We start from the raw sequence: 241,297 nt of genomic DNA on the forward strand, positions 1-241,297 counted from the left end.
GTTTTGTGTTTCCCATGGGGAAAAAGGAGAAAATGGTGGATTTTACCCTTTACTGGAGGAAAACATGGATTTCTTATTTTACTGGAAAAATCCACAGATTTTGCAGTTTTGCAAAGGGCTCTCTGCAGGCTGGCAGAGGTCCAGCCTGCAGGGGGCTGGGAAGGAGCAGGAGGAAGGCGGTCAGGCAAGGGGCGCATGTGCATGGCACCAGTAGGGCTGAGACTGTGGGGGGGAGTGTAAGAGGCACCAGCAATTTTGAGGGTGGTTGTTTGTATCCATGTTGGCCTAAGAACATAGGCAGACAAGGTCCTTTGGGTGGATGTGATATCTTTTATTAGACCAACTAAATAGTTGGAAAAAGGTATTCTTTGCAAGCTTTTGGGCATGACTTATAATGTCTGAGGACTGCGCCTATTAGTAAACCATAGAAAGGAGTATTCTCTTGAGTGGAGGGGTTGGATCTAGCTAAAACATCTTACCTATTTATTATGCTTCCTTTTTTTTCCCTCAGATAACATGAGCAATTACATAATTAAAAATCAGTGGCCTGAGACTCAGGTCTTGCCCACAGTTAAATGAAAATTGAACTTCCAACGTGTGGTGTGAGCTCTACCATAGGTGTAATATCAGCCTGGCTGAAGCCAGTCAACAACACCATTTTATGGCAGCTGAGAATCTGGCCCATCCAGCTATTTGCTAAATCCTGTGTGTTTGTTTATCTGAACAGGCTTTCAATTTATTCCCTATGCTCCTTTTCCTAGCATCACAAAGATGTACAGCTTTTTCCAAAGGTTTCTTAGCTATTGTGTCAGCATTAGCTCCAAATGTGACAATGACATGTGATGAGCAAACCCAATCTAGTGTCCTTTATGACATAGCTCCTGAAGCGAGTCAAAGTGATAGATTAACAAAACAGCGCTACCAGACCAGTCACAGCATTTTCAGTTGGCAGGTGTGACTCATTAATTCAAAGCAAAGCTAACAGAGAAAGGCAAACTAAAGCAAAAACAAGTTTAACCATTTGAAGACCCTAAAACCATGGAGTGAGAAGGTCTTTTACCTGCCACAATCCAGACTGAGATGGAGGGCAGTAGTGTTTCATGCACAGCATCGTGCCCCTATGCTCCAGGTGGAAATTTCTCACTTATTGTGGAGTCCAAACAAAGAACCTAATCCTGAGAAATGCAAAGTACCTGTCAGCTTTATCAGGCTCATAGCCCCAAAACTTGGATCCTACCTGAGACATTAAAGAGCATCTGGCTTCCAGATAATTTGTGTAAAAGCATCTGTAAGTAAATTAAGTTTCCCCAGCTCTTGGAAAGAACCCGTGCAAAACTCACTGGGTTCACTTTGCAAAGGGGGCACTTCTAGCTGGACTTACTGTCTATTGAGAAGAACTGTACCTGAATCCAAGTTCACCCTACTTGAATGTCCAGTAGCACAGTAGGTATGCTCGATGGCACATGCAAGATTGCAGCAAGAACATGCTACTTGCCTGGACCTGAAGAGTTTGGCCGAACAGCACGTGTCCTATCTGCTGGGTGCAAATGGAGCATCCAGCAGCATTCACATAGCAATGGGAGTGAAGCACAACCTCTAGCGCTTGGGGTGCAAACTCACAAAGCAGAGAAAAGCCTATGCAGTGATGTTGGAGACAGATAAACTCCACCCAATTAGCACACACCACTCTCAGTACCCAACTATCTCTTTAGAGCTTTGCAGATTAACTTGAGAGCTGGTACCATATTGTATTCATTAGGAAGGGATGCTGTCATTATACCACACTATTTAAAAGCAGGCCTGGTCACTTTGGTTTTATTCCAGTTCCTAAGCAAAGTAGGTCTAGCTGCAGCCTGTAGCCTGCCACAGACCTAGCTACTAGTTATAGATTGAGCTAGTAGCCAGCTGCAGCAGAGGACAAGGATATTTTCTCCACAGACATCACAACCCTCCTGAGATCACATTTCTTATTACACAGTAGACAGATCTTTTCAATATGTGCAGCCAAATGCCAGGAACATTTCTTCAATATTAGCTTTTTTTAATGTGTGCAGAAGCCATCACACTTTATCCAAGATTCCTTCTCTGAGGCTCATTTTCAATCTTCCCAACCCCTAGGATGCTACCCTATAATCAGAGATGCAATAAGTTTCAGGAGGTGTTTTCTGGGTAGTGGCAGGCCATTTGCTTTATGTTTGGAGCTCAAGTAGATGAAAGGGAAGACTGAAAAGTTCTTGATTGATTAAAATAAAAAATTCATCAATTCTTACCTGAATCACACAGCCAGAAAAGCCCAAGACATATTATTGTTTCCTGATTAGAATAATAATGGGCAACACATATGAAGCCTTGAGATGCAGTGGCAGCCCAATTAAGGTGTCTCATTAGGGCTCAGGAAGTGTGAGCTCCCTTGTCATTCAAACCAGGTCACTCAGGCTGGAGAGTCAGAGGTTACTAGATGGGATGCTGGCAACATCACTCTTTTGTGTGCTACTGGCTTAGAAACCAGTGTACCTTAGCCATGTCAGCCCAATCAGCTGCTAGGCTTGGGTACACCTTTAATACAAAGGTAACTCTCGATTGACTATTGCCATTTGCAAAGACAGGTTCGTCACTCCAGATCACTAAAACATGAGAAAACTCAGAGAAGACTGCTTCCCTGCAGGAAAGAAGGATTCTACCATAACGGAGTAACACAGTTGACCACAAAATCATGCTACAGCCTTAGAAAAGGGCACCTCTGCCACTAGCCATCAAGAAATAGAGAATGGACTATGCATCTTGAAGGGAGCCAGCAGAGTGGTCCAGGATTAAAAAGCGATTGAAATCCTCCTGTGTTGTTTGAAGGGTCACCCAGCATCTTTCCCTGATACAGTGAGGCAAAGAGCCTAACAGTTAATTAGCATTGGCTTCCATAGCACAAATTAAAAAGCAGGAACACAATGAAACTAGGCAATTCTGAGAGCTGTCAAGTGCCCTTACGTCCGATTTCAGTGGCAGCTGAACATTTCCCAAGACAAGGCTCAACTCTTGGGGGCCAGAACAACAGCGGCTCCAAAACACATGGCTCCCTGCAGTAGTACAATCACACACACAAAGGATGCATTGCACCCAGAAGCTCTGCCTCACACTGCTGATTTATGGCTTCCCTTTTTATTACAACAGAATAGATAAATAACTATACAGGCAGTCCTCAACTTGTGACTTTGAGTTATGACGAATGGGACTTATGATGTTTATAAATTTACACTCTGTTCTGACGTGGGTTTTGACTTTACGACGCTCGATACAGCTGCATCCAGCTGGTAGGTCTGTTGAGGTGGAAAGGGAGGGGGAAGGGGATGGGTGTGGGTGGGGGGCAGATCACAGCCCCTGCAGTAAGGGAGGGAGTGAGGCTGGGACAGGGGCAAGTGCTGCTGGGGCGGGGCAGAGCGGGATGGAGCCGGGGGCATGGTAGAGGATGGGGGACGGCTCCCACCAATATGCACTATTTGTCCAGGAGCTGCTCGTCTGGAGGCTCCTGCCGCTGCTCCTGCCATTTGTCTGGGAGGGCATGGGAAGTGGAGTGTGTATCCTCAGATCTGCACGGGGCAAGGCAGGGCAGGGCAGGTGGGTGGGTGGGGCTGCACTGGGCAGGCAGCGGTGGTGCTGGGAGTGGGGGCTATGCCCTCTTGCCACTCGCCCCATTGGGGCAGGGCAGGCATGAGACAGAGCCACTGCACTGGCTCTGGACAAGTGGTGTGCAGTGGCAGGAGCTGTTCTCCTCTCCTCCACCCCCCAGACAAGCCACAGCTCTGTCCCACACCTGCCCCTCCCCAGCCAGGCAGCACTTGCCCCAACCCCTGTCCCAGCCTCACACCCTCCCTCACTGCAGGGGGTGTTGATCTGCCCCCTTCCAGGACCCTTCCCTCCCTTTCCACCTCAACAGACTTACCAGCTGGACACAGCTGTATTGAGTGTTGTAAAGGAGCCAGTCCCCCATTTATAACATTGTTCCTATGGGAAAACTGGTTCCAAGTTACGATGTTTCAACTTATGACGTGGCGTTCAGGAACCAATTGTGTCGTAAGTCTGAGGAATGCCTGTATATGAAAACTTGCACTCGCTGCCTTTGGAGACAAAGAAAAGGCTGTCTCCCATAAGGATACTTAGGGGATGATGTTTAGCAAGGGACTAAATAAAAATACGCCCCCCCCCACCACCATTTCCACACAAAACTTCCCTTGGGCCCATTTGTTCATCCCAACTGAAGGAATATAAAAGGATAATGAAAATTAAAATGGGGCATGTAATTCAGATATGCAATGTTACCAGTAGTGAGCTGCATGTGTGGGGGCAAAGATCAAGCTAGGCATTTAAAATGCTCACTGGAAAACGAGAAAAGAAGAGTCTAAGATATTATTGCTACACAGATCCATCTAGACCCTCATTTGGCCTTCATCGCTGCAGTATCTGACAGGCTGTCTCCTTATTTAAATGACAATTCTGTCATAACATTGTGAAACAGGGGGGCTGGAATGGGCAAGAAGGTTGCAAACAGTATGTGTGGTAGCCATAAGAGTCTAAGGTTCTGCGGTTCAGAGACAGGGAGTGCCGGGTGCCCGTCTAACCTCGAGTGGAATCATAGGGTGCTTGGTATCTGTGAAAAACAGGCCTCCTGGGCCCAATTAAACCAACAGAAACATTTCTATTGATTTCATCGAGTTTAGAATCAGGTATTACCATATTATTTTGGGACCTGTTCTTAGTGGGGATTTAAGTAATTAATATCTTAAGTGGCAGGGAGACGTTAAGGGGAAAGCTTTGAAGTACACATGAACAGAGCAGTAAGGCTAGGGACAGACATTACACATAAACCAGTGTAAGTGGTCGGAAACTAATTCCTATCTGTAACACAGCAGAAGTTCAGTGCATATAAACCACTTTCAAAGTGGCCAAAATCGGTTTAAGATAAACCAGGATGGATGTAGTATCAAACGTAACTGATTTAGGTTAAATCATTTTATTGAACTTTTGTCTCAGATCCCCTCCAGATTCAAGTTAACTCACAGTCCCCCAGCATCCCAGGATGCTTTGCACCTCCCCAGCAAACCTCCCCTCAGAGGGCAGGCGGGCTAGCCTTGGACCAAGCTGTCTGCTCCAGCCAGGCAGGAAGGCATGTTCTAGTGCCCCCCGCTTCTGACCTGGGCCACTGCAGGCAAGTGGCTGCATTTCCAGAATCAAAAGTGAATGTCTGTTCACTTGCTTATCGGTTCAATCTATACAGGTTAGACTAACCTGAGAAGATTAAATCAATTCAGCCTCGGGCTTTTCGACTATCTCTGCTTAATCCAAGTGCCCGTGTGTCTGACTTCCTTTCGCCCAGTCCACAGTGCTGCTTGGCCCTTTTTCTCCTGTGCTGTGTCAAATCTGCTCTCATAACCTAGTAGCCCAGCATGCCTTGCAGGCAAGAGGCCCTCTCATCTGCCACATTATCCTGACTGAGGGGGAGAAATAATGTGGTCCTGGCTATTGTAAGATGGCTGCTACACCAGAGGAGTTCTGTACAGATTCCAACACCTTAAGAGCCATAACTGCCCCCGGGGCATCTATTTGGCATGCACAAACCTTGAAGAGCTCTGCTGTTAATGGTTGTCTTTGTTCTGAAGGGGAATCATGCCAAATGCATCCTATCTCCATTGCCCACAGTTTAAATTTTCCACCACCACAGCCTATTCATTGGAGAGGGACAGAAAGCAATAAAAGTTAACTGAACATGGCAAAACTTTTCATCTTCTACCCGAACAGACTGATTTGGGAATTGGAAGAACTTGCCACAGAAAGCTTGGAGGAATTGCTAATACAAATAGGCCCCTGGTCTATTATTCATTCTCTTAAAAAATAAATAAATAAACGCAACTAGAAGGGAGCACATGTGCCCTGGTACAAATATGAGAATGAGAAGCCAGACATTTAAATCCATCCTCCCCTAGCAGGAAAGCAGATTTAACTCTAACAGAAGGTTGTGCTCTCACTGGTGGTACATAATCTATGACATTTGTATTAACACTTTTTATTATCACAGCTAGAAAACTATAGTATGGGAGGATGTAATTTTGATCTCAGAGATAATAAGGTACTGATTTTGCCCAATCAAATGGCTCCAGCTGAACAACCTAAGATGATTCTGGTCTCACGTGTATGGGTTTTATACTAACTGCATTAGTGTGACACCATTTCTTTCTGATGTAGCATTTTCATCCAGAGATCTCAAAATATTTTAACAAGAGAGGCCAGCGTCTTTTAATCTCATTTTACTCTTAAGTAAAGTGATTCACATGAGGCATTTAAAATGCTGAAGGTAGGACAAACTAGGACAAGATTTGATGAGTTCATTGTCTTAAGTTTTTTAAAGCATTTGCTGTATAAATAATTTGCTGCAAAACCTAATCAGTGGTCACTATCCAGCCCCATAAATGGAGGCTCAGTTAAACTGGCACTGAGGCAGATAACATTTCTCATGCCCTTAGGCAGTTCTAATAAATTTAAGAGGAAGGAGAGTATCTGGATTGTTGTGAGCTCCCCTAAAAGGATCTGGGCAAACCTCTGAAGGAGGTCTCTTCTTCCCAAGGTACATGTGATACTTCATAATAATTGTGAAGGTGTTTGGTAATTTATTAACATCTTCATTTACAACACACAATATTAGCAAGGCTGAGCTGGGCAAAACCTGAAAAAATTTCCTGTGAGGTTCTTCTCAAACTCAATAATTAACTTACCTTGGGCTACACCCATGCCTCTCCCATTTTTTCCCCCCTGAGATCAAATTTGGAAGTATGCATCATCAGCACATCACTTTTAAGGAAAGCAAATGAATCTTTGTACAAAATTGTAAACCTGAAAGACACTATGTTTGTACTTGTATTCTCAGCCAGTTAGGAAAGAGAAACAATGTGCCATGACTTAAGCAGCCAACCACAACTATACAGCAGAGCTCAGCTTTTGAGTATCATTAATGAATTCTTTAAGGTCAGCCCTCGGAGCAAAATGTGCGAGATGGGGGTGAAGGGAGGGAAGGGAATCCACTGAAAGTATGAACAACAAATAAATGCAAGTTAATCATGAACTGGTAATGGAAGGTTAGCAAGCAGGAAAAAAATGGCTACATTTCACTGAATAAATTATTCATTGTGAATTATTTGCTCAGCTCTAATCAAAAGTCACATTAACCATTTAATAATGCAAAAGTAGCTTTTGAAAAATGTTGTTACCTACAGATGATCCAGCTGTTACAAGGTGGACAGCTTTTATAACAGCATGTTCTGCCCCACCATAATTTTGATGGCAACATTATTTTTAATGAAGTTGCTTTATTACTGCAGATGTCTCCATTATAGTCAAGAGAAAAGGTTTCCTATGCAGTTCATAGCAGTATTTGAAGCCTCAGGGAAAGAGGAATATTTTCTTTCATTTCTAGAGTGCACGGACTGTGAAATGACTTCCAGACTGCCTGATGAGCCCCGTGGAGACATTATCTCATTGTACTACATTGAGCAGAGGGTCTTAACCATCCTAAAATGAGCACTCTCAGGGTTTTCCTAGGGATCTTTGTGTAGCAGTTAAAATACTACACACACTGAGTGGAGCTTATACTGTATTCTCCCCTCAGAGACAACCAATCTATTTATTATAGTGGAAAAGGCTAGGGTAGTAATAATTATTCTCAGTACAGGAGCTGGGTTGATTGAATGCATAAAGCAAATCTTTATATGATTATTTGGCCATGTAAGCAATATACCATCTCCTTGAAAGAATATCGTGCTGGAGAACCATCTTGGTGACTTTTATAAGCACAGATTTTATATAGATAGGACAATTTGATGAAGAACTTTCTATGTCTTTGCTCAAATGGACTGTCATCCCATGCTTTCACAGAAAAACCAATATAAGTAATATAGATGTATATATTGAAGACCCCTCCATTTGCACTTACCTTCCTTCAAATATATTTTGCCCTCCTACCTCTCATGTATATCTCAGCTGACTGTTAGTAATGTCTTATTGCTGTAAGGATGCAATATTCACATCGTGGCAGAACCCAGTTAGCCATATCCGGAGCCCTATTATGCAAAGTGCCATACAAATGATAAGTGATAGCTCCAACCCAAAGAGCTTACAATCTAAAAGAGTGAATGAGACAGATGAGCAGGCTTAGTTGGGAGAATGAAGATGGATGATTAAAAGAGTAAGAACATGGATAAAATTCTTAACCAGTTGGGAGCAGTTATTAAAACATGAAACCTGTCCAGCCCTCTGCAGATTACAGCCTTGGCAAACAGTACAGAAGATGAGAGTAAAATGGTGCTTTTATATATTCTGGACATTTTCCCCATTCTTTTATGAGAATGGGGAAAATACTAGGGAGATTGCGGGATTCTGTAAGACGTTACAGCTTTATTGTGTGAAAGAAAATACTGGCATCAGCAAATAGTAGGGGGGAAAAAAGGACACAAGAACGTTGTATTGCCGTACCTTCAAGACTGATCTACTGGTTCTGATTTATTGCTGTCCAAGATAAAACAGTATGGTATAGCTAAACTACTTATTACAAAGCAATAATTCACCTTAAAGAAAAATTATCAAGGACATGACCTGTGAGATGTCTTCAGGAAGGTGTCCTCTGCTGAAGATGGATTCCATTCATATTTGGTGCAGCAATAGGACACAAGATTCAAAGTGGGAGCACAAGAAGAAAAGTATAAATCAGCAAATAACTGCTACCTAACCACAAAAGACTTGCTAAGCCAACAAGTTACCCATAGAGAGCTGCATATGGCTTAGTGAGGAGGTACTGCAAACATTTGAAAACTATTACTCAAAACAAGAAGCAAATTGGGGAGTTCAACTTTCAAATCACTAAGAATTTTGATTGTAATTGGAAAAGCTGAATTTGCCCCACTCTGCTACTGATATGAGTTGGTAATTTACAGTAGTACCTTCATTTACAAAAACCTTCAGCATTACTACACAGTATCACAGGTGCATGAAAAATCTGTTTCAGAAGAAAAAATGAGGTTTGCCCAGATCCTTTATTTTTGTAATGCAGCTCAAAAGGTATCAGATAAATTTGATTTTTTTCTTTTCCAATATAGATATTTTTAATAAAAACAGATGGAATGTCTTCCTTCCTCCCTCTCTCTCTCTCAGCTATGAAGTCCTGGCTACTTCAAATCATGCAAAACTATCTCATGATGTTTTTTTAGACAAATATCATATATAATCCACTTACCTGAAACTCAGATGAATTTTTCCCATCTGAAATGTGTCTTTTATATTTTGGATGTGATTTAATTGTCCATTTTAGATGGTTCAGGTATTTTTCTCTTCCTGCCCTAAACTTCTGAGGGGATGGGTATTATTGATATCCACTCTCATTTCTCTCTAAAGGTGGTTGCATCTCAGTGCTGGGCAAATTCATTCCTTTGGAAACATTTGTACCACATTTTGCAGTCCCTTAGGAAGCGAGCAAGATGAAAAGGTGCTGTGGAAATGTAAGATAGCTGTACTTGGCATGTAGAAACTCCTGGAAGCAGGCCAAAAATATCACTTTCTGTTTTATAGAGCAAGAACTATTCACTTCTCTTGGACTGTGCTAACACAGGGGAAACCATTGGAGTCAGAGACTTAAACGGGTACGGCAAGCTCCGTTAAAAAGCATGTGAAGTTACACAACTTTGGAAAGCACTGCCAGATAGACGTTTCATGGCTCACTGTTGTTACCAATTTACAGGCCTTTGCCCTTCCATGTATTTCCAACTCTTTAATGTAAATGCAATAAATATGAGCACTGTAAAAATCCACGTGCTTCTGATCCTAACACACACGTGCACGCACACCCCGCAGATGTGCAAGTGCTGCCTTCTGTCCATCTTGGATTGCTAGGTCCACCCTCTGCACACGAATCCATATGCTCACAGTGATTTCTTTGGAAGAACAAGGAAATATGGCAATAAAATGGAGTTGATCCCTTTAAGCCAGCTGGGAAATAAGCGTTTACATCTAAATGTCACTATTCCCATGACTCGCATGGCCTGAGCCTCTCTACTGCATCCTTTAGCCACTGCACACCTAGCCAGCTGCCAAAATGAATGGGTTGCAGCTGAAGGATGAGGAAACAGGGTCCCAGCCAGCGCTGTGCTTTGTTAAACACACATTGCAATGCGTCCATTTTGCTCTGGAGCCATTTTTCTATTCACCCATAGTCAGGTGTGCCTGGAATCAGGGGAGGCATTCTCTTTAGTATCCAGGATTACAGGTGCATTGCTATTGAAGTTTATCAACAGAAGCAAGGCAGGGAGCATGGATTCATTCCCAGCTCAGGGATCCATGGTTTTAGCTTATTTTGTCAACCAGCTGGTGTGTGGGTGTTTGAAACCTAAAGAAATAGACCCCAAAAAACCACCAGGCAGTCTCTCACTGGTACTACATGAGGAAGGGGAAAGATAAAATATAAGCAGCAATAAAAACTAAAAGACCTCCTGGATTGTTCATACCATCTAAATTCACACCTCTCAAGTGACTAACCTTCATTTATAAGTATCTCTATAGTGTTTATCTCCAAAACATCAGACCATGTTCTAACTTATGTTCTATAGAAAGACTAAAGTGGGGACAGGCATTACTGTCAATATATAGTGCACATATATTGGGAAGTTTTATAGTGATAACTAGGCAAACTAAAACAGAGATTATATAAAAGAAGGGTAAGGATCTTTTCTCCATATAGGAACAAATGTTCAGGAAACCACCTGGTACTTGAAGTGTCAATAAGTGTCTTCCTGCACAGAGAGAGACAGGATCTGGTTGAAAGCAAAGGACTGGTGCAATAATTATTTTGTACAAGTATTTGTAACGAACCTCCGAAACCAGGGTGCCCAGAAATCAGCCTGAACAGACCTTCTATTTGCATTTGGCAGTTAAGTACCCACCTACCTGACTCCTGCATATAAATACTGGGGTTAACCATAGAAAAAAAACACATGCAAAAGGAATTTTCGATTTTTGCAGCACAAGTAGAAGCAAGAAACTGGGCAAGGAATGTGGGAGACTGGTTGAAATTTTGCTCAGAATAATCTCTTATGTGAAAAGGGTTATGAAAAACAAACTATACAATCAGCCTCTGTGGTAATATTATACTGAGATGTTTAAGGAGTTTTTTTTAAATAGCGTCTATTCCACTGCCCATGACTTGTTCTTTCAAAGGCATAACATGCCTTCACATTTAGGCGATTGAGTAACTCGGCAGATATAAAATCCCCAACTGCCACATAACAGCTCTCAAATGTTCCTCACTAAAAAATTGACCCAGTGCCTAACTGCTTATCAGCTGCACACCAATTCCCAACCAGTAGCCTTTACCTCTTCCTCATCCACAAGAACGACCAGAGCCAGGACCAATTTTCCCAAGTAAACACATTAAGAGAGATTTATTAGAATAGCTGTCTACTTCAGCTGCAAGGAGCACAGAAAGGTTAGCCAAAGGAGAAGCAGTCTGCAGTTAGAGATGATGAAATAACAAGACATAGGTCTGACTGTGTGAACAGAGCTGCCTTGCACATGTGTTTAGTTTTATTAAAACAACAAGAAGTGTGCCGTTTTAACTGGACTAGTTCAGTTGCAGCAGTACAACACCCACAGCATGGTTATGATGGTGTAACATTTCTGCATGGGATGAAGAATAAACTATACTTATTCAAGACACTTTTGTACTACATTAACGACAGAAGGTGTTGTAGTGTTATAATTGCCTGTGGACCAAAGGCGTTGCGTTCTTATCCTTGTGAACCCTCACAATGTGGGAAAATCCTCACCAGGCAGGAAAATAATCAGTGAGGAAGGACTCTACAAATCAGCAGCCAGCTATTTAAACAAGCATAGGATTTCTAAGCGTCCTCATTGTGTGAATTCCTCACTAGCTTGTATGGACAATCTGCCTCTTAAAACTGAGCTAAGCATGTTCATTTCTTGATGGTTTGATGCCATGCCAGCTGTAGGCCACATTGATGCCATTTTGCAGCTGAACACAACTTCAAAACTTGTAAGGAAACTTTCCTTCTGGCATAGGATGGTCTTTCCACTCTGCAATGGGATCCATGCAGGAGCTGAACACATTTAGATGAACAAAGACACATGAACACATCTAGAAATCCTTATAATTGTGTGTGTACCTTAATATTGTACGTGTAGACATAGCTGGCAAGTTCTGGCTTGGTGTAGGTCTGTTGGCTTCACTGGGTTTGTGCCATCTTCTATCAAGAGTTGCTTTGTTGACATGCTGTGGCTCTTCATAATACTTGCTTTCTGCACCCATCACCATTTCCATGTCAAGATCCTGCAAAAATTGTTCACATTTCCTCCCTCAACTTCAGCCTTTTATCCTCCAGTCTGAATTATTTACCTTTTAAATACAGATGGGAAAAATTGGATGGTTTGTTGTGTTTAGAGAGTCTAAGAGAGAGTTTGGTTGCTGACCAGGAGAAAAGAAAAAGTGAAAAAGAGGGTTCTACAGGTAAAGGATTCAGCTACCAACCCAGGAGTATTGTAAAGCAACCTCTAGGGGACATCATGAGAACTGGCAAGGTCACCACATCACAGTAATTGTCTAATTAAAAAATAAGGATGGGATTTTCAAAAGTGTTCAGAGCCTAGCTCTGTTCCCCTTAAAAATCAATGGGAGCAGTAGCAGTGTCACCAATGAGACAATTTGAAAACCCCATCAGTACATTTTTTTTCTTTTTGAAAACCCCATCAGTACATGTTTTTCTTTTGCTCATATAATTGTTTCCCAGGAACAACAGGCAGGAGTTTTTGAAACTAGTCAATTCTACTTTATGGAACAGCAAGAACATTTTGAAAAAGTTTTAGAGTAACTTAAACTTATCGCTCCAATTCTCTGGGTTCTCCTGCCACTGATTTCCAAATCTGTTTCTTACACTAATGAACAACATTGCCTTAAGCTTCCTGGTTAAAGTCCCCTGTAGTACAAAATCCCCGTAGTAGCTACTCCCCCCCACCACCCCCACCCCCACAAGTGGCTAGCTTGTAGATTATCCATCCAAAAAAAGATACGTACTATCACTTGAACTGAGCATTTTTTTAATAACTCAAAATGTAGTCCATCGCTTCTCTAAGATAAAGTTGTTTAAAGAACAAAAAACAGGATCTTGTTCATTATATTAAAAAAAGCTACAAAAACAAAATAATTGGGGTAATGGAATCCCAGATGCAATTCCACTGGGTATATTAATGGTGAATTTTGACTCAGCTTGACCATCATGCCTAGTAGGAACTATTCACGTGCTTCAGCAAAACTCAGTGAGAAAGTATCTTCACTTTCTGTAGAACTCTAAAAAAACCAAAAATTGCACATCCTGACATTACATTTGTGTCACCTCAAATCCATTTTGTGGACTTGCTTTATAGGACTGTGCATGAGAATATAAGTGGGAATGTCTGTCGAAGTCTTTAACATATAAAATTAAATCATGAAAATATTATCCTTAGATTATGCTCATAATAAAATCAGTAAATTGTAGAATGAGTCAAATGACACAATCTGGAATATTCCAAGAACAGAAAGAAGCCTACGCAACACGACATTCTATTACCGCAACATTGTGTACTAATTAATTAGCATCATTTCAAAAACTGTCCCAGTATCTATTTATGTTGCATGCTCCCATGAATCAGAGAAGCAAGTACCATCTGTTATCTATCTAGGTACTTACAGGGTCTTCATTTTCACTAATGTACTTGCCATTGTTATCTCTGTACGTACGAATACTAGTCACTCGAGAACTTGACATTTCACTTTATATAGAACTACACAAATCTCATACTGGAAAAAATTGTAACTAGAATATCTCCAGGACAGAAGAAAATAGCATAGACTAGAATAGATACAAAATACTGAGAAATTAGCCTTATCTTATGCAAAATGTTATGCTTATCTAATGCAAAACTTTATGCTTAAGTTACTTTGGAATTCTTTTCTGGAAAATCCCTAGACTCCTTTCACTTGGGTGGCAAGAATTGATTGAAACATCTTCACGAAAATACATTTTTGTCAAAATAGGCTGTTTCCTCAATGCCAACATACTTCAAAGATACAGTTTTTGAGCCAGTCCAGAAGGGACCCTTTGATCACTTCAGATGTTTAAACACAATTCCTTTTCACAAAAAAGTTCAAAATGCCTGAGCTTGGAATGAGAGCTAATTCAAAACTGGCAAAGAGTTGCCGTGCAACAAAATGGTCCTTCTCCAGTCGGAGCTACCGAGGTTCTCTCTCTCTGATGCGGTTCTGTTGGCCAGAGCGTCACTGAAATTGCAGGACCTTTCACCAACATTTTTTAAAGAAAATAGTTCTTTGCATATCTTCAAGGATTCTCAAAGCTATCAGACATCCCAACACCCCTAGCAAAGTATATAACACTCTAAATGCACTCAACATTTTGATTTGGTCAAAAAAATTGAATGCCTGAAAATGGAAAAATTTGCTCCTCAGAGGAGGCTGTGTTATCTTGTGGGAGGTATAATTCATGTACTTCGTTTTCCCATTTTCTTCCCTGGCCTAGGTTCAGCCACTACATTTCTTATGATTTGCTGTGGCCTTGAAACTGTTTTAATAAAAATTTTAATGAAAACCACGTGGCCTGTGCCCTGAGCATGCCCCTGATGAGCGTGTCCTGGGCACACCTCAATGAGTTGTTTGTGCACACCGAGGAGTGCCTGACCCACTACTCCCTGCTGCTGCTGAGCACCATGGTGCCCCAGGCACACCTGAGAACTTGATGCAGGACCCTGAGCTTTGACAGTGCAGCAGGCAAGCCCACGCTGCCCTGCAATGTTTGCTGCTGTCTGGAGAGGTACCTGTGCCTAATGTCCCTGACCCCCACGGCTGAGGACATCACCACAGGCATCAACACGTTTCTCTACATATAAGAGGCCTATGGCTGCCTAGCCGAAGGGGCACTGGCTGCTTAAAGTTTTGCACTGCCTCCTGCCAGCTGTGGGCGGGAACTCTGGGGGCCGGGGGGAGGTCACCCAAGCCACTTGGGGGGTGGGGGCGGGAGCAGGGGCAGGAATGAGAGAGCCCTTCTCCCAGTGCAGGGTGTACCTGATGGGCATGGAAGATGCTCCCGGTGGCCCAAGTCTGTTGCTGCTGGCCGCGACATCAAGCGGCTCTTGCCGGCGCCTTGAGGTACAGGGGCATGGTGCCTGGCTGGCTGAGCAATGGCTTCCTCTGGGGAGGAGCTGAAGCTCGTCAGGACAGGTGGTGCCACCCCCAAGCTGGCCTCTTGCCCTGGGCTGTGCATGTGGTGCTAGTGGGGCAGGTGCTGGCCCAGGCTGCTGGATGAGGGCAGGTGCAGGAAACATGCCGGGATGTATGCCAAGGGGCCTTGCCCTGGCTGTTGGGGGATCACCATCGAAGGGTGTGGCCCGTGACATCCTGATGACATTCACCTGTCCGTGGTTGTCGGAAATGCCTTGACCAAGTAGTCAGACTTTAGTCCCCACCTAATTCTCACCTGCCACGACTTGATAGATTGTTCTTTTGGGAGGTGATGTTGTCTTCATGAGTCTGGTTATGGCACAAGGCACCCTCCAAGTGGGACTCCAACCTCCCCTTTCACCCCAACCATGCACCTCCCAGTTGTTACCATGGTATCAGGTATAATCCAGAACATATGCGTGTGGTCGGCCTGGCCATTTTCTCTAACTCAAGGTGAAGTATCATTCTTCTTCTGGATAGTTACCTCTAGCATAAAGAAATAGTCTTTAAACTGTCCAGAACTCAGGCCCTGACTTGTTTGCCCGGCCTGATAAATCAAACAATCCTATCCCTCTTCTGGTCTTTTATTCCTCTCTTTTCCAAGGCTGGATGCCCAGAGTTCAGTCACCCTGTCGGGCTTCCTTCCCTCAGCGGGATAAAGGAAAAAAAAAACAACTGCCGTGGGGAAATCCTCCCCTTTTTTAGTATGCAAAGAATGAAACACCAAAACAGTGAACTCAATGTCTCTGCTGCTAACACCTCACAGGTGTGGGTCCTTTAAGTCACAAACCCTCTTCGGCTGGCTAGGCTTCACTCCCGGACTCCATTAACTGCCCTCATTAATGCGAGACAATGCTCCCCTGGGGCTACACAGTCTCCTGATCCACACTGCCAGTAGAACTCAAAAGAAGAAACTCTTCTGTATACTCAATTTTCCCTCCTCAGTTCACAAGCTTCGGGCTTTTAACCCTGGCCGCCACTGTGATTGACAGACAGCAGGCCTCACAGAGCTCCTCCGAGCTCACAGACTGTCTTGGTCTCAAGCCCCGTTCCCAGGAAATAGCCTCTTCGCTCTCAACCAGAGCTTTTGTCCCGCCTGTGTTCTCTCTCCTCCCCGCTCTCCTTCCCCAGGGAGAACTCCCTGCTGGAAGTAGCCCCGGAGCATCAAGAGGAGCCAATGTGATGCACCTGACGCTCTGGTAGATTCAGTCTTGGGCACGTCTTGAGTTCCATCCTCAGTGACGTCACTGCCCTCTCAGGTAAACCTCAGCCAGGGTCATCTTTCTCCTCTGAAGAGGTGCCACCAGCCTCTTCACACTGCTGAGGACTCATTGCCACTGCCAAGCAACGGCAGAGGCTCCAGCAGGCCACCCATGCTGGAGAACACGGCACGGCTCTGCCCAGGGTCCTGGTGCACAAGGATGTGGCCAGCTGCCACATAAAGGACAGGGTCCTGAGGGCAGCCCCCAACTGGCAGTTGTAGTTGGTGGTGTGGGTCCACTATACCTACAGGACCTTGACTTGTATGTGGCACTGACATGCCAACCGGTCATGCCGATGCTCCCACATGCAGCCCACGAGGGCCTCATACATGTGGGTGTTGGAGTGCCCACCCCAGGCAAACTGGCTCTAGGCCTTGGCATCACCCCACAGCATTATGAGGTCCACAGTCTTATCCTAGGATCTGTAGGCCCCCAGGGTGTGTTGTGTGCTGTCAGGGACAATGCCAGGTTGGCCCCCTTAATGGCCTTCAGGAGCTGTGGCTGAGAGTCCGGGAGTTGCTGGGCCTGTACAGGTGCATGAAGTGCAGAGAGACAGTGCATGGCAGAAAGATCAGTGGTGGGGTTGGGCCAGAGGCCAGCGCTGGGGTCCATGTAGGCTGATGCAGCCAGCTTCGGGCTACTGCCATGAGACCCAGTGGCCAAAGGCAGGCAGCAGGTGGGACAGGCCCTGGGGTCACTGCAGAGTTTTAAAAGGCCAGTCCAAGGCAGGCAAAGAGCTGGCTGGGGAAGGCAGAGTCCCATGGCCCTGGAGCTAACCTGGTGGCCTTTTTGTGATGGGGCTGATCAGGAGCAAATTTGCTCCCAGTCAGCGCGATGTGTGTTACTGCCCAATAGCTACGATGCGGTTAATTTGCTACAGCATTTGCAGGTAGCAAACTAACCACACAGTAGACTAATCTATGACGCAGTAAGTGCCTGCACATGTAGACAGTCATGCTTTACTGGCAGTAAATTAGTCTACAGTGCAGTAAAGCTTCTCATGTAGATGTACCCAATGTCAAGCAAATATAAACTTACCAGATTAGAAAAGAACACGAAAAAAAAAGCTTTTCAAGCATTTGAGTGTGTTTTATGGGCCACCAGACAGACTCCACAGCACACTAATGCCTTTGCCTTTATAAAAAAAAACAATCCCAGCATGTTCCATTTTACACAGTGTTGTCATTAAATATGGGCCTGTCTTCAGCAAAAGCATCAGAGATTCGTGAGTCCAGTACAGGTGATCAGTTGTTACAGCCTGATGGGATAATACTTGTCAAACAAGGAAGTTCACATTAATCTCACTTACATATAAACGTATCAGAGCCAGAACCAATTACACATGGTTCAAGGGGAATACAATTGAATTAAGAGAGGCAGGAGGCATGCAAAGCATCCAGACCTGCTTGTATGGTCCCAGTTCTGGATAAGACCCCCATTGTAGAAAATGTTGTATAAATATTATCCTAGTTGAGAGCTGATCATACCTGCACTGAATCCAGGGGGTTCAGAATTTGCTCTTTTTCTTTATTTTCTGTAGGTCCTTTGGGTAACATGACCATTCGCCGAGTTTCATGTCAGATGCTGAGAAACCAAGCACTGTTATTGACTTTAATAGGTAATTCATCCTTTTTTCTTTGACATAGTCAAGGTAGAATTTGTTTTATTACTGTAAAGATGGAGCCGGTGATAGCCCCCTTCTTTGCTAAGTAAACATCCTCACTGCGAATGAGGAAAACAGTACCTCATATTTGTGGTTAGCCATGTTTGCTGCTTTTAGGATTATAAACCATGTTTATCGGCAAATACCACCACTGCTTAAAAATAAGATGCAGAAAAATGAAAATCACAGCACAGTGAAAACACAACATTTCAATATGCACAGGAAAGTAGCAAGTAAGTAGAAAGAAAAACCATTCCATGTGAAGTTTATGATGTAGTGATACCATTAGGCTAACACAGAGGGATGCTTTTTGACTTAACCAAATTTGAAAAGTTACTAAAAGGAATGACATTTCACCATCAAAATATGAAAAATAGTCACCACCTTATCTCTCTGATTAACTGAGACACTGATTCAGTGTTAATCTGTAGGTAGTTGAGGATATTCACTTCCTAGTAGCAATATCTGTTCAACTATACAGTTATTCCTAAAAGTTGTTTGCCAGCTGCAGTTAATCCTCATTTTTATATATATATATATATATATATATATATATATTTTTTTTTTTTTTTTTTTTTTTTTTTTTACATTTTTCTGTAGCATTAGAAACAAAGGATTATCAGGGATTTTATGAGCCATCAAGACCCAACTGCTATCTACCATGTCAATTGTGTTCATGGAAGTGCTGTTGACCACATGCCTGACACTGAAATAGGTGTGGAATCACAAAGAGAAAAAGTTACAGCACTTCAAAATGGGCATTTCTCATGGTTAGTGCTACCCAAGCCAGAAAGCATCCAACTTAAATTTCACAAGCCATGCTGAGTTTGCAGTTAGAAAAAAAAATTAAAAAAATCAAGCATACATATTTTGCTTTTTTAAAACAAACCGTACCAGAAAACTGCTGAGAGGTACAGAACCTTATGATGCCTTTCAAAAAAAAAAATCACATTTCAAAGTAGAACTTCCATTTAAATTTTGATAGAAATAAAGGCATAGTCAGTAAACCAACACGCTGGGTCTTGACTTGGCTTTTTCACTCCGCCCTTGCGAGTGCTAAACTCCTATTAAAGTATTGCCTGAGTAAAGAAAGACTGAAATGCTATCTTTCAAACAAGGAAAACACAAGGAAAGAAGTGAGAGTAACTCAGCCTCTAAAAAGTTTGACTTCAGTAAGGAGAGGCACAATCTAACTTGGCTGGAAATAAATTTGGATAGGAGTATCAAATTATTGAAACTGAACGTCTCTCCTAGTTATGGTTGAAATCAGGATCTCATTATAAACTTTGTGTTCACTCACTTGGAAGAGAAAATTATTTTGAATAGTGATTTATACATACAGCAGTGGATTTTTATTATTTACAGTAAATGAATCACCCATATTTCAGCCATAGAGGTTTAATAATTAGCCGTGGGGAAGAAATTTGACTGAAGTCTCATTTGTTTTCCCATTATTTGCTAATTTATTAAGATTTATAAAAACCTCTGACTACATTCTGCACTTAAACATTCTCCATATGTCAGTGTGTAGAAAATCTTTTATTCATTGTTAGAAGTCCTTGTCAGTGATGCATGATAATCTACAAATTTGAATATTAAAAAATTTTCACTGATAAAATTCTGGCATTTTAAATTTTTGATGACAAATCTTTGGCTTCTGACATTTTAGTTGACAAACTTTTGGCACTGAAGAAGTGTGGATCTGAGTGTTTTGCCAGGGAAACATTTTAACAGCAAGATTTCAAATAGAGTACTTTTTTTCTAGGAAATCCTTCTACATGAATGGATTGATATAACGAACATTTTCAATGAAAATAAGACAGAATTGTGCTACGGTTGTAAACATTCATCCATCAAAATACCTGTCTTGGCATTATCACTGGGTTGGTTATCTGAGCACTACACAGTCATTAATGGAGTGTCCCTATAACACCCTCAAGAGGTAGATTATCCTTGTTTTCCAGATGAGAATTAGAGATATGGTTAGATTATTAAGTGGACTGCACGTGATCACACAGGAATACTGTGGCAGAAATGAATCCAAGTCCTTTGTATCCCAGGCCAGGGTTATATGCAGAAGACTGTTTCTCTATGTCTAGGTCATTAAACATCCCAGAGTGCAGAATGGCATGGCATAATTAAGACATTTCCAGAGCGTACAGGGCAGGCAAGAGAAAAGGAGAGAGCATGCTCAGCTGTATTTGGAAAGTTCCACAAATAAAATTCAGAAATCCTTAGCTTCATGAAAACTCATCATCAGACTTTCTTCTGTGAGCAATAAGGCTAAAACTGGTGGTTTGGGGCGGCAGTCCCATGCACAGATGTTCCCAACAAATTCAGTGTAGGACAGCATGCATTTGTTAGTCATAATTGTGTTGTGCACAAATCAGGCAGAATTTTCAACCTTATTTTCTCTCACTAAACTATGACTTCCATAAAATATGTTTGCCAGGAGGGAGATAGGGGTCACAGACTGAAAACTCTTTAAAATTGAATTGGCAGGAGAGATGAGAATGTGTCAAACTGCCAATCAAAATATAGCATTATACAGCTTTCTGGTCTTTCAGATAGGAATCTAAGAGTTTAGCTATTGCCCCCATAAAGAGCAGCAATGCCTTGAAATATTAAGCCATCGTGCTAGCCCTAGGGTTAGCCTTTATTAAGTAATGCAAGAGCATATCATTTAACTTCACTTTGAGATAAGAGAAGACCACACCTCCAAACCTATACTCTTCTTTTCCTAAAAGACAGCAGGGTTCTCAATTCTGCTCAATTTAGAGTATGTAGAAAATCTATTACATACCACAGATGATGAAGTATTGCATCAGAAATCACTGCATTAAGTAGCATCTTCATCCACTAAGTTATCATCATGCACCAAATATTTCTGCTAGGGTCTTTCTTTTTTAAGTGCAGGATTTTAAAGACCCCCAAAAATGGTTCATTCAGCATCTGCAGATGTATACAACTGAAAGCCTGCTCTTAGTATCATAGTTCTCATGATAGAGGTCAGAAATAAATTATACAAACAGCTTGAGACAAGCATCTGGGTGGCAACATGTTCCTACGTAGCATGCGGACGGAAGCAGCATTTTTATGACACAAGGAACAAAGTCGCTTCCATACGAACCACAAATCCCTATTAAAAAAAATAGTAGTGCCAAATCATCCAAAGCAACATGCACAGCAGAAGCTTTTAATAATCTCCACAGCAGGAACTTATATTTTCCAGTGTTGTGATGCAATAGATGGACTAAACTTGTTACAGCAACACTTCCTTTCAATGAACTTTTCTCCCAGTCCCATGGGCCTTCATTATAATGAGGCTGTACTATATATGCTTGCAAAGTGCTAACCTTTGACTATATTACAATTTAAATTTAGTATATGTTAACATATACTAATGAAATTATATTACCAAAATGACACTTAACCGTGACTATTTTCCTAAAACAGACACAGCCTTTCCCAAAATCTGTCCATTTTATACATATGTATTTATTTTATTTAAGCAATAATGAATGGCATGACCACCTCCTATAACAGACTTTCTCGATTAACACTACTCAATATTTTCTAAGTGTACTGCAGTATTTAGCCATTGGAGAGCTGTGTTATATTTTGAGAGATGTTTTTGATGAAGGACCTTTCTAACATCCTACCTTTCAAATTGGTTTGAAGGTGACGGGGCTTCAGGGATTCTGTGGTTGGCTGTATTCTTCTTAGCACTGTTAAAATAAATGGTTACAAAGAATACCAGTGAAAAAAAACAGGAATTTTCTAATAGTTGTATAAAAAAAAAATCATGGCAGAGATAGTAAAGTGTAGTAGAAACTAGTTATAAATAAACTAATATTAGTTTTAAGGTTTTCATTTGAAATATTGCAGACTAAAAATAGTCTAGGTTTTCTGAGAATAAAATTCTTCAAAACAACACTTCTTAACATATCTTCAGTCTGTCTTGAATGTGCGGTGAGGCCAAACTCAACTGTAAGCTTAAATCCTATCACCTGTAACTGAACCAGTTACCATGCTAACAAACAAGCTTTGGGGAATTTACTATATATTAGCACTTCATTAACTACATTAATCTTAACTACATGCCTGTGGCATAGAAACAATTACTGCCTTGGGGCTAATGGATGTACTCAGGTGCTTCAATGACTGGATCTTGATCATCCAATCTTTTACTTTTACCTTTATTCAAGCAATAACGAATGGCATGACCACTGTGGCGGGCCAGTATGGGGAGCTCCTGCGTTAAGCCACCCACCTCACTGTGCCCGACCACCTTCCAGGCTCTGAGTGCCTCCCTGGGGACACCTCACGTCTGGCCGACCCCCTTCCTGGAGCACACCTGTTAGCCTGGGGGTAAAACTTCCACCACCCAGGGATGGGTTTGATTCTGGCTCGGCACACCCTAGGAAACACAGGCCTAGTAGACCTCAAGGGTACTTGACTCACTTCAAGAACTTGGGGTGCTTCCCTCAGTTGGAAGCACAAGTAGTGGTCTCCCTTAGTCAGCCGAACCAAGGGGACCCCAAGGCATAATCTAGACCCACTCCCAATAAGTTTCCCACACTAGGTACAAAGGAGAACTTTATTGGTTACAAGGGGTAGGGTTGGAATAGGGTACAGGGTAGAGCAATATCAGAGAAATCCCATAGAGCAAACTGGCATGGCTGGGTAGCCTTTGATCATGTATCTGAGTTACTGCAAGCTATATATCTAGTTAGATCTCAGGTAGCTTACTCACAAGTATCATCCAGAGGCAGGTGGAGATTCCCTCTGGGGGCAGACAGTTCCTTGATCGTGAGTTGAGAGAGAGAGAGAGCAAGTTTCAGATGGTCCAGCTCTTCTCTCCCTCTCTCTCTCTCTCTCTCTCTCTGTCTTCCTCATGGCTGCTGCCCCCTCCTCCTGGGCAGTCCTTAACTTATATAGCCCTTATGACCTCATTTACCTGGTCCAATGGAGGCTAGCACCTGTTGGCTGTCAGCCAACCAATTTGAAATGCATCACTAGTTGCTGCAGGGGAATAGGTTTTAGCCATGTTGGTCTAAGGACATAGGCAGACAAGGTTCCTTGGGTGAATTTGATATCTTTTATTAGACCAACCCAAATGGTTGGAGAATAGTTATTAAGCAAGCTTTCGGGTTCAAAAACCCTTCGTCAGGCTAAGGAAGTTTCAGCAGTTGCTGGTCAGACTGGCAGTTCCTATCTCCCCAGGGAGCAAGCGCCTCACCCAGGTATGTGATACCAATCACATAGGCAGAGGGAGCAGGGGCCCCCCGCCCCAGGAATGTATCCAGCTCAGGTTACCTAAAGAGATAGGGTAAGGTGTGTATCCTCTGCTGGGCCCATCCTAACCAAATTGTCACAGAGCAGAGTTTTTGGGGGAAAACAGAGGTGGCCTTCTGCCACAACCACCTCCTATAACATTTATTCATATGTCTGAATCAAAACTTATTGAATTCTGTAATTCATTCCATCAATTTCAGGGTTTGGATAAGGTTTTATATGATTTGGCATGGAAGGAAGATTTGACACGTTTTCAAATTCAGAGAATTGTTAGAGGATGGTGATCAACTGTTGTTGGTGTTCCCAGGGAACAGGACAAGAATTAATGAGCTTAAGCTGCAACAAGGGAGATTTAGGTTGGCCATTAACAAGAACATTCAAACCCTGATGGCAATTACATTCTGAAACAGGCCAGGGCAGATTCAGGATTTTGAAAAGGGAGGTGCAGATAGTGTGGTGCATCATCACATGTAGCAACACACACTTTTCTCCAGTTAAAAAGAAACTAGAAATATTACTAATAAGTTAGGGGCCTAGGGCTATATTATTCAGTTCAAGATTGAAGCAAAAAAAATATTGGAACATGCAGTAATTTGCTATCCCATATATTATATATAAAAACACAACAAACTAGGCAAAATAATAAAAAATATGTTGATTCATTAGTCCTATAATCATGAGAATGAAAAGTACATCTCTTTTTCAGATTCATAAAATCTAACTTTGAGCATCTTGACAGCACAGTCAATGCTTCACTGAAAATTATTTCCACTGCACGTTTATACTAGAGTTAAGAACAGTCTGCAGGGCTGTGAAATAGGAGTGACATTACCAGGAGCAGAATTCAGAAGAAAGGATCGTTTGTTTAGTGGAACCATTGAACATTAAAAAGGAGTGTGCATCATTAACACCTGTGGAATGAAATGTTTAGAAGGAATCAGGTAGCTTATGAGCCATGAAGGCAATTGACTGATGCCTGAATAGAAATGACACTGTTACCACCAGGCAGTTGGTTCTAAACTTGGAGTGGACCAGGAGTCAAAGAATGAGCACAACTGCACCACTGAACCCCACCCTGGATCCATATATGGAAACAGGTTACCTAGAGAATTTGTGGAATCTCAGTTATTGGAAGTCTTTAAGTGCAAGTTAGAAAATCTTTATTCCAGTTTGGTTTAAACAGTGGTATTCTTGCCATAAACAGGAAAAGTTGAATTAGATGACTTTTGCATCCCTTCCAGCCCCTTTTTCCCCATTATTCTATGAGGAAACATGTATTTTGTTCTCATTTTCAGAGATTAAAATTGAAATTTAATCCATAATGCTATCCTGATCTTTGCTAGTATGAAGTGTGGAACTGAAACTGAGAGATTCCCCATTCTAAATGCAAGCAAGGAACCTTGCACAGAATGGCTTCAGACAAAAACACATTGTTTTATCCTTCTGGGCTCAAGTTTCGGCATGGAGACCTGAAAGTCCAGTCTTTCTTTCATAATCTCTACTCTAAGGCTACAATGGCAAAAGTCAAGACAAAAAAAATTTGTCCCAACAGAGGATGTTAACCTTTGCAATATTTCCTGAGAACTGCTTCTTTCCCATGTCCTAGAAATCTGCGTCCCAGTTGATATAGGATATCACATTTCATCTTGTAATTGAATTAATTTAACCAATTTAATGCTACCCACGCTGGAAAGCTACAAGTGTTCCTTAGCTATAAGAATGCAAAATTTCAGCATTATTTATAAATAATACAAGCAGGCAAATAGAATAGTTAAGGTGATGGAAAATGAAATATGAATCGAGACCTACATATGGCAGGCAAAACACAAGACAGATGCATTTCAAGAAATGTATTCAATCTTGCTGCTCTCTGGGAAAGGATGGAAATACTTACCACGCCCATCTGACTACGCAGGGACCAGTGGAATCTGGAACCCGTGATGCCTTGGCCTGTTATTTTAAAAATATGTAACGCAATGTAGGAATCTCTCCAGAAAGCTCTGCAGAAATGCCACAGGAAGATGCAGGTTGTGCTACCAACAAAGTCCACCTTAAAACTCAATTGACTGGTAGGCAAGTTCTACACAGGGGAATATGTAGACTCGTCCCACAAAACTCTGCTGCTGAATCTTCCTGAAAGACAGAGTATAGGTGCAGGAATGCTGTATCTACCTGTAGCAGTGGAGGCAGCATAAACTATAGGTGTTATATGATGCTATTGGACGGTTACTCACTACACATATAATCTGGCAAACATAGGCAATGTAATTATATCTTTAGGTGCTTTTGTTTCTTCAGTTATAGTATACATTTCAAATTTCAAGAAAGACCTGGAAGGAACCTGAAAGGTGATCTAATCTAATCTCCTGTACAGATCCATGGTGCATTGTTCCTAACCCAGATTGGAAATATAACTGTCCAGCCACTTCATGACTGAGCTGAGCACCTCTAGGTAACCTAGGTAATTGCTTCTGTGCAAGAATCTGAGTCTCAGGGTAAAATCTTGACTCAAAAGCAGCTTTGTCATTGATCTCAATGGGACAAGGATTTCACCATTAAAGATCAGACCTTTGCTGCCAAGACTGTGGATCTTTATAAGATTTCCATTTTTTAAAATAGGTTTCTTTAAAAGTACCTCTCATGGCCCTAGCAACTTTCCATCTATTCTTACCACTTGTTTCTCCAGCATGCATTTAATCTTGATCAAATTAGTAAAAGTCATCAATATTAGAGCAGTTGCAAACAGATAAAGCTCACACCACAGCAGCATTTCCATAGTTTTTATTAGGAAGAGATATTAACAGGTTATTTCACACAAATAAATTGGACAGTGAAAAAGACACATTGGAAAAAATATATTTAAAAAGCCTAACAGGTTTTCCTTATAATTATTTACAATACATCTACATCTTACTGTATCATTTGTAATGAGATCACTCAGGATTAACAATATACATTATGTGGGTAAAAGCCACAGGACCAGTTTGATGCTGAAGAAACAAAAATCAACTGGAAAACAAACTGCAGTCACTTACATAATTTTCCTAGCAGGTCCCGTTTTTTGCTGTGTATTCATTTTTGACAAAATTTGGTATTTTTACACAAATCACTGTTTCAGGATAAGTTGCTTCCAAAACCATCTGCAATCTCTTCAGATATCGTCCAGTGTAACAGAATTATCCAGAACATTAGGAGAATGCACCGCAAGGTAGAAATTAAAGAAATCCAACCCTGCCAAGACGCACTATTTTTATAAACTATTTTTTCATTTACGTTCTGTTATGTTTAAAATTGCATATTCATGACTTTAAAAGCAAGCTGGCAATCTTCTCATGTTAAACTATAGCCTCTTGAGCCAATGGTAACAAGTCAAAGATGTTTGCAACTTAACTGAGTCTATAATACCCTTCAACATTTCATCAGATTCAGGGCCTCATGTAAGTACAATGGATAACAGAGAAACTGAGCCATGTACAAAAGGCCCAGAAATGTTACTCTTAAAATTTTATTACAGATATTTTCATACCTGTCTTTGGACTTCAGATCCTGTTTTATACACTGCCTAGTATAAATTATATTTCATTTGCTATCAGTTGTCCCTGCCTGACAGCGAGTAAATTTGGACTCTTTAAAAAGAAAAAAATCCTACTAACTCCAATCCACTCTAAAAACAAGATAATAAAAACAAAAGCCTGGTTCTGAACCAGTGGGGGTGATCATTAATTGGTATATACTGATCTAGCTGTACTGAAGTCAAGAAATATTGACTGTTACACACACACACACACACACTTTCTCTCTAGTCTTCTTCAGATAATTGTACAGGATTTAAATCTTGCTGTTCTTCATTGCTGTGAACCATAACACAATGAGCTATTAACTGAAGTTAGAACCTATCTTCTCCCAAAGGTTTTGCTTTAATTAAAACTTACATCCAATCTCCTATTTTTCCTATGTATGCATGTTACTGACTTCACTGGAGCTATGACAGTTTACATGAGTTGCAGATCGGCTCATTATGCTAGGAATACCAAGCTGAATGGAAATATGCTTGGTAGGCAACGTCTCTCTGACAACCAATTACAAGATTAGTCCCTAGCACTGTAGTTTAAACTGGAAAAAAATACAATCACAGACCTCTCAATTTCACCATGGTTTGTGATTTTATTTGTCATGAAAAAAGGCTATGACCAGTGTTGCATTTTTGTTGTTTTAAATAGAGTAAATATGATCCTATTTCAATACACAAAGAGCTTGCATTCTAGTTAAAGGAAGTGCTCCCTTTTGTTTAAAGTCTTGTATTGCTTTAAATTAGGGAAAACTACTAACATTACAGGCTTATATATATTTATATTGATTTTAAAGCTAAAACAATTAAAACCAGATAAACCTGAAATGTCCTATTTAAACATAATGATTAAACTGAAAGAAGGATGTACGGAGTAAGAATAGCTGTACAAATATATCTCCCCAGCAGCCCAGTCCTTGAAGACTGAAATGGTTTGAAATATTTATTTCACCTGTGAAATCAAATTCCTCCAAACCAGCCAAATAAACCAGCTAAAGCCTACCTGCCATGACTTCAAAAAGGCAAAACGTTTTTTATTATATCAACGGCAAATAGAGCCCAACAGCTGTGTAAATCTTAAATCAAGTGCTGAAAATAGAAAAAAAGAAAAGAGTTACTGAATGTATATAGGTTATCCAACTCTGGGTGGCATGCTGAATTTGTTCTTAAGAAAAGTATACATTCAAAATGCAGGCTGCTATTATTTATTTATTCATTTATTTAGTTATGCATGGGTGTGCCCATGGGTAGGGACCAGATTCTGATTCCTTTAATCATGCTGCTCTCAACTACAAGCTACCTTACGTAGCCCTTTACTGGCTGCCATGCATCATGGGTCACAGAGAGACACGGAGCCATTATCTGATTGCTGTTGCTAGCTGATGCACCAGTGGACAGATCCTCGCTTGTGCTTGTCATAATGTGCCAGGCTGAGCCAGCACATTGGAAGACCAGGACAACAGCACACCCCTTCTGCAATCTGAGGAAGAGGTGGTAACAGAGACCCAGTTGTGACTGAGGCACAGTTTCGCCCATTCTCTGCTCCTGGAGCAACACACACCTCAGATGTGATTGCAAGTCCAGACCTCTGAGTAACATCTCACTCTCTAACAAGTAGTAAATGTATTAATGCAATTTAGGGTGAGAGCTGAAATTCAACTGGAAAAGGGCTATCAGAATCTGGCACTGAAGAAAAAAGTAACAGAAAACAATAAATGATGTTATGGTAAAAAATACAGGGAGAATAGTTGATACAGTAAGATACCAATATTATGCATCCATTCTTAAAGCTGAATAGCTTTTAGTATTGTAAACAAGCATTTAGTGAGAGAAGTAAAGCAAAGTAATTCAGGTGCACAGTTTTAAAAATGTAAGTGTGCAATTTAAGCTCTTAAATTCAAATATGCTGGAAAAGAATCTGCACAGAAACTGACAGATCCACCTGTCTGCCCAGGCTTATAAGTCACATGACCATACTACTAAGTCTTCCTCCGCTTACTCCTGGGAAGTACTTGACTGCTTTCTGGAGTTTTGGGGCGACGTGATTTTCCTTTGTTAACTTTAACATCTGGAAAACTGGTGCTAGAAAAAGCAGAGAAGAGAATGAATTGAGAACAACTTTAAGAAAAGGCAACTCAAACTTGAATATTTGGGATAAAGATGGTAAGTACCATTCATGAGCGCACATACTCCTATATTCGTTGTGATGCTAAAAAACCCCCCAAAAAGCCTGCTATTTTCCTCTTATCTCATCTGCTTCACAGGCATCAGCTCATGAAAACATGGTGGAAAACAGTTCTTATCAATTCTCTTTATAAAAATGAATCTCTTCTGGATTCCTCTTTATAAAAAATACCAACCCGAAACAATAGATATGAATATATAACCTTTCAGCTGGATTTGACGGGAAAATGAGTTAATACCTCTACTCATCATTTATAAACATTCATTGTATGTTACTAAGAACACCAAAAAATGCTGAACTATATAGCAGCTATTCTTCAAAACCACTTAAATTAACTGATTTGAAGTCTGCAGGCTACAAACCAGTTTCCAGAATTGCAATAGCTTGTTTTCTGCATAGTATCAATTTTCTTGGCAATGATTATATAGGCACCCAAAGTAAGAGTGACAGGCTGGATCATGTGGAACTAACAAAGGACTACGCTACAGCCCTTTATTTAATCCTTGAAATGCTTTTTCTTGCTATTAAAACCAGTCTCTAATCAGCAGCACATGGTTGCTTTTTTCTTCTTCTCCTACTTCCATGACTTTCATTAAATGAGGCTACATCAAAGCCTGGGATTCACGGAATGTAACTGTAGTAAACTTCAGTCCATGACCCTGATGTACTTAATTTCTCATAATCAGAAAGCACTTGAATCAGATTGTACCATAACATTCCCGGCAATGTCTCAGATCTTTCAAAAGCAAAACATATGACCACTTTCACAAGAAGTGACAATTCAGTAAAATACATATCGCACTGGCCATCTAATACAGCAAGTTTCTTAAGTATTTCCTTAACTTGAAACATTCAAATATCCCTTGCCCCCAAATTTCAAGGCCTACTAGAAGGAGAGGCACTGTGGGCCATATACTTGATATCCCTGGTTTGGTGATCTGGGTACTTACCCGGCAGAGCCAGGTTTAGGCATGGCTCCAAACCAGGCTTCAATACAACTCAAAACTCAATCTTAGTCCTTTTAAAAAGAACTGTAACTACCAAGCTACTGGCTACTTTAAGAACAGTGTCTCTCAGTCGTTCTTACTGAAGATGTTCTACTTTGTAAAAATAACTTCATTTAGTCTAAAAAGCAAGAGATTGACTCTATAGTGCAATAGTTTAGGTCTTCGTATTCAATGGAGGAGGCAAGTGGACATGAACTTAAGTCTCCACATCCCAACAACCAAGTCATTCTGAAGTGGGGGCATCTGCTTTGGGACAGAATATCTATTCTAGATTTGAAAGACCTTGAAATCTGTTAGAAATAATCAAATCTTTTCCACAAAAAAGATTCTTTTTTTAAGCACACATTTTCAGACCATAACAATACATTTCACCAAAATATTTCTGAACTGTATAATTTAAATTAGCTGAAGATATAACATACGGGTAACAGGTATGGACTTAAGTACTTTACTTAAATATTGTCAGGGTCTCAGATTAATCAGCTCCCACTGGGTCAAGCACTTGAGCCACCACACCTGCCTCTAACCCCTCACTAATGAGGGTGCCCTAGTTTTCTGGGGAGGCAAGCAAGCAGATCGGATACTGCAAGCGCCGCTCACCCTTTTAAGCACATCTTCAGGCTGAGGCTGCAGGCATACCCTGACACAGCCTATTCCAGCAAGCCTTATGTTTGCTGCTCTTTCTGATCCTCCTGGCTCCTGATGCAGCTTTGGCTCTTCCTGACCCAGACCTTGGATCTTCCCTGAAACTAGACACAGGCTCTCTGACCCCTGGTTTCTGATCTCAGCTTGCTTCTGGATTTTCCCTCTGTCCTCCTGGAACTTGGTTTCAGTCCTCCAACCCGGATCCCAGCTCAGCACTCTGGTAACCCGAGTTCCTGTATTGCTCACCCCGCTAGTTGCTCCTTGAGGACTACCCGTGGACCCAGCTGCCTATGTCCCAGCTGAACCCTCACAAAGACCTAGCTATATTAGGGGTGGAGAACACTGCAAAATCAATAATTTAAACCTGTGACTTATCTCCCCCTCTAGTTTTTCTATCAGTATAATCCTAATCAGAAAAGTCTTACTTCATAGGGCTGTTGCAAAGATTATTACGCTCTTTTTATCTTGCAGAATTAAAAGGCTCAGATGACTACAGAACCAAACTGTTTTTATCTACAGAAGATATAACACATTTACTAACAGAAATGCAAGACTAGCTGCATTATTTTCCTTCCTCCTAGGCAAATTTTATTAGAACCTAATTAAATTATCACTTGCCAGTTTCAAAATTTAAAATGAACTATTTTAGCTTAATTTCTACATTTCTAGAACTCAACATGAAAGACACAAGCATGTACATTATGAACATCAACGTGCCAAGTTGTTTGCTAACATCATTAACTAGAACTATTGGGGGTCAGACCTGATGATCTGTTTAGGTCCCTTCCGACCCTAAGCACTATGAAAATGACATGAAAATTAATCACAGGGTGATACATTAGTACAAAGTTTAATTCAGCACATCTGCCTTTATATGCGTGTCTCCTGGTATTGTTCCAATATCCTGTAATCCTCATACTAGGAAAATGCATGTTTGACTTCATTTTAATAAACAGAAAAGTTCAAATTGCAGTTGTAGCAGAGTTTCATGATGCTAACATGTCAATAAACTGACTTCAGAAACAGTTCATTTTGTATTTTGAAATCACAGAAATTAGGACTGGAAGGGACCTCAGGAGGTCATCTAGTCCAAACCCCTGCTCAAAGCAGGACCATCCCCAGCTACATCATCCCAGCCAAGGCTTTGTCTAGCCGGGTCTTAAAAACCTCCAAGGATGGAGATGCCACCACCTCTCTGGATAACCTGTTCCAGTGCTTTGCTACCCTCCTAGTGAGAGAGTTTTTTCCTAATATTCAAGTTAAGCCTCCCTTGCTGCAACATGAGACCGTTGCTCCTTGTTCTGTCATCTGCCACCACTGAGAACAAGCTCCATCCTCTGGAACCCCCCTTCAGGTAGCTGAAGGCTGCTATAAAATCCCCTCTCAGTCTTCTCTTCTTTAGACTAAATGGGCTCCTATACACACACTGAGAGGCTACTCTGACGTGCTGTAATTACAGCATGTCGAAGAATGGTAATTGCCATGCTCCAGCAGATTCCAGCGTTGCATGTATCAGCATCACCAGGCAGAAAAATGGCAGCAAGGGAGCTTTAACTAAAGCTCATCGAATGTGCTTTAGTTCAAGTGCCCCCGTTGCTATTTTTCAGTGTGGGGACGCCAATATGCGTGACACTCCGGGCACTTTAATTAGCGTCGCTCCGAGGCTCTCAGAGCCACACTAATTAAAGTACCCCCCCAACCCACCTCCCAGAGCACATCTATAAAAGCCCAGTAAGTGCAGTTCTCTCAGCCTCTCTCCAGAAGTCATGTGCCCCAGCTCTTGAAACATTTTCGCTGACCTCTGCTGGACTCTCTCCAATTTGTCTATATCCTTTCTGTAGTGGGGGGGCCCCAAACTGGACACTACTCCAGATTTGGTTAAACATTGTTAATTAGAGGGGAATAATCATATCCTTTGATCTGCTGGCAATGCTCTTACCAATGCAGCTCAGTATGCCATTAGCCTTCTTTGCAACATGGTCTCACTGTTGGCTCATATTCAGCTTATTGTCCACTGTCCCCCACAGGTCCTTTCCTGCAGAGCTGTGCGCCCAGCCAGTCAGCCCCCAGCCTGTACCGGGGCATGGGATTGTTATGTCCTAAGAGCAGGGCTTTGCACTTGTCTTTGTTGAACCTCATGAGATTTCTTTTGATCCAATCCTCCAATTTGTTGAGGTCTCTGAATCCTAGCTTCATCTTCCTGCATATCTACTGCTCCCCCAGCTTGGGGTCATCTAAAAACTTCTTGAGGGTATACTCTATCCCATCCTCTAACTCACTGATGAAGGTATTGAACAAAACCAACCTCAGAACCGTACCCTGGGGCACTTCACTTGATACCAGCCTCCAACTAGAAATTGAGCCATTGACTACTACCCTCTGAGCCTGAAGATCCAGCCAGTTTTCCATCTTCCTTACTGTCCATTCATCTGACCTGTACTTCCTTAGCTTGCTTGCATCTCCAAGGCTGAACTCTTGCTTCAGCTAAATTTTCCTCTGGAATCTATAAACAATTTTGCTCTATGTTTGTGAACATGCTTGGCACTGCAGATTAAAGATGAACTCAGTGGTTTAAACTCAGCTCTACAGTATTTCCCCGTTGTAAACCTTGGGAAAGTTTTACTAATGAGGACAAGCTGGTTAGGAGTTTGTGTTGTTTTGGGTGTTTTTGGAATCAATGGCAAAAAGGCGGGGTGGGGGGGGGGAAATACACAACTAAACATTTTACATCTGCTATGAATAGAGCACCAAAACAATGCAACCAACACTGAACCATGGGATAAAAACTATTTTTAAAGCAGAAAAAAAAAAAGCATATAAATATTCTTTTTTTAAACACTACTTATTTTATCAAATCCTTTTTTCATTTTGGAGAAAGAGTGAAAAACAGATGGTAATTAGAAAATTCTTCCTCTAAAATCACAGAAGACACTTTCCCAAGGCAGTTAGTTCCCATTCACCTTTTCCCTGTCTGTAGCTTGGTTCCTTCCAGCACATCCAAAGGAGGAGTCAATATTTTGTTGGCTTAGCAGACTGCAGCCAATGAGTTTTGAAAAAGGGACTAGGAATAGGATTAGCATAGGGAAATAAGCACTGGTAGAAAACACCAAGATTTGGTGTAGATGTTTCAGTTTTAATGCAGGGCCTGAATGAGATATTGACAGTTGTAGATGTGTAAGAGGGCCTATGGAGTTGTTTGGTCTTTTATCACCCATTTAAACACCACACACGCATACAGCAGTTGATTAAGGAAAAAATGGAACTATCGTTCACAGGAAAAAATTGTTGATTAAGAAACAAGCAGGTAAGTAACAGAGACAGCCGTGCAAAGACATGCTAAGAACCTATTATAACCGTTTAAACTGAGCATGCATATTTTGAAAGAAAAACCTGTGGTATAATGGTTTCTGTTGACAACAAATTGGGCTAAGTGATGGGGGAAAGGCCCACTTGAAATGGAATTCTTTGCAATGCAGAGCTTGCAACTGGGAGTGATCTTATCCATGACCACCAAAAATAATTGGACGGAAAGAGGGAACATGAAGGTGTCCTATCCTTAAGCAGATACCATATGCAAGAGGATCTTCTTTCTTATGGGCAGTAAATCTTCCATTGGGAACTCAAAGAATTATTTTTTCCTTAGCTGTAGAATTAAATTAAATAACGTTTTAAACTGGTGATATTAGTTGCATTCAAATTAGGCAGCTAAATTCCATCATTCAGCCATAGAACTTGGAATTCCTTGTAGTGTTGACATGAGTGATATTGCTTTCACCCGTCCACAACTATTACAAATTAAAAAAAAAATCTGTATAAAATATATTCTGTTTTTGCCATCTTTCAGGATTAGCCCCTCTTCCAGAGAAAACTAATTTGGCTTATATGTGGAATTTGCAACTGAAAATACAAATGGAAAAAGTCTAATGTGCCAAAGAACTGCCTCTGACTGGAGAAAGCTACCAGGAAAAATAGGTTCCCAGAAACCACTCATATTTCAGAGCCCAATTCTGCAGAGATGAGAGTGGAAGGACCTCAACACCTGCCTGGAACCCTTTGGTAACTACTGACCTCCCTTAGAAGGCCAGGGTGAACCCCAGATTGCTCAGAATTTACACTGCCCCTTTGCAAGCCAGAACTAAGTTATGTGCAGAGCTCAGAGTAAAGCAAGCTGCTGAATGTGCCTGACTTCTTACCCAAACCTTCACTTACCCACAGAACTGCACATTTAAGCTTAATTTCTACGAGACCTGAGAAAGTAAAGATTCTACTTATTTGCCCTCTTTCACTTTTTCCTAACCCCACCTTCTGGCTGCATTCAATCCCCTGCAGAAAGGTACATTAGTATTAATTTAGAAGAAGCTCTACCTTTAAAAATTAATGAAATAAAATATTAACAAAAATATGTATGCCCATGTCTTCCTTTGCTACAGACCAGTCCTGCATCATTTAAATTCAATTAAAATGGTGCCTCTGAATTGTGGAAAAATATCTCATTACAGTAGCGTATTGCCAAAGGCCATTCTGTATTGCACTGCTTTCATAACTGGGTTTATGCGCTTCATTCATAACAGACCTCAACTGTTGCATCTCTTTTATGAGACTACCATGTCCCAAATACCATTTTTAAAAAGCCAATCTCTGAAAAATTAATTTTCAATCTATTAATCACACTAAAAACAAATGAGTATCTGATCTGGGTATTTGTTTACTTTTTTTTTTTTTTAAAGGGAGCCAATATGCATTTCAAAGAAGGTGAAAATGCAGACAAAAGGAAGAGATAAAAGCCATCATGCTTAGGGTATTGATCATTTGCGGTTGAGGAGAAACTTTCCCTCCAACAGATAAAGCTCTGTAGGTATTCTGGATCCTCTTCTATAGTGGATGGTATTGCTCACAGTCCGAAAAAGACTACTGAACCAAACAAAGGTTTGGTCCAATTCAGGAATGTTAAGACTTCCTTGCAAATCAGTTCACGTTCCTCCAAAAATATTGCTGGTTTTTTTTTTTAAATCACTCCTACTTCTCTAGTAGAAGAACAAATGAAATGCAATGATCTGGAACATGCCAGACATGATTAGAAGATTGTCTCCCTGCTCTATAATACAATACCTTTGCCAAGCAAGATGGTATCACAACCAGCCAATGCAATTTTGTTTTTCATTACACATACAGTCATTTAATTCACTGAACATTATTACGCCATCATCTCAGCATTATTGATTTCAAGCTTCCTCACACTTAACAGTATGTTCATTTCAGATTATTTGCTTATATTCGTTAAAATAAATCTTAATAACTCAGTTATACCCAGATACAGCCCTCAACTGTGACAGGAGTTCTTCCATGACATAGCAGCCAACAATGTAGTTGTGCATTTGCTGCCATGATAAGAGTAGCAAGGAATGGGGCAGACCTTGAGGAGTGCAGATATAGGTCTTTATAAGCATGTAGAATAAGCAGTTGACTGAGCAGTAAGCAGGCTTAGTGGTTTAAGACAGCATATGTCAGAAGCTGCAGGCAACAATCCCAGGCTAATCATGGCTGAATGCAATGAATCTGCACTCCACAAATTCAGACAGCATTCCAAAAATTCAAAATTTCACTTACTCAGTGTTGTTTTATATTTCCCTTGGCACAATACAATGTTTTGCTCTCAAACTAGCTTTGTCTCTGCTCTGTTTAATCAAACTGGAGGATGATTCTTCAGTTAAATCCAAAAGATTATTATTCTCGAAGTACAACGCTCTTCCTAACCAAATGTCCCTTTAGCTTGGGTATGGCAAATCCCTGCTCCTATTTCTAATTTCTCTCTCACCCCAGAAACTTGTGGGCAAAGCACTGGGTTTCAAGCAGTTTTAGGAAAAACAATTTTATCTGAATAAATATTTCATACAACCCTATCTCTATGCACAAGAATTTGAGCAAATGTACGAGCGTTGATTTTTCTAAGCCATCCATAAAGTTATTTCTTTCACCTAGTACTATACTACCTATAAAAAATTCTGTTGATAGAAAACCACCTTAATAATGCTTCCATACTCGGTCTCAATGTTCAATTTAGTTGTTATACTGAATGATTTTTGGTTCTGTAAACATTTTTGATAATATTTTGGAAAATATTAAGCCTTTAAAAATTAAAGGATGATAGGTATTTTATTCAAAATGTAAAATTTGTAAAAGAAAAAAAAAATCTTAAAAACTTTCAAAAATGGTATTTGCAAAACCGAAAGCCCACAGTCCTTATGCCAACCTTGTATTAAAACTGTGATTTTATTTTGCAAGTATAGCATCCTCTATAGTATCTGACACCTAAATTTTGCAGAATCTGAATAATGTATAAGAACTTAAAATTTAAAAAAAATCAAAAAGAAATATATATGAAACCACTCATTTATATTCTTTGTCCAAAAGGAAATCTTCAAAAGTAAATAGGAGAGTGATTATTTACTTAGATTATTACTTTTTTTAAACCCTTTAATTTCTAAATCCACTTATTCTGTTCATTTACATTTATTTTGGTTTTTAAGGCATTATTAACAATATAGTCAAACCTCTAAACTTTTACTGCTCTTTAGCTTGACTATACTTTTAAGATGAATAGCTCCTCTGCTGAAAACTGAGGCTATCATTACAGATGTCACATAGACAACTGGCACAGTAATTCCAACCTGATACAAAACAAAGGCACAGCCAGTTCAGTCCTATATATCAAAGAAAACACAAAGCAAGAGGTTCTGATTCAGGAAGTGTGCTTCAGCACATACTTAACTTTAAGCACATACTCAAATTTCATGGAAATGAGGTAAGCATGTGTAATTTGCCTATGCTCATGATTTTTGGATTCTGGTTCTGAGTAAAGAACAAGGATATTTTCTAATTGATACGGAATAAGACCATATGAAAGTCACAGGTGAACTATTTTTAGCAAATAATTGGTTTTAAAAGGTGTAGTCTGCAAATCCTGACTCACCTGGTCTTTGCCTTCAATGTAGTTGTTCACAAGAATGATTCTTGGGCATATGTAGAAATGTTTGTAGATCAGGACCAGAGGACTGTGGTGTCACAGAAATGCAACTAAACTCAGACTCACAGTTTCATAAAACATGCATGCACACACACTGGTCCCAACCTAATCCTAAAGGGATATTTGTTCCATCGCAGTGGGAAGACACTACACTTGAACATTTGAGAATAAAAAAAAGTCAGATACTGAGATACAGAAGTAAACTGCCTTGGAAACTTGTAAGACTATGTGCTGGACATTTAAATTAACATCACAATTTCCAAGTCATTATGTATCCCTTATATTTATCAATCTTTTCAAAACTAAAAACCCAAGGCCCAACTCTTCAGGGGTAGTGCTTTAAACTAACTAACCATGAAACTAGAATTTCTGACCAATATGCAAGATTCTGCAACTACAAAGCACCACACAGCCAGATCAAGGTGACAAATGTCACACTGATTAAACACCAATGCAAAAAACTTCAACTCACAAGAACCCTAATTTAAACATGCTACCTCGCTGCCAGAACAGAGATTATAATTCACAAATAGTGCAGAATCTATTACTATACAGCTCCTATATTAAGGTTGCCCTGAAACATGAAGCACTAGATTAATGAACTTTTCAATGTATAAAAGACAGAAGGCACATCTGGATGTGCTTTGTTTATCAAAGTTTAAATATTAGGGATCTTTAAGCCGAGATATCCATAAAGCTAACATTGTGACAGCTTTTTCCAAGAAGGAATTCCAAGAAGGAATGAAGAGCTGCTTAGCTGTAAAAACTCTTTTACCACCAGTTAAAGGGAAAGAGCTAGAAATGGTAACAACAGACATATTTAAACAGTGCTTATGTAGGAATCCATTTATTTTTACACTAAACCTCCCAAAATATAGAGCCATGAACTGTGCTTCTGCAGCACTGCAATATCTTCAGGGAACATTTGGAGACAACACATCAGTGTCTAACAATATCCTTTAAAATCAAATCATTTAAATTCAGAATGTCAATATCATCTAGGTACCGAGATGTCTGGAGGATTAAATTATTCTATGTGAGAATATAAATAAGCTTATTAACTTATGCTAAATTCTTCTTGTAGGGTTTACTATAGATAACATGGTAGGTTAATGCACTAGCACCTATGCTTTCCAACTTCCTGGGCTCAGAGTTTAGACAGTGGTGTAACAAGGAGTTTGGAAGGACTCACTGTACAGCTGTGCAACAGAAACTAGCAGTCAACAGGAGTTTGTTCAAAATAGCATGCTCATTCACCAAAGAACACAAATCTATTTGAGGTCAAAAACACATGATTTAAGGACATGCTGAAAGCTTAGGATAGGGTTCAGTATTTTCCATAACCAAGGCCAGATTTTGGAGTGATGTATGCTCTCAATCCTGAACAGGCTTTCAGCAGCAGAGTAGTTGTACTGAAATCAATGGACCCCACTCAGTACGTTAAGTTTAAGCATATTCTTAACCCTTTTGTAGGATCTAGGATGAAGTCAGTAAAGGTTTTGAACATAACCATCTCCCACATCCAAGGATGTTCAAATCTATGTTTTTCAAAACTTAAGTCTCATTCACACTCTTGAAGAAGGACAAATTTAAAATATAAACAATGCTGTGTTCATCATGTAGACATTGGCTTTATAACAGTTCCTCAATTATAATTAACAACATCATATATTTAAGTATAACAACAGTGCTAAGATCTTTAAGTTCAAGAAGCATGAAGGTATATATTTTGACAGTAAGTGTTGCATTGAAATAAATTTAAAACAGTGGTTATGAACTCCACCGTTACTCCTCTGACATATTTGATTGGCATTTTGAATAAACTATTCTATGAAATACACAAATGCACAGCATTTGGGTTTTTTTTAAATATAGAAATACTATGTTTACCATAAAAGGCCAAACACCATTCATTCCAAGCATCTGTCACCAATTCTTTTGTCTGCAGAAAATAACTATTCTAATGGTGGTATTTAACAATTTTATGCACTTGGGATAATTATTTTTTAAAGCCTGAAAATTATTTTTATATCTAGATCTATCTAGATAGATCTAGATATATACATTTATATTTCAGGCTTTAAAAATAATTATCCCAAGTGCATAAAATTGTTAAATAGCTACCACCATTAGAATAGTTATTTTCTGCCAACAAAGGTACAATCATTTCAAGATTTATATGATGGGGATGCAACTAAAAAAAAGGAAAGCATGCCAATTGCAAAGAGAAAATATAAAACGGGTAATAACTGACCAAACACCCACTGATTTAGAAAAGGTTGACTGGTGGACCATGAACAGGATAAGAGCTGACCATGCTACAAAAAAAAAAAAAAAAAAAAAGCAAATCTTAGTCTGGAACATATTAATTAGGAGATGTTATATGTCATATGTAGGGAGCTACCAAATTAATGGCAGAAGTGGGCTGTGTGGCAGCTCCTTTAATCTTGCAGGTTTAATCATGCACCCCTCTAACCCCAGTTACAGAGGCTGAAGGGCCCCCATGGCCCTGCTGCTTGTTGCTGACAGGTTGGGAGGCAAAAATGGCAGCATATTTAAACTGTGGTTTTTGCCTCCTTGCCAGTCAGGAGCGAGCGGTGGGGTCCCTCCTCCGACCAGGGAGGGAGAGGGGCACATGGGGGAAGCTGTAAGATTAAAGGAGCTGCCACGCAGCTCCTTTAATCCATGAATTTGGTAGGTCCCTAGTCATATGCAAGGTATCCGAGGCAATTATTCCACTTCTCACCACAAATAGGGCCTTAGCTGAAGAAATATATTCTGGGCTAGACACCGTGTTTTAAGGAAAAGTAGACTATTTGGAGAGAGGAATGAAAAAATATTAAGAAAGTATGATCTACCAAGAAAGGATGAAGGCATTAATTTCATTTAGTCTGAAAAAGAAAGGACTGAAGGGGGGAATATAACAGTTTTCCAATATATAAAAGGTTGGACTGTTCTAAAGGCTTGTAAATTGGCTGAATTTCCACCACAAAGACATTCATTTTAGACATTAGGGAAACTTTAGAAGGAGAGTAACGCATTGAAAGAAGTTACCCTAGGGAGGTTGTGGAAAGCGTTCCACTGGAGGCTTTTAACAAGTTAGGTAAACAGCTGCTTGAGATGATCTCAGAACATTTGATCCTGCTTCAGCTGAGGGATGGAAGAGAAAAGCTCCCGAGTTCCCTTTCAGCACTTCCTACCGTTCTCCGATTCTATGAAATCTGCAGGAAACGACCAGATAAATGCCCAGAACCTCACTGAATATTTGACATTCTGAACATTATTTCAACTTAAAAGGGCACCATCATCTTGCAACATTAAATTATCTTTACTTACTGAAGCTGCAAGGAACACAGGGCATAATTACAACTGGAAGAACAGAGAAAGACATTTTTTTTTCCAGCATAATCATTTGACAGGACCGTGGAGTTTTTGCCTGGGATTTAAAGGTGTGTTGTCAGAAAGCATTATAGCTAGTATACATTCTGAGAAAGCCTGGTTCTAATAAACCAAAATCATCCATCCACCCAGATATGAGCCTAAATTATGATTTAACTACTTGCAGTTGGCTTACTAAAATTACACACACACAAACGTATATTTTTAAGTAAACATTTGGTTTTGTCTTCCAATGTTTGAAACAGTGATGCTTTCAACCTCTTCTCTGAAACCATGAGTAGAAACAGAGCCATCATTTACCAATGAGTTTCAATCACATAAATCCAAGAGTTAAAAATTTAAAATAAATACCAAATATGCTGGCAACACAAAATGTATAATTTTAATGCACAGTCACATGGAAATTGAAGCTCCCTCCAAGAGTTAAGTTGACCAGCTAGCAGGAACATACCTCCTTTCTACTCTGTTTCTACTCATGGTTTCAGAGAAGAGGTTGAAAACATGACTGTTTCAAACACTGGAAGACAAAACCAAATGTTTACTTAAAAATATACGTTTGTGTGTGTGTAATTTTAGTAAACCAACTGCAAGTAGTTAAATCATAATTTAGGCTCATATCTGGGTGGATGGATGATTTAGAGAGCCTGAATTGTGATTTAACAACTTGTGGTCGGTTTACTAAAACCAGGCTCTCTCAGGATGTCTTCATTACGTTTTCAACATATGTTGTTTGAAAAATGTGCATATGTATTAATATAACTTAACACAATACCCCTTTTATGCCACAAAAAGTGACCTCTTTTGCACATAGCTAGTATTGCTCCATGCATGATGGCACCTCCCATCTCAGGTACTAGCATTATTTTATTGTTATTAAAGAGTAGGTTTTTAAACTATTAGAATAGTATACAATCACTTAAAGTAGATGTTTCTCAATGTATCTAAAATACTGAATAGAAGATGCCCTTTTGAAGCATGCTACCAAAAATTTGACTGTTCAGAAAATCAGTCAATTGAGAGGAAAAAAAGTCACTATATCAAAAGGGACTCAATAATATAATAATCTTTAACTGATCACTACACAGGCTTTCTTTATTTTTTATTTTTATTGGGTCACAAGTTACTTGAATTTTTAGGCTTTCACCCCATTTCACATAGACGTTGTCTGCTCAGGCTGAGGGCCCAACTTTGTATTTGAAGGATTAGAACTGGAAAGCACTGCCAAAATTTAAATTAAACACTGTGTTTCTGTCAGTTGAGTATAAAAGCTTAAATGTCCAGTAGCACAGATGAGAGCAGATGTGTCTAACAAAGTACTAGAGATACATTTTACCAATACAGAAGACTCATTGGGACACTGATTCAGGTATAGCTAGCCAACCAGGGAAATAAGATTTGGAGACTATAGTAGAAACAACTTTTTTGAAATCTCTGAAGAAATAAGTTTGAGGGTTAGTTTCTGCATGTGGAACCCAGACAGAGATCAAGTAATATTTACTCATCTGAACAATGACTCAATTGTCATGACTGTGGATAAAATGTTGTCTCTGAAACGAACCCAGTTAATAAATGGTGTTTCTGTGAAATGGGACAGTGTCCCATATATTCACGGAAATAAAGTATTAAAGATGTATTTTAATTAAATGCACTATGTTCTTTCTCTTCAGGAGGATATAATTACAACAGTCGATGTAGAGAAGAGGATTTGTCTCTAATTGCTCTAAAATTCTCTGAAAACAGGCATGTTTTTAAAGGGCAAGGAAGCGTCTCTCTACATGCAGCTTGGAAGGGGGACAGATTGAGCTAGGAGAAAGACCACAATGTTCTGCTCTAAGAGTTCAGTAAGATTTTAGGCAAAGTTTAGAATATATTGCAGTGATTATGTACTGCTATGGCGTGTGTAAAGGGATTCACCCAAGTGCTAAACAATGACAGCTCAGGCCAGCTCCTCAGCATTCACTAGCCTCTGCTGAAAACAATGGGAGCTACCCCATAGCAAATAACATTTAAAACTGCAGCTACTGGAATTGAGGCTACTTTTGGAATCTTAAACTCAGGATCATTTATTTTCTAAGGGAGGTGCTTTAAGAGATGAAAAAATACTTTGAAAATCTTACTAATTCCTCCAGTTACATTATGTTCTTCAGAAAGCTCATTTAGTGTTTATAAAATGGAAATTTCCAAACTAAGGTTCTCTTGAGAGTCCCACTGATAAAACAGGAGACAAAACTGACTTTGAAATACTAACAAGCCTGCATTAAGTACTGTAATTTTCTGCTGAACCATTACACAGCTTGAATAAGCATCTCATTTGCCCAACGGTACACCGAACCTAGGCAGAACTGCACTGAAGTCAATGGGACATTGCATGGACACAGGATTCAACCCACGTGGCTCTCTTTCTTAAATAAGGACTTCAGAATTGGGCTGCTTAAAATTGTTTTAAAAATAGGTTTATATCCCTTTTTACATTCATTTGATTTATTATGTGCATTTGTTTCCCTAGGTCAGTGATTTTCAGCTAGGATGCCAACACACCCTGGAGTGCCATGAGGTCCTTTGGAGGGTGCTGCAGAAAGTGTGCGGAGATAAGAAAGGGGTGAAGAGAGAAATAAAAGGCAGGCAGGTTCAGGCTTCAGGTGGGAGGAGATAAGCAAATCAGGGCAGGCTCTGGCTCTCCCTCCCTAGCTGCTCCCTCGCCCTCACTGACTGCAGCCTCTGCAAGGAGGTAGGCTCTATAATAAATACACTCGTTTTTGAAATAGGGTGCTGCTCAATTCACAAATGTTATAAAGGGGGTGTCTCAAGTCTGACAGGTGATGCTTTGAGTCTGAAAATGTTGAAAACCATTGTCCTAGGTCTAAATCTAACTGGTATAATATTACTCCCCTAATATCAAACACGTGAAACTTCTGGTTCTGTTGACAAACACAGATTTTAATATTTTTGGAGGAAGTGCAGTCCATTTTATGCAAAAAAAAATGAGGGAGGGGAAAATCAAGACCAAAATATATCCTAACAGAAGTATTCAACATGTGGCTGTCATCTCCATTTTAGGAGAAGTCAAAAAAAGCCAAGAAAGACTGAACAAAAAACCAGAGAAAAATTCATATATGCAATGTTTCATTGTCTTGATTGACACACTGATGAAACCCCATATTGTCAATTATGTAATCATCTCATTAAGAAAAAAAGTCCAATGAAACCTATTATTCCTTCAAGAACAGTGATCCCAGACCATGCAGGGTGAATTTGACTTCACAGCCTTCCATTTAATTGGAGGATTTAAAAATAAATTAAGTGGAAAAAAATAAAAGAATTTAAGTGATGTGAGTGTATTTAAGCATCTAAACTAGAAACTCATTTGCTCACCAGGATGCAGCAAAAGATCATGAACAGCTAAGTTACTTTTTTAAAATAAAATTTCTACCATGTAAGCAGGAATGAACAGTTTTAAGATGCAATATAAACCTTTCGTAAGGGTACATTAATAAAGGATTAAAGTAAATACAAATGCAATTAAGACCCTGGGAAGCACCAAAATGATGAAAAGTGAATGACACTTTCATGCTCTGGAGTGGTCCCACTGGGCTGAAACATACTAGGAGGACCAGGAGGACCAGCATTTCCAGTGTTCAGGCTCTACCAGTTCTGTGGAAAAACAGATGCTTTGGGGCTGAACCATTAACTGGTATCGTTCAGAGGAAAACTGATGGGGCAAAGAAGGAGAATCTCCTACATAACCAACATATATTTTAATAATGCTTCTCCCATTTTTCTGCACTAGAAAGACAGAAGGGAAATATAACCCGGTTTCTTTCGGAGTTTCATTGAGGTTTCAATTTAAAAAGAAAGAAAGAAAAACAGCAACTACATTCCAGAGTTCGAGTGAAAGTAATAAAGATGATTGAAAGGAATAAACCTGTAATAAAGATGATCAAATTTCATTTAACGCTTTAAGATATTCCATAAGTCCAAATCTGTTTAGGACCCAACAAAACAGACTGACTTGGGTGATTTCAACCCTTTGTCTGGTGTTTACATCTCAAAGCCATCCATGAGACTTCTAATAAAGCCAGCAGAGATTGCAGGAAATCTGTTTCCTACCGAATTCATTATATTTCGGGTGATTCGCATGCTATAATCCCAATAACTTTCAAGAAAAGTCACCTCTACATGCTTGAATAAAAGGTCGCTTGATTTGTTACTTTCCCAGAGGGTGACAGAAGCAGTTAAATAAAAACAAACACACACACACAAAATTCATCCTGAAAGCCCAGAGACCATAAAATTATGCTTAAATAAATTTCAAGAACGATGCCGAGATCTAGATGGAAAAGAAGCGATTCAAAAGGCCAGTAAAAAGGGATGAGATATTTGTCAGCTACCCATTTCTGCACTTTTCATGAATAGCTGCTAAATGAAACGAATAAAAAACTAATATTTGAATTTACTCTTTCAATATTACCTTTTACCCGGTGTGTATCAAAATATACTGAGTAGTGCAAATAAAAGGGGACTCCAGAGGACTGAGGCAACTGGTGTTCATTAAAAGCTTCAGTAGAGGGGGAGAGAGGTTAATTTACTCTGACTGCAGCACATAAATGTTAATTTCTCCTTCATTAGATCTACCACGTGGATTAATTATATACAAAAAATCATCCTGTTCCTATAAGTGAAATACTTGGTACAGCACTGGATTGGAAATTTCTATTTTTCAAAATGCTTGGCTGTTTGAACATGCATAATGTAACAGGAGGAGTTGGTAACATTAGATTGGCTTTAAAGTAATGTTTTCATCTCCTAAGTATTAAATTTTCATCTCTTTAAAAATACCTCCCTTGCAAAATAAAAGGTCTCGAGCTTAAGATTCAAACCCTAGCCTGAATTATGCCATTTTTAAAGCTGTCCAGGAAAAGTAACAACCAGGTATCTGTTGCCAGGATGTCTGAGCTCCTGCTGGGTTTCTGGTTCTCCTAGACGCTTGTCTTCAAATTCAAAACATATGAATCACTCTTATTCTAGGAGCAATGACAAGTTGTTTCCATCAAACATCATTAGAAAGACCCATTCCTGTCCCCCTCCATGCTTTCCTAGCTGTTAGACTCAGGACAGGAGAAGGCAAGTTACGGGTGCCTTGGCATCACACTGTCCATGCTGCCAGCTAAGCTGTGGTGTGCTGCCTGAGCGAGCGGGCACAGAGCCAAGGATTCAGCACTGAATGCACCCAACCATCTGCAGAGGTGGCCTCAGGAATTCAACTTTTGGAAACAGTTAAAAGATCCTGGCTTGGCCAATGGTTGCTGCTGTGACTAGCAGTTAAGGTGCATGAGTTGAGGTGATCTACAAAACTGATTTCCCATTCATGAGAATACACCTCTCAGCCCCTACAAATGGAAATTACTGACCCATTCTTTCACAACTCATCATATATAGTAGCTGGTTGATAAATCCTCTACAGAGGTTTACCTTAGATCTAATCCCTTCAGATTCAAAGAAAATCTTGATTCCCAACAGAATAAAAACCAGTAGGGTGGAAATCATAAAAAACAGAAACATTAAGGAAAAGATTAGAGAAGGGGCATCAAAAATATGGCCCACAGGCCAAATCTGGACTACGGAGCTGTATTACCCAGTGACCCACAGGCAGCATGTGGGACATGCCAAATGGCCCTGCATGTAATACGCAATGTCTGCAACGTAGCCCCATGGCAGGTGCTCCAGCCTCTGCCCCGCTGCCGCTTACCCTTGCTGCAGTGCCAGCAGGCTCTATCACTGCTCCAGCCTGGGGCATAGAGCATAGCCCTAGTCTGGCCCAGTAGCAATTTCTCCCAAAGGCAAGAGGGGAGAAGAGAGGAGGGAGGGGGCAGGCAGCAGCTGCAGCCCTGACCCCAGCCCTAACCCCAAGAAAGAGCCAGAGCCACAGTAGCTGCCTCCCCTCCGCCTCATACTCCATTTCAAGACAAGGGGCTCACCCCCAGTGTTAAATGAGGGGGAAGGGGAACCTCATCTTGGAATCAAGTAAATATGGTACTACACTTTGGGCTCAATCTAACTCACTCTAACATTCATTATCTTGATGCGTTTTAAGATGTTTGAAAAAAATGCTTGAAAAATATTGTATCTACTTTAGGAATGCAAAAATCTAGAATTCTTGGGTCAGAAATGATACCTGTTATTAGACCAACTGAGAAATTGCAAAAAAATTAACTTTTTCTGAAAGCTTTTGGAATCACATGCCCTTCATCAGGCTCGGGAAAAGCTCAAGATGGTAAAAAGTCCCCATATTTAGGAAATAAACTTCATTTTTGCACAGCAGCAGAAGCTGGAAATCTGTCCCTCTGGGTCCATGCGGGTGTTTTTGTAAGGTTGCTCTTTGTTGTGTAGATCAAACAGGATTTCTTCCCTGGTGGTATCAGATGGCAGGGAGGGATGAAGTTTATTTCCTATATATGGGAACTTTTTTACCATCTTGAACTTTCCCTGAGCCTGATGAAGGGCGTGTGCGCCCAAAAGCTTGCAGAAAAAGAGGTTTTTTTTCAATTTCTCAGTTGGTCTAATAAAAGGTATAATTTCTGAACCAAGAGTTCTAGATTTTTGCATTTATTTTTGTCTCAGATCAACATGGCTACCAAATATACCCCTGTATATACTTTATGCACGTGTATATGTATACAGATACATGCTCAAAGTGTTGATAACTATTATTTTTGTACACTATAAGAAATATACATTTTTTCTCTAAATACCTATTTATTAGCAAATTCATAGCATATTCCAGATGCCAATGTATTTCACTAATTCTAGCTTTTGGTTTTCAGATGGCTGAATAGCCATACAGCATATGGCTAAGATAAACATTGATCAAAGCTAAGTGCTGCAGCAATTGTGCTATGTTACAAAGTGCAGCTGTCATTTCCATATACTTTTATTTGATTTAGCGGTGTCTGGCTATTCTAGTAAGAACAGATTGCATGGAATAGAGCTGAGATCCTGTTCTATGCAGATGATAGATTTAGTGTTTAACTTCTGCCACTTCTAGTTTAACTCCTTCTCTTCTAAAGATGACTATTCATAATGCACTTCACTGAAATGCATTAAATGGACAGCCAAAACCAGTAGAGCTTGCCCCTCTAGTATTTAAATTGCTTCTTTCCTCTTGGAAATACCTAGATTTAAAATCTGATAGAAAAGAATGTGAATGATGGTCCCCATCTGATATGGCTCATTTTAAATAAATTCAATACTGGACTATTATAAAATGAACATGCCATTCTGTCTGTTCCACAGTATATCTACTTGTGCCTTCAGCTTGTGCTGTCTAGAGTAAGGTTATTGTTTAACAATGTACCTGTTGTACAAAAGTCCATAAACAGTTATTGCAGCATACCCTTCTATAATTAACAGGAAGAATAGCAAGCAGAATGAAAGTTGTAGATCTGTTTTACTTAAATTTTTGTGTACACATCAACTTGTCCAAAAGTCATGACAACATGACTTAAATGTTTCAGAAGATTTTTTTTAATGCAAAACAGGCACCAAGGGCAACACATTACATTTCTATGGACACACCAACTTGTAAACATTGACTTCCAAAGCAAGGGGGGGGGGGGGGAAGACGACGACACAGAAATAACCCTCACTAAAGAATAAAAGCTCCCCAAGTTTAAATTCTGAGATTTCTATACCTCCTTTCCTTCAAGGACATGGCTTGCAATCTGTGTAAGAAACCTTTGATTCTACTCGATTATGGCCTAGATCTCAAGTGGCGTGCTGCTTCTGCCCATATAAAGTTAGTTTATGGGGATCACTAGACCACAAATTGATGGAAGCAAAAGGGAGCAAAGGATATACACTGTATCATTATTTGGCAAATTAACTGAAAGTCAGTGTCTGATGGCTTAGAAATTGTGGTCTTCCATCTACACCCCAGACAGGACAATGACATAGGGGAAAAATACTTTTTCTACCAATGGGTGATTGTTAGCCATGTCATTTAACCTTTTGTTTGAATTTCTCAAAATCAACGGAAATGATAGACTGGATACTATTAAATGTTGAAGAACAACATGACAGGAAGATAATCAAAGCATTGTTTCCACTAAGACAGAAATATTCCCCACTGTCAAAATATATTAACAATAGATTTTTAATGTGGAACCAGGCGGAAACATGTTAATATAGGGTCTATACATGAAGTGGTGATGTCTGCAAGTTATGGAAAAATAAAAATATTTCAGAATGTACATTGAAATAGAAAGCACAGAATAATTAAATAATTGGTATTTTCCTCAAAAACCAGGGATACAATTAATTCTTAAAAAATTAAAAAAGACACCATTCTAACTATGGTTCTAACTAACCACCAATTGGAGAAAAAAAAATCCATCCAGCTCTGACTAAAATATAAAATATAGATGAGAGAAGTCATTCCAGTTTGTTCTAATCATGAGATATGTCTCCAAAGAATCAGTGTGGAAGACAAAAATGCTCCAAAATGTTGAAGCATACCCTACTTAGGAATGTATACGGCAACATCTCTATGGTACAGGCCCAACTCCTGTCTGTAGCTCCCAGCCCAAATAAGTGAGCTGTGCTCTGGGATTTGCCTGAGAAGGAGGATTCTTTCCTTTCATCCACACAACTTCTCTGCAGTTGTTGACACAGTGGACGCTCCAGACGCTAGCTCCTTTCTGTGGACTTGTGCAAGGAGGAAAATGAACTGTAATTCTGCAGATCTGCTGACTCTGTGCCTCTTTCTTCCCTGGCATGCTGCTGAATCCTCCCACATGCTGAGATGCACAGAACCCTCAAGTACAAGACTCCAATATATACAACAACCACAGTTTCCAGAATCAACATCATCTTCCCCTGTCTCCTCCTCCATGTGCCATAACCATGCTGCCAGCCCTGGAAAGGCCCTGGAGTAGCAGCTGGCTCCAAACACATGGAAGAAAATGTACCCAATCACATCAACAGAAGTTTTACTATTTATTTCAACAGGAGCAGCATTCAGGTGCTTCACATCTAATGCTGCTACCCAACCTTGTTTCTTTGCTCTTATGGGAAGAACTTGTTTAGGCAAGATGAAAGAGATGCATTCTGAAAAGTCTGATAACCATTTTAAACAGAATACATCTACACTCATTACTAGATCCCAGATTATGGTGGATCATGTGGGAAATCCAAAACATAAGAAATGAAAGTATGCACCCAGATGGGCTGATTTGGTTTGCTTTTATGAATTTTATTCGACTTGTATTAATGTTGTCAAATGCATCCATGGTGGGTTCTTTTTCCATGAAAGTGTAACCGAACAACAGCATTTGAGCAGTACATATCAAATCTCATTCTCTCCAATATGACCAGAAAAAAATCACAACCTACTTACCACCTTTCAGCTCAATCATGAAACACTGGTACACAAATAAACATCTTCAGCAACATTGTCCTCTGTGTTTAAATTCAGATTACTTTTTATTAAAAATACAGGTACAAGCAAACAGGACCGTTAAGTCCTGTGTGCTCAAGTTGTTGCTCATGGGTCACAACTTGTTCCAAGTACGCATCCTTTGACTATTTAATTTTATAATAGCTGCATGCAGGTGATACTGAGAAGCAGAAGAGGCTTACTGGGAGATGTTTCATGAAGAAACAGTCAATCATTTTCTGCCCAGGTATATCCTAAATACCCCAAAGTCCTAACAATGTCCACTGGAAAGATAGCTATGGCTCTTTATACTCTGGGTAATGCTTTAGACAATAGAAACAGCCGCACAGAAAAATCGTCAGGAGGAAAGTGTTACAGCATTGGAAACTATGTACAACATAATATTTTATGCGCTGAATGCTAGTGTCTGTAAATCACTTCCAGGTGCTGCCAGAAATCGTGCTTACACACATTTGTCTTGTAAATATTGCTCACCTCTCTCTCAACCTAAGATAGTTTTTACAATAAACTTTTAATGACTATTTAATATTTTCCCATTGATTCACATTAACATTGACTTCTGGCATAATTATAATTAAGGTCTTGTCAGTGCTTTCATTAGGAATTTTTATTATTCAATATACTCATCATACTCTATTTTAAATACACAACATAAACATCTGAAGAGTTCCAAATTCTGTTTCAATTATGAACTGACGTTTATGAAGACCTAGCATAGTCTATTAACCATACACATATAAAAGATAGTTCCCCAATTAGCTGTGAGGCCTACTTTAAAAAGTAGAGTAAGTGAATTATATCCAATGTGACTCCACTTATTAACCTTGTATGTCCAAGCATGTCTAATGTGATATTGAACAGGGAATCCAGCACGAGTACAGAAATACTACACGTCAAAGAAGCTTCAACCCTTAGAGCACAATGGATCTTTTAGTAACATTAAAGAGAAGTCTTGTAACATGAAAAAAAAAAAAAAAAAAAAAAGAAAACTCTGACAAAACAATCTGCAATCTTTTTTTTAATTAAGAATCCACCAACATTTTGGATTCTATTTCTTCTCCTAATGGGTATCCAGTGATGGACCTCTGCCACTGTATCATAACCCTGGGTGAGTTCATTCATCTCTCTGGACTTCTGTTTCCCTTCTCATCCTTTGTGTGCTTACCTGGGAAATTGTGGGAGCAGGGCAGTCTCTTCCTTTGTCTTTGTACAGCGTGTTGCAGATTTAGGCCTAATCTCAATTTAAATATGCGATATGCACACAAACACAAAACCTCTCTGCTTTTAAAAACTGTATTTCTCCCTCCCAGTAAGAGGAATCCAAAGTGAATGCCTGAATAAGGACTCTGGTAAACTCTGCTGGGAGCTGCTGAATTGATGAAACTTCAAAAACTGCATGTTTCTTGCCAGTTGTTTTGTTTAAAACAACCATTTTCCCCCTCTGCCCTCAGCCCCTACCCCTTCCTCTTTTTTCAATTGGCAAACAATTAAATGGCCTGTATTAGGCTCAGTTTATTGCTCCATTAACCCATGGAATATACTTACGTATCTGATGACTCTGAACACATCTCAACCCCTTGTGGATCTCTCAAAATGTCTGAGCTGGAGCTGAAAAAAATATTAAAAAAAAAAAACACTTAGGTCATTCAAACGTGAGTTACAAAGTATTGGATTTTCAATAACAACAGCAAAAGTAGCAGCAAAGGAACTGGAGAAGAGAAAAGAAAAGAGAACCTCATTCAACAGCAGCTTCCCCCAAAAAATTCTTTTTAATTTCTAATTACTAAATTAGTCTACCACATAGTTAGCTACTACCTGTAAATACAGGTAGTAAAGTAACTGCATAGTAGAAACTGCACAATAACACCTGTGTAGACAATGACCAGGAGCAAATTTGCTCCCAGTCAGCCTAGCCAGCAGGGGACCACAGAGGACAGGGAGCTCTCTGTCCCTGGTCCTGGCACTGCTCAGCATCCCGGGTCCCCCCAGGAAATGGGAACCGAGCAGCACCAGGACTGGGGAGCGCTCTGCCCCAACTGGGATTCCCACCCACTCTCCATAGCAGCTGTCAGTACAATAACTTATTATATGAATAGAAGTCTGTTCTGAACACTCAAAGCAGATTCTCATTGACACTACTTTATTCAGAAAAATACAAGATACAAAGTAAATGCTTCACAAAAAACACGAAAGCAACTGCTAAAGGGGAGGCTGCCACCAAATAAAATACTCTGAACATAATTTTGGTCTCAAGGCATATTTGACACTGTAATAAATTATTGTTAGTGATCTTGAATTAAAATAAATAAATCACATAGGGCACTTTTTTTTTTTTTTTTTTAAACACATGGGGGAGGCAGCACTTTAATTACAGCAGCTATGAGAGCTGCGTTAATTAAAGTGTCACTGTCTCCTGTAACAGCATCCCCACGCTTAAAAAAATTGTGGTAGGGGCGCTTGAACTATAGCTCATTCAATGAGCTTTAATTTAAACATCCCCACCACCATTTTTGAGTACGGGGATGCTGATACACAAGACGCAGTAGGCTGCTGAAGCGCGGCAATTGCCATGCTCCAACAGACTCAATTAATCACGTGTGCTCTCATGCACTGGAATTCCACCACCTGCGAGAAGTCTCCGTGCTTGTGTGCAGGTGCCCACAAAGACTATTAGATGCCTCCATTAGACTGTTCTCTGCAGTGCTTAGAACACTTTAGATTAAGGAGGACAAGTCTAATTACAATAAAAGTTGGTAAATCAGAGACAACCTGAACATGCTAGAATTCTTAGTTTAAAAACTGCAATTTCTGTAGTCAATCTCACAAAACCATATTCCTCTTGACTGCTTTTAAATCAATTTTCTAATTTTTTTTTTTGGTTTCCTGGAGAGATGATGAATAGATTTCATTTGTCATTGTTACAACCCATTTCTCCTCAGAGATATTCAGCTACATAATAGCCATGCAGCCTATTTTCTTTCTAAACAGCCAGATCTTAAGCAAATGCGCAAGCCACTTGTGTACACTCATAGCCAAATGCATCAGATTGACAAACACAGACGGCATCAGTGATGGAAGAATGGAGCAATATGGTTGAGTTAACATGGCCCCTGGGAAAAACTATCTAAAACAATAATTCTACGTTAGGGGGGATCATTCTTCAAACGTAACCGAGTAGAAGCCTTTAGAAAGCAATCGTGCACGTATTGTCTATGTTCAGTGACTTCTTTTCTTGGCACAGTAAGAACAACTAAGGATAATCACCCCAGGATAATCTTAACAGTAAACCGATATGCAAAAATGTGCAATATCCATGGTGGGCTTGTTTGTTTTAAGTGAGATCTATATAAAATTTAAAGTGTAGGACAAGGAATTTTAACACCAAGCACTGGCATAAAATCTAAACATCCACCTGAAAAGATGCACCATAGCTGACTGACTAACTTCAATCCCCAATTTTGGGGACAATAGTTTTAGGTCCAGCCCTAAGAATTAGTGCCACCTTATGAATCTACTTAATGGCTCAGCATAAAATGGCTGCCTATCAGCTATGCTTTAAATGAAAATGAAGCAGAATTTTATCTAGTTAATTCATGTCTATATAAGGCTGGTCCGAGAGACTGCTTAATATGAGAACCCTTCACTACAAATGTCATAGTACCTTTGTACACAGTATATATATATATGTACATAGTCCTACTGAAGTCAAATGGAACTCTGCCACATTTAAAGTCAAGCATTTGCCTAAGTCTTTGCAGGATTTGGGCCTATATTGTGAATAACTGGCAGATTTTCTAGGGATTGTAAGTAATTTTAGTTAATTGGGAGGAAAAATAGGGTTCCAAGTGTATAAATAGCTTTCACTGGGAAGTGCATGTTTTAGATGCACAATGTATGCTTCTTAGCAGTTCAAGAATATACTATGAGGTGGGGGGAGGGCAGGGCTGGGCTGCACAATTCAACTGAACAATGAGAAAGTCTGTGGATTTTATTTTTGCACGGCATTAAATTATAAATGGATTCCTGGAAATTCCAGTGGTCTATAGCTTAATTTGGATGTTACGTGACAAATATTACAAAAGACTGGGGAGTGGGGGGTTGTTTCAGAATAATCTGTGCAACAGCAGTTGGATACCAATTCTCTTAGTTAACTTTCCACGTTCCCATAACAAAATCAATTGGGTTTGCTTAGTGTGTCAGTGTAGATAAAAAGAAAAATTAAAAAACAATACTGAAAACAACAGCCCCAGAATACTCATTCTCAGATATAATTCCAAGATGGCAACCAGAGCCCTGACTGATTAGAAGGAAGTCTAGAACAATATTTGATAGCTTATTTTAAATAGGAACTGTTTTCTTTAGGGAAGAACCTATTACTGGATTCCACAGGATACCACTGGGAAATGCAATCACATTACAAGTCATTGGCATGAGGATTATGAACTAAGGCTATCTGTATAGTACCATCAAAACAGCTAGTGCAGTGCTTTCTTTGGATTGCTAGCTGTGTGCAATTTCTTGAAGGAACAGTTTACTACCATCAAAAAGAGGTGCAGCAGAAAGGTCCAATGTGGGAAGTGAATTCTGCTAACCAGCATACAATTGGGACAAAGCCATTTTCATCATTTTTACTGCAGTAGCACCTAAAGACCTAAACCAGGTCCACATGCACGCACGCACACACGCTGATCCTTGCCAAAAAGAACAATGGATCATTCCCCTCCTCCACCAATGGATTTAGCCCCTCCTCCACCACCCTTCCAGACCTAAAGCAACTAAGGCTGGAAAGAGACATTGCCTTTGTGCCACCATAAAAATTAGCATAGAGACACAAAGACCAAGCAAACAAACATACATGTCTTTCATCATACTACAAATGCTCAAATTCTGTGAGTGCAACGGGGTATAAATTTGTGCTGCTGTTTCGCAGTGATGTCTTTTTGCTTTATGGTGGGACAGCATGGGCAGCCCAGAGCTGCTCACACTCTCCAGCCACCCCAGGCAGGTGCCCCTAGAGCTTCAAGGGCCTGATCTCAAGGAATTCCCATTCCCAGGGCAGGCAGGATCAGGCTCCTTGAGCCCTGGGAGGGCCTGTCTGGGTTCCCCAGTTTGCAGAGGTGAGTCCCAAGAAACCCCTGATAGGGCACTCGGGCACAAGTATCATTCTGCAACTGGGGCACACCTCTGCAAATTGGGAAACCTGAAGGTGAGGCCCGAGTCAGGGCACAGCAGCGTGATATGACACTCAAAGAACCCCCTGCCAAGGGAATCTCCGGGTGCAAGTCTGAAAGCAGGGAACCCAGGGCTCCCGTTTGCAGCTGTCCCTCAGGATTGGGCCCCTGAAGCCACTGGAGCAGCAGAGGCCTGACCCAGTGGGACAACAGGCAATATCTATGCAGCCCAGTGTAACAGATCAGCCGTGCCAAGGCATATCCAGGCACAGCTGATCCACTGCATTTGGCAATGTCTATTTATAGCCTCAATATGTAAGCCCTACATGTTTTCTTGAGCGCAGGGACTGATATTTTGCTCATGTCATGTTTGGGTCATACATGTCCAAGCTAAGCTCAACAACTTACATATACATATATGTTAGGTGCATGTTATTTAGTATTTTTAAGAGCTCCAGTGTTTGACAGGAACAGTGGAACTTATGCAGGTCAGATGGCAAGCTATAAGCACTTGCAGCAGCGAAAGCAATAGAAGCTATCTTTAAATATGCACCTCGTGAAAAAAACAGTGTGGGTTACTCCTGTGGTAAAGAAGTTAGTCAAGCCCACCAAGCAAGGCTACACCATAGCAGCATGATCTGTGGATTCAACGCCGGGGAGCTTGACTAAATGAGCCTAATCACAGAATTTGTCCTTGGCACAGAAGAGGAAGAAGAAACCAATTATTGATCCCTGATTCTGACAGTAGGCATGTGCTGACCTGGACCTTGGCCCAGGGAATGTCACTGCAGATACTAAGGGCAGATTTCTACTACCACCATGATGAGCATGAGCACCACCAAGAAGTTCACTCTGCTGCTCACTCCTCTTTCACTTTACACCAAACCCTGGACACTGGGCAGTTTAGTAATGCCCTTAAGTATGAGCCATTATACCATTATGTCTCAGGCTTGTTTTTTCGTGTGCAGTCAGGTCCATACTAAAACAGCAACATTGCCTAATTTTGGAGCAGAAGCAAGTAGGCAGTGCGCTGCTGCTGCCTTTTACTATTCCCTAATGACCTCCCCTTGCACTGAATCTCTTCTTCCCCATATCCAGATTTATTCCTTCCTTCATACCACTTGCATTGTCACTGTGTCTGCTCCTTCTGGCTAAACAGTCCATGGCAAACAACCTGGCCCAATGCTCTAAAACCTCCTCTAACTCAATACCCTGCTCCTCTCCCAGCTCATCTCACTCCTTCTTGACCTCTCACATACCTGAGAATGCCAAGATAAAATCTGAGTGAGACATAATGCTGTCCTTTTAAATTGTGTTTAAAAATTCAAGGATTTCTGCCAGTACAGGGATTCTATACTTAACTGCGATTCAAATCTGCAGAATACCTAAATCCCATTCTCATGCTTACTAAAATAAGGAACACTTCTTTCCAAATGTTTGAATCAGATTTATACACTTTGGTTGCTTGCAGATGTTAAAAAAACCCAAAAAACAGCACTTTACTTGAAACTCAGAGCGTTCACGTGCTGAGCCCCGTGCATGCCCAGAAGAGGCATCGCATAAGGTAGACCTGGCTCACCCAACGTTTATATAGATCGGGTGCTTTAGTGGGGCTTTTTGACACTTATCTAATAGCTCACTGAATCAGCTTTAGCTAAAAGCGCCAAAAAGCCACGCAGAAGCCCCCAGTCTATACAGGCATTGCAGAGCTGGGTCAAAGTAACGTGCCGCTTCTTCTGGTAAAGCCCTGTTTTTCTTGCTTTTTTCTTGAAATGTCTGCAAGCAGCCTTTATTTTCCAACAGAAAGAAAATGCACTTAAGGGCAAATGGCACATGCATAGCAGCAGGATCTCTTCATCCATTAGCAGTTCATCTGCTCCTGCTTATTTTCCACCTGAAGTTACAATCCTCACTTGGCAAAATTACAATTAGTTGCTGTAGAGATAATTATGGAATCACAAAAAAGATGATGATTTTTCAGGGAAGACATAAGAAACTAGATATGATTAGCTGCTGTATAACTATGACATTTTTATGTTGATGTGCTTAGTCATAATGATAACAGTGGAAGATAAGGGGAAAAAGAGCATTGGTGGTCCCTGGACAGAACAGCTTTCAGGCAAAATGGGATATGAAATTTATTTTTCAGTATTAGACACCCCCCAGTGACTCCTTTGGAGCATGTGTGAGCTGATGAATAAATACTTCCACAATTTCCAAACCTTATAAAACTATATAAAAGCACTCTAAGAATTCCATATTTCCACAATATCTCTAAAATTGAAACCTGATTGTGTTTAGGAGGGAAAAATGCTCATGGTAATCCTGTGTTAATTCTAGACAATAAGGCTTGATACAGGAAGGTCCCATTGCGACAGTATTTTTACTAAGAGTTTAGATTATGGATTTGTACCGTAGAGGATGGTTTCTATAAGGAAGGGAGGGAGTTGGACTAGATGACCACTGAAGGTTCCTTCCAGCTCTGCTTCTCTATGAACTGTATGAACTCTATAGACTTGCAGGAAAAAATTCTGCTCCCTTTGTACAGTATAGACTGAAAGAAAATCTGCCCCATGGCTACTATTGCAGACTGAACCACGTAGGCATTGCCACTTAGGTTGCATCTGTTTGATGCACAGATACTTGGCAAATCAAGTTTCATGACTCTATGAAAACCGCTAAGTACTTCCACATGAGCATTGTGACAGGCAGCTTTTTGTGGCTGATGTACATCATACACATGGTTATATAAACACAGACCATTCTGATACCAATGAATTACCAAAGAAAATAGCATACAGATGTTCACTTCCCCAAACACAAACGAGAATGCCTAAAGTCTCGCTTTGCGGAAGCACTTAAGAACATGCTTAATGTTAAAACCCAAGTAGTCAATGAGACTACTCATACCCTTGAAAAGAACATGCTATTTCACTTTGCTGAATCAGGTTCTGAGACATCAGCCCTACCCCAGAACAACAGCCAACTGGAGAAACAAATGTACTTTGAATTTATAGTGAATTTCAATAATTTTATCTACCAAGGGAGAAAGTAATTAGTTCATTATTCTATAAACAAACTGGAACAAGTTAGACAGCTATTTCAGAAGTCTTGAAGGTAAAAAATTAATTTCACAAGTTCATTAGCTTTCACAATATGTGCACATAAACTTAATATAAAGACCAGTAAACATATAGTAATTGATGCATGCCTGTCACACTAATTTGCCAGGGCAACACGTAATATAGGGGGTCTGAGATCACTCTGGGTATCTGACATTTATAATTCAGGAATATTCAGCCAAAAGAGCTTACTAAAAACTGAGCAGCAGGCCAGTTTCATGGTCCAGCAACATCACAACTTACTAGCACACAGGGCCCTGCACCTGAATATACAGGGATCAAGTGGAAATGTGTTTTGTTAGACAAAGTGGAAGAAAATATCCCGTGTTATTGTCTACAGCTGCTTCTTTTTGACCAAGCCAGGTTACAGAGAAATTTGCAAAATAAAGTACACAAATAGAAGAAAACTGTCTTGTGAATTTGCACTTCTAATTGTGATATCCATTCTACTCCTCATCTGAAGTGGAGCAACCCCTGATTAAAGTGATAACTAATTCAGTTCCTACATACATAAGCAGCAGCATAAGCAGATATAAAAACTGCACTGAATGGCCACTAAACTGCATTATGTAAACATTATGCAAGCATAGACAACAGTAAGTGGTTGTGATATGGAGTTATTAAAAGATAATGGTTTTAAATAGTATTCAAAGGGAATCACAACATGTAGTGGGAAATCTTTGAGGGATTTTTTCTCTCCTTCACTAGCACAGGTTATCCAATTAAAAGGTACTTAAAATGCTAGGAATGTGTTATTATTAACAACCTGCAAGCTACATAACAATACTAACTGCCCACCCGTTAGAAATATTTATTACATCTGTTTTAAAATAATGCCCCTGGTGCATTTCATTATAGCACAATGGGTATTTACAGCTACTGGAAACCTCTGGGGACTTTAGTGAACACATTTAAGAGCAGAATTAATACTTGCTGCCACAGGCCCTAGCCCAGTTCAAAAGTTAATCATTCCATAAAAGGAAACATGCCTGACTTCTCGGGAAAGGATTACACTCAATTTATAGGGAAGATTTGTGACCAGCTTCACACAGCTGGAATGGTCATTCTCTCAAAGGGACCCATTCTCTAAGCTGAACATTATATATAGGAGAGCGCCTGCAAGAGGAGCTTTCATGAATTCAAATGGCAGGGGCTTGAAGCAAAAGCACTAAAACTAGGTAACTGATTTGATTATTTTGCTAGTAGAACTATACACTGCTCCTACTGTTTTAACAAAACTTCAGTACAGCTGTTCGCATGATTGGGATACATCTTTATGTCACGAGAAACTTTTTTTTAAACTGCAGGCAGCTAACTAAAGGCACTGAAAAAAAATTACACACACACACATACAGGAAACCTGACCATAACTCTAAGCAACACAACTTTCAAATGTTGTTCTTAATTTCTTTTTTAGAGCCTTACTAGACAATATAAGCATGATTCTAGTGTACCCCTAAGGAAATCCATTGAAGTTAAGCAGTTCACTGGAGTAAAACCAGTGGGAGATCAGAATCAGGTCCTCTATAATAATCCCCAATTTCACAGCTTCTTTTTCTTTGTTCGCATGGCTAGGGCAAGCAACAGCAGAGAAGTGCTGATTAACTTTCATATAATGAGGTCTCATAGCTAGATGATGATATCCGGACTGGCTAAGTGGATTGCTTCAATCCCTCCATGATATGCAAGTTCAGGAGAGGAGTCTGTAATATGGCTCACTGACTATACCTTACCGCATACACAAGTCCTTGATGCCCCATTTGTCAGAAAGTCAGCAAGTCCTTGATGCCCCATTTGTTCAATAATTAGGCGTGCCTTCCATGCCCTGTATGAATGAAGTTCAGTGCAGTCCAGTATTTACATTGCAGGTAGAAATCCAGAATCTCAATGATCAGATCTATGACCAAATTTTTGTTGCACGCTACTGCTGCAAACCAGATTTCACGCCAGCGGCTCTCACCATCCAGACTGTTCAATGAAAGTTGGAGTGCGCGTAATCGGAAACATTTCCTTAATTCTACATCTTGGTGGGTGGGAAATATCTTCATACAACAGGAGTTCAGGGTCAGCCAGGATCTTTTCATACTCTCAAAGTATGGCTAAATCCACTCTCACCGAGGAGGGAGCGATATTTAATAACGTCAGCAGCTATGGAAGCAGCATGGATTTTACAGCACCACTGACTACTTCCCTGCTAAGTGCAAAAGCACAACGAATGTCATCACCTCGGCGGCCAAACTTCAATCTTTGCACTCACAACCACAAAAGCGACAGCAACATATATTCACTGCCATTTTTTATTTTCTGAATTTAAGATAGTGTGTTCTATCCTCATTTCAATTCAACTAGAAAACTACGGAAACTACAGATCCTGCCCCACTGTCCCAATTACATTTTTTTAAAAGCTATTTAAAGGAAGCTTCCAAAACAGCAAGAAAAATCTTCTTGGGCACCTGGATGTAATATCCTTCCTTTATCTGAAGAAATTAAAGCATCACTGCAATTACTTGTGGCTTTTGTCATAAGTAAAACTACAGAGAAAGTGAAAAAAAAATCTGAAGACCACTCAAAGTAATAAGGCAAGTTAATTAAATAGGTGCATTTCTGCAAAATGTTATAGTAGTTGAGAGGCATAAATGTGCATACAATACATTATTCAAGCTGTTTATTATACTATAGGACCCAAGGTTTTTTGTGAATTTGAATGGCCTACCAATTCAAATAGAAACCAGAGCTCTGGTAGAAAAAACAAGAGTTTGGATTTTTCACTTTTATGCTGAACAAAAATAAGCACTTATACTGAATTTACTGGATTATAATTCTGACGGTATAGGGACACGTTTGTGTAAACCTTATAAGAAGGCACAAATGTTTCCATTCTAACTCCTGCATTTTACATAATTCCCACTTTCCAAAATCTCTTGGATTGTAATTTTCAATGCTTGGACGTTGCCAGAGAACAATTTCTTCTGCAGACAAAGCACCAGCTTTTCAACAGTTTTGCAATTCAAGGAAACATGTTTTCCTCACTCCAGAAAAAAGGTGGGGGCAGGGGTTCTCTGGCTATAATTTTATAGACACAGCTATAGTAAAAATGGTTCAGGTTTGAAATTTAATATTTGGCCTGGTTTTAGCTCTCTGATGGGGAGCAAGTGTGATTCACTTGACATGCACTCGGGTTTGACTTAACGTCAAACGTCTGACCATTTGAAAAGGGAGCATTAAGAGAATTTCCTAATGGGCTTGCTAAGTCGAACAAATATTTCATTAGGAAAAAAAATTTCACACATCCAGTGTGCCAGAGATGATAGTGAAATTCAATCCTTTGCTCTCTCTGACTTTAGGCAATATTTTGCCTAATCCTTCTGTGGTCAAGACAGTAAGGAGCCTCTTCTCCTAACGCTGCCAACTAGAAGGATTGGGCACAGCTGCTGCCACTGTGCTCAGGGAATCACACTGCGCTTTAATGATCCCGATCCATATGCAGGGGGCAACAGCAGCACTGCAATGGCTATCCCATACTTAGCAACTAGCTCTGCTCCAAGAAAGACCTAGTTAATCTGCCTTGCATTCTGCCTCAAAGAAGGGAGAAAGTGAAAGTGATTTATCAAGAGTTGCCAGGCGTGCACAATTCTTTTAAAAGGGTATATTTAAAACATTGCTTTAAAGATTTCAACACCGTTCCATACCTGATAAACAAATTCACATATTAATTTAAAAAAAAAAAAAAAAAAAGAATAGAGCTTTAAAGGAAAAGATCTTAGTCAAGAGCCTCAGCTGTTGGTTCCTTGGGTCTCCCTGCCATTCAATAGCCTTGAAGAGCCAGAACACATCAAGCTATTTTTTATCTTTCTAATGCTGGTCCCCACTATTCCTAGCTTTACTGAAAAAATGTTAGCCTTCTTTTGGAGCAAAGCTCTAAATGACTGCTTTGTTAGAATTAAATGAAAAAGCAAGAACCGCTACTTACCAGACTCGCTGACTGGCACATCTGTAAAGGTAATAATCGTTTCACTTTTTCCTTCAGATAAAGTAATCTTGTAGATGTGTTACCATTACATCTACAGCAGGAAACCAAGACAAGCACAATACGAGTAGGGAAGGCAAGAGTTCAAGGGTTTAGGGAAAAAAAAAAAGGAAGACTAGAATCGATTAGTCAAAGGGTGATGTCTGCAATGGTGAGACTCTTTCACTCTATATATTTTTATTGCAGACAGCTACTATATTTCTTTTCTGCCCTGGGTGAATCAGATGGAAAACCATAATCTTCAGTTCAGTTATTAACTCTCAGATGCTAGGGAATATGATTTGTCAATGTTTACTACTAACACAAAGTAACAGTAAAAGTCAGGTCAAATAACAGCCAAATAACTGCTCTATTTCTACATATAACTATAAAACGCTTTAAAAATGGTATCAAGGGACAGACATTGTAATAAGAAGGTCAGAATATAAAAAGCCTACAGCTTTTAAATATACAGAATTACATTTATCAGAATGCAAAGATGACTACACACTAAGAGCATCAAGGCATACGTGAAATTAGTAAATTGATTTTTGTCTACTCTGTTTGGGAGCCAATACAGGAGTATCGGAAATAACTACAATTGCCAAACGTCATGCAAAGATTATTGCTTTTCTTGCCTATTTGATCTGATGTTAAACATACCAGGCCCAAATTTCAGAGGTTAGTGATTGCACTCCACTCCCACTGACTTCACTTGCTCTTGTAGATACTTAACAGGCCAGAAAACTTGGTTCCAGTAACTGCAAGTCATAAAATAAAATGAATTGGATGTAGTTCATCTTTGCTTTGCATATCTGGTTGTAGTACACGTGGTTAATCTAAATGGCCCTCTATGTAACAAAATGACATGCACAAAATTGATCCAAAAAGCAGAAACTCACTTTGAAATTTAAGTGGGAAGGGGTATCTACAGGATCTGAAAATTTCCAATGTTATACAATTACAGAACTGAGAGGAATTGTAAGCATGTGATAGTTGCAGATCCTCCTAAAAGGACAAAGGACCTATTCTCTCTTCAGTAGCACATGAAGAAAGAAATCGGTCAGTAATACGTTAACTGAGTAGTATTTTATCATCTCCCCAAAGAGATACTTCTGAGAGAGGTCAACCAAGTATTGTAAAATACATGGATTTTACAGTTCTGTTTCTGTAAAAGATATGGTTCTCATATTTTACAGCAGCCATTAATGATTTTGAGCAAGGTCTCAAGGACCTAGAAACAATGTCTGAAACAATGTCACACATACCCCTAAACAGTTGTCAGATGGTAATGATTTTTCTTTACTAACTTATGAACAAGGATCCTGGTTTTCTGTGTTTAAAAAACCCCAAAATCTCTGATTTAAAAACCCCCCAAATCCATGTTTTTTCCACAATTTAAATTAAACACCACTATATATCAGTTGAACACAATGTTTTATTAATATATTCACAATTTTAAAGCAATTTGGAAGCGTACCGGTGCCTCAATCATCATAATAAAATACATTCTAAATACCTATGTATTTTGACTTTGGGGGCTTATTTTACCATGGAAAATCAGAGCTCCCCCTGACCCCTTCGCTCACCAGGATGAAGGTCCAGCTGCTCCTGGTCGCCCATCCCCCACGCTGTTTTGTGGTGCTGAGCAGCCCTGATATGCTGAAGCCTTGCCCCTGCCCATGCCATTTCCCCTCACTCCTAAGCCACAGCCCCCACACAACCAACCCAGTCTCCTAACCCCTTCGCCCAGCCATGCCCCTTACACCCGGCCTGCAGCCCCTTGGCCCAGCCGGTGCCCCTCACTCCTGACAGCAAGTATTAGAGTGTGCCACAGTTTGGATTCCTATAAATTGTCTTTTATGTGCTTTGCCAGCCACATTTACAAGGGACAAAAAATATTATTAAAAAAAATTAGAAGGACGACAATTTGGCGTGACATTATCTCACACACGCGCTTACAATTCTACTTTACCAAATCAGAAGAACCTGACTTTAAAAATATTCCCACACTCATAGACGGCGTTGGGAAAACCTGGTATGAGCTGAATACCATAGATTTACTACTGGAATAAAATTATATGTCTGTGCTCATAAAAATGACAGCTTAGTACCCACTAGGGTGTACTGATTTAAATTTAAATGATAGACTTTAATCCTGACCTAAATCAGCAAACACCGATTTAAATAACTGATTTTAAAACTTATTTTCATTTGCAGGTTTCATTTTTCAATTCTATTGAAAAACTTTTAAAACACACTTATTTCCAGTGGCATATGGCCTTCAAGATAATTTGGTGCTTCTTTTTGTCAACTTTGCTAACTAGTGCAAACCTCCTACCAGGTTTTTCCCTCTTCTAGTTTCTTTTGGCATTTCCAAAATGCTGGCAGTTTAAGATTATGAGTATATGGTTTTGCCAAAACTCTGCGCATGCACTGCCACACTAATATGCTACCCCAGGAGCCAAAGGATAACCTTTCAGGCAGGGCCGGATTAACCTTTTAGCGGACCGTAAGAAAACAAACTCGTGGGCCCCAGACCGGTCAAGACCCCCCCACCCCAGTGCTGCCGCCCACGGGGAGCAGGGCTCAGAGCAACGTTGCCAAATCTCACAAGAAAAAATAGCAACGCTGCCTTTAAAAACAAGCCCAAAACAAGCACAACATATTTCAAAGACTGGGGAGTGGGGGTAGGAGTGTGTGGGGTAGGGTTGTGAGGGGGATGTGGCTGTGTGTGGTGGGGGCAATAGGGTATGTTGGCGTGTATATGTGGGAGGGGAGTTGTAGGGGCAGGGTGCAGGAGTGTAAGGGAGGGTGGAGACCCCCCCATGGCACAAAGCCCCCACTGGCAGCACTGACTGCCCTCAGGGCCTGTGCAGGCACCAGTGCCCTGCAATACATGGCTCCAGACAGCGCTGCATGGTGGTGGCAAAGAGTGCAACCCTGCCAGCCACCTCTCTCGCACCAGGGTCTGCACAGCCCACATGCAGCTCTGCGCTACCAGGGGAAGCAATGCAGGCTGGAGCCAACTGCCTTCCCTTGCCCCTGCTTCCCACAACCTGCATGGCAGGAGATGAAGAAGGCAGCTGGCTCCGGGCTTTTCCCAGTAGCATGGAGCTGCACGTGCATTACGCAGAGCCCGCGCAGCACAACAGAGGCAGCTGGCGAGAGGCTGCACTCTGTGCTCCCACCATACAGCACTGGCTGGAGCTGTGCCTGGGCCTGCACAGATCACAACTGCCCCAAGGGGTGCCACAGCTGGCACTAGGGGCTACGCGTTATGGGAAGGTGTGTGGGGTCCCCACACCCCACACCCCCCACCCTACCCCCCCAAGCTCCGCACTCCTGTCCAGTTACAGCCCACCCCCTCCACCCCTCTCCCTAGCTAGCTGGAGGCTGAGGAATGCACACAGGTCCCTGGGGTGGCAGCAGCAGTAGCCCTGCCCAGAAGCTGTGTGCTGGCCAAGCTGGGCCCTTCCACGACCCCATCTCGTTTCTGCAACTGGCGAGGCTGGCGAAGGGAAGGGAAGGGAGACAGACAGGGCCACTTCTGCTGCTGCCACAGAGGGAAGGACTGGGCCTCCCCTGCAGTTCAGGGTCCTAGGCATGTGCCTAGTTTGCCTATGCATTAATCTGGCCCTGCTTTGAGGTTTCATTCTTGCTCCTAGGGCTGGAAGTACATTGCGTTTACTAGGTGCAGAGCGGCAAGTCTACACTCTTTTGCTGGTTCCTGCCCTGCAAGCAGGGATGAAAATCCAGCTCCTCGCTCTCTGCCCATTCCAGAAGCCTAGAGCTCCAAAGAGACTGCTCTCCCAGCTCATGTTGCAACCTGCAACAGAGGTAATATATACAAGGCACCTATAACAATAGACCCATATGCCGTGGGAATTTTGCTTTTTTAAGTACAATGCAAGTAATTACCTACACTAACCCAGATATGAGTTACTTTTTCAACCATTATTTTGCCTCCAAATCGAGGCATACATTTGCACAACTGCTTTTCTTTATTAAAAATCATTCATCTTAAGACTTTGCATATTAAGTTTCAGCTATCTGATTTTTTTTTTTTTTAATCCGAGAGCTGAAGTAAAAAACTGAAGTACTTATCTCGAAAAGGTTGACAACAATAGGGGAAGGGCAAATGGCCCTCTCTGGGTGCATCTACACATGCAATTAAGGTGGAGCAATAACCTCCAGCACAGCTGACACTGGTGTCAATTGCTCCCAGGAGCAGCATCTACACATGCATCCAGAACTGCAGATGTTTGAGCTGGGGCGGAGCAGACCCAGGCTGGCAGGGGGCCTGGGGGTCAGCCCTGGACACCAGGTGGTGGTGTCAGGCAGCAGATGGGCTGGCTGGGGCACAAGGGTGTTAAATGAGGAGCTATGAACCAGGGAGCCCCTGCACTTTAGCACCCTTGTGCCCCAGCCAGCCCCTAAAAATGTCTACACATGCACTTCAGCACACAATATCATATGAGATGTTACCCTCCCCAAGACCTTTACCATCAAGCTACTGCCCTAGAATAACCCTTTTGCCTGTTCAGCCACCCTTCTGGACATAGCATAACAATTTCTATGTAGGTGGCAGGTAAGAATTGTTTCTACCTCATAAAAATGCAGCACCACCCAAATATGCCATCACTGGGCCTCCTGCCCCCAGTATGCTTGTTTTTCTCATTGATTTGCCATGTCTTGATGGGCTCCTTGGAGCTGTTAAATGTCTTTCCTGTAATTAGCACAATGAGGCTTTGATGTGATTGATCTCTCATTACTCAGATTCCTAGGCAAAGGCCAGAGAAGACCACTCAGGACACGTAATCTGACATTCTGTATACACAGGCTGTAAAAAAAAATTTCCAATATACTTCTGTTGTGTTATAAACAAGTGTTAGGTACTAATATATTTTCTTTTGCTAATTAGTCTTCAAAATCCTTCCCTAAAATCCACTTCTTTCTACATTTTCTCTAACAATAACCCACTCCAGCAGTCCACTTTTCCAAAATATAACAAGGTTTTATGAAAAGGATCATGACGTGCAAACCTGATAATAAGGTACTCCAACTTACTTTGCCTCCGCTGTGGCTCACAATACTGCAGGCCTAACCAGGTGTGAGTTAAGTCTAAAGATTAGTGCAATGTAAATTCCAACTGTATAGGGTGCATCTACGCAAGAGGCTACGCTGCTGTAGTGACAAGCTACAGCAACGTAGCTCATCGCTACTGAAATAGTGTTGGTGGGTACAAACCGTGACACCAACACTTCTTCACAGTAGAAACGAGCTACTGTGCAGTAGTGTCAGAAACTATGTGTGCGGTGCCGGGACTACACAATAATGCCGCTTACTGCGCAGTTATTTAGTACTTGCTTAAGTAACAACTGCACGGTCCAATGCATGTGTAGTTGCTTCCACAGTCTCCTACGAGCAATAAGAAAAGCAGGAATAGTCTGACCCTACCTCCCATCCAATTCCCCCTCCAGTTGCCCCAGGAATATAACCTAATGTCCAGAAGGTTTATGGCAACTTTGATTTTCTTAGGCTGCTTCTTCACCATTTGGCTTAGATCAAGTGAGCATTTGGCAAGAAGAAGAAAAATTGTTGTCTTTAAAGCACCTCAAGCCTTCAGAAGTAATACAAAGAGTTCTTAGGGCAAAAATGAAGCCTTACATTGATTTTTTTTCCCCTATACCTTCCAGGCAGTCATGTAACAACCAGGAGATGGGCCAGGGTATTCTCGTAACAGAATGACCTCCAAACAAGCCCAAACAGAGGCTCCAAGGCAGTTTGGAAAGAAGCTCGGCTGCACAATGAAACCTAAACACACAATTCTTTGTCACAGTAATAACATACCAAGGAAAGCAGTTAACAGGACAAGGGGAGCAAACAGCTCACCATAAGGACAAGGCCATAAATAACATACCAGCCCCATAAGACAAAGGAGAGATATGGACATGTAATAAGATGGTGAATAAGGCAGGAAAATCTGTGCCTACCCAAACTGTTTCTACCAGCCACCTGAGAAGCTTTTGTGTAAAAGCATCCAAAGGATATCAAATGCAAGTAGTTTGTGAAACTGAAAGAATTAAGAAGTCCCAGTCCTCAAGTATTTGTTGGTAAGCACAAGACCTCTTACAATAGTATAATCAAAACTGAAAAGCAGTTCATATTATAACAGGCAGTAACAAAAACTGAATGTTACACTCAAACATAAAAGCAGGTGGAAATCAGCTTTGGCTTTAGTTCATGGATGTAACAATTTAATGTCTTTATTCATGGTTAGTTGAAACTGGACATAAACTACTTACGCCACTACCAAAAAAAGGCCTAAGGGGTTTTTTTCAGCTAAATACCTATCGTCTGCAACTTGTAAAAGATCTGGTAGTTGCAGGTATTTTCCAGAGATATTTAAAAGTGCAATAAAGCAAAATTCAGAGCTAGATTATACACCTGGCCTTTCTCAGATAAAATTCAAATAGTGACTGCCAGACCTACTGCAGAATAAACCACCTCCTGCCCCCACAAGAAAGTATTTAGGCTATCAAGTGCAGGATGGCTAGAAAAGGAAACTCTCAGGACCTTTTTTCAATTTAAGGAGGAGCTCTTGCTAGTTGTTGAAAGGCACCAAGATTTTGCAGAAAAAGGTTAAAGAAGATGCAGGGAAATCATTTAGGAATTGAAAACGTCAAGGAAGGGCTAGAATGTTTTATACTTCTTTCTTTGCCAGTCCCTTGCAGTTGAGGATGACTGTCTTTCATGACTGTCTTATCTGTGTGTCTGAAAATGGCTGATGAGGTCTATCTGGGATTGACAGACTCAACTGCTGCTCAGACATGCGTTTCTGCGCAGGGTGGGTCAGCTTTATTGGCACTGGGTTCTTGAACTTGTCCTGGACACACTGTTTCTGCACATGAGGTTTCAAAGTACTGAAATCCCTGCAGCAGACTCTTTCTCCACTTGGGGTGGTTCTGAGTGACAGGCTCCCACAAGTTGACATGAATGTTGCATTTTTTTAAGTTGTCCTTAAGAATATGCCTGCAGCACTTTCTCTGCCCTCCTCTTGAGCATACACCTTGGCTGACCTGGGAAAATAAAACTTACTTTGGAAGTCAAGAGTTGGATATCAAGATGACATAGCCAGCCCAACAAAGTTGATGACAAATGACCATCACCTCTATATTTGGTGTTTGCTTGCAGGAGGACACTAACATTGGTGTATCCGTTTCCCTACTGGATTTGGAGGATCTACTCAGGCAGTGGTGATGGTACTCCTTTCAACAACTTTAGATGTCTCCTGTATGTTATCCATGTCTCAGCTCTGTACAGCAAGGGGAGATCACGACTACTCAATAAACCATGAGCTTTGTTTTGGATCTGATGTCACAATCTTTGAACACCCATTTCTTCAGGCATCCAAAGGCTGCACTTGCACACCTGAGGCAATGTTGGATTACTTCATCAAATGTCAGTCTTCTGCAAGAGATGGCTTCTGAAGTACAGGAAATACTCAGTGTTCTCCAGAATCTCACCATGGATCTGGATTACTGGAGCTGGTGACTGTTCATTAGGAGCTTGTTGGTGGAAGCCTTAGCCTTCTGAATATTAAGTGTCAGTCCTATTTTCTTGTATGCCTCGGTGAAGATGTCGCCAATTACCTGAAGATTTGCATGCAAATGAGCACACACTATAGCATCATGCTTAATGCATGCTCCAAATGAACAGTGACTTTGACAAAACTGTGAAGTCTTATTATATACAACATATATGTAGGCTAACTAAAGAAAAAAAGTCCACATTCTGGAACAGAAAAAAAACCTAGCAAAAAAAGCAGTTTACCTTGACTAGAAAGAAATTCTGTTCTTTTTCAAAAAAATTAGTCCCTGTGGTAGATTTATTTAAAAGACACAACAGCTAAACAGAAAATCCTAGGCACAAATTCATTTTTCACCTAGCATAATATCATCCTACGATGGAATACAGTTTAATGGGCCTGAGTTGAAGCAGTTTGCAGTGAGGTACGGTTTTAGGGTGCAGATAAATGACCTATTTACTAGGTAGTAAACTGATGTTACTCAACACAGTACACAGCCTTATAGGTAGGGCTCTGGAGTGGAGTGACTTAAGTTAACTCACAGAAAGAGTGGATTAACATACAAGTATACCATTTGTGTGTCTGCTCTCCTACTCCATTTCATCCCAAGGTAGGTGATCTTGGTAGATCAATGCAACCCAGCTCCTTTGCCACCTATTACATTGGCATCTGATGAGGTAAACAGTTGACTATGAAAGATTATGCCTCTCTGAATCCATTGGTCTCTAAGGTGCCAGCCTGCCTTATAGTCTGCCCAGTACCTTCAGAAGCAGCCAGTTTGGGAAGGCTGGCTGTGTGTCACTCAAAAATAATCATTATGCTATATGTATGGCAGTTTTGCTGCTGTGCAGTAATTACTGCTGTTTCAGATCTGCTTTGAGATATATTATATTTTCTCAAATATAACACACAACTTTTCCATCCTCCCCTCCAAAACTGAGTCCTCCCCCCAAACCGGTGCATAATTTATGCTATTTTATTTCCTGGAGACACTATATGCCATGAAGCTATCAAGGTGGCTTGCCTTAACCCTCTCTCAGCCATAGCTATTGGCTGAGCATTGTAGTTTGTGCACAAAACAGCAAGTGAGCCATTAGTAACATCTTGATGAGGTTTGTGATGTGATAAAAACAATTTATTTACAGGAACTTATAGAAAGAGCTACTTGTAGTAAAAAAATAAATTTTGCTACAGAGCTTGCAAGGGCCTGGGAACTAACCTCATGTGACACAAAGTCCCTCCGGGAATACAGAGTGTCCAAAAAGTATAGCATAGCAGAAAAGAGTGCTACACAAGGAAGTTCCTGGTGCCACATTTCCTGGACACTTGGCTGCTGACAGACATGGGGGAAAAAAACAAAACCAAGAACAGAACACTGCTTTACTGGAAGAGGCACCTTGTTGGTTCGACCCAGAGCCCCAGCGCCTATATATATCAGGCGATTCAGCAGGGCTTTTTGGTGCTTTTATCTAAAGCTGATTCAATCTGCTCTATAGAGATGTTGGGCGAGCTGCGGCAAATTAATGCCATGCCTCTTCTGGGCATGCATTGCACTCAGTGTGAGGGCATGCCAAGCTCAAAACGCTATTTTTGGGGTTTCTTTTCCCATGTCTGTAAGTAGCCTTTATGTTTCCAGGAGGACTTGCTCCATGTCACAGTTGGGCATGACCCTGAAAAAAAAATTTCCCCTACATTCTGCCTTCCAGTAACAAGATGTGTGTTATCTGAGAGCATATTGTAAATGATAAAAATACAGTATTTCTGTCTTCAGGGTATGACCACCTGCCTGACCACCACAATCTCCACCATATGCAAACCGGTCAACTTCTTTACCAACCCCATTAAACTCAGCTTCATGCCCTTATCCTGGTACCCTCAAGGCACAGTGTGTTAGCTCAATGCTCCCCATCAAGTTATTCATGTGACCAAAGCAGGTGGTAGAGCTCAGAGGACATCTTCAGCACAATCCTAATGCCTGACCTGCCTGTTCTACAGAGTCACAATCCCTTTGACAAAACGAGCTTTCAAAACAGAACTGATACTGCCTAGTAAGTAGAAGAGGGGCCTCCTATTCTCCCTTAATTTAGCAAACAGCCCAATTGACCAACACACTGAAGATCTTGTAAAGGAAAAGATACTAAACTGGTCACAGAATGAGGCCCTAATGTTAGCACCCAGCAACTCACCTGGTTTAAACCAATGCTGCTCAAATGATGCCAAAGCAGCTCCATCTACGGATACCAGCTCAGGATCAGACTCTTGCCCTCTTCAGTGAGGATTTTGAAATTAAGCTGCCATGTTTCATTCTACACCTTTATGGCTTAGCAAAAGTCACACAAAGTAGAATGTCCCTTGGCACACGTGGTGAATCTATCCAGCATTAATGAGTACTTCCTCCATACACTGAGAGATTTTAAAACAGCAGCAATTTGTTTAAAAAAAAAAAAGAGATTGAAAACCACCCTCATTATGTGCCATGCTTTAAATAGGATGAAAAATGTCACCCCTCGCAGCTCATTCAATGATTTAATTATCTTCCTCTAGGTTTCTTTTCCAGTCTTCCCATTGTGAAAGGAGTTGTGTAAAATGTGGCTTTGGTCCCAGAAAATAATGTACCAAAACTATTTATACAGAGCACAGCAGTTCTGTGAAAGCTTTAGGCTTGACTCAATTTAACAGCTTTGGGAAATTATTCCTTAAAATTAAATGTATTTTTGTTTTATTGCTCATTTGATATGTTGTATTTTCTTCTCTTGGCAAGTTTATCCATTGATGAAGAGATATAACTTGAAGTCAGTGTCATTTCCCATAGTTACATACTATAGTAAAAGTCTGAAAACTTAAGTCAAGGTGTCCTTCACAATTTTTTTTTTCAATGAATGTATCTATTTCTTGAATAATATTAGCGGGCACGTAGTTGTTAAATAATTTACTAATTTCTAGACCTGATGCACTATACCCATGGTCATATATAAAAGCAGGAATTTATTTACTGGTCTTAATGAGATATGCAATAAGCATTGTGTTCTAATGCAGGGATGGGTAATTGGCCTACTGTATTTAATTACTAAAAAAAGGAGTTTAATTGTCTAATTAGGGAACAGGATATGATAGTGCCAGAAATCATAACATTTTCTTAAACTTAACACAGTTCGTTGCTTCTCTCAATTGCTATTCTGCCAAAAAAACCCACCAAACAAACAAACATGGGAGTTTTGGCTTTTAAAGATACTGAATGTGTCAGGCAACCCTTGAATATTGTTGGATGATATCTTATTATCATTAAGAAGGAAAGCAGGATAACCTCATGAATTGGAGCAAAATGCACAGCATTTAAACTTAAAATGTAAATTACACTTTTTCTTAAAGAAAGTTATACTATATTGACTCATACTTTTGATGAAAAATTCACTTTAAAATGTAAGTGTAAGAGTTATTTTAATTGATTTGCAACATAAATAAAATATGAAGAAAATAGTAATTATAGTGTAATACAGCTCTACGAATGTACCCTCCAGAATAGATATATCAACTCTAATGCATGTATTCTGGAAGAATAAGTCCAATGTTTTCAACTGCTTTTACTTGGAAAAGAAACTCTGGAGTAGGTAGGGAAGCCTACAATGGAGTAGATAAAAGAGAAGACTATTTAAAGAAAAAAACCATAATTTCCGTGAAAAGTAACTGAGCCAAGTCACCAACTTCCCTATGCTGAAGTATGGAAAAAAGTTGGGAGTACCATAAATAATGAAGCTTCCAAACTACAAAATCCTCCTGTAGAGCTATACTGTCCTTAGTTTAAATAAAGTTCAGCAGAGGATTAGCACCCTTACTTCTTCCAAGCACACCTGGGAAAGAGCATGTGGGATGGGCATTCCAAGCACACCTGGGGAAGAGCATGTGGGATGGGCATCCTGCACTGCAGTGCTCTCCACTACAGTACAGTAAGCAGAGATAGCCATAAATACAGGTTTCCCTCAATTTATGTGGGTTTTTTATATGTGAATTCACTCTTATGCAATGAGCATATTTAGACCCATAATTCGTTATATGCAAGGTAAATTCACTCTTATGCGAGCAGCATAGATGCCCCCTCCCCCCCCCCCAAGTTAGTAAGTCTGTGGGGGGAAGGGAAAGGGCCATGGCCCCACTCACCCCAGCCCTAGCTGCAACAGCACCAGGAGCAGCCGATACCAGCTGTCTGCACCAAGGCATAGCACAGCCCAGAAGCAGAGGTGAGTGGGGACAGGCAGAGCACAGTGCAGCCCAGTGACTGCAGGCAGCTGGCACCGGCCACTCCCAGGGCCGCTGCAGCCGGGGCTGGGGTGAGTGCTGCTCTGTTCCCTCTGCTTTCCCGCATTGTGCAGGCCTGGGAGCAGCACCCCTCCCCTTCCCTAGTCCCAGCCTCACTCCCTCCCTTCCCGCCATGGGAACCTATCCCTATTTGTTACGTTGTAAAGTGGGCCACTTTATGTGAATTTGATTTATGCACTGTTCTCCAGGAATGCATGTACAGCATAAATCAAGGGAAACCTGTATGGGGAATATGCCACAGCCAAGAAGGGAGCAAAGAAACTAAGACGCGTTCTTCCTCGTGCTCTTACTTGAGTGACACAACTGAATACTGATTCATAAAAAATGGCTGATTCTATTACCTAATGGTAAGAAAGACTCTTTAAAAAACAAGTTATGGCAGGAAGGCCAACCATGAGAAACAGATTCATATGCTGGGCTAGAGCAATACTAGCACAACTTCCCTTCCCCAAACATCTACAAAGATTTCAAGAAATAAAAAGGTTCAGATCTAAAATGAAGGGTAGGCTATACACAAAAATGTAAGGTTGGCTTCCTCAAGAGGAAACCAGAGTAGCTGACCTGAGTTTTGCGTTGCTATTTCTGTGTTAGATCCTCTAGGAGAAAGAGAAAAGGAGTCCCCCAGCACAAGGGGACTCCTGGTTTTTGCACCTCTAAACATGACATTTTTTAAAACGAAAAAAGACTTAAAATTATTTGACATTTCCAGTGTGTGTTTTCATGTCGGGGCAGGGTTGTTCCATGCAATCGCATGGCTCTCAGAAACCAAAGAAAAATGTTAGTGCCCCTCCTCCGCACCCCAAACAAATTGTGGTTTGGAAAAAGGAACTCAGTGGAGGCAACAGGCAGCTGCCTTGCACAGATCTGCACCCATCACAAACTGCTTTACTTAAGGCCTTGCCATCTTTTTTTGAACTCTTTACAAAAGGGAGCATGTGATCTGGCTTTCTGGGAAACCAGAAGAGAAACTGCAATATGTAATACTCTAAGCGCACTCCAAAGACTGACAGCAATGAGCTAAATTTATGTTTACTGCATGAATTTATGTTTCCTGCACATATGTGATGTGACTGGACCAGCCTTTTCTGTTAACTTCTTGAACTAACACAGTAGCTGGTTCTCAGGGTTAGAGGTTAGGCAATCTGATACAAATTTAAAACACTACCATACAATGCAGAGAGAGGACATCCCTGAGGAAGAAAAGAAAACGCTTTGGAATTCGGGGGCTGCTCTGGCCTCTTCCCAGTGGGGAGGAATGGGCCAGGGCTGTGCTCGGAGCAGATGGCAGCAGTGCTGGGAATGGGGGCTACAAGGCAGCAGCAGCCATGGGAGGGAGGGCTATGGGGTGGCTACAGCGAATTCTGGGGTGGCTGTAGCATACCCCATAGCCTCCTTTCCCAGCAATGCCACCGCCCACCCTGCCCCGAGCACAGCCCCAGCCAAGCCTGCCCTCCCACCCCATGAAGAGGCCCTCCCTCACTGTGGGAGCTCAATCTGCACCCCCATAACCCTTCCCTCCCTGACACCCCTTTCCCCCCACAGACTTACCAGCCAGACACTGCTCTTCAAGCTGCTGGGCTGCATATTAGCAATCAGATCAGTATCAGCCAATATGGCTGGTTAATAAGCAGCCATCAGTATCAGTCAAAAAAATCTTTATCAGTGCACCCCTAACAGCTACACAGCAAAATCCTTTACCAGACTTCCTACAGCTTATTAAATGCTTATTCTTCCAAACTTTCTTGAAGTTTATCAACTGAAGACTTTAGGCAAAGGGAAACATACTGAAAATGCCTTGACAAGATAGATCACATAGAACATTTGGTCCACAGCCACTTTAGGCTTCTATTTAATGTTTAAAATTGGTATCACTTTTCCCACCAAACTTTTAGGTGCTCCAAACTCTGAAGCATTTCAAAAATAATGAAAAGAAAATCAAAACACAATTAATTTTCTAGAGTGTTCTTTCAAAAGAATGAAAAAAAATCAAAGCAATATAGTTCTCTCAAAAGAATGGAAAAACAATTACAGCAATACCTGTGAATCTCCCTTTTGTAAAAATATTGAAGCCAAAATAATTGTACATATATTTGTTCTAGTATAATTAAAATAGCTCAATAAAGGCAGGTGAATTTGACTTCACACACAACAGTTTGGGCCAGAGTGAGGTAGCACGCTGTAAATAAATTGCATTGATAAAATTGTTGGTTAGGGAATGTACATGCAGTGTTAATGCATGTTAAAATGATCTGTAATTGGATGGTCCTATTATGTTCTCTACAATGTTTTAATAAATACAATGAATCAGTTTAATGGCAAATTTTCACCATTTAACTACTGTCCATTTTAGTACAAAAAAATGGGACAGAGAAAAATTCCAAGTAACCTTTAAAATGTCTCTCTCCCTATTCTGCTGATCATCCTCAATCATTGTTACACATTCAAAACTTTTTTTAAATTTCAAAATAGCTACATATCTGTCAATCAGATGCAAAGCAACAATATGACCTACAACACACAGAAGCTAAGGATAAAAATGGACAAAGAGATTGTAAAACTTGATTAAGCCATATTCTGGCAAATTAAATGAGATTAAAATAGTAGCTGCCAATTACTCTGACCTCTTAATAGGTTTGTGTAGTTGAAGCGATAGTCTCCAATTATCACTTTCACATATTTTGAATTCCTTAGACATAAAACAAACAATATAGCTTATTTTTTCCCACTGTCTGTCATGCTGCAGAAAATAAAGAAAAAATTAATTTTGGATTTTTTCAGAAAGCATTCAAATAAAAGAACCTTTTCACACAAGTGCATTTAAATACATGTGTACTTATTATTCAAGATCAGTTGAAAATAAATAACTTCCCTAAATATAGACTAACAGAAGTCTTCTGAGTAAATGGAATGAGGCATATTTTATTTGGCAGTCAAGAATAATTGCTACTTATTCATTCCAAAACTATCTGTTAATGAAATATATGTTTGCTGCTGAAAGCATAAGCATATAGAATTCCTGTAATTATCCACAGAAGCCTTTATACTTTACTGTGTGCTATAATAATCTTACTAAGCAGTCATTCAAATGAAATCTCCATAAATGAATTTTTAATATAGAAACTTGTGTACCAAAGATGGGAAAGATGGAGAAAAAGGGCATGAAGAAAAGTGGATGTTTATGGCTGTTTTTTTCCAGAAAGAAACATTTTACAACTGATCTAACTCTATGCATCAACTAATCAGGATCATAACATGCACATACCAGTAATATTCATTCAGTCACATTCCAATTTTGCCAAATGCAAAAAAGCCTATTTGACTTGTTCATTGCTTAAGCAACATAGAGTATTTACTGCTCTAATATTTCATCAGATCATTCCTAGACAATAACATGGTCCTGCATAGTCTTGTCTAGAGTTAGTTGAATTTTTCTTTTTTAGAAAGTGCAATTGTATTCATATATGTATTATGTGGGCAAATGTCTATTTTAATAAAAACTCAATAGAATATTTTAAACTAATAATTCTTTTCAAAATGAACATTTCAACATGAAAAAAAAATTCTTCGATTTAAACTGAAACAATGCTGTACGTTTTTGGAAGTGGAAACATCTAATTCACCCCATCCACATGCTTTTCTCTCCTCCTTTTTTAGAAACAAGGAATGAAAGGTTAAAAGAAAAAAAGTATGAAAATGGGGGGGAAGGGAGTCTTTTTTAACACCTGCTAAAATTAACTTTCCACTTGGATAAAGTTGGATTTTTTTTTTTGCAATTGGAAAACTAATATAAAAGTAGGTGTAAATAGAAGGCTTCCTCTCCCACCCTACCACTTTCAATTTTTTTATTTTGTTTTATTTATTTTTTTCAGACAGAAAATATTACATGAAATTTTATATAATAAAATACTGGGAAAATTGTTTTTTAATCACCACAGCTTTTCAAAGTTTGGCCAATAAATGCATCCTAAGATTTAATTTTTATACATTTATATACATTCTACCTGACTTGCTTTGGTTAAAAGACAGTTATATTTTCATGATCAGAAATCTCTCTCTTCTGCTCTGTTCTACTGGACAACAGAAGTGTATTCTCCTTCATATGCAAGCTCCGTTTTAGGACAACAGGTTTCAGAGACTTCTCATAATTATTTTAACATAGGATCTGTTCAACACTACCATTTCTCTAAGACTGCCACTGTTATTTCAATGCCTTTCTAAAGCTTAATTTCACTCACTGCAGCTCTGAATCATTCCAGTTCAAATGGACCTACGTTCTTTCCAGTTGGTAAAATCAAACAGATACACAGCTTGTCACCTACTGAAGGAAGTTGTCAATGGGTTAAGAGCTTTTTGCTCAAGAAACCAATTCTTGACATTGACAATTTACCAATTAGTATCAACGTACAGCTTTTTTTAAAACAATGTGAAGCACAACATGCTTAAATGCAATGCTGGGGGTCCTGGGAGTATCAGATTTCCATTCCAAAGGACATAAGGCACGTGAGACACAAAAGTCCTTCTGTAAAACATGGGGGAACACGTCCTTCTCTCTGTGCCCCATTTCACAACCCAGTTATCAAGGTTGTGAAGGCTGGATCCACCCCAAAGGAGGAGTACTCTGCACTGGTCCAGACCTGTAGGGAGCAAACCACAGAAGCCAAGGCTGCGACTGAACTCCTACTGGCTACACGTATCAAGGACAATAAAAAGTCCTTTTTTAGACATGGGGGAGCCGGATGAAAAGCAAGGGTAACATTGGACCCCTGCTAAACCATATGGGTCAACTGACAACCAACGCCTAGGAAAAAGCCAACCTGATCAATGGGTATTTTGCGTCAGTTTTTCACCAGCCCCAGGGGATAGCCCTGCTCAATACAGTGTGGGACAGCCAGGGTGAGGGAGAACTGTTACCCTTCATCACTGTTGACCATGTGAAGGAACCTTGAGAGGCTGGACACCTTTAAGTCAGCTGGCCCAGACAGCTTACATCCCAGGGTATTTGAGCTGGCAAGCATCATAGCTCAGCCACTGGCATGGATCTTCGAGAACTCGTGGTGCTCAGGAAAAGTGCTTGAACATTGGAAGAAGGCCGATGCAGTGCCTATCTTCCAGAAAGGGAGGAAAGTAGATCCGGGGAACTACAGGCCCAACAGCCTGACCTCCATCCTGGGAAAGATCTTAGAGAAAATCATCAAAGAGACCACTCTTGACAAACTAGCTGAAGGCAAGTTCTTGAGGGATAGCCAGCACAGGTTTGTTGAGGGTATGTCTTGCCTGACCAATCTCATCTCCTTCTACGAGCAGGTGACATATCACCTGGACAAGGGAGAAGAGATTGACGTCATATACCTTGACTTTAAAAAAGCTTTCGATCTGGTAACCCATGATCGTCTTACAGAAAAACTGGCCAATTGCGACCTCGGCTACATCACAGTCCGCTGGCTGGCGAATTGGCTTCGAAGTTGGACCCAGAGAGTGGTAGTTGATGGAAATCAATCACTGGGGTGCGCCGAGACCAGTGGGGTCCCCCAAGGCTCCGTCCTTGGGACTATCCTTTTCAACATCTTCATTAATGACATGGACATTGGTGTCAGAAGCGGACTGGCCAAGTTTGCTGGTGACACCAAACTTTGGGGAAAAGTGTCCACACCCAAGAACAGGATGGTGATCCAGGCTGACCTTGACAGGCTCGGAAAATAGGCAGACAAAAACCTGATAGCCTTCAACTCTGAAAAATGCAAGGTTCTCCACCTTGGGAAGGAAAACCTGCAACATGCTTATAGGCTCGGCAGTGCTACGCTTGCTAGCACCATGGCCGAAAGGGACTTGGGGGTCATGATTGACCACAAGATGAATATAAGCCACCAATGTGATGTTGCAGCAAGCAAAGTGAGCAAAACTCTGGCTTGCATCTATAGATGCTTCTCTAGCAACATTTGCAGTCAGGAACCATCAGTATAACATACATCTACAACTTCAACAGCAGAGCACAGTACTTAATTTTCTTACTGCCACAAATCTAAAACAATGTCTAAACATTTTACCTCTACTAACACTTGCTGCAGTCTTTAAACATGTACTTCAGCTACTTGTCAGGGAAGGGCTATTGTGTCCTTACACTGTGAAGAGACATTTCTACACAGGCAGTAGGACAAAAGAATGATGATAAGGAAAGTTCTTTACTGCATTCAACGAATGGCTAAAGTAACAAAAAACTGCCATCTAGGAAGAGGTGCTATGCTTACACTGTCAGCATTTTCCAATTTAAATATTTCATAAATACCAATTTCATGAAACACCTGCATTTTGATTATTAAAGAAAATGTAACTGTCCTCCCTAGCACATATCAATACAGGCACTCCAAAACCTCAGACAAATATCTTCAGGACAAAAAAACATACAAAGAAGTCAGTGTTACCTAAGCATCATGCTTAGGAATTAAGAAACTGCTACAGATAGTTTAGGAAATGTTTGATTGTTCCACTATTTTGCAAATTTACATTTTGAGGGAGAAACCTTGCTTTTTCCAAAAATGTGGTTAATGCTGACAATTTTTCCCAACAAAATCGTCTACATATTTCAGATGCTCATGGGTTTTTTTATTTAAAATTATCTCCATTCTGAGTCTCAAAAGAACAAACAGAAGTGAAATGGAGGTGGTGAAAAAACCTGAATGAAGATATGTGAACCAAACTTTATGAGAATGGCTCCTGCCCGGCAAGCACTGCTTGCTGCTTCTACTCTGCGCCCTGGTGCTGCTGATGGCATCAGCATCCCCCCCACGCCCCTTTCCTCCCCCCCACCAGCCTTACCAGCCAATGCTGCTCTCCAAGCCGCCGGATTGCACTCCTGGCCCTGTGCATGCTGCGGCTGTGCACATGCATGGGGCATTTATTGGCCACGTTGTCGGCCACAAGGCAAAAAAAGCCAATTTCCAATACTGTCAATTTTCCCTACATCAGTGCTGATGCAATACCGATGTATTTGTGCACCTCTATCCACGTGAATTAAGTTCTACCTTGACACTAACAGATACAGAAGATGGCCCCTAAGACGTATGTCCTAAAATTAATTTGCAATGTAACAGAAACTCAAGATTCTTTATGTAGAGCCAACCCAACATCTTCCTGCCTCCTAAGAAAAGGGTTTCATTGAATCAGATTAAAATTCAGATTTTTCAGTCTTACTGCCAAACAGTTAGCTTGAAGTTGAGAAAATGAATAAAACAGATGAGAACTAGACATTGTGTTCATATGCCATTAGCCTGATGTCTCCTCCACAGCTTTCTCCATGGAAATGAAATAGTGAGGAAAGACCTAGGACAACACAGTAACAGGACTGCTAGGGGCCTTTGGACTCAGTGGGTGTATCTACAAGTCGTTTACTGCAGAGTTGACTAGTTAGCTTGTGCGGTGCTATTAGGACAACTCGTTAACTCTGCCATAGGTTAGTACTGCCCAACACAAGTACTATCCTATGGCAGAATTATTTACTCCAACACAACACACTTGTAGACACTGACCGGGCTGGCTGGGGCACGAAGGTGCTACAGCGTGAGAGCTGCCTGCCAGCTAGCCCCATACTGAAGCACTCTCATGCCCCAGCCAGTGCCTCCACAGCACATTGATCCAGGTCAGAGCAGCCTCAGGCTGGCAGGCTGATCCCCAGGGCCCCCTGCCAGCAAGGGTTGCTCCACCCTGGTTTAACATGCTACAGTCCCAGGCACACATGCAAACGCAGCACCTGGGAGCAATAAACTCTGGCACAAACTGCACCAGAATTTATTCAGCCACATGACTTGTGCATGTAGCCACACCCAGCATTTCTGAAACACAGTCCCTCAATGGAAAGTCACAAGAGTTGGACTCCAACCAAGACTTGCAAACAAGCTTCCAGTTGGGTTCCAGTTTACGAATACTATACAAACTAGACCTGTTGGGTTCATGGGTTCACAAACTCTCTGTCCACTGAAACTGAGTCAGAGCCTTTGAGGTATATTTGGCTGAAGACTTAAAAAAAAATGAGGTTCCAAGAAAAACTGAACACTTCAGACAGCCAAAAACTCCAAGCAAATAACACGCACACTGAAAGAGCCAACACAGCTACACTTAGCCGAGCAAACAAGAGGGAAAGCTGACACAAGATGGGAGACAGCGGTTGGGTTGTCTACAGAGCACAGAAATAAGACATTCCTATTGGCAGACAGAATGGGATGGGCTACGTAGCAACCTGCGTCAGTGGCAAATTAGGCTCAAGAAAATAAAGTTTTTACTGACAAAAAAAATTAAATACAAAGGGTACAATTAAAAGCCATGTTCATGGTTTTGTTAAACACTGATAGAGAAAATGCTCAGGGTCCAAGTCTCCCTAAGGAAATGCTATTCTTCATCAAATAAACATGCAAAGCAGGCAGCCTACTGTGTGCACTACAATACACATGCTAATTTACAAACTGGGAAAACCTACAACTGCTCATCTGAGACGGAAGATGAAGCTTTTTTATTTTGTTTCAATCATCTCAGACAGAAGTAGAGGAAAACCAGGTACTCCAGTGTCAAACTTGTACAAAGACAAGTTGATCCAAATAATCTATCATACATTGCTGTTGCTAGCAGCTACAGACAAACTGCTCTACGCAACCACACTTTGGATCCACTAAATAACATAACCATTGGCCCAAACTGTAGATGTCATGTGCCACATAATTGATAGCTCTGGAGAATATGCATTGAGAGATTTTTTTTATATGACGATACAACTACCATTACTCACACATAAGACTGGTAACAGGGTGGTCAGTCTGTTAGTCTGAAGACTAAAAAAAGGTAGCAAAAAGTAAGGTAGCACCTTAGACACTAACTGAGGGGTAAGCAATTATTGGGGCCCGAGGGCCACATAGGCTGTTTTGGTAAGCTGTCGCAGGCTAGGTCAGTACTCCCACCTCCCCCCAGCAGCAACTCACCAAAACTCCCTATGTGGGATGGGGCCCCAAGCAGTGGTGTTCTGGAGCAGGAGGGGCAGGCAAGGCTGGGATCACAAGGTGGGGTCACAGGGCAGTGACAGCACGAGGCCAGGGCCAGGGCCGGGTCAGAACTACAATCCGCTGCCCACACACACACACCCCTGTAATTCGGGCTGTGCAAAGCTTTGGTCCCTGATTCGATTCAGCAGAGATTCAGCCCAATTTGGTGGCCGAATCTCCAAATCCGAAACGAATCAGGGGACCCTTTAATCTCTCTGAAGCAAATCAGAACCCCCAAATCGATTCGGAGAGATTCAGAGATTCGGACATAGACACAGCTTTAACTGTTTTTTTCAACATATCTCTAGGCAGCAGGGCTTGTAAGTGCTGCAGTGCTGGGGCACATGGAGTGCCCCACAGAAGCACGGGGGGCTCCCCAGTGTGCTCAGCAGCAGACCCAGAAGTGGACCAGAAGCACTTCCGGTCCACTTCTGGGTCTGCTGGGGAGTGTGCCGGGGGGGACCCCCACGCCCACCCCCGACTCAGTGACTGGTGCCTCCTGGGTTGGGGGGGGCACCCGGGGTCCCCCTGCAGCCGATTATTGAGCCAGGGAGACATGGGGAGGCCCCCAGCATGCTCCCGGGCAGACCCAGTACACTTCCATGTTTGCCACCGAACACATGGAGGACCCCCCCCGCACTCCTGTGGGACGCTCCATGCACCCCAGCATCACAGCCATCACAAGCCACACCTGCTACCTCAAGGTATGTAGAAAAACCTTTTAAAGCTGTGTCTATGTCTGAACTGCTGATTCTCCAAATCAGCATCGAATCTTCAGATTCGGATTCAGCTGAATCAAATCAGGGACAGTGATCCGAATCAACGAATCGAATCACTGACCCTGATTCAGGCTGAATCAGGATCTGAATCGAGTAGGGCCCACTTCGCACACCTCTACCTGTGATGGGTGCGGGTTCCACAGGCAGAGGTGTGCAGGGAGCAGAGCATAGCTCTGCCCCACCCCAGCCCCACGCTGCCATCACCCCACGATCCCAGCCCTAGGCCCAGATGCAGCTCCCTGCCCACACAGCTCCTCGGAGATGCATCTGGGGCTGGGGCCAGGATCTTGGGGTGGTGACAGTGTGAGGCTGAGACGGAGCTGGAAGCCACCACCAAGCCTCACTCGGGGGCTGCAGCACCCGAAGGGAGGAAAAGAGGGCTGAGAGTCGCATGGAGGAAGCTCGGGAGCAACTTAACCTACCCCTACTCCTCTCCCCTTGCCCAGTCTGGGGCATGCAGAATGGAGGAGGGAAGGGGGTGGACCCAGTGGCGACTCCATGCCCCACCACTTGTACCAACCAGGAACAGGCCAGGGCCAGCGGAGGCGAGTGGTGCTAGGGCACCCCTTCCCATGCCACCAGGATACCTGAACAACAGCAGCAGCCCCCAGGCCCTCCAGCTTGGCAGGGTGGAATAGCACAGGGTTGAGTGGGAGCCCATGGGAGGGTGCTGCATCTAGGGCCTGGGCTGGGTCTCCATGGAGGCCAGCCCCTAGCCCCAGATGCAGCTCCCTGCCCAGCCACACGCTGTCTCCATGGAGACTGGCCTCATCACCCCACACCATTTCACTGTGCCCCACACCAAGCCAGCAGGGCTGGGGGCTGCTGCCACTGCATGGGCATCCCAGGGCAAGCTGCAGACTGGCATGGAGCAAGGGTGTCCTAGCACTGCCCAGCAGGGCTGAGGGACTCACTGCAGGCTGAACAAAATCACTCCACAGGCCATATTTTGCCTACCCCTGGACTAACTGGTTCAGAAGCATGAGGTTTTGTAGGCAATAACCTACTTAAATAAGACAAGTAGGCAATAACCTACTTATTGTAGGTTATTGTAGGCAGTAACCTACAATAGACTCAGTGCAACTGAATAAAAATAAAATGACAGAACAAAAGGTGGATAATTCTTCTAAATATTCATTTATAAAGGAGACTGACAATTCAGAGGTTTTACCCAGTCAATTGGAAAACAGCTGATTACAGTTATAGAGAATTTCTAGCTACCCAGCACATTTTCAGTTACAATCGCGCTGAGTTTTTTACCAAGGAACAACGCACCACAAGTGGCTGATATAACTGCCTGTGGGCACCGTGGAAAACAAGTAACTGCTCAGTCTTCCTCCTCGTAAATTTTAAATCGTTATCGTTACATTTTAAAAGAAGGCTCCTTAGCTTAATTAAGAAACTGCTTCTGCAATCCAGTTTGTTAATCCTGGCTGTGGCAATGATCAGTGAGTGGAGGAAGACTGGAGTCCTTGGTTCTCTTTCAGCAGCCACTAACTTCTCGTATGATCGAAAGCCAGGCATTTAACTTTTCTGTATTTTGGCTTCCTTATGTGAAAATCGTATTGGTGTAATGCCTTTCTGAGCTATCTGCTATTTCAAGGAACAACTATTCTCCCCAGTTCTTAAGCTTTGCTGGTTTGGAGGTTTCTTTATTAAATTCTTTATTAAATGTTCTTTATCCTTATCTGACCAGACATTCAATAAATAGCACTTTTTTTTTTTTTTTATCAGGTCTCCTGGCAAGAAAGCTATTTCTACCAGTATTTCTGTCTCCACTCCTGGGAAACGTGCTTATTTCTGGCATCTATCCCATATCCTCCTTTTCAACACTGAAACAAAGAATTAAAATCCCCTTGCATTAATTAACTTTGTCTTTTATTTCCTCTTCTGTCATATTAAATTGCTCTTGGAAGCCCTTCTATCTCCACCTCCACCTTTTCCTTAAGAACTGAAAATGTCTTATTATTGAAAAGGATAAAACAAACAATCTATCTTGCTTTTATTCTCTACCTTGTCTGCTTTTTTTCCCTTCACAACATATCTCCATTGTACCTGATATTTTACAAAACTGTATCTTTTCTTTCATCTCTATCTATCTCACACAGACATGTGATTATAAGCCTACTTCTTGGTTAAATGTCACTCTTACAGGAGAGCAGTTTCTTGTGAGGACCATGAGATGCATGTGGCCTGATTCTCAAAAGATCCTAAAGAAGTCACAGCTCTCATTGATTTTGATGGAAACTAAGGATGTATAGCACTTTTGAAACCCATGCCAGAAGGTTTTATTACCAATTTCACCTCAGACAACTTAAAATATCACCACAAGCAAGTCTTTAAATTCTTTGGCCCAATGTGACCACCTTTGAATTGCAGGAGCAGTAGTGACACTCCCCTGGTGACCTTGAGACCTTTGCCTTGCTCCAACTCAAGGGTACCCTACCCTTTCTCACCCCCCTGCCACACCTTGATGTATTTATTTGATCGAAAAGGAGATTGCCCAGTAGGTCTTAGCATGAGCCGCAATTCCTCTGACAACCAGCAGGTCCCTCTTAAACCCCGACGGGTTCAATCCTGACCTCACGGTAAGTGGGCCCTCTCAGCCCATCCATGCACCCCTAGGAAGCCCGTGGCCTTAAAGCGTTATTCATCATCTCTGACCTCCTCTACAGAAGTGCCCATGCCTCACAGGCATTACTATACAATCACTCCCTTGTCAGGGCCTCAGTCTTCTTGGCCCCAACCACTTTTCTCTAGCTGAGTCTTCTAGCCCAGGTCCACTGGGGCTTTTAGGCCCCAGATCTTGTCTCATACACTTTGGGACAAGAGGCATATACTTGGTCTCATATACCCCATCTCTGCCCCATCTTGGGCATTTTTCTTTAAGCCCTGTTTTGGCTCTATTTGGGCCCCCTAGCCCTGTCTCCATCCTGCTAAGGGCACTGAACCCACCTTGGCTCTGTCTGGGCTTCCTGGCTCTGTCTTGATCCTACTCAGGGCACTGAGCCTAATTTGGTTCTGTCTGGGCCCCATGGCCCTGTTTGGCTTCCAGCCGTGCTAGGCTTCAACTCCTTGCTAAGTTACAACCTCCTTTAGGCTTCAGCCTGCTCTGTGGTTTTGAGCCTTTAGCCCTGGAAGGACTCAAAACACTCTCATGCCCTGGGGCACAACTGGGACCTCCGCCAACCCCTGATAGTTCTGCTGGTTTAAACTTTAATGAAAAATAAGCCTGCTGGCAATAATACAAAATAAACCTGCTCTAGGTCCAAGCATCAACAGTAGCTTACAGTTAGGGCAGCAAGGCTTCCCCTTCCCCTGAGGTGCATCTCTCCAAGTCATCAATGGCGTACTGGCAGTCCTTAGGGAAGCTCAAAAGTCAGCCAGGTATCCTCCTGCAGTTTTTCTGAACAGGAGCTTGGCAGGGTAAGACTGCCTGACCTGGGTCAGGCTCCAGGCTTTTATGCTGTGCAAGCCCTGTCCCTTCCAGTAAGGTGGTACTCCAGCCCTGCTCATTAGGGTCTGATAACTGGTTGCCATGGCAGTTTAACTGCTGCTCTAGCATCCTCTTGCTACCCAAGCCAGGCTCTGCCCTCCTCCTGTCCAATTGCAGAGCAGCTAGCTCTACAATAGACAGTCATAGCTCTTTGTCCCTAGCTGCCTGCTCCCTTGCAGCCAACTTACCCCAGGCAGAGCTCTCCTGACTGGCTGAGGATATGCTCCTTCATCCTACCTACTGGGCAGCTCCCTGCCTAGGCAGCAATGTTTTTTTGCTGCTTTCCCTCTTGTGGCTAGCCTTGCTCAGCTGTCTGGACTCCATCTGATTCCATTTCTCCCCTTAAAGTAACAGAAGCCCCAGGCTCTCTGTTACACCTGGATTCATATGCCTAAAGTGAGAATTAAGCAACATTGGGCACATCTACACATGCACCCAACTGCACAGTAGTTACGTGCTTTAGCAAGTACTAAGCAACTGCACAGTAACCACTGGTACTGTGCAGTTCCAGCGTTGCATGGGTCGTTTCCAACCCTACTGCACAGTAGCTCGTTGTGGCAGCGTCACAGTTTGTGCCCGCCAACACTATGTCGCCATAGCATCTTGGACCCATTTACACCAAAAGTTAAAAACTTCAATCTCACCCCCCCACTCAACTATCAGTTAATACTAGAGGTGCTTAAAATTTTCAACATCAAAGCTGTCACAGCTCCACTTTTAAACACATGTGGAAGCTACTTGAGCCTTAACAGGATCTACACCCTGCCAGGAGCTAGAAACCAGGCATTCTTCCACTCATCTATCTGATAAGCAGTTATAACAAGTCTTCCAAATCAAATCCCACACAAAATGCAACATCAAGCCTTAAAAGCACAGAAGGAATTGATATCACTGGCTCTCAGTTTATACAACAGTTCAGAATTAGAGCACCAACCTGGAACAGGGACCCATATCCAAACTTATTTTCTGCTTGAGGAGATCTGAACCCAACATGCCAGGTCACAGTAAAGTACTTTATACAGCAGTCTAGAGGCTATTCTGTGATAAAGACTTTGTGGGCCAGTAGGAGAGATGGAGTGAGCGTGCTTCTTGTCACTGGTAGGCATTACTGTACGGCTTTGGGGACTTTGTTGGCACCCTGCCCCCCAGTGACGTCAGGGTGAAATTCTATTCCGGTGCCCCCTAGATGGTCTGGGCACTGCCCCCTTTTCTCGCCTGCCACGTCTTTGGTGTTGTTGTTGGGGAGGCAGTTCCCTGTCGGAGGACCCAGAGAGGTCTCAACCCTGTGGGTGTCTTCGTGGGGCTCCAAACCCCCTCTTTACCCAACCCTTACATCCTTGGCCTGGGTAGATGCTGCTCCCCGCAGGTCTTCCCACACTGCCCACCTTGATAGGGTCGGGTCTTCCTGGCCGTCAATCTTAGGGGTCCGTCCCTCATCTCTGGGTTGGCTTCCCCTCGCCTGAGAAACTAAACCTGCCCCATCCAGGGTCAAAATGTAACTGAAGAACTCAGCTGAAAATGACCGGCTTCTGCCAGTGGGCTCCCGAGATTCCTTCTCTCTGGGCCTTTAATTCCTTGGGGGAGACTTGTCTGTCCCCTTTATCTTACTAGCCATGTCCAGCCCTTGCCAGCTCTTCTGGCGTCACCTCTCTGAGGCCCGGCTGACCTGTGGTCCCATCGCTCCGGTCCCTTCAGCTGGCACTGTCTACTTGCCCCTCCTGGGGGCTTATGATTCCCCATGCTCTGCCTGCTGTAAGGCTGTCTGGGGATGCCTGCGAGCCTAAGGAGCTGTACCCAGCCCCAGTGTCTGAGCTCCTGGTCAGAGCCCGTCTGTTTCCCAGCAGGATCCCTTGAGGCTGCTGCCTCTCAATGGAGCTCCCTTGGCCCCGTCAGCCCCTGGGGCAGCCCTCTGCCTCACCCATCGGGGTCCTCCGGCAGGCGACCAGCTCCTTCTCGTGGCGGCTGGGGCTGGAGCCTACCAGCTCTGCAGCCAGCGTCTCCCAGCTGGCGCTCTGCTCCTGCTTCCACGGCCCCGGCTCAGCTGGATCCCCGGCTGCCTTTTGAACAGCCCGCGCTGCTCAGGAGCCACGCCCCCAGCTCTCGCTGATACGCAGGCTCAAGCAGCTGCGAAAAACTGCTGAGCCTGCTTTTGTGTCGGCATAGGCATTCGGGTCTCTCTCCAGCTGCTGCCCATTTTTGTTCTTGAGGTAAGTATCGGGGCACACTGTTCAGGGTCTGGGCCACGCTGTGGGGGGGGGGGGGGGGGGAACTCCTGCCTCCCCTCTCACACTTCTCTAAACTTGTAATTAGGGTATCCACTTGGGTTCAAATGCCACTGATAAATCCCTGGAGACCAGTAATGCCTTAGCAAATAATACATTTGCTAAGGGGTCTTCTTAAATCTGTCAAGCCCTAATGTTGTTAGGACAGCTTTGATCTAATTAAAGACAAAGAACTGGAATTTCTGGTATCAGAGGAGGAAGAAACAATGGTACAGCACAGCAGAGGGGGAGCCAGGAGAAAGGTTCCAGTCCTTGCTAGCTGCTACTCTGCTGCCTGAGCTTTCACAACTTCCTGTGGATACCTTCAGATTCTAGACATAGGAAGCCTCTTTCTTTAACAAGAATGCAAAGGGACATTTTTCTTTAAGTCCTGCTATAATCAGGTATCTGGATCAACTTAGCACCACAGCCAAAAACAAAATTATTGTGAAAAAAGAAAAAATAAAGAAAAATGAAAAGTTAATTAACAGCTGCATTTGATCTTCCCTCTCCCCCAAGAAAGCAGGGCAATAGGTTCCATTATTGCAAAAAAATCTTTATCTGGGCGTTGATCATCTTGTTACTTGACATGGAAGCAGATGGCAAATTACAGAGTAACAAGTAAACATCCTAAACAGATAATAAACTTATTTTTAACACACAAAGGGAAGGTTTCATATTAACAAAGTAATTCACTACCAAAAAAACCCAAAAACAAACAGCTGAGTTTCTTCTAAAAATGTTACCCTATAGAAAGAGCATGAGTTTGTTACATAATTTATAAGAGCATCTTCAAGTCACCACTCTACACTACAAAAAACTTTCTTCCAACAAGCACAAAAAAGAGGCCCAGTGAAAGGCAATGTGATTTAATAGTCTGAGTAGGAGACTAGCAGTCAGGATTCCTGGGTCCTGTGTTATTCTGCCACTGCCTGTGAGAGAGAGCTTGGATAAGTCATTTAACCTTCTTGCCTTCCAATTTACCCATCACTAAAATGGGTATGAAACAACATACCCAAGTAACAGAACTTCTCTGAGTTTAATGTTGGGAAAATGTTTTTCTCCAAATGAAAGGAGAAGCAAGAGGGAGGGGAAAGACTGTACGATACAGTCTTATGGATGATGTTCCTTCCCATTACAAACAAAAGACCAGCTGCCCTCCAATTTATGATGTCACATAATCCTTGTGGCAGTTATTTACATGAGGATTAATATTCAGAAATTATTAAAATGTATTCCAGCTGGTCTTTAAAGCAGTTTAGCAGATGGAAACAAAGAGCAGAACTGACATGTGATCATAAACCATAGAGTAGGAACCACAGTTATAAACTCAGTTCTACCCTGAGCAATGTTGCAGGATTTCACTGACATCACAAGACTTGCCACGTTTCCTCTCATAGCTATGATAATATCAATCAGGAAGGCGAGAGCAAAGTGGGGGGGGGGGGGGGGACAGGGGAAGGGAAAGGAAGAGGGATTCATAAATTGTTAGTCACTAACCTGCTTGTTGATCCTGATGATTGTGAGAAGGCAGGAGAAAGGGATCGCTGGTCTTCAGCCAAATTATGGAACTCGATTCTCTCGCAATGAGAAGTTTCTGTTTTGGGTAGCTGGTCCATTACACAAATCAAAGCTGTACATTCTTCTTTAATATTTTCTTCCCCTGGCAGAAATATTACAAGATAAACACTCAGTAGAGAGTTAAATTTAACTTTTTACGGTTTTTCTGTTTGTTTCAGTAACTTGCAGCCAGCACATTTTTTTTTAAATCATGTTTCAAATACCAATTTCCTGTCTTTACCTGCCTGTGCCGAGACCTCTACTACTAGTGCAACAAATGGCCCAATTTCTTTTCTCACAATGGGACCACCATGAACCAGAGACCACAAAGAAAAAAACTGCCCCTATTATCTGTCTTAAACAGAATGCTGGAGAAAATGTAATGAGACTAAGTGTGTTCTAGCCTCCATTCATAAGAAAACTACTTTTTTTTTTTTTTCAATAGTGAATAGGCAAAACGTGGCAGCTCTGTTCCATAGTTCCCGATACAAATTCACCTTATAATCAAAATACATGACAATTTTACAGCTTGGAAGCTTTACAGCTCAAGCAATAGCATGGCTTTCAGTAAAACAAATGTGATGGTTTATTTGCTAATGCTGCTGAAAAGATAAAAATGTCAATCTACCAAGGGATTGCTTTTCTTTTTTTAAAGAAAGATACAACGTATCTAGAGAATGTGTGTGTCAAAAACCCAAATCAAATTATGTTTGATTAATATTTTGCCTACTGATGAACTCTTATCCTAGAAAATGGGTAGGCAACCTTTTCCAGGGGTGGGCTGGAATGACCCACTTCAATTCAGAGGTGAGCTGTCAGGTGCTAGGAAGCGCTCCCCTATATCACAGCCCCCGCACAAGTCAGAAGATATGCACACACTGCATAGCAAGCAGCAACAAAACAAATGAAACTGAACAAACCAATTGTAAAAGAGCTATAACAGCACCCACGGGCATTTCTCCGTTCTTATGGATAGTAGACAACATCCATGCACTGGATGTTGTTGCTACTCCATAAAACATGCTTGCTGAACAAGTTATAAACTGCAGTCATGGTATTTTCTCCTCTTTTTATGGAGAAAAACAAAACACAAAAAGAAATTAATCCAAAGGACAGAATATAGCATGGCCACACACTGTAGGAAGTGTTGCATTGGAAGCAACAATGTTTACTCCTTAATTCTATACTGCTCACCTCCCAATTAATACAAATATCTAATTCCTGGTCACCATCCACCTATCAAATTCACAATACATGCAAGCCAGGAACATCAGGTATATCAGCAACCATTGGCATATTTTAATAAGGTATAGACTGTCCTATGACAAACTGTCAATGATTTCAAAAGACCCTCCACTCTGTCCCCTTCCCCCCTTACTGTCAGGTGCAGCTCAGCTCAGGCTGGATTCCCTTCTGGGCACAGAGCACATGGAAAACAACTACATCCCCTGGCCAGCCAGTCATATGGTACTTCTTATGAACCAAGAGATGACACTTCAAGCCACACTCCAGACTTGTGGCAAAGGCCCTCCCCAGTAGACCCAGAGGTGCATGCGTACCACATCTTTCAAGCTGAGGAATCACTGGCTACAGAAGCTGGCATACCTTAACCACGTTGGCCTAAATGAGCGCCTAAACTCAGGACAGTCCTTGGAGTCTTATGCTTCAGGTTAAGTATGTGTTTGTAGACTTAAGTCATGGCCTACACGAACGCTGGGCAGTTAACCCTGTTTATACATTTTGGTCACTTAGAGAGATGACCTAATAGAGATCGGCATTTTTATTTTCATTTATATTAAATAGTATTGCTCACCTGTACCCGCTGGCTCTTCATCAACAGTTATGGTCTCTGTATCCTGTGTGGTCTCTATTTCCCTTTTACAAGCTCTCTTCCATCGGTTATTGACTTGATCCACTAAAAGCTGAAATTCACTTTTGTGTTTGTTTCCTAAAACACAATATTAAGCTCTTTCAGGAAAAAGAAATTGCTCACAGAAGTGTCAATCACCATGAAAAGGAAAGGGAAGAGTGAGGGCCCCTTGAGTAGAACAAATACAAAATGCCTAATAGAAAAATCACTTGCAATGCGCGCTACCCTAATGTTCAGCGTTCTATTTACAGGCCCATTTCCAATAGGCAGTATGCTCAACCCTTACCAAGACACAGAAGTGTTGACGGCACGTGACACAAAGGATAAAGTCTCTAAAATTTGAATGACATTTCATATATTCATCTTTTAAAATATGCATACACAATGCATTCTCTGGGTGGAATCCTGAACTCACTGAAGTCAATAGGCATCTTGCCATCAATTACAGTAACCTCAGAATTTCAGTACACCTCTAAATAATGTATTCTTTCGATCAGGTTGATACGCTCTTCAGGAATCAAATCTTACTGTATTTAAAAGATCCACCTTTTAGTCTTATTACTTTGAAGCTACTTCAGCAACTAGCTCTAAATTGCATTGCATGGAACACTGCTGGTTTACTGAGAGCTGGCCGATTACTTGACACCATCTGGCCGATTACTTAACACAGCAGGATAAAATAACAGTAGCAAAAGCTGTTCTTATATGTTGTTCCACTTTGGTTCCCGGAAGTGAATGGAGACCATTTAAAGAAGTACAAGTGGCCATCTGGTCTCTATTCTTCTTTATTTGCTTATTAGCAATATTTATAGCAATGATTTTGGTATTTAGATGCATTTTTCACAGTGAAATGGACTAAAATCTTCAGCACCTTCAGCACAGATCTCTGAACAGGCCAGAGGTAGAAGTTTTACCTATCTGCCATCTGGACAAGTGACATAGAGGTGATTACAGAATTGTTTTATAGCAAAAAATGAAAGAAAAAAAAAAAAGGAAAAAAATCTAAAAAAGGCAAGCTCAAGCTTTTTAAGATAGTGTTTTTTCTTTATTCTTAGAAGAAACATTATGCACAACATGGTACATCCTGTAGGCAAGTAGAAAAAGAACATTTAAAAGAAAAAACAATATCACTGGCATTTTGCTTTGCTAAAATTTCTCCTCTAGCTCCCTCCTCCTCCCCCCCACCACATTTTTTTAGAAGAAAAATGTGCTATGGAACAAAAACAGCTGTGAATTCGAAAGTGAGGTAAACTATGCAAGTGCATTAGAATTAAAGAACATTCGTTTCCTGCCCCCAACATTATATCTGCCAATTTTTCATAAATCTGCTAAATAATTTATCATGCTAATAGTTATCATTGCCATAATATTAGATAATACTGTTGAAGATTTTTTTCACCTAGGATTTTCTAGGATACTGCTCATTCATCAGACAGACATCATATCAGAGCAAGCGTAAAGATGATCAACTATGAAATGGAATACCAAATTTTTCACTTCCACGTAACTTGTAATTAAATAATCCAATCAGCTTGTGCAAAACTGGGTTGCTGTACAGTATATGGGACCAGGTGTGTGCCTCTGAAAATACAAGTAACCATTTCAAAACACAAAAATAGTATCAAAGCCAGGCTGAAAACCTGGCTTTCATGTCATACACATGGAACTTCTGGTCTAGGTTGGATGTTCTCAATCTTTTTGCCCTCCCACCCCCAAAATTAGCCTATATGAACATAGTAGTACATGTATATAAAAGCTATTTTTGGAAACGCTTTCTCATTTTAGTTTCTACGTTCCCTGAAAATGGAAAGATTTGGTAAGTGCAGTTCACACTTTGCATAGTTTTCATTGCTTTCAGACTTTAATTATCAAAAAAACCTGTAGATTACATACTATCTTCTGGGAGTAAAGAAAACAATTGTTTATCCTAAAAAAGTTAACCCTAGCAGAGTTTTTTGTACATGTAACTAAAGTAATATATGCAAGCAAGGCTACGAAAGATCAGTTCACTTCGGTAATGTTGAGATGACTCTATTGGAATTTAAGGGCAGGTTTAAGCTACAATGTTTTTTCAGCTAAAAAGTTTCTTTGAGGAGCTGGCTTGAAAAACAGATGCATCTTTCTTGGGTTCTGAGAAAAACAGAAATGTAATGACAGATCATGAAGAAGAAACATTCGATTGTTTCCCTTTTTTTTTTTAAATTAACTTGATCCCAGTATATTTCTGAAATGTTTATATGATGGAAGATCTGCTTTTAATGACATGAAAAAAATAAGTAACTCTCACATTCTACATTCTCGAGTACTCCGCAGGAACATGTCCAAACAGCTCATCCTCAGAGATTTTAGAAGGCCAAACAGCCCATTAAATAGAATGTGAACAGATGTATGAATTACATTACTTGATCACTATCCCAAATCCAAGAAACTGAAATATTTTCCAGTGCTTCATTTGACAAACATGGTTCTAAGAAACAATATAAAATAATGCTTTGCCTTCTGTCACTACCTCTTGAAACAGAGAAGTCCTGGTACTATTAGAAGTCCTGGTAAACAATTAGTAAGAGAGCAATAACCCAAAATAGTAATACTGACTGGTACTGCAAGTCAATAAATGAATTCTACTACAACTAAAAAAGATGCCTGGAAACATTTTTCTTTGTATATCCAGAGAAATATATATGCCTGCCGGTTGAACAGAACTGTGTTTATGTCACTGCTTTGCAAAATCTATTCACATGCAGCTCTGGCTGCGTGTGTGATGAAAAGGACTGAGGAAGCAGATCTAATCCGAATCCGCAGAACACACAAACAAACCCCTTCTAAGGGCCAGGTCCTCCACTGGTGCCAATCAACTCAGTGACATGACTTACCCATGAACCCATCTACCCTGAAAAATGTACTGAATTGCAAAGTAATTTGGACTCATCCCCGCAGCCTAGACTACATTACTAGACTGAATGTTCATACATCACTTACATAATCAGTCCACTAGCACAAATACTAAGAAAAACAAATTTCTGGCACAAAAGACAAGGTCTGGTGAATCCTGCAACTGTAAAATGAACTTCTGGTTCAGAAGATATAGAATCCCTGTTCCAAGACTTGATTTTCCACCCTTGCCCTAGAAATTCAGACACAGGTGTCTAACACCTACCGTTTATTTAGCACACTGTATGGAAAAAAATGCAATCATCCTCCTCCCCTCACCCTACTAAGATATTGGAGCATGCGAGTGTAGACAATACTGTCACCAATAAATGCCGTGTGCACGCGTGCAGCCAAGAATGAAGCTTGGAGAACAGCATCCAGCCAGTAAGTCTGGAGGGGCACAGGAGGCATAGGAGGGGGGCAGACAGAGACCCCCACAGTGAGGGACGGAGTGGGGTGGGGGCAGGGGCTGTCCAGCCAGGGCAGTGAATGCAACGCTGGGGCCGAGAGCAAGACAGAGCAGTGGGAGGCTCCCCGCTGCTGCGCGCACCCCAAGGGGAGGCATAGGGGGCGAGGATGGGCTGCCCGCTACAGGCTCAGAACCAGTGGCTGTGCCAGCCTCTTCCTGGTGTGGGGGCTGGGCCAGGGCAGGCTGAGCTGCACGGGGTGAGCACCAGCAGAGGCAGCACTAAGGGGAGGCTTGGGGGGCTGTAGCCCCCCCATAGCTACCCCTCCTAGCGCAGCTGCCAGTGCCTGCCCTGAGGCAGGCCGAGGCCCAGAAAATGGTGAGGAAATCATTTAAGATCAATAGAAAAAAGTATAAGTAACTAAATTGGTTCAGTATGAGATTATTTGGTATCTGCAAATTAGATCTTCTAGAACAATGCAATATTTAATGAGCACAATGAAAAGTACTGTACATTAAAATTAAAAGAACTTTCAGGATTAAAAAGACTTCCTTTAGATGTGTTTGTCTACAGAATGGAGAGTTTCTTTTTCAAATATACATCCTAGAACTCTTCCATCCTTTTAATTGAGAACACTTGTTCCCAAAGCTTCGAATTTCATAGATGAATTCATACTCATTCTTTTGACTTCTTTCTGCCATGAATTCCATAATAATCTGTATTTTTTTTGTATAAAAAATAAATATTCTCCTCTAATCTTACTTTTTATATAAACCATTGGGTTTTGGTTTGATTCAAACACTTAATATTTAATATTTTTTTAACTTTTAAAATTGCGTTTGAATTTTTTTTTTTTACTATTGAAACAGCACCAGCCAGTCTTGAAAAAACACATGATGGTATAACTTCACAGACTGCACAGCAGTGTTTTTACATCTGAGTAGTGGTTTGTTTGCCAGGATATTACTTTTTTTTCCCATTTAAATGCCCCAAAACACCAAGAACTTGCTACAGGTAAAGCAAGGTTTACAAGGGCGCTGTTAATGTCCTACAACTGGAATCCCTAACCTTAAATTTTTTCTCTTCTACGATTAAAAAGGTGCAGACATTAAAACTTGGATGATCACTGGAAATTGTTTTGGTATGAAGTGATTGACTACTGGAGTTTGCTTGAGTTTCCAAGCAGACTATAGGCAAAGCAAAACATTAGGGGTAGGAGGAAGGGTGGGGAGGGGGAGGGAGAAAAGTTACCAATATTTCAGGAAAAATAGTAATACAGTTCAAAAGCTACTCTACTTATGATGGGCCAAATACACAAAGGAGGAACAAAAAAATCAACTGTAAAAAAGGTTAGCCTTTCGTCAGCAATTCCTACAGCACTTTATTGGAAACAGCCTGGAAGCAAAGATTCTCCCAAGAGTGACAAGTCAGCAATAAAGGATTAGATTGACAGGACTGTGTATGGAGGTAGAAAAGAACTCTTAGGAATAAACACAAGATGGAGCAGAAAAGGTAAAAAGGAAGTGGAGAATAACTTCAGAAAAAAATAATAAGAAAGCAAATACCTCAGCCCTCCATCCAAAACAGAGCTAAATTACAGCACCTTCCTTTAGTTCCTCTAAACATACTATCTTTTAGGGCATCCATTTCTGCTATACTTGCTACAGCAGGATTTCTTACAAGCAGCTGGCAGGACAATTATTTGTTTTTCTTTTGTTTGTTATGCCAACATAATACACTGAAAGAAAAAAACAGCTTCTATTATTTAGAAAAAGTTTATATATAGGTGTGTATAAATATACACATGTATATATAGGGCTGTGCAAAGCTTCGGTCACTAATTTGATTCAGCAGAGATTCGACCCGATTCAGCGGCCAAATCTCTGAATCCGAATCAAATCAGGAGACCTTCTAATCTTTCTGAATTGAACAGGAACCCTCCGAATCAATTCGGAGAGATTTGATGATTTGGACACAGACACAGCTTTAAATGTTTTTTCTACATACCTCAAGGTACCAGGCAGCTTGTGAACGCTGAGATGCTGGGGCGGATGGAGCGTCCCACGGGAGGGTCCCCAGCACACACAGCGGCGGACCCAGAAGTGGACCAGAAGCACTTCCGGTCCACTCCCAGGTCCGCTGCAGAGTGTGCAGGGGACCTCCCTCTGCCTCCTGGGTTGGCAATAGGTGCCTCCTGGGTTTGGGGGGCAGGCATCCAGGGATCCCCCCCACAACTAATTGCTGAGCCAGGGGGACATGCCTGGGGGAGGGGAGTCCCCTGCATGCTTGGCAGCAGACCCAGAAGTGGACCAGAAGTACTTCTGGATACCCCCTGCCACCCCACACTCCTGTGGGACGCTCTATCCGCCCTATCTCACCATTCACAAGCTGCACCTGGTACCTCAAAAAACATTTAAAGCTGTATCTATGGCCGAATCGCTGATTCTCTAAATTAGCATCGAATCTTCAGATTCGGATTTGTCCAAATCAAATAGGGACAGTAATCTGAACCAACAAATCAAATCACTGTCCCCCAAATGGGGCCAAATCCAAATCAAATACGGCCTTCTTCGCACACCCCTAATATACATGTGTGTTTATATTTTTGTATACAGGGGTGTAGGCTGTAGCCGTGTTGGTCTAAGGACACAGATGTATGTCCTTATATGTATACATGCATTTTTGTGTACATACACGTGAACATTTCATCTGGCGATGTAATTTCAAATATAATTCACTGTTATTTATAAAAGCTCATCAAAGAAATGGGAGCAGGGTGTCTGTCCTATTCCCAAAATGGCTTAAAAAGCAAGCTTCAAACAGAAGCAATATTTGGTGGAGGATGGGAGGTATTGAGACTTGAATTCTGATTACAAATAAGGGCTGGAAAAAAGAAATTAACATTCTGATGGGTGTTAGCTGCCCAATGTAAGACGCACACTTAGAATAAGACAGATCCTAATGAGAGGTCCATCTTACTAGAGAAAATAATCACAGAGTTCAAACTGGCAGCCTCTCAGCAGAATGGGAGAGATCAAAACAAGAGATATGGCTCCTACTAAAAAACCCCACTTAAAACCAAAAGAAGAATAATCAGGATCAGACATGTGTTTGTGGTGGCAGATAGGGAGAGAAGTAGCTGGACAGCGCTTGGAAATTAGTTAAGAACTTGAGAAATATAGCACACAAGTAAAAATGGAAAAAAGTATTCCTGGCATAAGCTTACACAACATCTTTAAAAACAAAAATAGAGGCTATTTTGTGCAACACCTTGACAGTTGTAGTAGTATAATACTGCATAGTTGAGGAGTCTAACATATGCACCAGATCTTGTCCAAATCATTTTTAAATATGCACTAGAAACAGATGGGCTTACTTATCAGTTAATAGTGCAATGCGAAGCTAGACAAGAAAGGAAATGAAAAAGGAACTAGCCTTTGTAAATGTATACTCCTACAGGTGGCATTGGAGAATGCATTCAAAATAACCAACGTACAGCATGGGAAATAGCCTACACTTGTGAGGCCATAAAGCTTTCAGCTACTTCATTTCCCAACTTCCTTCTGTCTAAATCAGATGAACCTTCCCCTTCTGTCATGCTTTTTAAAAAGAGTTTTGAGAAATCATGTCCAGTCAATGGAAATAATCCATTTACTTTGACCAACTACTCTACCTCCAATCTTCTTTTTCGAAGAAGGTTTTTGGGCATGTAGTCAGGCAACACATGCCTGGAACTTTCAGCAGTCCTTAGTCTGCAAGCTTAGGTGTAAGCCTTGGTATGGTAGAGAAAATTAGTGGTCATTGCTAGGGTGACAATAATTTGTATCTGCATTGGATCTGCAGCTGGAACAAGGCTTTAATCTGCGTCTCAGCGAAAAGCTGCTGACCACAAGGCAAAATGGTGCATTAAAATAACCTTGCAGATGCTTAGGCAAGTAGTTTCTTTAACAATGGGAATGGTATGCAATATAAAATAAATCACTGGGCAAAAGAAAACAGGATGCGAACCAACAGCTATTGTTAGGAGATAAGGTAGAAGCCAGATCTTGGAGAGGCTGCTGAAGTCAGCAGAAAACTACAAAGAAGCAGTGGTTGACCGAGAGTAGCCAGATTAATGGCCTTACACTTGCGCTCTCAGCAAAGAGGCATGTAAATGAAGGAAATGCATAGGCAATTCTATGCTAATAAAGCAAACTGTAAACAGAGGCGGAGCTTGAGAAGGGAGGAGAAATGGGTGGAACAGAAGGAGGGACGAAGGTGGGGTGAATGTTAATGAACCTGAACTAAAGTGTATAGATGTGAAAAGAACTAATGTCTGTGGCTGCTCCCTGTGTTCGTAGACTGGGTGTCTGTGAGTGAGCTCACCTGAAGCTATCACCATTCTGAATAAAGCTGTTGCGACCAATGTGTGCAAGTAGCATTTGCTCTCCGTCTGCTCTGGCTAATGAGTATCAAGACCCATGAGTGATTGGATCGTCGTCTCCCTAGTCGTTGGGCGCCGCATGGAGTTGGGGTCTAACAGTCACATGGGAAGAACAGCAGGCATCTAAGATGGGTGTCTTCCATCTCAAGAATATTCCAAGTGCCTCTGAATATTTAAATTGCCACATATACATGTATGCACTCCACAAAAGTTACTGCCCCCACGTTTTAAGGCAGAATGGGAAGCAAGAAACAGATCTATTTGTCCGAGTTCACACAGGAAACCCTGTGGGAGAGTTTTTCCCAGGCAAAGGCTAGCAGCCTAGTCCACTGATTTTACTTCAATCAAACTGCTCATGGACATTAGTAGTTTCACAGTGAATCAGGTTGGAATAGCTCTTTTACTTTTCTTCTAAGGTACCGCAGAGAGCAGTACTGGGGTGCCTTAGCACTAGGGCCTTTCCAATGCAGAGGGCTACAGGAGTCTATTCTGACAGGTAGCCTTTACATGCACCAGGTTGTTGGGGCCTTTAAGAAGTTTAATGAAAGACTGTGGGTGGCAACATCTTCCAACTGAATTCTGCACCCTTCTCCTTCCTATCCAAGCAATGAGTTTAAGGAATGCTCAGTGCTTCAGGAAAACTGGATCTGAGAAGGCTAGATAGAGGATGGGAGTTTCTGGTGACCTCACATATCAAATGGAAGAAGACTGGCTTGTAATTTTAACATTAGTTTGTTTTTTATTATTTGTGTGACTGTCTAGAGCAAAGAGGAGGTGAATTAAAAAAAAAAGCAAAGCGAATAAATCATATTACTTACGATAACAGGAGTGAATCTCATCTATTTCCTTTTCTGTCTGGTCCTTTGTAAAAGTCAAGCTCTACAAAAATCATACAAATGTTTTATTTATCATGGGAAAAATGAAGATAAAGCTGTTTTCCTTAAAGGCAAGGGGCTAATAAGAGAAGAGAAGAGAAACTATTACTCTTATTTACTGCCCACTCTGTAAGATATGATGTCAGAGGAGATAATTTCTTCCCATCAGCTTGGATCATCTCACCCATTACCATTAAATGCACCTGGGCTGTTTAAGTGCTTTTGACAAGAAAAATGAGAGAACAGGAAAAACAAATGACTTGCACCCAATGTGCCCCTGCTTTGGTCTTATGATAGGTTCAAGGTCAGGACAGTATCTCTGAATTGCTTCATAAAATCCCCTGAACATTTCTATTGCAATTATATGCACTAGCGCTTAGTGTTTGATCTGTAATTCTTATGGAACAAAGATCGCCAACTTACGTTTTCACCAGTTTTACTAAATTCAAGTTGAGCCCGAATCTTCTCATTGTTTTCAAGTTCTTTAATTATTTCTGCCACTGTAAAAATACACAAGCATTGGAAACATTATATACTTATCAATTAGGATAAAGGCTAAAACAGCGTTGAAAGGAATTATCATGAAGCAAAATGACATGAGACCAAATGCATTAGCCTTGTGAGACTGAAATCCAGACGCGAGTCCCAAGTGGAAACAAGATTAAAGGTCCCGTCTCAGTGCCCAGCAGACATATGAACACTGTGAAACCACTCACTATATATACCGATATTACTAAAGTGTTGCAGCCTGGGCACAGGATACAGAGACAGGACACAAAGTAGGCCATGGATCTTGACAGAACTGGCATGGGGAAAGTACTACAGTGCCTTCCTACACGTGGCTCCCAGCCAGTCCCAGGCTACCAACCTCTTATTCCCCAAGCAGGAAACTCAAGGAAAATATTTTTTTTCCCAAATCAGATTTTGGCAAGTGCTCGGCAGCAGACCGGAAGTACTTCCGGCCCACACGGGGGACCTCCCCACGCCTGTCCGTCTCAGCAATCAGCCGCAGGGGGACCCCAGGTGCACCCCCCGACCCAGGAGGTGCCAGTCGCCAAGTCGGGGGGGCGAGGGAGGGTCCCCTACATGCTCCGCAGCAGACCCGGAAGTGGATCAGAAGTGCTTCTGGTCCACTTCTGGGTCTGCTGCCAAGCGCACTGGGGACCACCCGGTCTCCTGTGGGACGCCCCATCCGCCCCAGCATCTCAGCGTTGACGAGCCGCCTGGTACCTTGAGGTATGTAGAAAAAACATTTAAAGCTATGTCTATGTTCAAATCATCAAATCACTCCGAATCTCTCCAATTTGATTTGGCGGGTTCCAATTTGGTTCAGAGAGATTAAAGGGGCTCCTGATTTGATTCAGATTCGGCTGCCAAACTGGGCCGAATCTCCACCAAATCAAATCAACAGCCAAAGCTTCGCGCAGATCTACAACTCATACTCCCTTGCTCTGGGCTACAACCACTGGTGTACCTTAGCGATGCTATTCCAATGGCTACTTGGACTCAGGCAGACTTTTGACTTTGGACTTGACATGAAGTTCTATCAACAGAAAATTGCCATGTAATGTAATTACCGTGTCCTATAAATATGATAAAACATTATTCTCAGGAAATACAGCCTAAGTGGCTTCTGGCACACTTAAAAGTTACATCCTTTAATCTTGTAATCTTGAGTCAGTCGTAATAGTTTTGCTTTTTATTTTAGACCAGCATTTCTGAACCTTCTTAGACCTGGGGCACCCTTTGATAGACTCAAAGCACCCTTTGAAAAATGCCAGGTCTTAGGTTTCACTTGTTTTTTTTATTACAAAAAAACAGAGCAATACTTCTGTTGCAAATAACTCAGAAAGACCACAAGTCAGAATGTTTTTAATACTGCAGTTTCCTGTTGAAAATCTGTTTATGAGACTCATAGAATCATAGAAAATTAGGGTTGGAAGAGACCTCAGGTCATCTAGTCCAACCCACTGCTCAGGACCAGGATGATTCCAGCCACAGCTTTGTTAAGACAGACCTTAAAAACCTCCAAGGCTGGAGATTCCACCACCTCTCTAGCTAACTTGTTCCAGTGTTTCACCACTCCTCTAGGGAGAAAGTTTTTCCTAATATCCAACTTAAGACTCCCTTGCTGCAATTTAAGACCATTGCTCCATGTTCTGTCATCTGTCACCATTGTGAACAGTCAACCTCATCCTATCTGGAACCCCCCTTAAGGTAGTTAAAGGCTGCTATCAAATCCCATCTCAGTCTTCTCTTCTCCAGACTAAATAAACCCAGTTCCCTCAGCCTCTCCTCATAAGTCATGTTTCCCCAGCCCCTGAACCACTTTGGTTGCTCCCCATTGGAATCTCTCCAATTTGTCCACATCCTTTCTGTAGTAGGGGGGCCCAAACTGGGCACAGTACTCCAGATCTGGCCTCACCAGTGCAGAATAGAGGGGAATAATTACTTCCTTCTATCTGCTGGCAGTGCTCCTACCAATGCAGCCCAGTATGCTGTTAGCCTTCTTGGCAACCAGGACACACTGCTGATTCATATCCATCCTATTGTCCATTGTAACCCCCAGGTCCTTTTCTGCAGAGCTGCTGCTTAGCCACTTGGTCCCAAGCCTGTAGGGGTGCATAGGATTCTTCCATCCTAAGTGCAGGACTTTGCACTTGTCCTTATTGAACCTCATGACATTTCTTTTGGTCCAATCCTCCAATTTGTCGAGGTCACTCTGAATCCTAGCCCTATCCTCCAGTGTATCTATTACACCCCCTACCCCCAGCTTGGTGTCATCCGCAAACTTGCTTACAGTCCACTCCATCCCATCTTCCAAGATTGTTAATGAAGATATTGACCAAAACCAGCCCCAGGACTGACCCATTGGGCACTCCATTTGATACTGGCCACCAGTTAATCATTGAGTCATTGATCACTACCCGTTGAGCCCAACAATCCAGCCAGCTTTCTATCCACCTTACAGTCCATTCATCCAAGCCATACCTCCTCAGCTTGCTTGCAAGAATGCTGTGGGAGACCGCAGAATAAGCCTTGCTAAAATCAAGGTATATCACATCCTTTCACATGCTTTCCCTGCATCCACAGAGCAGTTCTTATCATAGAAGGCAATCAGGTTGGTCAGGCATGACTTGCCCTTAGCGAATCCATGCTGACTGCTCCTAATTACCTCCTCCTCCAAGTGCTTACAAATGGATTCTTCGAGGCCCTGCCCCATGATATTTCTGGGGACTGAAGTGAAGCTGGCTGGTCTGTAGCCCCCTGGATCTTCCTTCTTCCCTTTCTTAAATATGGGCACTATATTTTGCCCTTTTCCAATCGTCCAGAACCTCTTCCGATTGCCACAAGTTTTCAAAGATAATAGCCAGTGGCTCTGCAATCACATCAGCCAACTCTCTCAGCACCCTGGATGCATTGCATCTGTCCCCATGGACTTGTACACATCCAGCTGTTCTAAATAGTCTCTGACCACTTCTTTCACCACTGAGGGCTGCTCATCTTCTCCCCAAACTGTACTGCTGGGTTCAGTAGTCTGGGAGCCAACCCTGCCTTAAGGACCAAGGTAAAAAAGGCATTGGGCACTTCAGCCTTTTCCTAATCAACTGTCACTAGGTTGCCTGCCCCATTCAGTAAGGGTCCCACACTTTCCCTGACCTTCCTCTTGTTGCTAAAGACTCATGTTGGACACCTAACATTGCAACCCCATGGCACTCTTGAAAGGATCTTAAGGAACACAGGCCACAGACCCCTAACTGAGAAAAAATTATCTCTAGTTTTCTAACTGACCCTTGAGAAGCCACTCTAGCTCTGCACTGCAGTGTCACATAAGACTAGGTGACATCTGTACATCAGTTTTGAATCTAATGAGTAGTACTGTCTTGTGCACAAGATCTCGGGTTGACGTTCAACATTTTTCCCCTAAATATTTTGGCAGTTGGTGCTATGCTAAAAGATTAGTGTAAAATAAATTTCTATTCAATAAATACTTAGCCTCAGCCTTTACTACACCTTGGACAGATTCACTGTCATGATACCCTCACTTAATTTGCACCATAGTAAAGTTTGTTATATAGTATCCAAAAGGCGCCCTGTCTATCTGATCTTTTGAGAGCAAAGCTCCAAATTAATTGGGCACTTTACAACTAACAGCCCTCAGTTCCTTCCACACCACTGCCAATGCCGGACTGACATTCAGGCATCTGGTAGCTGCTCTTACAGAATTGACTACGATACATCATTAAGTGTAAAACTCAACGTTCAATCCACTTTCAGTCATTTATATTGACAACAAAAATATCCACTTATCACTAACAACTTTTGGAAGAAACAATTAAACCTAATGCTTCAGAGTTTAAGTCTCTCTCCAAATACTAGGGATAGTATATCCCACCTCTACCTAGTGGGAATCTCATCCTAGCCAGTCCCAGGAACAGGATCCTTGACTCGATGAACAACAAGTCTGATCCAAATGGTCAGCTCCTATGCTCCTGCTACTGGAACTGGGAAGACAGCAAGCTCAATTCTTAAACCAGATATTACCAGCTTTATGGGCCTTTCCTGTACTTAATATAATAGGCCAGGAAGTTTCCTAGATCACAGTACTATAACCACTCCATGACCACAGTTATCAGGGTGTCTTCTGTTATTTGGGAATTCCTCTGGTGAGAATCAGAAGATTGCCCAACAAACATCTTAAGTAGATTCAACTGTATAAATTATAATAATAAAAAATAAAAATAAATCCAATTGAGGATTATTTTATTTTTATGATTAAAAGTGACTAGCAAGGAATGGGTCTCCCAAAAAGCATAAGAATTCAGGCCTTATAAACCACAACATAAAGAGATTAGCTATGACAGTTATCTTTGGAACTTGAAGGATACCAAATCCTTTCCTTATCAATGTGCCAATTTTTTCTTTATATTTCAAAATATATGAGTAGCTTCTTGCCCATAGGAGCTAGTCAGAATAAAGAATGGCTCCACTGCTTAAAAAGAGAGCCAGCAGAAATCTTTGAGTCAACATGCCCTTGCCGAGAAAAGTACTTGGCTGTCCTTCATTCTTCGTGTCCTATGGATGGCGTTTTCTAAAGAGAATGCAACCCACACACAAACAGTAGTTTGTTGTTTAAAGAAGTGTATAGTATAATTATATTAGATGTAAAAACAAGTTCCAAAACAAAGACAATTATTTAGAGGTATCTATAGCTATAGTTTAATTATAGTAAAGTGCTGCCACACACCTACATTGATGGAAAAAGTCTAGGCAGCGCTACATTTTCTTATTCATTAATTTTACATGCTACATTTCATCTCTTGCTTATAAATCTAGTAAATCCAAAAATATATCCAAAATGCTGAAAAATACAGTCCAAGTAATTATTCATGCAATTACCTGGCATTTTTAAAAACCTTCAGTATTTCCTAATGATGAGCCAGAAACTTGAATTTGGAGGTAGAATCATTCACAGACAAGATCAGTACTGTCACACAACATTTGTGTCGTATTTCATAAACAAGGAATCGATGGAGGATTTCAGCTCAGTGGAAGAAGAGGGATTTTTTTTGGTGGGGGGATGGGGAAGAGGTGGGGAAGGGGTTGCTGTTTTTAAAGTAGTTAAGTGATAAATTATTTCGGTACTGGATGTTCTCACAGCACAGATGCATATTTCTGGGCTTCCCTAGTTTTTCTCTGCTTTATAGTTTCACAGATCATAGTTAATACGATTAAAGAAAATTTCACCCAAACCTGCGTTCTGCCAAAATGTTCCAAGCTGTCTCACTCCCACCTCACAAATTGTTCAAAAGAGGAACTCACTTTTTAGGAAATGCCAACAGCTCTGTCATAAGCTCAATTATCTTACCTGGTTTAGGATTTAAAGAATCACACTGAGCATTGTACACATGCACAAATTCCTGATGCCGTTTAACAAGCTGTCGCCTGGTTCCTTGGATAGACAGCCCATGTTCCTTTAACTTCTTCTTCAAATCCCGATCAGAAAGTAAGTTGTAAACAACCTTAGGCAAGGGTTTCCTTTTGTGACCAGAACTGCAGGGATGGAGCAGGGAAACAAACACAACAACAAAAATTAAAGGCCAGGAAATTCTTTCTTCTCTACAGGAAAATCAATGACTACAGAGCTTTCCACTCACTTTATAGTACAATATAAATATTGTACTATAAAGTACTGAGAAGAAACTTTTCACCCACCACTGAAATGCAGTCAACTCTGTTAAGACAAAATGTAGAAAAGCAAAATACAACTGTCCTAGTTTGAATTTGTTTGGCAAGCCAGAGTGAACCCATTATCTCCTGTAATAAGCACCACAAAAGCTTGAATAGCCACAGTAAGCAAACGCTTCTTCTCAGTCAATGGCAGTGCTAGTATACAAGTAAATCAGGTATAGGTTCAGCACAGACTCACAAGGATATGGACCATCTCCTTTATTACCAGAAATAGTTCTTGATGTGCCTTCGTTTCCCACTGAAATGCCAGTCAGACATTAATCTGCTTAAAGATTCTTACAAGGTTGCAACTCAAGATTTGTCTCAACAAACTTTCCAGTTCCTTGGAAGAAATGCTTTGAGAAAAAAAAAAACACAGCCAGGGAACTATCCTGAAAACGCGTATGTAGATGCCACCTGATAAAAACATGTCAATAATGCAAGATGCTATATTATGAAAGTGAACAGGCACTCTCAAAAGAGCTGTGTACTAAAAAGGACTCTACTTCCTGACCTTGCTTAATGTCAAGTAAGAACATGAAGCCAGGCTCTCTATAGCAGCACATGAAAAAATTACTTAACAGGATGCTGCAATAGCAAATGGAAGGCTCAGCATCACAACTTTTATCATCCTGAACAAGCATGGCAGTATTATGCACAATTATAGTATTCTAGGAAAGTCCAAGTATATATGTAGGTCTCCAACTGGTAAAAATGAACCAAATACAATCAGCACAGGTACAGAAACTCATGTAATACTTAGTTAATCTCCAATTTATATAATCTTTTACTAGTTATAAAAGATCAACACAGTTACTGATGCTTTGCATTTGTGAAGTAGACTATAATAATCTCCTTGTAGAAATTCAAGAGTAGATCTCTGCATTAATCAGGTTAAAACAGGTGCGGGCAAAATATATCCCACAGGCTGGATCCAGCCAGCCAACAGATTCAATCCGGCCCATGGGTAGATGGCCGCCAACTCACTGGATCTGGCCCAAGGTGGCCCAGTAGCTCCATCTACCATGTGGTGCTGGGTGGGCAGGTGGGACTGCTTCCACACAGCAGCATTAGGCATCAACTAATGTTCCATCAGTGAGCCTGGGTGGAGCTTCCACCACCATGGGCAGGAAGCAGTATCAGCTGATCTGCCACCCACCCAGCACAGTGGAAGCTCCTGCCCGGAGCCCCGACCTGGAACCTGCTGATGGCATCAGCCGTGGACCCAGGCAGGAGCTTCTGCCATGCTGGGCAAGCGGCAGCATCTCTCCCTCTCTCTCCCTCTCCTTCACTTCCTCCAGAACTGGGTAGAAGCTACAGTTCGCCAGGAGCCCCGATGCTCAGCTGTGGCCCCAGGCAGGAGCTTCTGCTACACCAGGCGGAGATCAGTGTCAGCCATGACACTGTCAGTAGGTTTCACGTTGGGGCTCCAGAACCTGCTGGCTGTATCCACAGCCGACAGTGATGCCCACCTAGCATGGCAGAAGCTCTGCCTGAGTCCACAGCTGAGCACGGGGGTTCCTGGTGAACTACAGCTTTGGCCGGGTTCACGGTGGGGGGTGGGGAAGGGGACATGAGGAAGAGAAGGAGGAGGAGAGAGACAGCAGGTCAGCTGTGGACGCCACTGGCAGCTTCTGCAGAGTGACAGAGATGGATGTGGCCCTCAACAAGTACTCAAAACTCATTAAGTGCCCTTCAGCCAAAATAACTGCCCATCCCTGGACTAACAGCTTTCTAATTCTAGAAAAAAAGATAGCATACTTTTTATTTGACATGTATATTCCCTAGTCACTTTAAGCTCGCCACACTGAAAATAATCTTACTTTACCACAAGAGAGGCTTTAATGAAAATCCTAATTAATTATTTTTCCTATAACCACTCTACCACAGCTAGCAGAAATATGCATTGTCTCACAATTATTTTCAGGAAAAGAGTTATTAAAAATTTTACTAAGGAATGTCATTTTTCCACTGAATGTTGAAAGTTTTTTAAAACTCTTACAGAACTTTTCGTTCTTATAGGTAGCATGATCCAGCAGACAGGGCACATCTACACATGTGATTTAACGCACAGTAGACTATTTTACTGCTCATTAAAGTGTCATGTAAAAAATGGTGACATTATGCTAATGCGCAGTAAAATAAGTCTACTGCGCATTATCACTAAAAAAGCATGTAAATGTGCTACTGCACATTATCACAGCCAAATGTGCATTAATTTAGTACCTCACATTGGAAGCCGCCTATACACGAGTGTGGAGGCTGCTCCAACATGCTGTAATTATAGCATGTTGGAGCAGACTCAATTAATCAAGTCTGCTGAACCATGGCAATTACTGGGCTCCAGCAGCCTCCTGCGTCTCATGTATCAGCATCACCGCGCTTAAAAATGGCAGTGGGGGCAGCTGAACTAAAGCTCATTGACCAAAGCTTAGTTCAAGTGCCCCCACCACCATTTTTAAGCGTGGGATGCTGATATACGATCCGCTTTCTGAGTCACTCTAAAGTGCTGCCCTCCCTACTCCCCCACCTCCACAGCACGTGCAAAAGTAACCAGACGTACTAAATTTAATGCGCATTAGAAAAGGCATTAATGTACGTGTAGACGCACCCACTGAAAATAAGCTTGTAAGCAACAGAACCCAGCTACCCCAATTTTAGAATTCAGCAGGTGTTGTTTCAGCTCTAAGAGACTTTGCAGGCTCAGTAAACCTGTGCTTGTTTACCTATGTTACAATTAATCTCTAATGTAAAATGTAGAACTAAATTAGCAGCTCCACTAAAATGTTAGTCAATTCTTAACACCAAATTCTGTATTTTTACATTTAAGACCAAACAGAGATGAGCACGTCCCAGAGAGAGGAACTGAAGACATGCTATTACTACTGAAATCTACAATGTTATTGCAATAATATTAACATATTTTCACAATCATGCTTAAATTCTACAGTAGTTAATTGCTCATGCCAACTATTTTCTTTGATACTCCTTTAAATTCTGAGGAAATTAGGTAAAAATACTTTAAAATTATACAAAACAATGGTAGATCCTTTATCTTCCATAGAGAAAGTGTTTCCATTGCATACTTTTCATGAGCACTTACTGCTAAAAGTAACAAAAGAACAAACCAAAGATCAAAACCTGTCAAAATATGTTAGTTGGCATCTGTTTCATACTGTCCAGTACAGTTCTGTGGAAATGAGACTGGTTGAGATAGCTTTTAATGCTTTCCCTCTCTTCCTCTGATGAACAAAAAAAATGTGTTTATCTGTTAGCTAGCTCCAAGTCCTTAATATGATTTTAAATACATAAGTCTTGTGGCTCTCAAGAAAGCAGCTAATCATACCTTCTACTCTGTCAGTTTTTGTTGCTTTGATGCAAATATCTCAATGAAGGAAAAAGAGGGCAAAAAGATCCATGCTCTTCAGTTTACCAGTCCTGATCTGATCAACAGCCTGATTTTAAAGACACTTTAAAGCAATGATGCCTTTTCAGGAAATGAAAAAAACAAAGACAATTTTATGCTGAGAGAGTGCTAATGCTGGAAAACGTAACTATAGCAAAATTAACGTACAAGGCTATATTAACATAAAACAATACAAAATTTCAACAGACATTTTCCTACCATTGTAGGCCCAAATATAGTGCTGATGGTGAACCTACCTTGTCAGGGGAAGAAAAGCACCACCATCATTATTTGTACTACAGTTTTAATGTATAGCACATAGCACGTGTAGAAGAATGCATTTTGCACTCTTATAATCTACAACCTACTTCTTTCTACTACAGTAGTGGAGAAAACTCACCAGATCCATATTTCTTACCTCCTTAGGCTGTCCTTCTTCTCATCCCTTGTCAAACAACTATCTAGATGTTTGTTTATATACTGCTCTGGAATAGCAACCCCGCAAACAGGACAATCCACTGAAAAGAAAAGAGAAGATGTGCTGAGGGTGGAGTTCATTTTAAATCCTGTTTATTACTTACAGAAAATAAAAAACTAATTTCATACGAAAACTTCAACTGATACCTGTGGAGACTAAAACCCCAGAAATCAAGAGGCAGAGGAGGGATTCTAACATGTTTCCGAAACACCCAAAATAATTATTTTTTGGCATCTGTTTCTATTTCTACAAGATGTATTTATAATTTTGGAAAGCATCCTCTCCATCAGAACATAGAGAAAACATGCTCTTTTACCTGCATATCACATCTCTGCTCCTATATTTCTTTAAGGACTAATCTCAAGCTAATTGCAAATATACAAGACATCAACTGGGTTTTAGGTCACTTTTCTCTTTCCTCTACCATCTACCGTAAAATTCAACTCCCATGAATTTTTCATGTTTGTGCTCCCCATAACACATTTTGAAAACAAACTTACATTGAGGTGTGCAATGAATGCAAAACTCATATTTTTTCAATATGGCTACTAGGGTTGTGCAAAGCTTCAGTAGCTGATTCGGAGGAGATTCAGCCCAATTCAGCAGCTGAATCTCCAAATCCGAATAGAATCGGGAGACCAGTTAAAAGCTCCAAATCAAATCGGAAGCCTCTGAATTGATTCGGAAAAGATTCAGCCCGATTCAGAGATTTGGCCATAGACTAAACAGGCAGCAGTCCTCGAGGACACTGAACACAGCTGCCTCCAGCTAGTAAGTCTCCTGTGGTGGGCAGAGGGAGGAGGGAAGTGGGGGGGGGGCCAGGGAAGATCAACACCCCCCCGCAGCGAGGGAGGGATTGGGGCTGGGACAAGCTGTCCAGCCAAGACCAGGGGGTGGGGGGGGCGCGGCGCGTGGGCAGAGCTGTCCCTAGAGGCTTGCAGGGCCTTGGTGGAGGAGCGGGTGGCGAGAGGCAGCAGGGCATAGCCCCCATTCCCAGCACCTTCCACCACCCATCCAAAGCGCAGCCCAGCCCAGCCCGCCCCACACACATCTGGGGGCACATGCCCTCCTGGACTGGCGGCTTGTGGCAGCGGGAGCCCCCCTCCCCAAGTCCTGTGCCCAGGGCCATCCCTGGGGGGTGCGAATCGGGGTGACCGCCCCAGGCCCCATGGACAGTTCTGTACAAGCCCCATCGTGGCTGCCATGCATTGGCAGCTCTAGCCACTCCTCCAGCTACTCGCCACTCCCTCCCTGCCCCACGCCTCGCACACCCCTAGAAATGGCTCTGCCCACTTCCCCCCAACCCCAGCTGGGCAGCTTGTCCCAACCCCAATCCCTTCCTCACTGTGGGGGCATTGATCTGCCCCCACTCCCCTGCTTCCCTCCGCCCACCACAACAGACTTACCAGCTAGAGTCAGTCAGCTGCATCCAGCATGTTGAGGACTGCTGCCTGTTTAGTCTATGGCCAAATCTTCAGATCCAATTCAGCCAAATCGAATCAGGACAGTGATTCAGCTCACTGAATCAAATCACTATCCCTCCAAATCAGCCGAATCCAAAGCGAATACTTGCCACTTCACACAGGCCTAATGCCTACCCTCATGTGGTCTATTACTTTGAAGGCCAATTCTCTACTGATTGCTAAGGAGCAATTCTTCAATTGTCATATTATACCTGACTATGGGAAAAAGTCATTTAAAAGAATTTGTTTGCCCCTCTTAAAATGCCTAGCAATAGCAAGGAGTTTGACATTCTGGAGACAGACCGATGTAACAACAGTATTAATATCAAATGATACCAACATAAACTGCTATGTCTGCGTACTTCTATAGTAATACAAATGTAAAAAAAAATTACTGCAACTTTAACTCCATTTCAATCAGGCTTAAATTTACATCAAATTATAGCTACCTGATACCGCTATAGGATGACGCAAATGTAATAGTTAGATTATAACTACTGATGGGCATCCCTGAGCAGCAGTTCCCCCTTCCTTTTTAAAGCAGTTCAAAGGTACATTTGTCCATAGCCTGTGTGTAATTTCTACTTATTTGCAAAAACCATGCAAAAGTCAATAACGGTTATCCGATACAACTATTTTTGAACTACCAGCTCCTCACACTGTGTTCCAAATCAAAGATCGGTTAGCCAAGAATAGTACAATATACAAAATAACTCTACTTATTGTATTATTATATTTGAGGTTTATGGTTCAATTCCCAATTTAGTCAGAAGTAGTAATATTTTTTTTGTAACTACTTCAGCCCCTGTAGATCCTAGTGAGAGAAGCTCTTTTATATTGCTTGGCTAGCTACATCATGTTTGTTGGAATAACTTCTGTGTAATGGATGCTAAAGAAATCATCAGACCATTTATTTAACTGTTTTCCATAAAAATAGTAGGATTAAAATGTCCGGCTCCACAGGACTAAAATGAGGAGCAATAAAAAGAAAACTTTAATGTTAGTTTTTAATCACTGAAAGTGTTTTCATGATGCACAACACAAGGAAGCAGACCTTTTAATTAAGCAGATACCTTTTTCAAATACTAATTTTTCTAGCCGGAAGTATATTTTTAAGCGATGTCCAGCCAGCACAAGAATAGTTACGAATTTCTGAGCATTTATCTAATAATACACTGCCAAAAACAGATTTAAAAGAAAAAAAAAAAAGAGCTGAAGAAAGAGAATCTGTTTTTTATACTCCTAGATACTGTAGTATTTTATCTCCATCTAGGTTTTTAATCAGGTCAAGAGCATGTATGCCAGGATGTCAAAATTAAGATGATTCTGCCATATTGTTGTAGCTGGTTTCATTATCTCAAAGAATGAAAATGATTATTGTATTCATCTCAGCACTACAGAAAACAGCCAGCTATGGAAGAGTGATTTTTTTGGGATAACTTAGCATACAATTATTGATTCAACTGTTGTATTACAGGGCTAAGCTTAAATAATAAATATTAAGTTCCCCTGAACTGTAGTTATGATAGAACAGGCCTAGTACAGATGCAAGCACCAAAAAAAAAAAAAAAAAATCAGGATTTCTGTTTTGTTTTAACTTGTAACTGAGTAAATTTGTTGCCATACAGTGCTGTTTTTACAAAGTCTTGCATTTTAGTAATAACTTCTAAAAATTAAACAGTATTTTTATCACTTGATGTTCAGCCAAGATTCCTCATCATGCCTAGGGTGGCTGGCACATTATCCTTGAAGATTTAGCAGCAGTCCAATGCCACTGACTAGCCTCACAGATGTACCAACGCCACTGCCATCTGAATGAAGCACACAGCAGTTAGAGCAGAAGGTAAAGACTTGTACCTGTCACCCCAAAATATTACAAAAAGATTAATTAAACTTCAACACCCACTGAGGGGAAGGCAAGCTTCCTATCAAGGACAGATGCAATTCACAATTTGGGTGCATAAGGCAAACTCACTGTAGACCACTCACCTTTTGTAACTACTTTCATTGAAGATGTAGAAGGTTTCTCAGGATTCCTACTGCATTCAGGAGTCTTTGTTGCCTCTGTTTCACTGATTCTGTGATTCTCTCCAGTGCTAATAAAACTAATATCCTTTTCCTGCTTAATTTTGGAATCTTTATATTCTGCTTCAGCAGCAACAGATTTCTTTTCAGCAGTCTGAGTGCTTTCTTTCCTCAAAAAACTGTCCATAAGTTGCTTATCTTGCTTTAAAGGTGAAGAAACCATGAACCCTACAGCATGACTTGTGCCAATAGAAAGTTTGGCATGGGTCGTTGATGGAGAAACTGGTGGAGAATCCAAAACCAACTGGAACAGCTGTTGCCTAAAAGGATCCAAAAGGCAACATGGCATTCAATAAATATAGCATAGCAGCATCAACCCCTGCTCCAGAGTCAGATCATCCCTATCTAACTCATACCAGACAAATGTTTGTCCAATCTGCACTCAAAAACTTCAAGTAACAAAGATCCCATTACCCCTCTTGCTAATCAGTTCTAGTGTTACATCACCTTCACAGCTACAATTTTTTTTCTAATATCTAACCTATGTCTCCTTTTTTAGCCCCTTACTCTTTTCTACCACCTGCAGAGAGAAAACAATTTGTCACTATCCCCCTAAAAGCCTTTTCTGCACTTGTAATCTATTATAACATTATTATCTTTTCCCTGTGCACTCTTCTCTTCCGTTCTTTGAGACGGATATAATACATGACAATAGAAAGGCAAGGTGCCTACAACTCCAAATCCAATCCTGCCTGCTAATCATAGAAAATCAGGGTTGGAAGGGACCTCAGGAGGTCATCTAGTCCAAGCCCCTGCTCAAAGCAAGAACGTCCCCAAGAATTATATCATCCCAGCCAAGACGGTATCTAGCTGAGTCTTAAAAACCTCCAAGGATGGAAATTCCACCACCTCTATGGCTAGCCTGTTCCAGTGTTTACTACCCTCCTTGTGGGAAAGATTTTCCTAATATCTAACCTAAACTTCCCTTGCTACAACTTGAGATCATTGCTCCTTATTATCATCCACCACCACTGAGAACAGTCCAGCTCCACCCTCTTTTGAACCCCACTTCAGGTAGTTGAAGGCTGGTATTAAATCCCTTCTCAGTCTTCTCTTCTCTAGACTAAATAAGCCCAGTTCCCTCAATGTCTCCTCAGAAGTTCTGTACTCCAACCCCCCAACCATTTTCAGTGCCCAACACTGGACTCTCTCCAAAATGTCCACATCCTTTCTGTAGTGGGGGGCCCATAACAGGACACAGTGCTCCAGATGTGGCTGCACCAGTGTTAAGTAGAGGAAATAATCACTTCCCCTGATCTGCTGAACACACTCCTACCAACACAGCCCAGTATGCCATCAGCCTTCTTTGCAACAAGGGCACACTCTTGGCTCATATTCATTTTACTGTCCACTGTAACCCCCAGGTCCTTTTCTGCAGAGCTGATGAATCATGCAACCCTCATGAATCATCCTGTTCATGGAAGACAGGCAACAACAATTCATTTATAAATTCTAAATACCTATATATTTTGGTGTTTGATTTGGGGTTTCAGAGCTCTCCCTGCCCCCTTCGCTCACCAGAACCTGGGTCCAGCTACGGCTTTGTCTCCCGCTGCTTTGTGGCAGAGCAGCTGACATGCCAAGTGCTTTGGCCCTGCCCCTCTTGGTGCTCATTACTGCCAAGCCACAGTGCCCCTTCCCCCCCAGCCCTGGCCCTGTTGGTGCCCCTCACTTCCAACCCACAGCCCCCACCTCCCCAGGTGCCCCTCACTTGGGACCTGCAGCCTCCCTCCACCCCTTCCCCCATCCCTGCCAGTTCCCCTCACTCCCAACCCACAGTCCCCTACCCTCCCCAGCCTTGCTGGTGCTCCTCACTCCCAACCCACAGCCCCCTGCCCCACCAGCTATCAGGGCTACGAGACCAGGGCCAGGGCCAGCAGCCCCCTGCCCCACCCCAGCAGCACCCGAACCCCGGCTGCTGTGCACGGGACCTGGCAGCTGCTGTAGTCCGACTGAAGCATGGAGCCCAGCCCCTCCTCTCCCCCCAGCATCACAGCTGGACCAGAGCAGAGTCCAGGGCAACAGATGCAGGACTCAGAGCTCTCCGCCTTGCCCTCTGCCCAAGGGCCTCTCTGGCCCAGTGGCGGGACCAGCAGAGGAGGGCAGCATGGCTTCAGTGCCACTGCTGCAGGGACCCACACGCCAGCCGCACCGCTATGGCAATGCTCCCCCATCCACCCAGCAGCAGCAGGTTCAGCAGCACAGAGTTGTACCTCCCACTTCACCATGGCAATGCAGAGGTGCGGAGCTCCCTGTAGCAGCAGCAGCACCAAGTCTCTCCACCCTCCCATCCTAGGTCCGACTTGCTGAGCCATGCAGGCCCCTGGGGAGAGGGCAGCAGGATGGGGAGCCCCAAACCCACAGTGGGCAGTCCACATCCTACCCTGCCCTATGCACAAATCTGTGGGGGGACATGAATGCCCCCCAGGAGTGCGTACATTGGCAGGGAGCTGGCTCCCCCACCCACCCTCCCCAGCTGGCCCTGCAGCCACCCATTCCCAGCCTGGCCCCAGTACCACCCTGGCTAAGCAACGCCCCCCCGTCCCAGCCCTGCCCTGCTCCCCACTCTGGAGCAGGTTATCCCAAGAGGTGGTGGAATCTCCATCCTAGGAGGCTTTTAAGACCTGGCTAGACAAAGCCTTGGCTGGGATGATCTAGTTGGGGATGGTCCTGCTTTGAGCAGGGGTTTGAACTAAATGACCTCCTGACGTCCCTTCCAACCCTCATTTTCTATGATTCTATGACTAGTTTGAAAGCTGATGCAAAACATGAAGCTCCCCAAACCTCACAAAGGAGCTGAAACCTAAGGGAACCCCAGAATCATCCTCATTTCCGAATAAATTAGGAAGAACAGGTTGTTAGCCTCTCTGAAAGGTCCCCCAAAAGTAGGTTACCCTCCATCTCTTTCATACTATATGAACTTGGCAATCCTTTCAAGCACACAGAGTTGGCTAAATTAGAAAAAAAAAATCAAAGACAGTAAGAGATTTATGGAGAAAGATAAAAAGGCAACAAAGGGAACATGAAAAGCATAGAGGAAGAGGTAAAGTACACACGATGGAAGAGAAAGAGGTTGGAAACAAGCTCAGGAAGAAAGAAGAAAGGGACACTGAAGACATCACAGACACCATTAAAATAGAGAGAAAATGGTGTGCAATCTAGAAGAATAAGGTATTTTTCAAATAAAAGAAAGCAGGAAGTAAAGGATCTTTAAAAAAAAAAAAAAGTATCAGAACATGTCAGTGGGTTACATTATAGCACACAGTAGCAGACAGCTGTTTTACTCCTTTTCACTGCGGACAGTTTTCTCTCTGACTTGCAGTGCTGGATAATGATTTTCAAGCCATAGTTTTATGCCTAAAAGTATCCCCACCAGTTGTGTCAATGACTCAGGAAACAGAGAGGGCCCTGCCCTCCCCAGAAACAATGGCACTTCATCCCATGTACTACAGCAGTCCTTTCTCCACATTCATCCTTGCCCTTCTTGAGTATCACTTAAACTCAGAACCAGTGATGACAGCCCACTCAACTGAAAAAGCCCATTGAAGTACGAACCACGAGGGCTTGAAATATGCCTTGTGTCCATCACTTGCACACCCCATTAAAACCATTTGGGAAGCAGGTAGCTTGACCTGCAGAATAAGTTTACTCACAAAGTAGGATTGGGAAGTGTTCCCACCCGGAAGCATCTGTTAAGTCCACCCACTGGTATGCCACATTGCTTTTGCTGGTTACCTGGGTCAGTCAATCTGTTCACCCATGTGCTGTTTACTGCCGCACAGATATCCTGATCAGACGTAAGCTTTGTAATTGAAGGCTGGCGCACAGCCATCTGTAGCTGACAGCACTTTCAGCTCCAGAGGAGCTCACCGACCTGTATGATATTCTATCAGTTATTAGGCATGCAACCCTAATGCTTCTCTGTGGCCCCATGCTGAGGTCTGGGACTTCATTACCCTTTCAAGAAGAGGAGCATGTACAGATGCCTCTGAATTCTAGTTATGAAAAGGCACGCAGGCGGAAGCTGGTATTTGAATTTATTAAGGAGATGGGGTGCAACCAGAACCCAAAGTAGTTCTGCACAAAGGGAAAGAAGCTCCAGCTGGTTATAAGTTTTAAGGAGAATAACAGAGGCTCTGGCAGGACCTGCCACTACTCCAAGGAGCCAGGCTATATTTTTGCCAAGATCCAATCATTCAGCTGCTACATTTCACACACTTCGCCAACACCACCACTAATGTTAAAGAAAACACAGACCAGAAGACTGATCCTGACATCCAAGGTCTCAGTAATCAACCCTGCGGCAGAGCTCCAGAACCCCCTCAAGTTCCAGACAGATAACAAAACTGTGGAGGAAACCCCTTTCAGTAATTACCTATAATCCACAGATTCAGAGAAGTAGAGTCAGAAGGGACCTTGTATATCATCAAGTCCAACCCCCCTGCCCTGGGCAGGAGAGAAAACCAGGCTCAAATGACCCCAGCCAGGTAGACGTCAAGCCTCCTCTTAAAGACCCCCAGGGTAGGAGCCGTCACCACTTCCCTTGGAAGTTGGTTCCAGATCCTAGCCACCCCGACTGTGAAGTAGTGCCTTCGGATGTCTAGCCTAAACCTACTCTCTAACAATTTGTGGCCGTTATTCCTTGTTACCCCGGGAGGAGCTAGGGGGAACAGGGTCTCTCCCAAACCCCGCTGGTTCCCCCCCTGGGACTGACAATAAGCTGACTGTTAACCCTGGCCACACATTGCATTTAAGGCACCATAGAAACCTGCCATTAACATGTTTTACATTCTATGGGGAACATTTTTATGGCTCGTTTCCTATTTTATGGTACTTTAAATTGGGTGCACATGTAGCATTTATCCACATGTACCCTTCCAATTTATGCTGCAGTTAACATGTTGATCACAGCATAAATGTAACATGGGCCTAAAAGACGCACCTAGAAGCCAGAGTTTTAAATCAGATTCTTACAGATTACAAGATTACCCTAACACTTGTAAATGGCAATTTACATCAGTCCCAGGACACTGAACTGCTGCAGCACAAATTAGACAGTCAAGACCAATTAAGAGAAGCAGCAAACAAACATTTTTCTTTTGCTTATAATTAGATATGCCTTGGAGATTTCTAGCAGTCAAAAGGAAGTTTATTCCATGACAGACTTATAAACACCAAAAGGTCTAACTTGCTTTTTCATAGAACTAAGCTTAGGGGAAATGTAAAAACCCAAGTGATTAAGAAAATAAACACAAACGTTGAAATTCACTTCAGTGAACAGGACCTTACTGCAGGAGGTTTAGACTAACTAGCTTCTTGGTAAGAGTTTAGAAGGGAAGCAAGTTTCACCCTAAAATACCAGCAAACTTTGAGGCAATATTATGGTTTTTCAAAGCCTTAAGGTATTATCATTGGCATTTGAGAGTATGTATCTTTACTGCATGTCAATGAACAGTATTGTACAGTATTGAGACATGGTGGACTGCTGCACTCTGCATCATGGGTCACCCATAGATGAACCCAAATTAGACATTTTATTCATAAATATTTGAGCACAAGTCACTTAAGTTAGGGGCTGCATTTACACATGCTCCCAATGGAACAGAATTGTTCTTGCTGATGGTGTTTGCCTTACAGAAAAGAAATGCAAATTTCTTCAGTCTCTCCCACATTCCCATAAGGGCAGTCGAACACAAAAAAATGGGCACTGACAGTCAAACTGATTTATCAAACTCTGCTTTTGGGTTATTAAGCTGCAGTTTTTATACAGAAAGCCAGTGGGTACCCTTCACTTCACTGCAGCAAACTAAACCGTGTACAGTTAAGATAATGTAAAGCAGCCCCAAACACAATCATTTGGCTTAGTATAAAACTTCAGCACTCAAATGCAATTACTAACAAAGACGACTAATAGGTTTCTAATTGGTGATAGCCAAAAGCTTTGCTAGTGGCCCACAGCCTTGTTTTCTTCTGCTACAGCGCTAAATTTATTGCTCCCATCTTAGCTTATTCTCTCATTGTCATCGAGAGCACATCCTTTTATCCAAATTACATGTTCTGCTATTTATAACTGTGAGACAATTACTTTTTATTCATTTCTTTGCAGCATGGAGAAATGCCAAACCCTAGTTGACAGATATATGAATTAAATTCACTCTTCAGATCAATCTATTTACTCACTACATCTTAGACTGATATATTTCCCCACGTTTCCAAAATGTCTTTCCCAGGAAAAATAACACTACATGCCTATAACTTGCAGGTCTCTCAAACACTTCAGTGCAGTGATTACAGCCCCTTCAAGGATCATGGGAACAGCCAGCCCAAGTAACAGGAAGAGCCTTTTTAAAAAGGAGTTTGGGCCTGTGAGACAGCGATTTCAGACCCAACTTTGTTTGAGCCAAACCAACCCTGTAAAAGGCTGAAGGAGCAGCAGGGAAAGCTATTGGAGGTAAGGCATCACCTAGAACAGATAGGGGAAAGGTCCTCTTGGGCCCTGAAACCTCCTTCACTTAAAGGGAACAGCTTGACCTTACTTGGTAAATGAGCATTTAAAGGACCAAGGTTCTTTGGGTAGGTTCTTTGGACTGATATCTTTTATTAGACCAGCTGAGTAGTTGGAAAAAAGTTTGCTGCAAGCTTTCAGGCACACAAGCTTTCAGGCACAATCACCCTTCTTCCAGCATAGGGAGTCTCTACTGTTCCAAGATCTCCAAGATCTTCCTTGGAGATTTCAGACTAGCAGAGACTCCCTATGCCAGAAGAAGGGTGATGCGCCCGAAAGCTTGCAAAGAACTCTTTCCCAAGTACTCAGTTGGTCTAATAAAAGATATCACATCTACCCAAAGAACTTTGCCTATGTCCTTAGACCAACACGGCTACAACCAAAAATGCAGCAGCCTGTTTAAAGGACCTAAGCCTTTCCATAGATGAGGAGACAGGCCAGCAGAACTCAAAACAAATTTGTAATCTATTAAAACAAGAGTTATGATCCTATAAAAATGTAAATGCTAAAAACAAGATAGCTATACTAGATGGAAGTGCTTGTAACTTCATCTCTCACTGTAAAAGTGTTCTGGTTGATGATAAAACCTTAAGGAAAAAGGCTGAAAAAATATTACCCAACAAGTAAAAATCCAACTTGTCTTTACCAACAGGTAAAAATATTTTATACCATCTGTCTAGGAACCAAATCATGTCATGCTGGGACAGAAAGACACACAAAGAGAATTTCTAAAGCTATCTGCAACCAGACATTTGGATTAACACAATATGAAGAACTTAATTCAGCTGTCTACCCTAGAACTACAATATTTTAACCTGTCCAGTGAAAACACAAAGACATTGGGTCTGTCTAGGCTTATTTTGAGATAAATTCAAATGCTCCTGCTAAATTCCAGAAAGGAAAGAAAAATCTCAAACTGGATTTTCCCAGCCCTTATGTTTTTCAGACCAAATACCACAGCTACAGTGAAGCGGCGTGATGACATCTAGCGGCCAGATTTTGCATGTGATAAGACAAAGGATCCCTTATACATTGCCAGAAAAAATGGAAAGAGCATGGGCATATCCGATTCATGCGAGACAGTCTCATTTCTCTGAACCGACACTACTTGAAGTTCTTTTTAACTGTTACTATCACCCTCCCTAACTAAATTCCAGTTAAACAAGCTCCCTGTTATCCCTAGTGGTTCTGATCGTTGTTACTCAAGCAGTTTTGGCAAATAGGATTAAAAGGCAGATTCATTAGTCACGCCAAATCCAGAAAGCAGGAGGCCCAGAAGGAAAGGCTACCACACAAATAAGAAAGAGCCTCACTTTCAATTACAGCCATATTGATAAATTTCATCTAGAAACTGATTTCAGTGATAAATATTGGGAGAATGTGCAAAACACATTTTGCATTATGCTTACAACTTAATCCATCCACAATTAGAAATAAACAGTGAACTTTATTCTATGTTCTTATAGATTTAACACTACAGACTAGTATTACATCTTAAAAGTTTCAGCAAATAGTTTGTTGGCTTATTGACAGAAAAGCGATAAATGCCTCGTAACTAGAAAACTCAAGTTTGAGAATATGAGCATTCTTTACTTAAGTGGTTCAAGGAGGAGTTAACAAGATTTGGATATAATCAGCATGCTATAACCCTCATCTTTCCATGTCTTCTCCACCTCCCTCTCCCCCCATCATTTATTGCCATCTTCTTGCATTTGCTGTAGCTTAGATTGCAAACTCTGGACAAACTGTTTCTTTTTTTTTTTTGCCTCTAAACTGCCGTGTGTACTTATGCTGCTGCCTAATAAACAGCATGCCCTCCAAAAAAGGAGCGAATTGTCAGCGGGCACAGCTTTAATAACAGCACACAAGTCTGGGAAGAACTGGCCAAACTTAAAAGCCACAAGGTAAAGAAAAGCCAAACAAAGTAAAGCATACAGCAAAACTGCACAGCAGGTTCCTTTCTCTATCAAGGGACCAAGGTTTCCACTGGATCTGGAGTCCAGGTTTCTCTTTACTTGTCACTTCATAGATGCTTATGTGAGTAAGTAGAGCGGGAAACCAACACTTCCAAATCAAAAATCCATGACACTAAAAATGGGATTAACCCTCCTAAGGGTTCCACAGAACAACCACAAATCTCTGGCAGGGTTGCACTCCTCTGCCCCTCCTCCCCCCCTGGTGTTTATATCCCACTCGTTCAACTTTTCTTATAAGTATATCACTATATAAAAGGTTACAGCATTTGGTCTCTACAGGCAGTAAAGCTATATTACAAGGGAGAAGTGGGGAGATAAGTATTTGCTCATATGAACAACCTGCTAACTAGTACGCTGGATTAGAAAACCAAAGGACTACTGTGGAAGGTAAAGCAAACCTTTCTTTGCCATATTTTTTTTAATATAATCACTGGGTGTTTATATAATGTGTGTGCGCGTGCGTGCGCACGCACGCACGCACATGAACACACACTCTCTCACCTAAATGGTCTCTTTATTACAAAATAAAAACAAACAAGTTTATTATAACAATTATTCAAGTTTGGATTTCTAATCATTTTCAATGCCGCTATTTCATGGCAACAGATACTGCTCAGGGAAACACAGGACCATTTATTTGACTCTCCAAGGTTCAATATTTGCTTTTATGACTTATTCAAAAAGTGGCCAATTCTGTCCTCGGAGGATGCCCAAGCAGCAAGCCTGCAAACTGGAGGAAAGGCTGTTCTGGAGCAACTATAATAGCCTCTGGGCTGCAATTGCTCCCACTGGGTGATGCACACCTTTGGCCTGTGGCCTGGCCAGTGGACTGGCACATAGCCTGGCTCTCTCAAAAATCGTCTCCTCTGCAGGTCCTTCGAGAGGGACCACACAGAACTTAAGGACAACACAAGCAACTTCCTAAATTCCTCCCTCTTTACCTGTATTGGGAAATTATACCACAGCCCTACAGTCACAAGGGAGGAACAGCACACAGTGCACTACTGGTGAACATTCACATGCAGAAAGGTGAATTACAAGATGCCCATATCAATGTTATTAGTATTAGGACCCCAATCCTTTAAATATTTGAGCACGAACTTAAAGTTAAGCAAAAGCAGAAGCAGGAGCAGGGTTTCCAACTCCTTGGCCTGGTGCTTCTTTTCCATTCCTATGCACACTCTGACCTTGAAGCATAAAGCTTTTACTCAGCTAAATGTACTAGCAACATTATTTTCCTTCCCTGCAGGCCTAATTTAAATAATACATTTGCATTTGTGGACAACTGAAAAGATTTATTTAAGGCCTTATTTTCATAAATGCTGAGCATCTGGAGCTCTAAGAGAAGATCAGTACAGGCTGCAGGTGCTCTGCACTTTTAAAAAACAACAGTTTTAGGTAGCTGTAGGGGACAGCTGATAAGGTTCCGGGGGGGAGGACGGTATGTCCTGCAGGGCATAAAAACAAGCCTTGTTTGACTGAACGGGGCTCCAAAACTGTATGTTCAGAAGCCCTACATGCAACACTATTCCTACTGAAGTCAGGTTTGCCTGCAGAGTAACTGCAGTGTCTGGCTATAAATGACAAACTACTGCAGATATGTTTGTTTTTGCAGTTTCCTGGCTCCTGCACACAATTTCAGCATCTTTGTATGACTGACAAAGAGGTTACACAGAAAGAAATATGATGCTGGCCTCAAAACCGTATGTATACAGCATCTCTCTGCCACATCTGTGAGCAGCAATCAAGAAACAGCTAGGCTTGGGGCAAATAAGGTGGCTTCTATTCTTGTACACATCATTTGTATCCAAGGTTTTTTTGGCAAGTAACATGCATATGAACGCCACAAAAATTAAGCACCACTCCTCCACAGCAGAACAGATTTTTTTGCCCTCTCACCCTGCTGCCTTGAGGAGCTGCAGTCGCTTTACCATATGGTGCCCATACCTTACTCAGAGGGCTTCTGAGGTTTCTCCTCCAATGTACTACCTTGTCCACAGCTCAGAGCACGAGTACAGCCTAAAAAGGCTCCTTAGGTATCAGAACTGCTGCCCTCAGCTCACCAATCTCTCAAAGCTGTATGGACTGCCACTTCACAAGCCAAGCCACTGGCAGGCAAGACAGAGAAACAACCAGTTTTACACAGCACATGCCAAGCCCTTAGAGTCCATTCTTGGTTCAGAAAAAAAAATGCCCCTGCACAGAAGCTCTTCTGCAGACAGTGGACACACCTACACCCTAATACCTGTAATAACAGGTACTAACTTAACGCACTGCAATCAGCACTACTGCGCGGTAGCGTCGGCACACATCTTTTAGGATATGCTAATGCACAGTAGATTAATTCTACTGCACATTAGCATGGCTTTCATGCTAGAATTAATCTACTGCACTTTTAACATCCCATGTAGTACTTTGATGCAGGAATTGATCTCAAACCAGGAGGGGACTGAGGAAAACAACTGTTCCCTACTCAATTTCCCTACAGCTTCACATGGGCAAAATGAACTGCCTGCAGTTACTAAGAATGCATCTTAAACCAGCTGGTCCCCTACTTTCTAGCCATGAAGGAATTCGATTTATTAGTTACAATCTACGACACGCACACTGAGAGCTTATCTTCACTGTCAAGTTAAATTATACCTCCAGTATGGCCCTTGAGTCCCCTCCCATGCAAGCAACACTCATCTTCCCCTACCTTTCTACAAGTCCAGAAAGGACAGATATTCTCTCTTGGAAAAGAAGTGGGCGCATCTCATCTTAACTGCTTAATGAAAAAACACGGGATAGCTCTCATGAATTATTGCCATTCAGGTGAGCACAGCATCAACTCTATTTTGCAAGGAAGCCTGCTCTCACTTCAACAAACTTGAGAATAACTCAAGTGTCAATAATTAAAGTAAATGCTGTAAAAACATGTATATTTACAGCTGTAGTCCTGGAGACTCAAGATCAAATATATGGGGATCAGAGGAAATACAGATGTTTCACATGGTTGTGACAAGTGTAACCCCTTCCTACATCTATAGAACTAATCTAGTCCGCCCCTTCCACCCCACTCCTACTCACTTTGTACCCAAACAGCTGAGTTAAGTACAGACATTCAAAAAGCCCAAGTCTGAATTGATTCAATCTTTGCAGGTTAGTCTAACTTGCATAGATAGAACCATTTTGCAAGTGAACAGACATTCACTTTTGATTCCAGAAATTCAGCCACATGCTTGCAGTGGTTCAGGCCAGAAGCCAGGGGGTGCTAGAGCGAGCCCTGGCTGGAGGGAAGCTGTGCTGGGCAGGGGGTGGCCAAACCCCTGCAGGCCTGAGTATGACTGGGGAGGGGTTTAACCTCCAACCCTGGCCTGCACACAATTTTAGATATCCAATGTTTTTTTCTCAAAAAACTAACACAAACAGGCTACATATATCACACAAAATGCCACTAGAATTTATGGAGCGAAATTTTACATGGACTTCAATCTCGGGCTCCTCAAAAAAGGCATAGGGGCATAACCATGAGTTACTCTCATTATGCAGGGTTGCAAAACAGAAAACAAGTCACTCGCTTCCTTACTCCTTTTTTCAGTCTGTCCTTTTCCTTTTAGTTGTACAAATTTTCACAAACCAAGTGCGCAGACACCATGCTAAGTACTATACCTACTTAGGTGTATTTTGTTGCTCCTGCTACTCAAGGTTATAAATTAGGTACCTACAGTGGATCAAGAACAAAATAAAAAGGAGACAAAATAACATCCAAGTGAAGGCAAAATACTCAATTAACGAAAAAAATTCAGACGCTATTTTCCCTGAACACATTCATGATTTTCCTGTCCATCATGTGATAAGTCTCTTCGAGTCAACTGCTGTTAGAGCTTTTCAAAATAATTTGTCCAAAACATCCTACACCAAATATATATTATATACATATATTTCCCCCCCACCCCAGAAATTCACTGTCACTGACGTTACCCTCACAAAACCCAGAAACACCACCACTCTTTTTTTGGTTAAAATGTTGCATTTCAGTTTTTGCCTAAAATGATTATTTTTGTAAAACACTTAGGATTTATTATTAATTTCCCACAAAAGCATATTTAGCATTTTTCTACCAGCTCTAACGATCCACAGAATGTCGAAATGACATGATTTCACTCCTACTGTTCTAAGATTAGCGTAAGCCCATTTCAAACCAATTAAGAATTTTTCTCCTAGGGAAAGAAACATTCTAAAAAATGTTTCCGTTACTCAGCATCTTAGAAGTACTACACAAATATTATGTTTAAACTCACGGTATTATCCCACAAATTAATTTGCTGTTGCTTCCCCTGACCTGTACATTATCAAAACAGTCTCATCAATGGGACACAAATTCTCTCAGAAAAGGGGTTTTTTAATTGCTAGTAACTTCTGTTAGATGAAGACTCCCCCAAGGCAGGGTGAAACATCCTTAGGTGAAGCAACTGTTCTCATACCCCTGACAATCAGGTCTTCCTATTCCATCAGAAAATCATTTTTCTCTGCTTCTCTTGCTTCCCACTTTTTGCTGTCTATAGCAGAGTTAATTTAATAGACTTATTTGCAACCAGTCTTGCTTCAGGTGTCCAGCCATGGTTATACAGATCCTTCAGCAGTCTGATTATATAGTAAGTTACCATGACGAGAGAAGACCTTTCTCTGGTTGCGTGTGCGCGCGCACACACACACACACACCCCACCCATATCATCCCATCTTTTCCAAAGTTCGTTCTGTCCTGTAAAATGATACAAGTTTCAGTTTGCTACACTGCAATATATACCATGACAACTCCAATTTGTAGCTGACCCGTATTTTCCTTCTTTGGTCTTTCACTAAGTCTAACCTTGAAGGAAGACACAAACATTATACAAGTTACCACGTCCAAAACTGGTTCCTTATATTAAAAAATGTCAACCATAGAGAAAAGCTAGGTGTATTCCCCTCAGTAATCTCAGTATTCAATCCCTTTCCCCATTTGAGCTGTCCTTATCATAGAGAGAAATGGCTCTAAGTATATCAGAGAGGTATATCAAACTAAGTATACTAGATGAATAATAAAGCCAACAATTTTACCAAGTCATAAGAGGAAGCATAGACTTAAAGCCTCCTGTATAAGAGTAAGTAATGTATTTAAAATAACATACTGCACAGAAAGGTCAGAAGTGCACTAGGACCATTCAAGCACACGTATATGAATCACCCAGTAAAAAAATTACATTTGGAACAGGAAAGCAAGCAGATCAATAATAACCTAATTCAGTCTCACAATTAACAGGAAGCTGCCCAACTCTTATCAGCTTCTCGTTAATAAAACAATAGTCACTGGAGTCCTAAAGCGAACTTGCCAACTTTTCTTCTGCAGAGGGATTTCCTTACTCACTCCTTACTTACATTACTGTTTACCCTGTCCTTCTGCATGGTGGCACCTATCTAGCATGAGACTATGGGTCTGAAAGGCCTTACAGATCATCAGTAACAGATGATCAGCTCTTTCCAAATTGGCAGAACTGCCTTGGGGAGCAACAGAAGGAAAATTTCCACAATGTCATATGCCTCACAGTGAGGCTCTCTTTTACATGTTCTTTGTTAATGTTTAGTTGTCAAGAACTTATGTCACGTAAGGAACGGTTATTTGTGGCTCTGGGTCTCTTCCATTCAAAAGTTCAGTGGCCTTTAGGAAAAATACAACCCTGAAATTCAATTGCATTATAAAACATGGAAAAGATTAACTTTCTTATTAAAGGTGCCAATGGATTCAGAGGGACAGCAATTCGATTCGGTGATTCAAATCACTGTCCCGATTCCATTCGGCCGAATCGGATCAAAAGATTCATTGTCACTTCAGAGATTTGGCCATAGACTAGACAGACAGCAGTCCTCACCACGCTGGGCACAGCTGGCTGCCTCCAGCTGGTAAGTCTGTTGTGGTGGGCAAGGGAGGAGGGAAGGGGTGAAGGGGGGGCACATCAACACCCTCACAGTGAGGGAGGGATTGGGGCTGGGACAAGCTGCCCAGCTGGGGCGGGGGGGCATAGGCAGAGCCATCCCTAGGGGTGTGCAGGGCCCAGGGGGGAGGGGGCTTGTGAGCGGCCAGAGCCAGCAGAGCAAGGAGGTGGGTGGGGTGGCAAGCAGCCGGAGTTGGCAGAGCTGGTGGCGCTTGGCAGCAGCGATGCATGGCAGCCGCAGCAGGACCTCGCCCCAGCTGGGCAGTTTGCCCCAGTCCCAGCTCTAATCCTTCCCTCGTTGTGCAGGCATTGATCTTCCCCTCCCCACACGCCCTGCCCTCCACCCACCACAACAGACTTACCAGTTGAAGGCAGCCAACTGTGTCCAGCGTAGTGAGGACTGCTGCCTGTTTAGTCTATGGCCGAATCTTTTCTGAATCAATTTGGAGGCTTGCGATTTGATTCAGAGCTTTTAACTGGTGTCCTGATTTGACTTGGATTCGGAGATTCAGCCGCCAAATCTCCTCCGAATCAAATCGGCTACCAAAGCTTCACACAGCCGTACTGATAAGTAGCTTTCATAGCTATTAAAGAGACATTACTTTGGGTCTGACCCAAAGCCAACTGATAGCCACAGAAAGGATCCCATGGACTTCAGCAGATAAAATACCAGATTAGACCCTAAATGCAAAGAATCCTTGTAGGATAATCAATTCATTTCCTGCATGGAGTGCAGATGGGAAGATTTGCAATAGCTTAATCTCTTTTGGTAAGCTGGGACCTGAATTTCTAACTCAGAACACAGTACATCATACAGTCCAGGCTAAAAAAAAAAATCAAGTCATGTCTATATATACAATTTCTAAGGTCTTGTCTGCTCATGGAAGTTAGGATGCAGTAAGAAAGGAAGGAGTGAACATACAGTGCACTACCTGTTTTGCTCTCAAAGGAGAGGAGGTTACCTTAAATTAAATGGGCTCTAATAACATCCACACAGGGCATGTCTACTTGTTCATTAATGCACCATAATTACAGCACATTAAGTTTAGTACCTGTAATGATGGGTACTAACTTCATGCACCATAATTGCTGCTACTGCTCATTAGCGTAGATGAACAGTTTGTTTGTGACTCTACTGCACATTAGACTAAATCTACTGTGCATTAGCATGGGCTTTGCCCACTGCACTAATACGCAGTAGAATTAGTCTTCTGTGCGTTAAAAGTCTCACACAGACGTGCCCACAGGGATTTAGTGTGGAGCAGCTAAGAGACTGTAAATTTGCATCTTAGCTTACCACACTTACTTCTCCAGGTAGACAAGCCATAAGTGGCATACTTGGTGCAACTTAATGAAAACTGAAATAGAATCCAAGAATCCAAGAGACTGCATCCTTCACAAAAGTTATAACACAGCCCTTTCCACAGTGAAGATTTTTTTTTTCTTTCTAGGTCTTAAGTTTGCAAGAAAGTTCAAGTTCTGCCTGAGTTCAGAATAACAAAGATGCTTTGGCCAAACAGAAAAAAAAAACTAAGACGTTTTTAAGAAGAAAGTCAAACCCCACCCCCTCATTCTTCCTTAAATGTTTAATATATCTTTTTATTTTAAGGCCAGATTGCATATACCATATCATAAAATAGGATTCTTAGACTTACAGTAAACAATCTTAAGACAACAATTTCCCCACATGTAACTGTTTAACCAACAATTAAGTTTGCAAAATACATCTAACAATCAGCCCTTTTTTCCAAAATGATCCAATCTGTGCACCATCTAGTCTCATGACAAATTAAACTGCCCACATGCCCTTCTTAATTCATCTACTGTATGGAACAGAGACATGAAGATATGCAATGGTTTGCTCTCTTTTGGTAATATTGGGACTATTTCTCCAATTCCAATAACATATATATGCTTGGGCATGCTCTCTGGGTTAATGAAAGTCAAGTCACATCTGTATCTATTTAACTACGGAAGCATATGTGATCTTTGCAAAACTGTACATTACCTTGCTGAATTAAAGCTTTTTACCAGGTCATCCAACAGCCGATTATTCTTTAGCTCAGGTTCTGTGACTGCCTACAAATAAAGCAGAAGTAAACAGAAAATGTTCAAGCAAGTAACAGTTGATTTCTCAGATGCAAGTTTCAGACACTCCTCTTCCAAACACCATCTTAAATATCTGTCATATCAAAGGAAACAGGGAAATGAGATATTTAAATGAGATAAAACAAGAGATTTAAAAAATCCAAGACCCTGAAATTAAGCATTTACTGACTACAAGTCTGGAAAATAAATGGAAACAAAAGCGCAAGTTAAAACAACAATACTTTTTTCCAGAAAAAAATTCACGCAATTCACTCCTCTTAGTCTCCAACAATGCTTCATTGAATCCTAGCTCCAATCATTAAGAATGTGATAAGAACATTAAATAACACAGAAGGGAAAACATGCAAAGGAAAATGTTGTATTTTGAATAATGAAGGCATCAAAAGATACAGGATGGTTTTCTGCATTTTTTCCAACAGATATCCAATGTTTATCTTGCTCTCACTTTTTACCTCAGGTGTCATTCCAAAGCTTATGGAGCTCTTAGTCATATCAACCAATGAGATTTATAAATAGGCAAAAATAAAATAGGTACTCCAGATATGTACAATGAGAAATCTGCACTCATTTGAACCTAAAGTTGACAGTTGGTGTGTCTACACATGTGCTTTAATGCTCAGTAGCCTAGTTACTGAGCATTAGTGTCACATCAAAAAATAATGTGCTAATATACTAATTCACAGTAAAAATAGGCTACTGCACATTAAGCGTCACTAAAAAAACATGCACTTTTGCTACTGTGCATTAAGGCAGCCTAATGAGAATGTATTTAGTACCTCACATTGGAGGTACATGCGCAGTAGCAAAAGCGCATTAATGAACATGTAGATGCGCCCAGTATTACAGGCAGACCTTTTTTTAATCTTAGCCTTGAGCAATATTTAATCTAACTCATGCTTTGGATACAGAATGACAGTTACCTGTATTTCACCAGCACTTCAGAAATGCTATTCACTATTTCTAGGCAGTCTTGGTGGGTGGGTTATTTTGCTTTTTTGGTTTGTTTTTTTACATAGAATCCAGTAAAACCAAACTGGACTGACCTAGATTAGAGACTAAATTAATCTCATTCCATGCCATTCATTCAGAAGCAGTCTTGCAGGCAAAACCAATTCCTGACCGACAATCCAGTTCTTGCCTGTTCTATACCTTGTAGAGCCAGGAATGCTTGATCCCAAAACAGTGCTCAGAAGAAAAGGGACTTACCCTAATAACCATAACCAATACCTCCCATCTTTCTGCTGTATATCATGCTGCTACCCCTCTCCCCCCGCTACTCCAAAGGAGGCTGTACTCTACAGATATTGTGTCGTATGGTATTCTAACACTAGCACTGAATATATGAAGCTACTTATTCTATGCAACACCGAAATAATCTCACAATGCCATTTGTTCTAGAGGCAGACGATTTTATCCAACCCCTTATTGAGGCCAGACAGGAGAAAATGCTACAATACCATAAATAGATAGGATTTAGCTACATAGAACTATAAACTCAACCTCTTCCTTGGTAAAAACTCCCCCACCCCCCATTATTTCCTTTTCTAGGTGATCTTCCTCTATTCTTAGATTGTGCCCATAATACTTCAAGTTCTAATTTTTCAACATTTGCATCAATTCAGGTTTGGCTCCAATCCTAACAAGTACTCATTTGCTGAATCTTTTTTTGGGTCCAAGAAACATCCGTTATCCTTTTGTAGTACATGATCTAAATTCCCGTCATTTTTTCTCTCTTTTCCTTCTTAGGGGTCCAAATTTCACAGCTGTATGTGGCTATTGGCCATACCTGCACGTTCAATGAGTTTGTCATCATTTCATTCGTAAGCTGCTACTTGTTTATATAACATTCAAATTCTTTGTCATTACTCATGCATTGCCTGACCTATGAATTGCTTCATTTATACATGTAAGGCAAGGTTCTTTGGGTAGATGTGATATCTTTTATTAGACCAACTGAGTAGTTGGAAAAAAGTTCTTAGCAAGCTCTCAGGCACAGTCACCCATCGTCAGGCATTCCATCAAGACTGCATCCAAATATTTAAAACTCAACATTTGCTCCAATGGCTCATTATGTATTGTCAACTCTGATTCTTTCTCCAGTTGAGGAAATCACTCTGGTCTCTGAAATATTAATCTCAATGCCATGTTTTCAAACTTGGATGCCTAAATATGCACTGGATTTCATTTAGAGTTGTGGATGTTTTGAAAATTCAGGTCATGTATTTCAGGTACACATCTATGTATAGATTTAAGTGCTGAATTTTAGGCTCCAAAGCTTGAAAATGCTGGCCTACATAAATAAGATAGGAGGTACTTCTGTATGCCCTGAACCAATAGCAAACAACTAGGCCCAAAGGGGAAATGACCTTGACACTGAAAATTTGCCAGAAACAAACAAAAGATGACAAAGAGAAGGGGGGGGGAAGAGGGGTAGGGGTCAGGGAAGAAAAAACCCCAAAACCACTTACCACACGGCACGTGGGACACTGAGTTTTATAGGACAGAAATTTGCGTATGCAAAGGGAACAATCTGAAAAAAATAAAAATTACATCACACATGGTTACTATATATTGAACTAAGAGAGCACACTGTTGGGGAAAAAGCATCATTTGTTCTAGCAAAATATACTAAATAGTCTCATGGAAAGACTAAAACATGCAATAGAGAACAGCTATCTATTTTAAGGGACTTCCTACCAGTCTATTTCAGCATTTAATCTCAGCCTCAGTGGGACTGTATATTTTAAACAAATATAACCCAGAGCGCCAAGAACTAGTACTGACAGAAGTCAAAGATGGGTATTCACCATTCAAATTTCACTAAACTTCAAATATGTAAGAATGAGACTTCCGAGAAGCAAAAAGGTCAAATCCCAACAAGGTCAACTGTCCTTAATTTTTCTCAGACAAAAAAAATACCTATCCAATTTCAGGTCATCTCTGCACTACAGATAGGGGTACATCTAAGGCAGAGAAATATCTTCCTCTCTGGTCTCTGTCCTTAATTTACCTTTCCTCTAAATGCAGAGCACCTTGCTTCACCTTGCTGTCCCCAGGCAGTTATAGTTCGGTAAATGCCTTCAGATTTGTCATCCAAGGCAGGTCTTACTACTGTTGTCTGGAGCCTAAACCACCTCTCGCACACAATTCTCTCTGAACACTCACTCAACCTTCAGAATGATGATTCTTTCTTGTCTGCTCATTTACAAGTTTTGGCACCAGTCAGGCATCTCTCTAGGATATGAGATATTGGTCATTTCAAAAAGTTTCACTCTTTTCCTACATGACTGATACTTACTAGCTCTTTATTCCTCACTGTTTCAGTGTGTATATATGTTAACTGCTGGCATTTTCAAATCACTCATTAGCACTCATCCCCCTTATGACAAACTCTGAGAAGCCCCAGACACATTAACACAGCTCTAATTCAGCATTAACAACTGTTACTCCATAGAGGCCATTTATATATGCATTGACCCACCAAACCTGCACCTGTAGAACTGAAATTACTCTTAATTATGGCAGTGAAACCCACAAACAGAGGCAGGCCTCTGCAACAAAATTGGGGATGAAGCAATCCCTGTTGTATCTAGTAAAGACAAGTGGCCCAAACTGTTCATTTAATTCAGTGATCAGGACAGAAGACTTCTATGGAGGTGACAGAAGGAGACTGCACAGAGCATTGCAAGCAAATAATCAACCTTAACAAGATTACACTAGCGACAGCAAGTGCAAAGGGAGCAAAAAAGGAATAATGTAAGCATGACTTGAGGACATTAAGACATCTGTAATAACCTGGGGCAAGCTGCCTGGCTTCTCTAACAATGTTTTACACCTATAGAGCCTATTTGCAGTTTTCAAAGTAGGGCAGTAATTCTGACAACTAGGCACAGAGGGCATTTGTACATGTTTGCAATGCAGTGCCGGGTGCTTTTAAAAGTGTTTGGTGCTAGGGTGCATCTTTTGTATAAATGGCAAAATGCCTGTTAGCACTGAAAAAATGGTGGCGACACACTTTTGAGCTAAAATACATTGAAGATTAATTGAGTCTGCTCCGATGCACCAGCAGACAAATGTATGTATATAAATGCACAGAGATGCAATATGGAAAAAAATATTTAAAATAAAAGAGAAGGCCTAAATGACTTGAGAGATGTTAATGAGAGCTCTCTTTTCATGCCAGTAACTCAAATTTAACCGTATCTGATGGACTCTGTGGAAGTTAACAGTCACACTTGACAGGTGTCAACAGTATGAAACCCATCCATCTTAGTAGGCTTTTGATAGCATGAAAGAAAGAAAGAACAACGGCCAATGTTTAGCTCACTTGCTCCTTTACTAAAGAAACATCGTGGGAACTAATCAATACAGGTTTTATGACAGCAGGCTACTGCTCCCACGGTGCATCTACATGAGACACTAAATGCACAGTAGATTAATTCTACTGTGCATTTAGTACCTGTTATTACAGCTATTAACTTAGAATTAGTCTACTGCACATCACTATCACAAGAAAACTGTATGTCGGCACTACTGCACATTAGCAACAGTTACTGCGAATTTAGTACCTGTTATTACAGATATCAACTTAATGCGCAGTCACTGTGACATATTAATGCATGTGTAGGCACACCCACAGTCATCTAAAAACTAGGCAGATAGACTCTGAATGGCTCCAGATGGGAACAGATTATAGGGAGGGTTGAAAGCACTGTAATAGGCCATTACGGAAAGAATAGTAATAAGAATAAGGAAGAAAGTCCTACAAGGAAACATGAACATATTTCATCTTCATTTTCTGATAAGAAAGCCTTTGATGCAACAGAACAGGCTTTGTTGTTTTGGGGTTTTTTTGGAGGGGGAGAGGAGGGTCTCCCACATGTGCTATCTGAATTACACTAATGACATTTGATAGGTGTAGTAAAAAAGAAAGCACTACCAAAATACTGCCAAATGCCCTGGAAAATCATCAACCTCTACAGAACAGGATAAGTGTGCATTTAATTGGAAAAAGCAAAAATACAATCTGTAGGGCATATCATCAATCGGAATTTCCCCAAGTAAGAGGAATCCAACCTTAGTGCTTGATGCTACCCATTATAAAGACCTTGGGTGCATACACATGTAAAAACCTTCTGACAGTTAAATCGGCTTAACTGTCAGAGCGTACACATGTACGTGGAGCACAACTGGCTTAAATTTGGCACAAGACAATATAGCACCAAGGTGTATTATCCTGAGTCGCATTAGTTAAGTAGACCTAGCTCACAAGATGGCTGTCACCATGACAAGGATGTATGTGTAAAGGCATTCTCATTCTTCCTGAGAAATCAGGGCAGTCGACTAGTTACCCAAGGTGCCTGTATATGAATGCACTGAGCCTGGGAAAAAAGCAAGAAGAACTGAACTGGAAGACCTTGCAGTCACATAACTATGATGTGACTGGAATAACAGAGACTTGGTGGGATAGCTTGCATGACTGGAGCACTGTCATGGATGGGTACAAACTGCCCAGGAAAGACAAGCAGGAGAGAAGGAGGAAGAGTTTGTAAAAGAGCCATATATGATCGCCCAGGGCTTCAGTATGAAACTGGAGATAGGCCTGTTGAAAGTCTCTGGGTTAGGGTCAGAGGGGAAAGCAACAAAGGTGATGTCATGGTGGGGGTCTGCTATAAACCACCAGACCAGGAGGATGTGGTAGATGAGGCTTTCTTCAAACACCTAGCAGATGTGTTCGATTATAGGCCCCGATTCTCATGGGGGACTTCAATCACCCTGACATCTGCTGGGAGGGCATTACAACAGTGCACAGGCAATCCAGGAAGTTTTTTGAGTGTGTTGGGGACAACTTCCTGTTGCAAGTGCTGGAGTGGCCAACTAGGAGCCGTGCTCTTCTTAACCTGCTGCTCACAAATAGGAAAGAACTGGTGGGGAATGAAGAAGCAGATGGCAACTGGGGCAGCAGTGACTATGAGATGATCCTGAGGAAAGGAAGGAGGGAGAGTGGCAGAATAAGGACCGTGGACTTCAGAAAAGCAAAATTCGACTTGCATGGGGAACTCAGAAGCAGGATCTCCTGGGAAGCCAGTCTGAGGAGGAGAGGAGTCCAGGAGAGCTGGCTCTACTTCAAAGAAACCTTACTGAGAGTGCAGGAACAAACTATCCTGATGTGTAGCAAGACTAGAAAGTACAGCAGAAGACCAGACTGGCTTAGCTGAGAACTCTTCAGTAAGCTAAATCACAAATAGGAAACTTATGAGACGTATAAGTCTGGACAAACAACTAGGGAAGAGTATAAGAGTATTGCATGGGCATGCAGAAATGAAGTCAGGAAGGCAAAGCACAATTGGGGTTGCAGCTGGCAAGGGACATAAAGGGGAACAAGAAGGGTTTCTAGAAACATGTTGGTAGCAAGGGGAGGATCAGGGAAAGTGTGGGTCCCTTACTGGATGCAGAAAAGGCTGAAGTACTCAATGCCTTTTTCACCTCAGTCTTGACAGGCAAGGTCAGCTCCCAAACTACTGCACTGGCAGCACAGTTTGGGGAGGAGTTGAGCAGCCAATACTGGTGAAAGAACAGGTTAGGGTGTAAGAGAGCACAGGCACAGGGTGCTCTGTTACTCCCAGGGGAGTGGGCAGCAACCAGGCAGCCTGCAGCTGGCTGTTATGCCAATTAGGCAATGCTGCCTGATTGGGGAACAGGGCCCAGCTGTTATATATAAGGGTTGGGCCCTGAACAACAAGGCAGCAGTCTGCTGCCAGCAGCTTGAGAGACACCATTAGCTGAGCTGCTGCTCAGTACAACTCAGAGGGTAAGGGAGAAACTATGGGGATGGCTGGAGGCTCCATGTCCTGGATATGACAGAAAACTGCCAGGGAAGGGTGCTCTGGTGGGGCTGTCTGTGATGGGCTGGGACAGCCTCCCAGAAATGCCAGACCAGTTACCTCCCTGGTGAAAGGTGAGTATGGGGAGACTTATGTATGTAGGGCTTCGGCCTCTTCTTGATAGGTGCCTTGCCCCCGAACGACGTCAGGGTGAGACTTGGGCTCGGGTGCCCCACATTCCTGGTGGGTAGTTTGATCCACACAGGAGGAGCCCAGGCTCACTGCGAGTACTGAGGCAGGCCCCAGGTCAGGTGGAGGGACCTAAGGCAGTGCCCAGACTCACAGCTGAGTCTGAGGCTACACTACAGAGCTGGGAGTAAGACTCTAAGTGGGATGGGGACCTGAGCCTTGAGGAGCTCCCAGGCAAAGAGATAAGGGTTATAACTTAGGGAGGCCCAGAGCTTACATTGGAAATGTGATAAGACCGGGTGTTAGGCCATGAAACATCTGCGAGGCATGGGACACAATAAGGGGAAGTCAAAGTCATGTACATAGGCCCTTGTCATCAGGGCAGGTAAAAAGCAGCCTCCCTCCTGATTAACATCATTTCATCGTGAACATCAAAGCACGGCAGACAAGGTGGTTTGCCTGGGTGGTTTGCCTGAAAGCAAGTGGGCAGGCCCACATTGAGACCAGCCCTGGGACGCCCACTTGCTACATAGAGACTATTTAGAAAAGCTGGACGTGTACAAGTGTGAAAGGGGCAGTAAAAGCCCCACTAGTGGGTCCTAGACCCCCGCCCCATGTGCCCCAATACTCACCGCAGATGCCCAAATGAGCAGCAGCTGAGAGGGAACACGGACGGACGCAGGCTCTGCGATTCCAGAGCTCCCAGAAGCTGCGGATCAGCAAGGGACAGGGGCAGAGCCTCGGTGAGATGCAGGCTGCTCAAATAGCAGCTGGGAGAGCAGCTGAGCGGCCAGCAGGGGAAGAGGGAGACACTGACCAGGAGACACCAGGATCGCCCAGCTGGAGAGCAGGCAAGAAGGGCGGAGCAGCGACCAGAGGCCTCTGGCAGGGCAGCATGGAAGAAACCCAAGCCTGGGGAGACAAGAGATGCCCAGGAGCGACACCACAGCCCCCCCCAGTGAATACAGGTATGGCGGCTGGGGAAGGCGGCAGGGAGCTGCTAGCTCTCACAAGCAGCTCGGTGGGGAGAAAAGAGCAGCCCATCGTGGCAACTGCGCGCCCCTCCAGCTCGGGAGAAGCAAGAGAGTGACTCCAGGTCAGCAGGAATCCAGAGACAGTTGCATTGGGAAAAAGGATCAGGGAGTGGAACAGGGAGGCTGCCCACCCCCATAAGCACTAGGAGGGAAGGGACAAGCAAGTCCCCTTCATCCTTTGTCTTTTGTTTCGAGTAACAAGCGGGCACTGGGAGACGGGATCCCAAGGGTCCATCGGCAGATGCCAAATGCTTTCTGTTAGAGTTATGCGAAGTCCTAGTCATCCCTAAGGCAGGGCAGATTTATGTACCCAAGTCAGCCTGAAGCTGAGGAACTGGCTGTGGGAGGAAGACTGTACTGGCCAAGAAGGCCTGACTCATTCCAGGCCAGGTAATCTGGATGCAAGGAGATATCATCCAGAGGAAGACCTGCAGAGTGCAGCATTTGCCCAGGCCATGGACGTGGTAAGCGTGGGGTAAATGGGAAGTTTGGAACCCCACAAGAAAAGATGAGGGTTGAGACCTCTCTGCTTTTGGGGGACACCTGAAGGGAACTGCCTCCCCAACAAAGAACATCAAAGACGTGGCAGAGAAGTAGGAGCAGCACCCATACCATCTAGGTGGCAGCCGAGCCCAAGTCTCATCCTGACATCACTCGGGGGCAAGGCACCTATCAAGAAGAGGCCAAAGCCCTACAACACCTACCAGTGACAACAAGAAACTAGGACCTGGACACAATTAATCAGCTTGCTTATGTCAGCTTAGTACTTTTACGCACACAACTTAACTAAGCTGACTTCTTTCTATGCACACAACTTAACTATGCTGGTCTAGTACATGTGTACGCACACAGGTTAGTACGTGTGTATGCACTTAACTAACACAACTTAAAATAAGTTGTGTGCGTACAGACATATTAAGTTACCTTGAAAATAAGGCAGCCTAGTTAAGGGGGCCTTAAGGCCTAGAACATCTGCATGCACATGACTTAACCAAGCCAAGTTAAGTTGACCTACTGTGTGTGTATGCACACAACTTAGCTAAACTGCCTTATTTTAAGGTGACTTAGTACACGTGCATGCAGACAATTTAACTAAGTAAACTTAAAATAAGTGCGCATGTACATGTACTAAGCCATGTACATACACATGTACCATGCCAACCTAAGTACGCACACAACTTAACTACATTGGTTAAGTCAAATTAGTTAAGTTAGCTTAGTTAAGTCGTGTGCGTACGCATCTACCAAGGCAATTTAACTTACGATCTACCCAACTTGCCAGCAGATACATGCAGACTTAGACAGGCTGGCAAGTTGGACAGATAGGAACCAGATAAGGTTTAACATCAAGAAATGTGAAGTGCTGCACCTGGGAATGAACAATCCCCTGCATACCTACAGGCTTGGCAACACCAATCTCACCAGTACTATGAATGAAAGAGACCTGGGGGTAATAATTAACCACAGTATGAACATGAGCTGGCAGTGCAATCCTGTAGCCAGCTGGGCAAATAATATTCTGGCATATACCAAGCAATGCATCTCCAGCAAAACCAAGGAAGTGATTCTTCTGCTCTACTCAGCATTGGTTCTGGGTGCCGCACTTCAACAAGGACATGGAAAAGCTCAAGAGAGTCCAGAGAAGGACCACCCATATGATCAAAGACTTGCAAGGCAAGCCATACGAGGTAAGGCTGAGGGACCTGGGACTCTTCAGCCTGAAGAAGACAAGACTGAGAGGGGACTTAGTAGCAGCTTACCACTACATCAGGGGAGTATACCAAGGGCTCAGTGAACAACTGTTCATCAGGGCAACCTTGGCAGGGAAAACCAGGAGCAATGGTCACAAACTCCTGGAAGACCGTTTCAGACTCAACATTAAGAAAAACTTCTTCACAGCTAGGGTGTCCAGACTGTGGAATAAGCTCCTTCCAGTGGTGGTGCAATCGCCTACCCTGGAAATCTTCAAGAGGAGGCTAGACAGTCACCTTGCTGGGGTCACTTGACCCCAGTTGTCTTTCCTGCTTGGCACAGGGGGGCTGGACCCAATGATCTTCCGAGGTCCCTTCTAGCCTACATTCTATGAATAACTATGAGTATATGCACACAGCCTAGTACATGTGTACACACATACCCTATGTGTAGAAGCACACTTATTTTAATTTGACTTAGTATGTATGTATGCACAAAACTCAACTAAATCTACTTAAAATAAGTCAGCCCAGCTATGTTGGACATGTGCACACAAAGGTACTAAGTCAGCCTAAAATTGGTCGGCCTACATAAAACCGCTTAATTCAAGTAAGTTTAATTATGTTACAGGCATACAGACGTATTAATCAACTTAAAGTAAGCCAGCCTAGTTAAGTTATGTGCATACACATATAATAAAAGTCCACTTAAAATAAGCCATCCCAGTTATGCTGCCTCTGTATGTATGTACGCATTCCTTTGTTTTCAACTGTATAACCGCCTGGGCTCCAACATAGCCAAATCTGACATTGTATATTCCACTCCCTCCTTCCAAAACACACCCCATTCTTCTTCTGAGAGAGAAATCCTAAACACACTTGATCCCCGACCGTGATAAATTTCAAGGCCTTGGTCGAAAGCACTGAAGTGCTAGAGTTTCACAACAAATTTATTTTAATGTAAAAAAGACAACACATTTTCCCTAATCTCTCTCTCAGAAAAGGCTAAAACATGTTGCTGACACTTTCCAACAAAATCCAGCCCAAGGCAGATACACAGAATGGAAAACTCCAGCTCAGTTCATACTGTTTACCATATAGCTTTGAATCCTACTCCTGTCCCTAGGTTTTACTAATTCTCATTCTGAAAGACATTTCAATGGTGAGCTGGTAACAAATATCCTCTTTGTAATAAAAATTATGTTATATTAAATGGATAAATTCATGCAACAGATCTCTGCATTCTTGCAAGAACAGGGATTGTACAGGGTACTCTGTCTAAGTGCATGGTCCGGGACTGAAAAATAGCTAGGCACTACTTGGAGCATACACCTATCCAAACTGAATGTCAACAATGCTCATTAAGTACACAGTGCTGTCACTGATGAGGTAGCAGCTGCCTGTAAACATGTGCCACAACTAATATGGGCAGCCTCTGCATGTGCCAAGCAAATCAAGAGGACAGAGCAGTAGATAGGGCAAGAAGCAAAAAGCAGAGCAGCAGATCAGGCAGGGGAAGGAGACTGGATGACACTTGGGGAGGGTGTATAACTAATTTGGGTTATGCCTGCCCAAAAGGTTGACTGCCTTACACTGACTAGCTCCTATAATTTTAAAGGCTTCAGATAGCACCCATTTGATAGATTTTTTCCCCTTCGCTCTTGCTGGTACAGTCAAATGGGATGCAATTAAGTTACGAAGGAGGCAGTGGGGCTCAAAAATGCTTTGGGCTTAAGTGATTAAGATACTTTACTCGTATACAGAAAACCAATGTAAACAATAGGCAACAAATTGGGACCAGCACTATATTAAGCAGTTAGATGAATTATGCTCTAATCTGGTAGGCCAAGAAAAGTTACTGTCCAAAATACAGCTTGCATTTCTGAAAGCACCTTTCATTCATAGCCACTAGTATCTAGGGCTCTTTGCTGATTAGACAGTGACTGAGAAAACTATATACTTTAAAAAGGAAATGTCTGTCAGGAATCCATAAGTTGAGCACTGCATTCCAAAGAAGTCAGATCATAATTTTGCATGTGAAACATTGAAAAAGAGGAATTTTTATGAGGAAACCTCTGGTGAGATTTCATACTGCACATCACTGGGATAAGTGACAGGAGGGTTTGAGCTAACTGGAGTAAAACAACAGCACATCCCTAAGCTCTGGTGAGTTTAAATGGATTATAAGTGATCCCTCCACCTGTATCATTGCTCTGGCCCTGATAGGGAGACTGGAATAAGTCTATCTCATTGGAACCATTCTGACAAGGTATCCCTACAATGTGCCCTTAGCACAGGGGTGGGCAAAATATGGATCCAGCCTGCCAGGCCATTCTATCCGGCCCATTGGGCTCCTCCAAAAAATTATTACCGGCCTGCAACTGCTCTTCTGAAAGCCAGCAGGAGGCAGACTTTCAGAGGTCATGCACCATCAAAATGGGCAGGCTCTGTGCTTCTACCTGCTACTGCTGCTGTCAGTGACGGAGGCTGTACACCATGGGGGAGGAGGCACACATACCCATACCCCTTCAGAAACCCCACACCCCCCACAAATCCCACACACACACCCACCGACCACATCCCATGCCCCTCTACACACAACGTAGAAGAGTAAGACTTTATTTGAACTATTATGCAACCACCTTTTTATATACTATGCAAAAGCACATAAATCAGGGCCAAAATATTTTTTAAAATAAAATTAAAATGTGTTATAGTAGTTTGATTTGAGTATACAATTTTTTTTTTTCTGGTTCCAAGATGGCAACCCCCCCTCCCAGAAGGATTACTTCCATGGGAGGGAGGGTGGGTGGGGGGGAGAAGACAATATGGATGACTTCTGGTGTCAAATGTCAGGGGTTAGGGGCTTCCAGTCCCAAGATGGCGATTAGGGCAACGTTTCCCAACCGGTGTGCCGTGGCACACTGGTGCGCTATCAGGCACGTCCAGATGTGCCACGGCATTTTGGGCTGGAGCTATGCCCCCCGCCTGCTGCTGCTGCTGCGGACACAGACAGATGGGGAGCGTGGCTCCAGCCAGCCAGCGGGTGTAGTTCCAACCCAAAACGCCATCCAGCTGGCCACATGCCCTTCCCTCCACCCGCAGGTCAGCGTCCGGCTGGCTATGCACTACCCCAACTCCACATCTGGTGTGCCGTGGTGCTTTTTTATTTAGGTAAGTGTGCTGTGGGGTGAAAGAGGTTGGAAAACGCTGAATTAGGGGGTGGGGCACCTGTCAAGGGGCAGGGCTAACCTTGCAACCCTTGACAGCTCACCAAAACTTGTTAAGCAACCCTCCAGCTGAAATAATTGCCCGCTCCTGCCCTAGCATGTCATGGACAGATGCAAGCAAAATTTACTATAGACTTTAAACACAATGGAGAAAAATGAGGGGGAGAAGCAATCTGTACAAATGTATTCTCTGTATATACTGATTAACCACACACTTTGGGCCCAATTCAGTCGCATCACATTTGGCATCTGGTCAATGTCAAGTGGCTGGAAACTGTAACTACTAGGTCAGTGGCAGGCATTTGTCGCGACCCAGCACACACTATAATGTTAGTCCTACGACAACTGGTACAGTCCAGCAGTAAGTAACCTGTGTTCTCCTTTATACAGAGAGAGGCTAAGAAGGTAGTAAGACAGATGAGGGCGTGAAATAAAAGTCAGAGAGAATCACAGAGAAGAAGGGCTGGAACAGACCCCCAGAGATTATCTAATCCAACCCCCTGCCTGAGGTAGGATCATCCCCATCCAAACCATCCCATACAATCCATCATCTAAATTCTACGTAAGACTGCCGTCACCCATGACACAACACAGACCTCACCCCCTAACCTGTCACAGATAAAGCAGGGGAACCAGGGCAGCTAAAGACGTGCTTCTATGAAATACTGTCAGTATATGCTTGAGATCCCAGGCCATGGGCCATGCCCCTGCGACAGGAGGAAGGCAAGCCCACCCGCCCCCTCTGCCCCAGTACCAATCTGATCATGGAGCAAAATTCAGAAGTCAAACACTAGCATAATACATGCACATTCATATGAAACTGTCCTGTACTCACAGTTGTGTGAACATTGTGGGATGATCATTGCAATATTGAAGTACTCAAAGCATATCCCACAACGCAGCAAGTCGTCCACTGCCTGCAACAGGAACAAATTATCACTGGCGTCACCAAAAGCACCACTGAAAGCATTGCTTCAGGACAACACCTGTTTGTACCTCCAGACAAAAGTCCATCCCTGCACCTGTATCATTGCTCGGGCCCTGATATGCCTGGTCCAGTCTCTTTATATCATTGCAGCCATTCTGGCAAGGTCCCTACCGCGTGCCCCTAGCACGTCACGGGCAGATGCAAGCAAAACGGACTGCAGAGTGTACATACAGTGGAGCCAAGATATAAGGGGGAGAAGCAATCTGCACGAATGTATTCTCCATATACATTGATTTATGTACACACGCAATTAACCCTGCCCCCTCATGGGATGCAAAAGAAGTTGAACAGGTCGGTCGCCCACTGCCCCCAGCATGTGTCACGACTGCAAACGGTCGGGGGCTGCCGGGGAGCTGCAGGTGGTGGGGTCTCATCTCCGTTAGACGGAAACTGGGGCTGCTCCTGCTTTGAGCAGGGCTCGGATGAGATGCAACCTCCCGCGGCCCCTGCCAACCCTGTCCGTGAGCCTATGCACAGGTTACGTGGGGGTGTTCAATGGAAACAGCAGGTCTGTCTGTCGTCCTTCGGGACCGGGGGGGCTATAAAACAGTTCGGGGGCTGGGGCACACGACTGCTGAGGAGAAGAGGAGGGAAGTGGGGTTATTGAGTGTGGAGAAATGACTGAGGGCGGGATTTAGTGACACCTTGCAACTCCCTGCAGGGGTAGAAAGAGGATGGCGCTGGGCTGTCCTCAGAGGTGACAGATGACAGGACGAGGAGCGATGATCTCAAGTAGCAGCAAGGGAGGTTTAATTTGGATATCGTGCAAAACTCGCAGGGTGGTAACCCAGGGGCGGGCAGTCTCCACCCTGGAGGCTGCTCAGAGAAAGCCCTTCTCCCGCCCCGCCCCCACCTGCAGCGCGCGGGCCACGGAGAGCCCGCGCCGGGCCCAGCGCCCCGGGGTTTCCCGCTGCCTCCCTGCTGCCGCCCTGCCCCCGGCCGTCCCCGCACCCACCTTCAGCGGCGACAGCCGCTCCGGCCAGCGCGGCTCGAGCAGCGCCAGAGCCATGGCGGGCGGACCGGCGGGGGCAGCGGTGGCACCGCGGGAACAGCCCAACCGGCGTCCGAATCGCGCGCCCGCAGTGCGTCACACTTCCGGGTCGGCGCCGCGGGGGCCGCTGGGAGATGTAGTTCGCCCGCCGGAGCTCGCGGTTTCCCCCGTCTCCCCCACGCCTGACGTCACGTGCCATCTCCCCGCGGAGGGCGGGGTTCTGGGGGGGCGGGGCCGCCAAGGCGGGAGATGCGGCGACCTCCCCGCCGCGGGGTTGTCAATAATTACTATATCTGTGCGGTCATTTCAAGGACAGTATCATAATTCTCATACTTATAATGATCATACTGATCATAGTGATCATTATCACCATTATCATAATGATTATCATAATTATCAATAATTATATTTGTGCGGTAATTTCAAAGATAGTATCATAATTTTTACAATTATAATGATCATAATGATAAGATTATTATCAATAATTATAATATTTGTGCGGGCATTTCAAAGATAGTATCATAATTCTCATCATTACAATGATCATACTGCTCATAATGATAATATCATAATGATCAGTATGAGAATTATCATAATTACCAATAATTATCATGTTTGTGCGGTCATTTCAAGGATAGTATCATAATTATAATTATAATTATAATTATAATGATCATCATGATAATATCATAATGATCAGTATGATAATTATCATAATTACCAGTAATTATCATGTTTGTGTCGTCATTTCAAGGATAGTATCATAATTAACTTAATTATAATTATAATGATTATAATGATAATATTATCAATAATCATATTTGTGAGGTCATTTCAAAGGTAGTAGGAGAGTAAAAGCATTCAAAATGTATTTTTAAATTAAACAATATTTAACAATTTTTTTTTTTTTTTTGCAAATATCTAGTTTGTCTAATAAAAGATATCACCTCTCCCATGAGTCCCGATTCCTCTTTCAAAATGTACGAGACCTGTCAAGGCGGGGAGTTGACACAGCACGTGCCAAACCCGAGTCGCTCTGAGGGAGTCTTCGCCAACTTCGGGGTTGGCCGTCAGTGCTTTCTTATGACGGCTTGCCTCAAAATAAAAAAAAAACACTTCCACTTTGATGACCCAGTTCTCGCTCACTCACTGCTTCAAGTGAGCAATATAAAGTAAAGAAAAAGAGTTATTTGCATTTTTTCCATTTTTCAGCTATTACAGTTTCATAGTTGGTCGGGGTCGGAAGGGACCTGAGCAGATCATCAAGTCCGACCCCCTGCCATGGCAGGAAAGAGTACTGGGGTCAAACGACCCCGGCAAGGTGTTCATCTAACCTCCTCTTAAAGACCCCCAGGGTAGGAGCCAGCACCACTTCTCTTGGAAGTTGGTTCCAGATCCTAGCCGCCCTGACAGTGAAGTAGTACCTCCTGATATCTAGCCTGTATCTACCCTCTGCCAGCTTGTGACTGTTATTTCTAGTCACTCCTGGTAGTGCTCAGGGGAACAGGGACTCCCCCAATGCCTGCTGGTCCCCCCTGACTAGTCTGTAACAGGCCACTAGATCCCCGCACAGCCTTCTCTTATGGAGGCTGAACAGGTTCAGGTCCCATAGCCTCTCCTCGTACGGCCTGCCCTGCTGTCCCCTGATCATGCGAGTGGCCTCCTCTGGACCCTTCAGGGATGCTGTCCACATCCCTCCTGAAGTGCAGCACCCAGAACTGAACACAGTACTCCAACTGCGGCCTGATCGGTATCGATGCCACAGTCCCCTAGTTTTTTAATGAGAATGGAAATATGATACTTTTGAGCTTCCAGTACAATAATTTCATAGTTAAGACCTGGCAATGCAGGTGAACACAGTCTGAGGGGTGCCTGAGGTCTACAACAGTTGAGACCCACTGGGCTAGAGGCACCGCGGGTGGGTGCAGCCAGCTGCAGTTTCTTGCATTCGTATGCTTTACCTTCAGTGCACCATTGGCACAAAAATCCAACGGTGCCCAGGCCTCACGTTGCCCTGCCTCTCCCCCTCTCACACAGGCCACTTACCTGCGTACAGATGAAGTGCCCAAGCCTCTGGTGCGTCCATCCATCCCACTGTCTACTTTGACATTGAAACCTCCTCCCCATCACTGAAAATAAAGGCCTCTGCTACACGTTACATATATTGCACCATTCACTGGCAAATCGTGCAATAGATTTAGGCCAGCCACACATGCAAGGGGAGACCGGCCACATGTGCAAAATAATTACTATGCAATTATCTGGTGAAGCATGCAATACATTTAGACTGGCCACAGGTGCAAAGTGATTATCACACTGTAAAAATTACTTTCTAGCTATTAAGAGAGCCAACCAGCAACAAAGTGCTTGAAAATGTGTAACAGCTCTATAGCTGGTTTCTTATCCACCTTTAATCTGAACATGCAGCAAGGCCCAAAAAGGGGCACCGGTAGAGTAAAGAGAAGGCAGCTGGCAAAGTAGATCAGTGGGTGTGGGGGAGCTGTTTGAAGCCATAAAATTAACAAAGCTAGTCAGGGGCTCCTATGAGAAGCCTTCAATAGGCCATTTCAAGGCTACTAATATCATATCACTGACAGCAAGTTCAGCTTAGGGCCCTCAGGTTAAAGCTGAATGGAAGTCAGTTTATTAACTTCCATCCGATTAACCAGTTAGTTGCGTGATAATTACTTTGCACTTGTGGTCAGTCTTACTTTTGCATGTGTGGCAGGTCTACGTATATTGTGCGATTCACCAGTTAATTGGATAATATATGTAGCATAGCAGGTGCCTTATTACTTTGCATATGTGCCTGGTCTAACATTATTGTTCAATTAACCAGTCAATTATGTAATAATTACTTTGCACATGTATCCAGTGTACATTTATTGCACAATTTACCAGTTAATTGTGTAATATATGTAGCAGGAGCCATAGAGTTATTACACAGTTTCAAGCACTAACTTTGTACCTGGTTGCCCCTTTTTACAGTTGAATAGACATTTTTATGGCATGATGATTACTTTGTATGTGTGGCCAGTCTTAATTTTGGACTCATGATCAGTCTAAATTTATTGTGCGATTTAATTGTTAATTGTGTAATATATGTAACATGTGGCAGGGACCCTGGATTGTTCTGAATTTAATAAGCATTACTTCCATTAGGTTTGAGCAAGTGCAGAGTCTTTCTTCACTCCTGAGGCTAGTCACAGAATTGGATTACACTGTGCATTGTATATAGTACTATGACTTTTAATATGTATGTTAGAACAAATGTAAGACATAAACAAAATTAAAATTATATATTTGGGGAAGGCCACACAGTGAATTTGCTCCTTATAATGTCTGCTCCCAGTCCAAATGCTTTACATAGGCCTACAATCCATCCTTATCAAATCTATTCTTCCCAAATGTCCCCTATTTTATTATTATCATTTCCTTTATTCTCCTTTTCCTCTTAAAAAACTCTCCTTTCCCCCTTTTTTTTTTCTTCTTGTCTTTCCCTCAGTGGCTTATTGAAATAAGCCAAAAAAATGCAGCTCCAAAGTGTCATTGATATTTTCTGCCTTTTTGTGACATGAAATTATAGGCCCCCTATAGTGTAACTGCACACATTACACATGCATTTTGTATTATAATATTTACTTTTATGTTGTTCTCATAAAGTTTCCAACTTACAAGTAAGCATGCACAGGGAAAAATTACAAAGGCATTTGTTTCACAATTAATGATGTGTAAGCAAGTACTTTCTCCACTGTTGCTTTAAGCCTAGCACAGAAGATCAAGTCATTTGTCTCTCTTGTTTGCAAATATCTTGATAAATTAATCCAGTGCTCGTCTCAGATTCAGCAGAGTAACCAGAGTGGATGCCGTGACTAGACTCTTGCATTTTGAGGCAGTATCATGGAACGTTACTTAAAAATTCAGAAACTTTTTCTAAAAAAGAAGTGTCAACAATGTGCAGGTCTCTAGACGCTCAGCTCATTCAGTTTCCAAGCTGGCAAATCTTTTCATTTAACCAAGATACAAAGGGGATGACCCAATACAGTATAAAGAACCACTATGAGACGATAACCATATTTTCATTCTTTTGATGAGCTGTGAAAGGTAAATCCCTTCCTTTTCCTGCAAACTGTGGAGCTCACATATCCCAAGTTACCTTATCGGTGATGTTTTTAATTGAATTTTATACCCCTCGCTGCTTCTGAAGGGCCACAATTGCCTCTGAAGATACAGTACTGTTATTAGTTTTTTCTCTCTCTGCTTTCAAGTTCCTCTTAGAACTATCCTTTGGTCACTGCTTCAAGACTTGAAGCTCTTTTTGGCACACTAACTTGTAAGATCATGTATATACAGAGTACATTGTAGGATCCCGGCGGTGGCATCTTTCTTTGACCGTCATGATTTTGTACAAAGATACTGTTCAGTATGGCAAACACCAAGTGGCATCATCATCAGCCTTATTCTGTTTACAAAGAGAGGCTAACAAGGTTGAAGCCAGAAAGAATATTTTTGCAGCAGCATTTTTAATGGATATTTAGTGGTATAAGATGGCATTTGTCAAGGATGGGAAGGAAGAAAAGCTTGCAGTGGTTGAGACATGAGATGACAACAGCCTGGGTGAGAGTTTTAGCTATGTGTGTGAATGGAAAAGGAAGCCTGGATCTTAGCTATGTTATGAAGGATGAAGTAGCAAGATGTAGCCATGCCCTGGATAGCATGGCTAAATCCAAACTTCAATCCATTAGGTTTTGACTGCTAATTATATTCACTGTTGCCTCAGCTACTCTGTCTTCACTGATTTCAAGCAAGTAGTAGCATGGGTTAATTTGCCTCGACACCTTTTTCTGAGGTACAGAATCTACCGGACAGGTTGGTTTCTGCCACAGCAAAAGCAATGACAGCTGTTATGATTAACTTGAGGAATATCTACCACTTCTCCCTTTTGCAAATAAAGTTAGTTATATCACGTCATTAACAACATGAACCCCGATTGTTTTATTAATAATGATACTGGTGGTAGAGGGGTGTAGGTTGTAGCCGTATTGGTCTAAGGACGTAGGCAGACAAGGTTCTTTGGATGAATCTGATATCAGGAGGCAGCCAGCTCAGCTGAAAGCAGCCCAGGCTCCATGGCAGGCAGTGGCAGCCCAGAGCCCAGGCCAGCTGCAGCTGGCAGGCTGAAAACAGCTGCACGGGACTCTGTGGCAGCCATGGCTGGGAGCATGCCTCCCGGTCCACAGCTGGAAAGGGGTCAATGGCACCACAGTTTGGCACCTCCCCTGCTGACTGCCCAGAGACGTGCATGCAGCCACCACTGCCACAGAGCCAGTGCAGGGGCTCTTTGCAGCCTGCCCACCACCTGCTACAGCTGCCCAGAGCCCAGGCCAGCTGTAGCAGACACCCAGGAGGAAGATCCATCTGTGTTTCTCTTCCTGTTTGTAGTATGTGAAGTTTTATTTATTGTCACCAGGTTGTTCACATTTTGTATTTGCTGCAGAAAAATAACATTTATGATTATTAATCATAATAATATGCAGTGCATCCCAACAAGTACCCACCCCACCCCCCACCCTCGCCCCAACACTCCTCCCCTCCACCATTTTGTTTGCCCGGGACTCCAACATCTTACAAGTAGACGTTGTGGATTTTTCTTGGCACGCCACCCAAAAACACTGGCCCTACCACCACAGCTGCTCTCTGATAATTGGGCCTGATCTACCTTTCTGACTGCCAGAGAGGGAAATGTTACAAAACCTGATTGAAAAACTGGAAGAAAAAATATCAGATAGCACTGATGAGCCACTATCACCTGTGAAATGGTGCAGAAGATGCCAGTGGATTTTCTGAAATGTCACAGGACCAGAGGCTGACTAAATAAGAAGGGTGCCATTTGTGAGGTTAAAACTCAAGTTCCATGGGTACTGAGGCCATTTTGAAAGTACTGTTCATATAGAAACAATTTAAAAGTTTGGATTTGGCTAGCTTCTAACACAGTTATTCCACATATTTTTAGAACCAACAAACCAGTACTACCCCTCAAAATTTCTCATGGACCATCACATACCTTTCTTATCGCATTTTCCATTGAAAGGAGGAAGCAATCCATGGACCATTTGCTGTGACATAAAGGACTACCAATAATCTGCTGGCCAGAGTTTGGGATCCACTGATCTAAAACGCTGCCATTTCCTATGTTTTTAGTATTCCATTCTATAAAGACTCCCAAGCCAGCCTCCTTACCACAGCATCTGAGCCTCTTCCAGTAGTGCATTAGCCGACATAACCAATGTCTGTCACATGTAGAAACAGAAAATAGCTGGCACCTGGCAAATTTCATATTTTATTCTAAGCATCAATCAGGCAAGAATGCAACTTCCATAGAAGTTTTTCAGCATCTTTGACTCCACTTGCTCTAGATGATTCTGTCACTGAGCCATCTTCCTGTAGTTCAGTACATTAGCCTTCCTACTTTCTTCCAAGACATTCTGGAAACACGCTGTCCTACTGGATGGCAAGCTGCCTGATCTAAATCTAATATTGTGTCAAGAGTGAACCAATCTTGACAGCAATCATAAGGCAATTTCTGAGAGGAGGAGACCACCTTCCTATTACTGGCTCATTGAACATTTATTATATACGACAACGTTCAACATGATGAACATTCACCTTTTCTTGCTACTGTAACTCTTTAATACTTTTTTCCAGTGCAAAGTTCTCCTTGTCTGAGTGGTAACGTTCTTGTCACCATCTTGATTCAATTTAAGCTTCAATCCAAATCATAATCGGTGTCCTATACTGAGGGCACACTAGCTGCCATTCAAAATCTACTCAAAGTACATCATAAATAATCTTATTCTCATTGAAGTTCCTTTGCAGCTCCTTGTATAATACAGTGTTATGGTGCCACGGAGCTGAAGTTTTTGCCACGTGTCCAATCAGTTTTGGAATCTGACACTGCAAGAAGGGATCAGCCCTATGGAAATTTGCACCCTATCAAAAGAATATGCTTTTTTGTGATAATTGCTAAAGGTGATTAGACTCCAAATGCATGCCATAGTCTTAATAACTGGGTTGGTAAATTTAAAAGCATCAACAATTTTTAGACTTTAAAACCTTGGTATCAGAGGAGGTCATTGTTCACATTGATATATAATGTATTTTTGTTAGTTGGTAAAAAAAAACTAACAGTATTTTGTTATTGGACTACTCAAACTCACAGATTTACTTCAGTGCACCTTAGTTCTTTAGGGGCCTTATTCTGCAGCAGCTATCTACTTAATCTGGTTATTCTTTTATCTATACACTGTATACATGGTGCCCGATACATCTCTGACAAGCTGGACACCAGTGTAACTTCAACTTCAGTGTAACTTCAACTCCTGATTTACACTGCTGTGGTCTGTTGTTAAACCAAGTAATCAAGCTCCATGAATTACTACTCAAAAATTCTTTGCTTATGTAAGGAATTATATAACCCGTGTTAAATGGAAGACAAATGTTATAACCAAAATAGTTCCTTCTGGCTTCAAACTTTATGGTTGATGAATTTATATATTTGAGGAGAAAATAATTATTCCCAGAGATTTATTCATACTAATAAGAACTTTTACTGGATAGTTTTCATTTGCAACTCATTGCCCCTCTTTTTTGTTTATTTTCATTCTGTTTCTCTTTCTGCTGTGTTCGGTATCTCTCGGTCCAATTTCATCCACTCTATGACATTGACCATTGGTTGGCAACTAAATGATATCATCCCGGAATAACATAAAAGGCTGCGTTATCACAGAAGCAGATTTGCCTTTGCTTTGGTATGCTAATCAACAGCAAAGGGCAAACTGCATGCTCCGAGACCTTCTTGAGACTGCTGGAGCTGTTGTCATATAATCTGCTATTGAATCAAATTGAATTGGAAATATTTCCATGCTTTAAGCGCTTCATGAAACAACTTGGGAGGACTCTGCTTTATTCTGAGTTGATGTTTATTATAGCAAAAGCCGGGATAAGAATGATGCAAAGCCTATTCAGTTCAGATACCAAAGGCCATCCATCTTCATAGGCAGTCTGGCCAATGTACCTGCTTAACCCAATAAATAATCGTAACGAAGACAGACTTTACCCTTTACTCTGGCCCCAATATATCACTCAGGTAGTGCAGAGAGATCATTATTGCAGTGCATCTGAGCTGTAGTTCAAGGGGAAGATTGCTCTATACAGCAATCTTCATACAGCTAACATAGTTACCTCATGCAGCCCACCTCCCAAAGTGAAGTGTAAAGGTGGGCCTACAGCACATGGCACAGTGGGGATTCGAAGAACCTCAAAATGTGGAAGGCACAAAGGTGGCATCCAGTCTACTCCATTCCCCACACCAGGTCTACCCTTTGTGCTATGCCTGCTCAAGGTAGCTGACTTTAGGCCTAATTCACATTGAATTTGACCTAGCTTTGATCCACAGGCCCACTGATCTTAATATAAGGAGTCTTAGTGACTTAAGTGGGTCAGTGACTCCAGAGGGGATGGAGTGAGTCTTCAGAATAAGGTGTGTTCATGTCTTTATAAAAAGAAACCTCCTCGTTCTGGTGTATAAGGATTGGCTTGAAAATCCTCTTCTCAGCAAAACTGCCTGGTTCTCTCCAAATTGAGATATTTGGCTATTAGGGGGCCGCATGATGGAAATGGCTGAGTGCATCCCTGCAGTACACAATAGTTTTCTGAACTTTACAGAATTATTACTGGGGAGAAGTGTTATACAGGAGGCCAGACTAAATCATTATGGCAGTCATCTCCTGGGTAGAAAATCTTTAAAGAAATGACTGGAGGTTGGTGGTCTGCCTGGCAGCCCCAGGCAGCTGCTCAATATATTGACGCTCATTTCAGAGCTGCTATTAGCAGTGAAACTTCCTGTCGATTTCATGAAATTGCTGCACGATCAGATAGCTGCTGCATCGCCAGAGCTCGGGATATGCTTCGGTTTGGGTCTGACATGGTCAGGCATGTGGCAGGGTCCAGTAATAACTCACTGACTCCAGTGATTACCTCTCTGTCCTGAAGTAAATAGGACAGTGATTGGGAGGTGACTGTTCTGCCTCCTCGGAAGGAAGGTACACTTTTTCTGCACTGAGCACTCACCAAAAGTTTATTCGTCTTAAGAGACAAGAAGCAGGGAGTGGGGGAAATGAATCAGAGCTGAAAGAGGAATTAGGCCCAAGGGAATGGGCTGGAGAGCTGAAGCATCACTTGGAGCAAGGAGTCTGAAAAACCCAGGTTGTCCAAGATCCCCGCAGCTTGAGAGAGACGTGCTCCTTCACCCATTGACTTCAAGAACAATAGTCACTGGAGTTGGTGATTATTAATGGACTCAGCCATGTGCCTGACTCCCAATCACAACCATTCCCTTTGTACAAATTTTTCCCAAATTTGTACAAAGGGCAAAAAATGACCCGTAGAGGACAGTTTGGTCTTCAGGAAAAACTGCTAAGCAAAGACAGCAAAAGAAAGGAAAACAGCTGCCAAGTCCCTGCTCCAGATAGATAGGTGATAGGTAGGAGTCAACCTCTTCAAAATAACTATCACTTTCCCTATTGTGCCTGAACAAGTTTTGATTGGAAATTTTGATTTAAACACTCAATTCCTGTGTTGCATTTGAGCGTGGAAATTTGGCATACTAGGAAACATGCTCCTCTTCTGTCACGAATAGCTAGACAGAAGTAAAATAGGGTGGGGGAGAAATCAGTCATCCTGTTTAAGAGTTGCCTGCAGTGCCACACACATATCCCTATCATACCCAAGTCCAGGAAAGGGACAATGTACAACCTGCTTGACTCCAGCTTTGTTTCCCACGGGGGTTTCTGTCACCGAAGTTGATTTGGTGTTTAAAGACCTAGGAATGGATATTTCTCATAGAGGAAGTTCAGAAGAATTATGGATTGTTGTGGGAGGAGGGTTCCTCTCTATAAAAGAGCCTTAGACAGTCCAGTCCTTTTAAGTAACACAGTTATTTTTAACCATTACCTATTGTGGGTCCAGTGCTGCAAGCCCTTCCTGTGGGTTATTTCCAGTGCAGCCCGTGAGAATTCAGTGCATGGAGCTGTTGTAAGGTACAGCTCTGTGGTTTAGCTTATTTCACTGATGCTAGTAAAATTACAATGTATTCCCATCATAGAGAACTAAGTCAGGAAATAAAAAACATCCCCATTATTAATTTAAACTAGATACCATAAGTTGCCAGTCAGTTCATTTCTAGAGGTTTATTGCTTTGACCTGCTACTATGGACAAGTGACATCAAAATTTAATACAAAATCAGGGAGCTTGATGCAATACAGTACAAAATACCTCCATTTCTGTGCACCATTTAAGACAAGAAGGAAATATTTTGAAGTGAATTTGAAGTCATTCCCAGTCATAAATGCAGCGTTCCTGGCTTGTCTGCAGTCCCTTTACAGTTGTATTGTTATTTAGTGAAATTCTATAGTCAGCAACATGTAGGGACCAAAGTCTGGCATTCAACTGGCATTTTACTTCATATTTTATTTTATTTACATTTATACACACACTTTGAATAATATTTTACTCTTCTTTATGTCACTAAGTCCTGTTGAATGTAATCGTTTCAATGGCATTTCACCCCTCATCTTTAAATACATTAAAAAGAGTTAGCTAGCCATACCATATCATAACTTGAGAGGAAGATTAGCTGCATGTACACGTATATGTATGTGTATATATATATGTATGTGTATGTATGAAATAAAACCAGTTTTAGAGATATATATATATATATATCTATAAATATCTAGATATCTAGATATCTATCTAGATAGATATCTAGATATCTAGATATATATCTAGATATATCTATGTATCTAGATATATCTATGTATCTAGATATATATCTAGATATATCTATATATCTAGATATATATAATGGCATAATTTACAGTAAAATGATCTATTCCAACAAATAAAGAAAGTCTCTTCATATGTTATATGGCATTTTAAACTTCCTAATTGTCAGAATAGCAGGACAATTGAATAAGTTCTTAGGGAATCTTCTTCCTTGGACATTTTGAAGAAGAGGTTGAATAGGGCAATTTAGGAGCAACTCAGCCTGCATCTGTGTAGATGACCCTCAAGATTCCTTGCAGCCCTAGGATACTATGATTTTAGTCACAGATAACATCAACTAGGAGGATGCCATTTGAGCAGATGCTGAAACTTGTTAATAGCCCAGGCTTTTTGCATAGCAACATGTAAATGAAAACCCATGGAAACAGGAAGGAATATTTTTCTTTAGGAGAAAGAAAGCTACTCTCCAGGGCTGAACTAAAAAGGCCCTGAATATTATGGATGATATCTAAACATTGGATACCATGTAATGTCAAAGGTTGGTTCATGCGTTAGTGACCCGATACACTGATGTTTTTATAGTTAACATCTTGTTTTAGCTATAGAAACTTTATCTCCCAAACATGAACACACAGGTTCAGGATGAGGAAGTGTGGGTGATTTATACTTTGTGCTTGTCCTATTCGAAACCCACTGTAAGTAATTGATGCTGCAAGCTGCAAAAAATCAATTTCTGCAACCTAGCTGTCACTTACCAAAACTCTGAGAACAACGGACTTGAATACAAATGCCTCATTTCACACCAACCGCTGTAGGTATAGGGATGTATTTGAAATGTCCAACAGGAATGTTATCTTCTAGTTTCATAGTCCTTGAGTAGAATTTAATCTTACTACAACACCTGCTGCATCAGTAGCAGATACCACTGCATTCAGGCAAAGGAAAAGTAAAAAAAAAGTGAGTTATGATAATTTACTTCCATTCATTATTGGAAACTTTTTTAGGGTAAAAGGAAAGAGACCAAATTTTAGAAAATATGAATCGAAATAAGGAAGGTATGCATACTGTTTCTCTACCAGGAAGCCAGACATAAGTGTAGTAGTAAGAGTTAACTCCCTCCCTGAGGGCTGATGTGATGACATCAACAGGAAGTTGTCAGCCACTTTGCGTGCCTGTTAGCAGTAGCAATCAAGCGCTTTTGAGAGCAAGACGTCCCCCTGCCTTTTCTTGAGCTATGAGACAGAACAATATGAATCTGGGAAAGGTTCTAGGAAGAAGCTCTACAGTGAAGAGGAAGAATGACAAAACACCATTTTCTTATTCTAATTATTATTACTTATTAAATATTGATATATTCTTATCATGATTTCTTATTCTACCAAGTTTCCTTGCCCAGTATAAGAAGAAGTAAGTCACTATGCCCTCTTCTGACCACCTTACTCATATAGAGGCAATTCTAGGTCAGTGGGACTTCTTGCTGAGTAAAGAATAATTCAGAATAAAGAAAGGCAAAAACAATACAAGAATCTCCAATAAAGGAACTTTGTTCTCCATATTCCACACACCTGAAAAATACTTTGTGTAATATTTTACTCCTCTTTATGTCACTAAGCCCTGCTGAATGTAATAGTTTCAATGGCATCTCACCCCTCCCCTTTAAATGCATTAAAAAGCGTTAGCTAGCCATACCATATCATAACTTGAGAGGAAGATTAGCTGCTTGTAAAATAGCATTGTGCCCTAGAATTGTTTCTGTATTTCAAACTGTACTTTTAGACATAGTAGCAATGCTTTTTTGAAAAGTCTCCCCATACCAACCGCTTGAAGTACACGTGAAAAGGGAAGATATCAAGAATAAGAAAAAACATCTTAGGCTTGTTCAGTGTGGCAGGTTTGTCCTTCTAATACTAGGAAAATAGCACCCATCCTGTCAATTCTGAGCTGTTATGAACAGGGCATAACAAAAAAAACCAAACCAGAAGCTGTGTGAAGATGATTTAAACGAGTACATAGAAGAGGCTAGTTTTCTTGTATCTGCCCTCTGCTGCTAAGGTCACTATAGAAGTATGCAATTCACTCTCAAAAAAAAGCAGAAAACTTTTCCATTTCCTCAGTCACCACTATCTATATTACTTTGTATTTAGAGCTTGTATCTGAGAAGCGGAGAATACCCTAATTGCCATAAATTTCAGTAAGTTGGGCACATTGAGATGCTGGTCCAAAATTCCCTGAAAGTGAATGTTTTTCTTTTGATCTCAAGGAGCTGCATAGCAAGCCTAGCAAGATCGGGACAGGTGTATTCAGTAGCATAAATAGTGTGGGGTCACCAGCCCTGGGTACCAAATGGCCCCCACAGAGCCCAGCAGCAGGAGGTGAGGGGAAGCACTCCCTCTGGGTGGCACCTCTCCATCCCTCTTGCTCTCCAGCATCTCGGCCCAGGGCACCAGAACGGATAGGTACACCCATGGGTGTATTCAAAGGGCTCTCCAAATATTAAGTACGTTTCCTATCTGGAAAATGGGAGATATTTATCTACCTTACAGGAATGTTGTACGGTAAATTGAAAAAGCAGTATTTGCCGTGTTCATACACTCACTTTCAAACATCTAATTTTGAACGGGTTTCTTAGGCTGCTCTCCAGTTTTATTTCTTTGGAGACAGCTGGAGCTACAAGAATAAGAAAGTGAAGAGCACCTTCCTCCCACATTTCCTTCCCAGAGTCATTTTGTGAGACATGATCTTAAATGGCTTGTTAACAAAAAAATCACTGCCTTAGTCAAACAGGATTGTGCAAAAAGTATTTATCCTTGTTTCTAGTCATAATTTCTGCAAACATAAAGCACTGAGGAATGTCAGGATTTCTGCCTCAAGAAATATTCCCTGCAGTGAAATTAAATATATTTGGATTCTTGGCAGCCTTTGCATCACCAAGTGCTTTTTGTCAGGCAAGAGCAATGGCAAATGCCAGTCGCTCATAAGTACCCTGTAAGACCTGACTGAATATATAAGACCAATTTATAGCCAAATATCCCCACTGAAATCAGGGTTGCAAAGATATAAAGCATGACAGATTTGGGGCCAGTGGAGTATGGTGTGCTCGATTCAGTAAGAACCTTCACTCTCCACTATATCCGCTTCATTCAGTCATTTCAGATTTTAGTTGAAATCAATATGCAAGAAGGATGTGTTCATATACGTTGATGTTGCTAAATGAAAACAATCTGATTAATAAAAGCCTTTGGCGAGGACATTAATATCGCACATAAACATATACAGCTAAGCCAAAAACAAATCTGGTTTTTTCCCCTGAAAGTTTAAGGGTTTTATCTCATGCAAACTCAAGAATAATTTTATACAGTGTTTGTCCTCCTAAGAAAGTAGTCAAATTAATAGCACCTCAGTAGCCAAACTATTTAGAGTATCCTACTTATTCAATCAGTGAACTTACTATCCCTAATGTAACTCAATGTCATGGCGGTATATTAACATAGCTAACAGGTTAGAAGTGTTTGGAATACTTTGCTCCTCTTTCTCTTCTTAACAGGAGGAGAAAGCAAAGAGTTAAATAGACATTACTAATACAAGGACCTATCATGGTCCTTTATAGGACCATGACAAGAGAAAGAAGAGCTTTGCATGTGGACTGACCCTTTCCTGAAGAGGAACCCTATCAGCACCCAAGTCCAGGGAGATGACGAAGATTAATTTTCTTGCCTGATTGGTGTTTGGGTTGTTAATAAAAGTGAAACCCCAGGTCAAAGGTGAGTATGACCTTCACACAAACTGCACTTGGGAGCAGGTTAGACAAGGTATTTGCTCACATGACAAGCCAAAAATTAAACAGAGAGGGAACACCAGAACGAGATAGAAGGGGAAAATTAGAGTTGTGAGAGTTTCTCTGTAAATATTGCAACATTTCTTTCAGATGGTTTCACTGTTCAGCCACAGGCAGAAAAAGAGAGTGGTAAGGCAAATTAAACCCAGAGAGAACTTGCAAAGTTTTACAGACCATGGACTATCTCTGGACAGTACAGAGGCAAGATTTGCTGGCAGTATCTTTTATTGCACCAGCCTTAGAGTTGGGAGAAATGTGAGACAAGCTTTCAGGCACAAAATACCCTCTCAGGTTTGGGAAATAAGCACATAGAGTTAAATTGTAGCCACCAAGGCTACATCGACATTAACATACAATAGGGGCAACTGCATATACTGGATATACTGTGCCACTGAGCCTCACTGCTTCTTTCCATCCTCAAACTAGCACGACTTCCCCTGCATAACCTTGAAGGATTTCAGTATAGTGAGCAGGACTCCACAGGAGATAGTATCTTGCAGGCTCAGCACATCTTTCAAAGACATCCCTGTAGGTCTAAGTGACGAGGTTCCCATTATACGAAACTCCCTTCCCTCCCTCCAGAGTTACAGATAGCAGTTCCAATGGAGCTGGGGCAGGGGACGTTTTAGGAAGGCTCAAGTCATGCTCGTGTTCTCCTTAGACAGCCTTTACCAGGATACTGTCCATCCTACTCATGTTATTGAAGCATATGTTCTTCCCCCCTTCCGTTCCTATCCATCAGCCAACAATAACAATGGTGCTGAATGAAGTCTTGCCACTTATTTGTTTTCTAGTGTTCAACCACAGCTTGTCTTGCAGTGAGAGTGCCTGGGATCCCAAGGTGGTTTCCCATCTGTAACAGGCCTGCAGCCTGGATCAATTAGCCAGCTGGTAATAAGCTACCCACCTGAGACCTCAGCTGGCTCCAGCAATTAGCAATAAGGAGAGGAAGTAGACTAACCCATGCCTGTGAGTGTTCATTTGGATGGTTGTGCTTTCGGCGGAGCCCTAGGAAGCAGAAGAACCCGGGGCAATACAGCCTGTTTTTCTGAGCCCAGAGAAAGACTGTGCTGCTGGGACCAGATTACAGGACTGATTTGAGCCAGGCTAGCTGGGACCCTGCTACAGAGCAGTTTAAAGGGTTCAAGGACTGATGATCAACCTGGGTGGAGCCATGATAGCCAGCTGCCTGCTACATCCAAGACTCAGGACTGCTTAACTTCTTGGACAATAGATCAGGTGCATTCACTCCAGCATGACTGCATAATGAGGATCATATCACCCTTCAATTACTTAACACTTTCTCCAGGAGAAAACTATATTCAATTTTAACACTGGACTCTGTAGCAACCTGAAATTACTTTTTCAGCCAGGCAAGGGAAAGAAATGCATCTAATTTAGTGCCTAAGTTTCAAATTGATTAGGTCAAAACCCCAATTGCCAACAAAGTCATGCCTCATAACACAGATATTGTCATCTTTGCAGTATAGCTACATTTTCCAAAGTTCACACCTCAAATGCTTATTTCTGATTATATTTTAGAAAATGTGACATTCTGTGTTCAAAAATAAATATTTTAACCTTGAGAGACCATGGGCAACTTGGCCTTTTTAAGTTGAAATCTCTACCGAAAAAAACCCACCTGCCCTCCCTCTTACAGCTGTAACTGAATTAATTCTAAGCATGCCAACTCAAAGTTGCACCCATCATTCAGTTCATCAAACACGGTGATGATTTTATGGATACAATTAATGGATTAGAATTCTAGCTTCATTCTTCAGCATGTTTCCTTTTGAAAAGAAAATTATTTCTCATATCTTGAGCTCGCTCTTTCTTTCTAGAGCCAACAATAAATAAAACAAAACCAAGAATTAATATTTGCAAGAAGGCTTCTAAGGAGAGGATATTTCAGATCCTACAATTAGAGCTGTTTTGCATGCAGAAGTTTCAGTTCACAGTAGTTAAGGATTTACTGTCTTGACTAGTGCTAGAAGCACCTGCTGGAGAAAACAGACTGTGGACCATACATCCTGCTCACTGTGGAGCAGAGGACACCTGGCAAGTTCTGCTGGCTGTTGCCACTTACTCTTCAATTAAAACTTTTCCTACCATCAACTTCATGTTAGCTGAAAATAATAATGAAGCTCCTAAATAAAGGATCCACTAAAGAGTGGAAAGTCAAACTGGAATTATTATACTTGCTTGTTTGTTTGCTATGGCCATCAGAGTGCTACCAGGTGACAAGTTGTCAATTTTGTTTGACATATATGTCAATGGCCACAAAACATTGTTTTAGGTACCTCAAAGCTGAATCAGACATATTCTGGGACTCAGGGTAAAGTAAGGCCTAGTCATTACTGCTACCATAGAACATTACTCAGTGATTGGAGAACTGGACCAGGATCTAAAATTTCTAGATTTTGTTAGTTATGGGCTGTTGAACTGACAGTCTGTAGACTGCACATGGCCTGAAAAGGGGTTAAGTTGCATCCCTGAGGCTCCACAGTTCTCCCTATCACTCTGACTGTCACAGCAGTCAGTCTCTGCATGTGTAGACAAAATTGTGTAGGGCCCTAAATTGAAGCGATGGGTTTTAAAAAACACTGCTTCAATTTAGGGCCAATTAAACCCCCATGTTGTGCACACACCCTGCTGACTTACCTGCCTCTCCAGTGGGGAGGGAAGGGTGAGCTGCTGGTGGGCAGAGCAGTCCCTGGGCTGTGGCAAAGGGGGTGGTGCTTCCCTCCATGGCAGCGGTGGCCCCCGCCAGGCAGCACCCGCCTGCAGGCACCCGGCTCAGGTGGTCCCGGGGCCACTGCAGCCATGGAAGGAAGCATCGGGTCCCCGCACAGCTCAGGCAGGCAGGCTCCAGGGGAGGGGGGAGATCAGGCTCGCCACTTTTCTTGGGTGGAGCCTGCTTTCCCAGGCTGCTGCCAGGCTGCCTGCAGGGCTTCCTGCAGAGCCATGGAGCTGCACGGAGCCCAGTGCTTTGCTCCATGGCTGTAGGGGCAGCAAACTAAAAATCCTCAGTCTGTCCTCTAAAACTCCTCAAAGAAGTTTTAGCGTGCTGTGCCCCAAGTCATTTAAGGTGCGTTATGTCACCGAATTTCCTACAGTGGCTGGAATTAATGCGCATATGCAGCCGAGGGGTGCAAACACTGATACCATTAAAGTGGTACAAAAGCATTTAGCCCGCTTTAAAGTGTCATGCGCACATGCCCCTCATTTCCTCTACACACTCTGAGTCCCCTTCCTCTTCTGGCTTTCACTACCTGCCCCTGCCCCAGAGGATAGGCAATGCAGCGCAATACCATGCTGCTGGAGGAGCTCAGTGTGAAACTGAGGCTATGCAAGGGCACTATGCAGCGGAGAGATATGTGAGCATGATGCAGCAGAGGCGGGGTGTACATGGAGCAACAGTGAGGGAGGATAAAGGGCCCATACAGGCGTGCAATGCAGAAATTGGGGGGGGGGGGAACATGGATGCATGGTGCAGAGCATATACATAGCATGCAGTCTGAGAGCCCTGCTATGTCTTGCAGGTGCACAGCCCCTAGCCACTTAGATGGGACAGCCCTATATTAGTTCATTGTCTGAGAGAATATGAGGTGATTTTTGACTGTTCCAGGCATTTCCTGGCGCTCTGGTGAAGTGCCCAAAGATTGGAAGAAGGCCAATGTGGTGCCTATCTTCAAGAAAGGGAGGAAAGTGGATCCGGCAAACTACAGGCCCATCAGCCTGATGTCTATCCCGGGGAAGGTCTTAGAAAAGGTTATCAAAGAGGCCATTCTTAACACAGTGGCCAATGGCAACATCCTGAGGGATAGCCAGCATGGGTTTGTTGCGGGTAGGTCTTGCTTGACTTATCTCATTTCCTTTTATGACCAGGTAACCTATCACCTGGACAAGGGAGAGGTGATTGATGTCATCTATCTTCACTTTAAAAAAGCCTTCGATCTGGTATCCTATGATCACCTCTTGGCAAAACTGGCCAACTGCGGCCTCAGGTCCACCATGATCTGCTGGCTGGGGAATTGGCTCTGTGGTCGGACCCAGAGGTTGGCAGCTGATGAAAGTCAATTGTCATGGTGCTCTGTGACCAGTGGGGTCCCTCAAGGCTCTGTCCTTGGACCTATATTATTCAACGTCTTCATTAATGATGTGGACATTGGAGTCAGAAGCAGACTGGCCAAGTCTGCTGACAACACCAAACTTTGGGGTAAAGCATCCAACCTGAGGAGAGGAGGGTGATCCAGGCTAACCTAGACAGGCTCAGGAAATGGGCAGATGAGAACCTGATGGTGTTTAACACCAAAAAATGCAAGGTTCTCCACCTTGGGCTGAAAAACCCACAGCATGCTTATAGGCTCAGCAGTGCTACGCTGGCTAGTGCTACAGACGAAAGGGACTTGGGGGTCATCATTGACCACAAGATGAACATGAGCCATAAATGTGATGCTGCTGCTGCTAGTAAAGTGAGCAAAACACTGGCTTGCATCCATAGACGCTTCTCAAGTAAATCCCAGGATGTCATTCTCCCATTGTACTAGGTCTTGGTTAGGCCGCAGCTAGAGTACTGCATCCAGTTTTGGGCTCCACAATTCAAAAAGGATGTGGAGAAGCTTGAGAGAGCCACGCACATGATTAGAGGTCAGGAAAACAGACCTTACGATTTGAAGCTGAGAGCTATGGAACTCTTCAGCTGGAAAAGTGCAGGCTCAGGGGTGATCTGATGGCTGCCTATAAGTTTATAAGGGGTGCTTACCAGGATCTGGGGGAACATTTGTTCAGCAGAGCGCCCCAAGGGATGACAAAGTCAAATGGTCATAAACTCCTCCAAGACCATTTCAGGCTGGACATAAGGAAGAACTTCTCTACTGTTCAAGCCCCCAAGGTCTGGAATAGCCTGCCATGGGAGGTGGTTCAAGCACCTACTTTGAGCGCCTTCAAGAGAAATTTGGATGATTATCTTGCTGGGATCCTATGACCCCTGATGACTTCCTGCCCCTGGGGCAGGGGGCTGGACTTGATGATTTTCCGAGGTCCCTTCCAGCCCTAATGTCTATGAAATCTATGAAATCTCATCAGAAGATAAACTGGACCATTAGAGAAGAAAGAAACATGCTGTTGTCATTAAAATACTGACCTCTTACCCTCATTTGCATGGAGGACTATCAAGCAGACAAATCAGAGCATGCCGCAATGGTTGCAAGCAACCAGCAGAAAAAAACCATAACTGAGTAGACACGGCTGATGTATGATCCTTCCTACTGGAGTGTACAGCATCTAGGGAGTTTTGTACAATAAGATGCTTTATAAATAAGATTGTGTTGTATGGCAGGGCATTTAACATCCACATTTACCAAATCCAATTTAAAATGCAATCTGTCTTTAGTGAATGTCTCACAGATCAACAAGCGGCATTTCAAGTAGGTCATACGTGGAGCCTGACATTTGAGACCTTTAAGAAACTTTCAAGCTTTCATTCCTCTTTTTAGCTTTTTACCCTGCTACATTGAATAAGGATCCCTTCACTGCTGGTTTCATTACACACTCTGTGTGACAGAGTAACACTGTGATATTCATTGAGGTATTGGCATTCTGTTGGCACTTCTGTACCCAGTGCATGGGGCAACACAGGAAGCACATTTTGTCTCAGGTCTGTACTCCAGCATCTGAAAGGAGCTTTCCCAAGAGTTTCAACTTGTCAGCATTAATTCAAAGCATTTTGATACCTAAACTGAAGCATAAACATGATTAATAGCAATCCAGTGTACCTCTGAAATGCTACTTCTTGGATACCACAGTGAAACGTTGCAGTGGCTACATCGCTACCATGTTGTAATGGAAACCAACTGATTGCTACGGGTACCTCCATGCCACCAGCTTTCATCCTAAGCACTCCATGAGATCCATCATCTACAGCCAAGCTCTCTATTACAACCATATCTGCTCAGATCCTACTGGTTGGGATGTTCACCTTAGGTGTCTGAAGCAGGGACTCCTACACTTATAATCCAACCCCAAAAATGTAACCACTCAGATCAGAGCCGGACTTAAACCCTTCTTCCACCTGCTACAATACCAACCCCATGACAAGAACAACAGAATCCCTCTTGTTGTCTGTCACCTGCAATCCCCACCCTCGACACCTTGCACACATCAAGGACCTCTAACACCTTCTGGAACATCATGACCATCTCAAAGTAACTTTTGGAGGGACAAGCTTTTCCTGGCTTACAGGCAACCCCCCAACCTCAAAAGACATCTTTTAAACAACAGATTATCACCTAGCTCCTTTTTCGAAACAACCCACCAGACCTTATTCCAGACCCAGATGCCATCTGCGCCCCCTCATCAATACCACTGGACCAAACAAAATGGATTATAGCATCCAGGGTTCATTCACCTGTTCCTCTACCAACACTGTATAAGCCATCACCTATTATTGTGCCCCTTTGCCATCTGCACTGGACATATTTAACCTCCCTGGACAGTCTATCACTGACCTCAGAGTAGCTGAAGTAGTCCTTAAATAACAAAATTTAAAAAAAAACAACTTGAACACAACATTTCTGAACAAGAATTCACCCACAGACTGGATTGTGTTAAGTCTCAATAGAGAATGTGGATTTTTATCCCATTATCTGGACTAGCTTTTTTAACTGCTATGTCCCTGAATGAGTTAGCAAAGTTGTTTATCCTCTTTGATCACTTCAGCGCACCTTCCCCTCTCTCAGCAGTGCCTCTTCCCTCTACTTTTCCTCCCCCTTTCCCTATCCTTTCTATTTAAATTACTTTATTCCTTTCCGTTTAGTACCCCTCTTTTTGGCAAGTCTGTTCATAGCATCTAATGAAGTAGGCTATCACCTATGAAAGCTTATGCATTTCTGAATAAGTTAGTTCCTAAGGTTCCACCCTGTCCTGATTTCTGCCTGACTTCAGACTAACAGATAACTACCTCTTGCTTTACATTACAACTCAAATATCCAGGAGCTCATTCACAGCTCTGTTCCTATACTCTTGTATCACCTTGGACAAACTGCTTAACCATTCTATGCCTCGCTTTCCCCATCAATATTAAAACTGACTATGGAATTTCACAAGACAACTAGGAAGTATTCACATATGATTGCATATAAAACTGTTTTGTTAACTACTTTTATAACTACAATACTATTATTGCCTATTAAATAAAAGAAGGAGCTGGCCAACGTCATTGTGGAGCCCCTGGCAAAATTGTTCCAAGACTCACAGCACTCCACAGAAGTCCCTGAGGATTGGAAGAGGGCCAATGCTGTGTCCATCTTCAAGAAGGGGAGGAGGGAGAATCCGGGTAACTAGGCCAATTAGCCTAATTTCTAACCCAGGGAAAATCCTGGAAAAATTAATTAAGGAGTCTATAGGCAGACAAGGTTCCTTGGGTGAATTTGATATCTTTTATTAGACCAACCCAAATAGTTGGAGAAAAGTTATTAAGCAAGCCTTCGGGTTCAAAAACCCTTCGTCAGGCTAAGGAAGCTTCAGCAGTTGGTGTGTGCTCTTCCTGGATGGAATGAAAAGTAAAGAAGCCAGGGGCTGGGCTGGGGAGTCAGTTGCCAGGCAGATTGTAATGTATCAAAAATCCAATGTCTATGTTTAGTCCATGATCTCTAGTATCCAGGAGGTTGATGAAATGGAGCTCATAGGCTCGTCTCTGGGAAGTGTTGTGCAAGTTTCCCTTGAGGATCAGGACTGAGAGATTGGAGAGAGAGTGGCCCTCCTGTGAGAAATGTGCCCCCACCGGTAATTGGGTGTTTCTGTCTTTGATAGATTTCCGGTGTGCGTTCATTCTGGTGCGCAGTTGTTGTTTGGTCTCTCCTACATATTTTCCATCAGGGCATTTGGTGCATTGGATGAGAGATATTACATTTCTGGAGGTGCAGCTGTAAGATCCAGGGATGCTGATGGCTCTGTTGTGGGGTGTAGTAATTGTGGGAGTGGTGGAGATGTGTTGGCAGGTTTTGCATCTCTTGTCATGGCACGGTCTGGATCCTTTTGGTGTGTTCTGGGCTTGAGGAAGTTTGCTTCTGGTGATGAGGTTGGCGAGGTTCGGTGCTTGTTTGAAGGCTAGGATGGGTGGCTCTGGGAAGATCTTTTTAAGAATAGGGTCTCTGTCTAGTATGGGTTGCAATTTTTTGAGGATTTTGTGTACAGGTTCAAGGGAGGGGTGATAGGTCATAACCAGCGGTGTGGGATTTGTGGAGGGTTTTCTTCTGTACTGCAGCAGTTCTTCACGTGGTATCCAGGTGGCTCTTTCAAACGTACGATCTACCTCTCTGGAGGAGTGTCCTTGTTGGGTAAAAGCCTTTTTAAGATTGGTGAGGTGGCAATCCTGGGTGGTCTCTTCAGTACAAATTCAGTGGTATCTGAGGGCTTGGCTGTATATCACAGCTTTTTTGGTGTGTTTAGGGTGATTGCTGGTTCTGTGCAGATACGTATGTTGGTCTGTGGGTTTCTTGTATACTGTGGTCTGTATTTTACCCTTCTGGATACTGATCCTTGTGTCTAAAAAGGAGATGTTGGTGCTGGAGTATTCTAGAGAAAGTCGGATGGAGGGATGGTGATTGTTGAATTTCTGGTGGAACTCAATCAGAGCTTGCAGGTTCTCGGTCCAAATGATGAGGATGTCATCGATGTATCTTAAGTACAGCAAGGGTTTGATGGTGCAGTTCTTGAGGAAGTCTTCTTCCAGGTGGCTCATAAAAAGGTTGGCATACTGTGGGGCCATTTTAGTGCCCATAGCTGTTCCCATCATCTGGAGGAAGTGTTGATTATTAAAAGTGAAATTGTTGTGTGTGTGGATGAAGTGTCTAAGGTCAGTAATATCTTTGGGTCTATATTCTGAGTTGTAATCTTGTTCCTGTAGATATGTAAGGCAGGCTTGGATGCCATCCTGGTGTGGGATGTTGGTATATAGGCTGGTAACGTCCATGGTGGCTAGGAGTGTGTTGCTGGGAAGGTGGTCTATGTTTTTAAGTTTCCGTAGAAAGTCTGTGGTGTCTTGTACAAAACTTGCTCTGTGGGTGACAAGCGGTTTTAGGATTGATTCAACGAAACCTGATATTTCCTCAGTTAGGGTCTCATGGTTGGATATGATAGGTCGGCCAGGGTTCCCTTGTTTGTGGATTTTAGGGAGCATGTAAAAAGTCCCCGGGTTAGGAAGCGGGGGGATCAAGGTCTGTAGTTTTTCTTGTAGTCTTGATGGAAATGATTTGATGGTATTGTTGAGTTTCTTGGTGAAAAGGGGAGTAGGATCTTCTTGTAGTTCTTTGTAGTAGGTGGTGTCAGAGAGCTGTCTCTCGGCTTCCTTTATGTAATCCTCACGGTTTAGGATGACTATGGCTCCTCCTTTATCTGCTGGTTTTATTACTATTTGGTGGTTAGATCTTAGAGATTCTATGGCCTTTTTCTCTGGTAGAGAGAGGTTGTTGTGGTGGCGTGTGTTGCTGATTATTTCATTGTTCATTCTTTCCCTGAAGCAGTCAATGTAGCGGTCAAGGTTAGGGTTTCGTCCACTGCGAGGTGTCCAATCTGATGTTTTTTGGGGCTTTTTGGCATTGATCCTTTCCTGAATGTTGTCAGAGGATGAGTTGTTGTTGGGAGTGGCTTCAGTTTGGTCGTGGAAATATTCTTTGAGGCGCAGGCGTCGGAAGAATTCTTCTAGTTCTCCACATTGAAGTATTTTATTAGGGTATTTTTGTGGACAATAATTTAGGCCTTTAGAAAGGACAGATTTTTCAGTTTTGGTAAGCGTGTGTGTGGAGAGATTGATAATATTTGTGGGTTGGTTGCTGCTTTCAGTTTCATCGAGTCTGAGGTTGGGATGTTGTAAGGTGTTGGTGTTGTTCCTCTGATGGTTGTTTTGTGGCTGGGGAGTTTGTTCTTGGAGTAATTTGTTCCATTTCTTCTTTTTATGTAGGATGAATGCTGTAGAAAGTTTTTCGTAGTCTCTTTGTATCCACTGTATATTGTCAGGGAACATGCATGGATTTCTGTCTTTTAAGTTGTTGTAGTATATGGTGATTTCCTTCCTGAGCTGGTCTCTTTTGGAGTAGAGTAGGTGAAGTAGATGATTTCTAATTTTCTCTGAAGTTCTTCTGCATAGCTGTGAAGCATATTTGGAGTTGTGTGTAGTAGTCAGGGGATTGTAGATGTTTAGTCCTCAGGGAATGAAGTTGTGTTTCTTGCAAAGGCTTAGAAAATATATGTCACTGTTGAGTTTGGCTTCTTTCTTTTTCATGTTGTACAGTTTCCATTTCAGACGGCTGAATTCGATATCTTCCATGCTGCAGGGGTCTAGGTTGTAGCCGTGTTGGTCTAAGGACATAGGCAGACAAGGTTCCCTGGGTGAATTTGATTTAAGGAGTCTATGTGTGATAGGCTTGCAGAAGATAGAATTCTGAACAACAGCCAGCATGACTTCATCGTGGGCAGGTCTTGTCTTACCAACCTCATCTCCTTTTACGATCAGGTAACTCACCACCTCGGTAAGAGAGAAGTGGTGGATATTGTATACCTTGACTTCCAAAAATCCTTTGATCTGGCATCCCAAAATGATCTCATGAGAAAATTGGAAGACAGTGGGCTTAACTGCAAGACGGTTAGGTGGGTATGAAGCTGGATGCAGGGTAGGACCCAGAGAGTTCTACTGAACGGATCTGTGTCATCCTGGCGAGAAGTGGGCAGCGGTGTCCCGCAAGGGTTGGTGCTTGGTCCAGTGCTTTTCAACATCTTTATCAATGATTTGGATGAGGAGGTGAAGAGCTCACTGGCCAAGTTCACAGATGACACTACATTACGGGGAAGCCTGGTCACACTTGAAGATAAGCTACAGATACAGGCGGATCTAGATAGGCTAGCAAGTTGGGTGAGTCAGCACCAGATGAAGTTCAACGTCAAGAGATGTAAAGTGCTCCACTTAGGGATGAACAATCCCCTGCACAACAACAGGCTTGGCAACATCAACCTGACCAGCACTATGAATGAAAGAGACCTGGGGATAATAATAGACCACAGCATGAATACGAGCCAGCAGTGCAATTCTTTTGCCAACAGGGCAAATAATACTCCGGCACTCATCAATCGATCCATCTCCAACAAGACCAAGGAGGTGATTCTTCTGCTGTGCTTGGCACTGGTGAGACCCTAACTGGAGTACTGCGTCCAGTTCTGGGCACTGCACTTTAACACAGACATGGTAAAAGTTGAAAGAGTCCAGAGAAGGGCCTCCCATATGATTAGAGACTTGCATGGCAAGCCATACGAGGAAAGGCTGAGGGACCTTGGGACACTTCAGCCTGAAAAAGAGGAGGCTGAGAGGGGATTTGGTAGCAGCTTACTACTATGTCAGGGGCTTGGTAAACAACTGTTCGCCAGGCCACCCTTGGGGAAAACTAGGAGTAATGGCCACAAACTCCGGGAAGACTGTTTCAGGCTCAACGTTAGGAAAAACTTCTTCACAGTCACAGTGTCCAGACTGTGAAATAAGCTCCCTCCAGTGGTGGTACGATCACCTTCTCTGGAAATCTTCAAGAGGAGACTGGACAGTCGACTTGCTAGGGTCACCTGACCCCACCTGTCATTTTTTCCTGCTGGTACAGGGGGCTGGACCCAATGATCTTCCAGCCTTACAATCTATTAATCTATTTAGTCCATTTTTAGGTATGGATTTTATGGCTTGCAACCAACAATAAAGAAGGGTATATAGTACTGTATTTCATAGGTTGCCTTGCCCTTAATAAGAAATCTTCTTAGATTATATTTTTTTCTCCAAAAGAAGGGGCTAATTCTAGGTAAAAAGGCAAGGAATTAATAAAATTGAGTAAACTGAGTACATTCCAGAAGTAATATTATTTTGGTTTGTGACCCCTGCCCTCAAAAATGATGGAGATTTGGTTTTTAAGATCAGCTACTATAGGGGCAAGTTGTAGCAGGGCAATCACTGCCCCTCCCCCTACACCTTGGTAGGTTGCTTAGGTAAAAAACCTGGACTCAGGCTCTAAGGAATCTCCCTTTAACTCTATACCTTTCATTTAAAGGGAAAAGAAGATGAAATAAAGATGTAATGATAAAATTCCATCTGTTGCCTTCATTGAACCAGAGTGGGCAATGCATTCTGACTTCCCTTAGTAATCTCAATAGCCTTGGGAAATCAAGGCAAAGAACAGACAATTTTGAAAAGGCCATGGTCTTTACAAATCAATACATCTCTGTCGGGACTCAGAGCTCTTTCTGCTGAAGCTTTTCCATCAACTTCAACAGGAGTAGCCTCAGTCCATTAGACTAAATAAGAAGACTGGCTACTATAAATAAAAGTATTATCCTTTCCTTAAAATTAGCTTTTACAAATAAGCTCGCTTATGAGAAGGTCATTTTCTCAGCTGAAAATCAAAACAGTGCAGTGCATGAGATTTATTTGTTTTATGGAGAACGATGAAAATCAAATTCCTGCTAACGGACAGCTTGTTTTAGAAAAGCTGCTTGAATTCATTGTGAAGCATATCCCACCTCACCTGATTTGATGTCACCTTCCCCCTCCCTGCCCCTTCAATCTGTCCTGAATAAGGCTAATCAAGTTTTCTTTTCTCCCTATTTAAAACGTCACCCACTCCTCAAATGCTAGTATCAACTTCTAGCCTTCTGCTGCATCCAGCTCAAGCCCATAATGTATACATCCTATGTCATCCTGCTTCAACTTGTATTTCTGCTCTTTCTTTTCCCCTCCTCCTGGGGTTGCAATGTTACAGGGCTGCTGCTGCCATAGTGGAGACTTGAAATTGGCAGTTCAAGTGTTACACTGACCCGGGGCAGGCAATTATTTCAGGCGGCAGGCTGCATGCTGAGTTTTGGCAAGCCATCGAAGGCTGCATGACAGGCAGCCAGGGGCAGCTAAATATTAATTTTCTAATTTTTTTAGGGGCCCTGCAGGCCGCATAGAACGGCCTGGTGGGCCACTTGTGGCCCACAGGCCACATTTTGCCCACTCCTGTACTGACCCCATCAATGCCAGAAGATTAGCTGGTAGAGGCTCTCTTCTGCAGGCCTAACTGCTGTGCCTAGATGGGGGTTTTGCCAGCACAGCTAAAGCAGTTAGAGGGTGTGATCTTTTCACTCTCTTAGCTGGCATGATTTTGTAGGCCATTTTGCTCTGCCCTTTCCCAATCTCAGCCTTGACCTTTCACTCATTGTGTCTGCCTCTGCTTATGATGGCCTCTCACCTCACCTACTGGGTACTCATTCTGCTCCTGCCTCTTAGGCAATCCCTCCTATTCTTTACCTAACCCCATCATCTGCCCTTACCTAAAACTTTTCTCCAGTATTTTGATTTGTCTCGGTTAACATTGATTTTAAGGATTTTCCTTTAATCTGTTGGAAAGCACCACAGATTTAAGGCGAGAAAAGATTGTGAGGATCCCCCTCATCTGATCTGCGTAAAATAGGCTACGGAAACTCAATGGCTATATACAGGAACATAATTTAATAATAATAAATTAATAAGAAAAATTAAACTAAAACAATCTTTGCCTAGAACATGTGAAGCATACATAGGAATTCAGTCCTGACCAAAACAGTGTTGATGTTGTCTGCCCTTAGAATTAAGAGTTTATACTCCGTTTTATGATAGGACCTTTGAGAAGAAATGATGATTAGAAATTATTACCAGCAAATGAGTCATAATAGCAAATCTATTCCAGACCAAACCAAAACGCTATCGCAAAACCACATCATGCATCAAATGAGTCTCAAAACAGTTCTGGAATCTTATTAGCCAGGGGCTGCGTTTGACATTACTTTGCTCACTTGGGAACCTTCCACACGCTGGTGGAGATACCCAATATTTCAGTTTCCCTGGAAAACTAAAATTGGAACAGAATTTAATAGTGCATAGAAATGCCACGCAGCATGGCAAGAGGGAGAGAAATAATCCAACAAATAAATTTCTACTACACAGAAAGACAAAATGACAGAAAAAGCATTTCTTACAAAAGTCTTCAGAGTCAGAGTTTAAGGACTGATGCAAAGCCAATCATGGATGAGACAATTTTTCCCTTTGCTGCAATAAACTTCAGCGGATCAGGCCCATAATGGAGGTGACTAAAGTAAAATGAACCATAATAGACAATAATCCATAATATATAAATTTGGAAAGTGCTGCAATATGTTTTACTTCTCTCTGGGGAACCTACCTAAGATAGAGAGGTTTTAATAGGTAGGGTGAAATGTAGGCTCTATTGAAGTTTACAGGAATACTCACAGAGACTTCAAGCAAGGGCATTGCTTCACCTGTGAAGCTGAATGCTACATCTGTGAAACAGAACTGCTTGTGGCTCAAGCTCCTGCCTGGGTCACCTGGGTATATAGAAGTTGAATTTACAACTCTTTTTTTTTTTTTTTTTTTAAGCTGCTAGAAATAAGCAGCATCTCCAACCACACAGAAAGTCAATGCCAGAGCTTCTGGTCTGGAAAGTTTTATATCCTTCTAGTTGTTACTTTTACTAGACATCAGATTAAAGCAGTCAATCAGGTCTATTTAAGGTTCCTCCAGTTGAACACCCAAAATCACTACATCTATGTGAAAATGTTGACCCCAAGGGACTAACACCTTCATGAGCCCCATTCCTGTCTTTCCCAGAAGGGAAGCAAACTGTTTGGATGCTTGTGGTGGCACAGAGAAGATGACGACATTATTTCCAATCAGGAACGTTTGTGTCTTATGTTATCTCAGTGGTACTTAGGGCTAAGGACTGAAGTTAGGCATGCTAGAGACCATCACTTCCAACAGTTGAGAACAGAGGAATATGGACACACCAGCCAGGTAGTGTTTAGTGACAATGCTGGGTTTTGAACCAACATCTGTAAAGGCCTGCTCAGAACATACCAGGTCCTATGAAAGCTATGACCACTAACTGGCAACGCAGACTAACAATTGTGATCACATGTAGTTTCTGCTGCAAAAAAATTTTATTTTCTTGAGAGCAATTGTCCTTAAAAGTTCACTTGCAATACTTGCATGTTTTTAATATGATGATCCCTAATTTCAAGCTAAGTACTAACTAATGTATTACGTTCTGAAGATCAAAGGTGCTTTGATTAGATTCCCTTCCTAATGCTGGGTCTCTGTTGATTGCACATTCTAGCTGGGTCTACCTTACCAAAATAGGCTTATCTTTTTTAAGACCTCACCATACCTCATAAGATGCTCATGTCCCCAACCTGCAGTGAGGCTAGAGAAAGTAGAAAGATTTCACCACATAGTCCAATCCAGGAAGATTAGGTATGCAGGTAACCCCTACTTTGATCCTCTCCTGGTTTTTAGAGGCCCTTCAAGCCATTATGCCAGCCCTGCTTCCTGAAACACACGGAAGAACTAGCCTGTATTTCATCAAGCTAAACATGGCAATTAACAAGAGATCAAACTGCTTCATTAATTAAATTGTGCCCTTGTGTGTGCTATCAACTTTGCTTTAATGAATTCTGCTTGAGAGTGAAGAGGGTGGCAATTCAAAGGGAGCAATATTTTTCGTAACATTCAAGTCCATTAGGAATATGATACTCCATAGGCATATGCTATTAGAAGAAATGAGTTTCCATTTGAAAAAAAAAAAACACTTTCATTAGATAAATGGCACCTTCCTTTTCAAAGTCTGGGCTTAACTTACACATCTTGAATTAATCTACTTTCTTAACAGTATCACGCCACCCTGAACAGAAAATCCATTAGCAATGAAGATGGTGTGAAAGAGTACACAGAAGGTTCAATATTGTGAAACAAACTGGCAGAAGGAGGAGCTCATGGCCAGCGTTTAAAGCAGGGGTGGGCAAAATATAGCCCATGAGCTGGATCCAGCCCTTCAAGTGATTTCATCCAGCCTGAGGGTGCCCACCCATTAATTTTACCCTGCAGCTCGCTTGCTTTGCTCCTGCTCCCACCCTCATGAGTGGGAGGGCCCTGGCCCCAGTCAGCGGATACAACTTCCAGGTGAGACTGCCGGTGCCACTGCTGCAGCCACCAAGGGACCTGCTCAGCTTCCCTGGCCTCCAGCAGCTCCTCCTTGTGTTCCTGCTGCAGCACTCCCTGCCAGCAGCAGACAGGGAAGCTGCAGCTGGGCCGGAGCACGCGGTGTGGGGCTGGGGCTGGTAAGAGTATAGAGCCAGGGTCTGCACCCAGCAGGGCAGCAGGAACGTGGACCTTGGGTGGGCAGGGTGTGGGAGTTGGTGGTGTGAGGGAGGGTAGGAGGGTGGAGGGACCCTCCTACATACCCACCCCCATGGCACACAGCCCCCATCACTAGCAGCAGCAGTAAGTGGTGGGCCCCTGGGGCACTCATGGCCTGTTCAGGCACAGCCACCCAGCAGTGTGTGACTCCAACCAGGTCCGGGAGTTGCACGTGGTGGCAAAGAGCAGAGCAAGGCTGGCCCGCCTCTGTCGAGCAGGACTCACATGCACCTCCCAGGACTTGTGCACCACCAGAGGGAAGCCCTGCATGATGGAGCCAGCGGCCTGGCCCCTCTCCCTGCTGCCACGTGCAGCTCCTGGGACTCTGCCAGAAGTAGCAGGGAGCCCTGCCCTCTGCTTCCTGGCAGAGTCCCAGGAGTTGCACAGGGTAGCAGGGAGCAAGGAAGGTAGCCAGCTCCATCATGCGGAGCTTCCCCCCAGTGGTGCACAAGTCCTGGGAACTGCACATGAGCCCCACCACGTGTAGCTCCCAGAGCTGGCTGGAGCCACGTGCTGCACCTGCATGGGCCACGAGTGTCCCAAAGCCTACTGCTGCTGCCACTAATGGCAGCAAGCACTGTGTGCCATGTGGGGGCATGTGGGGGACTCCCCACACTTCCCACTCTGCTTCACACCCCACAAACCCCACACACACACACCCAGCCCACGCACCCCTCCACACCTCCCCCACATATGTATACAGCCACACCCCCAACATACCCTACCCCCCACACAGCCACGCCCCCTCCCAAATTCTACACACCCCATACCCCACCATATACTTGCACCCACCCCCAACCATACCCCACAAACAACATACAAGAGTAAGACTTTATTTTGAGCTATTATGCAATCACTTCTATATACACTACACAAAAATCAGGACAAAAATATTTTTTGAAATAAAATTAAAAGAAGTTATGGTAGACGTTTGACTTTCTAGTATATGATTTGGTTTTTTCCCATTCCAAGATGGCAACCTTCCCCCCACCCAAAGGAGTACTTCTGGGGGCAAGGGGCAGAACTTCCAATGTAAAGGTCAGGGGTTAGGGGGCAGGACTTCCAGTCCCATGATGGTGACCAGGGGGGCAGGGCACCTTTTAAGGGGTAGGGCTACAGCTGCAGCCCTTGACAGCTCACCAAAACTCACTGTGAGGCCCTCCAGCCAAAATAATTGCCCACCCCTGGTTTAAAGAATGGTTTTGTAGTTCATGGAGTGAGGGAGATTCTGTTCTTGTCTATATCAATTAATTACTCCATGATTAAGGGGGACCTTCCAGCTTGCCAACATCACATCCCCAGCACTCTCAAGGATGTCACCACAGAGCCCAACCCCACCAATTCACACATGTGACAAACCTAGAAACAGGATGGTAAAAACACCTGGCAGACATCCACAGCAGCTGCTCCCAAACACACCAGAGACAGGTCTCAAGAGCAGCCCCTAGGGCCATGCCTCCACAAATCATGTTGGGGATTTCCAGGCTTGATATATGCAACTGGAAGTGCATGGGCAGAGCTGTGCTCAGCAGCCACTGCCTCCAGGGTACCAGGGATGTGGTTTCAGTATTTCCACAAAGCAAAGTTTTCAAAAGTGCCACCATGACTTTAGAGCCTCAGTCTCATTGGGCGCATCTACACAAGATGCTGATGCACAGTAGTATGTCACGGCATGGACAGTGCTAATACACTACTGCACAGCATTATTAGGCTACTGCACAGTAGCATCACTAAAAAGGCATTAACTAGCACTACTGCGTGGTAACTGTGGTTACTGCACGTTTATTTAGTACCTGATTATATAAGTACTAAATTAAATGTGCAGTAACCACTGAATATTAATGAACGTGCAGACTCACCTAATGATTTTCATCTGTTTAACTGCCAAATTAACATTTGGAAATGAGACTCCTTCAGGCCAAACTTCAGTGGGAATTAGGTGCTTAAATAGCTTTTAAAAAATCTGGCTCTCAGGCAATTTTTAAAATATTATTCTTAACATTCTTTGTCCCTCAGTTTCTGTACATGCCCAGTGAAGCTAATACTACTTACCTACCCCCTAGGAAAACTGAGATTCACTAAAATTTCTAAAACACTTTGAGATCCTAAGATAGAAGGTGCTACATAAGGGCAAAATGTTATCCAAATTGCATTGACATGTGTTTCCTTCTAAATGATACTTCTGGTTGGCCAATAGTCTTATTTATAATGAAAATTCTCCTTCTTCTGGTATTATTTCCCTGGAAAGAGGTTTCTCTGAGTTGGTGTGCAACCATGCAGGGAGCATAGCAAAGAATTTCCAGGTGCTTAATTCCAAGTTGAATAGACAACAAGAGGATGTTAACAACCTTTCAATGCCATGAATGTTTATAGCCCCATGTGGGGAAAATTATTTCAAATTTTATGCACAACGGTCATCTAGGGATACAACCAAACACAAAATGACATGATTTTCAGCTCCCCCTTTGCTGTTTGTTATCTGTACCTAGGGGTCCTGCATCTCTGATCAATTCATGAAAAGCATTTCCTTGAAAATGTAATCAAAGACCATTTTATAAATACGTTTTATGCAAAGCAGTGGAAAAAAATCATGTGGCTGTACACAGCAGGATAGAAACCTTGATTGAAACACTGTTGGAATTAGCATCTAAAGACCACCCCTGAAACTGCCAAGAACAATATTTAACCTTTCCATGTAACCATATTGCGTGAGACATGCACAGAGAGGAAAACTGCGCCATGCATTTCATAACAAATCACCCTAATCTACTTGGATATGGTCAAACATCAGCAAAATGATTGAGATCAGATGAAGTATTGGATAGATGGCTCAGGGTCAAGGAGAGACAAAAGAATAACACATCTCCCTTTTGACTATGGAGGCAGCAGTTCAAATTATAATAATCAGGACATGTACGTAAACATTAGGTCTGTGCAAAACGGGCGCTATTTGATTCAGAGTTGGATTCAGCCTGAATCAGGGACAATGATTTGACCCATTGATTTGGATCACTATCCCTGATTCGATTCGGCCAAATCTGAATCTGAAGATTCGATGCTGATTCAGTGAACCAGCGATTTGGATATAGGCAGAGGTTTTTTTCTGCATAAAGTTTTTTTTCTGCATACCTTGAGTTGGCAATGCACCTCATGGTTGGTGCAGTGCTGGGGTGGATGGAGTGTCCCACAGGAGCATGGGGGGCTCTCCAGCATGCTCAGCAGCAAACCTGGAAGTGGACCAGAAGTATTTCCGGTCCACTTCCAGGTCTGCCAGGGAGTGCGCCGGGGGCCCCCCAAGACCCCCCCAACTCAGCAATCAGACACAGGGGGGACCCTGGGTGCCCCCCCAGACCCAGGAGGCACCAGTCACTGATGCAGGGGTGCAAGGGGGCCCCCTCCATGCACTCCCTGGTGGACCAGGAAGTGGACCAGAAGTGCTTGTGATCCACTTCTAGGTCTGCTGCCAAGCACATTGGGAAGCCGCCCCCCATGCTTCTGCGGGATGCTGCATTTGCTCCAGCACCACAGAGTTTAGAGCCCCTGCTACCTAGAAGCATGTAGAAAAAACATTTAAAGCTGCATCTACTCCTGAATTGCCGAATCTGTCCAAATCTCTCCAAATAGATTCAGAGAGATTAAAGGGTCCTCTGATTTGATTTGGATTTAGAGATTCGGCCACTGAATCAGGCCAAATCTCCGCCAAATCAAATCAGGGACCGAAGCTTCACACAGCCCTAATAAACATCTCCAGATCTTGGTCTTGCTCAACTTGCAGATGCTTGTTTAAAAAATTTCATTAATTTCTTCATGAACAGCAGCCTCCTACTGTGAGACAAGAGACCTGATTTTGATCCCACAAATACTATGCAACCCCACTAAATCAATGGAGTTATGCTGGGGTAAATTTAGGGCACAACGATAAGCAGAGCTTATGACAGTTCTTACAAGTTGAGGCTTCACAATTACTTTCATTCTAAGGGGACTTCAATAATTGCTTATAACTTTATCAATCTTTTCTTTTCTTTATAGGGCCACAGAGAATGTAGTATATGACAATACAAACATAAATGAAATAAAGCAATACAAACTCTTATACTGAAGTATTCTTGCTTTGATATTTGCCGGGATCTAATTTTTAAAAGGGACTTGCCCCCAGATAACAAGCAGAAACATTTTGGGTCAAACACAATGGTTTACATTTCAGTAAGAAAATTCCAACATTTTCATTTCAGCTCAGCCCCAAAATCATGATCAACATCACTGCATCTGCAAAGCAAAAAAATTAGTTATTCATGCCACTTGACCTTCACCCCCTTGCCAGACTGCTCTCATTGTGATTGCTGCTCATAAAGCACTTTAGATCCTTGTCATATGAATTTTGCAGTCTAAAGAAACCAGTGACAAATGAAAGAGGTGTGGAGAAAAGAGAAGTAATAAAATATATATACATTTCTGTTTATTCCCATTTCTCCTTCAATATATATAGACAAAGTCAGAATCAACCTCTCCCCATTTGTTCACATCAAAAGTGGTACAACTGTGAAAACTAGAATCAGAACTGGAGTATCAAGGGATGATGTTCTAAGTCAAGGCAAAGGTGTACTGACCAAGCTGTGAGAAGTAGTTTAGTTTGGTTTTGATAAGAACTGCTCCAATTTTGGGACCAAAAATCCCCTGATATTTGTTATGAAGAATGTACCGGTAAAGGGTTTATAATTAGGCCGTGGCTAGGATGTTACTAAAATAGCCCTTAATACTTCCCCAAAACTTGAATCAAACTGGAAGACAATATTTCTGGTGGCTTGACCATATATAAATATTTGTTTTTTTTCTCTCATTATCTTTCTGTATTTTTTATTCTAGTCGGCACAAAAAGTGCCAAAATACCAACCAGGATGCTATTCTTCTGGGATTTCTGGCTTGACCCAAAGCCAGGATGGTCATAAATCTCATTAAAGTGTTCTACTATATCCAGTCCAGATTTCAGGCTCAAGAAGTTTGGATGAACTTCTGAATATTTGGCAACTTATCCAAACTAAACAGATAAACATTTAGAGGTCTATGAATCATGCTTTTAAAGGCATAATATTATTTTAAATCATAACCGATGTTGAAAGGAGTAAAACTACTGAAAACCCCCATTCATACCAGCAGACTTTGCTTATGGTTAGGAAGTATGTATGGCTGGGTAACCACAACTCCCATGACTATTCTGTCTCCTTCATCTCATAGCTAAAGCTTTGCTACATCTTTGTGTGGTATTGATATTCCATTCTATAATAACCCATCTATTTCAACTTTCATCAGCATGGCAAGAGCACTGCTTGCTTCCTTCTAATTGCTGATTGAGCAAACTTGCTAGCCAAGGTTTGTCAAACCAAAGTGTATTTAGAATTTCCAATTACAAAAACAACAATCTGGGTTCTTTATTAGGTATATTTGATAGTCTGTGCCTACTCACCACCCATGGAGGTACAAGAGAGGAGAGCACACAGCAGCGTACAGCCACAGTGCACTGTGCAGCATCTCCACCCGGAGAGCTGATGCAATTACTCATTCTGGGATTAATAAATGCCTTAGCTGACTGATGTTCCAGATCTCCATTGCACAGCTAGCCTTTTCCAGCAGTGCTCCGAAACACACTGTAACTAATACCTTGGATATTGCATCTTTACTGAATTAAGGAGAAATCAAAATGCCAACCTAATACTGAATTTGGGAATATTTTTTTCCAACTTGGCTCACTGTTGCCTCTCTCCTCTTTATCCTTACTAAGCAAATGTACATTTTCCTTTCTTCCCTTCTTTGAACTTTTTCTACCTTATTTCAGTTATTCCAAATTAAAGAAATGTAACTGAAAAGAACTAGTTTCACAGCAGCCCCTGCATAATTGTGTGTTGCATTCATGTATCGAAGTTCCAGCCAGGGGCCATGTTAGGCATCACCCATATGCAGCTGATTCCTGTCCCAAAGGCCATATGGTATAAACAGAAGAAAAGTGGATAAAACAGATTCAAGAGCACAAGGAAATAATAAGGCAATACTAATCAGTGCAATAGGCACTGGCTGGGACACCAGCTACACCCAAGCACCATAACAAGTGCCCTAACTGAATAGTCCAGTCCACCTGGTCCAATATTCTGTTTGCTAATGGTAGGAAATACTTCAAAAGATGGTTTAAGAATCTCTATAGTAGACAAGAATAGATAAGGAATCTTTGTCGTGGACAACATCTATAGGGGACCTTCCTTCCCAACACTAGAAATGAACAAAAATTGCATTTCTTTCCCTTCAGGAAATTATGATATTGCAATATTTGTTTTCATGACAGTTCATGACAAAAAAAAAATAAAAATAACCAAGAGTCTTTGCAGAATGCAAAGTCTGTAAACATCTCAATTTGGTCATTCCTAAACATTTCATTAAGGTCAAAGCATTTAGATTGAAAATGCTAAAATATTTTAATACTCCTAAATCGAGAATGTTTATATTTTTGCTTCTTGATCTTCCCAATATGTTTCAATTCACAGCCGTTCAGCATTAAACTGCATTACCATATGTGCAGGTTGAACATAAGATGCTTCAATATGAGGATGCCAAATGTAATCAGGAAGCATATTCAATGTAAAATTGAAGAGAAGCCTAGGAAGCAACAAAGGAGGAGGCAGTGAATGTTTTTCTCATTTACAGGAATAACCTCTTCTGAGTGCTCTTATGTCTCTGATGCATTTCAGGAAAGCTAAATTTGCCTAATGAATAGCAAGAAGCAACTCAGAAGAGTTCAAAAGTGACTTAGACACATCCCTAGAGACAGACAAGACAGACAACACGTTATAGGTGAAGATATTCAGAAGGCCTTGTAACTGCTTTCCCTCTTCCATTTTCATGAGCCTGTATTCACAGTAATATAAAGTCAAAAATTCTACCCCAACAATTTGGCAAATACATGCTCAAGATATATGGTAGAAAAATTCTGGACAACTCTCAGCTGGTATAAATCAGCTGATTTTCATTGACTTCACTACAACAATGTACATCCATGAGGCTCTGGACTGACCTTGTCTATGCTGTTCATGGCACAAGAGATTCAGCTTTGTAGATGGGCGAGAGCAGGAAACTGGGATTAAGAGATCCCTTTGCCTCATTTGCACTTTCCTTGATCCAAGTAGGGACAGAGGCTAAGTTTGTGAAGCGATTTGAGATCTACAGCTGGAAAGTGAAGACAGATTAAAACACTTTGCAACTTCCAAGTTAAATGCATACAAATTTCTAGTCAGAAACTCATCAGCTTAGAAAGGGCTTATAGAGCCAAGGCAAAGGCTGTCATCTAAAAGTGACTTATTTGTAAGGCACTGCTTTGAATCTTATCCCTCCAGACTACTTGATCACAATAGTATTGGAATAGCTTGCTTATTACAGATCAGTGAGATATGAAACACTAGCTCTTTTGCCATTTACCCAACTGAGCCAGAAAATCTCTTCATTGTAAGTGCTTCATAAGAACAGTAGAGTCAAAACATCCAAAGTTTGAGTACACAAAGCAAAAACGTGTTTCTCAGCACTGTCATTTAATAAGTTGAAACACTGGTGACAAGTCTGTGTTTCTTATACAGGAAAATGATAGAGGTGGCACGTTATCGGCTTTTATTACTTTATCTATACACACAAGATGTGAAGCCAAAAGCACCAGGATATTTATGGGTTAGTGAGAATGAAATCACCACTTTTGATTAGAAACATCAAAAAATAAAACCTCAAAAAAAAGGTAAATGAGAAAGTCAAATAATGCATGCACATTCAGAAAGTGCCAAGGGGGAAGCAAAGTGGAATGCATGAATACCAAGGTTAAGCTGCAGATAAGTTATGGAAAACAAAAGAAATATCCCTTTCAGAAATTGTCCTGCTTATAAATCAGACAGGTATTCTGGGTATTTGATCCTTTTCTCAGTTTACACAAAGAGTCAGCTTCTCAAAAACAGAACTTTTGTTTCTTGCAAATTCTCTCATTCCCTCCTGCTGTTACTTTGTCAAAGGCAACTCAGGCAAAAGTGTCTTTGAAGTTAATGGGAGCTTTGTATGTTCGAGGACTTAAGGCTTTAGCTAGTCATGAGCAGAACTCAGCCATAATGGTGCCTAAAGCCACCTCAGCCTCACCTATACTTTTCAGTATGATATGTATTGTAAATCTTCAACAGTGTTTTGTACTGTTGAAGATTTTTCAAAACTGGAAACACCCCACTGTGCTTCACCTGAATAAAACACTGGGATTTAGAGGAAAGAATTTTGCCATTTGCTTTGGCTTGAATTAAGATTCACTCAGAAAAGCCAGATGGAGGGAAACAAGGTTCTTTGGGTGAATCTGATATCTTTTATTAGACCAACTTAAATAGTTGGAAAACAATTATTGTTGTTATAATTATAATTGATCAATTATTGTCTTACCAGACAGAAGCACTTTGGTGACCCACGGTAATTCCTTGCCATCCATAACATGGTGAAGACAGTGCAATATCATTTGGGGCAAAGAAATAAGCAGCAGAAAAATTATTTTAAAAATAAGGATCCTGTTTTCTAAATTTTAGACCAGGAAGCTGAGAGTCAGGACAGGAGGATATCCAGGTCAAAGTCCTTGTTCTGCCATCAACTCTGAATGGTCTTGGTAAAGTTACGTGCCCCATAGTCCCCCAGTTTTCCATCTAAAACATCAGCAACACAAATCTTCTTCCTTGTGTTGGGATGTCTTGTAAATGTTGATAAAGTAGTCTGAAGAGTTTTCTAAGTTATGCTAGCTGCCAGAAGCTCCAAGAAGTTTTGGAGGGCCACCAATATAACAAAATCTTAATCACCGTATATATCTGGAACCAAAGGAAGAAGAAGAGGGGCACAACACTCACTATACCAACTGCAGTGCTCCTTACATGGATAAGAGGAGGGCAGGCCAGAAAGATGGAGAAAGCTTTCCATGATACATCAGGGAAAGTTTAAGCAGCCAGCTGTTGCTTAGTAAATGAAGTCCTGGAACCGAGAGAGCTTGCTACAATGAAAAAAGAGACATCCACAGGGACTGCTTGGGGTGTACATGTGACAGCTGCAGCTTGTTAACAGGCACTGTACTATTAACATTGTGTCATGGAGCAGGGCTCCAGCTGTGTTTGTGTGTGTCCAGGAAGAGCAGTGGTGATGAAAGGAAGGGGCCCTTTAGGTTGGATGTAACTATACTTTCACAATCCCTTTGCATCCATCCACTTCTGGCTGCTCTGAAGGCCAACATGGTGATGCTAGAAAAGCTCCAAGTATTCCAACCTTGAGTTACTCTTTCCAAGTTGCAGGATAGGCCAGAATCCTTGTAGTGCTATGCAGTCTTCCCCTGTTTCTTCTTTCCCTCTTCCTCCTAGGCTGGATCGTGCAAGAAGATAAGCAAAGGACTGTTCCAGCGCTCCTGTAGTGGAGAAATCATCCTAGCTCCATGTCACTGTGCAGCTGATAGTCTGGACTGGCAGCAAAGAATGTGTCTGTTCATGTATTTTGACCATGATCTTTAATGCTTACTCTTCTTGGGTTTGCTCATGCCCATTGTTTCTCTTACTGCTCACTGAACTTATGAGAGGAAAAGCTAAAGGGCAAGAGTCGAGTAATAGGTCCCTCTCCATTTTGATTAATCAACTCTTTCTGCATGAAGAAAGCTAACCATAAAAGACAAAACTGAAACATGATCTTTCCCACATTTACATTTAGTGAACTGTTGGCTTACTCAGTTCCTAACTGTGGTGGGAAATACATTTCTAATAACTTGCATCTTTGCTTTTGGATTTAAAAATAAATAAATAGCTTGATTAGCTTTCTTGCCTCTGCTTTTAATCTTCTTGTGCAGAAGTAACTGAAAGCTGTTTTTAATTATGTGCTGTCCAGATCATTTTTGGTGATGAAAATGAAGCTGTATTTGATCCAAGGCACAAGACATCTAGATTGGAGAATTACATCAGGACCCATTAAAAAGCGTATATTAGTTATGTAACAATTCGTGACTTAGAACCTTCCTAATGGTTATGAATTAACATGAAAAACATCACCCATTAGCTAAAAGAAGTTTTATCATTTCTGCAAACTTTCCTCTCCCCCTAACAGAGCTTGAAGACTATGTCATCTATCATTAGAAAGATGCAATTTTCCATTAAAAAAATCTCAGGTTTCACAGTATCATAGTACTTAGGGTCGGAAGGGACCTAAACAGATCATCAGGTCTGACCCCCTGCCCCGGGCAGGAATGGGTTGGAGGCTCATATCACCCCAGCCAAATATCTGTCCAGCCTCCTCTTGAAGACCCCCGAGGTAGGAGAGAGCACCACCTCACTTGGGAGTCCATTCCAGAGCCTGGCAGCCCCAGCCCTAACTGTGAAGTAATGTCTCCTGATGTTCAGCCTGAACCTGCTCCCTAACAATTTGTGGCCATTATTCCTAGTAACGCCGGGTGGTGTCCGAGGGAACAGAGCCTCCCTCAATTTCCACTGGTCCCCCCTGATGAGTTTGTAAATGGCCACCAGATCCCCTCTCAGCCTTCTCTTGTGGAGGCTGAATAGATTCAGGCCCTTTAGTCTCTCTTCGTAGGGCCTGCCCTGCCACCCCTTGACCATGCAAGTGGCCCTCCTTTGGACCCTTTCAATGTTAGCCACATCCCTCCTGAAGTGCGGCACCCAGAACTAGACACAGTACTCCAGCTGCGGCCTGACCAATGTCTCATAGATGGGGAGGATCACCTCCCTGGACCTGCTCATGATGCATCTGTGGATGCACAACAAGGTGCAGTTAGCCTTACTGACCGCTTCCTCACATTGGCAGCTCATGTCCATCCTGGAGTCAACAATGACTACAAGATCCCTTTCTGCCACTGTGTTGACAAGAAGGGCGTTCCCCAACCAATAGGATCATGTAAATATGACCATATACAGCCTATAGCAGTTTGACCTACTGCTTCAATGTTCAGTTCAAACGGAGGTATTTAGAAATGGTCACTTAGTGTTAACAATTTCCATGCTGTAGTATGGATTTACTAGAATTTTCTTTATGGCAACATCTTGGAGGAGATGTAGACCCAAAGCAAGCAAAGATAGTGGATGTATTTGAACAAGTGGTTTCCAAGTCCACCATCTTGATGATTTCCCAGCTACATCAATCCAGGTAGCCTGGCTAAGGGACTGTATAAGAAAATGGTAGCATTGACCTGAAGATCCCATGTCAAGAGGCTCATTCAGCTCCTGGAGTCACATGAGCATGGTAGAATCTCAGCTTTCATTTTAAAAGACAAGAGTTTTTTGTCCTTGTGGTCTCAAGGGAAAGATTGTAAATATGACCCTAGTGCATCTTAATGGCACCAAAACCAGAAGGCAAACAAAAAAATTGTGGGGAGGGGGGAGTTTTCTGTGATTTGGAAAGTTGCGGTTAGCAATCGTGGACTTGCTATGAAATTTACTGCAACCTTCCTCTTCAGAGTCTGTATCCCAAGTATCCCATCCTCATACTCACAGCTCTGAAGCTGCTCACTTTTCATGGCAGCTCCATCAGTAACTGTAGACACAGTTCACCTTCCACCCTATCACATGCCCTCTTGTGCGCGATACCTTAGCCAGACTAAATCGCCAACAGAATCACCATTAATTACCACAGGGAGAGGAACCAGGTTTATAACTTTGGTAAAGCGGCAGAGAAAAAAAGACAAAGCACAGAACTTAGTGGGATGAGGGTAGGAGTCAATTAAAAGATTAAAAGTCCACTGGAGACCATTGAGCTAGCACAAATACTGCACGCTGTAGTTTCTGTAACCAGTGGCACACAAAGGAGGATCAGGGCTGCCTTTGGATGGCCTGGCCTTTGTTGCAAGTCCAAGCCAGGCCTTGAATTCACACCTCTGGATCCATAGCAAGATGCCTTAATTTCTTTGCCACCACAGCCCTAGCACCAGCCTGAGTGGCATGCTTCATTGCAATGGTAATGGAAGCCACATAAAGAGCAAGAAGACAAAGATGCTAGAAAAGTTTCCTAGTTCATATGTCTTGAAGGGCCCAAAGTCACCTGGATCTGATGTGTTGTAGGTTCTATGTGTATCTGTACACTTGATCTTCATTTTTGGCTTATACTTCTATTGAATGAAGGTGAATCAGGGGGCATCTAATGAGCATAGGGAGCTTTATACAGAAATGATGTAAGCGTGCTCAGTTTAGTGGGCTGGCTGAAACAGCCAGCTTTAGGGAAAACATAGTTGCTTCTTATCTCTTTTGATGCACTGTGGCTGGATTTTGCACATTGCTAGGGAAGGTCTAGGAACAATAGATTAGCCTACTGAAGACAGGTCATCTCCTTTTCTTTAAATCAACTTATACACCAAAGACATGTAGCAGGACTAATGAAATGTGGTCACTGAAAGCTTTTACAGTGTGGCTCACACACGCACAAACACACAGGGGAATTTTAAACTAAATCACTATTTCTGTTGCCGAACCACCCTCATAGCTTCCTTTAGAAAACTCTCTCCACATTGAGAAAAACAGTTCTCTCATTAACTAAGACACTGTTTTGAAAGAACAACTGAATATAAATTGGCCATGAAGAAATGTAGATGCCAAGTCAGCAGATTCCTCACCATTAAAGCACTGAAGTTTTTGAACAATCTCCAGTCAAAATAGCAGGGCAAAATAACCTAATTCCTTTTAAACTGATACCCAATGAGGCCATAAAGGGCATTATCATGCTGCGATGCCCATAGTTGGAGAGGTTTCTTCCCCATTACGCATTCCCTAATTGACCCGTTATTAAATCACTAAGGAGTGTCGCTTGAGATGAACAACTTTTTCATCAGCCATCTGTCCCCTGAAGCACTTCCTAGCATTAACTTAATTACAAACAAAATGATGTCATCAGCAAGACCTCACCACTTAATATGGACTTTTTGTCTAGAGTTCCCTCAGGGTGCAATCCTTCATGCACCCCCTGATTGCTCCCGCTGTCCCTCAAGGAGCTCTCTTTTTCTCTTTGTACCTGCTTTTGATTCAGTCTGGTCCCTTGGCTTGGTCTAGGCACTGAGGGTTTCCTATAGATAGCAAAGCCACATTTTAAAGTCATATGGTCTTTGTTTACTTTAGAGAAGATCCTTGACACACCTGATGTTTTGAAATAGGAAACTTTCAACACATTTTTCTTTAATTTGTTAATGGCTTCCTTGTCAAAACCATCTCAAAATGAGATGCAGAATAGTGGTTGGAACTGGGAACTGGAGGGGGAGGAGGGAGAGGAGGTCAGGAGACTTGACTTCCAGTTGACTTCCATACCCAATTTAGCCTTCCTATACCTTGTTTTGTCCACTTCTAATTAGGTGCAGAATAAGTTACTGAAATAACTTGGCTTGAAATGAGACCAATAAAGAAAGGGTTGTTGGTTGTAGCCGTTTTGGTCTAAGGACATAGGCAAACAAAGAATCTCATCTGGCAAGAAAGAAAAAAAATCTTGAAAATTTTCACAAATCAAACACCAAAGAGATAGTCAATTCCGGTCACATGAAACATTTAATATCTACATATTTTTCTTCTGTGTTGATTTTTTATTTTTTTTTACATCTTCACCCTATATTAAATTGCAAAAGTGTCTTTTAACCTGTAAAATGGACATTTTCTGTTTAACATTAAAAGCAGAGGCTTAGGCCATTTTTAAGCTTTTTGCATTCTTCCAAACCAAGAAGTTCAGTAAAACTGACCCTTTCCTATGGGAAAGGAGAAAAATTTGGAGAAATCACCATGGTCCAACTAAAAGTTTCACTAAACTTCTTAACTTTTTCCAGCTTTCACTCTTCATGTAATTGTCTCAGAGTTGGCCTTCTCTAATTTGCATTTTACCATTTAAATCAGATTAATCAATAAATTCAATGTGCCAGCAAGTATTTCCAATTCCAAAATTTGACCAATTTTTAAAATGTACTGGTAATAGCCAAGTAGCCTCTGAATTCTCATTATTATATCTTTTTTTTTTTAAACTTCCTATTTGGTCTTCAAGACATTATTAACAAATTCATTGAACAGACTGATCCCTGTGGTATTTTTTTCTGCTATAACAAAAATCAGCAGCCAGGCACCAGAAAGAGCACTAGGTATCTGATCAGAGCTATGCCTTGCACACTGCTGACAATTTTAACAGTGGAGTTTGAGGGGGAAGAAGCAAATCACTAATTACTTGTTAGCTTGTGTTCCTTTGGAAATACAAACTTAAAAATGACAAATTATAGGCTCAGAAATGTCTGTCTTCTAACCAAGAATTACAGACAAAAGAAAGGGGAAACTAATGGGGAAAACTATCAATCCCCAAAACCAAAATTACTGTGCAGTATGGGCACATGTGTACACATGCATGCCTGGACTATGCACTAAATATGATGACTTATGCTGACTTGAGTGAAAATCTGATACCTGCATCATGAAGGTATAAAATTTATGCCCAACCAGTTACTGCGCAGTAACACACGTGTAGACGCCTTACTGAACTAGTAACACCCTGTGTGTGGACTGACTGGGGACTAACTTTAGTCCCCAGTCAGTCCACAGACAGCATTAATGTGCTCGACTGCCTGCACATGTAGATCCCGGCCTATTCCCACTTACTGCACAGTAATTTACTGTGCAGTAAATTTAAGCTGGTGTAATGCATGTATAGACACACCCAGTGTCTCTATACAATGTTGCTCAACACGCAAGGTAACAAGCCACTTCTACATGCATGTGCAGATGTAAAGGAGGTACTGGGAGGGAAGGATCTGAATTAAGAACCAAGTCTTGTGGTTTAAGCATGTCTCTAGAAACTATTTTTATAAGGCAAAAATAGAGTGGGCATGGCAGAGTGATGTTAGGGAAATGCAAATCGTGTAATCACTTATGTTGCTCCATTGTCCCTAGTTGCACTACAGCTGTGTAATGCTATAACTGAATTCTGTTATAGTATAGTGCTGGGTAGGGTCCTGGAAGAGAATCTTTCAACAGAGCCCTCAAAAAATAAATCCTGCTCCTGAAGACGAGGCAGGTATTAGAAGTTAGAGTAGCTGTGGCTTGGGATTACCTTCCAAGTTACATCACAATCTCAATTTCTCCATGTCTAAAGCAAGGATAATATTTAAAAATGTTTGACACATAAGCACTTTGATATTTTCAGTTTTAAAGGAGTAAATTTGTATTTCAGTGGAAACTTTTCATCTCTGATAAAAATGGAATATTTCACTTCAGAAGTGTGGCGTTTTGAGGCGTTGTGGCAGCTCTGAACTAAGACAAAAAGACAAAGTCTAACAAGTACAAAAATACCAGAGCTGTTTTCATTCACCAAAACTTTGGTTGAAAGTATTGTATATATGCAATTATTTAACTCTAAAGAGCAAGATAGTTTTGTGCTGTACTGATAAAGCATGAAGAACACCCATATTCCTGTTTTACTCTATGAGCCAAAGGGCTAACATGAAAATGTTTGCTCAAGAAAGGTTCCAATAAGAGTTCAAATCTCTCTGCAAATACCGCCTCGTCAAGATTTTAATTAAAATTTACCTGGCATGGTCCAGTGGTCTTTTATGAAAGCACTGAGTGTATTGCCAACCCACAAACACTCCTTCCAAAGAACCTCTATTGATGGAACTGAATTTAAAGCCTTCCTGCAACAGATTAAAACCCTAGGGGAAGCCAACCATAGTCACATCAACTCCTTCCACTTGTGGCAGAAAATTCCTGCTCCAGCACTATTACTCCTGGGACGCCTCCAAGGTGGGATGCACTGGTACACTTGCATCCCAGCCCTGATTCCTGGTCCACGCAAAATTTAAAACCAGCTACCTAGCACGGGCAGCAGCATTTTTAGTCAGGCAGTGCTGAGGGAGTCGATTTACTTTGTGGCTCACTATAATCCCACCTGATCCCTTCTAAGCTCTTCATTCCACAAGTGTTAACAGCCTTCTCTTCTTTTTAACAGTCTTGATGTTCCACCAATCAAGCTATCCTTTGTTCTGCAGTTCTGCTGTTAGCTGCTCCTGAAGCTCCTATTTCAAAGCCCTGCAGACTGTTTTTAACTAATTCCAATGAAGTCATAGTCGTTTTTGCTTCAATCTGAAACTGAATAATGCAGCCCTAGGCTCCTAGCATTTTAGTAAAGCTTCTAGTTTAGTTTTAACTGCAGAAAAATGTGAAATTGTATTGTTTTATATGTGATGATACACCTCACCATCTGAACTCCCCATTTCAGAATTCCAGATCCACCCCCGCATGGCAGGATAGCATGTGTTCTATCGATCAGACGGTGATTTGTACCATTATCCATGACAAAGGAATAATGCTGGGCTTCTTTATCATACTGAATCTTAAACAGACCTGGGTGAGTGGATTGTCTCCTTCATCAGTATTCATATATGCTGCACACAAAGTACTTTCACTCAGATCAATCCCATGTTATATCACAGTGCCCTCTGCCCTACACATTCCACCAGGGACATTTAAATGTCAGGCTGCCCCAGTGGCTGTTAACTCCTGTGTTCTGCCTAATAAATCCCTACATATGCATATCTAAAAAAATTAAACCTAGTAATAGAAGGCATCCAATTATTCTAGACTTTATTAGCCATTTAAAAAGCCTTATGATGCAGCATTTATTTTACTTTCTTCAGTCTTATATTAGACTCTCAGCTTAAATAAGCAAGAGTTCATTGCTCCCGTATTAAGTGTAAAAGAACGGGGCTGTGTGAAATGAAGCTGAAGTTGCTACAGAAAGGCATTAGGAAAATCGCTGACAGTCTCTTCTGCTGCTGAAGGTCAGTAGAGCCTTGCTGATGTCAATGTAGGTACTCAGCTAAACATGTAACTCATTACATGGCTATAAAAGCATCAGAGACATTCGGGTCTCAAATCTGCAAAACTAGGGGCCACATGTTCTTAAGTTGCTATAAAGAGGGAGGGGGGAAAATTAGCCCCATACTTGTTCCTATAATTTCATTTGAGTTGCCAAAATGAACCTAAGATCAGAACTGAGAATGCTTTCTAAAAAACACCTCTCTTTTTCTATCCTGCTTCTACTCATATAGATAGTTCAGTCATTTCAGTTTTTCTAGAGATATTCTCTAGACTAACTATATGTTGCTTGGCTTTATGGGAAAAAATAAAATGAGTTATTTTAATATAGATTTATACGAAAAGTCAGCATAATGAAAACTGTAGGACTATAGTCACACTTTCTGATAACTAATTACCATCAGCTCACATAACAAGAAGTTTAATAACCAAGGATCCTGGTTTTCTCTGTTTAAAAATTATGAATTCTCTGATAAAACCCCCAAGTTCACTGATTAAAACCTCTAAAATGTGCATTTTTCCACGATTAAAATGAAATGTCACTATATAGGTATTAATTTAAAAGAATGGTCTATTGATATATTTACAATTTTAAAGCAATTTGGAAGCCTACCAGTGCCTCAATCATTATAATAAAACAAATTCTAAATACCTATCTATTTTGGTGTTTGATTTGGGGGCGGGTTCATGGAAAATCAGAGCTCCCTGGCCCCCTTCACTCCCCAGGATGTGGGTCCAGCTGCACCGATCTCTGCTGCTTTGTGGCGCTGAGTAACCCTGATATGCCAATGCCCCTGGCTCCCAACCCACAGCCCCCTGTCCCTGCTAGTGCCCCTCACTCCCAATCTCCAGCCCCCGTCTCTGCTGCTGCCCCACACTCCTGACCTACAGCCCCCCACCCCCCAGTCTCCCTCAATCCCAAGCCACAACCCCTCACCCCCAGCCCTGCCAATGCCCCTAACTCCTAACCCAAAGCCCCTGCCCCCCCAGCCCTGCTGGAGCGTGCCCCCAACTGCCCCCCACCTGCCCAGGCTAGAGTAGGCTGGGGCAGCTCCGCCTCATGCAGGTGGCAGCAGAGCAAGTCGGCCCCTACAGCAGGCTGGAAGGAGGGTGGGGGAGGCCTGTGGCACCCCCCACACTGGGCTGGGGCTCCTGCAGTGCACTAGGAAGCCTGGCCATTGCCCCCACCCCCGCATCTTCCAGCTGCCCCACTCCTCAGAGCATGGGCACTGGCCCTGGTGTCACTGGCCCAGCCACACAGCTCCCTGCCAACCCCTGAAAGCTTCCTCTGGCCCTTTCCTCACTAGAGGGGCAGGCACCTCTCCTCCACCCGCTCTGTCCTGCCACAGCTCCAGTGCCTGGACAACTGCCAGCAGGCACCTGCCCCCTCACACATCCATCTCCTCCACAAATCCCTGCCACACACATACACACACACATACAATCCCTCTGGACAAGCCCTGGCCCTCCAACCCCTGCCCCCCATAGACTTACCTGTATCCAGCTGCAAACGCTCTTCCCACCACCCTGCCTGGCTGTATGCTGGCCACATGCATGTGCACGCTCACTCACCTGTGGTGCCCCCTGCCTCCAATCACTCTTCCCTGATCCCCACCCAGCCCCACGCATCCTCTTGCAGGCTAGGTGGCTGCCAGCCTGCAAGGGGAAACACAGTTTCCAGCGGTTTTCTCTTTTAAAGAGGAAAATTCATGTTTTTTCACTCCAAATGGTAAACCTGGATCCCCATTAATACCTATAGCTAGAACATTACTACCACCTTGACTCCATTGATACTGTTGAGTTGGTTTGGCTGTTACAGGTATGAATGGAGGTGATGTGTGCAGCTCTAAATAAGGCGCCCTGTCTTGCAGGGGTCACTGGTAGGGTTGGCAAGGAAAGATTGTAAGTAGAAGCAAAGGAGATCTGGGGTTGCACTATTCTCAAATCTGAATGTCCTACAAAAAGTGCCTAGCACTTCCTGGAAGCTGCTAAGCGCCTTCAACTCCTTTTTAGTTTAGTTCAACACCTCACAGAGTCACGCCTTCAAAGACAAAGAACAGTCATCTTTGACTGCTTGAAACCTATAAATTGCATGTTTCTTCTTTCCCCGGTACTTTCGAGTTCTATTTTCTTTTCCGTTTCGTGGCACTGTGATCTATTTTCACACTTCCTTTCTGATCTTCTAGGCAGTTTTAGACACTCTGTTCAGATATATCCTTGATCATCGGAGGCTCACTTAAATCAGACTCCTCATCATGTGACATGCACCTCAGATTACCACCTCCGGCGCTGTAGGGTCTCTCTCTGGCTTTGGGGGACTTTTAAACAAACTAGTGGTTCTATGTTGAATGAGCTGTAAATGAAAAATAGGACTCAGCATCATAGAAATGTATCAGGCTGATAAAGCTCTATTGTTAACTTTGCTAAACTCCAACCTATTCCAGCCACCATAGAATACCCATGAATACTTTGATGACACTAGGTGCTTTATAGATGCAAAATAGTGACTGGCATGTTTTGCTAATCAGTCATGACAATCACTGCTGAATGTATTGTAACAACTGGACTTTGGAGTGCTTTCCTGCCATGCTTTCCGAGTTGTGCTTTCTTTAAACCACCATGTTCCCAAGACGGAAGTTTGAAAAAAAACAAAATTCAACTAATCTGCATTTACCCATATGCTGCAGTTTTATATGCAATTTCCAAGAGCTGTGAAAATATTCTTATGACCGCAACTGGCCCAATTTTACAGACACCCGCACTGCAGCAGCCTTGTCCAAGGATATATAGCAAGTCAGTGGCAACCAAAGAATATAAGGTAGGAGGAATCCCTAAATCTGCTCAGATTTATACACATTTTCTGCATGACTGAAGTTGTTTCTCTGCATCTCATTTACTCTATGTATAAAGAGTGGCTGATAGTCTTATCATTCAGGGGTGTAAGGATGACTAAGGAACTTTAAAAACTGTAACGCACGATAAACATAAATCAAAACAGAAGAAATTATAGAATCCAAAAAATCCAGATATCCATACCTTAAGTTAATCAGTAGATTAACACTCCCTCTAAAGTAGCATTAATAAGTGCCGCAACTCATGAGGTTAACTAATGATCCAGTTTCTCTGATAGGAACCAAAAGATTTCATTGCACATCTAACTTACACAATCCTCAGTGTAAATATTCTTCCAAGGAGTTTTATTTGAGTCATGGAAGTTGGCTATACATGACTGAACGGTATCAGGCAGAATTCAGATGCCAGTCAATTAAATAATGGCAATGACTGGAATATTGCAGATAGTCTTAGCAAACTCATGCATTAAGCATCCCCCAGGTTTCGGCAACAAATTCCAACATTTTTATTTCTCCAAAACTCCAGGTTTGAGTACCATCTTCCAATGCTTATTTATATTGCAGTAGTATTCCAAGTCACAGGATTAAGACTGTGATTTGTAAAACTTCCAAGAAGATTTAAATGCACAACTGCAATTTATTTGTACAAGAGCTACGTAGCTAAATCCATTTCGTTGCCAAGAACCACATTATGCCACAAGCACTGGAATGGTAGGAACTTCATGCTATCTCAACAAAATTATATCGAATCAGTATTAAATATTATGTCGCAGGGCACCTTAGTGCCTGCTCCTAAGAGAGGAGAAACTGCCAGGGAGAGAGCCGTGGCAGAACCAAGTGAGCACAGCTGCGGGTTGCCAGAGCAACCAAGCGGAGCCAGCTGCCTGTAGGGGGCAGGGCCTGGCCCTTATAAAGCCCAGGGCCGAAACCAGGCTGGCAGTTCTCTGCCAGCAGCTGGAGAGGCAGGAGCTCCCTCGGCTGAGATATGGGAAGGAGCCTAAGTCGCAAGTACAGCTCATGGTAGCCCTGGAGGCTTGAGCTATGATGAGGAGTTATGGCCATGCGGCTTGCATTTGTGTTATAGCCTAGGGGCTTGTGGTTTTGCTTTGTGTTTGTGTTATTACACCCGGAGGCTTGGGTGAGGCTGTAGGGGTTGGAGGAGGCCTCAATCACAGGGACCCCAGAGAGTGTGGGGTGCCCTAGCGCCACGAGGGCGCATTATCTACATAGCGCCAGGGAAGGCGCAGCTCGCACGCCAGTGTATGAGCAACTGGCGGCGAGGAGCGCGGCCAGTAGGTTGCGGGCGCAACCCGTAGGTTGCAGACGGGGACCTAGACCCCGGATTGCGTGTGGGGGAACATAGCCCCTGTATAGCGCCAGGGAAGGCGCAGCTCGCACGCCACTGTGCGAGCAGCTGGTGGCGAGGAGTGCGGCCAGTGGGTCGCGGGCGCAACCCATAGGTTGCGGACGGGGACCGAGGCCCCGGATTGCGTGTGGGGGAACATAGCCCCCCGGCCCCAGGACAGGGGCGGTATTACTGAGGAGCCCAGTGTGGGCGCGGCGAGCCCCAGAGAGGGGGAACGCCATTGTATGTTATTGAGTAGCCCAGTGTGGGCGCGGCGAGCCCCAGAGAGGGGGAACGCCCTTGTACGTTATTGAGTAGCCCAGTGCGGGCGCGGCAAGCCCCAGAGAGGGGGAACGCCATTGGGTTTTATTGAGTAGCCCAGTGTGGGCGCACGGGCATAGCGAGCCCGGCCGCAGGCTAGTGCGGCAATACCCCTCAGACCAAGGCAGTGCACTGCGGTTGCCCCTGAGAGGACAGGGAGTAGCAGCGCAGGGAGCCAGAGTCAGGGAGGGTGTCCGTGCAGTTGGTCCATAGGACTGGAGGCCCGCTAGAAAGTCCCGAAGTGGAACCACACCGGCAGGGGAGGCCCAGAGTGGGCTAGACGGGAGTCCCAGCAAGAGGCTGGGCACAAGACAGGGAGCCCAGGGTGGGCCACATTAGAGAGGAGGCCCGGGAAGCGGGCGTATAGACAGAACAATGTCCTTTACATCTGCGAGGCTTGGGGCGTGGTATCAGGGGAGGTAGGAGCCATGCATAGCTCATAAGGCTAAGGCGCTTGGGTAGCGCCCATTGTACGGGGAGACCCACGAGGGGTCCAGGAGCTGACAGGCCCGAGGAAACACAAGGCAGCCTCCCTATTACATATTACATCAAGACGTGGCAGGCGAGAATGGAGGGTGCCCTCGGGCCGGAGTAGCGCGGTGAGAGGGCCTCAAGGAGATCACGGCCCTCCGCGAGGACCCCGCCGTGACATATTACTTCCCCAAAACACGTGGCAATGTCACAAAGTTAGAAACTATAACATTTAGAGGATAACATTCAAATAATGACAAAAGGAATGAAATTGCAATCTGCCAACCAGTATTGCTCAAGTAGTAATGTCTGTCAAGTGAATTACTTCATTGGTAATTGCCTCCTGTGTAAAATGTGGGGGTATATATTAGACAAATATACACAGAATCACAGACAGAGACATGCATTATTACTATAATTTTGTACTGTATTACTGCTAGGAGCCACAGTCATGAATCCAAACCCGCTGTGCTTTGCACTCTACAAGCACAGAACAAAAAAAGTCACTGGAGTTTACAGTTCTACACACATCACTTTATTCAGCATGTTAATATTTCCCCCTCCAACACTGAGTAATCATTGCCTAATTTTTTGTTGCTATGTTTTGTTCTAATCATCTGATAATATACTACTTCCAGCTGTTGTCCCCTCTTGGAAAGGCAGTGCTATTTTTTAGACATTTTATTTATTTGGATAGACTATTTTATTACTAGCCCTATTATATAATAGTTTCACATCATCACCATATAGGAATGGTTGATTATAAAGAACAGAAATATGGAGGACTCAAATTACTGAAATATTGAAGGAACTGAAAGGTATTTCAGAGCTAATAGACAGGGGAAAAGATCATTTGCCAAGGATCCATTTGAAAACAAAGACTTTGGGTTTAAATTCTCCCCGAGTGCAGCATCATTCAAATTAGTGGAGTGAAATGCAATCAACAACCGTGCTTTATATTTTTAGTTAACCAGCTCAGGTTCTGCCTGCCTACAAATTTATCTAAAATCTTTGCTCTTTAGGCCACAAGTTTAAATAACTAGAATAAACTCAAAAAATACTCAACCAATAAAAGCTAGAGAAAATTTTAAAAAGCTGGAGTAGTAAACATACACACACACACATCTATATTGTAAACCCCAGCTATAGATATAATCTGGAAGATTTCAGATGCTATGTCAGAAGAAAATAGAAACCAGTTAGTGACTTATGATTCTTTATGTTTTAACCAAAGTGAAATACAAAAGCTAAACTCCTGAGCATCTCATTCTTAAATCATGACCTCAACAGAGCTACCTCAGGCATGAATTTGACCCTGTATCACAAATTGACCTTGACAATATTGAGGTATTAAAAGTGCCTATTTGGAGCTAAATACTGTGGAAACAAAACAGCTTAAATGTTCTACTCCCTTTGCAAAAGTTTCTATATTGTAGCAAATGAATCATCTTAATAGTTCATAATTCCATACACTCACTTGCTCTCCATTTATTCTGGCCATTAACAATGCCCCTCTCTTTACCCGTTTCCCATCACCCTCTAAAAAAATGATGATAGTACTTGCCAGAAGTCCATTGTCCCCTAGGCCACATCCACACATGCAGGCACGTACGGTTTGTTGCACTGCAAATGTCTTTGCAGCACCACAAACTGCATGCCTGGAATGATAACATGTCCCACTGCAAATCTGTAGCGTGGGGGAAAAATTTGTTACCAGGATTTTTTTCCCAGTAGCAAAAAAAAAATGCAGAGAAAAAAGTGGCATGGTGAGTGCTACAACAGCGTGTGCCAGAACAAATGGAGACTCGGTCCTCCATGGAGATGCTCTGGCTGACGGCCAAGGCATTTCTACTATTTCATTTGTGCCCCAGCTCCTTCAGCACACCAGGAGCCAGGAGGAATGGGGAAAGGGCAGTTTGCCCAAAGTGGGTCAATTTGTCCCTCACCAAAGGACACATGCAGGGGTGTGCACTGCGGCACAAAGTAGGGCTACAAATTTGTGCTGCTGCAAGTGCACACCCCTGCACATCTGGATGTGGACTCAATGGCCAAAATAACCAAGCTTCATATTTTCAAGCACTTAATTTCAGTTTTTTAGAACATTTTCATTCATAGTTAAAAAATTAGAGTGTCATATCTAGTATCTAAAACCATCCTTTCCCCTGTCCTGTTTAAAAAGTGCATGTATAAATCTGATATTTTGCCTTTAGGTTCATGAAGCCAAGCATTTACATACTTAAGACTAAACTATCAGTTAACTTGAAGGATCAGAATGAAAGATTAGATGGCAAATGGCTCTTGGGAAAAGGGGTCATTTTTGATGGCTTTGACTGCATTGAACAGATTTATTTCCAGCTCAACATTTTAAAGCACCTCAGGACTAAGCCAATACACATTACCTACTCTCTTGCTCTTTGTGTAGACAGACTGAGGAAATTAGCAGCAGGCAAAGTGCAAACTCCAGGAAGACAAGGCATAACTTTGTCCTGGAACACAAAGGAAGACAGCAGTTTCTGTCATTTTTCCTATTGTGCGTCTTATTCACAACTCTCAAAGGTTTACTTATGGTTTTTACAGCACTTTTATTCCAGTCTCGCATCCTGTTGCTATGCATTCAAGCTGCCCTTCCCTGTGTAGGGGTGTTAGAACAGAGAGGTATTTCTTGTCAGCCAGGGAACAAATGTCTTCCTCTCCACAAGCCCAACTCATCACAGCAGCGAGCCTCCAGTGTCCTATTTCCTATCTTTGCCCCCTACATTGGTATTACCAAGCTACATTTCATCTTCCTTAGAAGCTGTGTCTTGAGAATGGATTTATGGCATGCCCTTTCTTTGTGACACAAATCGTCAGGATTATATCATCCCGTAGATATTTTGGAAAAAGCCTATAAACTCTTTTACTTCATAAACACAGTGATGTTCCCTCCCTGCTGGGTGCCAGGATGAGCAGTAATTTTTGGCCTCACATTGCTTTTCCAGCATAAAATCCTAGCAGGCTTTTAAAACCCTCCCCAGATGGGAAGTGACTTGCCAGATATTCTTCAGGATCATTTGTTCCCTTCTCTGATCTGCTCCTAACACTGTCCCTTACCTGGAGTAACAACTTATCTGCGAGCATGGTGAGCACTGCTTATGTGAGCAAGCCAATCCAAATGCTAGCACCTAAGGAGAATTGTACCATCCTTACAGCAAGTAACCCTAGGCAACAGCTTTCTATTATCTATTGCATGGAGGTTTGGAATGCCAAGATAGAGGGAGTAAAAAGAGACAGCATCACTGAGGGCAACCCTTGCTGCACAGCCACTAAGGAACCATTTAAAAAGGCTGGGGAGAGAACAGCTTATTCACATACCTCCAGCTCTACCTGCAACTCTAGGCTCTCCTGTACATTTAGCGTTTCACACTTGTATGAATATGTTGCTTTGGAGCTGGAAGGACAGCTGTGGTCAGGGGACCTCTATCTTGTACAATCTTACTGGACCCCTGTTTTATGTGAGCTGGGGCAAGTCTCTGTACCAAGGTTCCAATGATCCTTTCTGTGAAATGGGAATAAAAACTTGCTGTCATTACTGGAGACAGATAAATGGGCATCGATTAAATGAAATGCATGCAAATACTATTAACTGGTTGAATTAATAATAACAATCATACCAATTAATAGTAATGACACAGTGCTTTTCATGAGCAAGTCTTAAAGCACTTCACATTGGCAGCAAATATCACTATCCTTTTTTTACAAAGGGGGAAACTGAGACATAAAAGTTGAAGTGACTTACCTAAGTTAAGTATAACCAAAGCAGCAATAAAGCTGGTAGTTGAATCCAGGTGTTTGGGATCCCAATCCATACTCTGTTCGCTAGGGCATAGAGCCCCCTTTAATAGTCCTTGATGTTCAACATTATGGCTGCCTCCCGTAGGGATACCATGACCTATTCCTATATTATTCCAACAGAAATCTCCCCTTTAAGGTAAGAAATAAGATCAGAAATAATGTGAGTGACCGACCCCCATCAGTGGGAGTTCAGCATGCCATGTGGCTGCAGAGTCTGATAACATTTCCTTCAGCTGTAAGTGATTTTACCATAACGTGAAATACATTTAACCATACTTAGCTCTCTGCATTAACTAAGAGAAAGAAAATTGCGTTTTCTCTGCATAAGCAATTTCTTAAATACTGCACAGAAATGTCTCACTCAGAAAGGAAGAATCTGGATGAAAAAATAATTTTAAAATCCATGACAGAATGATAGTGGCATCCAAGAACTCTTATAATTCCTTTCCTTAGCAAGGACATATGGGAAGATGCATATAAACTCTATGTGGCTCCTAGACAAAATTTATAATGACATAGTTGCAGGGTTTTGCCCAATTTAAAATGATATGCAAACTTTATACATCTTTCGTCCAGTTCTGAAGTAAGTACAGCCATCTCTGGGGAGAAATAGTGCACAAGTACTCATAGTGTTTAGGATAGAAAGGGAGGAAGAGTAGCAACAAACAAAGCTGAATCAGTCATTGGGGTTTGGTTTCCGTTTTTGTTTGGCTGCTTGTTCTACGTTCTAGCCCTGGAAGAACACTGAAATGATCTGCACCTTGTTCAACACAAATATTTTTGTTATTTCGTTTTCAGCCATTATTGAATCCATGACTTGCCATTTTGACAAACGGCTATTTGCCTTTGGAAAACACTTGCCGATTCAATGTGTATGTCAGATTTTGAAACCACCAAGCTAAATTTTCAGTGGAAAAAGCAGCCCTCTTTCAAGCATAAATTCATACCAGGTGGCAACTTTTTTGTAACGAAAGGGGACTATTTTCATATTCCTAACGAAATGCAAGCACCTCATATTTCAAGTAGCCCAGCCTTTCAATGTGGTAATTTGCAAACTCAAACACTATTTGATACATAAGTCGCTGAAAGTCTTGTCATTGATCTATAAAAAGTGCCCCGAGATCATGCAACCGGAGCGGCTGGTGTATGTTCTAATGTGCATAATTTATGATGGTTGATCAGCTGCATTACTGAAGCTTGGATGGCTGTGAAGGAACATTATTAGTTCAAGAATTATGTTTTTCAGTTGGGGCAATTAGTCATCATGCTGGATGTCTAGGCTAAATTAATGTATTACAAAGACTCCTTGGAAATCAAGTTCCTCTTTCCTAGCATTGCCTACTGATATATTCTTTTTCCATATAAACACAAGGAAGAAATATTATACTCAATTCTAGGGTTGCAGTTCATGAAAATCTTGTCTATGCCAAGACAATTCAGAAAATGTTTAATGTGTTGCTGCATTTTTTTTAACACTTGGATCTACCACATGCACACTGCTGCCATAATTTAAACCAAGCAGCCATAATTTAAACCAGGCCATAACAGTTTATATGTAAAGGTCAGCACTTAGAGAGCAGAAAATCTGAAATGTATCTGTCCTGCACTTCAGGGTATTTTATGAGAACCAAGGAGCTGCTACCACCTCCAAAAACATCTTTGATTGATTGAGTTTTGTCAAGTTAATAAAATGCAGCAAGATTTATAATTTCTTGTGACATTTTCCTCCAATGTTAATTTCTACAGCAAAAAATAACGTGTAGGAATAAGATGATAATTTTGAAAAAATCGGAGCCCAATGCCGATACTTCTTATAATTTTAGTTCTTCATTCTTTACTTCTAAAGCTTCATTTGAAACACAACGCAATCTACTGCCAAAATTCTGGTGGGGGAAAAAGAAAGAGATGGGATAGAGGGTACTAACTACATTAGATGAAGAAACAATAGATTATGTTCACAGTGTAGAAAACACATTTCCACAAGAACATATGTGTGTTGCTACCACAATGTTTCTTGGAGGACAGATCTGGGAGTCACTCAAGCCCTGGCATGAGCAACTGGGAGTCAGAAGGGCTAGGTACAGACAGTCAAAAAGGCCAAAGCTGAATCAATTCAGTCTTTGCAGGTCCCCTTTGCAGGTTAGTCTAAACTACACATATTAAATTGAAACAGAAGTGAACATTTACTTTTGATCCAAGAAATGCTGCCACATGCCTGCAGTGGCTCAGGCCAGAAGCTGGGGGGCACTAGAGCTTGGCTCTCTGGCTTTGTGCTTATTTCCGCTTCCTGCTGCCTCTGAGGTCTCTGGGATTTGCAGTCCAGAACTACAGCAGCAGGATTCTGCAGGGTTGCTCATTACTTCCTCTTCCTGCTTCCAGATGCTTCTAGGATTTGTAGTCCACAGCTGCACCCAGCAGTAAGTTTCAGTGGGGGATGGGGTGTTTAACCTACCTCCCTGGCCCCAGACCCTGGCCAGGGTTTGCCTGGGGGGGCAGTCCCCGCCCCTCCCCACAAACTAGGCTGCATCCCCAGCTGGGCTTGTCCCCGCCACACCTGTGAGGCAGCCCACAGTGCTCCAGCTAGGGAGGAGAGGGGCGGGGCCAGCCCTGCTCTCTGGAGCAGATAGGACAGCCCAGCCCAGGGCTTCAGAGCATACTGGGATGCTGGGGGACTCTGGTTTAACTTAAACAAGGGGTCTGGGACAGAAGTTCCATAAACCAGTTTGACCTAAATCGGTTAAGCCTGATACTACATTCAGCCAGGTTTATCTTAAACCAGTTTCAGCCATTTTGACACTGGTTTATATGCACTGCACTTATGCTCTGTTGCAGGGTTTAACCAGTTTATGATCACGCAAACTGGTTTATGTGCAAGTTCTGTCGCTAACCAAGGAGCGCACAGAATCCAGGTGTTGGGAAGCTAGTCCAAAGGTCAGCCTGAAAAGCCAAGTCAGAGAGCCAGAGGGCTGGGTACAGTGTGGAATCAGAAGACCAGCTGGGCTGGGATCCAGGAGTCATATCAGGAAGCCAAAGGGTCAAGCAGAATATGGAGTCCAAGGGTGAGCCAGGTCAGGTAGCTGAGGGGCCGGTTAGAAAGCTGATAGACGCATGAACCATGAGCAAAGAACCCCAGGTACAAGTTGAGCCCCGTTGCCCAGACACTTCCTCTTCTAAGGGGTAGAAGATCAGCTGACCCCGACTGGCCACTCCACTTGGTTAAACCTAGAGAGATGGTTCTGGCCACCTGTGTCCAGCCTAAGTGCTCAGCTGGGAGGTGGCAGACTGGCCTGAGTGGCTGCACCTGGCATTTGAGGCTGCGGCCTGACATTAGGCTCATTTTGTGTCCCAGGAATGGTCTGAGAACTGCAAAGCTAGTGGAGTAGCCTGTAGTTTGTCAGGAAGACATTGGTTTTCTGTTTATGTTTAACAACTGTTAATCTGAAAAGACGTTTGGAAGGGTTGTTACTGGGTTTGGTGCATAGCCATGCATTTTATAAACCCGTCCGATACAACAAAACAACAAACAAACAAAACTCTATGACAAATTCACCTTATATATCATAAGATTTATCTGTAAAACCAAAAAAGCAATGCCCTGCTGCCTGTTTCTCCACCTTTCTCTCACCACATTTTTGACAGAATCCCAAACTCAGTTTGGCTTTCCAATGCTAGCGTTATCATGGAAATCATCTTCCCCTACGAGGTGCTTGTCTGCACGCTTAAAGCTTGCTCACTCCTTATTCTCATTGACGCAATAACCAACAAAACATTTGCCAACTCTTTCCTTCCAGAGGGTCTCCATAGATAAACCGCTGTGTCCATCTTCCACTCTGTCCTACTTCTGCCTATTGATTATGCTTTTGGCATGTGCAGTTATCCAAGTTGTGTGCCCAGGACTTGGTTTTCACTACACTGGCTCAGTTTTACATAAGGGTAAATCTGGAATTATTTTTAGCAGTTATTCCAGCTTAAAATTGATGTCAAAGTGAAGAGTCAGGACTATGGTCACATGAATCACGTGGTTATGTTATATACACAGCTTTACATATGCCGTGCATGCAAATCCCCCCCCCGTCTTTTTTTTAATCTTAAGGCTCATTTCAGACACTGCTGACCTCGGTGTGTGGCTACTGTTATAGTACATCCCTTGTGTTAATGCACAGGATCTGCAATTCATTAGCAGTGAGGATGCTGTTTTATGTGGCTTCATGCTATTGTGGCAAAGTTCAGCTAGTTGCATCCATTTTGACAAATTAGCTTATGTGCTATTGCCAATAACCCCTTTGTGATTTATAGCATGAAGCAAACCAGAGTTGTTTTTCTCTCTGTTACCGCTCCTGCTAATGGCCGAGCTACCAGGGCTGCTACTTTATCTTATGGCATGAGACGAATGTGTCGAGAAAAAGAGATTGCGTAGTATGCAGGACATCAGGCAATCTGTCTATGTGCTGCCTCACAACCTTAAAAAGCAGATAAAACTTTGAAATAATGGCAAATTCTGAGATATAATTTGCATGTCCCTCAAGGCACAAAGGATGCAGAGTGTTACAAGCACTTACGTCTGCACTTCAATTTCAATTTTCCTTCCCAGTGGTTGCAGAAAGGAAGGCTCGCCAGGGAGAGTATAAAAAACTGCACAAATTGAGTGAAGAAGAGCATCTGGCACCACAAAAATGTAAATTCCTCATTGTCAAAACAATGGGAAATAGGTTGAGACTACTGACGGCCACCTTCTTTAGTCCTTCAGTCCCTTCTGCAGCTGTACTGATCATCAGTTGGTTTTCAACATTCGTTCCAAGGCTGCACTGTCCTCTCCTTGTATTTAGGCTCTTCTCTGATCTTTATTTCAAGCTTTTCAAGGTTTACAGTAAAGATTCAAATGTCCTCTGCAAACCTGAGGTAGGAGTTTTCCTCCCCTTGAAGAAATTTTAAATGTAAAAGAGAGGACACCAACATCACCACAGACTGTGGGCAAGATGTCAACAAAGGTGAAGCCTCTAACTCTCTACTTCAGCATGATCTTGGGAGTAATAATAGGGTATTCTGGGAACAGTAAAAGCTTTTAGAAACTGAGAAATAGGTTATACAGGAAAGAGGATGGCTGAATGCATTCCTGCTCTTCTCCACCCTCCCTTTGCTAGCACAAGGAGAAGCTAAAACTCTATCACAACCTGCCATCTAAATTACTTGGCCCCTCACTACACAATGACTGCTCTGAAAAAGAAAGGTATCTTTGCCTTCTCTTATGGTCTGCAAGAGCCAAGCATAAGCTAGTCTAGCTTGGTAGTGTAGGCATTGTTGATAGCAATGCCCAGTTAATGGCAATACCTCAATGATCTTCCGAGGTCCCTTCCAACCCTAATGTCTATGAAAGCTTTTTACTGACTAACGCTTGGAGGAGTTTGAACAGTAAATCTTGAGGTTTCTGCTCAGCAAAAAATTGCCATGATCATTGGTGAAGGTGCTGACTAAGTAAGGTGTAATAAAAATAACTGCACTTATTTTGCCTGTTGACCTACCATTTTATCCTTGTGAATAAAGCATCGCTGTCCTTTACTGTTAATACTGTTCCTCCAGAGTTGCATTAAAACTGTGTAACAGGGAGTGACACCGTATTTCTAGATTATATTAAGTCAGAGTTGAGTTCCCAGCATGCTCCTGTTCTAAGACTTTCACGTAGGCGCTTGGCAGTTGGATTCCTTATAATGAGCCAGTGCGCGTGCACATGAAGCTCCATCGGGATGACTTGAAACAGTAGACATTTGCACAGCACGTTTGCTGTACGGCCCTGTATGGAGCTAAATTAAGGACACTGCGACAGCTGCCACTAAGTCTGCTGTTTGTCTGTTATATATTTGTAGAGAGACGAGCCTGAGCTGGAAACATGGATTCAAACCCCTCTGGAAATTCTGCAGGGCAACCCCTCTCTGACTTAGTGCATGCCTTAACTCTTGAGAAAGGGCAAGAATTGTACAACAGCCTCTGGATGTTCAGCCAGGTGATACGTCGAAACACAGAAACGTCTGAGTACACATCATGCCAGTGCTCAGCTGGGGTAAATTGGCATAGGTGCACTGAAGTGTAAGACTCAATGGAGCCACATCTCTTGTGTATGTCCTTAAAGACATACTGTTTAACCCATTATTATTATTATTATTTTGATTGCAGAAGCCCATAGGGTATGTCTCTATAGCTACTTAGGCCAGCTGGCCCCACAAGGAAGCCTCAGCCCAGTATAAGTATCACCCACCATTGTTATTATTCCTCTGAGGCAAAAGGGGTTTCTTGACAGATGGTCAATGGGTATAAATGTTGGGAGGATTTTCCTCAGGGTGTGATCAGCATTGGTGTAGGCAGAACCCAGGCCAGGGACACTGAAAGGGCAGAGCACAGCAATTTGCTGTGTCTTCCAACTCCCAGTCTCCCCATGCCATATGTTCAGCTCCTGGCTTGATATGTGAGGGAGAAAAAGTAAAGATCACAATTGAAGCAGTATATAGTGATTTTTACATGGAAGCCGCTTGCCCCCATATCTCTGAGGACTTTTAATCAAATAGTTCTAATTATTTTCTACTGGATTTCTACCATTCTCTATAAACCAGGCTTTATAGGATTAGTTTAAGAGATTATTTACCTGTAGTGATTTTAACGACTAGTCCAAGAGGCATCTGGATCAAAACCTGCTGAAGTTGAATCAGTAGCACTGTTCTCCCCAGCAGAAACTTTCCTGGAGGTATGGAGAGAGCCAGGGTAAAGAAAAAACAATGGATTTTGGCAGAGGCCCTTTTTACTGAGCACAGCTGATTTAGAAGCAAATTCAGCTCCTCACTGAAAGGATCCTGAAGCCAAACAGGAACTTTGTTTCCTGCCTATCTCCTCCAGTTTCTTCCCCAGTTTCTTCCTCCTATTTGTGCTATCCCTCAAGAGCAAAGTCTAGCTGGATCTTGGCCCCCAACACACACCTTTCTGCAGTGGTTACTGCTAGAGAGGCATATTGCCCGTATCCCGTCTCCGCACTTTATGCAAAGTGCGTTGCACATCAGGGCAATATTTCTGCTTCACTTTTTCCCATTTAGTTTCAGTTGGTTTATATTTTGCGTGTACGTTTAACTTGTGTTTGTTTCTTATGTTGATATTCTGACTTGTTTTGTATTTATTTCAGCTAAGCTATTTATGTTTCAGACACTATTGTCTAGTCCAGTGGCTCCCAACCTTTTTTTTGCCACGACCCACTGCTGGGACCGGAGTACAGCGGTGGTGGCAGCAGCAGTCCAGGGGCGGGAGTGGGAGAGCTCCCGGCATGCGGCACAGCTCATCCTTTGTGTGCGGCGCCACTGGCATTGCCCCCGCAACCTTCATTTGGGTCACAACCCAAGGCTGGGAACCGTTGGTCTAATCCATTGGTGGCCTTGCAGAAAGATACTATTGAGACACCATATAAGAAGAAACATCACAGTCCACAACCTGATGCCTGAAGTTGCTACCAAGGACAGATACAAAATCCAAAGCTTTACCTCTCCACAAAATTTTGAGGGGCCAAAAAGCCCAAAGTTACTGACCTCTAAAGGCACATCATTAAGGCATGTAACCCACCCATGGAAGCTCATCATGAGCCAAAGAGGCCAATGAGCAAGGCAAAAATCAATGCCTAATGAGTCAGAAAGTTAGCAGAGGCTAAACACCATCAAGATACCTAGCATTCAATGGCTCTCAAATTGAGCAAGCCAGTCCATGAAGTCCAAAGGGGCCAAATGGCCCAATGAACCTACAGCAGAAAGATACAAATGAAAGGTTTCACAATCTCCATCCCAAGTCCATAAGCCAAGAAGGGTCAAGAGACCAAATGAACCTTGCATAGAAAGGTACATATAGTCCTGATGCTGCATGGGTTTTCTCCAACGCTACTGTGCAGCAGCAATAAGCTACTGCATGGCAGCTTGTTGCTACTGTGCAGTAGCCTCGGCGTCATGATTCATGCCTGCCAACACTACATCAATGTAGCATCTCATGTAGATGCACCCAATGTGAAGCTTTAGTTACCCAAAGTAACCCACAGTAAAAAAAATGTGGGAAATAGGCCAAGGAATTCAGCTTTGGCCAAAGTGACTTTCCTGGACAAGTCAACCAGGAAATCAAATCACAGCAACAGGAAGATTGGTATGGCAGGAGAAATATCTGGATAGTTGATCTGGAGATGATCAGGATTGAGACAGGAGATGTATTCATGAGAGTAGATGAAGTCAACACAAGAGGAGGGTAAAGAAGGACATTAAGAAAGGAGTTGTGAAGGCCTCACTGAAAGGATGCTGAAGCCAAAAAGGAACTCAATATTTCCTACCAAGTTCCTGTATTTCCTTCCCCAGTATCATCTTGTACCCGGTGATACCCTTGGTCTCTCCTATTTGTACTTCTGATTGAAGCATCTACCATACACACGTATTGACCAAGCAGATGTTCGTAGCAAAGGTTGTGGAATATGAATGCTGAATGTTCAGCATCTGAAATGCTGTGCAAATGCCAGGCTCCTCCAATTGCTAAATACATCTGAAGAAATATGGGACACTTTGGGTGGCCTCTGAAATTCTTTTCTTTAAGTGACTTGAGCACTGGAGTAAAGAATCTGTTCTATCAACACTAAATCAAAAAAGTAATTGCATGTCTAGGATCAATCCACTTCTTTAGTAAATGGAGCCTACTGAAGCATGTGAATGAAGCTTTCCCAAAGCTGCTACTATTTTTAGCTCTACCAATATGAAAGAGAGAGATTAAAGTGGAGTAAAGCCAGTTCTTACTCTCACATTTTTCATATATCCACTTTACTGTCAAAACAATTTATGTCAGGTGATAAACTAACTATTTTGCCCTTGGTTTGGATTTCACTTGAAAAATGTTCTTAGAGAGATCACACTGTATCCACACTTGGATGGCAGGCTACTGAGATCTATGTCAACATTTTTGTTGCCATAACAGAAACATAATCATTTGTTATGGGCCAGATTGTGGATTTAAACCTGGGTCCACAATGTAAGAAATGGACAATTCATGGTCAAACTTTTTATATTACGGTTCTATTTATAAATAGCTTTATAAAGGGCTACCAACTTAATGGATGTTTCAATAAAATGGCTACATCAATTTTAGCGCATTCAACAGCATCCTTAAACTATGTATGTGCATGTTAGTCACAGATATTATGAGTGTCGACAACATATAATACTCATGTTTGCACAACATATTTATACCATCTAGTAATCATTTTTCCCACATTTGACTACCCAGGTACTGGTACCTGAAGCCTGAGATACAGTAAGTCACATGATCTACATATTTGTACTAAGTCATGCAAATCTATATTCTAATGGGGCCAGACCACCTGGAAGCTACAATTAAGGAAGTGGGCAGGACTTACTACATGGCTCACCTGTTTGCAGAAAAGTTTCCAAGATATTTGTACAGTTTCATTTCCAATAATGCTCTTTCCAAGTCAGTCAGCTCTATTTGGCTAAGAAGCTTTTATGGATGAGAGAAGAATAAGATCATTAATATTTTATAATTTTAGAGCACCTGGATTTGCTAGACATATTAAAATACTAGACTTACTACATCATATGAACCAATTAATATATAAAAATTGCCAACTTCTCAACACTACATCAACATAGCATCTCATGTAGATGCGCCCAACTTCTCTAGGTAGCCTGTTCCAGTGCTTGACCACACTCCTAATCTCCAACCTAAATTTTCTCTGCTGCAGCTTGAATCTATTGCTCTTATTCCTGTCCCCAGAAGCCCCTGAGAAAAGCCCATCTCCATCCTCTTGGGCATGGCACTCATGGAAATGATGGGCTTCTGTGTACTACATGCATCAATTTTCCTTTGTAGGTCTATGCTGACCTATTCTCTTGTGCGCTTAACCATATTATTTGCATCCCTGAGTATTATGTTCCTGAATGGCTTCACGTGGTCAAGGAAGCAAGCATTACGTTTTATGTTAAAAGCAGAACCTCCAGTGGTGCAAGACCCCTACAACACCACACTTGGATATTCCTTCAGAGTAGAAAATGCCACCTTGTTAAACAAAAAAGAAAGCAATACACAACCTCTCCCACTCCTCAAAACCAATATTGTTTCCTAAACTACCCAAGTGTTCTTTGGATCATCTGTCCAAGAACTGATTTCAACCAACCCTGCTGTAATACAGAATTTCAGTAGAAGATTAAGCCAAAGTGGCCTGGCTTCATCTCAAGGGAAACTTCTAGTTGTATGAATAGCCAAGATTCTCATGATGCCATCGTTAGCGATCTTCTCGCTAGGAAAGGTAAAAAGGGCTCTTATTCTTGACTCTAAAACTATGTCATTTCCTATAGTCATTACACTGTGTTCAGGAAATCATCTTGCTGACATCCTACACTTACCACAATCCTTAGCTAGAAGTTCTACTGATCCATTTTCTTCTCCCCACATTTATCCTGATAAATAAACCTGCACTTGAAATGTAACTTGTCACCCACCAGTGTAAGAATTGTTTACCAGCTAATCAATTCCACTTACATCTGGCTTCATTTATCAAAACTCATTTCAATTTTACATTCACTTGATATCAGGTTCACACAGTTGCAGAAGGGTCTCTCAACAGAATTCAAATCAGTTTACCACAAATTATTATTTATGAAGAAGTGAGATCAAAAAAGGATTGTTTGTCGATGCATTCATTGTCATTGAAGTTTGATGCAGTTCCAGGTTTTGCTTTATATTTCACGAAGCATTAAATAGAATCAGCTTAATAAGATCTCCCAATTGTTAGGGAATAAATTTTATTCAAAGCCAGTTCTTAACTGATACAAGTTACAACAAACCCCTTTGCAATACAATGAACTACATGGTCATTTTTATTTTAATGTGAAAGTTGATTATTTCTTCCTCCTATTTTGAAGTTGGCTACATGCCAATGCTAGAAAAAAAATGACATAGAAAATTAAAAGATTAAGGAGAAGTTCAAGACAGCCTTTAATTGAAGTTCTCTCCAATTATGACAAAATTATGTTTCAGTCAGCGACTTTCATAAAGATCTTAGCCACTGTAATTACTAGTATCGCAAATTTAAGAAGCCTTTTTTCCCCACCAGACATGATCCACTTGCTATAGTTTGTTGAATATTTTGTCCTTTATTTCTGAAGTAGAGTAACCTTTCACCTATGACCCTAATTATTTGACCTGCACCAAAGCCCAATGGCATTATTGGAGTCTTTCCATTGACTTAATCAAGCTTTGAATCAAGACCTGAATTTAACACAGACTATTTACAAGGAAGGAATTAGATCTGATGTCCTGTGTTAAAAGAACCAGCACATACAGTCTTATTCCCAGCCTCCATACTACAAAAAACAATTACCAGCACTAACTACCGTAGGCCCTTTCTTGTCTCAAAAAGGCTGAGTGTGCTGTGCAGACTGAGCCACTGGAAATACTGCCTTCACATCATGGTTGTGACATTGAGAGTCTTAGTCTTCAGAGCTGTGAATCCATTGTCACTCCCCAACCCCCAAAACCACATTACTAACAGGTGGGTTTTTAACTAACCATGTATGGAATTAAAAAAAATGGAGATCCCATTGGCTGAAACTCACTGGAAAAGATTTTTAAAATATGTGTTTGTTTTTGGTTTCACTCTGCTTTATATAAAAAGAAAAATAAATAGATAACACAGTGCCAGACATGTACTGCTCATTACAAAGATCAAATCCTGGAGAAAGATGGATCAGGCTGAAATCCCAGGTCTGATCACCCACAGTTTTGTTGCTGTACGAAGTCTGATCCCAGGTGCATTTTTCAAATGAATTCTTGGATCTTCTGTAGAATGAGATTATCCTAACCTGTAGTTGCAAACTCTCCTGAACTTGGAAAGTTTGAAAACTAGGGATTTCTGCAACACAGTCCCATTTTCATTATCAAGTTTGATAGATTAGTGGTCTGATCCTACAGAGTAGCACAACAAATCCTATCTGCTTATGAAGCAATGTGATTTAAGCTTATCAATTCTGACTGGATAAATTCAGTCATGGGTTGAGTGCATAATTCCTTTTTATACCAGGTATTAATTTAGTTCGAAGTATAGCCATTTTACTGCATGAAAGGGAATGGTACAGAATCTTACAAGAAACTGGATTATGAAGTTAATTAGGAATGTTAGTGTGCATTTATAATATCTTGGCTTTTGTCTAAGTTACATTTCCAAATTCAATTTTACCCTTGAATACATCTGCACAAGTGCCATTAAAGTTAATAGGAGCTATGCAAGCATAAGCAATAGGAGAATTTGGGCCTCGTCTTAAACGAAGACTTAGTACTTTAAACCAAGCAGATAAATACTAGCAGCTAAGGTTTGATTTTCAGCCTGAAGCCAAGAGGCAGAAATTCAGCATGCTTTTCCAAACCAATCTCAGAGTCAGGTCTCTGGCAGACAAGGATCTCTATTCATCTGCTTCATAAGAACCAATTGGATTACCATATATGTGAAATTATAGAAAGCATTTCTTGAGACATGAAATATTTCTGCCATCTGCTATGCATTAATGTATTTCTTTTGGCAAAACAAGTGACCTTCCTTAGCTTGCCTCTATCTGTTTTGATACTTTTTCCAGTCTCCTGTATTGCATTCACCTTATTGCTTGAAGGTATTATTTCTTAAAACAGTTTATAATCCCAGCTGTTTTGTTTTTAGCTCCCTGTATAATCACAATGGCTTCTATTGCCTTTTGGCCCCTTTAAATCTTCGCTAGGGTGAATTTTATTTGGAAATAGTCCAAAAGTTTCTTTAAAATTTTCCTGGCTGTAGATTTCAATTACAGGTTCAGGCAGGTTGATTTAATGTGATTCACCTTTCTGTAAAGACCAGTTTCTTGAAATTCACCTCGGTACAAAGGACACATGCAAAACTGCCGTTATCAGTGCAGACAGCATGATCCAGAGCCCACTAAAATTAATATACACAGGGCATGTCTACATATGCATTAATGCACAGTGGTTACTGTGCATTTAGTTTAGTACCTATAATAACAGGTACTAACTAAATGCTCAGTAGCACCAGCGCATGCATTTTAGGTGATGCTACTGTGCAGTAGACTAATTCTGCTGCGCATTAGTACGGGTTTTGCCCACCACGCTAATGCACAGCAGAATCAGTCTACTGCGCTCAATGCTTCTTGTGTAGACGCACCCGCACACTGCAGCGCCTCTTCTAGCCTGCAAAGAAACCATAGCCTCAGTTAATCTTGGTGAGTGCTTCTTTACAGATTTCCCAACTAGAATAGTGTCCTCCATAATGGACACAATGTTATCTCTCAAACACGACCCTAATGCCCTAATCTGACTTCAGCAATAGAGATTCCAAAGCTGCTCCTAAAACAGGTTCTTCCTATCGGTGAGAAGGTAGCAGTCAAGGAAATACCCTGACTTCATCCCGTTGATCTTCTCATCAGATGAAAGAAGTTAAGGTGGGATACCCAAGTTAGTATTTGGACAGGTGTCCAAGGAACACTTCCTTCTGGTGATGCAAAACGGTCCGGAGGCATGAGTAGACATAGCTGCTCCAGCCCTTTTCCACAGCAACAGCTGGTCAAGTTCTCAGTGAGACAATTATCCAGGACCAAAACTGGTTTTGCTGAAACTGAAGACATCTCACAGGAATGTGCACACTATTTTGTGTAGTATAAACGTATTGAAAAGAAATACTGTAGTGTTTCCGTACTGAAATGTTTCGTGATTTCTGTTCCAAATGAAATTTCAAATAGAATTTCAATCATATTTAGAATAATATTTAAAAGGACTCAGCTGCATGAAATGCACTAGGCAAATTCAAGTTATTTTACAATAAGAAAGCAAATGTGCTTTTGTTTGGGGCTTTTTAAGCACAATGCCTTCCATCTTTTTTCTTATTGAAGGCCCTTTTCAAATCTCTTTGTTCTGTAGATATGAAGAATATTGGTTTCTTTCTATTTTGTAGGCTTTTGTTATCAGGAAAAATAATTTCCATGTGCACCCTAAATCTTTCTTCCTTAAATTGTCATTGGCAACAATACAGCCTTTAGTGATGACAAACCAGGATTTCTTTAATACTAACAGCTGTTCCTGGGTTTTTGGTCCCATCCCCGCCCTCCCCCCCCCCCTTTTTTTTAGCCAATGGTAATATTAAGGCACAATTTTCTCAGCCTCTTCAGAGCTTCATAACTGAGATCCAGAGACTGATATACTCAGTCCAGAAACAATTTGGCAACACAATCTTATATCTTAGGGTGCCTATACATGTGCTCCAATGTGTGCTGATTAGAGCTGCTCCAATTAAAATTACACCCCCACCCTCATCCCAGAGCATATGTATTGGCACTCTTAGGTTTTGAACCTCTTCAGAGTATGAAGGTGGCTAGATTATTTGTTTAAGAAGTCACAGTTAATTATAATCAAAATTACTATATTTACTAGAATCTAAGATGACTTTGAATTTAAGATGACCCCACCCCTGATAATTAGATTCCACACAAGGAAAAATTTTTATTTGGTATTATTTTTATAAACAGACCTACTGACAAAGGCTATAGCAATACCAGTAATTCATAAATTAGCTTCAATTCAATGCATATGTTAGTGTAACTTAATCTATATTGTGGTTTTTATAATGTTCATTTTAAAGTTTGTATCACAGCTGCACTTCATTTATTTTGGTATCTTCACATTTGTACCAATGCTTCGCCTTTTTTCTACGTGGTCTGTCATGGGGGTTTCCCAGCCATCGCTTGCCCCACAAAATTTACCATGGGTTTCTATATGGTTTTATATTTTGGCCAGTCAGTGGTGATCAGGCCTTGTGATCTGCTGCTTTTCCTGCTACTCCGCCAGATGCTCCCCTGCCCCTCCGCTGAGTGCCTTGCTGTCACTTGCCTTGCTGCTGTTGGGTGCCCCCTCACATGCTGGTTCCCTTGCCACCACAAACTACAGCTTCAAAGTATGCTAGATCCCTCACTGGCATGCTCGTCACCACTTCCAGGTCCTTTTTCACATGCTAGATCCCTTGTCAGCATGCGTGTTTTGGGTCCCTTGTCACTGCTTCCAGGTCCCTTGCCACTGCTTGCTGGCTGTCTTGCCTCAGTCCCTTGCTGCCACGGCTGGGAGTCCTGCCATGCCCTTTCTGCTGCTGCCAGGAGTCTCACTGCATGCTGGAAACCCCCCTCACCATGCATTGGGTCCCTCACCCCAGCCACTGCAGTCAGGTCCCTCCTTGCAGCATGCAGGGTGCCTGGCTGGCCCCTGGCGATCCCTCCTCCCCGAGTGCTGGCCAGCCCCTGCGGGGTCCCTCCCTGCCAAGTGTCTGGTCAGCCTCCCCAACTGGGTGACTAGCAGGCAGGTGATCAGATGGCTCCTGGCTGCTGCCTGGCCAGAGGGCACACAGCTCAAAATGATCCAGCAGGCACTGGCCAGGCACCATCCCCACAGCTCATGGGGTTTCTGGACATGCGCTGAGTTACTCTGAGTTACTGCCCTCACTCAAGAAGCAAATTAAATTCTTCCTGTGAACCAACCACACATACACACAGCCCAGCAGAGAGGATCCATTCCCAGCCTGAGCACCCCTTCCCTCTGTATAACTAGAACATGAAGGAAAACCCTTCTACCATCATTATGATCTATGCCAAGTGGGAATAAATACTACTGCCTAAGTCCTATGAAGTCCTCTTCATCATCTGATATCAACACACTTTACAAAGAAGCTCAGTATTATTAATCCCATTTCACAAACAGGGAAACTGAGGCCCAGAGCAGGGGGAATTGGCTGCCCAAGGCCCAACACTAGGGCTTAGCTTGGAATAGACTCCTGAGTCCCAGAACAGGGATCTGTGGGCCAAACCACACCGTTCCTAGATCAATCACTACAACGTCTCCGGACTGAGTCATATTGCAGCACAGCTGTTAATAGTTCCAATATGGAAATGAACTATAATTTATGTTTCCAGGCACTTAGAAGTTTCCATACAAAACCCTATCATTAAGTTACATCATTCTGCCGTTTGATGATCAGGAAAGCTGTTATTGTCTTGCTTTATGGTTGTCTCTCTCCAGAACTTTCTTGGAATATGACTAGTCTTTTTGAAAACTTCCTGATACATCATTTTTCTACTAGTTGAATGGCGCATTCACACAGAACCATCAGGCAGATTGTCAAATATTAAATGCAGACAATGTAAAGGTAAAACCCATCCTAATCCTATTAAAATCGGCAGAGGCAGAAAATACTGAAACCAGCATTTCGTCTCTAAGACATATCTTCAATAGTCACAAACTTATTGCTATTAAACTGATGAGGCAACTCTATCCATGTCACACATGACTGTAGGTTCAAAGTATACACTGAAGAGTTGTATTTAAAAACAGGCGGTAGGCCAGGGAATGTAGGGTGTTAATGAGAAAAGAAAGCTGTATACACCACATCCTATTAATATAGTAGGGCTCCATGAGTCCCTGTGGCTTCAGGGCTGTAGTACCAATTACAGAATGGTTTTATCCCTTCCCTCGTGCATCTTCCCATCCAACAGCTGGTTTTGAGTCTAACTAATCCAAGAGTGTCGACACCATAGATCAAAGAGCTTTTCTTCAAACGCTGTCCCTGTTAACTTGGCTTTGGCAGAAAAAGCACAAGATCTGTAAATGGGGCCTAAACACTTCTGAGAACAAAAGGTTACGAATGAGTTGATAACAACAAAGCTAAAACATAGGCTGGGTGACAGAGTGCATGGGGGCTATTAGCAAACATGGCAAAGTAGTGCAGTGCTAAATGCCAGATTTGTCCCTTCAGGGGCTACGAGCAATGCATAACTTTTTCAGGAAACAGCCGCTTATATATTTCCCTTGAATTGTTGTCACCAAGAGAAGGAAAGCCATTAGTACTGCACCAGCAGATGTTTTGATTTATGTAAGATTTTTAACATGACAACTTCTCACTCCTGGGATTTCTTCAGCTTCATGTTTTTTAAATCATTTTAGTAGATGTTCACCAGCAATGCAAGCCAGCATCCTCCCAGTCATTTTATTTAAAGATAACCACTAACCTCTGAGTATCTGTCATTACCTTCCCTACATATGACTGCATGGGATACTCAGCAAACGAACTGAGGGTAAGCCTGTATGTGAACCCTCCATGCCATGTGTACAGAGGGTTTATGCACCCATTTCTGTGAGTTCTGGGTTACAGAGGATAGTTTCAGGCGACCTAAGTCAACCTCTCAGAAGACAAGGCCCACTCAGCAGACAAGGCTGAGGTCTGTAGGAAGCTGGGATTTTTAGCCATGGCTTCCATCCTCAACCATGTGTCAGCCCACGTCTGCTCCAAACTTAGCACATTCTTTCCAAGTGGTTCACCAGCTTCTCTGACAAATGAAGCTTGAATTTCTAAGATTGGGCAAATTTTACCTGAAAATCACAGAGACCCTTTGGATTTCATGACAACTTTGGGATATATTTAACATATGTTCTTTCCTATCTGTCTGAATTACCAAATCTATCACTTCCACATTGTTACCACCTGCCTTCACTTCTGCAGCTTCCAAACCTGCTTTCTTCTGGACATCTAAATCACGTCCAATTTATACACGTACCTTAGTTCTCGGACATGCCGGAGATCCGCCGCTTTGGAGCAGACTCCTTTAATCAAGTCTGCTCTGCACAGGAGCTGACATGCACCGTGCTGCACCACTTGCAGTTGTATAAATGGCGAAATGCACTTCAGCGTGGAAAAACACCTCTGAGGTGTTTTAGTTCAAAAGCACACCGCCGCCATTTTCTTCACACTGACGTGCATTTTGCTGCTGATACATCTACAAGCATTGCAGCGCTGGGCACTTTTCAAAGTGCTTATCACTACCACAGATATCATTTTGCATGTTGTTATTGAGGCCGCATTCAACCAATGGGTCCTCCCTGTCCACCACATCAGTGTTCCAACTACTTGGTCTAACGTTAGGCCTTTTATATACCTCTTTGGGCACCTATACACATGCTCGACGCCTGCTCCGACACGTTCCAGTTAGGACACATCTGAGCAGACTCGATTAATCGAATCTGCTGGAGCATTCTAATTAGCACGCTCAGCGTCCCCACACTTCAAAATGGCAGCAAGGGTATTTTAACTAAAGCTCATCGAAGGAGCTTTAGTTAAATGCTCCCACCGCCATTTTGAAGTGCAGGACGCTGTATAGATGAGATACTGTGGCCACTTTAATTAGAGTGACTCCCAAGAGCCACTTTAATTAAAATGCCTCCCCCCACCTGAGGCACATGTAAAGATGCCTTTTGTCTACAATCCTATTCCTGATTCTCTGTGCTTTTCTTGCCTTTCTGCATCAGTCATAATGGATTTGAAGGCCAGGAGGACCTTGAGATCATCTAGTCTGAACTTCCTCGATGACACACAGACTAGAGAATTTCAGTTACTGATCCCCCATCCAGAACTTGCTTTTGTCTTTCCTTCACTGTTTTTTATCTAAAATTAGACTCCACGTTTTTCCATAATTCTAGACTCAGAAAGCTACCTGGATATCCATTTTCTTCTATTATGTACTGTAGAAATGACATCACCTTTATGGTTTAAGGTTTGGATTTCATTATAAAGTCACGATAATGAAGATAATGGTTTGATTATTGCAAAGAACTGTACATGGAAACAGCCAACATTTTGCAAACAGTGGAGATCAGTAGAAGTCTCTGTGCAAAACTTAGACTTGAGTCATATAGCAGAGCTGGTCCTAAATGCACAAAGTGAGTAAGAAGCCCTGCTGCCATCCCCAGAGATACTTAAACAAGGAAACAGAGGTGTAACACACTGGAAATAGCAAGATGGAACCCATTAGAAGTCCTTACAGCAGAGCCAAGAAGTCGCAGGATAGTATACATAGCACACAACCATCTGACTCCATAGGCTGGATGAGTGGTGTTGGGTCAGTCCTCAGGTGTGACTCAGAGAGCCCGGATCCAGCCATATGCTACCCTGACCCCACACACCAAGATTTGACCACGTGGTGATGAGTGCACACACCACCCCAACCCCATGCACCTGGATCTAGCCATGAGTGACCACAACCACGGGGACAGGGCCACATTTTGTCTGGTCAGGTGCAGAAATTTAGCAGCAGGGAAGTGGCAACTAACACTACCAATGTTTCCTGTTGCCAAATTTCTAGACCCCTGGGGAGAACTCTGTGGGTCTTATCTGGTCCATGAGCCAGAACTTGAGCACCACTGGTACATGCCATATGCCCTATGCAGCTACTGGATCACCACTCACAGTTCTCCATCTCCTTCCACACCTAACTGCTTCCCATCATCTGTTTAATAGACAACCTTTTAACTTAAGTTTAGGCAGCAAGTCTTTCAAGCACTTTCACTGCATTGGTATAGCATCTAGGAAAATGGGGCTCCCAGCCTGACTGAAGGTCTCTAGGTCCTACCAAACTACAAATAAAACATACTGATGAGGATGTGTGAGATCAGGTCCACAGTAAATACAGTCACCAGCAACAATAGCATTACAACTAGAGGTGAGTGAGAGGGGGCACTAGCCCCAGCCAACAAATTAGAGAGATACTGGAATTGCCCCCTAACCCCATGGAGTCCATGCCCCAGCAGTAAAGGCAGCCCCATGGTTTACCCATGCCAGAAACTCCAAAACAGTCCCTGTCTGCTGATTCTGCTTTAAAAGCAATAGCTGGGGTGGCAGAGCATGCGGCAGTGACAGAAACATCTCAGCTGGTGAATACTTATGAGTTCCCGGCATGGGTAAGACTACCCAGGGCCTTCTAAACTAGTACTCAACTTATCACCCTCCAGCAGCCCAAGAGCTGTTTGATTCTTCCCAGACTAAATAGGATGAATTTAATAGAAAAGTCGACATTGACACTGTTATTAATAAGGCTTGTTTGTGTGGAAATGCAAATGCTTGAGATTATAAAAGATCAACATCCATCATTTGAATGATTGGATTTAGTTTGCTTATGTTAGAGACAAAAAAAAAATCATGCTTTCAATGAAAAAAAAAATCTCCCTGGGGAATTTGGGAAGTTAGAATCATCTCCAAGCAAGAGTTTGGCTAGGACATCTTGGCTGTTTCTTCAGAATACATTATGAGATCATTAAGGACTATAAGACATCAGGATGTTGGCTCTATGACTTTTCTGAAGGACTGTTACCTACCACAACAGTGTTGGCACTGAACTTTGGCACTGATTCTAGTAAAGACTTTCTTTATGGGAAAAGTGCCAACTTCTGAATCATTAATGCCAGTCACTGGCTGCAGATGTAGCTTTAATATTGTGGATCAAAACAATTGTGCCTTGTTCAAATCCTGATTTGTCACTGATAGATAGGCAATCTTGAGTGCAATTGCTGTGATCCAGCCACATTTCCCATGAAGACTGATATAATATTAAGAATTTGTGGTTTCAAATTGCTGCCACGTCCTTTTTTTTTCTCATCTCCTTCACAGATCAGATTTTTTTTTTCCTGCTGACATTAAAGGTCATTTAATAGTATCATCCTGGCTGGTTTTGAATTTCATCTGAATTGAATTATATGCAACTTTGAACCATTTCTGATTTGTGTAAGAATATGGACGTAGCATACTGCTAAGCAGAAGAAGATAGCACACAGGGGACGATAATTTCAGAGGGAGCAGCCGTCTCTGACAACTTCAGCTTCTTTGTTATGAGGGCATGCATTCCCTTTCCCCATCAAATTATCATTCTGCTTTCCTCCACTAATAAGATAATGACAAAAATGATGGATAAACAGTGGTGAGTTGAGGCGAGGAAACAGAACTGGTTACCATCCCTGCAGCTTTCACCCTGCTGCGCCTTAACACACACACTGTCACCCATGTCACGAGTTTTGCTTGTCCGCAGCTCGAGGGGCAGTTCCCCCCAAACCCCTGCACCAATCTCCTTGAAACTTGGCAGGCTTTGTGGCCTCACCAAGGGCTACCATCCCTGCAGTTTTCACCCCCCCCCCCCCATGTTGTAACATGTAGATGTGACACTAGTTTTCTTTCAAGAATTTGGGGTACAGTTCCTCCTGAACCCCTGCACCAATCCTCTTGAAATTTGGCTAGGGTTCATGCTCTCAGCAGAGGCTACCACCTCTGCAAGGTTAATCCAAATCAGACAAAAAACAACAAAGTTATAGATATTTCATTGATTCCCCCATTATAACCTATGGTCCGATCTCCGAAGCGGCTCCGAAGCTTTTCCGAACCACTTTGGAAAGCCTAACAAAACCAGCACTTTGATCCGGACATGCTGCTTTGGATGCCGAAGCATCTGAAGCTTCTCCAGATCTGAAGCATGGTCCGAAGCCTCGCACGGCCCTAATAGTTGCACAACAATGCAACCATCTCTTTCAGCACTTTGCAGTTCATCATTTTGGACCTCCTTTTTTACCTATTGTCAGCCATCCCCCATTAAAAAGTAGCACACAAAAACAAGATGTGCAACTTATACCAGATATACCTATGAGATATTGACCTAAAATGTACAGGACCAAGCCTGAAATTAAAAAAAAGAAAGGCGTTTCTAGAAAGTAACAGGTTTGATATCTAAATCAACCACAGCAACATAAGCTCAAAACAGCAGGTTACATTTCTGAGCGCTGTGCACTTGAGACTAACAGCTGCAGTAGGAATGATGCATCTCACCCACATGCAATCTGGAGCAGTCATGTGAAGGCAACCATCATTGTGAAAGCCTCTTCTGCTGTTGCTCTTCTGCTTTGTTTTCTCACCAGGTCAAGGCTATTTATCGGCTCCTTCTGCTGTCAAGTTGACTAAGCGAGCCATTTAAAATGGATCTGTGCTGTGCTAAATAAAGTCACTAACCAATTCAGATGGGTTAATAGATTTCTTTTATTTCAGCAGTCAGCAATCATTATGCTACAACATGCGTTCTAATTATCCCAGGTTGGTAGTGTCTTTAGCTCTTGTTAATTTTTTGGCAATTGCATCTCCAGTGAGTATCTGCACTGAACTTCCACTGCAGGACGCTAAGCACCCCAAAGTCCCATTGATGTCAAAGATCCTGAAAGCCTAAGATAAGGTCTCTTCAATTCTACCTTTATTTCTTACACAATAAAAGAGCTACGAGAATAATTTGCAACAATTAGCATACAGGAGGAAATGACAATAATCTTGAATTTACTCCTTATTGGAGGGTAGGTTTTAATTCAGTGATTGAGCACAGCTGTGTTTTGCAAGCATTTGCTAATTTGGCTGCCTAGGCTAAAAGCATGTTATGCTAAGGGGTACTAGCGACTGCTTCCAGGTGAGTCCTGGATCCAAAAACAATCACAGACCTCCGTAGTGCCTATGATTATGCCAGCTGCTTTCTTTCAGGTTTAATGAAAAAACCAGTCAAGCCCTTTTCTGTGATAGAAACAGCTGCAGACTCAGAGGTAACAGGGCCAACACAACAGGTTGAGATAATAAGGGCTGCATAATGGGGGTATCTCTAGATGCATGTGCTGGAGCTAGGATAGTGGAAGGAGAAAGCCAATAGAAAACATTTTCACTATGACTATGAAAGGAAGCAAAAGGACAGTGTTTCTTGGCCCTAACATTCAGCAGAGGGACAAACTTCAGGATTTCTGAACAATAAAATTGTCTCCCTTTGCTTCCAGTGAGTCTTTTTTGTAAATAATGAAGATTACATTAGGAATATACATTGTTCGTTTCATCCAACTCTCATCCAAACAGAAACAACCCCTTGGAGATCCCGATTTATGGCTAATTATTTATGCCAAAGGGCAACAACATGTGACTGGTCAGCTAAGACACATTTATTATTTCTGATCTCTGATGCGACCATGAACCATGAGCTTCTGCTATGAATATTCTTACACATGCAAATTTGTTAGTTTTCATGAATACTTCCACCTGTAATTCAGGTAGGACCACCATCAGAAAGAACAAAGCAAAAAGCACCAAGACTAGTGGACAGCATCATATAAGGGAGTTAGTGGGAGAATCCGAGACAGACCACAGAAGAGCTCTACCTAGGGTCCCATTTCAAGCACTGTTGCTGTCTGTAAGTGAGCGTGCCATTCACCCGAAGGTCGAGTCCATGACGGTCTATCAGATGTCGCCATTGTCTGCAGGAAGGATAGTCAATGGTCGGAACAGGTTCCAGAGGGTCCTCAGTGGTTCTTGCCTGCCATGACTTCCCTGAAATAAATATGTTTAGTAGGGAGGAAGATGTACGTTCCATCCCGCCTGGTCCCTTCCTTCGATCCTTTCATCAATCTTCCTGTTTTGGGGCTCTGCCTCCCCTACACCCCACCTAGCACCAACCAATGATGTCGTCTCCCGGTCTTCTGGGTTTGAGTCACGGTCTTGGTCCATGTCTTGACCGGCCAAGATGGTCAGCTGTGTATGGACATCAGTTCGCCCCAGTTGGCACTTGCTTCAGAGGGACTGACTTAGTTTCTATCTGTCCCCTCGTTACCTGGTTCCCCGGTGTTAGTCTCAATCCTTTTGGCCTGTTGTTGCTGTGGCATGGACAGCTGTTTCTCTTTCTCTCCGCAGGCTCCAAGACAGCCCAGTCTGCCTGGAAGACGTCTGGAATCCACGGCTCTATTGTTGGTAAGTAATTGCGCCCTCCTGGGCTCACACTGTCTCCCTCAGCCCCCTCTTGGGGCTGCCACCACTTGGTTTCTACAGGGCACAACTCTGCCCTCGGGCACTGAGTGCCCACAGGGGAACCTACTTCCAGTCCCCCAGGCTTCCTGCTCAGCGGGGTTTTTATCCCCAGTTCCATGGGCCAGCCAGCAAATAGGTGCGAGCACGCAGCCATAAAATGGGACCACGCTGGCACGGGAGCCAATCCCGGGTCCCCCCCGGGTCACCTGTTCTTTTGATGTTTTTTTTCTTCTGCTGTGGCACTTTGTCTTGCTGTGGCTCCACACCTGCTGCTCTCTCAGCTCAGCACGGTTTCATGCCGGCTCTGCTCTCCGACCCCAGGTAAGTTCCTCTTTGGGGTTATCTCTTTATCACACTGTCCTTTCCTGGCTGGTGACTGCACAGCATCACTTGTTTGAAAGAGTATGGTGTCCTAACAAACCATGAAGATCACACACGCACCATGATAACCTAATTCTCTGGGCACTCTGGCATTGAGAAGGAATTCACAATGTGAATTATGGAACATTTCACCAGGAGATACATTGGTCCTGTGCTTGTGTTTAAAGAAAGAAAATGTAAACTAGATTTCAGGGTAGTTAGAGTCACTGGTCTCCCTCCTCTTCCCATAGGTGGTGGTCATTCTTTAAACATCCATGTTTACCATAAATGACTATACTAATACCTAAGTCACCCAAGGTTTCTCTTAAGCTAATTTAAAAGGCTACATGGCAGTCTCTATACAACTGTTGACAAGTGCTAGCCTTTCAAATGGCAGTCTCGGAACAGATGAATGATAAATGATCATTCCCATTTTTGTAGCACCTTCCCTTGTTGGGTCTTAGGTACATGACAACCTTAAGGAATTGGAGCATGCAGGTGAGCCAGTGTGGACTTTTGCATTTTATAGTTGTGGGAAACTGAGTCAGGGCTAAACAAAGGGTCTGATCCTCCACCATTAGCGTGAAGGTGGGGTTCTGTTACTATCTTTGTTTAGGGTCAGAGTTGCTTTCCCTAGAGTGCATAGTTGAGTGAGGAACACAAACCCAGCTCTCCTGTGTCTTCAGTCTATGCCTTAACAACAAGCACACCCTATATGTGTGCTTACTGGTTTTATCTTCCCTTCAGATGGAAGAATCATACCTCATCTAGAGCCATTTTAGTCAGATCTATTTCATCTGGAGAAAGCAGTTGCTTACTCATATGAGTATTGATTGTGGGAGAGCTGAAAGCAGAAATCTTAAAATAATTAATAAAAATAATCTGTCATCACTATTGTCTAGAAAATTGATGCGGTACCTAATAAATGCAACACGCCACGGCATATGCTTCTACAAGACATTAAATTTATTCCCGTTCACCAAAGAAACAACATCCTATCCATTTTATTTTCACTTTGCCACTTAAGAGCAATGTGGTATGGTCACCACCAACTTCTATGAATAATTTGTTTCAAGGATGGGGATGTTTTATACCCCATATGCATTTCACAGCACACTGGAGGATGTTAGCTAAGAGGGCTTGAATTCAAATAGGAAAAATAAAATTGCAGCTACAACCCATCCAATTACAAATCAGCATCATCCTTTTGCCAGCTGAGGCTGTCTGCCATTAATCATATCTTTGAAAGCATATCAGATTTCAGTCTCTGAAAGTTAAATCAGAAATAAGTACCCTTAATAAGATTTAGAGTCAAGCTTGGGGGAAAAAAAATTCAGATACCATCTTCCTAGACTTTATCATGAAAATCTTATCTTCCTTTCAGGTTTCCTTTTTAAATATTATTTCATTTCATATGTCATTTCATTAGAACGATCCATCCTAAATGAATAGCAAAAATGCTTTGGGACAAATTCAGCCGTGGTACAGGTGGAGAAAGTTCCTCGATATCCCAACTAAGCAGTTATTGATTGGACTAAAGAGGTGGTAAATGACTTGTATGTTGTATGCTGGCCTCTTGCCCATCTTTAAATAAATGCTTTCTCTTGGTTCTCACTGAAACAGGATCTCTTGCCTCAGTTAATAAGAAGCTACAAGAGAATTCAAAGCTGAAGAACAACATCCCAGGCTGTTCAAGGCACCTTGGGAAAGTGAAGACATAAATCCTGTTATGTTATGACCGCATTTCAGGGACCCAGACATGGGTCAAAATGCTGCAAAATACATGTAAGTGAGTAACGCAATGTATTTTTTCATTACATAATCACTTTGTATCTTAAATTTCAGGCAACCCTTATAAGGTCTCTGCTACTTTCTTAATCTAATATTAGCTATTGAGATTAATGAGGGTTTATTCTGAGCTTTAGGAGTCAGACCGCAGTAATCTTGTGATTAGCTGCTCACCCAATACGAAAAGGCTTTTGCGCTTTAACAGTTCCACATCGTTAGAAGCACTTAGCCTCTGTGGAATTTGGAAATGCAGTAGCTATAAAGAAAATAAATCTCTTTAGCTCGCTGAGGTTTAACAAAAAGTGTCAAGCCAGAGAAGGGCATTTAACTATTCTGTGTGCATCTTGGCTCTGCTTTGCCATTGTACCTGGTTTCTGAACTTCAAGTGAGCTCAAATTAAAAAGTTCAGCTTCTTTTCTAGCTTTGAAATACTGAGTGACTGCACAGAAGTTGCAGGCCCTGTACCACTATGTTATTCTGCAAAAGCTCCCCAGCTAATCCGATTTCATGCAAATCTGCCCCCACCTCTCCCTCTCCCTCTCCCCCTGTTCATTGTAGCAGCTCACGGTTTCTTTCAGAATAGAAGTCCACACACAACACATCATTGAAAAGCAAAGGCACTGGAAAACTTACACTTGCCTGAGAAATGCTCCCTCAGTGCTTTGCTATGTTTCCAGATCGCACAGAAAGTCAGCCACACACAAGCAACAGAGCAGCTACTTCTCCCCATGGATGAACTTAACCTTTCCATGAGGTCACATAAACCAGATCTTCACCGGAAAAGGTGTGTGCTTAGCTTGGGTTACACAACACAAAATTAAATCCAGGTGATGACAGAGGTTTTTAGAGGTGACAGTAAATCCAAGATTTCTTCATCATCTTAAGTCAAACTATTAACTTGTCTAGAATCTCAGTCTCTGCTAGGATTTCACTTCACAGTAAGTAACAAGGGTTAAGACAGGTGGGCAATTATTTTGGGCAGAGGGTCGCTTACCCAGTTTTGGCAGACTGTCGAGGGCTGCATGGGTAGCCCCACCCCTTGACAGGTGCCCCACCCCCTGGTCACCATCTTGGGACCAATGTCTCAATGTCTTGGGACCAATGTCCCAGGGCCAGCATCAGTGGGGCCCAAAGTGGGGCGCAGGCTGGCAGGGGTCTGTGGAGCCGCACTGGGCTGCACCAGCAGGGAGGAAGGGGAACTGCCCGGCTCCACAGAGCCCCTGCCAGCCGGGACCCCGCGCTTCTGCCACCCTGCTCTGGGCCCCACCGGCACTGGCCCCGGGACACCGGTGCGGGCCCCATGCTTCCTCTGGCTAGCACACCTGCTCACTCCCAGTGCCCCCCAGCCCTGCAGTACAGGCGGGGAGCAGCATGCAGCCCCGACCCCCTGCTCGCTGGTAGGGAAGAAGCTGGTGCAGAGCACAAGGAAAAGTGGCCCCTCGCCCCCACCATGGCCGGCACTCCCTGCTGCAGCCACTCGCAGCCCACACGGGGCTGTCTGGAGCAGGCACAGGCAGCCCCACACAGGCTGCAAGTGGCTACAGTGTGGGCCGCCGGCCACAGGGTGAGCGAGGGGCCATTTTTCCCCACGCTCAGCACCAGCTTGGGCCCCCACTGGCTCCAGGCTCGCTCATCGGCAGCAGCAGCTGCAGCCCCCCAACTTGCCATGCCGGGCAGTGTTGGCTGCTGCTGCCCACCCAGAGCTCACACACTGGGCAGCCCACAGGCGGTGGTGGCAAACACTGCCCAGTGCAGCTGCTGTCACCACACACAGCCCCAGTGGGCGAGCCCGGAGCCAGCGTGGGACCCAGGCTGGCAGCAAGGCAGGTGACAAGGTGGTGCAGAGCGCAGGGGGGGGAAAACGGCCTCTCGCCTGCCCCATGCCCAGCGCCACACACTGCAGCCACTCACAGCCAGCCTGGGGCTGCCTATGCCTGCTCTGAACAGCCCTGCAGGCTGCAAGAGCCTGCAGCCCACGGTGCCAGCCACGGGGTGGGGGAGGGGCTGCTTTCCTCCATGCCAGGAAGGAGCCCAGAGAAAATCTGAGCGCAGGGAAAAGCAGCTCCTCCCCAACCTCATGGCCTGCGCCCTGCACTGCAGCCGCTCACATCCCATGGGGCTGTCTGGAGCAGACACAGGCAGCCCCAGGCAGGCTGCGAGCGGCTGCAGCACAGGGCGCCGGCCACGGGGCAGGGGAGAGGCCTTGCAAGCCAGATCCAGCCTGCGGGCCGTATTTTGCCCACCCCTGGGTTAAGAACCTACATTTTTCCTAATGCAGACACAGAACCAGCAGCAGGATATGGATAATTCCCTTAAGACATTCTTATCGCCTGCACAGGGAGAATCAAGGCCTTGTATTATGTGTTAAACTCAAATTTGTCCCTAACCCTGTCTTTTGTTAGTGGCTAACATTGATGCAAAGAAGCAAAGATGGCCTTGTGTTGAGCCATCCTCTAAGCTGGTTTAATTGGGTTAAGTCTCTTGTTCATTGCCTTGTTTATTGTGTGATGATTCTGTGTCTTGGAAAGCTGGTCAACAGCATATTGTGACCTCCTGCTGAAGACTTCTTTGCAAGCTAGTCACAGGCACCTCCTTTTAGACTCCATCCATGAGATGATATCTGAAATTCTCTAAATGTCCAGAATTCTTGGCTCTCCCTTGGATGTGACATGTGAGAATACACCTGGCCCGGTGGATGAGCTCTCAGTGGAACAGCATTTGTGAGACATCACTCAGGCTTTGTTGTAAGGCTGCTCCTGTTCTTAGAAGATGGGGTACTGCTAAAGTTGATTTTATTCTTTCATTGAAAAAAAAGATGAATAAGGCCAAGTATAAAAATGATTAAAAAGCAAAGCATCATCCCCAACTGTCCTCAAGCCCTCTGCAAAATTGCCACATTTTCTCCTCAACAAAACAGAACGAGCACAGGACATGACTGAGACGGATCAGCAAACCTGCACAGTCTGTCCTCGTGCCATAAAGGACTGACAAACTGCAGGACGAAACAGCAGGACCTACAGTAGCACCTGTTGAGTTAATTATACTGGGTTAACTGGTCATTTGCTCACTCTGGTAGTTTGCACTGGTGTACAAAACCAATGCAACACTTTCCACCTCCATTCATCTTTCTTCTATGCACCTCTCCAACTTAATTCTTCATATTGTCCCCAAAGGAGGACGGTCTTTGTAATGGAGCAACACAAGCCAGATCTTTCAGTCAGCCTTGTCAAACTCTTTTTCTGCAAACATCACTAACATTCAAGCCCATCTCTCCATCAGTGGCAATGCCAAAAACCCAAGGACACTTTTAGTGTCACAGCACTGCAAACCTATAACCTTTGTCCTCATTCAAACCACCAGTATATCTTTTCAGCTGACTGAACTGACCATGCTTTGATGAATGTCAATAATAACAGGCAGTACGCACAGCTGTCAGTGAGTAATGAATGCTGGTATCTTTATCACTTCAAGATCTAGGTCCATACAGATATTTTACCGCCATTTTTCCAAAGTATCCAAGAATCTTGGTTCACATACAAAAGAGGAATTTTGGCTGATCTCCATCAGGAATAAAGCTTGATAAAGCTCCGTAAGTAAGGGTAAATCCATATCCCCCTAAAATGATAAACACATTTTAATTAAGAAAGGGAAGGAATGAACTAAGAAGAACTGTCAAAACATTTCAGTTCCCCCCACCGAGCTTACATAAAACCAACTGAATCTCATTATCCTTTTGCAATCTCTCTCGCCTTCTCAGGTCAAGTCCCTGTGAGGACTTGTCTGGGTTAACTTAATTTCTAGACATTATGTTCTTTAACAGAACTGGGGGTTGTAAGCACGTCCCTGGAAGGAAGAGATGCATGTACTACTCCAGGGACCTTTCCCATGGAACAGATGGCTTAAAAGGTATTTCCAAATCGCTCATAACCTCCACGGACCACAGACATCCAGACAGTCCTGTGCTTCCTGTTGACATTTCCCTACCCTGTTTGTGAACCGAGCCGCTTTGTGGGTGATCCAGTCTCCATGTATTTTGCACAGGGAGCAATGTTCTGGAAGGTTTCTACGCCAAGTGACACTTCTTGCTGGCGATGGAAGGAACTAGGACATGTCTCTGAAAACAAAGCGAGCTTGGACAATCGGCCTGTTTGGAATCTACTGACGGCAGCTGCGAACTGGGCAAAAATGAGTTTTGGAAAATGTTTTGGAAACTGGTCTGGCAACACAGGTGCAGCCCTTGTCAGAAACTGCAATCCAGAATTTGCTCCTCATTTCAGGAAATGTCAGGGTTAATATTTAAATGAAAAATGATGCGACTGGCATTCTGAGCTGCCCACACAGAATTGAGTGTCTGTGTTTTGCTCACAGTTATTAGGTTCATTTAGCATCAAGATAGCCTCATTAATCAACAACAAATCCCATTAGGCATGTCTACACCATACAGCTAACTCTACATAGGTAGGCCCACCTGAGTTACTACATCTTGACTGTTTCTGCACTCAGCTGGGGATGTGATACCCCATGGCTCTAGGGTCCTTTCCCATGCAACTGGCAAGACTCTGTTTCCTCAAGAGGACTGTGGGAAGGGCAATGGAGGACCATCAGCACTCTTGCCTGTGCCCTCACAGGAAAGTTGTCTGGTCCTAAAGCCTGAACCAAAGAGCAGTCTGGGCTTTAACCGTGATGATTAGGTGAACAATAATAACTGTACTTGTAGAATAAATCCAAGCTTTGTATGACATGCCATTGATATGCAACCAAGCTGCATGGTAATTTAGGAAAGGAGGAAGAACACTTACATTGGAAAGAAAAATGTCATTGTCAATCAACTTATGATCTTCAGATGACCCTGAACTCTCTTTGTGCCACTCCTTACGCATACAGACCCTCAGTCTAAGAGGTAGGTAGGTACCAGCAAAGGACAATGGAGACTGTGGAGATATCCCCAGGGGCTGGGGATTGAAATTATCAAAATGTTTTGTACTTTAAGCAATGTCATCATCCATAGAGGTTGACAAAACATTTATATGTGCATCCTCTCACATTTATTTGCAATGCACAATAATTTATAATTAGCCAGATAAGTCTGAGATGGAAACATGGGATTTCCAGTGTGGCAACTCATGCAAGAAGTCTGTACTCCGTGCACAAATAAGTATGTGTGCTGAGGGCTCTGTGTGTGGATGGTAGGGTGTGTGCACAAAAACATACCGTATTTTCTCACACACAACATGCCCTGGAACAAAATACACAGCTGGTTTTTGAAAGACAGAATGAAGAAAAAAAGACCTTTCCTTGGAGCAAGCGACTGGAAAGTAGCAGGTAGAGAGCTGAGCCTGCTCACTGTTCTGCTGCCTGGCAGTTGTGTGAAGATTTTACTTTCACTATTGCCATTAACCAGCAGAAACTGTTCTTAAAATATAAAGTTCACTAAAATTTCAAGCAGCTAGCTTTTGGAGGGGAAAATGCATGCTGTACATGAGAAAATAAGTTATAAGACCATGAGCTAAGACTATATATAGCAATACCCTTAGGGATGCTGCCAGTTTTGGTTCATCTGATGTTTTGTGTGCATGAATCAACATTTTTAATATTTTCCTTTCTTTGGGAGAAAGATTGTGAACCCAGGGTAAAGTTCATGGCGTGCCCAACAACTATATTAGGCATTTGCAATGCACTCACAATTTTGGCAACTACACACTAATTCTAAGTACTAGAAATCGGTAGCAGATTCAGCACAGACTCAATGCAATGAGATAGTAGGTGTATCCCACTCCTGGGCTCAGATCCAAATCTAATAATCATAATAATAATCATAATAATAATTTAAGGCACCAAGTTTTTCCAGTTCATCTGCATGAAGCAGAAGATGAAAATGGAACTAATTAGTCACTGTGATCACAGCAGTGAAGCCACAGCCTCTTCTCAAATCATTGCTTTGCACACAAACATCAGATGAGGAATTTGTTCCAACATTCCCTCCTTCCTGACCTGCCCATGACTTCTGCAAGTCTTACCTCTTTTCCTCTGGCAAGATGAGTGTTCCTAGCAAAAACCAACAAATGCTCTACACTTAATGAGTTTCCAGAGCAGCAAAACAAATGTTGACGCTTGCGTTTTTATATCTTGGCAAACCAAGCACAATTCAGGTTATGTAAATGGCATCGTTCTTCTTGTCAGTCTAGCTGCAATAAGAAACTCCAATATCCACATAAAAGCAAATTAGCATGCAAGTTGTCACACCCTTGATTTGCTTATACTGCAAATTGCAAGAGATTGTGCCGGAGAAGGCCTGGCAAATAATCAAAGGGTAATGCAGAGTCTGGTGCAAAAGATGAATTCATTTCTTTAACCTCATTGTTAATACTTAATGAGGCAGTAAAATCAGCGAAGACATTAGAGAGCCCTGCAGAGACAACAGCATTTGAATGCAGAGTTTGTCCTTTCCCGAGCATCTGTAAGATGCCATCTACACAGACATCAGTCCATCACTCTGGATGGAAATGATTGTCTCACAGGTGTATTTCTAAATGACCGTTCCTCTCTATGGTTCTTGCCATCTAAAAGAGCTTCCTGTATCTCAACCCCTCTGCGAATCCATGCCTAAGTCAAGAGTCATTCCACTGAATGTTATGGCATTTTGCTGGCACGAAAGGAGAATCCATCCCTAGCATCTCTTTCCCAACATCTGCTGAACAGATCTAATAGCTCTTTCTCATGATGGCACAAAAGTTCACTTCTCCTCTGTTCTGACCTCTATGTTGTGCTCACAGATCAAAGGCAAAATAGGCACTCTGATCAAGGCCTGGAACAGACTCCCTCCAGAAGTGGTGCAAGCACCTACTTTGGGCACTTTTAAGAAACATTTGGATGCTTACCTTGCTGGGATCCTTTGACCCTAGCTGACTTCCTACCCCTTGGGCAGGGGGCTGGATCCAATGATCTTACAAGGTCTCATCCAGCTGTAATGTCTATGAAATCTATGAAATCAATGAAACAAAGGTTGATTGTCCTAGTCTGCTTCTGGGCAGTTCAGCAATGCAAATCAGTGCTTCCTTCATGCTACTCAATCTATTTAGCTCTGAGCTGAAGCGCCAACCTTCCTCCAGTTTATAACAGAAGTTGAGTTAAAGTTGAATTAAATCATCCATCTACCTATTGCCTCTGTTCCTCTGCTTCAGCACCAGCCTTATTATTAAAGGATATTTCCACAATTTTAAATGAGGTTCCATGCAGAGTCTTCCACTGAACAGCCCCATGGACCTGAATATGGTACCTAATTTTACTGTGCTCCAGTTTCCTATTCTGGTAAACTAGGGGTGCCAAACATACAGCCCACAGAGCCATGTCATCCAGCCCACTGGGTTTGTGGAGAGGCTAGGAATTTGGGACGACGAGTGGGAACTGCCACTGAATTCAGGGGTAGACAGAGGTCCACAGGGGACACATTTTGGCAGTACAGAGCAAACCACAGCAGCACTCATCTGTACAGCTCCCTGACGCATCAGCTGCTACTAACCCTACTGCTGAATCCAGCTGGTGGGGGCCAAATGGATTTCACATGCCTGTTGCAGGTGTTTTGGGACAGGAACAGTCATTTGCCACATGTTTGCACGGTGCTCAATTCAACAGGAGCCTCTAAATGCTACTGCAATATTTTGTAGACAATTGGCAATTTAGATCCAAGGCTGAATTCATAAATATAAAGTGCTTTGAGATCCTCAGCTCAAACCAAGCAGCCTTTTTCATGTAAAATGACCATTGCCTTCAGCCCAGAGTAAAGACTGAAACACATCATCCTATAAAGACAACATACTCTTTATTAGTATTCTCAAAAGCTGTAGTTTGAAACACCATCTGAAAACAGAGCAGTCGTTTCCAAGTGAAAATGCAAAAATGCCTCAGCTGTGGGTAAAGCCGGCAGCACTTCAAATTTAAAAAATAAATAAATAAAAAATTTTAAAAAGCAAAAAAAACTTAATTAATTAAAACCATTACAAAAAAAATCACCCTAGCAGTAGTCAATTTTCTGGAACTGGCTTTTGCAGAACAACATCAAGTGAACTTTCTAAAAGAGTTGGAAAGTGGATGGGGTTGAAATCAAGATCAGACCCACACAGTATAACTACAGACACCTGTTAAAGAGCTTATGTTTGGGGTAAGTATTGGAGGCAATCACCTTGTCTACTAGGAAAGAGTCAAGCACATTGACATTTTTCCATATGAACCAAGAAGTAGGGCTCTCGGGTCCTTTTTCTTCACGTTCATTGATTATAAACCTGTTCTGTCTTTTCCGTACTAGCTCTTCTTCTGTCCTCATCCCACTGTACGTATTGCTTAGTGACAGCTCACTGTACGCTAAGCAATACGATTCCTATCTGCTGCAAGAGGTTTGTTCCCTCACTCTCACACTCCCAGTGTAGCACTCTTCTCTATCTATGTCGATTTTTGGTTTTAAAAAAAAATCATGCATTATTCCATGTTTATGTGAAAAAAGGCTGGTTGCAGAAATGCAGTTCACACCTGGAGTCAAAGGTGGTAAGGTGCACGATGGTTTACATGGGAATCCACTCTACAGTCCCTAACCAGTCCTTAGGAAAGGTTTGTGCTACACAAACAGGCTCTAACCTTATGCCTTAGCATGCCTGAGCAGCAGAGTTGCTGGCCACTGTTCAAAACTACAGGGGTTTCCAGATATTTCAGGCCCAGGTCTTGAAGGAAAAAGCCAGTAGTTCAGAAAAACTCCCCTGGATCCCACCTGATAGCTCTATGCTCTGTTCTTCATCCATTGCTAGCACACAGCCAGACAGCAGGCATTATTGCACTCTACTTCAGTTTGTATTTTTGTTTAGTCTTCCATGGTAAAGTCTTGACGCTGTATTGAAGTTATATTTACACAAGCTGAAAGTCTTACCGCAAAGCTTCCCAAAACAGAGATCTCAACTAACAGCAGCTTAAATGTATTTCTGTCTCTCTCTTCAGCATGTAGAAATAAATGTCAACTTTTGTAGGGAACAGAAAATGAATCCATGAAAAAAAGGGAGCGGGGAGGGGCGGGGGGGGGGAACTAATCAAATTAAAATAAAGACGGTTCCACAAAAGGACTTGGGTTGCTGCCGGGCCTTGGCCTGGAAAAGTCTGTTTTCCTTTGGGAAAGATAAGCTGTGTTAAGTCCTTACTGATGCTCTACTGTTGCTGAGAGCAAACATAATTTACACAGGGGAAGGGGAAGACTCAAACTAGGAAAGGACATGTTCAATGAACAGGCAAGGGCCAAATAATAATGTGCAACCTCATGCCCACCGTCATCTCTCTTAGCACATCTCCCACTGAAATGAGATATCCCGGGCGGTTGGGTGAGGGGCCAAGGTGAACTCCGGGCATCAGCCACTTCCAAATACTTTCTCTGACCTTGGCCACTTATATAGGGGCGAATTTAATCTTCAGCTGGGACGCCAGGACGGGGACTGAAACATTCCTCTCCAAGAATCAAACATCAACAAAGTGTGAGTTACAATGATGTGGGGCCAGCGTGTCTGCCGCCTGCCACTTTGGAAAGAGTTTGATGTAGTCTGAACTATTGTTTTCTTTTTTAATCTACATGAAAAGAAATGAAATAATATGGCAAAATATTTAAAACAAAAAAACAAAAACCTGGGGGGAGTTTATTGTTCTCCATCCAGAGCTGGTCCTGAATACCCACGTGAAAGCAGCCTTTTTCAAGCTTCAGCTGTTTGAAACGGCTCCATTTTTAAAAGACAAAATTGCTTTAAGGTCAAACCCCACAAGGCAAAGTTATTGCAAACGATGCAGTCATACAGCAGCCAGATGCTGAGGTCCTGTGACAACATTTACATGTTGAACCTCCAGAAGGTCACCCAGTGTAGGATAGAAGTAGGCCCTCACACTACCACCACTTAATATTTTATACTTTAGAGACTCATAGAAAATTCGGGTTGCAAGGGACCTCAGGAGGCCACATCTAGTCCCAACTTGGAAGGGACCTCAGGAGGTCACATCTAGTCCAACCCCCTGCTCAAGGCAGGACCATCCCCAGCTACATCATCCCAGCCAGGACTTTGTCTAGCTGGGTCTTAAAAACTTCCATGAATGGAGATTCCTCTCAGGATAACCTGTTCCAGTGCTTTACCACCCTCCTTGTGAGAAAGTTTGTCCTAATATCTAACTTAAGCTCCCCTTACTGCAACTTGAGCCCATTGCTCCTTGTTCAATCATCTGTCATCTGCCACCACTGAGAATGGTCCAGCTCCATCCTCTTTGCAACCCCCTGCAGGGAGTTGATTACCACGAATCTACATGTATGCACACATTCCATATATAGAATTGAATACATGCTATATACCTACACATATAGCCTAGAGAGTCTAATCCTTATTCTAAAAATGGGTCTGAATTCTTTGCAGGCCTCGTTGCTTTGATTCTGTACAGCTCTTTCACAGCAAATGTTATTCTAAGACAATGTCCTTATTTCACTGTCAGACAGCAAAGGCATGAGGTGCATTGCCTGAGAAATCACAAATTTATTATTAAAGAGAGCATGCACAGGTGTATTATACAGATAAGGAATTTAAGCCTTCATGGTTCTGCGCACAGTTATATGGAGACCTGTGAAGTTATGAACTTCCTCAGAGGGCAGATTGCTCCAAGTTGTCAAGTATTAGCACCTATTTTAGCACCTTCCTCGGAAACATTAAGTACTAACCACCACCAGTAGAGAGCTTAAGGGTAACTAGACTCAATAAACAGAAAACTAGGAAAAATGTAGAATATCCATTCAAAATTAAAGGGAAAAGCACTCTAGACCTTCACTGGGTGAGTTTACAGAACCTGCTGAGCCAAAATATAACATCTCCATAGAAAGCTTCACCTCAAATGATCTTCATAAAGTTCCACTGGGTGAGATAACTTTGCTTTAAATGCCAGACGCAATACACTTCCATGCACTTGTTGCCATCTGCTGGCAAGAGAGAGACCGGCTATCGGATTAAACAATGAAAA

At 42.4% G+C, this 241,297-nt stretch overlaps 1 protein-coding gene and 1 long non-coding RNA gene across 2 annotated transcripts in view; both read right to left on the reverse strand.

Annotated features, from left to right (window-relative positions):
* The window catches only part of LOC132244520 (uncharacterized), a 19,204-nt gene extending 9,618 nt beyond the window's left edge, over positions 1-9,586 (reverse strand). Inside the window, exon 1 of the long non-coding RNA XR_009456078.1 lies at positions 9,269-9,586. This is a non-coding gene — a long non-coding RNA (uncharacterized LOC132244520). The remainder of the gene's footprint in view (positions 1-9,268) is intronic.
* Positions 9,587-26,298: 16,712 nt separating this feature from the next.
* On the reverse strand, positions 26,299-147,890 carry RAD18 (RAD18 E3 ubiquitin protein ligase). Its single transcript, XM_019499785.2, has 13 exons — positions 147,761-147,890; positions 146,653-146,734; positions 135,318-135,379; positions 132,749-132,819; positions 116,209-116,564; positions 112,697-112,796; positions 108,511-108,695; positions 103,065-103,141; positions 102,585-102,645; positions 93,949-94,083; positions 92,076-92,238; positions 52,358-52,420; positions 26,299-29,183 (listed from the first exon to the last, which is right to left on the reverse strand). Exons 1-13 carry the CDS (start codon positions 147,812-147,814, stop codon positions 29,081-29,083), a joined length of 1,512 nt encoding a protein of 503 aa, XP_019355330.1. The 5' UTR covers positions 147,815-147,890; the 3' UTR covers positions 26,299-29,080.
* Between the last annotated feature and the right edge of the window lie 93,407 nt (positions 147,891-241,297).

Source organism: Alligator mississippiensis, chromosome 12 (assembly GCF_030867095.1).
Source record: "Alligator mississippiensis isolate rAllMis1 chromosome 12, rAllMis1, whole genome shotgun sequence".
Lineage (NCBI taxonomy): Eukaryota > Metazoa > Chordata > Crocodylia > Alligatoridae > Alligator > Alligator mississippiensis.

Bases quoted from the DNA above. Each gene is read 5' to 3' on its own strand.
- RAD18 (XM_019499785.2), bottom strand. From the start codon at position 147,814: ATGGCTCTGGCGCTGCTCGAGCCGCGCTGGCCGGAGCGGCTGTCGCCG. The intron at 102,646-103,064 runs GTAAGTTGGCGA...TGATTTTTGTAG, and splicing joins TTAGTAAAACTGGTGAAAAC to AGCTTGACTTTTACAAAGGA. The intron at 29,184-52,357 runs GTAAGTATATTC...TGCTTTTTCTAG, and splicing joins TGTTCAGAGTCATCAGATAC to CACCAGTTTTCCAGATGTTA.